This window comes from Leptonotus elevatus, chromosome 10, assembly GCF_054856555.1.
Source record: "Leptonotus elevatus isolate MCC_2025b chromosome 10, RoL_Lele_1.0, whole genome shotgun sequence".
Taxonomy (NCBI): domain Eukaryota; kingdom Metazoa; phylum Chordata; class Actinopteri; order Syngnathiformes; family Syngnathidae; genus Leptonotus; species Leptonotus elevatus.
This window is the reverse complement of record NC_141248.1, coordinates 22,458,530-22,745,376: the sequence shown is the minus strand read 5'-3', so window position 1 is coordinate 22,745,376 and position 286,847 is coordinate 22,458,530. Positions and strand designations below refer to the sequence as shown.

The 286,847-nt window shown below is 39.7% G+C and overlaps 17 protein-coding genes and 2 long non-coding RNA genes across 43 annotated transcripts; 12 read left to right on the top strand and 7 right to left on the bottom strand.

Annotated features, from left to right (window-relative positions):
• Positions 1-23,268: 23,268 nt before the first annotated feature.
• On the top strand, positions 23,269-24,313 carry svbp (small vasohibin binding protein). Its single transcript, XM_086087902.1, has 3 exons — positions 23,269-23,380; positions 23,703-23,828; positions 23,917-24,313. Exons 2-3 carry the CDS (start codon positions 23,715-23,717, stop codon positions 24,001-24,003), a joined length of 201 nt encoding a protein of 66 aa, XP_085944028.1. The 5' UTR covers positions 23,269-23,380; positions 23,703-23,714; the 3' UTR covers positions 24,004-24,313.
• Positions 24,314-26,275: 1,962 nt separating this feature from the next.
• fbxo2 (F-box protein 2) lies at positions 26,276-29,885 on the bottom strand. 2 transcript variants are annotated; one of them, XM_086087900.1, is made up of 6 exons: positions 29,797-29,885; positions 28,069-28,111; positions 27,871-27,997; positions 26,878-26,970; positions 26,659-26,797; positions 26,276-26,572 (listed from the first exon to the last, which is right to left on the bottom strand). In XM_086087900.1, exons 2-6 carry the CDS (start codon positions 28,103-28,105, stop codon positions 26,438-26,440), a joined length of 531 nt encoding a protein of 176 aa, XP_085944026.1. In that variant the 5' UTR covers positions 28,106-28,111; positions 29,797-29,885; the 3' UTR covers positions 26,276-26,437. The 2 variants fall into 2 exon arrangements, with proteins under 2 accessions (XP_085944026.1, XP_085944027.1); XM_086087901.1 differs by having other exon boundaries at positions 28,069-28,126; positions 29,797-29,883.
• On the top strand, positions 26,391-27,637 carry LOC147167659 (uncharacterized). Its single transcript, XR_015096372.1, has 2 exons — positions 26,391-26,763; positions 26,881-27,637. It is a non-coding gene; the product is annotated as an uncharacterized LOC147167659 (long non-coding RNA).
• Positions 29,886-30,930: 1,045 nt separating the features above from the next.
• On the bottom strand, positions 30,931-63,700 carry LOC147167657 (integrin alpha-5-like). Of its 2 annotated transcripts, XM_086087166.1 has the most exons (31): positions 62,979-63,018; positions 62,844-62,877; positions 59,896-60,020; positions 57,996-58,096; positions 57,747-57,870; positions 56,757-56,818; positions 56,556-56,601; positions 56,283-56,408; positions 56,071-56,115; positions 55,809-55,852; positions 55,641-55,697; positions 52,911-52,963; positions 51,807-52,012; positions 50,335-50,526; positions 50,202-50,247; positions 49,997-50,110; positions 48,633-48,688; positions 48,108-48,265; positions 46,183-46,320; positions 42,126-42,193; positions 38,450-38,615; positions 38,192-38,284; positions 37,566-37,645; positions 36,384-36,464; positions 36,204-36,309; positions 34,825-34,983; positions 34,612-34,716; positions 34,072-34,185; positions 32,960-33,061; positions 32,761-32,883; positions 30,931-31,766 (listed from the first exon to the last, which is right to left on the bottom strand). In XM_086087166.1, exons 2-31 carry the CDS (start codon positions 62,867-62,869, stop codon positions 31,683-31,685), a joined length of 3,000 nt encoding a protein of 999 aa, XP_085943292.1. In that variant the 5' UTR covers positions 62,870-62,877; positions 62,979-63,018; the 3' UTR covers positions 30,931-31,682. The 2 variants fall into 2 exon arrangements, with proteins under 2 accessions (XP_085943292.1, XP_085943291.1); XM_086087165.1 differs by lacking the exons at positions 62,844-62,877; positions 62,979-63,018 and adding an exon at positions 63,333-63,700.
• A 3,870-nt stretch (positions 63,701-67,570) lies between these two features.
• On the bottom strand, positions 67,571-77,859 carry bin2b (bridging integrator 2b). Its single transcript, XM_086085947.1, has 12 exons — positions 77,620-77,859; positions 76,819-76,899; positions 75,753-75,807; positions 75,247-75,341; positions 73,396-73,491; positions 73,143-73,250; positions 72,985-73,070; positions 71,672-71,747; positions 71,473-71,555; positions 70,266-70,914; positions 68,208-68,300; positions 67,571-68,012 (listed from the first exon to the last, which is right to left on the bottom strand). Exons 1-12 carry the CDS (start codon positions 77,710-77,712, stop codon positions 67,911-67,913), a joined length of 1,617 nt encoding a protein of 538 aa, XP_085942073.1. The 5' UTR covers positions 77,713-77,859; the 3' UTR covers positions 67,571-67,910.
• Positions 77,860-79,459: 1,600 nt separating this feature from the next.
• On the top strand, positions 79,460-90,406 carry txnrd3 (thioredoxin reductase 3). The gene is made up of 16 exons (XM_086087119.1): positions 79,460-79,783; positions 80,168-80,228; positions 81,160-81,269; positions 81,918-82,025; positions 82,158-82,230; positions 82,965-83,084; positions 83,207-83,349; positions 84,135-84,250; positions 85,086-85,311; positions 85,418-85,510; positions 85,737-85,813; positions 87,014-87,170; positions 87,284-87,391; positions 87,469-87,564; positions 87,933-88,067; positions 88,794-90,406. Exons 1-16 carry the CDS (start codon positions 79,667-79,669, stop codon positions 88,860-88,862), a joined length of 1,809 nt encoding a protein of 602 aa, XP_085943245.1. The 5' UTR covers positions 79,460-79,666; the 3' UTR covers positions 88,863-90,406.
• Positions 90,407-93,702: 3,296 nt separating this feature from the next.
• Positions 93,703-106,469, top strand: LOC147167654 (carbohydrate sulfotransferase 11-like). Its single transcript, XM_086087403.1, has 4 exons — positions 93,703-93,882; positions 93,955-94,087; positions 101,297-101,376; positions 105,627-106,469. Exons 1-4 carry the CDS (start codon positions 93,853-93,855, stop codon positions 106,467-106,469), a joined length of 1,086 nt encoding a protein of 361 aa, XP_085943529.1. The 5' UTR covers positions 93,703-93,852.
• Positions 106,470-109,698: 3,229 nt separating this feature from the next.
• On the bottom strand, positions 109,699-122,064 carry LOC147167653 (solute carrier family 41 member 1-like). Of its 9 annotated transcripts, none has more exons than XM_086087871.1 (10): positions 121,842-122,064; positions 116,645-116,752; positions 116,013-116,084; positions 115,376-115,520; positions 115,162-115,308; positions 113,945-114,089; positions 113,790-113,869; positions 111,568-111,693; positions 111,315-111,463; positions 109,699-110,428 (listed from the first exon to the last, which is right to left on the bottom strand). In XM_086087871.1, exons 1-10 carry the CDS (start codon positions 121,986-121,988, stop codon positions 110,264-110,266), a joined length of 1,284 nt encoding a protein of 427 aa, XP_085943997.1. In that variant the 5' UTR covers positions 121,989-122,064; the 3' UTR covers positions 109,699-110,263. The 9 variants fall into 9 exon arrangements, with proteins under 9 accessions (XP_085943997.1, XP_085943998.1, XP_085943996.1 ...); XM_086087872.1 differs by having other exon boundaries at positions 111,568-111,681; XM_086087870.1 differs by having other exon boundaries at positions 111,568-111,703; positions 113,791-113,869.
• Positions 122,065-123,523: 1,459 nt separating this feature from the next.
• ppp1r3db (protein phosphatase 1, regulatory subunit 3Db) lies at positions 123,524-126,286 on the top strand. Its single transcript, XM_086086637.1, has 2 exons — positions 123,524-123,686; positions 123,754-126,286. The coding sequence occupies exon 2, from the start codon at positions 123,773-123,775 to the stop codon at positions 124,655-124,657; it is 885 nt and encodes a 294-aa protein (XP_085942763.1). The 5' UTR covers positions 123,524-123,686; positions 123,754-123,772; the 3' UTR covers positions 124,658-126,286.
• A 924-nt stretch (positions 126,287-127,210) lies between these two features.
• On the bottom strand, positions 127,211-157,380 carry phactr3b (phosphatase and actin regulator 3b). 2 transcript variants are annotated; one of them, XM_086086629.1, is made up of 13 exons: positions 156,977-157,380; positions 148,689-148,847; positions 148,517-148,591; positions 148,251-148,391; positions 147,239-147,487; positions 146,966-147,173; positions 145,021-145,211; positions 143,282-143,435; positions 131,747-131,802; positions 130,229-130,290; positions 130,019-130,159; positions 128,529-128,605; positions 127,211-127,758 (listed from the first exon to the last, which is right to left on the bottom strand). In XM_086086629.1, exons 1-13 carry the CDS (start codon positions 157,083-157,085, stop codon positions 127,743-127,745), a joined length of 1,638 nt encoding a protein of 545 aa, XP_085942755.1. In that variant the 5' UTR covers positions 157,086-157,380; the 3' UTR covers positions 127,211-127,742. The 2 variants fall into 2 exon arrangements, with proteins under 2 accessions (XP_085942755.1, XP_085942756.1); XM_086086630.1 differs by lacking the exon at positions 156,977-157,380 and adding an exon at positions 149,930-150,228.
• Positions 144,714-162,546, top strand: acot8 (acyl-CoA thioesterase 8). Of its 5 annotated transcripts, XM_086086632.1 has the most exons (9): positions 144,714-144,880; positions 148,260-148,854; positions 156,999-158,318; positions 158,641-158,777; positions 159,160-159,385; positions 160,163-160,317; positions 160,414-160,605; positions 160,739-160,815; positions 162,215-162,546. In XM_086086632.1, exons 3-9 carry the CDS (start codon positions 157,924-157,926, stop codon positions 162,299-162,301), a joined length of 1,269 nt encoding a protein of 422 aa, XP_085942758.1. In that variant the 5' UTR covers positions 144,714-144,880; positions 148,260-148,854; positions 156,999-157,923; the 3' UTR covers positions 162,302-162,546. The 5 variants fall into 5 exon arrangements, with proteins under 5 accessions (XP_085942758.1, XP_085942757.1, XP_085942762.1 ...); XM_086086631.1 differs by lacking the exons at positions 144,714-144,880; positions 148,260-148,854 and adding an exon at positions 151,625-152,013; XM_086086636.1 differs by lacking the exons at positions 144,714-144,880; positions 148,260-148,854 and adding an exon at positions 151,626-152,013 and having other exon boundaries at positions 162,208-162,546.
• A 759-nt stretch (positions 162,547-163,305) lies between these two features.
• On the top strand, positions 163,306-169,058 carry ift52 (intraflagellar transport 52 homolog (Chlamydomonas)). Its single transcript, XM_086087142.1, has 13 exons — positions 163,306-164,492; positions 164,572-164,659; positions 164,805-164,934; positions 165,029-165,104; positions 165,205-165,276; positions 165,388-165,514; positions 165,608-165,691; positions 166,164-166,232; positions 166,326-166,480; positions 166,579-166,666; positions 168,403-168,511; positions 168,605-168,750; positions 168,824-169,058. Exons 1-13 carry the CDS (start codon positions 164,374-164,376, stop codon positions 168,863-168,865), a joined length of 1,305 nt encoding a protein of 434 aa, XP_085943268.1. The 5' UTR covers positions 163,306-164,373; the 3' UTR covers positions 168,866-169,058.
• A 2,577-nt stretch (positions 169,059-171,635) lies between these two features.
• Positions 171,636-179,634, top strand: mybl2b (MYB proto-oncogene like 2b). Its single transcript, XM_086087290.1, has 15 exons — positions 171,636-171,899; positions 172,663-172,759; positions 172,868-172,939; positions 173,044-173,136; positions 174,500-174,720; positions 174,802-174,931; positions 175,040-175,099; positions 175,219-175,422; positions 176,373-176,639; positions 176,725-176,867; positions 176,970-177,069; positions 177,579-177,689; positions 178,271-178,378; positions 178,475-178,603; positions 178,713-179,634. Exons 1-15 carry the CDS (start codon positions 171,880-171,882, stop codon positions 178,839-178,841), a joined length of 1,884 nt encoding a protein of 627 aa, XP_085943416.1. The 5' UTR covers positions 171,636-171,879; the 3' UTR covers positions 178,842-179,634.
• Positions 179,635-180,347: 713 nt separating this feature from the next.
• On the top strand, positions 180,348-189,726 carry rpn2 (ribophorin II). 2 transcript variants are annotated; one of them, XM_086087893.1, is made up of 18 exons: positions 180,348-180,435; positions 180,756-180,950; positions 181,042-181,133; positions 181,542-181,717; positions 181,793-181,868; positions 181,969-182,103; positions 182,927-183,103; positions 183,196-183,314; positions 184,039-184,144; positions 184,526-184,617; positions 184,697-184,811; positions 184,897-185,091; positions 185,197-185,283; positions 185,363-185,458; positions 185,758-185,833; positions 187,785-187,914; positions 188,742-188,840; positions 189,234-189,726. In XM_086087893.1, the coding sequence occupies exons 1-17, from the start codon at positions 180,423-180,425 to the stop codon at positions 188,791-188,793; spliced, it is 1,932 nt and encodes a 643-aa protein (XP_085944019.1). In that variant the 5' UTR covers positions 180,348-180,422; the 3' UTR covers positions 188,794-188,840; positions 189,234-189,726. The 2 variants fall into 2 exon arrangements, with proteins under 2 accessions (XP_085944019.1, XP_085944020.1); XM_086087894.1 differs by lacking the exon at positions 188,742-188,840.
• Positions 189,727-190,236: 510 nt separating this feature from the next.
• On the top strand, positions 190,237-217,822 carry slc41a1 (solute carrier family 41 member 1). Of its 4 annotated transcripts, none has more exons than XM_086087416.1 (12): positions 190,237-190,356; positions 198,087-198,201; positions 198,412-199,203; positions 205,683-205,790; positions 211,155-211,226; positions 212,095-212,239; positions 213,234-213,380; positions 214,722-214,869; positions 215,004-215,083; positions 215,473-215,613; positions 216,798-216,946; positions 217,167-217,822. In XM_086087416.1, exons 3-12 carry the CDS (start codon positions 198,724-198,726, stop codon positions 217,350-217,352), a joined length of 1,656 nt encoding a protein of 551 aa, XP_085943542.1. In that variant the 5' UTR covers positions 190,237-190,356; positions 198,087-198,201; positions 198,412-198,723; the 3' UTR covers positions 217,353-217,822. The 4 variants fall into 4 exon arrangements, with proteins under 4 accessions (XP_085943542.1, XP_085943539.1, XP_085943541.1 ...); XM_086087413.1 differs by lacking the exon at positions 190,237-190,356 and adding an exon at positions 195,638-195,913; XM_086087415.1 differs by lacking the exon at positions 190,237-190,356 and adding an exon at positions 195,638-195,933.
• Positions 217,823-222,191: 4,369 nt separating this feature from the next.
• On the bottom strand, positions 222,192-229,367 carry LOC147167645 (EF-hand and coiled-coil domain-containing protein 1). Of its 2 annotated transcripts, none has more exons than XM_086087411.1 (8): positions 228,613-229,367; positions 226,792-227,224; positions 226,568-226,708; positions 225,971-226,035; positions 224,595-224,739; positions 224,309-224,465; positions 222,629-222,695; positions 222,192-222,521 (listed from the first exon to the last, which is right to left on the bottom strand). In XM_086087411.1, the coding sequence occupies exons 1-8, from the start codon at positions 229,223-229,225 to the stop codon at positions 222,340-222,342; spliced, it is 1,803 nt and encodes a 600-aa protein (XP_085943537.1). In that variant the 5' UTR covers positions 229,226-229,367; the 3' UTR covers positions 222,192-222,339. The 2 variants fall into 2 exon arrangements, with proteins under 2 accessions (XP_085943537.1, XP_085943538.1); XM_086087412.1 differs by having other exon boundaries at positions 226,574-226,708; positions 228,613-229,365.
• Positions 229,368-238,258: 8,891 nt separating this feature from the next.
• Positions 238,259-248,956, top strand: etnk2 (ethanolamine kinase 2). The gene is made up of 9 exons (XM_086087672.1): positions 238,259-238,671; positions 240,659-240,796; positions 240,891-241,012; positions 242,376-242,516; positions 242,771-242,913; positions 243,703-243,786; positions 244,549-244,709; positions 244,797-244,870; positions 246,083-248,956. Exons 1-9 carry the CDS (start codon positions 238,525-238,527, stop codon positions 246,153-246,155), a joined length of 1,083 nt encoding a protein of 360 aa, XP_085943798.1. The 5' UTR covers positions 238,259-238,524; the 3' UTR covers positions 246,156-248,956.
• A 1,424-nt stretch (positions 248,957-250,380) lies between these two features.
• Positions 250,381-282,084, bottom strand: sox13 (SRY-box transcription factor 13). Of its 4 annotated transcripts, none has more exons than XM_086087559.1 (13): positions 281,742-282,084; positions 265,912-266,135; positions 263,656-263,752; positions 262,876-263,051; positions 261,674-261,742; positions 260,454-260,565; positions 260,047-260,111; positions 258,259-258,424; positions 257,676-257,806; positions 255,733-255,838; positions 254,248-254,412; positions 253,134-253,350; positions 250,381-252,635 (listed from the first exon to the last, which is right to left on the bottom strand). In XM_086087559.1, exons 2-13 carry the CDS (start codon positions 266,131-266,133, stop codon positions 252,287-252,289), a joined length of 1,875 nt encoding a protein of 624 aa, XP_085943685.1. In that variant the 5' UTR covers positions 266,134-266,135; positions 281,742-282,084; the 3' UTR covers positions 250,381-252,286. The 4 variants fall into 4 exon arrangements, with proteins under 4 accessions (XP_085943685.1, XP_085943688.1, XP_085943687.1 ...); XM_086087562.1 differs by having other exon boundaries at positions 262,876-263,048; XM_086087561.1 differs by lacking the exon at positions 281,742-282,084 and adding an exon at positions 275,993-276,039.
• Positions 253,208-278,008, top strand: LOC147167643 (uncharacterized). Of its 2 annotated transcripts, none has more exons than XR_015096327.1 (3): positions 253,208-253,397; positions 255,739-255,851; positions 274,688-278,008. It is a non-coding gene; the product is annotated as an uncharacterized LOC147167643 (long non-coding RNA). The 2 variants fall into 2 exon arrangements; XR_015096328.1 differs by having other exon boundaries at positions 255,686-255,851.
• Positions 282,085-286,847: the final 4,763 nt, after the last annotated feature.

Genomic DNA, 286,847 nt, shown 5'->3' with positions numbered 1-286,847 from the left:
CTATCTATCTATCTATCATCCATCCATCTATCATCCATCTATCATCCATCCATCCATCCATCCATCCATCTATCTATCTATCTATCTATCTATCTATCTATCTATCTATCTATCTATCTATCTATCCATCCATCCATCCATCCATCCATCCATCCATCCATCCATCCATCCATCCATCCATCCATCCATCCATCCATCCATCCATCCATCCATCCATCCATCCATCCATCTATCTATCTATCTATCTATCTGTCACCCAAACATTTTGAATGGATATTGCTTCACAATCCACTCAAAGTTGCGGTTATCTTTCTATCTGGTACACCCTCAACGGGTCATTTAGACATTTTTTTTCTGTTGTGGTAAGCTTAGCTAACGTTAGCTAGAAGTGGGTGGGATGTGCAGCTCTAACAAAACAAAAAAAACCTGAATCCAATCAGGCTCCCCTCAGTGGAACTGGTCTAGAACCGCTGCTTCCAAGATGGACAGCAGCTTGTTCTGAACTTCCCAACACTATAATGTTTTGGTAGTGACCTCACCATCCATACTTGTGGCTTTTACTGGCATGTTAATGCCAAATTTTTCAGGCACAGAACAAATTATGAATCCTTTGGTGCCACACTAACTCAGTTAGTTTAGGCAGAGTCCATCTGACTTTGGGCGAGAAGCAAGGCACACCCTGGACCAGCCCCGGTTAAATAAATATTACTTAAAAATTATGCTAACCGCATTACTCTTGCATTAAATATTTTTTTTTACACAAGATGCTTATTGGTGCATTAAAAAACATCACTGCTGAATAAATATACAGTAAATTGTGGGTGTGTTGGTAATAAATAAAAAAAAATCTCACACAATTACACCTCTGACTACGAACAGTCGGCCTAACTTTGAAAATGTGGCCTCCAAAACAAATGATTGAGACCCAACTAGAAATAAACCAATTGAACATATTCCTCTTATTGTAACACTATTACAATTTCTATTCCTCCATCCCCCTTCCATCCGTCATTACGTTTTCTCTCTTTTTTTCTCATCAACCTCCACCGCCATTGCCTTCCTCTAAAATAAACTGACTAACCCTTCTTGTGAAACTCAATCCTCCATAGCACAACACTGAGAGAAGTACACCTCATAAAAGCCCTTGGGGCTTTACTCACTTCAAACACAGGCAACGATTAAAAGGTCATGTCTGTTTACTTACAAGCCTCTCTGAAGCTCTTTAAGTTCCCAACACTTCCTAATTCAATTACCGAGGGAAGCTGCAGTCAAAGTCTGAATCTTCAGAAATACACGACCATGTAAACGCCCTCAAACCAACTGACACACATTACATGCTGAGAGATGATTTTGTGGGACAAATTTGAGTTTAGCTGTCCCCCCCCCAAAACCCCCCCCCCCCCCCCCCCCATTTATGCTGTTTCTTGTTCGTAATTTAGGAAGTCAAGTTTCATCAGCGAGTGTGCTTGCTTTTCCAGGCACCAATCAATCCAGAAGAGAACTGGATGAGGAAAATGGACTCTCGGGTACACCCGGGGTCTCAATACGGAAGGACGTAGCTTTGGACAGCGGGGTTAACGGTTCACAAAATATAATTGCAACTAGTTAGTGGAGAGATGCTAGTATGGCTTCTGAAGAGTACCAAAGTGTCCTTGACCAATGAGTGCGATGCTACTTCTTGAACATGGGAAGGGGATTAGCCGAGTAGTCAGAGAAAGTCTAATGGCACCCGCACTCCCAACATTGGGAGTTTCAGTTACGCAATAGTGGTTGGTACAATTTATTGCTTTACTCCTCACCGCTTGGTGTAGAGTGTACCTTGACGGACATAAACAGACTCCTTGGCCAGGCATGACTGCCGGATTGAAAACAGTAAACTCTAATCTGTCTCGTGCATGTGAGATGGCAACTGCTGAATCAGCTCCAGTGTAGTATATAAAGTGCCCACGGAGTGTAAATTATTTCTGCCTGATTAATTCAGCAAAAAACAGAGGAAGGCATTAAGCATTGGATGTTTTCTATAGGCCATACTCGCAAGTCTCGGACTTCATCGAATCGTTCGTCTACACAACCCCCCCCCCCCCCCCCCCCAACTACCTACTCTTTATTTAGATTCTTATTATGGTATTGATGAGTTATTAACATTGTTTTTTAGTTTTAATTCATATTTTAGCCGTTTTGGATTTAGTTGACTCAGTGTAGGCTCAATGAATTGTATTCTTGTCTGTGTTACTTTCATGAGGAAGTGCAACGAGTTCATACATTCATTCGCTATCTCTAAATGGGAGGGCCGGTCTCTATTGGTCGGAAGGGAATTGGTACAATGGGAATTTTATTAATATGATATGATACGATATATTTTTATTTTCCCCGTGAGGAACTTTTTTGGACTTCGTCCAGCTGCAGCTATAGTATAAAATACATTATAGAATAACACAAGTGGTAACAAGTAAAGGAGTCAGGCTTATTATTATTGTATTTTTTCTAATCTGATTTATACCCATGGGAACAGATTCTCTTGTATTTGCTGAGTTGTGGCCGGGTGTGTTGTGGGCTGATGGGAGGAGACTTCTAGTCTCCCACTTTTCTGAATAAGTATTGATGCCCCACGTTGGACGAGACAGACAACCTGATAGAACACGGCTTCAGTGTCATCAGCCTTTTGTCCTCAGAAGCTTCTGATAATTATTTACCTTTGCAAAGGGACTTCTTCACCAGGATCTCACCATTCAGTTAATTGAACACGCAAAGAGTACAATACTTAATATTGTCTACTCTAACAGTATGTATGACTCTTACCTCGCAATATATATCGAATATACATACACTTGCTGTGCCAGATTTAATGAAAAACCTGTTTGAGAGCTGGACTAGTTACGGCAGAGAATGCCTGTATTCAAGCAGCCCTTTGTCGTACGGCAATACCAGGCCCAGATTTAGTGGCGGCTTGCGGCTAACATACGGAGCTCCAATAGCCCACAACAGCTGAGAAAACACGGCTCGTATGTAGTTCGCTGGGATGCTAGTATGGCTTATATTAGCGTAGCTGCTGTTTATGCTGCGCAGTAACACAGTAACGGAGCGCCCGCACGAGCGTCACATCTGCTGTGTTTAACGTTCTCGTTGTCTTTTTGGTTCCCTCCCATCGGTGGGCGCCACGCAAGTCACTTACACGATTTGTTTGGATTTTGAGACAAGCACTGGGGGGGGAGAGCCAATTTCTGGGTGTCGTGGGCATCGAACCCGCGCCTTCTGCACGGAAGACAGCCGCATGCAGCACTTCACCAGCAGCGCATATCCTGTGTTTAACAATATGAAAGCCAAAACCAAAATTATTTGGCCCCGCAGGCGAGTGAAACCGCAGGCTGTTAACCTCTGGGTACACGCGAATACGCACTCGCATGCTGCTCGACAGTTTAGTAATCAGGAACACGTTGTAGCTGTGACACAGTGCAGCAAAAAGGAAGCTTGTATCTGGAGTATCTTTGCACTTTTGGGTTATAGAAAGTGACAATGGCGTTGTTTCTTGTCTGTGCTATTGTTATTGGTCTCGGTTGTTTCTTCCATTTTATGTATTGATATGGAGCTGTTTTCACCTTTTGTAGCCAGCTGTTGTATTCTGATTTTCATCCATGCGTTCACACAGAAGGGCGCGGTGCAACAGTGACGTAACATTCCCGGCCTTTAAATGCTGTTTAAAGGGACTAAAGAGAGGGACGGAAAAAAAGGCTGGTTTGTCATTAGGCTCTCCACACTCAAACCCGCATATTTAGAGATTATCTGCAAAACAAATTATGCACTGTATTAAATTCAATATTTGTATTGGCCTTGACAGTATTAGCCTTTCAGGATGTTACTAACAACATTGACAGAAAGTGATGACAGAGTGAAAATGTTTACCGATGGAGAGAACTTTTGGGGATAAAACAAATCTCCACCAGGCGCATTAGTTTGCAAAACTGTCCACAAAAATCGAGGCAACTCAACCTTTTGGTTGTTAAAAGCTTTTTTTTTAGCCCTTTTGGATAAAAAGGCGTCTTCAACATCTTAGAAGTTAGGGTATTTTTGAGAGCAGGACTTCATTGCTCCGAACTATTGACCTTACCGCAAACGCCCGCATGACCGAATAAACCAATCAAGACGCAAGACGTCATGTCTGCATCAGCAAAGAAAGCAATCCAGCTCCTGGTGGTGCATTGCGTGGTTATCCGAAGGCCAGAAGAAAATCAATATAAATGGTTAAACGCCGCAGTCACGGTTTGTGCAATAGAGATAACCGTAATCCCGATCGACTGGAAGGAGGTGTCCGCCGGACACTGTCCAGTTTATTTCCTTGCCCAAACCCTCAAACAAGTACGAAAAATATCTGTGGTGGATCTCCAGACTTGACTTGCCTTCGGCCCTGTCCAGACGGAAGCAAAGCCAGCTTTGTTCGGAACAAATCTCGTACACACACACAGAAGCATTTCAAGACTTGCGTGTGTCCAAAAGAAGACGCTGAGGACGTTTAACGGCTGTAATGTATATGCCAAGCCTGGAGTGGCGCTGTAGCGCAGCCACGTGGAGTTAACGTGTCGAAGAAGAATCTGCGAAGAAGACAAACACTTTTTTTTTTTCAAACGTTATTGCAATCTACAGAACAAACATGTATCAAAACAGGAAAAAGACGAACACAGGAGAAGTGACAACGGCGGGAGATTCAATTAGAACGCCGCTTGTTGAACGTGGGAATAAAGAAGCAAAATATTTTGCTGCAAAATTATAAGCAGGCTAAGGAGGCTACGCAAAAACTACTACGACACGGCTAACCGCCATTGTTGTTGACAGACTGACGGTTCGCACGGGTCGCGCGAGAATTGGCGCATACGTCATCAATCTGCGACAACGCGTCGTCATCGAGCTGCGACCATTACGTCATCACCGGAGGAATATCCTGCTTATGGTGTCCAGATGGACGCGTACGGGTTGTCTTTTTAAAATGTTTCCACTCTGGGGCCCGATTACAAAAGTGAACGGTCGTGTCGACGAACGGCCTAAACGGTAAGACACTTGTGAGAATACATTGAAACTGGCTTTCAGGTGGACGGGGGCCTTAGCTAATGATATCATTTGGTCACCATTGAAAAGTGTTGATCATTTCGTATGATAATCATAACCAGACGGTTGGCTGCTCTCATCCTTCCAACCGCTACCTCCTCACTCGGCCCGTCAATGGCGTATGCTCACCATTGGGCGAGTGCTTTATGACGCGAACCTTCGCCAAAATACACGGACTGAGAAGGACCATCTGTACTGCCCGGGATCGATGGACGTAAACCTGCTTCAGTCGGTGCTCAGTCCTTTTTTTTTCTTTTCTTTTTTAGGCTTCGCGTCTTAAAGCATTCGACAAAAATGCGCAAGCACTCGCTGAAAGGTGGACATCCGACAATGATGGGCTGATACAACAAACTTTTTTTAAAGTAAATTTCCCAACACTGTCAGCATTGTTGCTACGGGGGTAATTGTTTGTCACTGCTTCCAGTTACAGAGATGCTCTCCGGTATTGAAAAAAATGTGAGTACTGACACTCACATTTTATTTTTATTTTTTTCAAAAATGTGAGTACTGACACGGCGGCACGGTGGATGACTGGTTAGCACGTCCGCCTCGCAGTGCAAAGGTTGTGAGATCAAGTCCGGGCTTCGGCCTTCCTGGGTGGAGTTTGCATGTTCTCCCCGTGCTTGCGTGGGTTTTCTCCGGGTACTCCGGTTTCCTCCCACATTCCAAAAACATGCATGGCAGGTGAATTGGACACTCCAAATTGTCCATAGGTGCGATTGTGAGTATGGTTGTTCGTCTCTGTGTGCCCTGCGATTGGCTGGCAACCAGTTCAGGGTGTACCCCGCCTACTGCCTGAATCCAGCTGGGATAGGCTCCAGCAACCCCCGCGACCCTTGTGAGGACAAGCGGTACAGAAAATGGATGGATGGATGGATGGATGGAGTACTGACACGTCATGACCCGGGATCATAAGTCAAGTGGAGAAAACGCTCCCCGGGTCCCAATAGAATCGTAAACATACTGAATACAGGAACTACACGTCCGTGCTCAACGCGGACGTTCGCACACTGAACGAGATGAGGTCAAAGCTGAGTGGTTCATTCATGAGGAGGTCCCAAGGGATGACGGGTTGTGCCCCCCCCCCCCGCCGCTTCCTCATAAAGGACGATTTATAGAGTGTCCTGCAGCGCGTCTCACCTTTTGACAGCTCGTGACCTGTTTGACACATCTGTCTCCGTCTCAACTCTAAAACAGTCAACATATGACTTTGGGAAAATGCTCCATCTGACCTTGCCACAAGAGGTTATAATTACTTGCGTGTCTGATACGACATTGATTGTTAGTTACTTTTAGGGAAACATGGCCTCTATGTACAACACTTCAGGTCCATGTTAAGTGGGGAATTCAAAAAAAAAAAAAAAAACACACATCAAAATCAATTAAAAAGCAAACAAACATGAAAATGTTTCATGATAAGTTCATAAAAATCAAATAAATACATGTTTAAAAAAAATAGTTTTGGGGTCACCTAAGTGCATATAGTAAGTACCCTTGTGTTCCTTTTTTTTTGTAAATTATTAAGATGATTATCTGGCAAACATTCCCAATACATATCTTGTTCAGCCAGTGAGTTATGCTAATCAAAACTGAAAGCTTTGCAGAGACGCGGCCAACTTTTTAATTGACTCGACCCTTCGCAAGCCAAACGTCTGCGATTACTCAAGAGTCATCATTGCTTTGCAAAGAGCTGCTCATGAATCACACTTCGTGTTGTGATTCACGAGCAAGTTAGTCTGACATTAACGCAGACGTGATATTTCGGAGCATGTGTCAATGTAATAAGCAAACATGTTATGAAAAACGTTATTGAATATGACAACGTCACCGCGCGTCCATTTTCTATACCGCTTTGTCCATATTTTACGGCCGCGGGTGATCGGGAGCTTTTCCCAACTGACTTAAGGTGAGATTCAAGAAGGTTCGACAGTTACTCAGAGGTCGGCACGGCAATGAATTTAGAGCGTACGTCGTTTGGCAAACCAGTCAGGACACCTTTTACGTCAAAGCCCAAAAAAAACTGTAATCATCAATTTGTCAACGTTATTTTAACCGGGCTTCTGTCATGGCTAAATTACAGCCACTATATTAGGGACGACAATAACGTTCATGGCCGCAATCTTCCATCATGACTAAATTACATTTTGTCACCACTGTTTTCCTCTCGACATTGTTTGTTCTGCTGCGATTCTTTTCCACACAAACGTCAGTGTTTCCGTCATTCGTCAGCGTAACGGATGTCCGTCATTGCCGGAACGAGGAGGTTTTGCTGGTACTGACCCGGTTATTAATTATTACATTGTCGGACAAAAAAGCCACTTCCTAGCGATGCTGGAATGCCGTCATTTGTTAATCGTCACCAAAAATGGCCGTCTGGACCTTCCGTCAATATTGACGGAATGCCCACCTCTGTTTTATGCAAGCAACTAGTGATGGCAAAATGAAGCTTCGTGAAGCATTTGCGATATTTTTTGACTCCTCTAGATGGTGCTCTTGGTTTAAAGATAAATGCAAGTGCAATGGAAATGGATTACATTTGCATTGCATCTTTTGAATCATGAGTGCCATCTAGAGGAGTCAAAAAATATCGCAAATGCTTCATGAAGCTTCATTTTGCCATCGCTACAAGCAAGCACACAATTCGCATTTGATGAAGACGAGGGGCCAAAAACATCTTGACAGAAACCTGCTCCTGGTATGTGCCAATTGAACGAACATCCACTTGCAGTTAATTGATGCAGTTCAGAGGACAAAAAGCAACAAATTAAGTCAAATCCTTATTTTGAAACGTAAGTAGCATCTCGTTTCATTTGTTATAGTCGTTAAAATAAAAAGAATATGATCAGAAATAGCACATTCTTGAGACACCTCATTATTTGCCTTATAATGTAAAATTGCTTGTTTTTTTTTTGTTTTTTTGTCGATTGTTTGATCTAACACGGTGACTCTAAAATAAAGAAAAGTTGAATTTATTTGATGATTTGCGGAAAAAACATACTTTTTTGGAATACATTAGATGGAAATTCTCATTACCATATTTTCAAATTGTGTGAAAAACTAAATTTCACGCTTACATTGTTGTCACATTGCGCAATAGACTCACATTCCAAAAAAACAAACCAAAAAAAAGTATTAAATGTTTGGGGAAAGTTGAGCATGAAGGTTTTCACCACCCAAATCACTTATTACACATTTTCTAAGAGGAGCACAATTTCCAGTTAAAGCATGCCTCTTTTTTTTTATGTTTATAGTTAAAATGCAGTTTATGAGATGGACTGCATGATATGCTGAATGTTGGGCACTTCTGAGAAACACCGCCCGGTTTTCAACGACTTGAGAGAAGGAAAAAAAAAAAAAAAAAAAAGTTGGAAAGCCCATACAGCTCTCACAGTTATCACTCCCATCAGATGCTCGATGATTTATAGCGACATGCACGGCACACACAGCCCGCATGTTGACTTTTGCTTTACTGTAAACTGCAAAGAAAAAAAAAAAAAAAAAGGAAAGGAAAGTGGAGGGGGCGGATCACTTTATTCTGAACAGGTAAGCTGTACGTGCTAAGATCGTTGGTGAGTTTGAAGCAGTCAAATCAACTTTTTTTCTTTATTTCTGAGCACAACAATAGAGCAGAGAACAAACAATGCACGCCTGTTTGATTATGTCACATTCATCATCAATTTTGAAAATACAGCTACACACTCAGGAAGAAATCAGGAAATCAGTTTCAAACGGTGAGCGATGGGGCATTTTTTGCAAATCTGCTTAAATTGGAATTGTATTAATAATACAATACAACAACTTAAAAAATGCAAACAAAGAAATTGGACAGGTTGGTGTGTAATGTAAACATTTGTTGATGAAAACAATATTGCTCCATTTATCCTTAAGATTCGCACGTTCAGTTTTGCTAAACCCATTTCAACTGCAATGCCAAAATGTTTTTGAAAATCTGCCATTTGTTTGAAAATATAGAATGCCATGCTGAAGAGAGATGAAAGGAAGATAGTTCCACAACCGTCAGAAGGTCATCGGGGGGGGGAACAAAAAAAAAAGTTTTTCTGGGAAGATGTCTATTCATCCATCCATCCATTTTCCATACAGCTTGTCTTCATTAGGGTCACAGGTGAGCTGGAGCCTATCCCAGCTGACATTGGGCAAGATATATATCAGGCGGACTTTCTAACCACGACTGCAATGTGCGGCCTATTTCTACATGCATCAGTTCGTTTTTTTTTTTTTTATGTTTTAACTTGGGGTGTCAGGCGATTAAAATGTTTTAATTGTGATTAATCACATGGCTTAAATAGTTAATTCACGATTAATTGCAAATGTTATGTGTTCTAAGTGTACAATTAAAAAAAAAATCTATGTTGTCATACTCTTGTTGACATAAAGGGGGCAAAAAAAAATTTTAACTAATAGAAATATGGCTGCATCTTTTAGCCATTTATACGGTAATTTCAAATTTATTCATAAAATTTGAGTCCTGTACTATAAAAAAAAAAAAGTGTCATATTGATTTGTGTTGAGGTAATAAATCTGCCACTAGATGGCATAATTGCATTTGTAAGACTTTGGTGACAGCTCAGTGCATTTCTCTTTAAATATTAAGAGCTATCTAATATTTAACGTGAAGTAACTTGTAAACTACAACTTATCACCCCAGTCTCCACAAATATATGCATTATTATTACATTTATTACTGCTAAATATTGACGTGGACGTCCCCCATTACAGGCTTTACAAGTAAGGGGCGGTCATTCAAGAATCTTTGTCCAGTTTGTCACTTCTTTTTTTTTACTCGCGACTGCCACCTCTGGCCCAAAGCGTAACTGCAGCATCTGTGTCAGGCTCGTTCATGGACGCGCGTGCGAGTACGTTCGCCGTCTCAAAGCGACGGCCACAGTTGACAAACGAAGACATGACCTCAAATGAGGTAAGAAAAACTCCGCCCCCTCACACGCTCGACTATAAAGTGAAGATAAAAAGATGATAGATGCAGTCAGAGTAATATGACCTTTTTAAACGGCACAATGCACCTTCAAAAAACGAGCGGCGTTAAAGGAACTTTAGATGAACTCAAAATGAACGCACTCATTTTGACATGTGCAAATATGGTTAGCATCACATGAGTGAAATCCCTTTTTTCTCGGCCAGCCATCTCGATCTACCGGGTCGCAGCCACCTGTGGTTTTGCAGGTGATATCAGAGTTGTTATCTTGTGGAGTTCCAACTTGACACTACGGGCTGCGGGCATGCCCCAATTGGCAAATCCTATGTTTGTGTGTGTGTTTGTCCCAACCTCCGAGATGTGCCAGTTTCACGCGCTGAATGCCATCAATTCGCTTTATCAGTTCATTTGTTTAATAGGCCTCCTCGCATTTCATATTGAAATATTTCCCCAATCCTCGCCCAGCCAACTCCGCCGTTGCACGACAGTCAGCAAAATATTGCACGTTTTAATGAGCTTTGCAGTTCCGGTGAAAGGGACGAGTGATAATTTTTTGCAGGATTATTTATGATATATTTGTTTTTCTCGTTTTCTCTGTTCCTATCAGATGGTCGTCTGCAATAACCGCCTCACATCAACGTTTTTTATGGCGAACTATCGTGCAAAGAGACAAATAGCACAATCGTTTTAAGTGAACGCTCATGCAAATATTTGAATGGGCCAATCAGGTGATTCAGGTGAAAGCTGGGCCAAGAGAAAGCATCTCAAGCATCTCCCAAAGGAACCGTGACTAACTCGAACCACCTGCACTGTTACTGAGCTGGCAACCAGGAAATAAGAGCGTCGGGAGAAAACCATCGACCATGTGTGTTTTGCTAGCGCGACCGTCGAAATCAATATCATACGGCAGAAGCTCAATTTATCGATTAATAGATCGGAAGTGTCGTCCGTTAGAGCCGATTGTCTTACTTTTGGACGGCTAAAAACGATAAACGTATTATTTATCTCAACTCAACTTTAAAACAAAGCATTGCTGCATGCAAAGTGCTGTACGTGGAATGGAAGTCAATCATGCAGCGAAGATAAGTCAAACCAGAACAACAACATTGTAAGTAAGCAAATTAATAATTGATGTATTTGTCTAATTCATTTTGTTACATAACTGAAAAAAGCAGTAGGATCAATCTTACATTTTCTGCCCCTTTTCTCATTTAAATTTCCCCTTTTAGCAACGGTATTTTAAAATTATCATAATCTTTGTCATCGACTTTTTTTAGGTTTTAGGAGCTTTTTAAAAAAATACTCATCACTTTAGTTCAAAATCTTTGTATTTTTAAGACTTTGTTCCTTTCAAACTGTGGTTTCTTCTTTGTTTTAAATTTGTTGTTTTATTGGTATATGATCTCATGTTTTTTTATTACAATATTTTAAAATCAAATAAATCCTAGAATCTAACTACCTTATATTTTTATAAATAATCATTTTCAAAGCTTTATTTTATGTCAACTAAATTTATGTCGCCAACAAATGATGCACGTTGATACCCAGATTTCAACACTGTAAGCGACGTAACGTATCATCATTACGTTTTATACCCAGCAATGTTAACGATGCTTATATTTGTTGAGCGTAAAATCGACTTTTATTTAGCAGAACCGCTTCCACATCTGCATGCGCGTATCACGCACAAGCGTTAGGTACAGAATCTACATCAGAATCTGTAGTCAGGTTGAGACTGAGCCCGTGGAAATCCACGGCCCATTTGTGCTGCCTGGCGGGTACCTGGGCCCTTGTAGCCGTAAAACTGGTGTGACCCGTGTCTTGCTCTCTGTGGGCAGAGCGTCCACATTCCAGGATCTGTCACGCTCCCATCCTTAAGTAAACCCTGCTGCTGCGCTCGTCCACTGGAAGCAGAAGCCAGGGTTGCTGAACACATGGGAATCGTGCGCGCGCTTGGGAAATAGGGAATGTGAATATCTTGATGGCGTTCTGAGTCATACTGGAGCAGACGAAACACTTGTTGTTTGTTACAGATCCGTATTGAACTTTGAACTACGTTACGCCGGAGGGAGCCGCAAAACATTTGAATATTGTGATGAAGGAAATTGTGTGTTAGTGTTAGTTTAATGTATTGATGGCGCAAGAGCGAATTAGAGCTGAACTATGGCAAAACAAATATGCAGCGTCCAATACTTTAAGATTCATTTTCTACCTTTCATCTTCCGTTTTTGGATATATATATTTTTGTCATTATTCGTTTTTGATACATTTTTAGACTTTTCTGCCTTTTTGTCAAATTTCTGACATTTTTGGCCGTTTTATGGATATATAGTAATTCTCTGCTACTCCTTCCTTTTTTTGGACATTTTTAGAGCTATTTTTTTACTTTTTTCTGCCTTTTTTTTTTTGCTATCAATTTTCTGACATTTTTGGCAATTTTGTGGACATTTTATGGTCATTTTTCGGATTTCTTCTTTTGTTTTTGGACATTTTATGGTTACTTTTGAAAAAAAAATCCCTGCCTTTTGTTAAATCAATTTTCTGACGTGCGTGCGTGTGTGTGTGTGTGTGTACAATCTATGTTAATTTTTGGGATTTCTTTTTTTGATTTTGGACATTTTATACTAAGTTACTAAGTTAAAAGTTTTATTTTCTGTCTTTTTTTTTTTTTAATTTCTGACTTTGTTTTAATCTTTTTCATTTACCTTTTCGTCTCTTTTTCTGACAACTTAAAATTTTGGACTGACATTTTTGGGATATTTAATTATTCATTTTTTTAAATCTTAATTCATTTCAAGAATATTTTATCTAAAAAAATATATATATGTAAAAAAAAAAACATTAATTTCTACTCTTTTTTTTATAGAACTACAAGGAGCCACGTGGCTAGTCAATCAGATGCCGATGGTTGCTAAAACTTTCGCTAATGCTAAATGCTATCGCTAGCTTGGTTCGCGGTAAATAAGTAAGAAAACACACTTGCCAGATACATTAACTTCCTCGCTCAGCATTCTCCAAGCCTGCTTCTTATGTTGTCGAGCTCCGGACGTTCACAGACCGACAATGATTATTTTATTCCTCCATTTTTTTTTTACATGCTACGTTACAGCCTTCGTAAGTGACTTTTGGATTTGGTTGGCTGCCGTGACGCAATGCGCGCCTTGCGGTTGAAATTTCCCAGCGAGCAAATGGGGCTGGGCCCCCGACGTCTATCTGTTCGCACCTATCTCCGCCCAACTCTTGAATTCAGATGTAACTTACACACTTCGCTCTTTCACACAGGAGGGCCTGTCGCCGTCTTTCTCAATTAGGTTGACATCACCTCCTCCCCTTGAGACCAATCTGAGTTGACATCCGTGCATATGCTGTCTCCTCAAGATAATGAGAGTGAGACAAAACAAACCACCAAAAAAAAAAACAGCCACGCGTGCTGCTAAACCCGTAGAGGCAAAAAAATAGGTTTTAGCTTGCGAACGCGGGACGTCATTGCCTCCGCCTCCGCCGCCGCCGCCGCCGCCCCTCGACCCTCAGTTCAGGTTATTGACTTGCCGAGTTTGAATTCTGAAATGAAATTAGCGACTGTGTGTTTATTCGTGTCTGTGTGTGCAGCTGGCTGACGCTGCAGTCATTTATACAAAGACACCTGGTTGTCTTGGAGTACATAATTCTTTGTGTGTATGGTCGCGTGTATATATTTTGACAGCTGGGTCGAAGCAGGCAGGCAGCACCGTGTCCTCAGACGTCCCATAGAAAGGCTGACCTCTTGACCTCACACTTCAATCTCCGCAACACACGACGAGCAGCCACACACTGCTCTTAATTCAGCTGCAACTTTACCAGGCTGAGGTAAAAAAAAAAAAAAAAGCATACAACAGTTCAATTTAAGGCGCATGTGCCGCGGAAGGACAAAAGCTGCGGCAACTCAAGGCATTTCTGTTGTAACTCGCGGTCAAATGAAAGCTATCAATTATGTGTCCTCAATTAGATTGACGCACTTCCGCTGGAACTTCTAGAAGCTCTTAAAGCATACAGTTGTAAAGATAGAGTAGGATAAAAAAAATAATAAAAAAAAAAGATCCCAAATACAGGAGGGTATTATACAGGGGGCTTAATAAGCAAAAAATAAATCACATTATAATAATAAAGTAAATAAATACAATTATATAATAATAAAATAAAATACATAATAATAAAGTGAAGCAAACAAAAAATTAATAGTTGTCAAAAAATATATATATTTTTTTTTAAAATAGAATCACGTTACAATTTATAGCGCATTTCATACATAGTTTCAACGAAACTCAATATGCTTCACATACTGTAATTAAAAGTACATTTAAAAGCAGTTACAGAGTTAAAGAGATTTACGTAAAGAATTAGAAAAAATAGCTTGTTAAAAATTACTAGAATATCGTAAACTACAAGAAAAAGATTTTCGAAAACGTGATTTGAAAAATATTTTGAAAGGTTTATAGATACGGGAAAGGAGCATGTTTGTTTTTTATTTTTTACCTGGATTCCAAAGCATTTACACTATATTGTTATGTTTTAAATCTTTAGTCATACTATTCACTCTGATAATAAAATATATCAGCAAATCGGGTGACTGTGTTATACACAAATACAGAGAAAAAAGTGATTTTTACAGGTGAATTTTGGAGGGCGTATTATCCACAAGTGCGTGTATTCTGTTTATTTTTCAATGTATTTATTTATTTTCGATTTGAATTCACTTTTTCCTTATTAATTTCTCACATAATATTCATAGTGTCCATTTAACATTCTTTAATGGCATACAAGTGTAGCTAACTTATTTTGAAATGCGAAAGTAGGGCTGTGCAATTGATTGAAATTCAATTACAATTTTTACACTCCACAATTACAAAATCAGCATAATCTTAAAAGAAAGATTATTAAAACACATTTTTGAGTTGTTGAAATATATACATTTGCAACTTTTTCAAATTTTAAACTAGCTAATTTTGTTTAATCCAAAAGGAACATGCATAAATATAGTGTTTCAAAGGATTTTATTTGTCTTAATATTTTTTGCTATTAACGTTTAAACATTTTCAACAATTTTTGAGTTGTTGAAATATATACATTTGCAACTTTTTCAAATTTTTTAATAATTAATTTTGTTTAATCCAAAAGGAACATGCATACATATAGTGTTTCAAAGGATTTTATTTGTCTTAATATTTTTTGTTATTAACGTTTAAACATTTTCTTGTTTTGTACCAAAACATAAATGATCGTCCCACATGCTGCACTCCAATTTCAAGTTTTTGCCAACATAAATAAATTAATTAATAAATATTGTTATAAATTCTGTTTGGTCCAAAAGGAACTTACGCAATTAGTGTTTCTATTTTTTTTAATTGGTCTTAATATTTATAAATGCATAAACTATTTCTTGTCTTGTACCCAAAAAATAAATAATCGTTTGAATAATGGTCATTTCAATTACTGCCAAATTAATCGTTTTTTTTTTTTTTTTTTTTTTAATCAAGCAGCCATAACTAGAAATGCTGGATTGTTTTCATAATGTGGTCGGTTAGTTTTCAAATGGTCAGACATAACCGAGTGTGCCTTGAGGCAGGTGCACACAGGAGAGCCTTCATGTGGGTTTTCTGTAATGCAAATCCGCCCATTTTGGTTTGGCTTGCGGCGGCCAGCAAAAAAAAAATGATCATAACAAGATTGAAAACCGTCCTGTTCACCGTTTATTAAAAATTATCTCTACCCGTAGAAATATGCTCGGGTAAATTATACTCAAAATAGACGGCATTGTCATATTTCGGTGTCGTGAGCCGCATCGACAAATACTGGTTTACAATCACAGTGATGCTGTGCCTGTGGCAAAAACTGCTGAATAATCAGCTGTGTTTTTTGCGCAGACCTTACACTGCCTGTACGCGTCTGCGAATGCGTGCGTGCGTGCGTGCGTGTGCCCGGCGGGCACTGAGTGAGAATACGTGCATTGTTTATCACATTCCTGCTGTGTGTAGGGAAGCAAGCGGAGAAACTTAAGCCTAGCGCGCGGGGCTGTAAGCTTGCCGTTTTCCACAGGCTAGGCTGTCCCAGACAGAAAATTGAGGAGGGGAGGGGCCTAAACGGCACTCGCTGAGAGAAGAGAACGCTGCATTTGTCTCCTGCAGTGTGTGTCAGGGCATGTGTACAGTAATGGAGTGTGTGTTGGGGCGGCGCAAAGGGGCTGTGTGGCATATGTTTTCCCTGACTTGGCCCACTGTGGGTTCGAGCAGCCTCGCAGTGACAAGCTCTTTAAGGGTTATTATTGATTCTATCTAGACTAAACGGGTTTCACTGTTCAGTGGAACATAAACACGAGAAACACTAGGCTCTGTGTGCGTTTGTGAGTGTGCAAGTGCGTGCCCGTGTTTGTGCTAAGATGTTCACGTTAAGGGTGCGAGGACGGAGGGACGCGAGATGTTCAAATGTTTCGCAGCCTTTCTTGACCTTTAAAGATATTGAGTCGTCTTGCTCTAACATAAAATAGCGATTATTAGAAATGAGGGTGTCAGGCCATTTAATTTTTTTTATTATAATTAATCACATGACTATTTTCATATCTGTTCTAAATGTACAATACAATTAAACGTTTTCATACTCTTGTTAACATAAAAGTGGGGAAAATGTAAATTCATAGAAATAGGACTGCATCTTTTAGTCATTCAAAATTGAGTTAAAATTAAAAAGATGTACTGTAATATAAAAGTGTGATATTGATTTGTGTTGAGGTAATTTTCGGCCACTAGATGGCATCATTGCATTTGTAAGACGGTGACAGCTCAGTGCATCTTTAACATGAAGTAACTTGTGAAATTCTGCACTTTTTTTTTTTTAAATACTTAAAACCAATCTCCACAAATATTTGCCAACCAATCTCCACAAATATTTGCATTATTATTACATTTATTACTGCTCAATTTTGACCTGGATATTTCTTCCGCGTTGTGACTGGAATTCCCCCGTTAGAGGCTTTCCAAGTAAGGAGCGGTCATTAATCGTGCGTTCAAATAAAATGGTGGCGTTAAAGGAACTTTAAATTCACTCAAAATGAACGCGCTCATTTTGACACGCCTATTAGAAATAAATGAAAAATAGAATGATCCTGGGACAAAAGTGGTCTGATGAGACCAAGACTAGTGTCTTTGGTTCAAATGGTGTCCGACGTGTGTGGGCGGCAACCAGCATGCTGCTCTGGATGCCGCATTAATGTTGCCTGCACTAGAGGAGCTACACTTCATTGAGGCGACCATTAACAACCCCAAAGACAACCAGGAGGAGAAAATAAGCAGTCCTGGAAAATAAGCACATCATCCGCATAAACTGCTGACGCTTTGAGAAGAGTTTTGACATTTTCACTTGGAGGTAACTGCTAACCAACCGCTTTTCCACCTTACAAGGCGCTTTACATCCGACGACCCATTCACCTACTGATGACGCTCAGTATCTTGCTCAAGGATACTTCCACGTGGTCACAACGGCACGGGATCGAACCCACAACCTCTCGTCCCGTGGTCTTCTCACATTCATATCTAGGTGCGGAGTTATTTTGAGATAACAGTCAATTAAATTTACAATATTATACAAGCTGGACATAATTATTGCACACATGGCACTTTCGCCACCACTGCCTTCGCTGCAACTCGAACCCCGAACACTGCTGTTTAGATGCTTTTTCTTAGTGGGGACCTGATCAGCGGCAAACAAAAAACTGTGTGTGCTTGCGTATGTATGTGTGTACTCGTAACTTGCCATGTTTTTTGCATAGTGCCGCTGTGTCGGCGGCCAAAACAAACAGGCCTAATGAGAAGCAACACTTGGGACAGAGAGCGAGAAAGAGAAATGGCGGCAAAAAAGGGAGCAAGCCAAACACACTGAGCCGGCTGTTTGTCGCACGTGGGCTTAAAGGATCCACTGTTCACTTGTGTCCTATAGCATGGCCATCACCTTCATCGGCCTGCCCTCCTTCCTGTCCCCAGACTTGCAGCCCTCTATTCACTGCGGGTCCAAGTGGTGGGTGAGGGGTTGAACGAGGTGACTGACAGCAATTAGAGGTCGATTTGTAACTGTGGGGGGGGGGCAAAACACAGAATGAAAATAAGTTCTTTATTAGAGGCATAAGCGAGATGCCAAGGTGAGAAAATGAGCTTGCTACAGCGTGAACTACTAGCCAAGGATCGAACTATTCTGACCTGTGACGGTCCCGGCTTTGTGGTTATTCAGAGTACATACAAAAGTTAGGCCTTATTCAAACTGCAGGAAAATCTTGAGTTAGCGACAAGACGACCCGTTTTAGCCGGGACAGTCCCGATTTGAGCCTTGGTTCCCGGGTCCCGGCGGATTTGGCCAACCTCGTTCTTTTGGCCCGCTGGTCCTGTCCCAGTGTCCATGGACTTACACATGAATGGACCGACAACGCCAGAACTGCTTTGGCGGCCATCTTACGTTGCCGCTTTCTCTGTTCTCAAACACATGGATTTCTGTGCGGTTTTTTTTCACAGTTTTCTTTCTGTCTTTGCAGCAAATGTGCCACAGTTTATAGCCTAGAATTGTACCAACAAGTCATATGTAAGTCCACGTGTAGCAGGCGCTGATCGGAACTATCACTACTACCTGCCCTCGCAGCTCCTAATAGCTATCGGGACCAAGCCAAAACGTTTGGATAATGATGAGTGCACTGCATTGACTTATTTTGCGCTGTTGAAGAGTCAACCAAGATAGCATTTAGCATTCATAGGTGGCAAATCCAGGTCGAGAAAGTAAAAACCCTGCCATGGTTTGGCCTCAGGTGGTAGCTAGCGAGCTCCCTAGCTAGCTCCCTAGCTAGCGAGCTCCCTAGCTAGCGAGCTCCCTAGCTAGCTCCCTAGCTAGCTCCCCCGGCTTCTCGTTTACCTGCTGGGAGCTATAGCTAGCTAGCATAAGAGGCTAAAGCCAAACTGTGGCAGGGTTTTTACTTTCTGGACCGGGATTTGCCACCCGTGTTTTACCGAATGATGGCGCATGTTGAGTTACGTCCCTGCCGCAAGAACTCCGTCATAACGGCCCGTCCAGGTGTGTCAAATATCAGCTGGTATTGGCTCCAGCTCACCTGTGACCCTCATGAGCACAAAAACCAGCATAGAACATGAATGGATGGATAATCTAAAGGGAATAGCATCTCTGTCATTGCCATCGTGTACAGTAAGCATATGTTTATGCATGTGGTTCCGTTCCAGTTATTTTAGGCACATTCATCATGGTCATTTATTTTTAGTCCTGAACGACTCAGATCCACGTAAACGTCTCTGGGGATTTGTACGCGCCGCACTTGCGTCTTGAGTATGAATGCCGCCGTGTGTCTGTTTTGGTGGCGGATTGGCGAGCAGGGTCGGAGATTGTGGCGAGTTTGTGTGTTCAGGGCTGCTGGTGTGAAAGAGCAGTCAGAGCGGAGCTTCCCCCCCCCCCCCCCCCCCCCCCCCCCGGCAGCGAGAGTTTAATTTAGAAGGATAAAGCTCCTAACTCACACGCTGCCATCCCCAATGGTCCGTCTCCGCACACCTCATCCCTCCCCTCAGCAGAATGTCTCTACCGCTTCCCCCTTCCATCAAATCATCACTCCACTTTCTCATCGCCTTTCCTGAAAAGCCTGAACAACTAACAGTAGATAGACTCATTGGTCACATCTGCAGAAACTAATGAGAATTTAAAAACAAGAAGCGTGTTGATCTCATTTTTGACAGCAGTGGCCGTGATTGCTCTGCAAAGTAGGAAAACTGTGTGCTACTGCGGACCATAATAAGGAACACACGTTACTGGAGATATACGAGTTCCCTTCCGGAGAATTGTTGGTCTCGGCTTAAGCTAGGCTAATTCATTTAGAAATAAATGAAGTGGGGCGGCACGGTGGCTGACTGGTTAGCACGTCCGCCTCCCAGTGCAAAGGTTGTGAGATCAAGTCCGGGCTTCGGCCTTCCTGGGTGGAGTTTGCATGTTCTCCCCGTGCTTGCGTGGCTTTTCTCCGGGTACTCCGGTTTCCTCCCACATTCCAAAAACATGCATGGCAGGTGAATTGGACACTCCAAATTGTCCATAGGTGTGATTGTGAGTATGGTTGTTCGTCACTGTGTGCCCTGCGATTGGCTGGCAACCAGTTCAGGGTGTACCCCGCCTACTGCCCGAAGCCAGCTGGGATAGGCTCCAGCAACCCCCGCGACCCTTGTGAGGACAAGCGGTACAGAAAATGGATGGATGGAATAAATGAAGTGCCCGGTGAATATAAATTGTCAATTTCCAGGTGAATCTCTCAACTCACTGGCTCCAAAAGTTCCATGCGGCATGAATTGGAATAATGAGCATTGATGTACTTTACTGTTGGAAAAAGTGACACAATTCCAAAGTTTTGCCCTCAAGTGGCACAAATGCGGACACGCGTCACGTCGGTGTCAACATGTTACGATCGGAACACGTCTCTTCCAAGTGTGGATCAAATCCGATTGGTAACTGATATCTGCAAATGCAAGTGCAATGTAAACAACCCGTCCATGCAAGCGTTACGTCATGGAAATACACCGACCGGGCAGGGCTGGACTGGCACCAAAAAAATTGGTCCTGCCATTTTGACATTGGGCCACCAACCTATCGTAAATTGATTAATGGGGACAGCGCCGCATCTGTCCCAAAAGGCGCCGGCCCACCGGCTTGTGATGTTAACGCTAGAGTTTGGACTCATACCCTAAATCCCCATTTGCTATATATAAATTAGACAAAACTCCACCCAACTACAGCAGTGAAATAGCAGTCGTAGACTGTTTCATGTACGGTTGGTAATGTGATGTGAATTCCATTACAGTTACAGGAAAAAACATGTAATCAGATTACAGGTACATTTATTAAAAATGGGGATTACTTTGAGGGATTGCAATTTCTACGATGAGAGAGAGTGCGAAATAGGGCGAGAGAGACAGACAGAGAGAGAGAGAAAGAACTGTGAGGTGTGGTTGCATTTAGTGACACTTCGAAAACAGCATATGGCCTTCATTCAATCAATCAATCAATCAATCAATCAATAGCCGACATGCTTTTTTGTGCTATTTGTAGGCTGCCCGGGTCCTTATCCCCTGCAAAGAGCAGGGGCACATTGTATAGAATATATTTTGTGGTGATATTTATTTGTATTTTTGTCTTCATGAGCATACTCAATATTGGAGTAATCCAGTTACATGACTTTAATATTATGGTACTTAGATTACGTTACTAACTACTACTTTTTTTTAGCAGGTAACTGTAACGGATTACATTTTAAAAATGACCCTCCCAACCCTGGATGTGATGACTGCATGTTTGTACTTTACTACAGTTTGATCATCCATGGGAGGACGAAGAGGTGACTGTAACTGTTTTTGCTTTGTAACAATTTCTTTAAAAACATTTCTAAGATGATTTGCTGTAACCAGTTTCATAGGACGGCACATTGCTTTTTTCCGAAAAGCTGCTTGTCAATCAAACGCAGCGGTCGACACAGTGACGTCTTTCACTTTGGGTTTTCTCAGAGCGCGAGGCTTTCCTGACCACCAAAACGTTCAATTACCCAGTTAGCTTGCAACTGAACTTTTCTCCACGCCACATTTTACGCCCAATGGATGTATTCACTCAATCTGGAGATTTTATGAATTTGATCAAGTGTTTTCATCGAGGTCAAACCAGGAAACCTGGTTATGTCATTAATACATCTAGAAATTTTTACTCTGACATATTTATATACCTGCGTATGTAGACACATTTGCTGCTCGAGAAAGTTCTGGCTTTTTGTTGATGCAAAAATGCTGCAGGGGCAGCGGCTGGTCCGACGGTTGTTGGCAATGTATTTTGCAGGATATTATTCCAAGGCAGCGCACTCTCCTGCAGTCAGAGGATAAATCCAGGTAAACCGTTGGTATGCTGCACCATAAATCCTATTGTGCTACAGCTCTGCCAGAGGGCACATATGCACACAGTCAGACTTCAACTACAAAAAAAAATGTCAGCCAAGTTAGTTCTGAAAAGACGTTTTTAGTTGTTCTGTGCCCAATAATGACTGTTTTTATTTCTGAAGCGATAATTATACTGTGGACCGCTGTGGCTGGTGTGAAACACACTCAAGTGCACACACGAGAAGCACTGCACGCGGACTATATATGTTTGTGTGTACGTGAGCATTTGTGTGGAATACAACAATCTGCACTTCAATCGTGAAATTAAAGAAAGGACACAACAACATGCAAAAAAAATAAATGAATAAAAAGAAAAGTCTGACCTGTGTAATTTAAATACCCCCCCCCCCCCAACTTTAACAAACGTAAATTACAATATACAATTAATTTACATTAAACAATTATATTTTACATGTATAAACACTGAACATAATGTTGGCTAGGCGAATACATATCTATACATATATTCCAAATAAATAAAAATTATTATTGTAATCAACACAAGCAGAAATAGTCCTTTTTTTTTCTCCGTACAATGTCTAATTGAAAAAATATATATATATAAAGCTTGAGTTTTTTAATGAACAAAAAAAAGGATGGAGTATTTCCCATAAATTTACACTGATGTATGTTGGAATTTCGCCAATATGTTAAATAAATTAATCAAAAACATATTTGCTTTATTTTTTCTTCACACACCCCGGACCAGAATGATTTTATAGGGGGACATTGCGAAAATAGGTGCATTTTATTTTTGTTTTGTTTTTTTGCACTCACTCACACAAACACGCACACATAGGTGCATTTAGTAAACTCCAGATATCAGGTTCAAATGACGTCACAAGGCTGACCTCTGCGTGGACTATTATGTGATGCTGACATCTTGTGGTCAATCGCAGGCAAACATTTATCAAACGAGCACACGTTCGGGAGATACTGTAGTTCATACTTTAATATTCAAATTATTTTTACCTAAGTTGAGTTTTGTGAGTGTTACCATAAAAATAAAACAAATAACACAGATCCGTACAGTGGAGTTTGACAGTTTAGTCATCTATGTTTCATTCAATCCTGCACCACTGACAATTAAAGCCTTGTGGCAAATGTTCGTTTAAGCTTTTGTTTTCTTATATTCCTTTTTCTTTTGTTTAGTCACCCGTGTTTAAATGTCTGATAAATAAAGTCGACGTTGAGCTGAGTTTACATTGAGAAAACAAGCGGAACGTTTGTGTTGTGCTCAGACTCAAACTAGCCGGACTTGTTTATTTGCGACACCACCCGAACAGCTGTTCTTCATCCATCCATCGTCCACTATCTGGCGTCACTCTTTGGATTCGTTTCAGCAAGTCTCTGTGTACGATTGCCTTTTCCTCGCCATTAATATATACGTGGCATTGTTTATCTATTAGCCGTGTCCTATCACAGTCATCGCGTTGTCCTGTATTAGCCTACGCAAATGCAAATGCTAGCAGGCTAACGTTAGCAAACTTGACAACTAGTGAATGCGCAAATGACTGGGCTGGCGTGAGACGTGTTTGTGTTAAGTTGATTTTGGTAAATATTTCCCAGCAACAAAAGATAAGTTCGTGGTGTATTATTGTGTTTGACCAATCACAAGCTAGAGTTGTTTTCATTGTGCTTTTACGTGCTAAGTAGCATGATTTATGTTGTTGCAGAAAACAATCATAATGGAACCTGCTTGCCGTAAGGACAAGCCAAAGCTGAACACGACGCCAACCCGAGGAGACCGATCCAAACAGAAATCTGCACAGCAGGAACTCAAACAGCGACAGAGGGCAGAGGTGGCTCAGATCACTGGATCTATTTTGTCATGTGATTATTATACAAACCCGGTGTCGTTATTAACCATCTACTGACTCTTGTCTTCAGATTTATGCTTTGAACAAGGTGATGACTGAGCTTGAACATCGGCAGTTTGAGACCTTTTGTAAACAGATGCAGCAACAAGGAGAATGAATTTTCTGTCCGTGCCGCCTTCAGCAGGTTTTTTTTTTTTCCTGGATCAAACTGTGGCAATGGTGGTAGCCTTCTGAGCACTCACAAAATTTGTGTATGCCGCGTCAACCACTGGTTCGAACAAATACTTTTTCGGTGAAGAATTTACGTGTATTATTTTGTTTTTGTTTTATGGAGTCTTATAGTAAAATGCATCACTAACAGTTTTAGGAGCAACTTCCTACTTTTTAGATGGATGGATTTTCTATTCAAACACTCCAATAAGCACCAAAACGAGACAATGTGTCGAACCTGTGACATTGCGGGGGGGGGGGGGGGGGTGTGGGGGGGGGGGGGGGGGGATAACACAACTAAGACAAGGCTGGTCAGATAAAAGTTTTCAAGATGTCAGCTAAAGCCCTGTTCATGTTTGGAGTGGATCCAGGATCCCCCTTCCTCCAACACATGCGCACGATGGAAGACTTGGAAGTTAGACAGGGTGAGGTTTTCTATTATTCAATCAGCTTATCATGCTTCTGACATTTTGCATGTGCCACAGATAATGGAAAACATTTGACAGTAGTTAGCGGAGTACAATATTTTGTACACAACCATCAAATGCAGTATACTGTATTAGCCTTTATTATCGTCATGAATTGGTTACTGTGAGCGAGTATGCTAATTCATGTGTGTGGTATGTAAAGTATTTCTCTATTGTCTGAGCAGGAGACTTTTAAGTTAAATTGTAGCATTTATTTGTTTTACCTCGTCAACTACCGACTAAACCAGATAAAACACCTCATCCTATAAATCCAGCCTCTGCATTTGAATGTGTTTCGGTTGTTTTTTGTCATGTTAGTTTTTTATTTTAATAGTCTCAAACCATCTTTTTTTTTTTTTTTTGTGAATTACCTTGTACTCTTGTGACAAATGGCTTTAAATCAGTCATGAAAACAATGATTATGCAAACTGTGTTATGAAAGGCTCTGTATTCAATGCCAACTAACTTGTACCTGGGTTAGTGTATTAAACATGTTTTATTTTGTTAAATACATTTTTAAAAAAACACACAATCCAAGTTTGTTTATTGTGGTTTTAATTAAGTTAAGGTTTTCGTGTGAGTCCACATACATTGTAAAAAAATATATATATATATATATTTTTTAATTTTCTAGCAGCTAGGGTGCCAGAAAATACTATGAAATAACAGAAAATTATGTTCTCGTAAAAAAAAAAAAATTATGGTAATTTTCCGGCAGCTGGAGCGTCAGAAAATACTGTGAAATAACAGAAAATTACTGTTTTTTCCATAATTAAAGTACAGTTTTTTAACTATAATTTTAACAAGTTTGTATGTAATTGTATTATATATGACAAAAAATATATATGATTAATCTTTCAAAACATGGCCAATAACTAGATATTGGGTGTAAAATTGCAACAGTTTACTGTTCGGATAATTCATTAATATAGCATTTTTTTTCCCCCTTACAAGGCTCTCAAACAGCTTTACGTTTTGACTAGTCATTCATCTTCTGATGACACAGCATTAGAAGTTCAGTATTTTGCTCAAGAATACTTCAACATGTTCACCAAGGGGATCGAACCCACAACCTCAGGGTCACCAGACGGCCACAATTTTAGATCTCATGAAATGTATACTTGGTGAACAAATATGCACAGAGTGAACGTATTTTAACAATATATGTATTTCCAATTGAGTTTTTTTTTTTTGTAAAAACAGAAATGTATGTTTTTACAGTTACAGTGATTTCCTGTTATTTTACATTTGACATGTAAAATCAGAGTTTATGTTGTAAATGTAATTATATTTTTAAAAATACAGGAAACAAATGTAAATTAAAAAGTAAAATTCTATTATATTACGGTTTTGGTTTTTTTACAGCGTAGTACTCAGTGGCCAAAACTGGCCACAATCTGAGAGCCACAGTAGCTTGTAAAAATGTATTGATGTTGATTTTTATTGACAGAAATGTATATATGCACATATGCAAGTGATAAATTGTTGCTTTACCTACCTAAAGGTGGCTGCTATCATTTGAAACAAATATGTTTGTGCATTTCTACACTATACCGTTAGCTACAATAATAAATGAACACAATTATTTTTAATGAACAAAAATTGACACCATTTTATTGATCTCAGATTGTTGGTTCTCGTGTCGTCTCTTACACGCATAAGGCACCAAATTGGTGATCACTTGAGGCGGTAGTGTCAAATCAATGTGGGAAAAAAAACGTCTAATAAAGTGAACTTGACAAACATGACACATTTTGTAGTTTATTCAATCTATTTATTTATGGTATATTTGCATAGTACTTGGAACGCCACACCACATCGCTACCCCTTCAAAAACAAGGGGCGTGTTTTTACAGAAGACAAAAAAGCGGCCATCTTGAAACCCTCCTCTCTCCATTTTTTGTTCCCCTCTGCCTACACTTGAACAGTAACAGAGCTCCCGGTAACCCGGACTCCAAACCACCCCTCCCAGTACTTTGCGTCCTGCCCTCCGTGTTCAAAGGAGACGAAACGTAGACCGGGACCGTATTCCGAAAACGCGTGGCTGACCTGGGAGATGAGACGGGAAGCACAACACGTTGACTTCAACGCAATCAGTGACGACGTTGTCGCTTTTTTTTGTGTCTCCTGTTCACCTGCTTCCACGAGCAGTCATCGCACTCCGGGTCGAGAGTCACGGGTTCGGGTCTGAACTCCTGCATGACGTCGTGATTGTCATCCAGCAGACACACACTTATTTGGTAGGTGCAGCCGCAGTCCTGCCTGCCGCAGTACCTGCCGGATTTGTACGACATCAGTCTGCCACTTAAGAGAGTTATGAGCGAGGCCGCCCGTTGTTTTTGTTATTCTCTCACCAGTCTTCAACTGATACGACGGGTTGGGCGTCCAACTGTTCGCAAGTGAAACCTTCCTGGAGCAAATCAATCACCTGTCTCTTCAGACACAGCCTGCAATGCAAAACAAGATGATTATTTATCACTCAGTCAAAAAAATGCCTATTTAAAATGTTTCTGTAAAACCGTCAAATATGTCATATATATTACGTGACATTTTGAGCTCTCTATTTTATGAGTATAATATATATATTTTTTTAAATTTAAAAGCATGTTTTGGATCAAATACATGCACTGCACTTATAATCCTGTAGAGGGCAGTAATTTCCCATCAGATGGCTTCCCGCCAGTGATCTTTGCGAGAGACAGCTGATTAACTTTGTCAAATGTTGAAGAGGTTAAGGAAAGAAAAACTTTTTTTTTTTTTTACATTTAATTTAATGAGTATATACAATGTGAAATTACCTTTGTTTCTTTTTTTTTTTAATAATACGTGTTTTAGTCAAACTGTTAAATGCCAGTGTATACAATTTGAAACAGCAGGTATAAAAGGTCATGAAACTCCGGATCAGTCAAGTGTTATTTTATTTACCAAAATGGTTTATATGTGTGTGTATTATTTTTTAAAGTTTGTTATGAAATTAAGGATGTTAAGCATTGTAAACGGATGAAATCAATTTGATATAAATCAAAAGTCATATGTGGAGGTTGATTTTCAACAAACAAAAAATAAATTGGGGGTTTGTTCAAAAGGACCAATAAAGACTCCATTTTCAAAGAATCTGAATTTTCTGTCAATTATTTCGTGTTTCAGGCTTCACAGGGTTGAAATTTGGATTATCAATCAAGTTTTGAAGACAACTTTCACATTACATTATATAATATGGAAAAAGCTGGAACAATTTGTCGACCAACGTCATTGACGTAATTGTGCAAACATTCCAGCTGTTGTCCAGAAATGCACGTGAATATAAATAATAATAATAATAATATAGATATGTAATTCACACTCACTCAAAGGAGGTTACAAAGTATTTCATCACCGCCGTATCACTGAAGTCATGTCCACAGTCTCCCGGCATGTCCTCCACCATCCACTCGCTCCCACCGTTCTCTGTCAGCTCCCAGAATTCCAGTTGCTCTGGGTGCGAAATGCACAGCCTTAAAAAAAGGCAAAATCTCATCCCCATTTTATAGCGGAAGGCAACTTACCTTCACCATTGGGATTCTTGATCAGATTAATGGCCATGATGTGCTAACCATGCAGCATCCGGACAGAATTAAGAAAAAAACAATTCAGAAGATGCATTTTAATCTCATCTCCTACAGTTTAGCATTTTCAAGCAACATTTCCGAAACTTTGATTTGAGATAAAAAAAAATTGTCAAATGCTGTCAATTATTTTATGGGCCAGATGCAGATGATATTATTTTATTCTATGTCGGGGGGGGGGGGATATATAATGTATTACAAGTAATAGAGAAAGAGTTTAAGAATGTTATGAAGTGGTTCAACGCCAACAGACTGTCTATAAATATGAGTAAAACCAGATTTATGATTTTTAGTTGTAGGAATATAGACGTTGAATCAACACTGACAGTGCAGGGAATATAAATAGAAAAGACAATTGAAATTAAGTTTCTAGGTATTATTATTGATGAACACTTAACATGGAAATCAAATCTAAGGTGTCCCGAACTGTAGCCATTTTACACAAGGTTAAAGAATCATTAAACAAGAATGCTTTTTTATTGTTATATAATTCATTGTTCCAAACCTATTGGATTGAAGTGTGGGGGTGTGCAATCAAAACCTACACCGAACTCATCTTTCTTCTACAGAAACGTGCTATTCGTGTCGTTTTCGGATGTGGCTACAGAGACCACACTAATCCAATATTTATACAACAAAAAAATTAAAAATGTAATAAATTGATCGAGTTTAACCGCCTTAAAATAATGTATAAAACCCATCATGAAATCTTACCAGTTAATATACAAATCGATCTAAAAAATAAAAATAAAAAAGGGAAAGTGAGTACAAATTAAGAGGAACAGATATTTTTTCCAAACCTAAATACAGAACAAAACAAAAAGAATGATGAAAAATATTTATATCACAAGGACATGCTGTTGAATTATTTTATAGAATTGTTACATTGAAAGCATCTTGACCGCTTGCTGTCATTCATTTTGTGTTGATTATTTTTTTTTGGTGATGATTGAGGATTCTTTCTATCCCCTTTCATTTCTTTTTTTTTTTAAAGAGTGACACAATAAAAAAAATAAAAATGAACATTTGAAATTGAATCCATACCTGTTGTGTCCTTTACCATTAGTAAAAAAAAAAATACTACTGTACGACTACATACATGTATTTTTTTAGTAAGTTTGGCAGGGATTTCTTTACGTTTCTAATGTGGGCAAAAGGTACAATTAATACAGTACAAAACCACTACATAAATGAGTTTACTGAATGCTGGAAAGTCAACATGGGCTGCCTGGACTCGATAGTTGGTCCTGCATGGATGAAAGCGCTTAATACCCGGCCTGCTGACTCACTGCACAACAACACGGAGCAAAAAAGCCACCTTCTTTCCGTGCTGAATGGGGGGAGCATCACAGAGGGATCAGTCAGTCATCAAGGCTGACAGAAGAGACATCAGTCAGCACAAAACCATCGCGGATGACTCACAGGCTGCACTCTAGTGTACATTGACTTGTTTTTACTTGACATCAACATGACCACTTTTTTGGGATCGCTGTTGACAAAAAAAGTCTCTGCTTCACTCACGTTCTCGCTCAAAACTCAAAATAAGCAGCTGAGTCATCCACCCTATGACTCAATACAATACTTATGTATGCATACGAACACACACACACTCCAGACCAGAACTCAACCCATTTCTGTCTTAACATGTGCAACGTCTATGGTACTCACGACTCCAAAGGACAAGTCTGGTGTTCCGTCTATTTCTTTTAGGACACTTGAGCTCCTTCTGCAGTGAAGCGACCTTGTGCCAGCTGGGCTTTTATTGCAAGGGTGGGGAGGGAGGGAGCAACTCAGCAGAAACACACACATGCGCACCATCAGCACAAACAACTGATGAAAAAATATAAAAATTAAAATGATGGAAGCAAACATAAGTGTGGTATTGTTATCATAAATTACATGCTTGGGATTCAAGATGTAACATCAACTAATCAAATAATAGGAAAAAAAAAACTAGACAAGATGCTAGGACTCTTTTATAGGTCAGAATTTTTCTCATTTAAAGATGAAATCAAGTTAAAAACTTTCTTTGCAGTAATGTTCTACGTGCACCCACAAGTCGTAAACATGAGATTCTGATTCATTTTGCAGTAGTGGAATAAGAATGAAATGCAGGACCATCGCCTTATGAGCAGCGGCATTTTGGGAGAAAATTAATGATGACCGTAAAAAAATAAAAACATACAATTTAATAAACATACACCGAGTACGAAAATGTATTGCATTCACGTGAATGAAAAATACTAGTGTGTTTTTCTGACTATGTTTTTGGGGAGCTTTTTTTGTGTATTTTTTTTTTCAGTTTTTCAGATTTTTTCCCCTGTTTACTGAATATTTTTTTCGAGTCATTAAAAAAAATGGGGGGGATTATTAAGAAAAAGAGAAGAACAAATTATTTAAAAGAACAGAAAATAATATTCCGAAAAATTCAGGAAAATTATACAAACAGAAAAAAAAAATTCTGAAAAAAAAAAATTCTGAAAAAAAACACCATCAACCCCCAAAAAATGAGTCATAAAAGCAGTAAGGGTTGTTTTTTTCCCCAAGTGAATGTCACACCCTCCCGTACCCGAGCTCATCTGAGCTCTACTTACGCAAAATGAAAAAGTGTGCCGCGGTCTGACGAGTCCACATTTCCAATTGTTATTGGAAATCATGGACGTCGTTTCCCTCCATCCAAAGATGAAAAGGGCCATCCAGGTTGTTGTTAGCGCAAAGTTCAAAAGCCAACGTCTGTGACAGTATGAGAGCGCCCATGGCACATACTTACTTTTCCCTCTACCCAAGATATGTCAAATTAGGATGGGTATACAAAAAGAGGCTTTATTCCGAGTCAACATAAACATCATACATTACAATAAACAACGTAACCTCCCAATATGGGAGAGGAAATGTTCAAGTTAAACATTACAGTTTGATCAGGATTGTCCTGCAGACAGTACAGTGCGACGTTTCACATAACGACACCATGGCTTACATTACGACAGTATTATTGGTATGAAATTATTTCCTTTTAGTGACATCAAAAAGTACCAAACTGAGACTTAAATTGTGAGCTGGACCGAGAGAGAAGAAATACCAGAGCATTAGCGCCCTTTGTTTGTGTTTCTTGGACTGAACCAGGCCTTTAAAGGACCAGTGTGTATTATTTAGTGAGCAGGAAAAAAAAAAAAAAAATGCTTGTATCAGACGCTGACAGTAGCCTGGTTAACGAAATTGTGAATGCAACATGAAGGATTATTTAGATTTTTGAAATGCTACGCCTGTACAATCTCCATCCATCCATTTCTGAAGCTGAATGTAATGGAACCGCGTGGTCAAAAAGTCAGGTGAGACAGACATATTGAGCCTCCTTTCAAAATCGTTTCCATCTGAAGAATATCCATATCGCATTGATTGAACAAAAATGATATGTCTTCGACAGCAGTGCGCCGTAGTGGGTAACGCGTAGTCCAGTGATCCAACACCCATCCAGATGTCCTGCTCGTCCTTTCAACGTCTCATTTAATAATTTAGGCATTTGATAATATTTCTGTTGCGCTCCATCTTGGGATTCAGGCTTCTGAGGAGGCCTGCGGTCTGAGCTGGGCCTTTTCCATGGTGGTACCATATGGATCGGACCTTTTGAAGAAGCCCATCTGGAGGGATAAATAATGACAACAAATCAACACGTTTGTTTCATTGCAAACAAAATATAGGCTTGGATCAATAATATTTTGCTTAGCACCTCCTAAATTGGGTTGTTATAAAGAATTATGTTACAGTCAAAACATTCCGTATACGAGTGAAAAGTAAATGTCATAAAAAACTCATTCAAACCCAAAAACGTAGAAATACATTTTTTAATACTTTGTCCTTCACTCTCAAAAACGTTTTTATACATTTTGTATGTTGTTGTTTTTTTATACTAGAGCATACAGAAGGCTTTGATACTGCTTCTGACCTGAAGAGGTTGCTCAAAGCAATGGTAGTTGTTACAAAAAAACGGCCAGTAGGTGGCAGCAGAGTATAAGAGATCAGCCAGGGCCATGTTGCAAAAAAGCTATTTTTGACAGTGTTTTGCTATATTCTAATGCTAATTGCTGCAAAATGAAAACAGACACAAATATAATTTTTTTCTTGATTAAAAAGAGACTAATCTTTTTCTTGGTATGTTTCATGTTTTTATAGCATTACGACACAATATTCTGTGAACCTTGCAAAATCAGTCAAAATCCAGCAAAACAGCCGGGAGCGAAGGGGGTTGCTTCAGTGAAAACGGCTGGGAGTGAATGATTTAATATTGCCTTTCAGTTCAATTCCGTCAGTTCCGTGTGTCTGCAATTAAACGATACGGTATCTCACAAAAGTGAGCACACCCCTCAGATTTCTGAGGAGAAAAATGACAACTCAATTTGGACATTTTCACTTTGAGGTGTACTCACTTTTGTTGCCAGGGGTTTAGCTATCATTGGATTTACACTCTTCCATAAGCTGCAAAGTGATTACTTTTCATCGTGTCAACTACCATTGAAAAGTTGTAGGGCAGACTATATATCAACTCACAATGTACTGTTTGTACAGTATCTGCTTGAAAATCAAAAGTTCAAAATGAGGTTAGAGTTGGATGTTTTATAAATAAGAGTTTGTTACCTTGTACAGCAGATATATGAGCAGTGCGAGTAAAAGCAGCCCAGCGAGAACCGCGAGGATGATGATCCACACCGGAACGTAGAACAGGTTGTCTGCTTTATTCCACAGCACTGACGTCACCACCTGAACAACAGAAAGTCATCTCCCGTTTAGTCACGAATAACACTCTCACAAGAGTGAACAAAAGAAGCTGGCTGACCTTTTTGGATCCAGATTGTTTGGATTTTGGAAGAATAGAATATGGCATCTTGTCCACAGTGAACTGAACAGAACACTCCAAAACGTACTGTTTGTAGGCCCTCTGACAACAAAGCAGAGAAGAAGCACATGAACACAGAAACTGTCTAGCGATGGGAAAATGAAGCTTCATGAAGCACTTGTGATACATTTTTTCTCCTTTAGATGGTGCCATACGTTTAAAGATAAGACAAGTGCAATGGAAACAGATTACATTTCTACTGCATCTTTAAATAAAGAGTGCTGTCTAGTGATGGGAAAATGAAGCTTCATGAAGCACTTGTGATAATCTTGACTCTTATAGATGGCCCTCTTGGTTTAACAATGCAGCGGAAATGTAATTAATTTCCATTGCACTAGTCTTGTTTTTAGACCAAGGGCACAATCTAGAGGAGAAAAAAAATATCACAAGTGCTTCATGAAGCTTCATTTTCCTATCACTCGTAGTGATGAGAAATTGAAGCTTCATGAAACACTTGCACTTTTTTTTATTCCTCTAGATGGCACTCTTGGTTTATTGATGCAGTGGGGATTTAATCCATTTTATTTCATTTCATTTCATTTCATTTCATTTCATTTCATTTCATTTCATTTTATTTTATTTTGTTTTGTTTTGTTTTGTTTTGTTTTGTTTTGTTTTGTTTTATTTAATTTTATTATGTTATGTTTTATTTTATTTTATTTTATTTTATTTTATTTTATTTTATTTTATTTTATTTTATTTTATTTTATTTTATTTTATTTTATTTTGTTTTGTTTTGTTTTGTTTTGTTTTGTTTTGTTTTGTTTTGTTTTGTTTTGTTTTGTTTTGTTTTGTTTTGTTTTGTTTTGTTTTGTTTTGTTTTGTTTTGTTTTGTTTTATTTTATTTTGTTTTGTTTTGTTTTGTTTGTAAATTTGTATCTGTGCAGAAAGGTCAAACCATTCAAAAGGCATCGAGTGACGATGCATTAAATACAGGGTGAGGGCTCACACTTTCCACCAGAGGGCAGTATAACAAACCTTTAGGTATTCATCATAGATTCTCCACATGAAGGATTGTAATCCGGTTACCCTGCTGAGGAAGTTGTGCTCACCTCGAGGAAAGTCTCAGCCCAAAGTCTGGAGCTAACACTCAGGATGACGCTGGCTCCTCTCTCCAGCTGCCCGATGTTACACTTAAGCCGCCAGCACTCCACAGTAGAGCAGGTCTGCGACAGGGCACATAACCCGCGTGGCGTTCAACAACACTGGCCTTTATTTATTCCGTCTCATAATTGAATGACTTCAATGGCTTCTCGTCACGCAAGTGAATCATAAAAAAGATGTCTTCTCTCTTTGGCGACGTCTTTAATGTGGTCGAACAACATAAAAGATGGGCAGTCTAAAAACAGACGTCATGTCACGTAGGATGCGCAACAAGCAGACCGCTAAACCACCGAGATAATTAACTTCCTCAACACAGCAGACAGCAGCCAATGTGGACCAGGGCTCATTATAGTACCATTTCCTGTGTTAATCTCATGCAAATTCAAATACTTAAGCGCAGAAGCTTTGCACTGTACTTCCCTCCTGCAGTGTATATATATATATATATATATATATATATATATAATTTATTTATTTATTTAAATCACCAAGTTTCCTTGTCCAGCAGCCAGGGGACCTTTGACCTCCCGCTTGTGAATATGATGCCCCATGCTGGATTTCAGAGATGAGGGACTCGAAGACGGAGACTGAAGCTGTGTGCACAAACGCATGAAGAGTCGTCGGCAGAAACAGGAAGTGTACATGCAGCGCAGTTTAAGACCGAGGCGTATTATTTAGCTTCAGTCTTGCCATATCCTCACCTTGAGTTTCAGTGCATTCAGGGTGTGTTGGGAGGAGCAGCTGAGCGGCCCCTCAGTCAGCACCTCCACAGGGTAGAGCAGGTCGTGGCTGTGAGCCCTGAGAGGACATCGCACCTCTAATGTGGACTGACTGACAATGCTGGGGCCATTGTTGACCAGCTGAGAAGAAGGAAAGCCATTATGAACTATGAACCTAAATGCTTACGTGCTCACAGACGGCTGCAGCGCAGTATTTGTAAACAAGCAGTGACGACGACAATGATAGTCCGCTGAGATAATCATATACATTTACCTCCAAAAGTATTGGAACAGTGAGGTCAACTCATGTAACATTTTGGTTTGGCATCAAAAGACGATTATGAGACGAGATCAATATCTTTGCTTTACAAAAGGGCTGTGAACGCACCCATTTTTTTTATTTTTAACAAAAGTATTGGAGCATGTGACTTGCAGGTAGGGCTGGGCGACATATTGATTTTTTTTAAATTAATTACAGTGTTTTGTTGTGGAGGATTAAAAAAATTATAACATTGATGTTTCTATAATAATAATAATGATAATAATAATAATAATGTAAAATGGGGAAAAGGTAGTGTGTGTGCGTGTGCGTGGCCCAATTTAGCCTATTGCATTGATTATTCAAACAACGAGCACTTAATGTCTATTCTCAGTTTCAGAATTAGATTAGACTACATTTATGTTTGTTGGTGGTATAAACAACATGAAAACCAATATTTAAAAAAAAAATAGCCCTAAATATCGAACTTTTTACATTTAGATTTACAATTACAATTACAAAATTCCGTATGGCCGAAAAACAAGCAGTTGAGAGACGATGGATTCCACTGCGCAAACATGAGCAAGAATCAGTCCAACCACAGAAGAAGAAAGAAACCACTGGTGTATTAGTAGCAGTCATCAAACGGGTTGCCAAAGGAAAACTGCAGAAGCTGATGACAGAAACTTTGTGAGAGCTGTAAAGAAAGACCCCGGAAACAACTGGTAGTGATCAGCAACAACCTTCAGCGGGCAGGAATAAAAAGTATTACATGTTCGCCGGAGACTTTTTGAACAAAACTACAGAGGCGACAGGCCAGGATGTAAAACGGTTACTGCCAAAAATAAATGCAAGGAACAGGCTGGTATTTAAAACAAATTCCTCATTGTTCCAATACTTTTGGAGGGGAGTATTTTACAACATGAATTCTTCATGAGAAATGCATTGAGAATTTATATGATCTAATTCTATAATTTACAAAGTTTTTATAAAAATTTCAAATCGATTAAGCTATTCTCATAATACTTCATAAATTTAAAAACAAACCGGGATTTTATAATTCATTCATTTTTTCGGGCTGAAAAAATGAGAGATACGTTACCTCATAGACCTGTTGAAGTTCGGGACCAATGTCCTGCTCGTCCGTCAGACTCTGACTCACGCTCCAATTGGGGAGAGGGAGAAAGATTTTTTCTGGCCGGGAAACCCTGAAACAGATGATGTCAAAGTTTCGTGCCAGCCCAAGTAGAAGACACAAAAGACGAATTGAGAGACGTCTCACCCCTGCAGAATGACATTAGCCAGTGCAGCGACCTCCAACTCCAACAGAACGACTTCGCTCTCAGAGTTATTTGCATTTTTACTACCAGACACATAAGCAGAGGAATATTTTACTATTTTACTCGCAGATATTCACTGCCTGATAAAACAAGGAATTACGATACAGTGATCAAATGACAGTTCATCGAAAGAGGATGGTCATTTTCATATAAATAATGATAAACACGTACCCCACCGAACTTCCTTTAGAAAAATAATTGCGTTGATGAAGTATTGAAATGATTAGGAGTTGTTATCATTCAAATTATATATTATATAGGAAAATTATCTCATTTTTCCTTTTCAACAGAGGTGGCAAATCCAGGTCCAGAAAGTAAAAACCCTGCCACAGCTTGTCTTTACCCCGAGAAGCTAGCTAGCTAGCTAGCTCCCTAAAAGGTAAACAAGCACCATCGAAGCTAGCTAGTGTTAGAGTAGACAATATTTATATTCTACTCTTTGCGTGTTCAATTAACTGAATGGTGAGATTCTGGTGAAGAAGTCCCTTTGCAAAGGTATCAAAAGCTTTTGATGACAACAATTGAACTCACTCAAACAGTGGTCTTTTCAGATTGTGTGTCCTCTCTACTCCGGCACATCATTATTTATTGAAAAGTGGGTGAATACGAAAAGTCTCCTCCCATCAGCCCACAGTACATTTGTTTACAACTCAGTGAATACAAGAAAATCCCCCCTTCTGTTCCCATCAGCAAGTTCCCATAGGTATAAATCAGATTAGAGAAAAACAATAATCAGCCTGTGCCTCCCCTCTTCCGACCGGCTGAGACCGGTACTAGACTAAACTCCCTTCAAGATAGCAAATGGAAGAAACCCGTTGCCCTTCTTCTGAGAGTGAGACAGATAAGAATACAATTCTATTCATTGAGCCATACTGCTATAACTAAATCCAAAACGGCTAAAATATCAATTGAAACTGAAAAACAATGTTAATAACTTAACACTAGCTAGCACCCGAGGCTAAAGCCAAACTGTGGCAGCTAGGGTTTTTCCCTTTCTGGACCTGGATTTGCCACCTCTGCTTTTCAATGAAAACTACGGCGAATGCGTCTTAGTGGGGTTCTTTCACAAATGGCCTGTGTTTGTCACTCAAGCCTAATTATGTTGAAAAAAAGGGACCACCTACCTTCTTAATTGGAGCTCAAACTGTACAGTGTTATGATTGTCTGTGAGTCTGGGAATAGTAAACCGCAGACCTGCCCAAAACTAGGGGGAAAAATATGTGATTAATTGCAGAATAGAATGACACACGGCAACAATAACAACAACAAAAAAAGATTCCTTACACGTTGCTATGTTGCATTAGCTCATTACTAGACACCAGAAACTGTTCTACAGTGCATTTTCTAATTGCTCTGGTAAGTCAAAATAAATGCCTTTTAAATTTAACACACCACAAAGAGTGTTGCAAACATCCTTGCCAAATTGGAATGATTAAAAAAAGGAAAAAGAAAAAAAATCAGGCTAGCCTGTCTCCGCTCACAAACGAAGACGGTGTGTCAAAAAATGGATACTGTTTACACCAAAAATTAAATAAATAGTCAAACCCTATGCACATTTTCAGCAATTATCTTCAAACATATACAAACAGCTTGCATCCAATCATAAACAGAGACGACCATGGCCCTTTTTATGGTTTCTATGCTCTTTCTGTTTTAAATGAATTAGCCACGTGAACGTTTGGTGTGTTTTATGTCACGGCAGTGTAAAAACAGTGTTATTTCTCTCTGCTATAAATAAATGAGTTCTTACACTGGTGCCAGGTTTCATGGGGTTTCCCAGATCGCATATGAGGAAGCGGGTCTCGTTTTCTGCCTCATAGCTGCACGTTAGCGGAGTCAGACTCTGGAACGCACCCAAAGACAAAAAAACGTTCAACTTGTGTGTGGTCACTTTTCACTCATCAATTTAGTGTTAGAGACGCCATAATGATCACGCCGCATTGAATTGTTAAGAAAAAGTTGCATTTGACCTATTCTAGGTTGAACAAATATGTAGACTGCATCATACATGGTCTTTTTTAACCGCATTGTTGCGCGTTATCCCGCTGTAGTCGGCCTCTCTGGGAAGCCGCACGTAGAGCTCGGCCTCGTACGCGCCGCCTTCTCCCTCGTTTTTGGCATTGAAGGTGAGGCTCAGGGAGTTTTCGTCACCCAGGTAAACTTCTTTTCTGTCACTGGGTGGCGGAAAGTGAAAACACGTTCTCATCAATTCCAAATCATTCTCATTGGATTATTTCTCAAACACACACACACATACGTATATATATATATATATATTAGGGGTGTTTTAAAAAAATCGATTCGGCAATTCTCGAATCGATTCGATATGCGGCCGAATCGATGTTTAAACATAATTTTTTTAAATGGAAATATTCAACAACGTGTCTTATTTGGGTTAGGGTTCACGCTTTAAGCATGGAAGACTGTTATATCAATGGAACATTAAGCCTTAATATTTTTATTTCAAAGCTGTTCAAACATGAAACCGATTGCAATCCGTTTGTTAAATACTCACAGTTATAAGCCTGAAGTTTCAGATAAATAAATGCAAATTCTTACAAATCTTACAGTGTACATTTACAAGTTGTTGTTGTTCTGATTAGTATTTTCTAAATTTGAGTAAAAATCGCAATAATCAACTTATAGATTCGTATCGGGATTAATTGTATCGAATTGAAACGAATCGCCAGGTACTCTGCAATTTATACCCCTAATATATATATATATATAAGAAAAGAAAAAAACATCTACTCAAAGATATTAAAATATATTAAAAATCATATTTAAAAAAATATATAACCTATATACATATTCACTTTTTTTTAAATTGGTACCCTCCTATCCAAGCAAAAATTCTCTCAGACCCTCCACATCCTGGTCACCACCTCTTCCAGCTCCTTCCCTCATGTAGGTGCTATCAAACTCGCATTCCAATAGCTTTTTCCCTGTTAACTCAAAATTCCATAGCTCACTGTACTTCCTTGACACCAGTTACTTCTTATTAGCTGGTGCTTTGGCCATCTTGTGGCAACTGAGGACATTATTTAAAAAAAAAAAACTGCCTTAGATCTCCACAAAGTGTTGGAAAACCACAGAAATTGCATCATCCAGCCAAGCAAAAAAAAACATAGACAGACACAACCAAAAAGATGAACTAAAATTTAGCCTTGCGCTAAATGCTTCCTTTTTTGAGTTAGTGAGTCACATCCCTAAATAACCACCGCATGCTCCTCCGCTGCTGTTCATTTGAAGCCAGAACCTGAAGAAGTAAATGAAAAGCAGAGATCCCAAGTCCTCACAATTGGTCTTTGTGAGACGCGATCCCCAGAGACCACTTATATGCATAACTGTCCATGACCGACCAGGGAAATGACCCTCATCTGATCACGGCCATTTTGTCTCAGGAAACTCACTCCACCTTCTCGTGCATGTTAACAGCGATGCCCCTGTGTGCAAAAACACACTTTTTTTTAAATTGTGAGAAATCCCATCGCACGCTCCAACTTTCCCCCCAACAGCACATTCGTGTTCCAGAAAAAAAAAAGAAGGTCTGGTTGAGGCTCAAAATCAGGGTTCCTCTTTGATTTCACATTTCCTTCATCCCTTCCCCCCCCCCCCCCCCCTCCGCAAAAAGGTCTGAACACAGCGGCCCCTTGCAAGGTAAGACCACCAGATGAATTGAATTAGGCCATGCAAAAGAAGTAACGCTGATACTATCACACCGTATCGATGCTGAGAATGGGCAAATGTCTGCAAGCGGAGATTTTCACGCTTCAAACAGCAGCCAGTGGTTCGTTCACAAGCCGAAAGTTTGCCAGTTCTTGTGAGCCACGCGCTACATAAACTTCAGGTGAAGGTATTTTTTTATTCCGTTAAATGATTTCAATGTGGTCCCATGACAGCCATGACAGATGATATACGGACACGGTGGGAAAATTTTTGGATGTGATTGTGTTTCTTCAGCAAAGAGAAATGGTGCGACCGTGTGGGTTTTATAGGCCCAAATACAACGAGAGTTTGTTTGTTTGTCTTTTGAGAAACTTGGCTCAGAGACCGACAAATGATATGAGCCTGTGTGTGCGTGTGTGTGTCATCGTCTCCATTCATCCATCCATTTTCTATGTTGTTGTTCCAACAATTCCGTTTTTTTGCAGTGTATTCCTTTTGTACTTTTTTTTCCTTTGCATGATTTAGAGCAAAAAAGCAACACATTTTCTTGTCATTATGTTTGTTCATCTTGCCGGTGAAATAACTTTTGCATAAAGTGCTGCCAAGCCAAAAGCACTGGATGCATCCTGTGTTTTCCTGGCCATTCGGCCATGTTTGAATTATTATTATTCTCCGCAGTGCACTACCAGTCCAAATCGACCGTGACAATGTTTAAAAAAAAAATCTCATTTGATTTATATGGCACTTTTAAATGCTAAAAATTAGGGATGTTTGATAGCTCTTTTAGCAGACCGATACAAGTACTCAACTCTTGAATAGTCACCAATATTCCAATATATCATTTTTACTTAAAATTCCAAGAAATTCATGGCAATTTTCTGTTATTCCGATTTCTAGCATATGATCGTAAAACGAAGAGGGTATCCTCGATCGTTGCGTTGAGTACCGATACCTTGAAATAAGGTCGGCTACCGACCAGATACATAAACTGCCTAACAGAGATTAAAACAGGCAAATAAAAAAGTAACAAGTATACAGAAACCCACCTCTTTCCCATCACATAGAAACACACCCATATGAAGACACATAGCACGGCAGTGAAGTATTAAGTGTTAAAAAACATTAACTTATTCGTACATGTGGGAATGTAAGATAACACATATGGACAATTGTGTGTCCTTCAAAAAATGGATGGATGGATGAATGGTTGGTTGGATGATGGAGGGATGGATGGAGGATGATGGATGGATGGATAATGATGGATGGATGGATGGATGTGTGGGTGGGTGAATGGATGGATGATGGATGATGGATGAATGATGGATGGATGGTTGGTTGGTTGGTTGGATGGATGGATGATGGAGGATGATGGATGGATGGATGGGTGATGTATGGTTGGATGAATGGATGAATGGGTTATTGGTGGATGGATGAATGGATTATGGATGGATGGTGGATGAATGGATGAATGAATGGATTATGGATGGATGGATGGATGGATGGATGATGATGTATGGGTGGATGGATGGATAGATGGATAGATGGAGGGATCATGGTTGGATGATGGATGGTTGTTTGGAAGATGGATGGATGATGGATGAATGGCTGATGGATGGATGGATTATGGATGGATGGATGGATGGATGGATGATTGATTGATGGATGGATGATGGATGAATGAATTATGGATGATGATGGATGGAAGGGTGAATGGATGATAGATGGATTATGGATGGATGATGATGGATAGATGGATGGATAAATGGATGAATGGATGAATTGGTTTTGGGCAACATCTGAGTTGCAACCTAAAAGCATACCCAAACTCACACAATTTTGTACGATGCTATTTAACCGCACATACAGACTGGCCAGTGAAATTCGTAGCTGGAGCAAAACTTGCCCTTGGATGGATGGATGGATGGATGGATGATGGATGGATGGTTGGTGGGATGATCCGCATACGTGAAGTATGTTGAGTTAGGTAAAGTAATAGAAAGGTGATTTCCTCTCACCCATAAACAGCCAACTTCAGGTCAGGGACGCAGATGTTGTCGTCTCCACAATCCAGTTGAATCTGGGCCTAAAAACACGGACGGCGGTGCGAGGGATTAGATGTATTGTGTGGGGAAAGAACAGAGCTCAAACGTTTATATACAGAAAAGCTTTTAAGGAAGTGTTTTGTTTACAGACACCGGTGGAGTAGAATCATGGTTTCATGAAATAATGGTGACGATTAAGTCGACACACCATCAGCTAAATACGACATGCAAACCGCCACAATCCCCAAAAGCTGTCGGGAGGCGCACGTCTTTCATGTTGGCACGATGAGAGCAACACGCTCATGTGGGAAACACAATTTGAGGAATAGAGACAATATGACCAAGGGTACGGAGCATGAAAGATGATTGCAATGTAAGCAATTAGGACATTTTTGAGGGAAAGACAATCGTAAGCATAACATTTCATATTTCGCAGAGTTGAAAGGATTAATTTGTTTTAAGGTCTTATATGACAGACGTCTTGGCAAAACCAAGCCAACTTGAATGTCATTTGATTTGACTCGAGTGCGCCTTTCATTCCTTTTTTCTTTATTTTCCTGTTTTTCTGCCAGCCAATCCGTCTCCGTGCCGGACTTTACTGTTATTGTTACCCTCTTCTCTCCAACATATGGGAGACATTAGATTCCAAAAGAATGTTACAGGGGCCAAAGAATCAGCCTGGCAATAGTTAAAATTGTCTCGGGGAAGATTCACTTTCAAGCCTCTGGTTTTATTTGCACTCAAGGATATTGGCCCATTTAACACTTGCGTCGTCTCGATCCGAATCATTTCTTGTCGACGTTCACTTCTTTCGCTTTGCAGACGAGCCATGTTCGCCGCAGGCTCAACAGACCGACGTATATGACCGAACAATCTGGAACATTTTGCTCTGCTTTTTTTTATTTTTTATTATTGGATTATTTCCAAGGACGAGGACTCGCGTTACATATGATGTGATCCGTCTCTGGCTGCATGAATCGGTCAAAAGTTGTTTTTAAAAAAAAAAAAAAATGTCTGTGACACAATGAGAAACAGTCACATGAAAATGTTGTCTGATGTATAAATTGCTCGGGCTCACTGATAGTTTAGTGGCTGACTTCTAAGCAGTTTACATTCCCGCTTGGTGACAATGTGAATGTGTTAATAGACGGATGCACGCATTCATGGCAGTCGTCTGCATAAACTGCATAGACATTCTAAAAGCATTTGTCTGTGTGTCCTGGGGAACATGACTTCATATGCGACTTTTTGCAACATTTCATGGCTTAGCAATGTTGAATCGGTGCCAGGTTGTATTGCATTAAAACATATAAATTCCTGGCTCAGATGTCATCAATGCCATCCCTTATTTAAAGGCAGACGAGCCCCTCGGGTCTCCTGGTGTTCGGTTTAGGTGAACGGTATGAGATTTTTTCTAATAGGTTTTCTGGTGAGCTAACAAATACACGCACGCACGCACGCACGCACATACACATACTCACCCACACACACACACACACAAAAAAAAAATAATATATATATATATATATATATATATTTATAAAAAATAATAATAATAAAAAATAATAATAAAAGAGCAATGATGATGACATTTCCGAATGAACAATATTGAGCTCTTAAAAAAAAAAAAAAGGAAAAAAAAAAAAGGCAGACGAGCCTTGAGGGGCCACTCTTGCACTAAATGTTTCTATGAGACACAGCTGTTCATTTTCATTCTTATTTGTGAATTTCCTCTTAATTGTTGTGTGTGTGCGTAATAGTGCCTGGAATCGTACCCCAAATCTACATTTGCATATTCCGTTTACCATTTAACTCCCAGCCATTTTCACGGAAGCAACCCCCTTCGCTCCCGGCTGTTTTACTGGGTTTTGGCCCACAAAATATTGCGTTCTATTGCGATAAAAACATAGAACCTACCAGAAGAAGGAATATAGTCTCTTCTTTCATCAGAAAAAATAAATTAATTTCTATCTGTTTCCATTTTGCAGCAATTAGCATTAGAATATAGCTAAGTTTCATCATTATTCACAAATCTGTCAAATGTATACTCTGCTGCCACCTACTGACCGTTTTTGTAATAAAATTGCTTTAAGAGACCTTTTCAGGTTGAGGCTGCATCAAAGCCTTTTGTGTGCTCTAGCATTGGAAAAAAAAAAGCTTTTAAAAACGTATATAAAGACGTTTTTGGTCATGGCATATTTGAAATAGAACGTTTTTATAAATTGGGGATTTTTTTGCCCAAAAACGTGTCATCGAAAAATCTGATTTTCTTTTCGTATTCACCCACTTTTCAATAAATAATGATGTGCCGGAGAACAGGAGACAATCTGACCAGAACACGGCTTCAGTGTCGTCAGTTTTTGTCATCAGAAGCTTCTGATAATTATAATACCTTTGCAAAGGGACTTCTTCACCAGAATCTCACCATTCAGTTAATTGAACACGCAAAGAGTAGAATATAAAAATTGTCTACTCTAACAGTAGTAATATAAGAATAGTCATTAAAGTGCGTCGCTACACAAGTGCCACCATGTTTAAAATCTGAGATGGATGGAACATGAAGAATAGTTTCATCCACAGGTGAGTCTTGGATTTGCGTGGCTGTGGAACGGTCTGCAATCAAGCATCATGCTAACGTTGAAAAGTAACCGTACCGTAATGTGTTCGCTCTCGATTACGGACACCAGACCATTCGATGGTTCGTGTGCTTTTGATCATGTGATAAATGGATCCGAACGCTGTCATTCCTTTTCGAGTGAAAAGATGCCAGAACAAACGACTGAACAGATGACTGCGTTTTCCCTTTCGGCTTCCCAGGCTTCTTTGCGTGTTCAACGTAAAATAACAAGCCCATGATGCAACGCACGCATTCACGTCACATGCACAGATCACTTTATGTCACATGGAACACATGCGCACGTGTGCACACTCCGCCTTTTGCCTCACGGAGGAAAGCGCCGGCAACATGTACGAGCAAACCACATCCAGATGTCTGAAAACAGAGCGCCACCCCACCCAAACGCAAGTGTCAGTTCTTCTTGTGTGTCTTTGTACAACCAAAGTCCTCCATAAACCTTCATCATATGCTCAGAGGGGACCAAAAAGTCCAGTAATCAGCTCTTGCCCTCTTGGGGTTGACCCTAAACCTCGAACCATATGGGGTTCACAACTATAAAGGGGGTTGTGCGTTTTATGTCAGCTTCAAAATGGTTGCCAGTAACCTCTGTCTATGCAATTTGAAATGCGCTTAATTGCAAACATTGGCGGATGAGTTGTTTTTGGTAAGGTAGCCGTCAAGCCATCTGCTGGAAATCATTTGAAAGGCCATAATGCTTAGATTATAAAACGCAAGGTGTGGCTATATGGATGGCAGATATTAGAAATATGTTTAGTGTGGTTTTATGATAGCTCTGCAATTTACGCATTTGTGTGCCTACTTCAAGCTCAAGTAGACCACACTGTCATTTACTAGACATTGTCCTCCGTTTTCATGAACTCGTTCACTCCCAGCCATTTTCACTGAAGCAACCCCCTTCGCTCCCGTCTGTTGTGCTGGATTTTGACTCATTTGCAAGGTCCGCAGAATATTCCGTTCCATTGCTATAAAAACATGAAAGCTACCAAAAGAAAGTTTAGAGTCTCTTCTTTCATCAGGAAAGCGTATTTGTATCTGTTTCTGTTTTGCCGCAATTAGCATTAGAATGTAGCTAAGTTTCATCCTTATTCACAAACCTGTTGAAAACACTGGGAAAAAGAGCTTTTTGCATCATGGCCCTGATTGATCTCTTACACTCTCCTGCTGGCCGTTTTTTTAAATAAATACCATTGCTTTAAGCGACCTCTTCAGCTCAGGACATGTATCAAAGCCTTCTGTATGCTCCAGCATTAAAAAAAAAAACATTTAAAAAAACATGTAAATATGTTTGGTTTTTTTTACGTAAAAATACGTTTTTGGGAGTGAAAAACATATTTAGACATTTTTGGGTTTGAATGAGTTAATAGCTTGGAAAATGTGACAAATTGGACATACCTTCCGCTCTATGAGTTGTTCAGTGTGATAATTCAAGATAGGTCTGAGGCCATATTGGTCTACCGGGGCTTGTGGATCCAGGCTGAAGGCCAAACTGATGAATATGGGGGAGAGTTTATCCCGAAACTCCTCTTCGGCCTGAAACCAGAAGAGATGCACTTGCATGAGGAGCGGGAGAAGAAAAAGCAAAATGACATACAGCATATTGAAGGACATGGAGACGATGAATACATTTGTCTATTTAGTTTTTAGAAGGTATGCACTTCCTCCATCTTCAGGAATGCAAGTAGAGACAGAATATAAAGAAAGAAAGGTGCAGGAAAAGGTACATGTTGACTGATGGTTGCCAGTTGGAGGTCAAAGCATCTCTTATCCTGTCAAAGGACAAAACACTGCTCTCGAGTGTTTTTGTCAGTCGCGCTGCGCTGTTTGATCAAAACGCCGCTGAGTGATGAGATGATTGGTACTGTAGTCGTTTCGCCTCAGCATTTGGTAATAAGTGCCTCAAAAAAACAACACTTCCAACAAACTTCAAAACCTCTCTATTAGGAAATAACTTTAACCTTTTGTCCTAAACCAGAAAGGTAATTACATTCGCCCGGTGTTGCAGGTGCAGTCTGATTATATGACTGGGTGGAAAAGGCCTGCAGAATGATTACGTCTCATTACAAACTACATAGATATGTACTTTATATATTGACCAAAATCCATTTTAGACTTTCCACCGATCTGATTAGCTATATCGGACCAGCCGGTATTTTGCGTAAATTGTTAATTTTCTGATCTACCCGTAAATTAAAACATTACAGCTGCTGCCACAAATAACTTTTTCCCGTCACTGATAGATTTCGGCGCCACCTTTCGATATGTAACCGCAGAGGCGGGCACTTCCATCGATCGTCAATTACGATGCCCACCTTTCGGCGACTGAGCACTGACTGAAGCAGGTTTACGTCCGTCGATCGGGGTCAGTCCAGACAAGTCCTTCTCATTCCGTGTATTTTTGCAAGACCTTGCGCATAAAGCAATACGTGTTTTGCAAATTATGTTTGAACGTACTTGAAAATACGTTAAATGTATTTGTAAGTAGCTTTGAACGTATTTTGCAAATACGTTCACGTTCCACATTGGCAGTTCCACATATCAGTAGTTTGGCTTGGAAACACCATTCAATGTCGGGCAATCTCAATTACTAAACACAGACAGGCGACAAAAGACGGAATCTCAAATTCAATTTGATCTGATCCAAAAACATTTGTTTGGCATTGGTGGGGGTCTGCAGTCTACTGAGTGCAAATTCCGTTTTGTTCGCTGGCGGTCTTCTTCCTGACCTGCATCGGACCTATCCCACATTTCTTGGAGCGTCACCAACAACAACATCAGTGAAGACTGTTTGTTGATCTTTTGTATGGATTCATGAACACCAACTTCAGATTATCGCTTGGCAACATTTCTTCATCGCAGATTGTTCCATAGTATGTTTCCACAGGGTCGAGCCAAGCAAATTGACTGCGCCCCAATGGAGTTTGACCTTGCGGTTTAATGTTGTTGTATTCAAGGTGCTTGGAATACATTGGACATTAAATCGAATTTCGAGGGCAAGCTCTTTTCCCACACTTTGTCTATCTGTTTACAATACTGTATGTCAGAAAACCTTCAGATTGTGTTCTAACAAAATTCCTGAAAAAATATTTACAGAATTATATTCTTGCAAATTAGCATAGACAGGTACAAAGATGTATTCGTACAAAAGATGTGAGACAATAGTTTAACTATATTTTAACCATAACAATTATTATAAAACCAGTTAAAATCGGGGAAAACAAATGAATAACTCTTCATTAGCTTCAGCTGATCATGTTCACTTTTTCCAATGAACTCCCAGTTGGGGAAAAATAAAAAAATGATGGTGATGACAGACGAACCCGTAGATAGATCCTGGTGTCATGGCACATGCGATGTCCATTGGCCAGACTGAAAGTCTTAACCCAACTGGACTGCTGACTATCCAGAAACAGAGTCCTCCTGACAGATTCCTTCTGGTTCTGCTTCGCGCTGTCCAACTGAATTTCAACCAGGAAGCCTAAAAATGTGCACATGCAAGACGGTGTAAATTTGCATACAACACATACATTCACGTCTCAGCACATGTAAAAACATTATTATGGTAATGTTATGTTTATCATGTTTTGGCGACAGTATATTGAATCGTAAAACAGCCATGCAGTCTAAATGACTAACTGCAATGAGAACTCAGATAATACACGGGGCAGCAACAAACATGTTGGAGCCCAACAGGTTAGCGTCTGTTTACACAATTGCCCTGTTATCTTCATGTTAGCAGCCACTTTGACCACAGTTCAATCCAGCATACTCGAGGGCACGCAAAGAAAGCAAGAGACCGTAATGGGGACCATGTGTGCGCTTGCGTGCGTGTGCGTGTGTTTCACCGAGATGAGACGGGAGGTGTTTTCCATGAGCCAGCAGGCAGAAACTGACGCCGACACTGAAAGTTGAAGAAAAAAGACAATTACAAACACAGCGGCGGGTTTGTAATTGTGCACGCTTTTTTTGTCGTGATCTGTGATTTTGATTAGACTTTAGTTTTGTCATGTTTCTTTCAGGTGTGGAGGGGTTGAGGACCCGAATGCAGGAAAGAAGCCGAGAAACAAAAGCGGGAGACTGCTGATGACCGCAGGACGTGTGCTGCCGGAGCAGGGACTGGTGGCGGCCACTGATTTTGCACGGCGGCGAACGTCCCGAGGCTGCCATCAGTCCCTACTCCGGCGGCGCACATCCTGCGGCCACCAACAGTCTCTACTCCAATGGCGCACGTCCTGCGGCCGGCATGGTCCCTGCTCCGGCGGCGCACATCTTGGGGCCATCACCAGTCCCTACTCCGGCGGCGCACGTCCTGCGGCCGGCATGGTCCCTGCTCCGGCGGCGCACATCCTGCGGCCACCACCAGTCCCTACTCCGGCGGCGCCCATCCTGCGGCCGGCATGGTCCCTGCTCCGGCGGCGCACATCTTGGGGCCATCACCAGTCCCTACTCCGGTGGCGCACGTCCTACGGCCGGCATGGTCCCTGCTCCGGCGGCGCATATCCTGCGGCCGGCATGGTCCCTGCTCCGGCGGCGCATATCCTGCGGCCGGCATGGTCCCTGCTCCGGCGGCGCACATCTTGGGGCCATCACCAGTCCCTACTCCGGTGGCGCACGTCCTGCGGCCGGCATGGTCCCTGCTCCGGCGGCGCACATCTTGGAGCCATCACCAGTACCTTGCTTTTCTTTGGTATTCAATTTGATTTACTTCACCCTGCACTCCTTCCTGCCTTGCCTCACTTTTTTTTCCAAACACCAGAATTTTTTTTTTGTAAACAAACCATGCTTTAATCCACCTGTTTGAAAATACTGTGCAGTTGCAGTTAATGGTTCCCAGGTCTAAAATCGTGCGTTATGCTTATTAAGGCTTCAACAAAACTTTTTTTGGAAAGCTCAATGTATTTTCCCCATCTTTTTCCTCCGCTTGGTTTCAGTATGCTGTGTTTCTGCATTTCTAGTTAAGACCAGCTTGGACAGGAAATCGGCAAACATGAACTCATTTGACGTTCTTGTGAGGGGAAACTTTAAATAACCGAAATAGAACTGTGACATGTTTGGCTATTTTCAGAGAGCTATTTCAACGCTAGAGCTTTTTGTTGACGAAGTAGCTATAGTTCCGCAATAGGGGAAAAAACATTATCATGTGTAATTGCGCTATTACTTTCTTAGTACAATGTCAAGGTTTTAGAGGAAAGTTAGTGGGTGGTCATACCAAGACACTGGAGTGGTTCCAGTCCTCGTGGAAAGCTCACAAAGCTTCTCTTCTTGGTTGAACATGTTTGGCTGCACAGTGAGAGATGCACTTGCAGTCACTATTGGTCGAGACCTGAGTGAAGACACAGAACGCAATTAATAACAAAACTGTCGAGTTTTCTGCTATTACATATCTGTTACAATACTATATTCTTTTAACGCACCTATACAGCACAGATTTGTCAGCCCCAAAAGCGCCAACAATGAGGTCTGCAAGAGAGGAAATTTGAGAATTAAAGTGAGTTATCAAAAGAGGGCCATTTTGATTAATATTTCTCTGAGAGTGGAATGCGGTACCCGGGTAGCCATTGAGATCCAGATCTGTGTTGCCTCGTAGCGCAAAACCAAAGTTGGCAGGGAACGAGCTGGAAGCCCAGTGGCCAGAGAGGGTCTGAGTGGGCGTGTCCTTCAATCCCTTCGGATAACCGTTGTAAATAAGAACCAGTCCCTGCTGGTCTTCTCCTCCGTAAGGACAGCCGATGGCCATGTCTGATTGTAAACACAAACAGCGTAATGTGAAGCAGCTTGTGGATCTTGGTTGTTTGACACAATGACCGTGCTCGACAGAACTGCAATTTGCAGAGCAGCTTCCAGTAAGGAGCAGAATCGATGTCATGTGGCACTGACTGTCAATGTGTTTGAACTCCTACACACACAAAAAAACTGTTTTGATCATTTGCTGTCACTGGAACAAGCTGCATAATGGTCTCAAATCAGCATTCAAATTATTGCATGAGTCACAAGCAAAGTCCTGAATCATAATCCAATGGCAACAGATTGCAAGTGTCTAGCAAACATTTTATGTTTGATACAGAGTAGAGATTCAAATGTAAAACAAACAACAAATGCAGTGTAATGAACTCATAAAAGACTGTTTATTAGTTTGGCAAGCTGTTGGATTTCTAATGTCAATATCCTGTTCCCTTCCATGCTTTATTTTTCGAGTCGGGATTTTTATGTTATGTGCTTTTATTTTGGTGCACTCCCGGCAGTCCAGGAAGTGCTATCCACTCGTGGTGTCTTTACTAACAGGAATACACTTAACAAAAAAAAGAAATGCTGACTGAAATGCCAATTTACGCTGTTGCTCTCTAAGCACCGAGCTGGAATGGGGACAAGGTATTTGTGTTGTTTTATTTGTTCTATTGTGATTTTTCATGACGTGATTTAGAATTACTTGTAAAAGGCGTTTTTGTGTTCTTTTCCATAGAAGCTAAGCTAATGGTAGCTTTCATTAGTGGCTGTTTAATGCTACAAGCTTTTTGTTTTAGCTATCTTTTTCACATGTATGACTAAAAGTTGGGTTGAAGGTGTATTTGACAACTTTTAAAGACTGTCATTTATGTTTACACTTACTTACGGTGTGTCAACAAATGGAACAAGGAATAAAAACAGTACATTTCCCCATTTTCTGGCTGGGTTTGCGGTTTATTCTTCTTCTTTTTGTTACTTCTTCCGACAAGCATTATGTTTAGGGGCACAGGCAACGGCCTAGTGGGCAAGCCTATGCCAATATTTTCATTGTATATGGGGTGGTTTTAACCACGTGGCCAGGCGAGTGTCTGTAAATTATAGTGAGACAAAGCACTGTAGTTTTCCTGTTTGCTGCCTGAGGTATTTTTTGCAGCTGACAACTCAGCCCAAGAGCCAGCACAGCAGAGCAATTAACTATCAGCGCCAATGACATCACTGACTACAACAGTTGACTCAGTACACGAGCCTTCAACGAACCAGAATGGCACTTTTGGTCCATCATTAATAACTCATACCATTAAATCCATCCTGGTTGAGGTCACCCAAAGGCGCCAGTGAAGTGCCAAAGCGACCGAAAGGCTGCCGGCCGAATAGATGCAGACCGGGCTCGAGCTGCAAAGGTTCCTTCTGGAGGTACACGTAAACTTTCCCAAGCTCCTCCAGGCGCCCATCGGACCCTCGGCGCATGAACATCGGAGCTCCCACCACGAGGTCATCTAGTCTGGGGAGGAAGTCACAGCAAACACATACAAGGTACATGTACTATAAAAAAACAGTCATTTAAAGACCCAGTGTGTAGTCCATAGCGCCATCTAGAGGTCAAAGAATAGCATTAGCAGCACGCAGGAGCACGTACAATACTGTGGGTCAGAGAGACCACATTTCGCAAGCCTGCCACCAATTCTTATTATTATTAGAGCAAACGGGCGTCTCGGCGAGCGAGACGGAATTAGCCGGAGCAGCTAACCAAGAGCGGCTAGCAGGAGTTAGTCGGAGACAAGAGGCTGGAGTGGCTAATGAGAGGGGCTAGCGGGAGGAGCTAGCAACAAAACAAAAAAAAGCTAGTAAAAGCTTGCAAGAGCAAAGCAGAAAGTCACAGGTGACAGGCCCGAATCACGGGAGTTAGTGATGACTACCTGCAGGCCCCAGCTGAGGAAGGTAAGCTGCGGCCGACCCATTGGGTCCGACACTCGATGCAAAAGCACCACTCGGGCAAACTACACTCGCGAAGTTGTCCGTAGCGGGAAGATGGCGGCGAAACATGACAGCTCATATTTTTTGGCATATTATTGACATAAACAGTCGAGGTTTTTTTTATGAATGAATTATTAGTTTGCCACTAGATGGCGCTAGGGATCATTGAATGTCCCTTTAAATGAAAAATAATAATATAAAATTTGGGGGAAAAGAATGAATGACAAAGATTTTCTACAGGACACTGAAAAGTGATAAAGTGACTCAGCTAGCGTGGGAAATTCCTACATGCTTGACCTCGGTTATAATGACAAAAGTCTTAACTTTTATTTCCTAATCCCATTTTAAATTTCTCTCATTTCCCTTCTTTTTTTTCTCCCTTTTCCCACCTTTCCATCATGTTCGCACTCAATCCATGTACTCACCCGTCGTTGTTGATGTCGGCGGCTGCCACTGCATAGCCAAAGTAGGACCCCATCTGGAAGGCATTAAAAACAAGACTCAGTTAGTCTCTAATTACATCACTCTGCATAGATCTCTTTATTTTCTTTCCATGTTCTCTCTTTTGTACCCTCCAAACCTCAACGCAAGAGGCTTCCCTTTAAATCTCTCAATTCTATAATCCCACCGGGGTGCCCACTTCTCCATTTTCAAGGAGCTCAATCTTCGAGCTTCTGTATGATGAGAAAAGAAAGGTGGCGGGGCGCCCTCAAACTCTTCAACTCATTTAACTCCGCTCTCCTGTTTCAATTTCATACGACACGTGATAAATCAGGATGACATTACATCCCTATGTGATTCGACTCAAGGTGATTTGTAGCATTTCTACACACAAATCAGATTAGAGACCCGAGTGAAAGGCAAAAGCCTTAACACCAGATATTATCTTACTGTCGCAACACATGTGGTATAAATAAAATAGGCAAAGGTCAAAGTTCAAATCTTCTGAGACTTTATGTGAGCACTGTTTTCCAATTCCTACTGACCACCAATTCCTGTAAAGAGTTGGCACAAATGTCTGAATATGAGATGTTTTTGTTTTGCTTTGTTTGTAATTGTGTGTAAATGTTTATTGTCACTTATTCAAAAATCAGCTTGACCTCTTCCTTAAAGTCAGCTGGGACAGGTTCCGGCTCGGCGACACCTTATACAGCATAAGCAGTAGAAAATGGAATGATGGCTAAAAAATATTGACGCAAAAATGATGCATTTCCTATTATTTGAAGACAAACAAATGTATGTTATATCAAGGACCTCAATACTAATTAACCTCCATTGTCTGGTGTTCATTTGCTGCATTTCCATCAGTGCAGCAACGTGAGAAAAACATCAGAATCACCACTTGACCTAAATTAGCCCAAAACCCCTCCAATTACTTCTTGCAAAGAAAGAAAGCACCTATTACTGTATATTCGCCTTATCAACAGTAGAAAGTTGCACCGTGACTAAAACCAAACATTTGATCAGTCCGCAACACCGAAGCAATTCAAATTCCACAACTCTTAAGTTCAAAGCTGGTCGTAACAACAGACACAATCTGAGGTTTCATCCGCCAACGGGGGCTCCCGCTTGAGGTATTTTTGCAGCTGACTTTAACAGTTCAGTCCAAGAGCCAACAGAGCAGCAAATTCACCCACAGAGAGTCCATCGTCCCCGACGGCACATCGTTCATTACGACAGTTTACTCAGCACTGTTCATGCTGAGTCCGACACTTCATGACACCCGCTGGTGACCTCCCACACACAGAAAATACACGCGCGCTTTTAGCTTGGTCACATGGTTTTTTACACTTACAAAATAGTAACTGTAATGGGGGAAAAAAACGCCGATGTAGCTGTAATGTCAAGAAACACACACATTTAACACTATTTCTCTATCTAGCTAGCTAGCTAGCAAGTTACTGTACCTACTTACCTAGCTAGCTAGCTAGCTCTCTTGCTACCTACTTGCTTACCTACCTAGTGTTAGAGTAGACAATATTTGTATTCTACTCTTTGCGTGTTCAATTAACTGAATGGTGAGATTCTGGTGAAGAAGTCCCTTTGCAAAGGTATTATAATTATAATCAGAAGCTTCTGATCACACAAAATGAAGACACTGAAACCGTGTTCCGTTCAGATTGTGTGTCCCTTCTTCCCCTGCACATCATTATTTATTGAAAAGTGGGTGAATACGAAAAGTCTCCTCTCCCCTCCCATTCAGCACAGAAAGGCAGAAGTTCCCATAAATACAAATCAGATTAGATTTAAACAATAATACATCAGCCTGTCCTTGGACTCTCTTCGACCGACTGAGACCGGTACTAGGCTATACTCCCTTTTAGATAATATAAAAAAGAAACTTGTTGCCCTTCTCTTCTCAGGCGAGAGAGACAGATAAGAATACAATAGACAATACTATTCATTGAGCTATACTGAGTTAACACAATTATACCCACACCTACACAGCTATAACTAAATTCAAAATGGTTAAAATATAAAGTAAAACAGTAAAAATGTTAACAATGTCAACACTAGCTAGCTCTCTTGCTACCCCATACCTAGCTAGCGAGCTCGCTAGCTACCTACTGTATTGTATTTATTTATTTCTGTCCTTTCGGTCATTGACCTGTTTCATCACCCATCTTCTGTTAAGCTTCAATTAGCAGACAGATGGTCTTAAGTTTGGGACCTCCAATGTCCTCACATTGGTTGGACTCACGTTGGCTGCTTCCTGACTTCAATGAGTTCTTCTCTCTTGGGGAAGCCATTAACCAAGGGTTCACATACTTTTTTTTCCCCCAGATGTGTGTCCAGTAAAAACATATTTTAATTGTTTACGTGGTGTAAGGTTAAGCAGATTGTCTTTGTCGATTGTTGTGATTTTTTGGATGAATATCAGATTCCATTTTAGGACCAATTTATGCAGAAAGTTCCATCCATTTTCATAACTGCTTATTTTGTTCTGGGACCTGAAAGAGCTGATTTGTGTATTTGGGTAAGGTGCACCCCACGGTAAACGTGAAAACTAATAACAAGGTCTCTATCAGAAAAGAACGAGTCAGTGTTGGTTAATGCAGGGCAAATGCCAACCCCTTAAACTATTGTCAAATGTGTGATATATGAAAGACATGCAGTATGGAAACTTGCTCAAGTTGTGCCAAAATTGTACATACTTGCTCTCCTGTCACGTTGAGCAGTGATTTCAGATCCCTCGCATTGAATACGGACACCTACGAGACAGTTATTGATTACAAATCATTGTTCATGAAGCCTAATTAATCAATCATATGGTTGTTTCTTAATAAATCAATTGAATGAATCAATGTATTTGTACTCCTTACTAAACCATACAGCATGAGTCCTTTGGGAACTCCTGTGATGAAATCTACAACAGAGACAGCGAGTAGCAAAAGGTTAGAACTGATAACGAAAGACTGAAACAATGTTTACACTTTTATGATGTCGTTCCCCGCGCATTTCAAAACTGCAGGAGACATACTCAGTCATGTGTGTGGAGACTAAGTGGTTTTTAGAGCAGAGGGGGTCAACAAACCCGACACCCATGTGTGTTTTGAGACTCTACACTGTCAACATAACCCTCACCTTCCTCGTCATCCCCACTGAACTCGCCACCAGCCACGGAAAAACCTGTAGTGAGATGAGTCGCATTTGAAAAGGGGAAGAATATATATATATATATATATATATATATATATATATATATATATATATATATATATATATATATATATATATATATATATATGTCGTACAAATACATTGGTTATACACTTAATACAATAATAATACCTTACCCAAGTAACTGTCGTCATAGCTCCCCTGCACCTGTCCTGTTTGAATCTGCCCGGCAACCGACAGTAAAAAATATGAAGGGTAGTAGGCCTTAACAATCTCATCTGGCATGGCTGATATCAGCTGACCTAAAAAAAAATAATAATAAGGGTAGAATGTGCTATCTGGCATTTAAATGATGCATGAATTGCTTCACTATCAATTGATAATAGTTTATGATCTGTTTTCAGTAGACTCTCTCTCATAAAAAGTTATCCACATTCATGTGAGCTGACCTTGCCAGTAAAAGCTGCCTGGTCCACCAAGAACCACTCTTCCATCCTGAAAGGCACGAGCAGGAATTTTGTGTGAAACCAGTTTTCTTCAAAAGTCATAATAAACTCTTCTAGCCCCGTTCCGCACAGTTTGATCTCCACTGACTATTTCTGTGAAAAGGCAACAATGGCTTTGGGATGAATAACAAATATTGCTTTTACCTTGGTGAAGTCAGCACTAAATCCTCCTTGACAATAGCCCTGTCCTGCAGGTCCGTGTCTTTCTGCAGGGAAAAACACAAAAAGATAGAAAACACTTTTGTGTGTGTGTGTGTGAAATGACACGTTTACACAACGCTTATGATGATGTCAGAACTTTGCACTGGGATTTGGGTTCAGCAAAATGTATCGTTTCATGGCTAATTTATTTCTTCTCACATCGGTCAAACTCTGATATACTGTAATGCCTTTTTTTGTCTCGACCTTCTCAAAACATCCTATTCATTATCTAAAGTAGCGAGCACTTGGGTTATTATGATAAATCGGTGGGGGTCGAGTTTCAAATTCAAAGTGAATAGGGCGGGTTTGGGCTGGGGAGGAGAGTTCTGTAAAGTCTAACAGTGCAAGTAAGAAAACACAGAAACGAAAGCAAAAGGTTGAGATTGTCACGTCTTTGTTACGTTCACAGTTTTTAGTTCTGTTTTTCACGTTGTCATGTTTCCTTTTATTTTGCAGTAATCGTTTCCTCTTGTTTCAGAAGCTTTACTTCCTGCCCATGTGTTTCCTCGTCATGCTGATTGTCTCCACCTGTGACTCATCCCTGTGTATAAAAAGGCTTGCCTGTGCTTGTCAGCCTTTTCATGATTCAGAGTCTATATGCTTTTTTGTTTATTTGGTTACCAAACATTTTCTTTTCCTTCAATTTTTGCTGTGAATTTGTGTGGCTACTCTTTCCTAGTTTTGACCAGTTTTGCTGAATTCCTAAGTTGTTACTTTTCTTGCTGTGAATTTTTGTTGATACTTTCAAATCCCTGTTGGTGACTCAATAAATCTGTCAATTTTTTCAAAAAAACAAGTCAATCGTGCATTTGGGTCCTTGTTTGCATCCTTGTCAGAGATTTTAGGTTTTCATTGTACAGCAATATAGTATTGGTAACACATTTATCACTAAATTACACTTTACTGACAATTACAGACATTGCAGTACCTCACCTGTCCGACAGGGAGCATACTCCACAAATGATTTGAGGCTGTCCACAGAGAGGTAACAAGTTCCTGTCATATCCGCGAATGGTGTGTCATGTTCGGTCCTCCAGTAATACCTGGGAGCACAAGCCTGAAAGGCACACACACTTTTACACACACACAGACGCACTTTGGACAAAAATAACAGTTTTGCCTTTTTTTTTTCATACAGAGCACCCTTTTGATCAGTTACGATTCGGGGGGGACAATTCGTACCAGAATATTGTTGCCTTGGGAACGCACAATTGCTCCAAACCACTGATGGGACTTGAACTCAACTTGGGTGTTCACATCATTTATATTAATATACTGATCACCTGAAGAAAAAAGACAGAGAATAAAGCAATTTAAAATCACTTTGACAAAAAAAAATTATTAATTAAAATCAGTGGTGTTGTGTTTTATCAGCATTTGATTTGGTGTTTCCATGGCTTCGTCACACGTTTGTAGGTCTTATATTAATGTGGTATACATCTTCTTGTTATTCTAATTAACCCTATAAAGCCTGAACCATGAAATATATGAGAGAAAATTCTGATTCTTTTGTAAATAGAGTATTTATTGGTCCTTTCGAACAAACAAACAAAAAAAATTGACTTGTGTCATATTTGATACATCCGGTCACAATGCTTTAAATCTGTACAATTATAACTGGAAAAGCCATAAGCTGGGTGATACTGCCCTCTAATGGATTGTCCGTGCAATGCATGTATCAGATCATATACATCAGGGTTTTAATGGGGCAGGAAATATTATACTCATGAACTAGAGGGTTTAAAATGTCTTGTATTTATGTACGTTTGGCTTTATAGGGTTAAGTAAACGTAAACCGTCATTTTAGATAATGCTGGATGTTACTAAGCTGTTCTCACCTCTGTAGTAGTTGCTCAAGAGAAGCCAATAATAACAATATTACATCTGCTAATAATATTGGTGATTGTTATGTTTACCCATGCATTTTCTGAGTTGCAGGAAATGACTTTGACTTTGGGCTAGAGGCAAGTTGTACTGCTCGCCAGCCAATTACAGGCGATATTTATGTAGTAATGTTAATTACAATTATATATACATGTGTTTTCGATGTCTTTAGTGTGGGAATGCTTATTGTGATTTTTATTCTCCACGCTTTTTTGCCGTGTAACAACTCCCACTAATACTTCCGATTTACACTTTTTCAAATTTCCACTTGCTTAAAAACTTCACGCCTCCCGTGGTTATTATCGTCTGATTCCACTTTACTTACAATATTCACACAATTTAACGTTAAATATAAACTTGTCCCCATTTATTTTCACTGGGACTGACATTGAACTTTTTCTAAGTATCACTTTCCATGCCCGCTTCCATGCATATAACTTATCATCATTACCAGGTGTCTGATACTGCTCGGTGGCATAGTTGGGAAAGTGCATTGTCCAGTAACCAGGAAGTCATCATTTCATAATTTATCTCTCAATTTACTTCATAAGGATTCCACATGCATTCAGCATTCCCACGCAATTTCTCCAGAAATTGCACTTCATCTCGTAATTACAGTAAATGTTACATACATACAATATTATATGAGTGACGACACTAACGGGAGACCCTGTGATCCTCAAGTGTTGGCCTTTATCGCTTCCTGCCATTCCGATGGCGGTGATTATCTTTTTAAGGGCGGGGGCAGCACAGATCCTCAAGGGTCCCTCTCGCCCTGTGGCGACTTCTAGCCTAATTTGAGCGCAATACTCGGTCAGAGTCCAATTAGAAGTCACAGTTCTGTCGAAACAAACATAATCCGTTGCCAAACAGCCATTATCAAAACACACTGGAGACATCAAAGGCCTGGTTTCTATGCAAACAGAGAACTACTGGATTAGGGGCTTTTAAATGGCCCCCGGGTCAAGTACAAGGGCAGCAAACTCTTTTTCTGCCATCACTCTTCAAATGATAGCATGGATGGTTGCACACAACTGAGTTTACTGTACAGGTGGGCGTGGCCATTCATTAGCGAAAAATGCTGTGCTATACTTATAAAAACAGCAAAAGTGATTGTGTTAATCCTGTAAACGCTTTTCCATGCGGTAAATAAAGTGAAGTCACGTAGACATCCGTCTAAATTGACGAAACATTCTACCTTGCTTGTCAAAGTTGATCATGCTGCAGTTAGCTTGGCTCCGGTGGCACAGAAAGACGGCCCCTCCCTCGGCGATTCCGGGCTGGGTGGTGTTGGCTTTTGGAGCGCCAATCAAAATGCTCACACTGGACAGCAGAAAGGAAGAAGAAAATCATCTTGTGGCAAAGAAAAATCTCTCACATAAGGCAGAGTCATTTCCATTGCCATTTGTATTTGGATATGTGGCAGGCGATCAGTCATGATTTTCCTTGGATTTCCTATAACCAGACGATGGGAAAAAAAACATTAACTCACTGTATATTAAGCAGATTCTTGAATAAGTAATATGAATGCTGATTTCTGGCCAATACTTCTGTTAATTTGGTCATGTAAGGTTCTATATGGCCATCCATCCATCCATTTTCTGTACCGCTTGTCCTCACAAGGGTCGCGGGGGTTGCTGGAGCCTATCCCAGCTGGCTTCGGGCAGTAGGCGGGGGTACACCCTGTACTGGTTGCCAGCCAATCGCAGGGCTATATGGCCAATCGTAAAAACCAATAAAAAGATACAGCAAAAAAAAAATGGTGGCTATTTATTCATAGGCCTACGTAGCACAGCATGTATAATGCATACATGATTCCATGTTACGAATCAGCAAAGATTTCAATGCTACCAGACTAAATTTCTTCAAGTCAAGGTTGAGAGTGAATAGCGCAACTTAAGATGATGGTAGCTGATGACATTAACAGAGATCGGACTGAGTCTGTCCTCCCACCGTCTTCCCAGAGGAGCAGCAATACTAATGCAGTCGTTTCAAATACACATTTTAAGCTCGATAGCTTCAAGGCATCCTCATTTATGAGGAGCGGAAAACTGAAAAAAAAAATATTCTGCTACAACATTTTACTTTTTATTGGGTTTGGAAATGATAATGATGCCATTTTCAAACTATTTTAGTTGATCTTCCACACCTGCCATTTTCTCATTAATATTCAATATGTAAATAAGTTCCGCTCCGATTGGTTCGCTGTTCTCGCTGAGATATGGAAAACAGCTTTCCTGTGATTGGTAGCTGCTGATGCGTCTCTTCATTGTGTTGGGTCTGTCGAAATTCTGCCGACAGTGGCCGGTCACGGTGCAAGCACAATGACGCAGTCCACTTGGAAGAAAATAAGGTGGAGCTCCTTTCAGAAAAATGATGGTTGAAAATGGATTTTCCACATCTATAGAATTATGGCCGAATCTTTTAGTCATTGATAGAGTAATTTCATAATAAGTCATAAAATTTAGTTCAAATTAAAAAGATGTAATACTGATTTGTGTTGAGGTGAGTTTTCTGCCACTAGATGGCATAATTGCATTTGTGACAGCTCAGTGCATTTTTCTTTTCATATTAAAAGCAATTTATTCTTTAACATGAAGTAACTTGTGAAATTCTGCACATTTTTAAAATGATCAAATACAACTTGACCCCAGTCTTCACAAATGTATGCATTATTATTAAAGTTATTACTGCTAAATTTTGACATTTCGACTGGAATTCCCCCAGTACATGCTTTCCAATTAAGGGGTGGTCATTAATTAAAAATGTGTGGCATTAAAGGAACTTTAAATGAACTCCAATTAAATCAAATGTGTACGATGCCAAAGAGGATAATTTGGTGCCAAAATGATCAGTATTAAAACGGTAAATAGCAGGACAGATGAAAAGATAGACGAGGATAGAATGATGACATTTCCACTGCGTCAATGGAGCCAAACAGAATCCTCCATGAACCAGGAAGTAGCCTGGCTAAAGATGAACAGATAGACGAACACAATTTCATTCATTCATTCATCACTGATTATTTTTTTTGGGTCTGTTTTGTTAATGAAACATTGCTAACCCCAACAATTATAGTACTAACATGTGACGGAATTTCTGTCCAATGAAGATGCTGAAATTCAAGCTTTTTTACACGTACATTTCTTGCCCAATCGAGTCAATCTTGCCTCCTTTTATTGCTACTTCAATATGTTAATATATTTCACAAAAATACAGAATGACATAAAATTAAAAAAAAAACAGGAGCTGGATATTGTATACAAAGAATGGTATAGTGTTCAACAGGAAACGAGCTAAACAGTTTAGCGATGGTCATGAATGCATGACTTCAGCAGAAAGCAGCTCTTTAACCTCCTTTTAGCGGAATGAAAACATTCCCAGGCTGGAAAGCAGCCTCTTCCTGTTGTCTTGTTTACCTGCCACGCCGCAAGAATGGTTTGAGTCACGCTGCTCTTGTCACGAGCTGAATCATTCCATGTCCAAGCAACGGGACCAAATATTTCTCATTCAGCGTTCTCTCAAAATGAGGGCCGCACTCTGCACTTCCGATCTCGACATGCTCGTTCGTCGGGGTCAACTGGCGGAGGTCACGGGGAAATAATAAATAAACAAAAGTAGATCAACTTCACTTTCTAGCTATGAACCCTCAGGTTAGCATAATCCGCTATGTGAAAAGATAACAGTTAATAGCACCGAAATGCTAGCTGCGTAAACGTTATCCAGTGTCACGATGAAACGGAATGCTAACAAAACTGCTGTGATCTTTTTTTCTTTTTTTTTCTTCTTTTTTTATCCCCAGGTTAGAGTAAACAAAAACTAAAGATTCCTATCAACAATTGTGTATAAAGAGCCTCCAGAGGCCATGACATCATTTATTTAGTCCCAAACAGCATCTGAGGGCGTTTCCATGACGTGTCTGTTAATGTTGACAATCCCTAACGTCCTTAAGCGGGATTTAATCGGCTAAAAGAAGCTTTCGTTTCAACATGTGTCCAAATATTCATCACATCCTCACATGTGCGCCACATCTGTGCGCCAAACTGCCCTTTCAGACAAAAAAAATGACACAAACTCAAAAATAACTCCGAAATATTTCATCATCCTGATGATGTACTAAACCAGAGTAGCCAATATTGCCAATACCTTGTTGGAACTTTGCCTTCGCTCATTCTTCCTCCTAAAATTAAATGAAGTGTGAAATGTCTTTGTTAAGCAGGTTAGTAGCCTAAATCGTTTCTCTGCCGTTCCAAGCACTCTTCTAAGTACAACATTACTCACAAGACAGGCGTGCAATGTCTGTTTCCAATCACTCTTGGACTGGAATCTGGAATGGAGCGCGCGTGCAGGTGCGCGCGCACGCGCCGACGGGGGGCGCACGTGTGTGTGCAAAAAAAAAAAACGACATACGTTTCCTATCAACTTTTACCATCCAGTTATGATGAGTGTTTAAGTGGAAAATATATAGGAAAACGTTTCATGAGTCATTTTGCAATATATGAAGAATAGCATTTAAAAAAAACTGATTTATACGTCAGAGGATGGAAGAAAAAAAATGGATTATAAGAAACAATAATAAATGCTGTTAACTTTTCAGATTGGCTTTCAAACGCTGGAGAAATATTTGTGACTAACCCGGATGAGTTCCTGCTGAAGAACTCCACAGAATATCCAAAGTAACTCCCCCGCGGTCCGGCGAAAACCACGCGTTTCTCTGTGTCCAGGTTAAAAGCGTGGCAGAATTGGGTCAGAACCAAAACCACCGCAGGTACTAGCAGCACAGCGAACGGACGCTTCCCCGCGCAGGACCGCGTAAATGGAGGTGCCGAAAAGATGCCCATCTCTCCTTTCGCGCGTCTCTTCTTTCATTGAGCAGCTGGAACGCAAAACGCATCATCCGATCTGGTCTTTGCGCAGGACAGTTTGGGGTCCGACCATAAAGTAGCGCCGTGAGAAGAGGTTCTTGCACTTCTATCACAAGTGCAATGATGATCCAGGAGAGTGTGAATGGTGAAAAAAAGGGGGGGAGCACAAGTCGGAGAGGGGAAGGGCTCGACGCAACCTCATTTGGGGTGGAGCCTTTTTTTCAATGACGTCAGACTGTGTCCTGCGCGCAGCAAGTGAAATAAATAAATAATTCAATTGTACATTTTAATGTGGCTGCATATGTTTCAGCATGCAAGACTTTTTTTCAACAAGTCCATAGGCTATGCTACCAACTTAGTATTATTTATTGATTGATTGATTTATTACTTTGGTGCCGGTTTTCATGTTTCTGTCCTGTTCTGTCCATAAAGGCATTGGTTAGGTGTGGGGGGGGGAACTTGAAAGCTACTAGCTCCAAAGCTGTGAATATGTTAAATAATATTAATAATAATAATAATAATAATAATTATTGCATTTGGCGATCATCTCATCTCGCAGTAATATATCGCAGATATGAGCTCTTATTGGTAAGGGTTAGCGAACAGACATATTGTCTCCAAGCGCCCATTTCTCAGATGTGTGATCTCCCTTTACACTTTAGATCAACCGCCTGTGGAGGTCTGCTTGCAATTCCCTGTAAATGGACTTTGCACGCCTCAAACCGCCGCAGAGATCGAGCAAACCAGAGTTTTCTTCCGCCATGTCAAGAACTATGAGCGCGTCCCCCTTGCGTGGGGCATTTAAAGAGAATGAGAAGAAGCATTTCAATTGGTAGGGAATCAAGTCAGCTTTGTTTACACCCTTAAAAAAAAAAAAAAAAAGAATCACGCTGCACCAGCTTGTTTGGGTCTGCGAAAATACAACAACATAGTCTAGTTTGCCCCTGTGCAGATTTGCACTGCACATTGCGCCAGACTAGGACTGTACACAAAAATTTGGACTTAAATGTCAATTTTGCATTTTAAACATTAGCAATTTAGAACATGCCAAGAAAAATATTATTTTTATTTTTATTATGTCATTCAACAGTTGGAGTTCATTTGCATTTTATTGGATGAATTATTATTTTCATCCCCATTTTGCTCGGGGGAAAAAAAGGTCACAATTAATATGGGGATGAGTAAAGCTTATCTGTTTCTAATACATGTAGAAAACTCAAAAAGCACAACAACATACTTGAGTTCTTGGCAGAAAACATGCCAAGGTGACTCAACCTGGAAAATCCAGAGGCATCCATCTTTCTGCAGGTTTGTCTCATCCTTGTTGGCGCTGAAGGTGCAATCGTGCAGATTGACAGGCAGGGATTGGTGCATGTTTGCGTTGTGAGTGACTCATGTATTATTACCCGCAGGGCATAACTTTGTAACAAAGAAAGCATTTGACTTTTATTGCTGCTTTCCCTCATAAAAGTCACGAATCTTCCAATTGGGCGTCACCGCATCCATCTGTTTGTTTGATACAGATGTTAGAGCAACGTTCGCAAATGATGAAAGTTGAATTGAAAATGTTTTTTAACACATTGATTTTTAGTATGTTAGTAAAAATATTATTCGTCCGTATACTGTGTCAATCATGCATCCATTTCCTACCTCTTATCAGGGGTTACAGCCTGCAGGTGAGTTGGAGGCACGAAAAGTAAGTCATGCGAGTTGAAATGTGGATTATTTAGAAAAAACTAACTTTTATAGGGGAGCCATGAAAACTTTTTCTTACCAAGATCACTCGGCTGTGGCACCTCACGATGGGAATAAAAAAATACTGAGGTCCACTGGAATTAAAATGTTCTTGTTGTATTTATGTCAACAAATCCATATCTAAAGGTCTGCACTCTTGGCAGCTACGACCTTTAATCTTTGTTGACCTCTGCTGGCACAATAATAAACTGCAATACAGCCAAGCATTTACAGTAACAATCTTTTTTAAGTCCACGACTGGCTGATTTGAAATGAAATGGGAAAACTCTCATGCTATTTTATTTGCAATGAGTTGATAAGAGCAAAGTCCCTAATGTTATATATCGATTTTATATGCAGGCATTTTCTCTTAGCTGCTTATCATATTATGATAACTAGGTTCGATTCTCATCACTATCATCCTTCTTTCTCAAGAACCTGGGATCCAAGCCAGATTTTGTTTTGGAGAAATTTTATTTTGAGCCAGTTCCTGTCAGGACCTCTGACTGGATTCCCGGATCTCGTCAAGAAACGTTAGATCCACAAGGCGGATACAAATGGCAACAAATGATTGCGGTTTGTGGAAACATTTGAGCTCAGCAAAAAAAAATAAAAAAAAATGAAATCCTACTTTTGCTTTCAGGTACCAAGTGCAGAAATGAAGCACGAGAACAGCTGTAAGTGCTGAGAGCCGAGTGCAAAATCACAAAGAGGAAAAAAATAAGAGTGCAATTTGTCAAAATGACCAGATTTTGGACATGAGGCGTTAACTTGGCTTAAGTTGTTGGAAAGGAAATCCAAAAAGTCAGTTATCTTCAAAATATGTTGTGATTTGTGCACATAAATCAAATTACATTTTCAAATGAGAAAAATGCATGAACCTGCTATTTCATTTTATTTTTACAAAGATGGACCATGTTTCTCTTATTTGATGGCATTAATACTCTATTGTATTGTTGCAGCATTTTAGCAAACAAGGCGAAGGCCTAGGTCAAAATTCCAGATGTGTTTGTCCAAATAAACGACAGCATGGCAACAGTAACATTAAAAAAGCAGCCTACATTTAAAGCCATTCCTTTACACAATACTTTTTATTCTAATAAAAGGTAGAATACTTAAATATAGTGTATCAAAGTTGTGCGGGCTGCCTGTTGTTTATATGTTGAGTGTATGCAAATAATCCAGTCCACACTTTTGACAATTAACATCAACTTCCGGAATCGGGTTGTGGTTGCAGCAGTGAAAATAACGCAAGACAGATGTCTCGTCTGGCAACACAAACTCCTCCGGTGGGACCCCCCAAGAATTCCCCGGCCAGATGAGTAACTTAATCCATGCAGTGTGAAGACCTCCAGTTGGTGCAGGGACACAAGTTTCAAATACTGCGTGGCTGACATTCATCCATTCCATACCATTGATGACACAACCTGGAGAGATACATTGGATGTGTGACACGAGTGTGGTCGCTGTGATGGGTCAAATGCAAAGGTCAAATTTTGTGTACATGACAAAACGTCTTTGATTAAAAAAAACAGTATGACATTCGTTTTGTCAGGGTGACAGTCAGGGCTGCTTTGCTCCTCCATGACATGGACAATTTTCTATGGGATTTTTGCTGCCATCTACAAAATCTTGCAGGCGAACTCAGCAGTGCTTCGAAACACTGATAGAGATCAGTTAAACGATTTATTAAAGTCAAGATTAAAAATGTCAAGTGGCTCCTGTATCCTTTGATTCGTCTGTATATGGCCCTCATGGATATTCACTCGAAAAGGAAAATTGTTGAACCAATTTAAGATTACAAATTGAATTGTTGAACTTTTTTTATTTTTTTTAATCGCTTCAATCGTGTAACACACGATGGAATTAAGTTAGTCCAAAGTGAATATATTAAGTTTGAGTTCATTAAACTTTATATTCACCTGAATTTAATTAATCCAGAGTGACTCCAATCCAAAGTATTAAAATTCAATGAACTCATAATTCATTAAACATAATATATTTACTTACACTTTAGACTCAATTCAAACGTGTGTTACCGATTAAAGTTGGTCAACAAAATTCAAATTTGTAATCCTAATTTCTCTGTTGTTTTCATGAAAGTCACATCAAATTATGACTATAGCAGAGGAATAAACTACAGTTGAAATTTTCATTCACTTTAATTTGACAGATATGTCATTTGTGTCATGAACATTCTTCTCCAGAATGTTAAAAAAATATATATACTGAACAATAACATCATGATTTATATCTTAAACACAGACGAGCAACAACTCTTAAACTTGACCTTTATTGACAAATAGTACAAACTGCATAAAAAAAAAGAAAAAGTTTCACAGCGTTTCATGAAAAGAATAAAAATACTGAAAACACGGTTAAAAGTTTCGCTTCAGTTATCCAAATGTTTCTGCAAAATTCAGTTCATTTTGTTCCACAACTTGCAACATCAAAACATGCGAGTATCCGCAAAGGACTTTTGAGATTTGTTTGTGCAGCTTCCACACCCAAAAACAATTTGGACCTTCCGCATGTGAACTAGTGAGTGTGTGTGTGCGTGTGTATGCGCGTGAGTCACCAACTCCTCATGGGAGTGAATATTGCGTCAATTCGCCTAAACAGGCTCAATGAGGTCTTCTAAGAAAGTCCCGGCGTGATTTTCCAGATCTCTGTGCAGTTCCCAGCTCTCCTCCCGGACTCCTTTCAACAGACCTTCCTGTTGCCAGACACAAAACCACATACATAAACACAAGACGCAAATCAGATAACACGCGTGTCAGCCGTTCAAATTGGGACGGCACCCCCAAAACTAATTCATAAAACGACAATGGAGATCGTACCGTTAACAAGCGTTGCAGTGTATTGGATTTGACATTTTGTGAACATTTTACAAAGAGACGTAGAAACAAACCTGCTGGGTGTCAGCAAACACCAAGATTATTTCCCCCTGTTCAAATTGCAGCTGGCCACTTTCAGACGCTGCGTAACTCTTGAGCGCCACACCCTGGTGTTAAAACATATCACATCAGTTACAATTCAGGAAGGCTTCCACCTTAACAAATACATTGCGGTTATTATTACACAAACAGTCAAAAAAATAAATGAAGCAATAAATCGCTGTTTAGTTAACCAGAGTTGAGATTCTCCCTCTCAAAAAGAAATAAATACACTATAGGGATTTTTTTTTTTGAATTTCTGAAACCTCTGTTCTGGTTAAATTATGAGCACACACTGTAGTGGTGACTGGTGAATATTACATGATCTCACAAAAGTGTGTACACCCCTAACATTGCTGTGGATATGGAATAATTTTTTCACGGGACAACAATGAAGAAATGACATGTTAAAATGCAACGAAAAGAGGTCAGTGTTATCTTATATCACAGTGTAAATTAAATGTATTGGCCCCTCAAAGTAATAAAGTACAGCCATTAACTCATCCAAACCCACAAACATGTAAATACGTTTTTAATACGTTTTCCCTTCACTCCCCAAAACGTATTTATACGTTTTTTTATGCTAAAGCATACAGAAGGCTTTGATGCAGCCTCTGAACTTCAGAGAACGGGTGAAGCAAATGTAGCAATTACAAAAACGGCCAGCAGGTGGCAGCAGAGTATAAGATATCAGCCAGGGCCATGTTGCAACCAGCTCTTTTCATCAGGTTTGTGAATAATGATGAAACTTAGCTAATTTAACTGATACAAATCTCTCTTCAGACTCTAATCTTTCTTTTGGTAGGTTCCATGTTTTTATAGCAACAGAACACAATATTCTGTGGGCCTTGTAAAATCAGTCAAAATCCAGTAAAACATCTGGGAGTGAAGGGGATTGCTTCAGTGAAAATGGCTAGGAGTGAAGGGGATTGCTTCAGTGAAAATGGCTAGGAGTGAAGGGGATTGCTTCAGTGAAAATGGCTAGGAGTGAATGAGTTCATAGCTAAACCCCAAAAGCTTCTCAGGTTGCCAGCGGGACCCTATTCCACTTCTACACGACGACATCACGGAGCTGTCGGATATTTGAGACCTTGCGCTGATCCACCTTGCATTTTAGGAGGCCCTAAGAGATGTTCTATAGGGTTTAGGTCTGGAGACATGCTTGGCCAGTCCATAACCTTTATTCCCTCAATAAAATGTAATAAAAAAATAAAATGCCAGCCGCACTCATGTAGCCCCAGACCATGACACACCCAACACTATGCAATGAGTTACTTGGTCTCATCAGACCACAGGATGTGGTTTCAGTAATTTGGGGAGAAAAAATGACTAACTGGGCTCAATGTCGGTATTTTCACTTAGGGGTGAGCTCGCTTTTGTTGCCAGGTGTTTAGCTCGGCTGTGTCATTTCTTCGTTGTCTCATGTAAAGATAAATATCTGCAGAAATGTGAGTTTTAAATAGTGGTAGACCGATATGGTTTTTTCAAGGCCGATACGGATACCAATAATTAGTAGTCAAGGAAGCCGCTAACCGATATTTCAAACCTATATTCATTTGCAGTAAAAGAGAAAATATTTGCGTCCCCCCCAAATTTTTTAAAAATCTTTCTTTTAATTTTAGACATAAAAAATTGACAAATTTGTTTAAAAATATAACAAAAATTGCAGGGAGCTTCCAGGGTCAACAGCAGGTATTAAGCTAATCAAAAACTAAGTAAGTTTCCTGGAGTTTTCTTCTATAACTAGTTTTCCAAGAATTCAACATAATTTCCTAATTTTATTATTTTTTTATTTTTTTTAGTAAAAAGTGTAGGGAGTTCCTAGCGTCGGCATAATTTTTTTTTTATAAAGTGGAAATTTAAATAGACCATAGATTAAAACCCTAAATTCACTACGTTTGCAAGATTTCCCCGCTCAGTGAGATACCAGCTTTAATCGGCTTTCAGATTTGTAAAAAGGCCGATATTTGTCAAAATTCCAAATAGCAGCGCTGATCATCGGTCTATCCCTAATTTTAAGTGTGTTTGCCTACCTTGTAAAGAAAGCCAGGTGGATAGCGGTCATCGCAGTCATCTTCTGACCCAGCCGTCTCCTTGTCAGATTCTCCTTCCTCCTCCTTAGCGGGCAGAAGAGGAGGTTTCTCAGAGCGGAAAGATACCCGAGGGGCTGGAACTGGCGTCCTTTTGTTCTTGGCTTCCTCTGACGGCGCCTCACTCGTATCGTCCTCCTGCTCAGGAACGGCTGGCGCATCACTACCTGCGCAATCGGAAGGGCTGGACGTTTCTTGCCTCGCGACATCCGATTTCGGGACGCCAGAGTCATCGGACTGATTTGTGGCCAGCTCGGCTTCCACCTCCGCCTCCTCGAGACTTTCACTTGGGCTCCTGTCGCTACGCTCACTGACGCACTCCGACGGCCTCCTGGGTGTGTTGGTACCGCAGGAACTCAAGTCAGAGTCTGAGGATAGGCCGCTTTTGGGAGGGATGACACTTTCCTGTACTGCACTCGTTTCGCCAGAGTTGCTTTGAGTTTGTGGAGGAGGAGAGGAGGGGGAGGGTAAAGCATTTTTCCCATTTTGGGATGAGGAATGGATGGAGATGTGATCAGTCGGGAAGGCTGTGTTGCACGGGATCGGATTGGAGATGACCAAGGACTTCCTCTTCTTTGACTTCACTGTGGCGCTGCGCAAAGAAAGAATTGTTAGTTTCGGACTCGGATTACTTTTTTTTTTTTGCCATCGACGGCTATAGACGTCAAAAATTTATTTGAACTATTTCTCTTAGTTTAACATGTTTTCCCACTTTTGTTAACAAGAGTATGAAAACCTAGCAAAAAAATATTGTACATTTGAAACAGATATAAAATTTGTTAACTAGTGAAGTCATGCGATTATGATATATATATATATATATAATTTTTTTTTTTAAATCGCCTGAGTTTTAATAATCTTTTCTTAAAAAAAAAAAGATTTAAAAAAATAAATTACAATTATTTAAAAAAAAAAAAGACTTAAAAATAAGGGAAGTCAGGCGATTTAATTTTTTCGTAATTAATCGCATGACTTCACTAGTCACGATTAATCACAAATTTTGTATCTGTTCTAAATAAATAACTAAAAAATCCTAGGTTCTATACTCTTGTTATTAAAAGTGGAAAAAAATGTTAAACTAATAGAAATAGTTCAAATGAATTTTTGACGTCTATAGCCGTCAATGGCAGTGAATGAGTTAATATATCACCTGTTTAGACCCTTTACGATGAAAGCTTTTCCAGAGTGTTGATCTTCTAGTTTCTTCATCACATTGTACAAATCCCTGTTAAGCTGCATATGAATAACATCGTAAATGTTTGAAAAACAAGGTGAAATATTTTTCTTACATCACTGAATGTTTCAATGCTTTAAAACTTGAGCGAGACGGCGTGTTTTGTCTTTCTTACCACACTCATTTCTTTATAGAAGACATCTCTCAGATTTGATGCATTTTGGAACACTGTCACGTAGCAACCAATGCGGCTGTAAACAATCAGACATTTATCAAGTCAGCTTATCCTCATGACATCAGTTACAATACCTTACATTAATGCATTTATATTCTTCTTTAACAGAAGAAAAGCATTGCATAGAATGAAATTAAGAGACATTATATGTCTTCTAAAACCGTTCCCAGGTTTCTTAAAATATGTGATGTATCAAAAATGTATTTCTATTAAAGTTGAAGTCAAATCAAAAGCTTTCCAATTTAGACTAATATGCCTCACTACGCTAAGCACGGTACTGGTGGTATTCTGATTAATATTTTTATATTATTAATATAATTTATTTTCTCAGGGGACAGCCATTTTGTCACTTACTGACTTTGGTCATGTTGACATTTGCAAGATTTTGCCGCTTCATTTATATTTCACAAACCAATATATACATCGAACATATTACTGTAAAGACAATTTTGACTTAACTTACCCTTTAACTCATTTACTGCCATTGACGGCTATAGACATTAAAAAAAATCATTTTAACTATTTCTATTAGAATAATTTTTTTCCCACTTTTGTTAACAAAAGTATGAAAACCTAGAAAACATATTTTTTTTGGTACATTTAGAACAGATATAAAATTTGTGATTAATCATCACTATTAAAGTCATATGATTAATTACAATTACAATCGCCTGATGTGATTTCAAAAAAAAAAAGATTATTAAAAATTTGGGGTGTCAGGCGATTACAAACTTTAATCGTAATTAATTGCATGACTTCAGTAGTTAACTCACAATTAATCCCACATTTTATACCTGTTCCAAATGTACAATAAAACATTTCTAGGTTTTCATACTCTTGTTAACAAAAGTGGAAAAAAAAAATGTTAAACTAATAGAAATAGTTCAAATGAATTTTTGACGTCTATAGCCGTCAATGGCAGTGAATGAGTTAAGGTTAACGTAGAGATCATTCTTTTTAAATTGTCATTCTCTCAAATATTCAACAGACTAGTCGTACTCATGGTATCCAAGAATACGATGTCTTTACGATTCTGATGGCCGTATTGGGATTCCCAATCTTTCTACGAAACCAAAATGACTGCCGTGAGAACAGAAAAGCAAGTCGAGCGCCTTTTTCGCAATATTGGGAGACGTTCACAATTGTGCTTCTCTGTCAAACTTTGATGAAACACCATCTGTAAATTGGATTTTTCAGACTTAAAGTAGAAGACCTGCCTGAATAGAAAAGACAAAACAAAATGGCAATCATACCTCTGATAAAGAACAGGCAAATCGTCCCTCAGCTCCTGATTGATCTCTTCAAAGACATTCTGGGCTTTGTTGAACTCCTCCTCTGCCTATTCAAACAAAATCGATTCCGCAGTGGATGTGCTAGCGTCATCCAAAAGTTACCTGAACTTAAATGCTACCTTAACAATTTTGGCATCATCCTTTTTCTTGGCACTCTGAAGCGCTTCCAGGTGGTGACGTGCTGAATCGTAGTCCACCAGCTTTCGACCGCGCTTAGCGACTCGTTCCTGAAACACGCAAGTAAACGCTCCAAACTGTCACGGCAGATTAAAGCCATTTTGTAGTGTCAAACCAAACATTTTGTATCTGAAATCCGTTTGATAAACACAGACAAAACCAAAGCAAAAAAATAAATAAAAAAAAGCAGGATACCTTGACTTCTGGAAACTGGCTCGTATAGTTTTCCATGGTGCGCACAATCTGGTCATTCATTTTCTCCTCATAGTCGTTCCACAGTAAATCTTCACTCTAAAACATGAAAGATTTGTTGGAATTCAGTTAGACCATACACTGTAAATTGGTTTAAACTAGGTGTCAGGCAATTACAATTTGTAATCATAATTAATCGCATGACTTCTAAAGTTAACTCACGATTAATCGCAAATCTTATATCTATAGTTAACTCACGATTAATCGCAAATCTTATATCTATAGTGAACTCACGATTAATCGCAAATCTTATATCTATAGTGAACTCACGATTAATCGCAAATCTTATATCTGTTCTAAATGTACAATAAAATATATTTTTTTCTAAATTTCATACTCTAGTTAACATAAAAATGGGAAAAAAATTAACTAATAGAAATATGGCTGCATCTTTTAGCCATTGATACGGTAATTTTTATAATATTTCATAAAATTGAGTTTAAATTAAAATGATGTATTGTACTGTAAAAGAAGACTATGATTTTGATTTGTTTTGAGGTCAATTTTATGCCACTAGATGGAGTAACTTGTGAAATTATTTTCTTTTTTTTTTATTGTAAAATACAACTTAAACCCAATCTCCACAAATATATACATTATTCTTACAATAATGAAATACAATTTTGACGTGGATGTGTGTGCGTGTTGCGACTGGAATTCCCCCGGTACAGGCTTTCCAAGTAAGGGGCGGTCATTAATCGCGTGCTAAAACATGTTTGTGGCATTAAAGGAACTTTAAGTTAACTCAAAATTAACACACTCATTTTGACACTCCTAGTTTAAACACAATTATTTCAGAGAATAATTGCTGGACAAAGATAAGAATGCTGCTAAATTAGTTCAAAGATATATTTGTTTCAAGGCTGCACGACTGAATGAAATCAATTATTCAGTATCGGTGCTCAAGGTCAGAACACAAAACAGCTGAAAGTACACGGGAAACACATTTGCTGATAAATCCCACATCGCAAAAACTTGCTGATATATTAACTCATTCACTGCCATTGACAAGTATAGACGTCAAAAATTCATTTGAACTATTTCTATTACTTTCACTTTTTTTTCCTACTTTTGTTAAGAGTATGAAGATCTTGAAAAAAAATTTGGGGTACATTTAGAACAAATATAAAATGTGTGATTAATTGTGAGTTAACTAGTGAAGGCATGTGATTAATTATGATTACAAATTTTAATCGCCTGGCACCCCAAATTTTTTATGTTGTTTTCTTTTCTTTTTTATTCATTCATTGCCATTGACGGCTATAAACGTCAAAAAATCATTTAAACTATTTCTATTAGTTTAAAAAAAAATCCACTTTTGTTGACAAGAGTATGAAAACCTAGAATTTATTTATTGTACATTTAGAACAGATATAAAATTTGTGATTAATCATGAGTTAACTAGTGAAGTCATGCGATTAATTAGTTTAAAAATGTAATCGCTTGTCGCCCCTAATTTTTAATGTTTTTTTCTTTTCTTTTTTATTCATTCATTGCCATTGACGGCTATAAACGTCAAAAAAATCATTTAAACTATTTCTATTAGTTTAAAAAAAATCCACTTTTGTTGACAAGAGTATGAAAACCTAGAATTGTTTTATTGTACATTTAGAACAGATATAAAATTTGTGATTAATCATGAGTTAACTAGTGAAGTCATGCGATTAATTAGTTTAAAAATGTAATCGCTTGTCGCCCCTAATTTTTAATAATCTTTTTTTATTTTTATTAATTTAGTTAAAAGCAACATATTTTCATTTTCATTGAAATCAAGAAATATAATGATAAAAATACTTCTATGATGACAGCAAGGTCCTCCACTCCATTCCAGTCCGATTCGTAGACATCTCGCAAAGTCTGAGACAGCCGCTTGGATGTCTCGTGTACGGCTGTGGAAATGGGAATTATCGGGTGGGAATAAATATATAACGTCACGTTGCCGTTTTGCATCAGCAGCACTTTAATGTGGCATTGTTTTCAAGGTTTGAGGCGAGACTGTCACACCCACACTGAGAAGGTCAAATCAACACTTGCTTCCTGATTGTAGCTCAAATAATAATAATAGCTAACAATGCAAGCCTTTCTTAAACACAATATCACAAGCACTGAACTTTGTTTTCACTTTTCTTTGAAGCAACGCAGACATCATTGCAAAATAGACTGCGGGCACCAAGACGAGTATAAGTTTACTTCCCATTTACGCACTCGTCCATCTTCCTGTGTGTGTGTGTGTGTGTGTGTGTGTGTCAGTTTGTTGAAAGAATTGTGTCTGTTAACATAATAATACTTTGGAAACTTGCCTTTCACTGCACCATAGTAGGCCTTGACATCTTTAAGCAACCTGCTTCCATCAATCTGTGTGAAAAGGAAGGACAAAAAAAGTCATCACGAGTTGCGGGATATGAGCGAAGACACTACTGCCTAAAATAGTGGCATTTTCTTCAGCTTCAAGAAAAAAAAAGAAAACACGTTCAGCGAGACGAATACTGTATTACAAAATGTCCGAACTCAAAATCGACTAAAAGGGGCAGTCAAGTCAAAAACTAATTGTTTACGATAGTCTGTTCTATGCAATACAGTCTAAACACAGCATTCCGTTTGCAGAATATGAATGAAGCAGCTCAGGGGGTCGGCCATTTTGCCTCTTGCTAAAAATAGAAAACAATCCAGATGGGTCAAAAATGTCTGAACCTTTAAACGTTCTTTTTGGTGGTCTGTATAGCATAATGCACGTAGAATACTTTGTGGTAACAGTCAATTAAATGGCTGCTCCACAACATAACTGACGTCTCACCAGATCAACATTTATTTGTGCCCCCCCCCCCCCAAAAAAAATTTATACTTCAATGAAACTAAACTAAACTACAACACCGTGATAATAAATATTGAAGTGAAAATCGTTGTCACATGTTGGCATTCAACATCCTTCCCGTTGCTCAATGGAAAGTCGTACTTTTAAAATGCACTAGCCTTGCATTTTTCAAGTGAAAGTGCTTTCAGGAACTTAATCCCCCCCCCCCCACCCCCCAAAAAAATATCCATTACTTTGGCAGCAAGACCTGCAACTAAAGAATAAAAATCTACTCTTGAATAGTTACTTTGTTGTTAAGAGTAATGACTTTGCGGAGAGAGAGAGAAGGACAACGGAGCAATGTTTTTGTTTCATTCTTTTATTACCAAGATTGCATAAATATCACTGAATGACATCATGTATGAGAAGTAGAAAGAATAAAGACAGGAGATTGTCTTTTATTTTAGTTTCACATTAAATAACAATAGACTCGATCCAAACGGGCCTACGTGTTGTTGTTCATTTTTTATTAGTATTATTATAATAATAATAATAATAATAATAATAATATGTACCTGTTGTTTGTTGAGGTTCTGCGAGCAAACCTCAAACTGCTCATCCTTGGTCTCCACGGTTTTGCCCAGTTTTTGGAGGACCTGCGTGATCATAACGTTGACATTTCAGCTTGGTCTGTCTTTACATGCCTTATACGTTTATTATCCATTTGCAAAATGTACCAAAATTCACATTCATAGATTTTAATGGCGCTCAGCAAGACAAGCGGCATCTTCATTTTTTTTGTCATTTCAAACATACGCCCTCACACTTTTTCCACATCATCTTCAAATAAATATCCTCAACAAGCAGGTGTTTGTTACTCTACATGACCTTCACCTTTAAAAAAAAATGAATCAAAGCAATTTATCTGACGCACTAAAAATAACATTTGGCCTGCAAAAGTCAGTGCACACACACTAATCCACCAAAACTTTGCTTCAACTTTGTCCTATCAAACAAATCAACCTCAAACTTAGATGTTAAGAGAGTTTAGAAAGCAGCGGAAGTTCACAATCAGGAAGTGGCGACTTGTGTTGTGTGGTACTGAACAGCGCTGCGATGGTTTCTGACAGGGATCCGAAAAACGAGGCATGTTGAATGCTGAACTAGTCATTTTCGTCATTTTGAATTCACAGGTCACATAGCAACCGCGCAGAAAATGGATCACAGCACATTCCAGACACGACAGCAAAAAATTCCACTCGTTACATTTGTCAAAACTAACTTAAGGTACAGTGGACTTTATCCTGGACCACGTTTCCCATCAACACTTCAAAGTTTCGACATTCGACACACACACACACACACACACAGCTCACCTTCTCCTGTGCGCGACTCAATGACTTCTGGACCCTTTTAGCGAGAAATCCAGCACCGGACTGCAGGTTCGGCCCCATCTTATTCTCGGCCATGGTCAGTCCGCTTTGTGGTTTTGCTTTACAACGGTTTGAAATCCGCCTCTCGTCTGCTTCCTTTTGAAAGACTTACACGTTCGTTTGCCTTTTCTAACTGGAGGCGAAGGAGGTGGAGCAACAAGGCAAATGACATGACTCAACACGCGCGCGCGCGTGCGCGCGCACACACACACACACTCACACACATGCACACCAACACACACGTGGAAAACAACTTTGAGTGAATTCCTTGACATCACTAACGTCGTGTCGTCATTATGGAGCGTCTGTGCATGTCCCAACGGTGCTTTTTCACATAGTTGCAAATAGTAAACCCGGCTTCCGTCCACTCACCTGAAAAGCATGCAGGTTCGATTGCGTCCGTCCGATGAGGCGGAGTTGACTCAGTTAAGTGACGAGATCATGAGACAGGTGAGCAGCAGGCGAGCGGGCGGGCTGCTCTCAAATGGGTTGCAAAATAACCATCAACAACAAATTGTCAGGATTTTATTATTTTTTTATTTTTTTATTTTACGTGTCTTTGTTATTATGACATTTTCTTTCTCCATGGACAACACTTTGTATGCAGCAATGGTTGTTTTAAGGTGCTTTATTATTATTATTATTATTATTATTATTATTATTATTATTATTATTATTATTATTATTATTATTATTGTTATTATTATTATTATTATTATCATTATTATTATTATTTATGAACGATTAGTTTATTTCAACTCCATACATAACACAGAAAAGAAAACACAAACATCCTTTCAAACAAACAATTAATAACCGAAAAAGGAATACAAACAGGTTGGCTATTGTTCACTACACACACACACACACAAAAAAAAAAACATTTCCAGTGTCTTCAAATACACGATATCCATAAATTTATAAATACCAGATCCTATCAATAATTGATTAGTTGACGTTTCTCTGTAGCCACCCTTATTCATTATTCTAAGCTCTTTTTTTCTGTAATTTAACAATTGGGTCCATATTTGTTTTATATACATTTCCCCAAACTTCAGCACAATATGGCATGTGAGGCAACACAAGAGATAAGTGCAATACAGTATATGAAGACCTTTCTTATTTATGAAGAACAGCCCCTGATTTAGCTAATGTTCTTCTATCTGTGGCTTCCAACGCAATTTATGATCAATAATTACTCCCAAAAACTTTGATTCAGTAACTTGCTAAATCTCAATACCATTCAAATTAAGTTTTATATCATAGTTGAGGTGCATATCACTTAACACCATAAATTTCGTTTTTATTTTTATTTTTCATTTAATGATACATTTTTGACAATCATTTTTTAAATATATAAATAAATTTGAGTTGAGTACAGTTACACCAACTTAATTTTGCCTTTACAACACAACCTGTCATTTGTCATTGAGTATTCTGGCCAACAGACGGCGCCAGATACCAACTATTGACTTACTAACTATTGACGGGTGCTTTTGCTTTCAGTTTCTTTAAATGTAATTTCAATTTCCTCCAAATGTTATTTTTATGACATGCGTGCACGTAAATCACATTCCACGTTTATTTAATGCGCAAATTTACAGGAAATGTAATGTCGTCGCGCTTTTATGGCATGTTACTAGGCAACCCGGTGACGTTTTGTTGGATGCGCTGGTTTTATATCTTTGGATTAGCCATGTGGGCGGAATAGTTCTTGACGAATGTATTTCGTGCTAGACGGCGAACACAGTGCCACAAATCGAGTACATCCTTATACATGGCTATAAAACAGTGGGGAGTAACCTCGGCGTATTCAGGCGCGGTTCGGGCTGTTGGTTGCAGACGCGAAGGAGAGCCAGCGGTCCGGTTGTTTTGTCCGTGAAGCCCTTCAAAGAAACGCAAAAGAAAAAGCTACATTTTTCTTATACTTTTCCCTTCGTGCGAACAGGCCGTCTTTTGAAGGCTTGGGCGGAAACGTTTCACCTTGAAAATGCCTCCCATCGAGAATGAAAGCGGGAAGAATGAACTTAAAACTCGGATCCAATCGCTTATCGACTCCAACCAAGTGGTGGTCTTCAGCAAAAGTATTTGTCCGTATTGTGTGACGGTAGGAGATTTATTTTCATCTTTAGCTTTGTTTGTCAACTTTATGGCGTGTCGCGACTTGCAAAGTAAACGGGCTTCGTCTAGTCTCTGGATGCACATGCTTCGTAAATGTAACTAACTTATGTTTGTTGCAAGATTAATGCATTACAAGTCGCACATCTCATTTGGGGGAAATAATAGAGTATGTGAAATTAATGTCTTAAGTTTCTGCGCGCATAATAGTCAATTCAAATCTTTCTGTAATGGAAACGTCCACATCGCGAGTTAGCTTGCACCGTCGTTGATTTAGGATCGTCTTGTGTTTTATGGCATTAATACGATGGTGAGATTGTATTAATTTAAACTGAATGTGTTTGTAATCCTGTGTGTGTGTTTTTTTGTGTAGGTAAAAAAATTGTTCAAGGAACTCAAAGTGGAGTGCAATGTGGTGGAGCTGGATCTCATGGGTAAGCTCTATTTCCTCATAGAAATCCCTACAATGACTCAGCATCTTTAGCACGGCTGCCGCAAGCCTTGCTGCAATATAAGAGACGACGAGCATAATGTGTCAAAAGGCGTTTTATATTTGCGGCTAATTAGCATTTTCAAGCGTGATAAACTACCGGCAAGTACACAAGACTGATCAATGAGAAACACCGATAATAACATGATCAAAATATCGACTAAAATTGAATTATATCATGCTTGTAAACATGGTGACGCCTCATTTCTTCACCAAACAACCAAACTCCTTTTATCACCTCTTGCATACAATAATGCAAAAAAAAAATATATATATATATATATCAAGTTGATATTTTGCCATGAGCTTCTCTGATTGGTCAATCGGGAGTCGTGCACGGGGCATGCTTCACCCTGTCCTGTGTCTTTTCACTAAGTTTCCATTTTTGTTTTGCCACCGAAAAATAGGCTTTACCAGCCTAACCCTATCCAACCCTTAAAGCAGGTTTATCAGCCAGTAGTACACACTTTGCATCTTTTCAAATGCAGCAATCACACGTTCTGTGTCCTTAAATGTGCAAAATTAATAACTCATAAATTAAAAATGTGAAATAAAGCGGCTGCAAGAAATTGTAGTTTAAAAAAAATGTTTAGAGAGTGGGATTGGAACCAAAGACTTTGCGCTTTGTGATCATTCTAACCAGCATTCCACAAACTAGAACACATTTACTGGTGCAGAATTATTAGTTTTAATTCACGCAAATCATGGCAAAATGGCACTAGGTGGCAAAATATCCATTTCACATATGTCTTAATTTTCTCTATATCATTTTTTAATGCTAAGTAATTTTTAACTGTTTAATAGACACATTTTCACTGTGGCAGTTCAGACCGTGTACTTGTTTTTGCATAATATTGTTTATACACTCGTTCTAGAGGATGGAACCAATTATCTGGAGATGCTACTTGAGATGACTGGACAAAAAACCGTCCCTAATGTTTTTATCAACAAAACGCATGTTGGTGGCTGTGACAAGACAATGCAGGTAACGCATTTGTAATGGTTTCTTCTTGTCACTTGACAAAATCGTGTTCATCTAAAATGGCTTAATTGATTTGTTTACACACAGCTACAATATAATGGCGAGCCCTTTATGAACCGCTAATAATGGATGATGAGCGAGGGCTTTTCTCAACTGCATTACAAGTCGTCTTCACCCCCAATTAATTGCTGCACTCATTTTGCTGTAGAAATCGTGACGACGTTGTCGGAATTAACAGCAAGGCCTGTTTAAAACGTTACAGTAATCATGACAAAGCAGCTTGTACAGTGTATTCTTAATTCACCTTAGTTTATTCTTTTGGGGGGAGGGGCGGGCGGGGGGGTTGTTTGGCTGCCTTTTTATTAACAATGACTGGATAGAGCAGGCACTTGAGGTGTTTGTTCTCAAAGATTAGATTTGAAGGTGCAAATCTAAATGATCAAAAATGTGAGAGGTCCAGAACGATTGGTCGTTACAAAAAAACCAAGATTTAAATAAACATGATCATAATGAACAAACAACCCAAACAGACGGATTCAATTGGCTTCCAGTATATTAAGAAGATACCACACTGGGTACTTAACTATAATTATAAAGGATGAAGTGGTTGTGTAAATTACTCCTAATGTGTGCTTACGTGTTTATTATTAGGCCCATAAAGATGGCAGCCTGCATCAACTCCTCAATGGACAAAGTGAAGCGTATGACTATGACCTTATTGTCATTGGAGGAGGATCTGGAGGACTGTCCTGTTCAAAGGTGAGATGCCCGGCAACACAGTGACCGGGATGTAACCTTTTCAATAACAGATTTATTGCTCAGTTGTCTGATTGGCTCAGAGTGGCTACCAATGTAATCCTTAAATAAACATTTTTCATTTGTCAATTTAAGGAAGCTGCGGCCTTCGGGAAAAAAGTTATGGTTTTGGACTTTGTTGTGCCCACGCCAAAAGGAACCACTTGGGGTAAGAATTATTATTATTTTTTTCAAAAATATCTTCTTGGCTCATATGTGTGTGGGAAAAATGTTGAGACAGAGAGCAAATACATGTCCAGAAATAAAAAATTGAGGCAATATTTGTGTTTAGCTTTTTGTAATAGCAGCCACTATTCCATGCCTTTGGACAATATTATAATATAATATATTGCATGTGTATTCCCCTGCTCCTCATTAAGCCAAACTGTAGTGTTGAAAACTCATCATATTCTTCCGCAACAAATAAAAAAATCTAAAAAATGAAGGCTGCTCAATTGTGAAGAGAATATTAACCATGATTATTTTGGTAATAATTGAAATCAAGATTAGGACAATCATTTATTATTTTGGTACAAAACAAGAAAATGTAAACGTTTTACGTACGTAAAAAATATGAAGACAAATAAAATTATTTTGAAACACTAACTATACAAGTTCCTTTTGGATGAAATTCAATGTATTAAATTATTTATTTTATATTTTAAAAAAAAAGGAGGAAATGTATACATTTAAACAACTCAAAAATTATTATTAATTATTTTATTTACAATTATGCTGATTTTTGTAATTGTCGAAGCCCTATCTCAAATGGACTCTTACATATGTGTTTCGGATAAGACTGGGTTAAGTGTGTCCAAGCATTTTTGTGCTCTTTAAAAACAATCATGGCTGCATACAAAGTGCTGTACTTGAATGTGGCATCTTACTGTTGTAATCAATCAGGTCTCGGTGGAACATGCGTGAATGTCGGCTGCATTCCCAAGAAACTGATGCACCAGACTGCCTTGCTGGGTACCGCCATGCAAGACGCGCGCAAGTTTGGCTGGGAATTTGATCAAACTGGTAAGCGGTTCATTTCATTGACAGAAAAACTGATGAACGGCAAAAGCACCAACTAACCTGCAGTAGTAAAAATCGGGTCGGAGTTGGTGCTCTTTTACTAATGATTAGCGTCTTGCGGTCAGTCAAGCACAACTGGGAGACGATGAAGACGGCAGTGAACGACTACATTGGCTCACTCAACTGGAGCTACAGGGTGGCACTGAAGGACAAGAATGTCAACTATGTCAACGCCTACGCAGAATTTGTCGAGCCTCACAAGATCAAGGTAACACGTTTATCGTCGAGCATCAAGAATGAAACATTAATTTTACTGTGTGAAATTGTGCAAAAACGTGCTGGAAGCTGTTCTTGGAATTATCTTGTGATTTATGGCATTTAACTCATTTGCTCCCAAAAACATATAAATATGTTCTATTTTAAATATTACCAATTACCATGGTCCCAAAAACATTTTTTTTTTTAATGCTAGAGGATACAGAAGGCGTCGATGCAGCCTCTTAACTGAAGAGATGGCTTGAAGCAATGGTAGTTATAACAAAAACGGCCAGCAGGTGGCAGCAGAGTATAAGAGATCAACCAGGGCCATGTTGCAAAAAGCTCTTCATCCCAGTGTTTTAAACAGATTTGTGAATAATGATGAAACTTAGCTATATTCTAATGCGAATTGCTGCAAAACGGAAATTGATAGAAATAAACTTTTTTTTTTCCCGATGAAAGAAGAGACTCTAATCTTTCTTTTGGTAGGTTCCATGTTTTTATAGTAATAGAACAGAATAATCTGTGGGCCTTGCAAAATCGGTCAAAATCTAGTAAAACAGCCGGGAGCAAAGGGGGGTTGCTTCAGTCAAAATGGCTGGGAGTGAATGAGTTCATGTAAAAGTAATTAAGGGCTGTTAACATGGCCATTTATTAAATTTTTAATCTTTGGTGTTTTAGAAACAAAAGTTGCCTCACATGCCTTTCACCATCGTGCCCATCAAAAGCACATGTTGCGCAATCAGCCTATTATTGACAGCCGTCTAACAGCTATTTTATGTCTTTCTCATACAGGCATTAAACAAACGAGGGAAGGAGACATTTTACACAGCAGATAAGTTTGTCTTGGCCACAGGTGAGCGACCCCGTTACCTGGGTATACCTGGAGACAAGGAGTACTGCATCACAAGGTGATCCTTCAATTCCATCTTTGTTACTTTGGACACTGTGGCAAAATGACCCATTCAAGTAGTTGATCTATGCGAGATGAAATTTCCAGGTGGCTTGTTCTCACGACATCCCAACTGTCAACAATGTTGTCAAAACAAATTATCATATTTTGCTTGTTGCTATTTTGGCAGACAGTCTCTGGCTGTTTATTTAGTCTCAACAGTTCCTCATACCAAAGATGATTGCGTGACCTTAAAAACCCAAGTCAAAATAACAACCCCTCTGATTTTCACAATTACTTGCTGTGTTCAATTTGTTCTCCACGCAAGATGTAACACATTTCAAGGATGCTGGATTACGTCACCTTCGTTTCCCAACTAAAGATGTGTTGCAACTGGTGGGGGCGCTCTGTTATTGGCCCGTCTTTCTCTCACTTTGTTGAAGGTTGTGTTCAAGCAGCCTCCGAGAAGAGACGCAGAGCAAAATGTCGATTGTAACGCAAAAAAAAAAAAAAAAAAAAAGTTTAATGAGCCAACCAAATAATTGAAAATGGTGGTGAAAAATCCCGTCTCAAAATTGGTAGATACTGTAATGGTTCAAATGTGTGTTTGAGGTGTTTGTTTGCATGCTCTCCTCTCCTTGGTAGGAGTCCCAGAATGTTATTTTATGTTCAAGGACTGATATTTGAAAGAAAAATAAACTAAAAAACTGTTTGTTTGTATAAAAACATAGACATCCAGTTTGGCCATCTCGACAGCCTCTTTGTGTTCAAGCGACAGCGCAATTCACTGCTGACTTTTCTGATAAACTTTTTTTTTTTGTTTTTTTTTTACATTTTTATCTGTTGTCCCCCAGCGATGACCTCTTCTCCTTGCCATACTGCCCTGGCAAGACCCTGGTGATCGGCGCATCTTACGTCGCTTTGGAATGTGGCGGCTTCCTGGCCGGCCTGGGTCTCGACGTCACCGTCATGGTGCGTTCTATCCTGCTGAGGGGCTTTGACCAGGAAATGGCGGACCGTGCCGGTGAGCACATGGAGGAACATGGCGTCAAGTTCATCCGGCAATATGTGCCTGTAAAAGTAAGCAGGGCTATTTATTAGCATTTTTAGCAACGTCGATATAACGGCAGCGGGGTGTAATACTTAAAATTGACCACCGTGTTTCCTCCTTTTTTGTGTTTGTCAGATCGAGCAGTTGGAAGCAGGCACTCCTGGCAGGCTGAAAGTGACGGCTAAATCCACACAGAGTGATGATGTCATCGAGGGAGAATACAACACTGTAAGTCAGTCTTGCTCTGATTAAAAAAATAATAATAAAAATGGAATGAAGATGTTTGGATATTAAATAGCATGCCTTTTTCTTTTCTTGACTGTACCTGTTTTACCGGCTTACTAAGACAACATGTAATTGTTTTGTTCATAATTCCATTAGTTGTTGACTGTGTACACAAATTCACACCTGCAGTTTTTCCCATCAAGCTTAACAAGTATTCTGTGTTCCACAGGTATTGATTGCGGTGGGTCGAGACGCATGCACTGACAAGATCGGCCTGGACAAGATAGGGGTCAAAGTTAACCCAAAGTAAGTTTGACTTGTCAGGTTTTTTTCCCCAGTTGGCATTGTAGCAATTTTGTGACCTGTGCCTTTAAGATGCATGACAGTCAGGGTGAGTCAGCACTTATCACTGTCACATGACTCGCTGCAGTGTGGGGGGGGGGGGGGGGGTTGCTTTCTTCTTTAGAGTAAAAAGGCTACATTATGTTAGAACAGCAAGGCCAAAGATGCAGACAAGTTCAATGTGTCGGCTAAATTTGGCAACTGATGGCCGATCATAATTAAAAATAATAATAATAAAATTAAACACAGAGCTGTTATTAGGGTTAGTACTATTCGCATAGGGCTCCTACGCAAGTATGGAAAAGTATACACTCAGTTGGGTCTTAAGTAACCTAAATATGGATCCAAAAAGGGCCGATCCACTTTATGGGTCAGTTTGAGCCATTTTTCTGGGTTGTTTTATACAAAATGACCCAATTTTTTTGAACCAATTAAAGGATCTGACAAATATTCATGAGTTGTTTTTCGCTGAGAGACACAATTCTTGACTGAAAGTTGGGTCAAATTGACCCATAAAGTGGATCTGTCCTTTTTTCTTTTTTTTTATCTATAATTGGGTTACATTTGACCCAACTGTTTTTAGAGCGTGGAATTTGATTTGAGAAAATTCTAGAAAATATAAACTTGTACGGAAAAATATTCATGTTTCCAAGCCTGTTACGACACGTCTGTTTTTTTGTTTGCCGCGGAATTCATTTTTTTAAAAGCAATCAAGTCCACACACCCTCTGATTTGAATATGTGGTCTTATTGTGGCGATTTAACATACCAGTAGGTTGACCTTAAATGACTTTTCTTTTTTTTCCCCCCAGTTGTTTCATTATAACTTAACAGGAGAATTTGATCGGAAAATGTGTTTATACATCGTTTTGCCGAATGTTAACGTGTCATTGTGACTATTTTCTTTGCTTGCATTTTGGAATGGCTGGCTTTTTCAGGCAAAAGGGGGGGGGGGGGGTGTCAGCGAGGATTAAGATCACATACGGCAATCCTAAAAGAGAGTTTTGAGTCATGCTTTTAGTCTTGTGACCGCAGAAATTCTGTATTTAGATGAAGCTGCGAAACGATCACAAGGCTTGCGGAGTTCGGCCACAAGACGGATCTTCTGCACTGCATTGTTGAGTTATTCTATTGAAATTAAATGTCTTCCTATTCTTCTTTCCAGGAACGGTAAAATTCCTGTCAATGACGACGAACAAACAAACGTGCCCCACATTCACGCCATCGGCGACATCTTGGAAGGCAAGTGGGAGCTCACTCCTGTTGCCATCCAGGCCGGAAAGTTGCTGGCGCGACGTCTTTATGGCGGTTCAACACTCAAGGTACACGGCCATTAAAAAATAAGTAAAGTTTGATTTAAAAACAAATTGAAGAGCGGAACCTTCTTTTGAGCCATCACAAGCCGTTCCAAATCTGACTTGAACCGTCTCTGTAGTGTGACTACGTCAACGTTCCCACCACGGTCTTCACGCCGCTGGAATATGGCTCCTGCGGTTTGTCTGAGGAGCGAGCCACAGAGTTGTACGGGCAGGACAACCTCGAGGTGACGCATTCAAACCAGTTATTTTATTTGTTTGCCTGTTTAATATTTGCTTGATGGATTTGGGTCCTTGTATTCAGGTATTTCACAGCCTCTTCTGGCCTTTGGAGTTTACGGTGCCTGGCAGGGACAACAACAAATGCTATGCCAAGATCATCTGCAATAAGTTGGATAATGTAAGATTATATTTTTTTTGTATTTATTTATTTAGTAGCAGTAATTACTTTGATTGATTTATATTAGTTCAGTCTTGGTTAACTGGCCAATCATTACTTTACCCCCCCCACACACACACACACAATGACTACACATGTAGCATTTAGGGCTACCCAAACAATTGGAGTTCAATGAACTATGTAGGTTTGAACTGGGCTGCATGCAGTCTTTTTGCAGGGTAATTTTGTTTTCTCTAGGCATCATTTTGAAGTATGTCCAGAATCGCAAAATAAGATGAAAATAAGTGGTAATGTTTGGACCGTTAGAGAGGAAAGTTAGCTTGCAACAGAACTTGTTTCCATTGAGTTTATTTGTTTTCTCACAATAGGAAAGAGTGATTGGCTTCCACTACCTGGGTCCCAATGCAGGTGAGGTAACTCAAGGCTTCGGTGTGGCCATGAAATGCGGCGCGACCAAAGAGCAGCTGGACGGAACCATCGGCATCCACCCAACTTGCGCTGAGGTAAAGACGCGGCTCACGTTTTTTTAATATTCAAGATGTTCAATCTCGGCGTCTTTAGCTCGCTGCCCATTGTGGTTAACTTGCTAAACAGGAAATGATTTCAAGCTTGGCAAGATTGCAACATTTCGAACACGACAGCGACCATCCATTAAGTCAAGAATACTGACGGGAAAAACAATGCTTTGATCCGAATGTGACATGATTTCAAAAACTTACTTTTTCAGTAATAATTACCATTAAAGTGGAAGTCAACATTTCTTGACAATTATATATGACCTCATTAGTCTCAACATGACATTCTGATTAATATTATGAGTTATTGCAGCAAAGGTGACCTCACAGTTGGGGCTCAGGCAGCGACCAATCACAGCTCGCCTGTTTTCTGAAGCTGAGCTGCGATTGGTTGTTACCTGAGCAACTGTGATGTCACCTTCAGTCGACAGCAAGTGGCAAAATGGTCCGCCCCCTGAAATGGATATGCTGCTTGACGCAATATTAACTAGAATACCATATTTCGACTTCGTGGGGTTGCATAGAACATATTATTGTCAAAAAGTATATAATTGGAAAATGGCTCAGTGAGTCAAGTATTCCTTTTAAATGGTAATTGTGTATATACTATTTTCTGCTTTTTGAAAGACGTGAGATATTGCACATATGTGTGATGTGAGCATGACCGACATTGTCTTGAGTCATTTTTTTCTTCCTTCCCTTCCTCGCCCGCAGGTCTTCACCACTCTGAACGTGACCAAAAGTTCAGGAGGTGACATCGCCCAGGCCGGCTGCTGAGGTTAAACCCTGCTCGTTTAGCAGAATGCTCTCATCGAGTCCACCGAAGCCGTCTTCTCTTAGCTCCCAAAGAAACCGCAACCTTCAACCTCCAGCGCTTCACTTGACTGGACAGTTATTTCTCAGGAACAAATTGCGCAATGCGGCCAGCATCTGAAGATGCTCAATTTTGCTTTGCCGAGCTAAATTGACATGAGGGCATTCTGCTGAACAGCGGGGTTACTCTGCTGAAAACCTGCGGGACTTTATTTGTGTTCTTCTGTGAGGAGCAAAGGGTATGCACGTCGCTCTTGTGACGTTTGCCTGTGCCCGAACTGTTCTTGACGTCCTTGCCTGTAACCTTAATTACTTTGGGTGGGCAAGGACTGATTCACCTCTGCAGATGTCGCTGATATTGTCCCACACCTCCTTCGTCCAAAAACTTTTTTTTCCCACCCCCCAGTACGAGTATGTATACCAATATGACCTGTCAACTGAGGTGGCAAATCCAGGTCAAAACCCTGCCACAGTTTGGCTTTAGGCCCTGATGCTAGCTAGCTAGCTTCCTAGAAGGTTAGCGAGCACCATGGGAGCTAGCTACCCAGCACCTGAAAGTTAAAACCCTGCCACGGTTTGGCTTTAGGCCCTGATGCTAGCTAGCTAGCTAGCTAGCTTCCTAGAAGGTTAGCAAGCACCATGGGAGCTAGCTACCCAGCACCTGAAAGTTAAAACCCTGCCACAGTTTGGCTTTAGGCCCTGATGCTAGCTAGCTAGCTAGCTAGCTAGCTAGCTTCCTAGAAGGTTAGCGAGCACCATGGGAGCTAGCTATCCAGCACCTGAAAGTTAAAACCCTGCCACAGTTTGGCTTTCGGTCCTGATGCTAGCTAGCACCTGGGACTGAAGCAAAACTGTGGCAGGGTTTTTACTTTCTGGACCTGAATTTGCCACCTTTGCCCATCAATGGGTCAAGCAGCGGTTTTGAATGGATGTTGTTGCGCTAGGTAGCGGTATGAAAGCGTTGGTGTCATCGCATCTCCCCGTTGAGCTAGCTACAGCTACATTCTGATTGACTGTTGAGGACTTAAAAGTCCTCACCTAAAACTAAACATGCTGGTATCAGTCAAGGCTGCAGCAGAATTAATTCCCACCCCGACATCGAGACTTTGTTGTAAACACAATCCATTCCGTTGAATGGAACACTATAACTTGTACATATACGCATGTACTTATTGTCTTCTGTTGTTTATACTTGGGGTAATTTAATTTCATCTTACTACATTATAACATATTTGTAAACGACTGCTTTTCATGTATACTTCCAATGCCATGGGAAATTTTGTGGAACACATTTGCGCTGCCCTGATATTCCGGAAATATAAACTTTAGTGATGAAACAACAATCTGAGAAAAATTCACTGAAGGCTGTTTATACTGCTTTAGTTTCATCTTGGAGCGAATGACCAGTCTCTAAATCACTTGTGATTGGGTTTTTTTTTTCTTCTGTGTGTGTCTGAACACGTTAATCGTATCTTTCGAAGAAAAAAAATAAATAAAGAACCTTTTTGACATTGTGTTGCCTTTTTGTTTTAGATGATTTCAGTATAAAAAAAATTTAAAGCAATATTTAATCAACACCATGGTAAAATGAAAAAAGTAACTAATTTCTTCTCTAGTGTTGCATTTCGGCTAAGTTAAATGAAAAAGCAGGCAAGCCAAGCCATTTGAGTAGAGCATGCAAAATTGTCGCCTAGGAGCGACGTCATCTGAGGTGTTTTTCTATTGGCTGCTGCTAGATGACGTCACATTGGTGTGTCACACTTTCAAACGTCCTTTTTTCCGGTTAAATAAATCATTTAAAATCACCCCCAAAGGCTCATGCATTAAATTAATTACCAAAGATTAAAACGAAGGACATTTCTGCTATAATTATAGTTTTGTAAACAAATGTAGTTTGTTGTTTTTAAAAAGCATTTTCGTTTTTATTTTATTTAACACAATTGTTTTTATTTTATTGTAGTTTTTTTTCGTTAGTTTTAACCAAACATAACCTTGTTACCAAGCCATGCTTTATGTGGGGAATATGGCGAAGGAACACAAGTACAGTGGAGCAAAAATAAGCCCTTTAAGTGAGCTGGCTATTCATATCCACCAGATCAGAGAGCCCGGCAGAAAATAGAAATAATAGCAAGCAGGTCTGCTCCTTGTGCTCTATACAACCCTCACAAGTGATCAGTCGCATCTGGACTGGTGTGAAGCCTTCATTCAATGCTCACATCTGACAACAATGTGTCACCTGCACGGGTTGCCATGACCACCCGTGCTTTGAAGGCTTTCTTTTATTAAGCCTATTTACCCATCTTATGTGGACACTACCTTATGAGCTCATTCAATGGCGTTTGTTATTATTTCATATTCAATGGCCCGCTTAAAAACAAAACATTTAAACAGGGCGGACTGGTTAGGTCCTGGACAGTATCCATGCAATTGCAGCAAGATTTAAAACGGGGTCAAAAATATATAGCTTTAACAGCTCATATAATCTCTAGCTTTCAAATGGTGGCATTATTCTAACCCCATCCCACTAGAAGGTTCACAGCAGGTCTTGTGAGCAGATCCTGCACTTTGTGAGAACTTTTAACTTAATTTGCTGACAGTTGTGTAATCAACACTGCATGTAAGAGAAATCCCTTTTTCACTATGACTTGCTATTTGCAACACAATCCTTATCATATTGGCCACCGTTTAGTCACCGGGGAGTGCCACACTTGCGTAACCTGACGTTTTCAATATGATGTTAGACATGACTCAACCATTCTTCTCTAAGTAAATACACCTTGTAATTAAAACAAAAAAATAAAGATTGTTTTATTCATTATTTATTATTATTATTACTACATTTTAATTAATATTTGTTTTTTTTTGTGTGGTTTTTTTTTTTACAATGGGTAGCGTTTCTGGCATGGCCTCCAGAGAACAACACTGGCTCATCAATGTCGGGATCGAGTGACAAGTTGCTCTATGGAGGTAAATTTGGTGCTCGAGTAACTTTTACCTGAAGAAAACAAATTTGTAGTTTTAGCAAAATATAATTTGAAGTCGTAGAAATAAATTTCGAGCTTGTTGTTCTTGTTGCAGTATATATATTTTTTTAAGAACTGTATACTGGCTTGCCGAATCTCAAGCTCATTGGTTGATTTGGAGTCTGTTTGGTCTCATCTTTTCTACAAATACAAGGTAGTTTTGCTGCTGCTACTACATATTTATTTTCTACAAGTTTATTTTACGACAACGCAACTGAACGTTACTTTTGCACCAAATGTACCTCTACAACTGCAAGTGGCTTAGTGGCTACAAATACAAATTTGGTTTAATGTTCTGTGGTTTTCTGTTGTCCACTTGCTTAAAAAGATCCGACACGAAGTACAGGATTCACCTGCTTCTTTATTATTTCAAACTTTCGGCGTTCGGTCGAATACTTCACGTCCCTCTCCCAGTCACCCGTGATGACGTGAGCTGTACGACTTCTCAGCATGTAAAATAAATAAATAAAATAAATGCTAATACAAGCACCAAATTAACCCACAACAAACACAACACAAATACTACGGAAGCGTATTGCATTCACTTGAAAAAAAACAACAACAGTTTTTCTGACAAATTTTTGGGGGGAGCTTTGGTTTTTTTTGAGTATTTTTCTTTTCTTTTCTGTTTTTCTGAATATTTTTTTCTATTTTACTAAATATTTTTAAAACAGGCTGGAAAAAAATGTTTAAAAAAAACAGATTTTTTTTAAAATTCAAAATAACAGAAACATTTTTTCCCCCCCAAAACGACAAAAAAAAATCCGAAAAACAGAGCTGGTGTTCTGTTTTTCGGAGTTTTTTTTTTTTTTTTTTTTTTACCTCTGAACTCCAAGTGACTTGTAGCAGACTCGCTAATAACTGACACTTGTATACCTCCATATGCAATAAGATGGTCATGTTTACTTACTGGCTCTCAATAAAGGAATTCATGTGCATACTGTATTGTGGTTTGTTCTCTAATCTCTGAGGGAAAACCCCTTTAAAAATATATTCAGAAAAACTGAAAAATAATAATTATTTTTTTTAAACGGAAAAATTACTCCAAAAAAACGAAAAAAAAAAATCAGAAAAACGGAAAAAAAATGTTTTACAGAAAAAATATATAATAAAAAAAACAGGGGAAAAATATTCAATAAAACAGAAAATAAATACTCAAAAAAACAAAGCTCCCCCAAAAATTAGTCAGAAAAACAGGACTTTTATTTTCTTCAAGTGAATGCAATACGCTTCCGTACAAATACTACCCAAAATGCAAATTATTAAATGAAAACACAAATTGACAACTAAATTAAAAAACCTACATAGTAAAGGCCACAAGGTGGCGCTGGAGGACCACAACGCCTTGTTAACACGCAAACCAATCAATACAGGAGTATATTAATGCGCTTTATCAGGCATTTACACAGCCCTTTTGATAAATAAACATTTCCAACGTTGACGCCAAACGCAAACACGTGTGTAGATGTCACATATGGTTGACGCTGGGTCACAGGGGAACACAATGAGCTTCAAAATAAAAGCGCATAACGGATTCTTGTGGAAACGGGTAAATCGCTCCAGTCCCGAACTAGCAATAACATAATATTTAGAATCCAACCAGTGGTTGTGTTGATAACTATCGACTCTAGTCTGTCCAAATAAAATATTACTCATGCATTTCCACACACAATGTCACAATGTGATCGCACCATGTGAATGAGAGCGTTTTATTTTGAAAGGTTTCAGTGCGAGGAAACCCAGCCGCGTACTGCATCCGGGCTGGGGAGGGAAGAGTTAACTGGGCACGGACCCTTTGGAAAGAAGCCACCCGGGCGACCAAAGCACCTTTTAATAAAATGCCTCGCCTGCTTTAACACGCGTTGTAGTCCTTTTACGCTTTCTGCCTCCAGTACCGATAAACCTGCGCTTCTCAGTCCGCGTCTTCATCACTGGACATGCGAGGATGTACTGGAAGAGCAGCAAAGGTCAGAAAGACGGATCGATGATGCCCGTGATCAAGTAGACAAAAAACACCTTTTTTGCATGAACCCCGGCAGGATTTGCTGTGCAACTCGGTCTCCTCCCGAGGACTCAGGATGAGGAAACCGAAAATCATTCGAATGCTTTTTGCTTTGAGTCTTGGATGCTTCGTTATGGTCATTTTCTATTTCAACACCAATCTAAAACCAGGTGAGTAGACAAAAAAAAAAAAAAAAAAAAGCCGTCAGCATGAGCGTCTCTCTCTCTCTCTCTCTCTCTCTCGCTCTCTCTTTCTCTCTCTCTCTCTATCTATCTTATTTACATTTATATCCTGTAGGTATACATACTTTATAGTGTAACTATGTAGGTATGTCATGACAACGTATATTTGTATATAATGTACATGCTCTTTGTATGTATTCATGTGCATATATATATATTTATACTGTAAATACTTTAGTTGTAGACATGTGGACAGTATTGTTGGTACGCCTGTGTTAATAAATAAAATAAAATAAACTCACAGTGGTCACATAAATATTTTGTCGGCCCCTATCTGACAAAAGTAAAAAAAATAATAATGAATCGATGAAATATAGACATTGCTTTTGAATGGTGGTTTGACAAAATGATAAATAAAAAAATAAAAAAAACTCATGAAACAGGAATGGACAAAATGATGGTACCCTTAACTTGTCCGAGGTTTGAAGGGTGCTTTCTCACAGCTGGTTGATTGGATTTAGGTCAGGGCTTCAGAATAGTCCAATGTTTTTGCTTTTATCCATTCTCGGGTGTTTTTAGCTGCTGTGTTTTAGATCATTATTTCATTGTACACTGTACACATTCAAGACACTCCGAGTCAGATGTAGCAAAGCAATCTCCTCCATGTTTCACAGCTGGCACAGTGTTTTTTTCTAAGTATGATTCGTTTTTTTTTTCTTAATCTTTTAATATAATACTGATGCGCAGTTTTGTCTTGTCCGTCCATAGGACAACAGTTTCCTGTGTCATAATTAGGGCCTGACCGATATGCATTTTTGGATGCAAAGAATACAGATTATTTTTTTAAAGATCAGTTTAGCATTAGCGCTAGGCTAGCGATGTTTTAAAAACAAAGCATGTTTTTGTATTTAAATATACAGCGGATGTCATTCTTATCGTCGTGCGTTTAGTTTTACAGTTAACTCCAACTGGGGTGTCATTAAACAGCTTAAAGGGCGCTTCGGGACAACAGAATAACCAGAATAACATATTGCTACACAATTGCTAGTTGCTAATGCTACGCAAGCAAAAATGGTGCATTCCGGGGTACTTTCACGGCATCACGAACTTTGGTTTTCTTCGATTATAACATTTTAAGGGGCCGATTGTTTTGGCAGATGTTTGTCTTTGTATAGTAGATAAACTTGTCGTTTATATAACATTGTAAACGGTTAGAGTTCATGAAGGGTAAAAGCAGTCAGCAAATATATTTAAGGGTCAGCGCAAACCGATCGAAGAACACCGTTTTTTGCTGTCGTCAGTGTTGCGCAATAGGCCAGCTGGACCTTGTGTGGGTTCTTGACTTTATTGTAACCCAGTGTGTCACAACTTTGTGAAAACTATTACAAAGCACACAAACATAAATCATGCCAGTTGTATTTATGGTTTTGGTTTATGGCATAGACAAATATAACCCCCATGACATGTAGAAACGAGATGTGGAACTATTTTATTACCAAACTGCTTCTTAGTTGATGATGACTGTTTCCTCAGCTTGCAGGATTTGCCCGACGCAAAACCGTTTCCAGGTTCTTTGGCCGCACACACAATGGCCTCATTCAGGCATGCCTTGCAATATCATGTGGCAACAAAATGTATATATCCCATGCTGGTTGGAGGGAAGAGGGAGTTCTGAAAATGTGCAATGTGTAACATGGGGTGAGAGTTATGTGCGGTTGTTCCAGATCCGAGAGCAAGAGGATACGCAATGTGCTTATGAAGTAAATTTTTTTGTGGCGATCGCGAGCTGCCTCATTGAACGTTGTCGTTTTCGTTTGATGTATATCATCATATGTTAAAGTCGGTTTCTATGTAGTCAAAAGGTCAAAGGGCAATGAGGAGGGACTTGCAGTGCTGTCATTTCTGCCTTATCTGCATACGTGAGGTCAACGAAGCAAAGACTGATGTGATGATGAAAATAAGCCAAATAATGAGATGAATCTACCAAAGCGTTTTTTTTTTTGTTTTTTTTCGTAAAACCTTACTTTTGCTCTGTTGTGGCATCGTCGATTAAAAGTCAACTTACCCTCTCGTGTTGCCTAAAGCTGCCAGAGAACAGTCACATATTAAAACAAACACAAACTGCCTGTCTTGATCTTTCATTTGATTTCAACTCATGAAGCAGTAAATCCGATTTTCGATGAGCTGCATTTGCGTAAATATACCTTAACTTCATGTTAAATGTTGAAAAGAGTGAAGAATGTTTGTTCAGGATTAAAGAGGAAATAGTCTTTTTTTTTTTTTTTTTTTTTGATAATGAATATATACGTCATCAATGGCAGACACACATGTGATGATTGAGAGTGTATTACTGGCGCACCTGTTGCATACTCGCCTCATGAAGTCATCAAAACTAACCGCTCAGCATTTTCAGCATCATTTGGCCCACCTGCAGTACACTCATTACACCAGTTTATGCTCTTTATTTTAATGACGTTGCTTATTAAATGGTAGTCAAATAATGGTGAGAACACTCCGGTGGGTATCAGTTTTGTTTAAAAAAAATATATATATTATTGTTGTATGATTTGCAGTGTTTTGCTTTCTAGCACGTAGCACTGGGTTGGTCACACCTGCGCATGATTTGGTCACACTTTTTTTTTGGGAGGGCACGACCATGTGTGTATTTTAAAAGAAGACATCCAAATGTTGACAAACATACATAGCGACGTAAAACCTGAAATGTAGTATGACTGCTTTTTTTTTTTTTGCGTATGTACAATGTGAGAACTATGAAAGAGTGAAAAGAAGTCAACTTATAACTATTATTGTGTAATGCAGTGCCTGTGTTAGAGGAAGCATTTAATCATATACAGTTGCCTGAATACGATGAGAGGAAATACTTATTTACTCGCACACACTGAAAAATGGTCGCATATGCAACCATTTTGATCACAGTCAAAACATTTTCCATAAATGCCCAACTAATTTTCAACAAATGACATGTTAAATATGCAAATGTGCTCCATTCTTACATCTGCATACATTCAGTGGCCTAAATACGACGAGAGGAAATACTTATTTACTCGCACACACTGAAAAATGGTCGCATATGCAACCATTTTGATCACAGTCCAATTTTTTCCATACATACCCAACTAGTTTGCAACAAATGTTAAATATGCAAATTTACTCTATTCTTACATCTGCATACATTCAGCGGCCTAAATACGACTAGAGGAAATACTTAATTACCCGCACACGGGAAAATGGTTGCATATGCAACCATTTTGGTCGCAGTCAAGTTTTTTTTTCATAAATACCCAGCTAGTTCCAATCAATCAATCAAATCTTTATTTCTAGAGCACCTTTCATAGCAACACAAGGTGCTTCACAGGAAAAAAAAAAAGAAAAAAAGAAAGAGAACAAACCCAACCGATTCCCTTCCGCCCCCACAGAGCAAAACTGAAGAAACGCCACCTTGTGAGTAAACACTGAAATATAAAAACATTAAAATAATAAAATAGAATAAAAGCATATACTAAAAAGTGCATCTAAGTAAATAAATGAAAACTAAGAGTACTACAAAATATAATATAGAGGAACACTATAGTAAATAAATGTTCAATATGCAAATTTTCTCTCATCTTACAGTCGCATATGCAACCATATTGGTCGCAGTCAAGTCCCCCCCCCCCTTTCCCCATAAATATCCAACTCATTTGCACCAAATGACATGTTAAATATGCAAATGTACTTTAATCTTCCATCTGCATGCATTCTAAGCAGCCATGACACCATCCGCACGCCTTTCCTTTGCACTAACACCCTTAAAACAAACATTTATGGGCCAAATCATCAGGCTTCCCTCTTGTACAGTGTCTCTCTCAGTCGAGCTTTTTGGCAGGAATGGCCAAAGAGAGGTTAGGGGGTGGGGGGGGGGGGGGGGGCGAGGTGGGCGGTGCTTCTCAACGTGGGACCAAATAACAGAGGTCCGTTTATGACCGAGACTGGACTAACACACATCGTCTTCTATATATTTTTGCCATTGCCAAAGCTCCAGTTTCTGAACGGGTCGAGAGGAATGCAGAGGAAAAAGACACGTTTGGGTCGAGACAGGGTTAAACTAATACGAACGTCCTCCCTTGAAATGCTTTTTGGATGCGTGGAACAGTGGGTGGGACGGGGATGGGGCCGGGGGGGGATTTCAGAAACAGCAGATAGTGTATGCTGTAGTGTTTGGGAAATGCATTCCACACCCAGAATTGGAAAAAGTTGAAAACATGCAAATTCAAAATAAAACAATATGACGTTTAACGGGAGGCAGGAGGTTATTGTGTCGATTTAAATTCGGATTAAACATTGCGTCGATTTTTGCTGAAGGTTCTACCAACTCAGGCGGGGATGGGCAACTGGACAGGAGATAAAAGATTCCACCATTGCGTGACCATCGACAAAACTGTGACAGGCATTAAGCATTAAGTACAATCGCCTCAACTTCCTCTCGCCGCCGCTGAAAACCAACCAACCAATAGGAACGCGCCATGCAATGGCATGAATATCAAAGCGTCCTCACAGTCGCAGGCACTATCGCCAAAGACAAAGGAGATGGATAACAAACATGACCATGCCTCCGTTTTGTCTTTTCCTTTCAACACACATAAACACAACATTGCAAGAGCTAAATTTCAGCTGACTGTTGCCATGACAACAACCTGACACACACACACACACACACACACACACACACACACACACACACACACACACACACCAGTTACTTTTTTCATAGCCAAGATTCAACGTACTGTACATTCTGTCACACAGTGTTACTCGTAGAGCGTAGCTTGTATTCATAAGACTGCAACAACTGGAGAAGCAGATAACTGATATTAACTCATTCACTGCCATTGACGACTATAGACGTCAAAAATTCATTTGATCTAATTCTATTAGTTTAAATTTTTTCCCCACTTTTGTTAACAAGATATGAAAAAAATTTGTTTTTGTTAATTTAGAACAGATATAAAATTTGTTATTAATTAACATTAATCGTGGGTTAACTAGTGGAGTCATGCAATTATTACAATTAAAATTTGTAATCGCCTGACGCCTCTAATTTTTAATCATATTTTTTTTAGCGCGTCAGGCAGTTAACATTTTTTATTGTAATTAATCGCATGACTGTCATGTTTTGGGTTCTGTTTTCCTTGTGTGTCATCCTTGGTCTTGTTTAAGTGTGATCCCGCCCTTCCTCGTGTGATCCAATCAGTGCCCTCAGCCACTTGTGTCTTGCCCCAGGTGTGTCTGGTTGTGTCGTTAGTGTTTGTGTATTTAGTCTGCTGTCTCCCCTCTGTCTGGGTCGGTTCATTGTCTTTCCTCGTGTCATGCTGCCTGTTTTTGCCTTGTTGTTTTCCCCCATGTTTTGGTTTACCTGGTAATTTGGAGGCTCGCTTTTGTTTTATAGAAATTAAAATCCCTTTTTTGCTTCATCAACTGCATCCTTTGCCTGGCTATTTTTCCTCCCTGCATTTGGGTCTTCCACCAAACCGCACCCATCTTGACAATGACTTCACTAGTTAACTCACAATTAATCTCACATTTTATATCTGTTTAAAATGTACAATATTTTTTTCCCCCTAGGTTTTCATACTCTTGTTAACAAAAGCGGAAAAAATGTTAAACTACTAGAAATAGTTTAAATGATTTTTTTTTTAAACGTCTGTAGCCGTCAATGGCAGTGAATGAGTTAAAAAGACAAAATATGTGGACATTGAATTTATTGTATATTTCCATGAGTTTAAAACAAGAAAATGAGTACAGATAAACTAGGTCAAAGAAAAACATTTGACCAGTTCTTTCCACAGCCAGCTTCAGCTGACCCAATCACACCATGATGTGGAAAGAGACACGCCATAACCCCCCCCCCCCCCCCCTAAGCTCTCTACATTGGATTTACTGTAAAAAATACAAAAGCTGCTATAGTGGTTTTTTGTTTTCATCTGTGCCATTTCTTTTATTTTCCTCTCCGACCATGTGTCTACGTGTTAAGTCATCTTCAAATTTCAGTCGAACATTAATATTTGCGATCGCACTGCTGGAAATGGCTTTGGCTTGTTTTCATCGCGCAGCTGTCTTTGCAGATGTCACATCGCCTTGTTACGAAGCTGGAGCAGGTGTCGTTTCAGTCCCATGCTCACAATTACTGTTTTGGTATTTGTGTGTTTTTCTTCTACTTTAAAAAATAAAAAAAAATGTTGCCTACCAATGCCTCCTCTTCAATGAGTTGCTGCATTTCAGAAGCCAACGCTGTTAGCTTATTTGCGACTCAAACAAGTAACATAGCTGTTTACCTAGCATGTAGCCACCATTTGCTAATTTAATTAGATTTTTGTGCACAACATATGCTCATCACAAATATCCGCCACCAACGCATTGAAAACTTAGCTTAACATTATAACATTAATATCAGAAGCTAATGCTGGTAACACTGTTAGCTAATGCTAATCTGCGCTAGCACCGGAGCACTGCTTTCCTTTCGGCCTTGACATGATCGTACTTTGACAGCCGCATCTTTTGCTGTCGAACCTTAGCGGACTTAGCTATCAAGTCATTGGCTGAGAAACGCAGTGTGGGAGGGGCTATTGTGTTAATTAGCCCAACTGTTTTGTAACAGAGTGCTAAAGTGGAGAACAGCTTGCTCGCAGGCACGTTTTCAAAATGAGGGCGCTAATAAAGTTTTTCTCATCTCACAATCATTTGATGGGTTGTAATTGCTCCAGAGACGCAACTATTTGCATACAACATTATGAAGTCATTTTCCATAATACTGTTTTTTACTGTGCATCCCCTGTAAGCTAGTGATTGCATGCCAACATCTTTTCACGCACTATTAAAACAGACCTACATCGTATACAAAAAAATATTGAAACTCACATCTGCATTTTTGCAGTCTCTAATCCTACCATCTGAAAAACTTGAGTTATAATTCATATCCCATCAGCCATAGACTTCAAATTAGAGGTGTCGAGTCAGCATGTTATAATCTCTTTTTCTTGTGTTCTATTTTTTACATTTCCAATGTTCCAAACAGCTTAATCGGCATATTTTCCTTTTGTGGACCAACTCGATGCTTTAAATCAAAAATGTTTTTCCATCTTTGCACTTGGGTCACACATATTTTAATGACTGGTACTTTGTTTCCTCGTCTTACCTCAGCCTCGGAGCAACTTGGGGAAAGAAGCAATGGGCAAAAGCTCCGCAGGAGTCCTCTGCAGACGCTTTATGATGGGGATCAGGTAAGTGTCACTCCATTATTATGTACAACATTGATACAGCACAATTTAATATTACAATTTTATATATATATATATATAATTAATTATATATATATATATATATAAATATATATATATATATATATAAATAAATATATATATATATAAATATATAAATATATATATATATAAATATATATATATATAAATATATATATATATAAATATATATATAAATATATATATATATATAAATATATATATATATATATATAAATATATATATATATATAAATATATATATATATATATATATATATATATAAATATATATATATATATATTTATATATATATATATATATATATATATATAAATATATATATATATATATATTTATATATATAAATATATATATATATATATATATTTTGTACTTGAACACACAAGTCTATGCACTTGCCTGGTGTTGAGTTAATATTGTCCTTACTTTTTTCTTTTTTGCTTTTTTCTGTTGTTTTTTTAATTCAACCCAGAATTGTTGGCCTTCACAGTGTGAGTTTTGCGTTTTTAAATACGAGTCCTCCCGCATCTGCCAATGTGTTTCCTCGAGGACATGCAGCTATTCAGGGAGATTTGGCTTCCTCCGCTAATTGGAAGCATTTCCCGCCCAGAACATCCCGTGCTCCCTCCTCGGTGGGTCCAGTTGCTCGAGGCTCAAGTGTCCTTTTTGATGCAATAAATACAAGCAAAATCATTCCTAACAAAAATCTCTCCCTGGATTAGGAAGCAAGCCATACTTGCATTTCACTAACTCCATCCTTGTGTGACAAGATTTTTATAGCTACTATTTTATGAGCTGGAAAGTAGTTACAATTAGGCCTCACATACGGAGAAGTTGCTGTTGTAAATGCTCCCGGTGAAATTCCATTGTGTTGGGCTGGAAAGTTTTTAGGATTACTGCATACGGAAGGCTTTGATGCAGCCTCAGAACTGAAGAGGATGCTTGAAGCAATGGTAGTTATAAAAAAAAAAAGAGAGAGATCAACCAGGGCCATGTTGCAAAAAGCTATTTCCCCCACTGTTTTCAACAGTTTTGTGAATAACGATGAAACGTAGCTATATTCTAATGCTAATTGCTGCAAAACGGAAACGGATAAAAATATACTTTTTCTTCCTGATGAAAGAAGAGACTCTAATCTTTCTTTTGGTAGGTTCCATTTTTAAAGCAATATAGAACACAATATTCTGTGGGCCTGGCAAAATCAGGCAAAATGCAGTAAAATATCTGGGAGCGAAGGGGATTGCTTCAGTGAAAATGGCTGCGAGTGAATGGGTTAAGAATGGTTTCTCGATATTTTCTTGCCAATTAGAATGTGTTACATTCTGCTAAAGCTAAACTTTTACATTTGACTTTGGAAAAAAAAATCTGCCTCTTCCATGTGCTGAGCGTACTGATTTAACTTTGAATATGAGCCAATATGCAAATTTATGTTTAAAAAAAGGGTCTATAAGTTCACTTTAGTTTCACTTGACTGAATGAGGATCGTGATTGATAGACAAGACTGTCGTGATCTCCCCGGCGTCTTAGTTGCGGTCGTGTTTTTCATGCCAATCACTGACGCTTTTATGGAAGAAGAAGAAAAAAAGGTCGAACATCTTTGCTGAATTAACGCAGTGACATTTATTGATGTGTTTGCCTTGGCAGTGTCAAGTTGCAGACAACGAAGAACTCAGCAGCTTTACTGGGGGGATTAAACTGCAAAAGACAGAGAAAAAAAAAGTGCAAGAGGAGTATTTGACTTTTGGATGTTCAGTATAGAATGCATACTTTCGCTGGCAGGGAATATTTGTTTTGTGTTACTGAGATACTGAAGAGAGATTTATGTTTTAGTCTCATGTTCAGTGTAATATAAAAGCATTGCCAATTTCCATTTTATTGGAACCAGTTGTTTTCTTTAAGATTTTGTATGGCACATTCATAGCGTGTTAACAGTTGGAGGACACGTTGTGGTCATCGAGGTCGATGTATTTGAAATGAATGTTAAGAATAAGATGCTTCGAAACAAACCATTAAGATGTAAAACGAATGAGCGCACTGCTGGAATCTCCGGAAATCGAAAGAAGTGATGAATTGAGCCGTCTCGAGAGATCTATAGTTCGAATGATCTTGGCCTGAAAAAAGAAACATGGACGCCATCCAGCAGTGACTTCCATAGAACGCCGTTTCCCCACACGGGATATTTCATCTTTTTTTTTTCCCTTCTGTTTGTCTTTGTTGCTGAGCTGAGAAATCTAATCAGACATTTTCGTTGCGTTTCGTCCTCCAGTCACCGATAATTCGCCACATCACACAATACATCGCTTGCGTGCGGAATATCAATTCAAATCCCCTGAAGCTGTTTCTAGTTATCTTGTGCGGAGGAAAAAACGTATACAACAATCCATCTTCAGCAAACTTGAAGGGTTGCTTTTTTTTTTTCCCCCTCTTGAATTTGTTCTTCTGCGTGCTGAGAACTGAACAAGATCAAACAAGGAACACGAGCGCAATCGAAGGAGATCCCTTCGAGAATACGTTTTGGTGCTCGACTTATTTTCTACCGACTCAATCCGTCCTCTCACGGGATCCCTTAAAGCTGTATCCCACTATAGGGATGAACATTCGTGACGCTAGCGAATGTTGATTTCGCGTCAGTTTATTCAAAGTCGCAGTGCTTTCTAAACGTTCTCTAAACGGTGTTTGTGGTCTTTCATAACTGTGCAAAATGTCCAGAAAGAAAAAGAAAGACCAGAAAGATTTGAGCTGTTTAGATGTTTAGCCCTTTAGATATCTTTAGATACTACTACTATAGCATTCCGCCTGTTTTTTTTCCTCCGCAACTCCGCTTTCTGAATCCGTTGGAATTACGTTGCTAGCGCTAATGCTTCCGGACTTACGGTGATTTGAAAAACATGCGTCATTTCCTACTCCTCCACGTTGAGAGGAACCAGTTGAGGTGGCTGGGGCATCTGGTTCGGATGCCTCCTGGGCGCCTCCCTCGGGTATGTCCTACCGGCAGGAGGCCCCGGGGACGACCCAGGACACGCTGGAGAGACTACGTCTCACGGCTGGCCTGGGAACGCCTTGGGATCCCATCGGAGGAGCTGGCTGAAGTGGCTAGGGAGAGGGAAGTCTGGGCTTCCCTGCTAAAGCTGCTGCCCCCGCGACCCGACCCCGGATAAGCGGAATTGAAGACGGAACGGAACGGAAAGCGTCATTTCCTGTCTCCTGCGTCACTCTCACCTATGACGCACCATTTCCCCCGTCCTCCACGCGTGACAATCTGCCAGCTGCCGTAATGTATATGTGACATCGACGTAAAGTTCCGCTTCTCTGCTCTCAGAAGCCGTCGGAATTACGTTGCTAGCACAAACGGTTCAGAAGTTACGGTGATTTGGAAAACATGCATATTTTCCAGTCGGGGACGAAAGGTTTCACGATTCTTTAAGGGGCGTTGAACCGGGCCCAAGCGCGCTTGCTGCTAATGTCCGGATTCAATAGGTAGTGTGAGCGCAATGGATCCGCGCCCGAGTACGGTTCGGATCCCCGGTTAAGCACGATTGGGAGAGGTAGGCCAGAGAACGGTACGGTTGGACGTGGCACGACTGTGCGACGTGATGACGCATATTTCGGAGGCAACTGGGCCCGGGCACGGTTGGGTTAGAGTAGAGTAGAGTGAGTGCGGGCCGGAAGGGGGGGCAATCAGACTTCAGTACGGTACGGAAGAAATGGCCCTAGTGTGCGTGCGCCCTAAGACTGTTTATAGAGAACGTTTAGGAAACAAACCCAGACCTAAATTAGTCGCGAATGCTCACCCCTCAGTGGGGTACGGGCTTTAGCTGTCCCACAACATGCCTAACGTAAATTACACCAACTGAGTACTAAACTACTGCCTGCATACAGTCCTCAGGGAAATGGGAGTGACGGACATTCCGGTAGTGATGACGGATCCATCCATTTTCTTAACCGCTTGTCCTCACAAGGGTGGCTGGAGCCTATCCCAGCTGGCTTCGGGCAGTAGGCGGGGTACACCCTGAACTGGTTGCCAGCCGATCGCAGGCCGACGGAATGCCCACTTCTGATTTTGCCCATTCTGTAGACGCGATCCTGCGTCGAAGCTGTTAGTCGATTAGCTTCCGCATCAATCAGCAATCAAGTCTGTGCCCGTTTTAGTACATCAACTTCCAAATGAAAGGTTCCAGTTTGTAACCATTGTTCCTTCATTTTGTAGGTGGAGTCAGCAGTGCAGGCAATCCATCAAGGCCGCCGGGAGTTTTTAGAAGAAGCCTGTCGCTCCTACACGCGTAAACGTCGAGTCCTTATCCCAGAAGACCTGAAACATGTGATCGTGGATGACCAGCACGGCTTGCTGTACTGCTACGTCCCCAAAGTGGCCTGCACCAACTGGAAGCGAGTTCTCATGGTCCTGACTGGCGCCGCCGGATCCCACCGGGACCCGTTGGGGATCCCAGCGAATGAGGCCCACGTGTCGGGAAACCTGCGCACCTTGTCGGAGTACTCCCCTTCCCAGATCAACCAGCGCTTGCGCTCCTACTTGAAGTTCGCGTTTGTCCGCGAGCCGTTCGAGCGGCTGGTGTCCGCTTACCGCAACAAATTCACACGAAGCTACAACACGGCTTTCCATAAACGATACGGCACCAAGATAGTGCGCCGGCACCGGCCCAGCCCGCAGCCAGAAGCCCTGGAGAAAGGCCACGATGTCTCCTTTGAGGAGTTTGTGTATTACCTGGTGGACCCGGCCACCCAGATTGAGGAACCCTTCAACGAGCACTGGGAACGGGTGCACTCGCTGTGCCACCCTTGCCTCATCCATTACGACGTGGTGGGCAAATATGAGACGCTGGAGCAGGACTCCAACTACGTGCTACGGCTGGCCGGGGTGGAGGACCGGGTCCGATTTCCGGCCTCGTCCAAGAACGCCAGGACTACGGGAGACATGGCGGCGCAGTTCTTCCGCAACATCAGCCCTTTCTATCAGAAGAAGCTGTATAACCTCTTTCGCATGGACTTCCTCTTATTTAACTACTCTGTGCCGGCATACCTCAAGTTTTGACCAGGCGGTGGGGGGGGGGGGGGGGGCGTTGTCTTGTACATCCACAGACGGTGGATGAAGATGCCGTTTGACAACACTAGTGAACCAGAAGATCACGATTGTAAAATCCCGCGAATAACACTTTTTGTTTTCTCAAAAAGATCAATAAAAATTCCAATTCGAGGGTGTGTATTATACAAAACATTTTCACTCGTGCTTTCACCGACGACTATTTTTCGATTCTATCAATCTATCGATTTATTCAATCGATTAATCGACGAATCGGATTCATTTTAATTTGGCATTAATGTGTATCACAAAAGCATTTTCCTCCCTGAATACTGTTTATTGAACAGTGATTGATTGGTGTTCATTTTGTACTTTGTATTCGCATAGTGATAAAAAAAAAAAAAATAGCGGGGGGGGGGGGGGTTGATGTTGTACTATGTTACCGTTTCGGTCATTGTTTTCCAAAGTAAAAACAGATGTTTGCAAATGTCTTATTTTGATTATAAATAGAAGATAATCAGTCTTCTTTCATGAAAGACTACAGAAATCAGTGAACAATTACGGTTGATGTGCTGAAATTAGAGGATATGGGCCATGTTAAATAAAAATAAAAAAAAGGACTCCAAATGGTTACTCGATTATTAGAATAGTTGTCGATTAATTTGGTAATCGTTTACTTGTCGATTTAACCTGTTAATTTTGACAGCTCTAATTTTACACGTTGATCAATACTTATGGAGTGTAAATAAATAGATCAATAAAATCATCGATTTCATACACAACACAATTTACTGTGGGCCTCGCAAAATCGGTCAAAATCCAGTCAGACAGCCGCAAGCGAAGGGGATTCCTTCAGTGAAAATGGCTGGGAGTGGATGCGTTAAAAGTACAGTTAGTACTAAGTTAAAGAGATTTAAAAGCAAAGTTAAAAAAATTTGAGACAGTACAGAGACTACTTTTTAAGGGTGATTTTTGGACGCCGTGTGTGTTATTCACGGGATTTGATGGTATGTACATACATTTGTTTGTCCAGGTGAACCACCACATTGTAGATACAGCATAATTAAACACAAGGTGAAACTAGCGACTAATTTATATTTGACTGTAAACGGTGATCAAGTGAGTACCAGTCTGTGATTGTGTGAACAATTTCATTTCAAATTTGATGTGTTTCCTTTTTTTTTTTTTTTTTTTCTGGTGAATTTGCACAACAAATGTGATTTCTCTGTTGGGGGCGATGTTACAATAGCACAATGAATGTTTCCGATCACATTTGGACAGCGAATGTCTCATATGTGCCTTTTGACGGTCAACCTTAATTTGACGCCAGAGAAAATCATTTGTAAACGTGCCTGTGTTTCATTTTATAATACTGTTTTTTATTTATTGTGCTATTTCTGACTGAATTGCATCTGAACAGCCAAAAAAATGTTGGCACACTTTTCCAATAAATGTCACCCAGCAACAGTTTATTGGATTAAATATTGTAAGTATGACAGTAAGACTAAAGCATGACTGTCATAACTGACATTTAGATACGATTCGAGACATTCTACGCACATACTTTAAAAAAAAAAATAATAACATCAAACAGCAAGAAACGTGACATCAGCTTTGTGCAAACAGTTCAAACGTAGTGGAACGGTGATACGCTGTAGTCGCAAAATATTTGGGCTTGACGTCATAAAATGTCAAAATTATGAGCTCTGGGTGGATGGAAAGCCATTTTCAATTTTCAGAGGCCGCTGACAAAAAAGACTAATGTTGTGGGGGGTTTTTTCATTTTATTATTATTTTTTATTATTTTTAAAATATTACACCCATTTTATTTAATTTTATTAATTTTTTTCTGACACAATCAATATGCTGATTTTAAATCGAATAAATAAATAAATCAACTTGCATTATTATGGAAGCGTATTGCATTCACTTGGGGAAAAAAAGATAGTGGGGGAAGTTATTTTTTTGTGTAATAATTTTTTTTAATTTTCAGTTTTTCAGATTTTTTTTCAGTTTTACTGCATGGGGAGATATTCAGAAAAAAGGGGGGGGGAACTGAAAAATCTTCAGAAAAAAAAGGAATAAATTATTTAAAAAATAATATTTTCGGAGTTTTTTTATTTTTTCAAGCCCAAATGTTTTCAGTCTACAGAAATATGTAACACTTATTAAATTCATATCAACTGGCACGTTCATTTTGGAACCTTTCTTAGAAAACTGTGAATTCATCAAATTTCAGGACATGCACAACTCTAGAAAATGTAACGTTCATTCAGATATTGCAACAATCCATACGCTGTATACAGAACCGTGCGTTCGAAGTACGCTCAGACTTTACAATCCTTTGCTGGTAAATGCAAGATCTGATAAATATGTGCACAATATCAACACTACAGGGCAGCACTGATGTTGGTTTTCAATTCAGAATAACACTAAGGCTCTAGTATATACACATGCCGCTAACAGTGAGCTGGCAAATATAGAAAGCCATTTTGCGATGATCTTTTTTTGTCACACCTTCGACAAGCATTTCAATCAACAAAAGTGTATTCCAGAGATTTGCATTTCGTTGCTGCTATGAGAAAACACGTATGTTCTTTTTTTTCCCCCACGTTTTGAGGGGATGTCTGCATTCAGTTTCACCCCAAAAGCACTTCTTTCTTTTTTTTTATGACAAAAATGGACACGTGTTTTCACATGACAGCGACGATTTGTAAAAAGTTGAGGCTGTAACTCGGAAATGAGCTTAACCAAACCAACTCATTTAACTCATTCACTGCCATTGACGGCTATAGACTTTAAAAAATTCATTTGAACTATTTCTATTGGTTTAACATTTTTTCCCGTTTTTGTTAACAAGAGCATGAAAACCTGGAATTTGTTTTTGTACATTAAGAACAGATATAAAATTTTTGATTAATCGTGACTAGTGAAGTCATACGATTAATTACGATTACAAATTTTAATCGCCCGATGCCCCTCATTTTTAATTATTTTTTCTTCTTTAAAAAAATAAATAATAATTTTTGTTTAATTTTTAATAATCTTTTTTTTTTTTTAAAGAAAAGATTATTAAAAATTAAGGGCGCCAGGCCATTACAATTTTTAATCGTAATTAATCGCATGACTTCACTAGTTAACTCACGATTAATCACAAATGTTATATCTGTTCTAATACAATAAAAATAAAATCTAGGTTTTCATACTCTTGTTAACAAACGTGGGAAAAAATGTTAAACTAATAGAAATAGTTCAAATGCATTTTTTACGTCTATAGCCGTCAATAGCAGTGAATGAGTTAAGTTTGATCTTCCTACTGACATGAAACTGGTCAAATTCTTCATTCTTAAGCAGACTTTAAATTACAAATGGGATATTTGCTTCTATCTTGACATTTTTATACTAATTGCTGTCAATCACTGAGCTACTTTTATGCAGTATTATTAATCCATAAGTAGGTTATCTTACAAATCTGAGGTTAGCAAACACACACTGTAGCTTTACTTTAAGTCACTATAGGGGACTTCAATTGAATACATTCGAATAAAATGTTGTCTAATATAATTAACTGGCCAGTATGAAGGGATGGGTGTGTTTTTTTTCCTCAATTTTTTCTTTTATATCTCCTCTATCCTGCTTGTATTTTACTTAGGTTTGAGATATTCATGCTCCACAACAAGCAACAAAACCTGCTCTGAAGGATGAATTACTTCATGACACGGACTTAAGGTATCTCACAAACTCTAAAGTCCCGCATGGCTGTTCAGGTCTCAGATGGTTTTGATCTACTTTGTAATCGCGAGCCCTTAGAAGCTGATCTTCTCAGTCAGTCTGAAGCTCAGGGCCAGAAAAGCCGTTCCCAGCAGGTCGCCCAGTGCTGTTAGGTAGGGGATGGAGAAGTTATCCGGGTCCAAGCCCCTTTGCCACAGCCACCTCACCATCAGGTTGGCTACATGGAGAAGAATCACCACCTGGTCAATATCAGAAATATGTCAAGGGCATTTTAAATTTTCAGAGTCCGCTGACAAAAAAGACTAATGTTGTGGGTTTGTTTTTTTCATTTTAATTATTTTTTAATTATTTTTAAAATATTACACCCATTTTATTTAATTGTATTATTATTTTTCTGACACAATCAGTATGCTGATTTTAAATTGAATAAATAAATAAATCAACTTGCATTATTATGGAAGCGTATTGCATTCACTTGGAAAAAAAAGATAGTGGGGGAAGTTTTTTTTTTAGTGTAATTTTTTTTTTTAATTTTCAGTTTTTCTGATTTTTTTTTTCAGTTTTACTGCATGGGGGGATATTCAGAAAAAGGGGGGGGGGGAAATACTCAGAAAAACCGAAAAATCTTCAGAAAAAAAAGGAATAAATTATTTAAAAAATAATATTTTCTGAGTATTTTTTTTTTTTTGACCTCTGAACTCCAAGTGACTTGTTGCAGACTCACTAATGGAGGACACTTTGCCGCATGCAGTACGCTTCCATAGAAACTTAACTGTTAGCTTACTAAAATCATGCCGATCGATTGACATGTTTTTATATTGAGCCTGCAACAAGTCACTTCAGAGGTAAAAAAAAAATAAAATAAAATACTAATATAATATAAAATACCAGCTTCTGTTTTTCCGTGTAATTTTTTTTCAGTTTTTTTATTAATCCCCCCGCCACCCGTATTACGCTTTTTTTTTTATAAAAGGAAAAAAAAATGGTAAAACTGAAAAAATTATTCATTAAAAAAAAATAATAATAATTTGTCAGAAATACTTTTTTTCCAAGTGAATGCAATACGCCTCCCGCATTACGGAAATTAGCTGAAGGAATTCTGTTGAACGAGCAAATTGGTCTCACCTGAAGCAGTGCCGCAGACAGGTAACAAACGACAAAGGTGGCAGTCATGGCTGTGTGCCCCGCCTGAAGAAGATGGATCATGTACAGGAAAAGAAGGTGACCTGGGACCGCAAGCATGGCCAGGACTCTGGCTGATTTGGAATTCATGTCTGAACAGAAGCAGAAAGAAAATGAAGTATATTTGAGGAGTCTGTCTTGGATGACTCGTAGCAATCCAATCCGTTTTTTATTTTTATTTTCTTGTCTTTTTGACCTGAGGAACAGAAAGTAGCATAGGGTCCATGGCAGCCCACGTTGATTTTGAATGGCAGAGCTCCAGGAACGCTCCAGTAGTGGAGGTAGGTCGACATCCTGCTGGCCTGGATGGCTACCAGATTTCCTCCAACACCCGAGAGAAGGAATAGCGCGATGACCAGGATTAGACATCGAGAATCAACAACAGCAGCAGAATTTAAAAAACCGGAACTGACACGATCGTTGTACAAATCTATCAGGTAGGCTATAACTGACATTTAGATACGATTCGAGACATTCTACGCACATACTTTAAAAAAAAAAAAAAAACATCAAACAGCAAGAAACGTGACATCAGCTTTGTGCAAACAGTTCAAACGTAGTGGAACGGTGATACGCTGTAGTCGCAAAATATTTGGGCTTGACGTCATAAAATGTCAAAATTATGAGCTCTGGGTGGATGGAAAGCCATTTTCAATTTTCAGAGTCCGCTGACAAAAAAGACTAATGTTGTGGGGTTTTTTTTCATTTTATTTATTTTTTAATTATTTTTAAAATATGACACCCATTTTATTTAATTTTATTAATTTTTTTCTGACGCAATCAATATGCTGATTTTAAATCGAATAAATAAATAAATCAACTTGCATTATTATGGAAGTGTATTGCATTCACTTGGGAAAAAAAAGATAGTGGGGGAATTTTTTTTTTTGTGTAATAATTTTTTTTAATTTTCAATTTTTCAGATTTTTTTTTCAGATTTACTGCATGGGGGGATATTCAGAAAAAAAGGGGGGGACTGAAAAATCTTCAGCAAAAAAAGGAATAAATTATTTGCCGGAACTGACACGATCGTTGTACAAATCTATCAGGTAGGCTATAACTCCAATTCCACCTGGTTCTTAATCTAACAGGGAGAAATAATCCAACAAATATTATATCTGTCGAAAATCATTCTGGTTGCCAGTCAATTTCGCGCAGAAGCAATTTGCAGCCAGGGACGTTTTGACTTTTAAGCGGGTATGCTAACCAATTGAACATCACATCACCGTACTTTAATTGCTGAATTTAGAACCATGACGCACGAGCGGGCGCAAACAGAAGAAGGGTTCGATTCAGCACTGCGGTGAAGAGCTTCACTGGGATGCAAAAGCGTCTGACAGTTTCGTAAAGTCTTTAATCGAATGATTTCCATAGTTAACTCGCGATTAATCGCAAATTAACCACACAAAATTCTCAAGGTTTCATACTCAATATTGTTGCGTCTTCGAGTTCATTGGCACAGTAATTTTATAGTAATTCAGTGGGGTTTTTTTAAGCTAAAAACATTGAGTCATAATTGGCCAAGTAGCGACAGGGCTTTCCAAATAAGTGATGTGCGTTAAACAAGAGTATGAAAACCTAGATTTTTTTATTATTGTTATTGTATTAGAAGAGATATAAAATTTGTGATTAATCGTGAGTTAACTAGTGAAGTCATGCGTTAATTACGATTAAAAAATGTATTCACCTTATGCCCCAAATTTTTAATAATCTTTTTTTATTATTATTATTATTCATTCACTGCCATTGACGACTATAAACGTCAAATAATTTATTTGAGCTATTTCTATTAGTTCAACATTTTTCTCCACTTTTGTTAACAGGGGTATGAAAACCTAGATTATTTTATTATTTAGAACAGATATAAAATTTGTGATTAATCGTGACTAGTGAAGTCTTGCGATTAATTACGATTAAAAATTTTAATTGCCTGTCACCCCTAATTTTTAATAATCTTTTTTTTCAAATGAATTTATGGCAGTGAATGAGTTAATATGTTAGATGTGACCTCACCATTCTAAACATAACATTCTGATTAATATTACATTTGTGGAATACGAGTTGTGAAGCAAAACCCAGCCGTTTTTATCCATCTCAGGGGGCGGCCATTTTGCCACTTGCTGCCAACTGAAGATGAAATCAATGTTTCTCAGGTCTCAGATAACGACCAACCACAGCACAGCTTCAGAAAACAGGTGAGCTGTGATTGGTCCTTTCCTGACATTGATGTCATCTTCAGTCGACAGCAAGTGGCAAAATGGCCGCCCCCTGACATGGATAAAAACGACTGCTGAACTCATATTCCACTAGTGCAACATAAACCAGAATATCACATTTAGACCAATGGGGCTGTAGTTTAAGTTAACAAATTTTTGATGAAGGTTCTTCAGTGTTAATGGTTAATCTTATTCTTCTCACCATTGATAACTGGAGTGAACACTGCCATGCCCTCAAAGTTTGGATTGCTCACTGTATTATCCAGAATCAGACCACCAACGCTGCAAAACGACACACATCCAACAAATAACTTGATCTTGCCTGAGACGAGAGAGTGTAAAAAAGTGTCTACTCGCCTGCTGAGCGACATGGCCAAAATAACTGGCTGCCAGCCTGACCTCAGGACTTCTCCCATTGGTGGAGACTGGCGGGCGATGTTGACCCACACTGGCGCAAGAAGCAGGAAAAAGGCGCACACCGCAGGAGGCAGGTACCACATGTCTGGACATGTTCAGAGCAGAAAATAACGATCAGAGACTTTGTTTCATTCATTCGTTTTCTATACAGCGTAAGTGGAAGCAATCCCGGCCGACTTCAGACAGCATGGGAAGGAAAATGTGGACGTTTGCTGCCCTCTTCTTGCTAAACCAAATTAAAGCAAAAGTGGCAGCGGCCTGGTTGAATAGTGGTTAACACGTTTGCCATACGGGTCAGGAAGGTTCGGCGTTGGAAGCTCACTGTGAGTTTTCTTCATGTAAAGTATATTTAGTTCATTACAATAGATGGATGTCAATGTGACTGTGAGCAGTTGTTTGTCGGAATGTCAAATGAGTAAAGTTGGGATAGGCCGTCACCCTGATGAGAACATGCACTATATATATATTTTTTAAAAACACTTGCGTAGCACTTTTCATGACACCCAAAGACGTTTTACAAGTTGAGGAAAAAAATACACAAATAAACAATCAATAAATAAATAAATAAATTACATACAACAGTTAACTCAGAAATGTATTAGTTATTATAGCTAACAAAAATGAGCTAAATAATTTAAACTGTAATCTAATTAATTCAACTTAATCCCAAAAAAATAACAATAAATACTGAAACTACATATTACATTTATAGCTTATAGTGAAAATGTCTTAAGTTATTGTCTTTGGCACACACAAAAAAAAAACCTCATGGGGTTCATTATAAAAGTCGCTCTTTTTTCCCCCTTATCCATACAGAACAAGAACGTCAACAAGTCATTTGAGAATTATTTATTTTAATTTTTATTTATTTATATATAAATATATTTATTGAACCTAAAACAAAAACTATTAATGAAACAAATTATAAAAACTAAACTAAAATAGACAACAACAACAAAAATTATCTGCTCGAACACTTTACAGCTGAAGCCCCTCAGCTTCTTCCCCTGGAAGCAAAGCTCCGGGGCCAGATGGATCGCCACATTAAAGAGTCCATTGCAATGTAACGAAATTGCCCTGAATCCCCCTCTGCCCCGTAAAGTTTCTGGAAAAGGAGCAATACTTCAAATTTCCCGCAAGGCGAATTGCACTCTCACCTCTGTAGCAGAGGAAGAAGCTGCTGACTCCAGCAAGCAACGACAGAGTGATGACATCACCCAGGCTGGCAGCGATGGGCGTGGCTACGTTATCTGGGTTGACGCCCACTCTCCTGGAGCAAATGATCACTGCCACCACCACGAGGCCTGTTTGTGTTGCAAGATGATGAGCACCTTGCGCATCCTCGGAATGTTGTATATTTATCTGTCTGACCTAGAGACAGCGCAGCAACGAAGGCTGCGGTGACACTGCTGGCACACAAGATGGCAGCGTGGAGAACATCCACTCGACCCCTCGTCAGACCCCCGAGACTCACTGCTGCCACAGCGGCCAGGAAACCGACAACGGTGGCCTGGACCTTCAGGGATACATTCTTATTCATCAAAATCATGTTAGCTTCTAGTTATCTGAAATGATCGCTCCGTCACTCGTACCCTTACAGTCTTGTAAATAGAATTCATTTCACCGTGTTTATTCATTTTTCGTATTCATAATGAATAGAACTCTTTCCACTTAAATTGGATTATTGATGTTGTTTTCAACATGGCCCCGGTTGATCTCTTATACTTTGCTGCCACCTGCTGGCCGTTTTTGTAAAAAACTACTATTGCTTCAACCGTTCTGTGCAGTTGAGAGGCTGCATTAAAGCCTTCTGTATGCTCTAGCATTAAAAAAAACAAAAACGTATAATGTAACGTGCAATGAGTTAAAATACTTGTCGATTCATTTAATTAAATTTTTTCATTGTCATAAACGACTGCTTGTTCGTCTAAACGTGCCAGCGAATTGGAACACAGGACAAGTGGTATGAAAAGTGAATGGATTGGATGTCCTGAGATGCGTCCTTCACCTGGATAAGAGCCAAATTACAGCAAACTGTCCTCCACTGCTGCTGAGGTTCCTCCAGCTGCCCAGTGTTGGCCTGCACATGGAATCATCACGAGCGGCGTTATGGAAATATCCAAATTCACGCCTGGTTTATGCATTGTGTATATGGGCTTTTTTTTTTTTCCTCATATGATCAACCATAATTTGAAGAAACAATATTTGACAACTCATTTTTTTCTGCAATCCACCGGTGTGCGCTATATTGTGTTTTTGTGCATTTAAAGTATCTCACATAAGTGAGCACACCCCTCACATTTCTGCAGATATTTAATCATGTGTTTTTAACGTAATGACACTTTTACACGACAAATAGTTGTAGTGCACAGCCTCTATAGCGGTGTAAATGTATTGTTCCCTCAAAATACAGCCAATAATATGGCAACAAAAGTGAGCACACCCCTAAGTGAAAATATGTATAATTAAATATCAGCTGATATTCACGACAGTAAAACATGTATTATTAACGCCACCTTTATATATAATACTTAATCTAAAAAAATACTTTTGAATATGTAAAACAAACGAAAAAAACATTGTCAAGTATTTTGGTACGTACGGGTGTCTCTGTATGTGTGGACGTGTGCTTCCACTCACGGCTGTTGACAGTCTGGATGCCAATGTCATCTCCAGATTCCCTTTCAGTCCCACCAGCGCTGGAACCAAGATAAAAACCTCAGGGATCTCTTGAAACACAGTCCAGTGCTGGAAAAAACAACACAAAAATATGATGTTATTTTTTTGTTACCTCAAATGGCTGGATTTCAATTTGAATGCTTAAAAAAAAAAAGCAATAAGGAGAATAAAGTCTTGCCATTTGCCCAGGTGTCCCCGGATTTTAGCCTCATGAGTGATCTGTAATATTGGTCGGCCAGCCCGGAAACCTTCATATGATTTTATTTTATTTTTTTAAATACAAGTCTGCATTTTTTTTTTGCACAAACTGAAGCATGCTAAAATATTTAGCATATGTCTAATTCAAGTTTTGTATTCATGTTTATTCATTTCCACTTTAATTCAATGCAATAAATAAAACAAACTAAATCATGTGGTGATTTACTTTGTTCTGATTATAAACACAGGTAGCAAAAGTACTCACATTCAGTACTTAAGTACTGGTTTGATACACACACACACACACACACACACACACACATACTACTGTCATTCATATACAGTGTCTATTTGGGTAAATTAGTACACACAAAAAAAGAACTCTGCACACATGCCGGATAAATAAATGCTTCAGTATATTACAGATTCCTGAAAATTTTTGTTTTGTTGATCTGGTTTTAGTTCGATCTCAGTTGTGTCTCGTTAAGTTTTATTATGTCCACCGGTGCTTGTCAACCCAGTCCCTTGGGTTGTCCAATCAGCTGCCTCAGCCACGTGTGTCTCTCGTTGTCTCGTCAGTGTGTTTGTATTTAATTCGCTGCTTTCGTTCACTCTTCATCGGTTTGTTGTCCGTATCATGTTGTTGTCCGTTGCTAGTTGTACTTTGCCAAGTCTAGTTTGTTTGTAAAGTTACTCTTATTGTTTTGGACTTGTGTTTATTGAATATTTTTGGATACCCAGGTACCTTGTTGTCTTTTTGTTTTAATTAAAATCACTGCCTGTTTTCACCTGCTTCCCTGCTATCGGGTCCTCGTCCACATCATCCAACCATCCATCCATTTTCTGAACCACTTATTCTCACGTGAACTTGACAAATACTTCTCTAACACACGCCAACAACAATCCTTGTCTTCATTCCTCGTGACATTGCGCGGAGAAAAAAAATAGACGATCACATTATTCACACAGAAACGTTGTAGCGTCTTTTCCATACTTGTACTGCTTTCTTGCCGGACACAACGAAAGGCACCAGCACCGAAGCTGCGATGATCCAAGGAAGCCTGGAACTGAGCAGGGTCACTTTGCAGCTGAAGCCCTTCAGCTTCTTCCCCAGGAAGCAAAGCTCCGGGGCCAGACGGGTTACCACCAGAACTGTTCGCTGTTAACCCATTTTTTAATTTGTTGAAAATCTTCTGTTGGGGTTGAAATAAAATCAGTTTCCAAGCGTTTGTCGTAGTCAAATATTTGTCTTTGTTTGCAGGAACTCTTCTGTATCAACTTTTTCTTCAACCCAATTTTTGTTGTTGTTGCCGTCGCATGTCCATAAATCAGCTCCACCAGTAACTGTCAGTTTGCAAAACGTTGCAGAAATGGTACTAGCAGCTTTGAGAACCACATGAAACAGTCCCCATATGAATGACAGCAGATCTGTAAAGCCTCTTTAAACACTTTTGAAACTGACAGACGCTCACACACTCCTCATGCTTCACTTTTGAGTAGCCGGGCGACTGAGGCCGAGCGCTGGAAGCCAAGCCTGTCACGGGACCTGAAAAGGGTCCAGGTCCGATGGGACAAGGACATCCAGAAGGCCAGGAGCTTCTTCTCAGTCCTCATGTGCTCCTTCTCCTCTGTCTCCGTCCACAGCTCCCTCTCTTGGGGAAACTGAAGCACCTTTCTCAGTTTCATCGGGAAATGCTGGGAAATGAGGGTGAAAGATGGTGTCAGTGTCCGAGTTCCCCCCGAACTCCAGATGAAGAGGCAAGTGATGAAGAAAGAAGATTGTAGGTTCCGTCCGTCACCATGAGCAGCACTCGTCTTTCCTCAGCAGTCCTCGATTGTTTTCAGAGGGCTGCCGGTGTTCTTTTCTCCCCTCACTCTTGGTGTAGCTCCTCCTTCCTCTGCTCTTGGATGTCCTCGGTGGGTGACGCGATTCCAAGCGCCAGGTGCTTTACCTGTCACCGGCACGTGCTGCTGCCGCGTCCTGTTGCGCTGCACTCAATCCGACATGCATAACTCGCACATACAGTGACGTCAATATTCTAAACACTCTTCCGTATATTCTCGCCCTTTCAAAGTCGTCTGACTTTTACCAGTATTGTTAAAGAGACTCGCAATATAAACGTGAGGAAGAAAAAGCCTGCAGTGTCCAGATTACCTCCCGCACGTACACACACTCGCAATGACTCAGCTCAAATTTGACTTTGGGACATGGGACATTGCTCACAGCGGTTCTTTGTTCTCCGCAGCTCCCCCTTCTGACTACTGGATGCAATTTGAGTAATGAGGCTGCAGAAGAATAGCACACTTATATCAACTGAATTGGAACGCAGGACAAGCAGCACAAATAATGCATGCATTGATGGATATTAGCCTATAAAAGTACTCGCTCATTATTATTCATATTTATAATGATGATGATTATTATTATTATAATTAATATTTGTAGTAATAATATAAAATAATAATATGATCATTATACTAATAATACTAATACTAAAAACAATAATAATAATAATAATAATAATGCTGATAATGATAATGATTATTATTACAATAATTAATATTTGTAGTAATAATATAACATAAGAATTTGATCACAACACTAATAATACTAATACTAATAACAATATTATTATTATTATTAAACAAAAAAAATATGGGGGAAAAAACACACAAAAGGAATTTGAGATATATTGAATTTTTGTAATCAAAGCATATTCATACTATTTCATTCAAAAGAATGAAGAAAATTAAAACATGCATAACATATTTAATAACTTTAATGGGGAAGTCAACCTCAATTTATAATTTATAATATATTCTTTGCAGATCCACTAGCCTAAACACTACATTCTGATTAATATCGTCTTTGTGGAATATGAATTACTCATCAAAATCCATCTGTCTTTATCACATCACAGGGGGCGGCCATTTTGCTACTTGTTGTGGACTGAAAATGACATCACAGTTGGTCAGGGCTCAGGTAACGGCAAATCACAACTCACCTGTCTTCTGAGCAAGGTCATGTGACGTTTGCAAGCTGATTGGTTGTTTCAACTGTGATGTCATTTTCACGCAAGAGCAAGTGACAAAATGGCCGCCCCCTGATATGGATTAAAAACTCATTGATTTTGCTGCCTTATTCATATTCCACAAACAAAGAATTAATCCGAATACTGTAAAGACATTTTTGGGTTGACATCCCATTTAACAATGTTTATGTTAACAAAAATGGCAGCTGGAATTCCAAACAATTGGGCTGATAAATGTAATATATCCATAAACAGAATCCACTGTCACATTTTCTTACTAATGAGCAGGAAGTGATAAACATCATCCGTTTTCTATGTCCGTCTTCAATTCTAAAAAATAAAATAAAAATAAAAAATATTGAGAAACTCTCCAGGTGTTGGTTATAAAAAATAAAAAATAAAAAAAAAGATTGGATAACACTAAATAATAAATGAAAGTCAATATGGTTTCAGAGACACTATGATCGCTCTGCACTAGACCAGAAAAAAACAAGCTGCTGGTAATTTTATTGATTTAAAAAAAATAAAAATCTTAGATTCATTAATCATCCCATCCTACTCAACACACTGGAACAATTATCTATCATATTTCAATGTTGCATTCTACATTTACGTATTAACAGTCTCTTTGCCAAAGTGTATATTTGCGCGTGTCGCTCGGGGTCACGGTCACCCGCAAGGTCACTGCGACCAGCTGAAGCTCACAAATCAAATCTTGGCACGGCAAAGAGACAAGTCACACAGCTCCGAGAACACACGTACACGCATTAACAGCTTGTTGAACCACGGCGGCTTTCTTGACAAGCGCTTTTATGACAGAGGAGTTTTATTCCGCTTGGTTTCAGATAAGAAAACTGATGTAGATGAGACTTAAATTCATTTTGCACAAAGGAATGGCTATAAATTGAATAAGAATACAGATTTTTATTTTTTCTGCCTTTCTATCAAATTTCTGACATGTTTGCCGATTTTGTCAACATTTAATGGTGATTTTTTTTCAGGGTTTCTCTTTTTGTTTTTGGACATTTATAGTTACTTTTTAAGTGTTTTCTTTACTGCCTTTAAAAAAAACTTTTCTGACTATTTAGTGCACATTTTATGGTAATTTAAGGGATTTCTTTTGGTTTTGGACATTTTGTAATTACTTTTTGAACGTTTTCTTTTCTGTCTTTTTAAAAAAAATTATGGTGATTTTTTGCTTTTGTTCATTTGTTTTTGTACATTTTATGGTTACTTTTTGAGCATTTTATTTTTGTCCTTTGTATTCAATTTTCTGACCTTTGTAAAAAAGTTGTAATAATTACCTAAACATTTTCAAAAAGGAAAATCTGAAAATTTACATAAAATAATTAATCTACCTTTTATCTCTTTTTCTGACAACTTAAAAATCATTTTAAAATATATATATATATTCTTTTTTTTTTTTAATCATTAACTAATTAAAGAATATTTTATCTAAAAAATAAAATGAATATGTAAAAAATATGAATCTTTACTTCTTCTTTTTTTAAGAGCCACAGGAGAGGGACAAAAGAGCCACATGTGGCTCCAGAGCCGCAGGTTGCAGACCCCTGATTTACAGGAATTAAAGGGAATCTGGAGCCCACATCTGATTTAGCTTGAGATGGACAAACACCCTGGACAAAGCACCTGTCAATCATCCAAAACGAATGACACAGATTAATAGTCACGCCTCCTTAGCCTAAGATGCTACAACACCTATTTTGTATTCTTTCAGCATTTGAGCATTAACAATATAAGGACTGGGTGAAGGTTCAGTCAGAACTTTTCAACTGGTGCTGTGACCCGGATCTTAAGGGTCACTCAGGTTCGTATTGGAAAAACGTCCATTACATGACTTATTTATCACATGAACTTATTTTAAAACTGTTTCATCAATTTAGGATATTCAGTTAGTTGACACCGACCTGCACTTGGTCCAGCAGAATGCCGGCCGTCACCATTCCGAGTCCAGCCAGCAAATATGAAGGCATCACCTGCAGGCAGATCGTCCGGGAAGATTCTTTTTGTGCTGAAATGGGGAACTTATCCTCAACCATTTTGGAATGCGGCATTAACTTTCAATATGCAGCCATCTGAAATCACGGTACTGTTTAAAGATCAGTTCGCTGCTCAGGATGTAGTGTGGCAAGTTCCTCCTATCATGGTCCGTCCCGGGTGTAGTCAACTTTATGCCCAAAGTCCGCTTGGATGGCCTCCAGATCTCCATAAACCCGAGCAGGATAAGGAGTAGATGGATGGATTTCTGGCTGTAAAACAATTTTGTATGTACAGTATGTCAGCTCAGAATTTGTCAAATGAGCTTTTATGGCGTCATTTTGAGTTCGCATATGACAGCAATTTCAATTTCACTTACAAGCTCATGTGTAGTGGAGCATGTTTTTAAATGTATGTAATTGTAGTTGTACTGCACAATGAAATAAATGATGTGTTGTTCGGTCATAAAATTGATCAAATATATATATATATTTTTTTAATCATAAAATTCCCTGTCAGAACAACAACAACCAAAAGAAAACCAATCAAATATGCATGGCAGAAAAGAACGGTAAATGGGACTGCTTAAGTACGAGAGATTCAATTGATTAAAATTTTAAATCCTAATCCATTAATCTGACCATTATTTTGTCAAGTAATCGATTAATCAATTTTTTTAAATACATAAATAAATGCTTTAATTTCCATGCCTTTATTTAAAAAATAAGTCAACACAATACAAATTCATGAAGATTTGTTGATCAACATTTTGTTCATTATTTTCCAAAGTAAAAGCAGATTTTTTTTTATCATTTCATTTTTGTTTTGGTTCATCATAAAAGATAATCAGTCTGCCATCATGGAGGACTACAGAAATGTGAAAATAGTTACTGCTGAAATGCTGAGGTTTTGGACTATTTTCAATTAAACAAGATTTGTAAATGATCAATCATTTATCAAAGTAATTACCAATTACTTTGATATTTGATTAATCAATTAGATGTTTCACCTCTAATCACAACATACAGTCAGTCCTGTGTAGCCCAGCATAACAAGTCGTTTAAGTTTCCCCATCAGCAAAAAAAAGAAAAAAAGAAAAGAAAAAGTTACTTAACTTGCTGAAGCAAACGTACGGAAGCGTATTGCATTCACTTGAAAAAAAACCCTCCAGTTTTTCTGACTAATTTTTGGGGGTTGCTTTGTTTTTTTTGTTGGTTTTTTTATGTATTTTCTTTTTATTATTTTATTTATTTATGAGTTTTTTTGAATATTTTTTTCTGTTTTACTGAATTGTTTTTTTCTGTCAAAAAATGATTCCGAAAAACAGGCTGAATTTTTTTTTCTCAGAAAAACAGGGGGAAAAATATTTTTCAAAAACAGGAAAAAAAATATTCAAAAAAACGGGAAAAAAATTCTCAAAAAAACAACCACTCCCCCCAAAAAGAAAAAGACTGAAAAACGGGACCTTTTTTTTCTCAAGTGAATGCAATACGCTTCCGTACAAACGAGATGAAATGACTGCAAGTATTATTAGAGAAGGGACAACCCACCACTATCTGCTATAAATATTCTCCCTCCACCTCCCATCCCTAGTAAAGGGTTCAAGTTTAAGGTGAAGAGCTAAGATGAAAGTAGCAATATGTTGACATCATCAACTGTTGTCGACCAACATTTGTTTTTCAATATAGTTCGATTTTTGTGTTTTACTGGCAATTGCTGTCCGAACTGCATCCAGGAACAAAACATCGGAGCAAACAGGACTTCCAACTAGAAAGGTTGGTGCATTATTTGGTGTTTTTCAACTGCTGAAACTGAACATTCGCTGTTGCTTTTCTTAACAAGTTCATTCATGTGAACCAACATGGACGAGTCTTGTGAGAAATGGAGACGCGACAGCTCCGCTGCGACGAGTGGTCCGAGCTGGACCACCGCCCCCGGAACAACCGCCACCATTCGCCTTCGCTGCATTTACGATCCCAAACCGCAATCCCCCAAAGCGCCGGTTCTGATCCGCCCACCGGGTCCGAGACCTCCGTCGGCAAACCAGGACTCCAAAGTCAGCCTGTCCGGTGACCCTCCAACCAAGACGATCATGAGGAGGCGAACTCAGTCGCTCCCTTCGCCGGCAGAGCGGAAGCGAGAGCTCAGGAGCCAGCAGGTTCGCTTTGTGGACGCACTGGGTCTGGATTTGGAGGAAGTGAAAGTGTTTCAAGTGAAAGAGCGACCCCTGGTGCCCCAACATGTTATGTTCAGGCTACTGATGAGCTCCGAGAGGGCCTTTGGCAAATCTCTGGAGCTGTCCTTGCCTCACTTTAAACCCTGTTTCCCTGAGAACTTGGGAGCTCAAGCCGACTTCCTGGGTCGCGTGCGCGCGCTGCGCGTGTCTTTGGAGCAGGTCACGTGCTCCGAGCTGGGGATCGCCGGTACCATACGAGTACTTAATTTAGACTACGAGAAAAAGGTCAGAGTGCACTACTCTTTTACCAACTGGAGAACGTCCACGGATACGACGGCGTCGTGGGTGTCAAGCGGGGCGGAAGGGGAACACGACGTCTTCCGTTTTCGTCTGCCGGTGCCGCCTTTCATTTTGCTGCCGGGAGCTTTGCTGGAATTTGCCATCTGCTATCAGGTCAAAGGCTCAAACTATTGGGACAACAACAATGGGTGCAATTACAAACTGACTTGTCACAGCTATAAGGTGACGGTTCCAAGGGAATGTGAGGACAGTATGCTGCATTTTACCTGAGTGGCCACTTGAAGGCGCTATTGCACATGAACCGTTGAGCAGCAAAGTGTAAACAATGACGTGATGCAATCAGTTACGTTTACTCATCCTGTGGTGGAAAGCTGCATTTTGAACTAAACACATTTCCATTTGAGGCTGTGGGAGATTCTGTTATTATAAAGTGACCAGAATTTCTAAATTACAAATGGGACACTACCATTTTGCTGAAAATCAAATACAATAAATTCTCACCAGGAGCTATTTATAACGAATTTAATCGCTAGTCAAACTGGTTGTTATTACTTTAGCTGATGCTAAATGCTATCTTAATGTTCCGTTGACCTCGCACCGGTCCCGCGTTATATACCTTTAGAAATATGCCACCAGCAAAGCTCACCTTGCATTGGATCTGACCGACAGCAGCATTTGGCTAGTTGGACTACATTCCCCATAATTCTAGACACGGAAGCAAGACATAGTTGTAGTTCGCGTATGACGAAAACAAGCCTACTAGCAAATTAAAAGTAAAATTCTTTTTTTTTTTTTAAGTTAAAAAATATATATATATATTGGTTTATTGAATGAATCGCTATGACAACTGTGTGATTGACATGCACGTGGCCCAAACAACTGGCTTACTGGCTGGACTAAAAAAAAAAATATTTATTTTTTTTAAAGGGCGTGTAATAGTGGCAAAATCCGCCGTGATGCAAGGCTCAAAAGTGCGACTGTCCCGATTAAATCACGTCTGGTCAAGTTTAGTCACTTTACTTGACTGCAGTGTTTATCCAAAAGGCTCTTAAATTAGTTAATTCAGCTTATTAGATTGCACAGTATGAAGACGAAGAAGAATATAAAGTCCCACAACCTCTGTGCAGTTTTTTTAAACTCATTTGCTAAATCTGCTTCGTGACACATTGCACTATTTTAGAGGAGTGGAGGAATTAACCACAACTGGATGTAATCAATATTTATCGATTGCGGGTCTAAATAAGGTCCTTGCACAATGAGCACCTTTGTTGTCAGTGTTTATTTCGACCATTCTTTTTCTGGACCTTGTTTGGTGTCAGAGGTCACATGATCACATGGGGCTGTTTCATAATATGTCTGACTGGCTCCAGGACAGGACTGGCCTTTCACCAGAAAGTTTCCACCGGTGTGAGAGCCAAAGAAGTGGCTGGCGTGCTCCAGCCTTTGGCTGCCAGGTGGTATTTTCCTATCTCTATTTATCACTGTTGTTGAATTACATGTCATTTATATCACACAGCGTATGATGCAAGCAATGAACTAAATTATGGGAATTAAACAAGAAATTAAAAGAGGCACTATTTTAGATGAGGTTTTACAGCGTGCGATGTGATTATATATATATATTTTTTTGTTACTCTATTTGCCATTTGGATGTTTTTGTCAGCACCGGCATCTTAGTACAAGGAGGAGGCTCTTTTTCAGTGGAGACTGAAATTACTTTATGATTCAGAACTGATATTTAACGACATTTTCAATTCACACAGTAATGACGCATTTTTAATGCTATGATCGTGAAAAACTGTTAAAACGGCATCGGTTTGTGATTGCGGAGGCTTGAACTTTTTAAATAGGGGCCTAAGCTAAAATGGCGGTCCAGAGTTTTAGCTGAGTGGTCAATGCTACATTTGCGATGTCAAACCAGAGATGTGGTGACTTTGATCCCCAAATTGGGTGGATGCCGCAAGAATAAAAACGTTTTGAAACTGACCACTTGGTAAATACTCGTTTGAGCTGTGTGCTTACCGCGATGCTAAGCTAGTGTCCATGCCATTACATTTGATGAGAACATCGCCACTACCAACATGGCCGCCACATTAACGTGTTTCAGCCTGTACTGTTTGTCTACAACAGAGCGCAAGCAGGAAACGTGACCAGTCTGTCTGTTGATGGCACCACAGCGCCGTTTAGTGGCCATGTGGCGAATTGCGGCTAATTCTGGAACTATTAGAAAGTTGTAAAAAAAAAAAAAAAAATACGTGTTTGACTTTGTATCTCATTCCAAATTGTCTGCACGTGTGCACCGGCCAAGGTTATTTTAGTTAACGAAATACAAAAATAAAAAACATTTAAAAAAAAACATTTTCATTAACGAAATAAAAAAAAAACTACAACTAACTGAAACTACATTTTACATTTACAAAACTAACTATAATTATAGCGAAAATGTCCTACGTTTTAGTCTTTGGTAATTAATTTTATGCAGGAGCTTTTGGGGATGATTTTAAATGTGATTTTAAGGAGATTTGTTTTTACCATGGCGCTTTTTAAATATTGCGCACAAGTAATACACATTTACAATAAATAAATGCAACTAATACTGATCTAACTAAAACTAAACGAAAACCAAGCATTTATGAAATAATAAAAAATAATAAAGGAACCAACCTGAAAACTAATTAAAACTAACAACATTTAAAAAACAAAATCCTAACTAGCTAAAAGGAAAATTCCAAACCTATAATAACCTTGGCACCGGCGCATCACTTATTATCACATTACTGATGATTCAAAAACCCTAACAGAACTCCCAAGAACACACAAAAGTTTCATTACAAATAGAAAACCTGTATTGTGCAGACAATAAATAGTGCTTACAAAGGGAGGCCGGCCGTCTTGTACGCAGACAAGGTTTTTGATTAAGAACATTGACGCTGTCGATATGAAACTCCTCATCAACTGAACCGGCGAGAGTCAGACGCGGGGACGGGGGAGGTGACGTCTCAAACGACGGTGGGATGAATACATGCGCCTTTTGCCCCGCCGCCATGGCATTGCAAAGAAGTATTTGAAAATAGTCCGTTTACAAAAAAAAAGAAAGAAAAAAAAAAAGAGTCTCTGAGACTGCGAGTCTTCCTTGCTCCCCCTGACAATGTCAACGTGAAGGTTCCGTGAGATTCTCCCGCGAGTCGATGGTGCTTGGTGTGGTCTGGTCTACTCCATTTCGAGAGACATAGCCTCTGAGGTTTGCTGGACCCAAATATCAGGACACCCACTGACTGCGGGCCGGTACACTGGAAGACTCTGCGCAAGGTCTCCACTGACCAAACATCAGCAACTCTTCACAGAAGAAACCTTGCTAAGGCCGGTGGAACCTGCAGCGGGGGATGAGAGAGAGAGAGAAAAAAAAAAATGAGGCTGAGCGGGTTTCTATATTCTGCTGCTGAGGTTTCATCAATCAGGAGGTCTATTATTAGCCCACAGGTGTCATCAGGAAGCCGGTTCGTTTGCGCAAAAAAAGGATGTCTTGCGTAAGCACGACTCCAAATAATCCAGGGGCTATTAACTCATTCGCTCCCCAGCCATTTTTCACGGAAGCAACCCCCTTTGCTCCCGGCAATTTTATTGGATTTTGACTGATTTTGCAAGGCCCCCGTGGAATATTCTGTTCTATTGCTATCAAAACATGGAACCTACCAAAAGAAAGATTAGAGTCTCTTCTTTCATCAGGAAAAAAAAGTATATTTTTATCCATTTCCGTTTTGTAGCAATTAGCGTTAGAATATAGCTAAATTTAATCATTATTCAGTTTAAAACTGTGGATAAATAAGCTTTTTGCAACATGGCTCTGGCTGATCTCTTATACTCTGCTGCCACCTGCTGGCCGTTTAAATTTTTAAAATATTTTTTTTATAACTACCATTGCTTTAAGCCACTTCTTCAGGTCAGAAGCCGTATCAAATTCTTCTATATGTTCTAGCATTAAAAAAAAAACCAACGTATTTACATATACGTTTTTGGGTTCGACTGAGTTAAGCAAGAGAGAACAGACAAAATGTCAACGGAATACGTGAGCTCGTCCGGAGATGAATGATCTCGCAATTGACACAAGATCCAGCGCAAGACGACGGACGCGCACACAAACCTTGTCAGGTGTTTGCTGGAAGAATGAACCTCCATCTCCGTGCTCTTGAACTCATTCAGCTCTTTACGGATGGCCGCCTGCACAACAAAAAAAGCCACAATTCAGCATGAGCGCCTTCACGCACGATGCTTCCTCACGCCATATGTTGTTCTGACGCATTGTGCGAGCGTAACGGAGGGTTTGCAAAATTGTTTACAAATCACACCATGATGACATTATGAAACAATTGTAAATGACAGTATTAAGGAAGTCCATTCGTCCGTTTGTCCTCATTTCCAATCGCAGCTGACGTCGAGTCTCAACTATCTGTTCTGTTATCTATCCTTTTAAAACGGGGACACGTGACAGGCAACAAATGTAATTAATGAGCAACCACTTGAAAGGGGAAAGCAGTGCATTGCAAACCGTAATCTCCCTTTTTGACAAAGGTCAGGGTCATGTTTCTCAGCGGTTGACTAAATCGCGTTCATAACCTAATTAACCCCATAAAGCCAAACATATCATATTAAATACAATACATTTTGAGCCCTCTATTTCATGAGTATAATTTTTTTTTTTTTTTCATTAAAACCCTGACGTGTATGATCTGACACATGCATTGCACAGATAGTCCATTAGAGGGCAGTATCACCCAGCCCTAATTGAGAAAGGAGAGACGCATATATTTATTAATAGTGGCAAATGTTCGTTCTGATTTTTGGAAAATGCTAATATGTTTGATCTGTCTGTTGTTTATAATATTTTTGACAGTTATAAATGTATGAATTTAAAGCATTGTGACCGGATGTATCAAATATGACACACATCAAAAGTCTTATATGGAAGTTGTTTGTTCAAAATGAGCAATAAATACTCTATTTACAAAGAATAATTTGCTCTCATATATTTCACGTTTCAGGCTTTATAGGTTTAATAGCCAACATTTACAAACGTATATCGATTATATTGGCTTTATTTATATACTGTATATAAAATGTAATTCATAACGTCTTGATAAGTATACTAGTATTGTCTCGGCATTTTTTTTTTACACTGAAGATTTTATTATAATGTTGTTTCATTGTATTATTATTATTTCTTTTTTTTTTTCTTCTTTTTTTTTATAGTTGTATAATTAATTTTCTGAACTGAATGTTCAGGGGTAAAAACACCGTTTCTGCTCCTTCTTATGCAGGACTTTTTTCAAAATTCCCCAAACATAATTCCTTTCTATATATATTATCAATATCTGCATACAACATTAAATTCAACATTGTAAAAACAGTTGGGGCAAAAGTAACCCAATAGTGGATAAAAAAAATGGATCGATCCCCTTTGTGTCAATTAAACCCCATTTTCTGGGTTATTTTATACAAAATGACCCAATTTTGTACTCAAAGTTGGGCAAAATTGACCCAAGTCGAAAATGGGTCCATTTTTGACCACATAGTTGGGTTATTTTTGACCCAATCGATTTTTTACAGTGAAATATCAGCGTGTTCTCTCGCTACCTTGTCAGCAGCTGACAGTCTGGTCCAGGGTTTGTCCGCCCGCCTGTCGTAGTCCTGAGCTTTGGCCACTTCCACGTAGTCACTGAAACGAATGAGAATCTTTCTGTCCCGCAGCTCGTCCACCGTCGGCCGCTGGTTGAGCTGCAGCAGGACAAATCGGAGTCAATTGGAGATGAATGCGAGATCGGAGAGACCGCAAGAGCGGCATACCTTTCTGTTCAGCCGCTGCTTTATTTCTCGCCTCTCCTCCTGTTCGGTCTGGTCATTTCTTTCTAATGATAAAAAAAAAAAAAAAAGATAAACTCATTTAAACAGATTGAAGAGAGCAATAGAAAGGAAACCATTTAGCTCAATCATTGCCATTGACGAGTATAGACGTCAAAAATTCATGTGAACTATTTCTATTAGTTAAAAAAAAAAAAATCATTAAATTTTTTATTGTACATTTATAACAGATACAAAATTATCATGCGATTAATTATGATTAAACGTCCCTTATTTTTTAATATATATTTTTAATTAGGCCCGTCAGGTGATTCACATTTTTAATTGTAATTAATCACATGACTTCACAATTAATCACAAATTTTATATATGTTCTAAATTTACCCCCCCAAAAAAAATCCCTAGGTTTTCATACTCTTGTTAGCAAAAAAAACAATAGAAATAGTTTAAATGAATTTTTGACGTCTATAGCCGTTAATGGCAGTGAATGAGTTAATTTTCCTCACTTGCTGCCAAAATAACATCTCAAATTTTGCATTTAAGCACAGTGCAGCGATCTGCTGCTCGAAGTACACAAGGTTTGGATGGAACAAGCAGCTGCTCGCTGGCTCACAGGTGGCCACTCCGAGCTAAGGCAAGGCTCAGGACAACTGTCCTGCGACTTCATTCCTCGCGTGAATGCGCTCGCATTACTTTCGACCAAGTAGCTGACAAAAAAAAACATTTGAAGATGAATTTGAGTTCAGGGAAGATTCTACAACCTGACGTGATTTAAAAAATAAAAAATAAATCGATATTATTTAAAACGGAGTTTGTCCTTGCAAATAATTTCTTGCACGTAAAGATGATGTAACAATTACAGTAGCATTTCCATCTCATGAAATTTTACAATATTATCGAATGCACGTGTGTATGTATTTTATTGTCATTTTTTCAAAATGTAACCTTAATTTAACCAGGTCGGTCCCCGTTGAAATTAAAAACCTCTATTTCAAGAGAGACCTGCCCGGGACAGGCGGGCAATTAACATGTTGTATACATATATATGTATATATGTGTCTATTTGTTACTGTAAAAAGCGCAACATAAATGAGTTTATATTTGGCTCACCTGTGTTTGAATTGTTTTCATCTATAAACGTAGCTTTTTAGTGTGTGCCCATGGACGCAACGTCAAATTATTTTGTCCATTTAGTTTGGTGCATAACACCAAATAGTTCATATTTTACTGTGTATTTACAGTAACAATACAGAACAATGTGTCGTGAAAGAAAAATAAATTCAAAGCTTTGCCTATTTTCTCATTTTTCTTTATCCCTGTATTTCTAAAAAAAAAAATTAATTAAAACAACTATTTATGATTTTTCCATTTAAAGTCAATCTTTTTTTTTTTTTTTAAACAAATGCAAGTTATGCCATAGTACAATTATTACGGGTCACTTTGAAATAAATCCATTTTTTGTCTTTTGAGAGCAAACTTGAGCTCGACTTGGTTGCAACTCACGCTTCAAGATGTTCCGACTCTCCAGCTCCTCCACTGCGGGCCGCTGGCTCAGCCTCCTGCGGAAAAAGACCAGAATGACGTTCTGGACCATCTTGGGGCGCTCGCGGCAGCTCTCAGTTCCGCCAGCACTTGGACTGCGCGTGTCTCGTGCGCGCGCAACTCCAAACGCCGCGCATGCACCTCACTTGGCTCTTGAGACGTTTAAGCATCCACATCGGGACAAACTCGGTGGGGGGGGGGGGGGGGGGGAGCCTTTTGGATATAATACCGTGTCCGAAGAAATCACGTGACTTGTTTTTCCCCCTTAAAGAAAGTTTCGGCTAACATCCCATATGAGCGAGAAAGGTGGGTTTTTTTTGTTTTCCAGTGGAGAGTGAGCGGAGTGCGTGAACGCAACACGCGTCGCCTCCTTTTTGTAGCGCACGCCGGGAAAGGGGGTGGGACGCTTTCGCAGGCGCGCGCGCGCGCTCACACGCAAGCGCGTGCTCTTTTTAGGGCACGTGTCGCAGACTGCAGCGCGTCGATATAAACTTGATCAATAGATGTCAGTGCGGAATGTGGGGTGGACATTCTCGTTTTCCAACGATGGACGTTTTTCTTGTGACGTGTTGCGCAACTGATTTAATAATCGCATTCCGACGACTGCAGACAGTTGCCGCGACAGATACCGGGTCCGGTTAAATGACCTTTCAACAAAACCCCGATCTGGCAAGAATCACGAGTCGGCGTTCCACATCACCTGAACTTTAGCATTCGACTATTGTTACTCTGAAAAAACGAATCAGCACTTGATGAAATGCAATTTCTTCAGTTCACAAACAAAATACCTTGACAAAAAGAAAGATAGGAATAATAATAACAGTGGCATTAACACAGACTCGGAACAAATAAAGTTTAAGTTAGTGTGCCGAAATGTCCTTGTCATTAGCTCATTCAAACACAAAAACGTTTAAATAAGCTTTCAATACCCCACTCCCAAAAACGTATTTATACGTTTTTATGTGTGTGTTGTTGTTTTTCTATGCAAAAGCATAGAGAAGGCTTTGATGCAGCCTCTGAAGTGAAGAGAACGGCTGAAGCAATGGTAATGATCACAAAAACGGCCAGTAGGTGGCAGCAGAGTATAAGAGATCAGCCAGGACCATGTTGCAAAAAGCTCTTTTCGAATATCGATGAAACTTAGCTATATTCTAATGCTAATTGCTGCAAAACGGAAACAGACAATGATACTTTTTGATGAAAGAAGAGACTCTAATCTTTTTTTTGGGGGGGTAGGTTTCAAGTTTTTATAGAAATAGAACACAATATTCTGTGGGCCTGGCAAAATTTGTCAAAATCCTGTAAAACATTGTATTTGGGACACGTGAGCTGGAGCTGACATTTATTGATTGTTGAACTGGTAAAAAAAAAAAAAACTCAATTTAGAGACTTTGATGCGCATTTTCAGATTGTGGGACGACATGCGAACGTCACACAGACAAACCAGAGCCAAGATTGGAACCCAGAACCTCTTGATTATGGCATGCTAACGACCTCAAGGTGCTTCCTGAGCAGCACAATCTCATCTTTATTCAAGTGGGCGGAACGTATTTCTGATTTACCTGTTCACCACTAATCCTCGCTGTCCTTGATGCCCCCACGGGTTTTCCATTGTAACTTTGTATGAGCGTCTTAAGTGAAGTAAAATCTTTCAAACCCAAAGACGTACGCGGTTCTCTCGATTTCACATAATTATTCGACCCCGGGGCGCCATAAAGGGTGTTGGGCAAGATGATGATTGTAAAATGGGGGGGGGGGGGGGGGGCAAGGAAATTGTATTTTCAATAAGCGGAATTGACGTAGGGAGGTGATATCCCTGGCGGCTTTCCTGATTGGATCTACAAAGTGTCAGATTCTGTCCAACTGTTGTTTAAGCGTAAAAAATATTTAGACAAATAAAATTCTTTGAAACACTATTATGCAAGTTCTTTTGGATGAAACAAAATGTATTAATTTTTTTAATGTGCAAATGTATACATTTAAAAAACTCGAACTAATTTATTATTAATTATTATAATATTATCTATTATCATTTTTAGCATTAATACACTTTTTTTTACGATTATGCTAATTTTGTAATTGTGGAGTGTAATAATTAAAATTGTAATTGAAAGTCGATTAATTGCACAGTCCTAATTGAAAGGGTTCTTTTTGGCTTATGTGACAACCGACTATAAAGTCCAGTGAAAATTTCTGCTAAACTAAACTATATGCACAATGATTTTCTAGATACGAGTCAATAGGGTTGGGAATCTTTGAATGTCTCACAATTCGATTCGATTCGATTCCGATTCCGATTTTTGGGTCTGCGATTTGATTCAGACTCCTCTAGATGGCACTCTTGGTTTAAAAGCTAGCCACAAGTAAGATGTTTTGTCGAATATTTCCAGCAAAAATTGATGATTCAAAATCGATTTGGCCACATATTGAGCCGATACGAGAATTGTGCACGATAACAACGCGATATATCGGCGAAACTATTTTTTTTAACACCCCTACTGCGAAAGGTCTCCCGCGCTACATGAATAGGACACTTTCAAAGACCGACACATGAAACATACAAATCAATTGTGAATTCAAGCTTGGATGTTTTTGCCCTTTCCCGCGGGACCACAAATGGAGGGGGGGGGGGGAATCCCCGGTGGGCTCTGTGGGATCCTACGGGGAGCAAAGAGTGAAGGCGGTGACTTCAAATAAGCATGTTCGGCTTTGAACATGTGCAGCATTTCAAGTCAAGCGCATCACAAATTGAATAACGCTAATGTTTGCTACAGCCTACGATTTACATGTTTTTGGAATATGTAGGGAAGATGGAAGACTCTTTCAAAACCTACACAGTCAATTATGTCGAGTAAATTGGACTCCATTTAGAGGGGGACCTCAGTTTTTGAGTAATATTTAAACTTGGTTAGATAATTTATTTATTCAGGAAAATAGCACCTGTTATAATCACTTAAATGTTACACAAAATGTTTTCATACTTCTAATTCCATTATTGTAAATATGAATTAAGAAGTCAGGTCTTTCATAAATGTAAGAAAATACTTTTAAATGTGTAAAAATGTGTCCTTTAAAATTCTATTTTCGATATTAAAATAATCGATTAATCCTCAAAAAAGGAAATCCGATTCAAAATCGATTATTCGATTTCTGAAACCCAGCCCTATTAAAAAATGCCTTCGATTCAGAGACGGGACCGAGCCCCTGAAAAGCGGCCTGGAGATCGGTCTCAAGACTAAGACTGATCTCGGGAACTACACCACTGGTGTTCAACAGAGCGCGATACTGGAACCCTTATTTTTGTGAGATGCCCAACTGTGACTGAAAAATCGAAACAAAGACAACCTCAGTCAAAACCCCAAAAGTAAATTGTTGGGTTGACATGCAGCCTGCCTCGTCTCAACCGTCAGCTTCTAAGCAAGCGACACGCATTGCTAGAAGTTGTAAGATTGTGGTTGTGGGTTGGTTAACAAGAATCAAAGCAATTCCAAGTCCCCCAGCGGGCCCAACTAATATAGCCGTGGTGCGCTCAGCTGTCGTGCGGCCAATGTATTGGTTTATTCACGGACAGCAGCTGTCATTAGTTGCGCCGCATGCCCTCTTGCTCAAAGGAAGCTGCGATGTCAGCGGAAATTGGTCCGTCGGACGCAAATGTTTTCAAAACTCTGCGAATTGATTCGAATGACTTCATGATAAAGTTATGATCATTTCAAGGCTGTGCTGATTGGACATAACTCACGAAAAGTGAACAATGTTTATGAAAAAAAAAATGGTGCTGTATTAGGAATGTCCTCGGTCGGGTGCATTTTCGGATTGTCCTTCAGGAGATTGAGCAAGTTTTGTGTCCAGCGAATGCACACAGTTACGTAAATATTGGACATCGACATAACTCTCATCTTTTTTGGGGAGGGCTGGGTTTGGAAAAAATCTAATTATCGATAGTGAATCGATTTCCCTTTTTGAGCCTGATATCGATTCATAAAACGAAAATGAATCGATTATTTTAATTTCACTACGGCAAAATGATTTTAAAAGGCAATTTTTTTTATCGTACTGTTTTCTTGAAATTTACGAGAGCTGTCAAAATTAATCGATTAATCGACAAGTAATCGATTCTAAAATAAATCGAAAGCAATTTTAATAATCGAGTCATCATTTGGAGCCATTTTTTTATTTAAAATTGTCCAAATCCTCTGATTTCAGAATATCAACAGTAATTGTTCCCTGATTTGTGTAGTCCTTCATGAAAGAAGACCGATTATCTTCTATGTATAATCAAAATAAGACATTTGCTTCTGTTTTTAATCTGGAAAAAAATGACAGAACCGGTAACATAGTACATCAAACCCCCCCCCCCCCTTTTTTAATCACTATAATGAATACAAAGTACAAAATAAACACCAATCATCGGTTAATAAACAGTAATCACGAAAAAATGCAATGTGCAATAACTTTAATGCAACATTGAATTGAATCAGATTAGCCAATTGAATCATCGCTAGATTAATCGATTCTAAAAATATTCAATAATGACAGCACTATAATTTACTGTTCACAGGAATTTACATTTATGAAAAACCTGCCGTACTGCACTTTAAAACAATTCAAAACCTTTTAAAATGTATATTTACAATTACTGAATTAGAATGATATATAATAATAAAAAAGTCATCTCATCCTTGCTGATGTCAATGTTTGGTTAACACTTAAGTAATTATAATACATATTACTTTCATTAATCAACTAAATGAGTTAACCAGTTACTGCCTCCACAAAATTTAATTTGGAATTTAATATTTGTGGAGTTTTTATCATGTACTTGATATTTTACGAATTGATAAGTGAAGTGAATCGAAATCAATCAATCAATCAATCAAATCGAATCGAACTGAACTCTTGTGAATCGTAACCGAATCGATTGAGGAAATTCGAATCGACACCCAGCCCTACTTTTGGCCTCAATCGGGTTCAGGTCAGTTGATCGACTTGGCTATTACATAACATCACATTCCGAATATGCCTTCGGGTCATCGTCCATCTGCACTGTGAAGCGCAGTCCAATTTGCATGTATTTCCATTGATAACTACCGATGGCTTAAATTGCGCCTTGAGCAGAATACGCGTTGCCGGGCTGGCCCATTTATAGCAAGGCTAAGCATTCATCACGACGGTAAGACGGTTCAATCAGAGGGGAAACGGACGGGGAGGTTGCAATGTCTCATCGGCGGGGAGAGTCGGGCTGTGACGTACGTGGGACATCCATTATGGCCAACTGCCTCGGCAGCATTTGGCCCAATTTAGAAACGGAGGCTTCCCTTCCCGATGCCCCCGAGCCGGCTCACTGCTCTGCTGTCGATGCAACACAGCGCCGCTCGTGTCGTCCAGTGTCATCTTTTGAGATGGATGGAAAATGGAAATCGCATTTTAGAAAGATAAGAGTGACTTTTAGAGCTGCCGAAATTAACCGATTAATCGACAAGTAATCGATTATCAAATTAATCGACAACTGTTTTAATAATTGAGTAGTCGTTTTGAGCCTCTTTTTTTTTACTTAGAATTGTCCGAATCGTCTGATTTTAACATATCAACAGTAATTGTTGACTGATTTCTGTAGTCCTTCATGCAAAAAAGATTATCTTCTCTGTTTTATTAAAATAAGACATTGGCAAACATCTGTTTTTACTTTAGAAAACAATAACCGAACCGGTAACATAGTACAACATCAAAGAATGAAACAAACACCGATCACCACTGGTTAATAAACAGTTAATAAATTGTAATACACTTGACCTCATTCACTGCCATTGACGGCTATAGACGTCAAAACTATTTTTTTCCACTTTTGTTAACAAGAGTATGAAAACCTAGAAAAAAAATGTATTGTACATTTAGAACAGATATAAAATTCCTGATTAATCTTGAGTTAACTAGTGAAGTCATGTGATTAATTACAATTTTATAAAAAAAATAATCGCCTGATGTCCATAATTAAAAAAAGAAAAAAGATGATAAAAAACGATTCAGACGATTCTATTTTTAAATTGTAATTAATCGCATGACTTCAATAGTTAACTCACGATTAATCACACATTTTATATCTGTTCTAAATGTACAATTAAGAAAACATTCTAGGTTTTCATACTCTTCTTAACAAAAGTGGGATTTTTTTTGGAAACTAATCGAAATAGTTCAAATGAATTTTGGACGTCTATAGCCGTCAATGGCAGTGAACGAGTTGCCAAATGAAAATGAATCCAATAAGTCGATTAATCGATTGAATAATCGATAGATTAGTCGATTCTAAAAATATTCCATAGTGACAGCACTATTGACTTTGATTCGTCCTCAAAATCCACCCAAAAATGTCTTGGAAACTTTTCCGCGCAGTCCCCGGCACACGAGCGTTGTTGCTCTTCGCTCGTTGCGCCGAGCACGTGACCGGACGGACATCGACGCTGGCAGATGGCGCACAATACCTGCCAAAGTATTTTCGCTAGGACGCCCTCTGCTTCCGTCACATTCCCCAGCAGTGCGGATTGTCACACCGCCGTCGCTGCGATTTGGAGTCTGCGCTGTGAATTGACATTCAGGCGTCACATTTGCGATGTTGCGTAACGTCAGGCGTTCCTCACTGCGGCTTTACATGACAATTGTGGAAGCAATTTGCTTGCTCGCGCTTTTCGTCCTTATGAACTTATGAACAGTTCAACGAGTTCATTAGCATCTTTGACATCTAAAAGAACTTCATAGAATTTATTTTGCTATACTTTATCCATTAAAATTGTTGTTTATTTACGGATTAGTTGTGTTGATTTCGAAAAGTAAACAAAAATAATTTTGGCAACTCACTTTTTTCCCCGGACGAAAACTAGACTAGACTAGACCGAAATCCTTATTAATAAACAATAACTGGGACTAAATCAGTACGCATTTTTGTCAACTAATGAAGACAAGACAAAAATGTACTAATTTTCTCCCAAAAACGCATTTATACGTGTTTTATGTTTATTTTGTTTTTTTATGTGAGAGCATTGATGCAGCCTCTGAACTGACTGAAGAGAACGCTTGAAACAATGGCAGTTATTACAAAAACGGCCAGCAGGTGGCAGCAGAGTATAAGAGATCAACCAGGGCCATGTTGCAAAAAAGTGACTACTAAACTAATTATGATAAAAACTAAGAAGCGTGCATGAAACTGAACTAAGACTGAGACCAAATTTAAAAATGGCTGATAAAATTTGCACCACTGCTTAGTTGTGAATAAAGCCATTAACTCATTCACTGCCATTGACGGCTATGGACGTCAAAAATTCATTTGAACTATTTCTATTCGTTTAAAAAGAAATCCACTTTTGTTAACAAGAGTATGAAAACCTTTTTTTTTTATTGTACATTTAGAACAGATATAAAATGTGTGATTAATCGTGAATTAACTAGTGAAGTCATGCAATTAATTACGATTAAAAATCTTAATCGCCTGACGCCCCAAAAAGTCGCGTCAGGCGATTAAATTTTTTAATTGTAATTAATCGCATGACTTCAATAGTTAACTCCCGATTAATCACACATCTGTATTAAAAAAAAAAAAAAAAAAATCTAGGTTTTCATTCTCTTGTTAACAAAAGTGGGAAAAAAATGTTAAACTAATAGAAACAGTTCAAATGAATTTTTGACGTCTATAGCCGTCAATGGCAGTGAATGAGTTCAATTTGACACCTCGAGGGCAGTCAGTAATTGCAGGGAAGCGTTTCATTACAGGTCGCTGCTCTAACCTCTATCCTTTCACCAGCGTTATACAAACGACACATAACCCGATGACACCTCATTGATCACTTCCTGCGTTTGTGCACGCCTTATTTACATAAGCGGCGACTGGGAATGTAGCGTCGCTGTGCTTTCGCGGCAAATTCCCGACATAAGTCTGTGCTGCGGAACGCCCATCACCCGAGCGTGTGCCGTTGGCGTGTGTGGGTCGGGAGCACATGGAACGATAACGTCACACGCTTGCATCAGTTGCACGCGCGGTTCCCGGTGCCGTCCAGATGGACACGCAGCTGCGAAATGCCCGAGGTGAGGGCGTGCGTGTGAACGCAGCACATGGGGGATGTGCCACGCCGAGCCGGGAGACGTTCACAAGCACCATTTGTAGGGAATGTCAATCATTTCTCATGTTATTTTCGTGTGGTGGGGATTCTGCGTACTTACATGATTTGCTTTTGTGTTTGCATGCATGATTTATGAGCGTGTGGTCTGTTTTCAGCTTCATTGGGATTGAGGTTTGTACTTTTATTCCTCAACTCGTGTACGGAGAGCAGGAATGGGCAACTGAAATGCGAGAGGGGGGCACATTTTTTCATCAGTGCTACCTGGGGGCCACATCGGACCATGCAATTCCTAACCAGACAAAAACTAACAAAATAGGTGCAAAATAGGTGTTCTTAACTCATTCACTGCCATTGACGGCTATAAACGTCAAAAGTTCATTTGAACTATTTCTATTAGTTTAATTTTTGTTAACAACAGTATGAAAACCTAGATTTTTTTTTATTGTATATTTAGACCAGATGTGAAATTTGTGATTTATCGCGAGTTAACTAGTGAAGTCATGTGATTAATTACGATTAAAAACTTTAATCGCCTGACGCCCCAAAAAAAAAAACAATTTTATTCATTCACTGCCATTGACGTTAAAAATTCATTTGAACTATTTCTATTTAGTTTAACATTTTTTTCCACTTTTGGTAACAAGAGTATGAAAACCTAGATTTTTTTTATTGTACATTTAGAACAGATGTGAAATTTGTGATTAATCGTAAGTTAACTAGTGAAGTCATGCGATTAAATTACAATAAAAAAAAACTAATCGCCTCTTGCCCCAAATTTTTTATAATCTTTTTTAAAAATTAATTTATGGCAGGGAATGAGTTAATATGTTAAATTTTTCATAATAGGCCCACATTTCTCATTGCATGTAAAAAAAAAAAAAAGATCCACCATCTTAACCCAACAACAAAGGTTTTGAAGCTATCAACAAAATAACCACATACAGTGTTTGTTTGTTTTTTTACAGTGCAAAGGTTTTTTTTGCATAAAAAAAAAACATTCAAGAACGGCACAAAACTAGTGAACAGCAAACCCAAATTAAGTGCAAGCTTTAATTTTGATAATTTTTTCACCAAAATCAACTCACACAATAATTTGTCCTGCTTATCATTCCAAATCCGCAAAAAATACAATAAAAAAGTCAGGCCCACTCATGTCGTAGTATAGAGCAGCTAAGCTATGTCTGCCATCTAGTGATGAATGATGAGATTACAACTTAAAACTACAGTCGATGCATAATCGCAGGTCAGCACCCGAAAATTTGCAGGTCACACACACACACATTTACAGCCACAGTTTTCCTGAAAAAAATATATTTAATGTTTAACTGAATTTTATGAACTCGTAAAAGTTTTTTTGTTTTGTTTTACAATTAATCAAGGGGCCACTCAGAGTGTGGTCGGGCCCACATTCGGGCCCACGGGCAGCCATTTGCCTATGCCTGACATAGAGATTGGGATGAGGGAAGCCAAATATTTCCCAAGGTCAAATTATGTTATTGTGTTCATTTGGAGGTACAGAACTGAGGCTAAAAGATAAGCAAGACAAATTAACCATCGTTACAGCAACTTGATTTGAGAAAAGAAAATCTGTCTTTTCCTCGAAATGCGAATACATTTCCTGCTTTTACATGAGTGTTAATCACTCTCACTGAGCTTTGTAAGAATTTGTCCTCAGTTTGTAGACACAGCACAGCTCTGTTCAATGTTTTCATTACGTAAGCTGCGACCGCATCAGCGTTTACGCTTACCGGCCACAACATTAGGCACACAAGCGTGATCCAATACGAGAGACGTATCAAAAGTCGGAAAACGGGTCAACTTTTGAAGCATGATACAAAAGTGCTGTTTTGAATGTTTTGGTATTCAACTAAATACTTTCATTTTACGTACTGATTAATGAAACCCACATGCTACCTGCTATGCTAACAGCTGGCTTTAAGAACCTCTACAGTGTAGTGGTTCACCCTGCGGATTTTCCGCGCTTTGACTCCCAACTCAGTGATCCGAGGTGCAAATGTGAGTTTGTCGCTAGGCGCCCCTGCAAGTGACTGGCGGCGGCTTCAACCTCAATCAGCAACACAAAGCAGGTCAAACGTAAATGAATGCAGGCTTGAGAGAAAAGAGTGAACATTTCTGCTTTGAGGCTCGGCTTTTCATTTCAACCTCTTGGTTCAGCAAACGTATGAAAAACGACAAAAAAGTCAAGTTGCGATAGAAATGTCAGCTGTCCAACTTGATCAAATAATAGTAGGGGGGGGGAATCACGCTTTACTGCTGTATATCAAAACCACTTGTGGTGGGTGCGCTACCCCCCCCCCCCCCCGCCTCTCAGCGCATTGCATAACCTTCCGAGCACACACTGTACTACTCACTAACAAACTAACCTGATTTGACTGCAAATCCTATTAAAGTCTCCAAAGCAACAACGTTTTGCCATTTATGTAACACAAAATTTAGGATTGGGTTGCATTCCTAAATTTCTGAAAATCCTCTTGTACCCTCCAAAACCTTTGACCTAAAAAAAAACCACACACACACACACAAGTGCAACAATATGAACCGTTGTTGGGACTAAACTAATCGCTGATATCTTATTATGTAATTAACCTCATATGGTTTGATCCCATTTAAACAAATGATGTCACTTTCATTCAGATAGGGAAAGCCAGAATATGTCAACAGGTCCAGAAGCATTTGGGAAGTGACTGTTAACCATTACGTCGTTAAGCTTTCATTAAAAAAAATATTGCACTTGACACCATTTAACCGCATATGGGCATAATTGTAAATACAACCAAATAAAATACTTTACAAAGTCGTTTAATCGTGATTTTTATTTTTTTTTGCATAATAGAGCAGCCCTGCCTCACCTGACTTTTTTTTTTTTATTGAAAAAAAGTGTTTAGTTTCAGAATAGTAACACCCCCCCCCTCCCCCCCCCCCCCCCCCGTTTCTGCTTTGGTGTGGATCTTGCTGACTCAAAATCGTGATAAAAAAAATAAAAAAATAAATTTTAAAAAACACTGCTGGGAGATAGCTAGCTAGCTATATAGCTAGCTAGCTGCTGGCTAGCTGCTGGCTAGCTGCTGGCTAGCTGCTGGCTAGCTGCTGGCTAGCTGCTGGCTAGCTGCTGGCTAGCTGCTGGCTAGCTGCTGGCTAGCTGCTGGCTAGCTGCTGGCTAGCTGCTGGCTAGCTGCTGGCTAGCTGCTGGCTAGCTGCTGGCTAGCTGCTGGCTAGCTGCTGGCTAGCTGCTGGCTAGCTGCTGGATGAATGGATAGATAGATACATAGATAGATAGACAGCATATGGCACAGTGATGGCACACAAGGGGTGAGTGTGGGTGGGCGCTGCTGGCATTTTGTCGATGTGGGGTCCACACAAAGCCACTCACTTGGCCAGCTTCATCTCGATCTGCTGACGGATCGCCTGCCGCTCCTGGTCACTGCGGACAGGGAAGATGTTGCGGTCCTCCAGCTCCTGCTTGCTCGGTCGGTTTCGGAGCTTAACGGCCAAAAGCTCCTTTCTCATCCTGCGCGGGAGGGTCCCTGGACACACAAAGAGGTAGACAAACAAGTTGTCAACAAAATGTTTTTATCACGACATTCTGTCAAAAACCCATTGGCAGCATTTTTCAGAAAATCTGTGAAAAACACGCAAATAGGCGTCCGTAAAGTGTATTAAATTACTGATGGCTTGTTAAATTAGCATGTAATAATATTCAGGCTTACGATGAACCCTCCACTGTTGGAAATTAAATTAATTTCTTTATAATTGCTGACTATAACTGCACATCCAGAATAATGGCTACAGCCAACAGAGGGCGCTATATTCATTACTAAAAGCCTCGAAGCTCTTTCACTATCGCGTCTACTAAACGCAACCAAGAACTGTTTAAATCCGTGAAGAAAAAGAAAATTAGAATAAATAATTTAATTTAAAGTAATATCCCCTGTATTTTTTCCAGACCACCCTCAAATCCTCAAAGTAGCAAGCATCATTTATTTGTATACTGTATTTTAAAGCTAATCTGCTATCTGCATGTGAGGTGCAGGTTTTATTATCGTCCACTTGGGGTCGCCCTCCTCACTTTCTACACTATTGTGTCTGTCATGTTGAATGTGTACCTGCTGAAGGTGAGTCCGGCCGTGGACAGCCTTTTGAGATGTGTGTAGAGTGACAATGTCAGTTCAGGCCATCAACAGGTCAGCTAAGAACGTAATTGTGTTTTATTATATTTTGTTCAATAATTCATCTTAACTACTTGTCGTGTATTACAATTCATTCTATCTAACATTGAATTAGCTAGCAATGTTTACAGGTGACCGCAATTGTCTAATTAAAGCCGGTTGTACCTTCCAATAAGCACATTAGCATAAGCAAAAATAATATGCGATAAGTATACCCACAAAAGGTGAACCGCACTATAACAAATGTAAATTAATAATTAGCCATGAGCTCCGTAAATTAGATCGCTAAACTGGACTGAATTCGTTTGCATGAATTAGTCGTGTGGCTTTTTAAGTGCAGCTCTCTTTCAGATTCCACTTTTACTTCCTCCCACAGCGTTACGGGTCAAAGCAGTGAGTCACTCTGCATGAAAACCTACAACAAGGAAGGCAGCACTTTTTCTTCAAGAGCCTCGGGTGGCTTGTAAAGCTCCTCAACTGACTACTCGTCTTTAAAATTGCAACAGCGTAGCTTCTTTAACTGACTGACCTTACAACAGTTTATGCAGTCCTCCTCGCATTTAAAAGACGATTCCATTCTGGATTCTTGAAGCATGATAATAACAGCCTCTGTCACACATTTTTAGAGCAAATACATTTCCACGCGAAACGCCTCTGAACGTAAACCGGATGACAGCAAGGACCGCAATGCTGATGACGCGCACATGCTCACTGCATGCTCCCGCGCACTACTGACCCACAGCGCGAGTCAAAAACGAGGCCACCACAACAGATGTTGGCAGGCCGCTGGAACTTTAACATGAGTAAGTCTGTCATTGGACGCGCTGGGTGCAAATACTGTAAACATCCGCAGAGATTATGCCGTGTCGAGCGTTAGCTGGCTTTTTGTACATACACGGCGGGATTACAGCGCCGCCGACTGTCGCGAGGAGAGGAGACGTACCGGAGATCACAGACTCGTTCCAGCTGTCCTGGTCGCTCAAGTACTCGTCCAGACGTCGGTTCTCCTTGTTCTCGTCGGACTGCTTCTTGGGCTCCGGCTCGCCGGCGGGTTCGCGCTCGGTACTGGAGGTGCGGGACAGGCGACCATCCAGTCTGCGTTTGGGGGATGGTCGCACCTCCTTCATTTGGAAGCTGAAGTTAAAACATAAAATGATGACAACAGGAAGGATTACTGAGAAGTAGCATTTGAAAAAAAATTGATATGGCTAGACACGTTTAAAACATTTATTTAACAGCGCATTGTTTCGGATCCAATGGTTTAAAATACAATCTAAAAACAGTTTGGTCAAAAAGGGACTGACTCAACTTTTTGGAGTTATTTAATTAACCCAAAATGTTGGGTCAAATGAATAATTCATTAACCAACCCAAGACTAAATGAATAATCTGCAAAACACTCCCAAAATTGGGTTGATTTCTGCCTTATTAATTTAATTTGACCCAACATTTGGGACTAAATACCTCAAAATGCTGGGTTGGTTCATTTTTGACCCAATTCAATTGGGTATTCAACTAACCCAAAAAGTTGGGTCAAAAGAATAAATAAAAAAATATTAATTTGACCCAATATTATGGGCTAAATACCTCAAAAAGTTGGGTCGGTTCATTTTTAACCCAATTCAACTTTATGGGCTAAATACCCCAGAAAGTTGGGTCAAATGAATAACGCACACAACACCCAAATTAAAGGTTGGTTTGTGGGCTATTAATTTAATATGACACAACTTTTTGGGTTAAATAACCATAAAAGTTGGGTTGGCCCATTCTTCACCCAATTTGGGTTATTTTTGACCCAACTGTTTTTGGAGTGTACTATAACAAACTATAAAACCGCTGATTGGATCAATATGGTGAGGCAACTGTGCTAAATTTGTGGATTTGTTCATTTGAGGGCGAGACAGGACAAAGTTGTAAAGGTCAAAGGTTAGATAACAAAAGTCACGTTCTACTTTTGTAATCTATATTAGAAGTGTAAAGATTATTAGGTCAAGCACAGATGCTATCTTCGGCAGTATCTGATAGAATATAGTTCAGGTAAATGAGGTCAAAGGTCAAACCGACGAAACACGCACAACATTTTGTCACCTCCAATGGCTCTGATATCTAATCAGAGACGTAGTATCAAATGTTCTGCCTTTTAATACCTTTCAAACTTTTAATGCCAAAATGTCTTCACTCTTTTGTGTCCCAAATTACTAATAATAATTTCTAAAGATCCTAAAAGCATTTTTGGAAATAAATATCATTGATCATACTACTAAATTTTTACTAAGTATGCCTTTTCCATGAGAACTAAAGCAAACGAATCTTAGTGTCTCCAAATGATTTTGTTGTTTTGTAAAAAAAATAAAAAAAAATAAAAGTTGGGTGAAATCAGTCACTTCTTTGGCCCAAATAGAGACGGGGAGACATAGAGAGAAAATATAAATAAAATATACTTAACCAACTCAATAAAACTGCCATTGTCCAATGTTTGTCAATCCTATATGAGCGTTCATTACTCATATTTTTATGTATTACTTACTGTATACTTGTAAAAGTGTAAGTGCAATAAATACCAGGAGGTTACCAACCTTTTTGAACGTGATAGCTACTGAATATAGGGAAGGGCTACTTATTTGATACATACTTCTGAAATAACAATTTTTCTCAAATTATCTTTAACAATATTAGTATGTGTCATTGTTAATAATTAATTATATTCCCGTTTGTGAAGTCACCGGTCATTACACCAAAAAATATATCATATGCAACACTATTTTCATAAATCTCTGCTAGCGTTTTAATACGTTCTTAGTAAATCACAATGTCCTTTCACCGGCGAGCTATTCTGAGAACAGTCCCGCGAGCGACCCCCGATATATATACTGGAAGACAGTGTCCAACCTGTCCTGTCTATGTTTGGTGGCCAGCGCCCGGTGCAGTTCCTCGATGATGCAGCTAGGGGGTAGTTGAGAATGGAGTGTGCCCAGGTGGGGGGAGCCAGTTGGGGTGGACATGCGGCCTCTCAACAGGGAGCTGTGGGGGTCTTTGGGAAGCGTGAAATTCCTGGGCAAGGTGGCTGGAGATTTTTTCACTCGCACGGGTGGCGCACCTGAGAAGGGGTACGAGCCAGCGTCAGATGTGAGCGTGAGATAATCCACTTGCCTGTCAACTCACCGTCGAGACTGCCCAGCCTCGTAAGCACTTTGACTTGCAGGTTGGGTCCCGGAGGGGTGCTGGCGCGTCGCTGAGGATGGACCACTTCCTTTTTGCAGTCAGAGGCTTCCACTTTTGAATGCTCGTCACAGGGCTTTCCATTTTCACCTTGTTTGGGATCGCCCGCCGTCTTGCAATCATCCGTCACATTTTGCACTAAATGTGGCAAAGTGAATTCTGGAGTTCCGTTTGAGATGTGTCTGTCGCCACCTAGAGTACAGTTTTAGTTACTACAGACGTTAACCATGAATCCATTTTTTTTTTTTATAACACTTCTATTAACCTAATATGCATATTTATTTAATATGCATATTTTTGAAAACAGGAGAACCCAAAGTAAACAGGCAAGCACAAGGAGAGCATGCAAAGTCCAGTGAGCTGAGATTCAAACCCTGACCTAGGGCTGTGCAATTCATCAAAATTATATTACAATTTAAATTATAACACTCCACAATTACAAAATCGGCATAATCATAAACAAAAATATAATATTAATAATACAAATTTTGAGTTGTTTAAATTTATAAATTTGAACCTTTTTTTATTTTAAAATGACTAATTTAATACATCTTGTTTGGTCCAAAAGGAACTTATATAATTCTAGTGTTTCAAATAATTTTACCCATCTTATTATTTTTAAATGTTTAAAAAAAAAATGTTTTGCACCAAAAATAATCATTTGAATAATAATGATTTAAATTATTACCAAAATAATCGTGATTATTATTTTTTTTCCATAATAGAGCAGCCCTGCCTCACCTGACTTTTTTTTTTTTTTATTGAAAAAAAGTGTTTAGTTTCAGAATAGTCAGTATTTCAACATATGTACCACAAACAGCCCCACAGCAAATTATTATATTTGCTTAGATTTACTTATTTTCAATCTGGCAGGTGGATCTTAGCTCGTAAATTTTACAATCCTCATGCCTGATTTTGGACATCTTTTATGAAGCTCTGGTCCCTCATATTTTACCTGTTGAAGCTTCTAGATTGCGGTCTGGGTCTACCATGGTACCGGCCAGCGATTCTATGGGCTCCTCCTCTCTGTCCTCTCCATCTGAGTGGTTTGGCGTGTCCTGGTCTTCACTGTTGCCTCCACAAGCAAGGTCTGAATCTGCATGCGAGAATGAGTTTTCATGCCTACTGGCATTATTTTGCAAAACAAACCAACTGTAATAACCTCTAATAGTATGTGCATGTGTGTGTGTGTGTGTGCGCGTTGTTTCTCGTTTTTTGCACCTGTCTCCATCTTCCCGGGGTTCTGTTTGAGGGGGTCGTCTCGCTTCTGGCGTACAGCTGCCTTTTTCTCCACCGCTGCAAAAAAAAAAAAAAAAAAAAAAACACTCATAAACAACAAGTCAAGTCGACGAGGCAATGCAAATATTTACCATCACTGATGAGCGACACTCACCGGTTGAGGGCTTCAGCTTCTCATTTTTCTTTTTCCTCCATTTCCAAGGCTTGAAGATGCGTCCCAGGTTGGCCAGCTTACTGTTGCGTCTTACGGGAGGCGTTCGGACCCCCGAGACCAGGCAACCAGACTGCAGCCCCCTCTGTTGGTCCATCGCATCTTCAAGGTAAAAGCAGACAGCGGAGCTCTAAAATAAGACGCTGGTAATTTCGTATTTCCTATCACTTGGAACACAATTGGCTGAGAGCTCGTCATGTGAGAGCCGTGTATGTGGGTCACGGGCGGGACATGTTAAATAGATTCTCGTCTAAATCTGGAGGCGAAGTTAAGGATGCGGGGAAAGACAGAGAATTGCTTTGTTTATGTGAGGCTCGCGTGTTCCGAGGCAGGGATGGAGCCTTCATTTCAACAGTGTTGAGGTGCAAACGTTGCTGTAACGTCGGCATATTAATTTGTCATAAATTGGCGACATTGCCGACATAGTTGCTCAATTTACAGTTGTGCACATACGTTTACATACAAAAAGGGTGAGTAAACTTATGAGCATTAAGTTTCCATACAAAAAAGGATACGTAAACTTATGAGCAAATACATGAAAAAATTAGGAGCACTTGGAACTTAACTTATAAGTTTACATACAAAAAGGGTACGTAAACTTATGAACACATACATAAAAAGGGTATGTAAACTTATGAGCACTTAGATCTTAACTTATTATGTAAACTTATGAGCACTTAAAAGTTAACTTGTACGTTTACATACAAAAAGGGTGAGTAAACTTACGAGCATTAAGTTTCCATACAAAAAAGGATATGTAAACTTATGAGCAAATACAGAAAAAATAAGGGTATGTAAACTTATGAGCACTTGGAAATTAACTTATAAGTTTACATACAAAAAGGGTATGTAAACTTACGAGCACATACATAAAAAAATTGGGTATGTAAATTTTGAGCACTTGGAAATTAACTTGTACGTTTACATACAAAAAGGGTGAGTAATTTTATGAGCATTAAGTTTCCATACAAAAAAGGATACGTAAACTTATGAGCACATACATAAAAAATGTGGGTATGTAAACTTATGAGCACTTGGAAATTAACTTATAAGTTTACATACAAAAAGGGTATGTAAACTTATGAGTAGATACATAAAAATGTCTGTTAAAAATGAATATATTTTTTTATTAATATATAAAAGTGCATATGGAACAGATGGTACATAATCAGGAAGTTGTCTACCTCGTCAACAACCCGTAGACGATGTAATATCTGCGACCAAATTCGTAATGGAATCCCCTCAGACCTCCTCACATCCAAGTCAACACCTCTTGCAATTCCTCCCTACATTTGCATTCATACGGTCATCATTGCAAGCGGGGAAACGTTCACAATCCGTGCCTGACGAACTACTTTTTCGCCCCAGGGAGATAAAACGTGCATTGACGTCTACCAGCCACATGAGCTATAATGCTGGTTCGAGACAGATCACCCACGGCTGGACTCGTTGAGCACGTGAGAGGATCGATCACGCTGATGGACCCCCCCCCCCCCCCCCCCCCCCGAGTTGATTGAGAACCCTTCTGCGGTGCTGTGCAATGAACACCAGCGGGGAACAATGTTCCTTCGAGAACGGACCGAAATAGGCCCCTCCTACACAGTCTGGCTCTGGCAACACGCTGACACCTCAGGGAGCTCACAGCTGAGTCGTGGGCTGCGCAAGTATCGCTCCGTGAATTCCTCGCTTCTCTGTCAGTAACTTCGGGATCCACGAAACCCCTGCTCGTTCGTCCCCCAAGAAATCAATCAAGCATGTACACTTAGCATCCCCGGCCACCGAAGAATACTTGCAGCAATGGCGGGAATTAGCGATCAAAGCTACGCAAGCAACATGATCCATCCATCCATCCATTTTCTGTACCGCTTGTCCTCACAAGGGTCGCGGGGGTTGCTGGAGCCTATCATCAAGTATCAAATACATTATCCACGTTGGAAAAAAAAGAAGAAAAAAAAAGAAGCTTTTTATGGAAGCATGCAAGCTATACAGACTCATTTTCCAGCAGTTCATAATGTTGGCCGCATTTAACAACTCGCCAGACTCGCGCGCACACACATGATTAAAAACATGTAATCAACCACCGCCCGATCATCTCAAATCTGCCGGCATCAAATGACCGACTCTCCAAAGCTCCTTGGCCGGCAACGATCAAAAAAAAGCAGGTCAACCGCCCGAGTAATGTCTGCCTCCGTATGACGTGATGAGGAATTCAGGTCAAGCGTGCAGTCGCTATTACAGTGCGCGCAGGGTCAGGCCGCCGTTGCCATGGTTACCACGCTGGATGCTGCTGCAGAAAAAGACCCTGGGAGGCAGAGAAATCACCACAGCATGAGGAATAGGGAGTTGCTGGGTGGATGGGAAGGCTGTTGCCACACAAGAGGGACAGAAAGCCGCAGCCAATCATAGAGCAGCATATTATAATGCATAATGTAAGCCACTGTATTTTTAATTGGCAACTTTTCTTGAAATATTTATTTGGAACTGTTTTTTTTCTGGGAGCACACACAGAGAGGGGAAATAAAACGCCATTCGAGAAACAGAACTGTACTAGTACATCCATCACACGCACCTACTTGAACCCGCATTCAGTGGTTCTGAATTGTTGGCCAAATCGATAAGCTTATTTCTTTTAGTAAGGACATGCATCCAAGATATAAAAAAAAAAACATGATTACATTCTGGCGACGCATCACATATGGCTACGATATTCATTCGGATGGAGCAACGGCAATACTTTTTACACATTAAACATGAACCTGTTGTGATGAATAAATTAAGTCAAATAACAGAATATGGAACGAACGAGAGCGACACTCACGTGTGAAACGCTGCAGCGCTATCCTGGTCGCGACATATAATTCCACAGTCTCCGAAAGTAAACGGATGAATGAAAGGATACAGTAGAGCTGAAACGCGCGGAAAAAGCTGCTTTCGCCGTGGTGGGGGTGGTCGGAATCAGGAGTGAGTAAAGATGGGGGGTGGAGGGGCGGGGTGGGGGTGGGGGGGTTCCATGTGGACCCCGCCCCGCCGGACGGGAGGAGGAGAGCAACAAACCCGAACTAACGCGACACAGATACGAGCGCTGTTCAAGAGCTCATCTCCTGTTTTGGCAACACTTAGCGTTTTCGAATCAAACACTTACAACGTGGGCAGAAATTTATGAGACAGACTATGAACCAATTAATCAAATAGAGGAGATCTTCACGAGTTTGTGAATCCTTTCAGAATGGCCCTTGTGTGCGCATTTTGAATGATTTCTGCTAGGCAGGTAAGTTGATCACTTTTTCATATTTTAAATGAATTGTTCATTCAAAAAAAAAAAAAAAAACTTCAAACTGACAACATTTAGTGCTCTACGTTCGTGACACAAGTCTGAATCCGTGCAGGGGTGGGCTAGACTTGGTTTTGGTATTTTCACAGATGTACAGTTTGCTACAGTTAAAAGCAGGTTGTGACCACAGCTTACTTGTTTGCCGCTAATTGGCCTTACCGTAAATCACGGCCGCGTGACCGAGTAAACCAATCAAGACACAAGACGTCGTGTCTGCGTACGCACGTGAGTTTTGCTGCGGACAAACCAGCTCCATTGCTTGGTTATCCAAAAGCAAGAAAAAAATCCATAAAAATGGTTAAACGCTGTAGTCGTGGCTTGTGTAAGAGAGATAACCTTGTCCAGTTTATTACCTTCCCTAAACCCCTCAAACAACTACGAAGAAAGTCTGCGCTGGTTCAAACTTTGTGGAGGACCACACGACGAGTTGAATTGCTCCAAAATGACCAGAAAAGTGTCTGCACTAAGGCAATATTCTCCTTTGGTGTTTTTAGCCAAAGGCTAACGATAGCTCCAGGTAGCTAACCGTCCACGCGTTTGTTGACTTACTATTTACTTTATGCCACGGTAAGGTCAACTGAAGCGTGTAACAATCCGCAGTGTGGCACCACGCCACAAGGTGGCGCCTCCTTGTTTTTGTCGTGCCTATGCAAGCACTTTTTCGTTTTGGCCGTCAACGTATTTGATGCCGTGGACGTGTACGCGCATCGCGAAACGTGGTAGCGCCGAAAAGCCGACTGTTTTGGTTCCTGTTAATAAAGTAAGCCTGTGGACTTCCAGTTCTTTTGTTGTTCTCCACTTTTTGCTATCCAGCTGCGCCGTCCATGGCTGATCAGCCACTACTGCGCCTTACAAGCGACTCCTCTTTCCATAAAAAAAAAATCCAGGCGCAGGTCAAAGGAAATGTCCTCGGTATGCCGGAACACCCAATTTCCCAAACAGGCAAAATGAGGCTTGAAAATCAAGATGCTTGCCTGCCGCTGCACCATCTACGAATATAGAACCCTGAGTGTTATGGTAACACTCCATTGCAATAAATCATGCTACAATGTAGCGGCCATGGCTAACGCTGGATTGATTACATTGCATGTTGTTATGTGCACTGCACATCTCGTGAGGGACAGACTCGAGGGAGGGGAGAGATTCGTGAAGTCGGGCTACATTCAAATATTGCTAGCATTTTTAAGCTAGCAAGTTAGTTGGTTTGTTCTCTTTGATGTGAAACGGACGGTCGGTGAGATTGCGAAGGCGTATCTAACGTTGCGGTCGATGATCGTTTTTTAAACGATCCTGCTGCGTCCGCGCGCACCTAATGATCAATTATTCAGACAGCATTACCAGATGTGTAAACAAAAAGCGTTGCGGTTGCTTATCGATCTTCGCAAGGGCCACTCCAAACGTTAACAGCAGGAAAGCTGAGTACATCACAGATGATAAAAGTCAATGGCTGGATTTGTCCTCTGGGACTCAAGCAGTAAGCAAAGAACATAAACAAAGCCACAGACGACTCCGCGGACGCGGATTTCATTCAATATTCACAAGGTTTGATTTAAAACGGTGGTAAATGTTGTCATGAAAAATTGACAACGAGTTCATGAAAACTTGATGAAGGCTTGAGTATGAATAAGAACAATAAACACTATGAAGCGTATTCAGCATCCATCCATCCATTTTCTATACTGCCTCTCCAAACATGACTTCGGGCAAAAGGCGGTCACAGGCACATTTATGACTTCTGTTCACAGTTTCGCACTCATATGCCATCACTGTGTAAACTGACATCAGACAAGTGGGACAACGCACCATCAGCGATGTTATTCGACGTCATACTTAAATAGAAATAATACGATAACCCCAATAGGATCTGTCACTGATGACCAATGGAAAGAGATTCCGTAGCATTTGGTGCAGGACCACCACTGTAAAAGCTTGTAGTTTGTAACAAGCCGCAGTACGGCACCGCGCCACAAGGTGGCGCCTCCTTGTTTTTGTCACGCCTATGCAGCACTTTTTCGTTTCGCAGTCTTGTTGCCGTGGACTTGAGCGGTCTCGTGCAGAATAGTACGCTTGATCATGACCATGTCCAGTTTATTACCTTCCCTAAACCCCTCAAACAACTACGAAGAAAGTCTGCGCCGGTTCAAACTTTGTGGAGGACCACACAACGAGTTGAATTGCTCCAAAATGACCAGAAAAGTGTCTGCACTAAGGTAATATTCTCCTTTGGTGTTTTTAGCCAAAGGCTAACGATAGCTCCAGGTAGCTAACCGTCCACGCGTTTGTTGACTTACTATTTACTTCATGCCACGGTGAGGTCAACTGAAGCGTGTAACAATCCGCAGTGTGGCACCACGCCACAAGGTGGCGCTTCCTTGTTTTTGTCATGCCTATGCAGCACTTTTTCATTTTGCAGTCTGTATGTATTTGTTGCCGTGGACTTGAGCGGTCTCGTGCAGAATAGTTACGCTTGATCATATGACGCGTGGTGGCGCCAAGAAGCCTACTTTTTTTTCCTGCTAATAAAGTAATTTGCCTGTGGACTTCCAGCCCATCCTTTTTGCAATCTTTTTTTTTTTTTTTTTTTTTTAGCTATCCAGCAGCGCCGTCCATGCACCCGCGCGTTACAAGTTGTACAGACTTCCAAAGAAAGTAATGCATCTTCCACAAAATGTTAAAGATTCTTTCTTAGCAAATGTACCAGGTCGTTTTGACTGAATCCTGTTGAAAAATAAAGCAGCAAAACATGGCATGCACACCCACACACACACACACACACACAATATGGCCCCATATAGAAAAGGTCATTTGTGACAGCAACCTCATTTCAAAGGACAAATGGTCTCCATTAAAATGCTGCAACATGTTTGCAACAGAACAGGACAACAGGCAGTTCAACATAGATACAAATCGGATTAAATAGTTAATTGAAATCTCTAAAAGAAGCAAATGCAATGCTATGATAGAATAGATCATTTATCTGGAAGGCTAAAACATGTACACATGTTTCTTATTGTGCTGACATTGCAGGGAATAAAGTGTCTGGTGTAGTCCTTCATCGTGTTCACTTGGCACGATTGATGGTGGGTGTGTTGAGCCACATGGGACAGAAAATGTGGGTTCGAGCCACAGTATATCGAGAGTGCTCATTTGTGGAGTAATTTGCAGAAAAAAAAATACGTAGGAATTTACTGCAACACTCAAATATAATAAACCATCAAATGGTAGAGTAAAGTTGATGTGGACGGGAATATAAGAAGGGCGGGTGAACATTTTGAGATGCTGTTTTGCCCTGACTGTACCTGGTGCTCGCTCATAAATGTTGTTGGGTGTAAAAGTGGGACCTTTCACTTTCCTCCCACCTTTCATTCAAAGTCATTTTCATATGAAATTCTAGCTCCATAAAACGATCTCAATAAATTCGCAATTTTTCCAGGAAACGTAAAAAAATGATCAGAACCAAATAAGTGCTAAGCAGTGTTAGCGCCGAGCAGAAATAACCGAAGAATTCCATCCAACATTTTACTGCTGCGTTATCTTCTACGGAACGCCCTGCACAAGTCGTCAGCTCCAGATGAAATGTGCTGCAGTTCTTCTGGAGGCTCTCTGTGAAGTTGATTTACAGTTAACAGAATGATGCATCACAGGGCGATCCTGCCAGTTTCAGATTATGTAACCAAGACAGCCCTTGTCAAGTACTGGATTCAAAATGGAGGGCACAGACTCAATATCTAGTGTGTGTGGAGTACTTGAACGTCCTCTCTGTTCTATGTTTCTGGGCATCGCGTATACAGAAAAAATGCAAACATTGTATAAGTGTATACATTTTATTGTAATCCACCTGCTGCACTACTCAGATTATGCTTGTATGCATTTACCACTCATCAGATACTACTAGTTAACACAGAATAACGGTAGGCTATAGAATAAGTATGTTTTTGGAGTGTGGGAAAATTATTGCATATACCTGGAAAGCTTAACCTATACACAAGCATGCAAATTCTACACTAAAATACACAACCTGACAGATTTTTCAACCAGGGATTACCAAAATGTCTCCAGATCAACAACATTTTGTGCTAATTGCACAAATTACAAATAAATACAAACTCTACTCTGTAGCATTTAAGCGTTTACAGTGTATTCTGAAGCAAAATGACCGGTGAGTGGAACAAACGCATGACAGCTCACATTTAGAAGGCCAAGTACTGCCTCCTGCCATTTAAATCACCATGGAAACAACCAAATACACATGGAGCACTCTCATCAGCTTCAACTCAACATGCCATTTGTAATTGCCGATTTTGCTCTCATTCTATAAATCATGTAACCCAAATTAAAAAAACAAAAACAAAACCAATGGCTGATTTACATTATATTGATTTACTGTACTTGTGTGCACAAATCATAGGCTATCATCATGACTCATGTAAAAGCGGTCTTACGGCCATATTGGTGAAAATTTGTTTAAATTGATGAAAAACACTTCTGCTGGGGAAACAGATGGTCAGCTATATTAATAATCATGATTAGTATAAATGTGGGTTTGATCTGCAACCTCGTGCATTTCATGGTCACGACAAGAGGGAAATCAGCCTCGTTTTGACCGGATGGTCTCATCTCATTTGGACGACACCTGTTTATTTTTCTGTCAATTATAAATGATATAGCCGACTGCTATACTGCGAATTTGCATCGTCGAAGCGAGAATAATGCCGGGTAGGACGTGACGCACATTCTCTCCACTGAGACTCGCTGTGATGTGATGCAGGCGATGTGCGGACGCGCCGCAAATGATCCTTGACACTATAAGCAAACATGTCCTAATGCTAATATATGAATGAGCTTGCTAATAAACCTTACGTGTGCAACCCCCCCCCCCCCCCCCCCCTTCGCTTCTCACCTGCTTGGTGCGCCTCACCCAGGCGGACCTCGGTGGTGCTGCTCGGGTCACTCTGAGATCTCCCTCGCTGCAAAACGCAATCATCTCCCAGGCAGTCCGACGATGCCATGATCGAGAGAGAGAGAGAAGAATCGCAAGAGTGAAGCCAACAGTCGTAGCCCCCCCGCACCGCCGGCCAAGGTGACTGACTGGCCGGCAAGTGGTGCAGACGACGTGACAATGCAACTGGACCGGTGCGATGCTGCGGCTTCTGGTCCTTGCTTGCTGAGAAGCAGCGCGGAGGAAAGTCATCACGCGCTTTCGCATATCATGCCGCCTTCAAGTACCACTCGTACACCTTAACTTACACTATTATTTTTTTCTACAATATTGCCCATTCGGTCCAGAGTATAGGACAGAATTGCTTTATTAATATGTTTGTGGAAAATATTACGCAAAAACTACACTTTGTGGAGGTCTCATATGCGCAGGGCCTCCAACGAACTATATCAAATTTCACATTTGTTGATATTGTAAATTATATTTTAACTCATTTTGGTCCATGCTTACATCGCATCATTTCCCTCAGAGGGCCCATTTGACAGTGAAAAACATCACATGTATTGCATACATGTACACGCACACGCACTGCGGTAGTATAGTGGTTCATGTTGCTTTAGTTTCGCGCGGAAGGCGCAGGTTGCCAAAACCCAGCCACTGCATCCCGGTACCGAGATGATGTGTTGCGTCAGGATCAGGAAGGGCATCTGCGGAGTTAAAAATAAAAATAGAGGGAGGGGAAAAAACATACTGTGCCAAAACAAAAGTCATGCGAATGAGTCTCTACAGTGACCCCTGGTGGGATAAGACGAAAGTCACAACTCATTTCCCCTGTATTATTTTTTTAAATATTGACAGCAAATTAAATTTTAATCTGTAGTCATTCATTATTTTTTAGTACACTATAGATGACTGTATACAAATATTGTTCAGTTGGTTTTAGAGGAGTAGGTGCCTCACCAGTCATGAACCTCAACTCATATTTATATACACATACGGAATGTTTAGATGTCATTTATTGTATGCGAAATGGTCGACGGGTGCCAGGATTTACGACGAACCTATTGGGACGCAGCCATGGTTCTGCCTTAACAACAAGCGGAAGTTACGCCGAAAACATGGCGGAAGTAAAAGGTGATCGTTCCTCTGCTAATGATTCCACAGCAAAAGCCATTTTAAAACGGTCATCAGAAGATGAAAAGTCAAACTGTGGGAGTCGTGCGCCTGAATACAGCCAAGACCTTAGAGGCGTTCTTGTTACCAGTGTTTTAAACGTGGAGAAGCTTGACGTAGACCTGTACAGGTAGCTTGGCTTACGTCATACGTTGACAGCTCTCGATTCAATCCCGATTTCAAAGTAATTTTTAAGAATGCGTAAACGTTTAATGTGTTGCTGGAGCAAGTTTGGACTAATCCCGTTTTCTGATTTAAGCGCACGATACGGTGTTAATGTTTCCATGACGACCGGAAGTATACATGCCACCTTAGAAGTTCTGCATGCATAAAGTCCATTCAGCGCACTTTTTAGGATACGGAATAAATCCTCAAACGTTTTTTCCGTAAAGCATGTGAAATGGCTTTACAATATTTCAGTTGTGATTCTTTTTTTTCTTTTTTTTCCTCAGGGGGTCACATCACTGGGTGCCCAGTACTGAGCGTCTATTTGGGGGACAAATCATCGGTCAAGCCCTTGTTTCTGCTGCCAAATCTGTCAGTGATCATCTTTATGCCCACTCATTACACTGCTACTTTGTGCGAGCAGGTAAGATGTAGCCTGATGAGTGCAAAGTTGAAATTGTGGTTCAAATACAAAAGCGTGTGTGTGTGTGTGTGTGTGTGTCTTTACCTGCGAGCAAGCTTATATAGCAGATTACAAGATTTCAGACGCAACATAATGGTGATGACTTGCAAGTAAAGCAGCAATGTTCATATAATAAAGTCCCAGATTCAAATATAAGCAAACTAGGTGCTGCAATGTCATTTTCACTCAGAATTGTAAAATGTAGTTAGCATGCAATGGAATACTTTCTCATACGAGATAGTTTTTTATTACCACAAAAAAGTTTTCTTATTCTAATGACAAACAATTTTTTTTTCCAGTTCTGTAGTCAATTGACATGACATCGTCTTGTGTTTTACGTTAGGAGATCCCAAGGTTCCAGTGTTGTACCAGGTGGACCGTACAAGGGATGGTCGCAGTTTTACCGTGCGCTCCGTGAAGGCCATCCAGCATGGACAGCCGATACTGATCTGCCAAGCGTCCTTCCAAATGTTACAGCCGAGCCCGTTGCAACACCAGCTCACTATGCCGGTTGTCCCAATGCCTGAAGAGCTCAATACTGTAGAGGAACTCATCCAGCTTTATCTCAGGTAGGAAACTGCTTTATTAAAATCTACATTTTTAAAATATGATTTCCTGGAGGTCCTCTGCAAATGTGTCCAATCATATGTGGCGGGGGGGGGGGGGGGTAGCTGGTGGGGGGGGGGGGGGGGTAGCTACAAATGGAATACAATGGAAAAGGTGGAGGTGGATGTTACTGTAATTTTCCAGAGTTTGCAAGGAGCTACATTGCTAACGTAACATGTTCAAGATTGAGTATTGCCAAAAAACGAAATGTTACCGGTTCATGCTGTATTTTTTGGGACGTACAATCAATTTTACCTGATGACCTGATGGGAACGGTCAGATGGTAGTTGCAGCAGTATACAGTTGTTAATACGCAGCCGTCCAAACCTCAAACGGCACCTTTATATCCCATGACATGAAGTAAAGAGCTTCCGAATTCCTTTTTTTTTTTTTTTTTTTTTATTATGTTGCTGAGTTACAGTAAATAACCGACCAAGAAAATATAATAATGTAGTCTCCTTTGTGAGGGTATGAGCAGGCTGTCTGTTTTTAAAGTTTCCGATTGGCTAGTTTATGCCACGGCGTGATTAATTCAGAAATAATTCAAAATTTAATTAGAAGAATAAGATGGGGGCCAAAGAGAGAGATTTTTTTTTCCAAACTACCTTTAAAAGAAAAACAACTCAAAATAAACATGAACTTTAAGGCAATATTTGAATTCGAATGATTTCAGTACACGTCATTTTTTACATGCAAATATGCTTCATTTATTGTGTGATTTGTCCAACTGACTCTTGCAGTAAACCGGGCCTGGCTGAGAATGTAAAACAAAGCCTTAACAAACTGCTTGCAAATGAAGTCCCTATTGAGATCAAGCCAGTCAACCTTCCACAGTTTGACAGACTTGCCGAAGAGCCGAAGCAACTCTATTGGGTGCGAGCCAAAGGATGCATTGGTAAAGTTGTCATAATCACTTTGATGTTGAACGGAGCAGTTTGTATGTTCAGTGAATTTAAAAGGAACATTTTGATTTTTGTGTCTTTTTGCACAGGCGAAGGCAACATGAAGTTGCATTGCTGCGTGGCTGCATATGTGTCCGATTTTGCCTTTCTCGCGACCGCAATACTGCCTTTCCCAAACTACAGGGTCAAGTTCTCAGCCTCCCTGGACCACGCCATGTGGTTCCACAACACTTTCCGCAGTGATGAATGGATGTTGTACGAGTGTGAGAGCCCGTGGGCAGGTTGGCATCTTAATCCCTGACCAGGATTTGGGATTCTGTTGCTTGCTTAAAAAAAAAAAAGCCAAACTGTACAATAAGCGATGTTTTGGTTACTTTTAGAACTAATGTATGTTTTTAACTTTTGGTCCCACAGGGGGCAGCAGAACACTGGTTCAAGGCCAACTGTGGCGAAGAGATGGGGTGCTGGCTGCCTCCTGTTGTCAGGAAGGGGTACTGAGAGTCAAGGAGGTTCCCGAGTCCAGCAAACTATAGGCACCTCTCACACTGTTCATTCATAGGCAAACTTTGTATTTATTTTTTCTCCACCTTTTTAAATTCAGATACTTTATTTCCAATAAATATTTTTTTGTCATTTATATGAAGCACGACTGCAAAAAAAAAAAATTCAGTGGCTCCCAAATGCTAACATTTAAAAAAAAAAAAAAAAACTGGATAATGTATTTGACATTTCAGCAGTTTTTATTCTTTTGATACTCTCTAATCAATAACCTTGTTTTATAAGAGCTTTTGAAATTCTGAAGATCTTTAGAAAACCCATAGTGCTGAAAATGTGACTTTACCAATCTGACATTCAATACAATTGTTCAGGACAATAACATCTTGAAGGGATACTCGACTCATTGAGCCATTTTCAGCAGTCAAAAGTTAATTTGTCCTGAATTAATTTGGTAACTCCATTTTTTTTCATGTACCTTAAAATACAAAATTTTTCCACTTGTTGACTGAAGATGACATCATCTGTGCTGAGGAAGTAGGTAACGACCAATCATGGCTCAGTTTGCTGACCAAACCCAGTAAACAGGTGAGCCATGATTGACCTACACTCTAAAAAGAGAATTGTTGACCAACTTAAAAAAAGAAAAGAATCACAATTAAATTAAGTTACTCTAAAGTGAACATATTAAGTTTAATGAACGTTTAACTTAATATCTTTACTTTGGATTGATTCAATTCAATCGTGTTACTAATTAAAGCAATTTCATTAAGTTCGTCAACAATTCCCCTTTTAGAGTGTTCTTCCTCAGCACTGGTGATGACATCTTCAGTCAACAGCAAGTGGAAAATTTTGTTTTTAAAGTTATTAATTGTACAAAAAAAAAAAAAGAACTTATCAAATATTATTTTTTTACTGCTGAAACTGGCCCAAGTATCACTTTAAGAGTACAAACAAACTTAATGACACAGCAACTCTACAACAAATGTTATTTATTCAAATTTGCTTAGTGATAAAACAACCCAATGACAAGGAAGTATTAGGGCTTTAGAAGATCATTTTAAGAATCAAACTAAAACTACTTTTATTACCACTCGTTTAAAAACAAAACATAACAAAAAACTCAATTGCGTTTAAAAAAAAAAAACTCAATTGCAAGTACATGTGAAAATTTCATCAGGTCAGGGAGAAACTTCTGGTTTTGAATGTGATCCAGATTGCAGTTTCGGACTCCACAGCTCCAGAGCGTTCGCCCCTGTGCAGACTTTTGGGCTGATGCCGTCCGGCTTAATCGCAGACACATCCAAAGACATATCAAACGACGTTCGACGGGCAGTCAGGTCAATGTATGACTGGTCAAAAATTCTAATTTTTTCCTTTCTTTGGAGGTTGCAGGGAGTGGAGGAATTGCCCTGTAATGGCAATAGCAGGCTACCATTTCCACTCTCCTGGCTGGCCAAGTCGTTGAGGAAACATGCTTGAGACAGAGACGCTTGATCAGTCGACGTGCAGAGAGAAGCCCGGATCAATGGTTTGACGTCGGGTCCATCAGATGAAAGGCTCGATCTTGACATTTGGCCCAGTGACAAAGTCGAAGGCAAATTTTGCTCCCCAAAGAAGGGCCTATCGAGCTCCGATGGTGAAATGCAGTCAAAACTGCTCAGATCTAAAATGGAGGGTGGGAGGCACATATGTAATTAAAGTGATTCGGCTCCATTGTGGACAAAGCTTTTCCGCTTACCTTTAAGAAGAACCGATTTTTCCATTATTATTTTTTTCTTGGCAGCCAGTCAGTGTAATCTTGCGCTCCAGATGACTCTTTTAAAGTGTTGAGGATACTTGCTAATTGACCCAGCTGGACTAAAGCAACTCATCAAAAGGGGGAGGAGAACACTCATTCAGAATTGAGGTCATGTTTGACTACAACATTTTTGAAAAAGACTGTTCATTTAAAAATGTTTTGTTGTGTTGTGAAAACAGGTGATAAACCATCATATAGCTTGATTCATCCAGATCAACAATCAACCATACACTTTAAAAATATATATATATTTATTTATTTATTTGCTGTAACATTCAGGCACATGAAAAAAAAAACATTGCAACAGAATCTTAAAAAATGTAAATAAAAAATTCACAAAACAAATGTTTTCCTTACAATAAGAGAGTTACCATGGTTTGAATGACACATTTTGACTTTAGGTTTTAGCTTAACGTTTTAATGAAAGAAAGATAGATTGACCAAATCATTTAATTGCTGGTGGGAAAAAAAAAGTATTGAATCACTTTCATATGAGCGACAGTGCATGTTTCTCTATTTGGTGCATTAATCATTTGAAATAAAATAAAAATCGAACATGTATATATATATATATATATATATATATATTTTTTTTTTTTTTTAACAGTCTGGTTAGAATTTTTATTTTAAATTTGCACTCACTCACATACATACAACATACATACATGCACGGGGAAGCAAATCCACGCCAACTTGCATCGTAGGCAAGTGACGGTACCACTCCGCCACCTAGAGCTTAGTCTGATTATAAAAGTACATATGAAAACACAAAATATACAAAACAACAAAACGTTAAAGCAACAAAATAACGTTATAAAAAATAAATACAATACAAAATAAATTGATATTTCCTTTTGAACTGGTTTGTTTATATTGTTTGGACATTGTAAATCAGTACTCCGCCTGTTCCAAATTTGCACTCTTTTGATGGGGTTCGGGTGCAGAAAATGTTCTCCAATTTATTATATTTGAAATGTGACATACCACAGAAGTCACATCAAAATAGTGCAAATTCCTAACAAAACAGAAACAAAACTTTTGTTTCCGGTTGCTATGACGTCATCCATGGGAAGACAAACTGGGTTGGCTATTTAGTCACATGATTCCAGTCTGTGGCGTGACTGTTTTTCTTTATTCTTGGGCTATTTAGCTATGTTATGGTGCTTACCGTACCGTAATAATTCTACGACGACTTTAAATTGATTTTCTAGAAAGATTGTGATTTTGGCCGTTTTATTTTCATTTTTTTTTAATATTGCGTATGTTGGTTTTACGTTGGCTGGAAACTGTCTCTCGGATCTGGCAACCCGCGATGAGACGACGAAGAAGAAGCGGTTGCTAAGATAGGAGAGTGCATGGTAACCGGGTTCTTCAACAGTTAACTCGAAACAATCAACTATTTTTGCTCTCTGCATTTAGCGATTCAAATCGTTTTCACGTTAATGAAACTATCGTCGCCGTTTTGATGATGATGATGTAGGTAGAATTGAGCAAATACATCGTTGAGTAGCATCGAGCGCTAACGTACGGTAACCTGTTAGCATCAAAGCTAATCATGGTTTACACCTCCGTTTAACAATCTTATCATTTGTTTAGGATGTAGATTTTGCCTCTTATTTTCCTCCCGGAATGTTTACAAAAATAATCCAAACCAAAGTAGCCATTGAGGTGTAGCCTGGCTTGTCGATATTTACTCGTGGGTGAATAGATTCTCACAAGAGCGAATGTATAGTGTTTGAGTCCTGTAATCATCATGGAAAAGGAACAACACAGTACAGTTGTTTTCAACGCCTCAAAAAGAGAGATGTTTACCACCAGCAGTGGATACAAATCCATGCAGAAGCACATTAGGACTCAGTGGAGAATTCAAAGGTCTGAGTAGCTTTTTGTCATTTGTGTGAAACTCACTAACATGAACTAAACTGCGTTTCTCGATAAATGATTCTTCTAGTATGAAGGAGGAGTTGTCATCGGACAAACTGAAAGGTGTCAAGTTGTGGATAACTGCAGGCCCAAGAGAGAAGTTTACAGCATCCGAGGTTAGATATCGAAAGACAATTGGCAATTGATTAGACAATAAACATTTTTATCTTGTGGGCTGACAGTGGAAATGATAAAAAATAGTTTCCATGACCTGCATAGGCACAATGTCACACAATGTCTTGTTGTTTTTTTCCCCCCCAGCTGGAAGTACTGAAACACTACCTGGACGATGGAGGAAATATCCTGGTCATGCTTGGGGAAGGAGGAGAAAAGAAATTTGACACAAATATCAACTTTCTCCTGGAAGAGTTTGGAATTGTGGTTAACAATGGTGCATATCTGATATTCCTTGTCACTGTTGCAATTGTCGGCTGTCAGTTGATGTTGCTAATCATGTGTGGTTTTATTGCTTTGCAATGTGACAGATGCCGTTTTTCGGACCAGGTACTACAAGTACTATCATCCCAAGGAAGCGCTTGTGTCTGATGGTGTGTTGAACAGGTTTGTTACTATGTTTGATACAAATTATCTTTATTTTTTTGAGTCATTAGTAATAAATGACTTCTCTTGGACTCACAAAATCTGCATTGTTTTTGTTCAGGGAGGTCAGCCGGGCTGCTGGCAAATCAATGCCAGGCATAACTGAAGATGACAATGTTGGAAATAACACACAGTAAATGATTTATTTTCATAAATATTTATTTTCAGTTTAAATGCTACATTTTACCCACCCTCACCCATCCTTTTTGTTTTTTTAACACTTTGCCTTTCTGTCCTCGTGCAGGGCTCTCTCATTTGTGTACCCGTATGGTGCCACGCTGAATGTGACGAAACCGTCTGTGGCTGTTCTTTCAACTGGCTCCATCTGCTTCCCCCTCCACCGGCCTGTCATGGCCTTCTATCGAGAAAAAGTCAGCAAGCTAAATCGTCATTTTGTACCCCCAATTTTTTTTTTTTTTTTACCTGTAGAATGCTGTTAATATGATGTCTCGTGTCCTACTTAGAAGACAGGCAAGTTGGTGGTTGGCGGTTCCTGCCAAATGTTCAGCGATCAGTTCATAGACAAGGAAGAGAACAGTAAAATTCTGGTGAGTATGGCTGTGTGTGTGTATACCATGTATCTTCAAAGAGAGGCACTTCAATTAGTCACACTTGCCCCCAGAAAAAAAAAAAAAAAGACAAGCAGTCATAATGACCTTTTCTGTGACGTTTCATATACCAACGAATCAAATTATGCTAGCGGATTTTACCACAGCTCATGTGAACTGTGCATCTGAAGTTTGCAGTAGAATTTAGGCAGCATTCAGAATTGTAAAACGGACACAAAAAATAATTAGGTCAAACCGTCACAAGTACACGCAAAGCATGCAAACTTAACACAGGAAGGCCAGGGATGAGATTTGAACGCTGCCCCACATCCAAACTCCACATCGAGACGATCCAATGAAGATTCAAGTATTCATTTCATGTATGAGAGAAATGATCAGCAGTTTGTATTATAATAAAATAAAATGTATTAGTAGAGATAAAGTTTGTGTTACTCTTACTTTGTCACCGCAGGGTGTTGTGCTCCAGTGGCTCATGACTGATAATATTCATCTGAATCAGATTGATGCGGAAGACCCAGAGGTGAGGCCGTGCAATTCGGTGGGGGGGGGGGGGGGGGGGGGCTGTGACATAACAAGAAGTGCGTGTAAAACAACTGCGATCAATCCAATCTAGATCACCGATTACACCATGTTGCCGCACATCGGCTGTTTGTCAGAACAACTCACGCAGTACTTCCAGGAGGGGGACGAAAACCCCAGAGACTTCACTTCTCTTCTGGACGTCTCCTTTTTCAGTCTGTCCACAGACACGTTACCTCAAGTGCTCAGGTAGCGGAGCGGAATGCGCTGCCAGCGTTACAGTGCTTTACGGCACGACGCGCTTCCTTCTGTCTTTGTTTGCCTTAAGGATGTCCTGTTTTCCACAGTGTGTATAAGCATCTTAATGTCAAAGATGAGCCTCTGCAGCTGATCGCGCCGCAGTTTGAGACCCCCCTGCCTCAGTTGCAACCTGCAGTAAGTACCGCATCGCTTCAATTCACTACAATTGCAAAAAAAACAAAACGAAAAGCCTCCCATGTCAAACTGGACACACGGGAAGCGACAAACGGCAGCGAAATACTACATTGTCAGAAGTTTCACTACAGTACGTAATTCCAGTATGAAGATCCATCCATTTCCTATACAATTTTATTATTATAATTGTTAATATTATTATTATTATTAACTGTTACAAAAACGGTAAAGAAAACTCATTGGACAAATTAACCCTGTATCAACAAGCTCTCATGCACCGGCCTTTTTGAATCATTGCGTTAAGTATCGTACAAAAAATGATATTTTTCTTTTTATTTTTATTTGATAAATGATAGTCGGACACTGCTAAAATGATCTCATCCATTTTGCTGGATAGCCCACTGTGTAGCATGCCCTGCGTTCATTGGCTCATCAATGAAACCTCCGCTGATTGGTTGAAGCACCCAGCGTCGCAGGCAGCGTGAAATTTCACTTGCCGCCCAGGGGGGGGGGGGGGCGGAAGGCGATTTTTGCCTTGTTGCTGTGCTTTTCATAGGAAATGAAGTGAGAGCGAGCGACATTGCCTCCCGTGTGCAGAGCCCGTTAAAGGGGAAGTCAAGTCATTCAATGCAGCCCCACTGGTCTAAACGCGGTAATCTGATTTGTGGAATATGAATTAAACTAGGGGGGGGGGGGTAATAATCAGAGAGAGAAAAACGAGTTTATAAAGTGGCAAATTTGCGTGAAAAAAAACGCGTAGATTTGCCACTTTATAAAGTGGCAAATTTGTGAGTTTATAAAATGGCAGATTCACGAGAGAGAAAAAAACTCTGAAACTTGCGAGAAATAGAACTGTATTCGTCAGCCAGAGCGACAATACTTCCTGGCCCCCTATCAGCTGACTAACACTAACCAATCAGAAGCTAGCATACTTTCGGTAAATTTATAAAGTGGCAAATTTGCATGTTTTTTTCTCTGAATATTACCCCCCTAAAATTTTAAAGTGACATCACAGTTGGTCATGTACAACCAATCAATTGTTGTCAATCAACGTCGATTGACTCCATCCACGGCAAGGGGTAAAATGGCCGCTGTGTCAGTGTCAGTATGGAGCCTGAAAAGTCACAAGATACTACTGAATTAAAAATGTATTTAATTCCATTGGTGGAATAACATTAGGCACAAAACGCAATGACGATGAATTTACAGAAAAATAGAAGTGCACTTTTTTCCTCTCCTTCGTACTGTTTAGTTGTGCTGGTCGTCAAACCATTTGACCCGTTTACGGACGTGTGCGCACATACTGTCTCGCCACTCATGACACTAATTGGCACATTGAGAACGTCAACAATGGATGGCCCGGCACCGACGTGTTTGTGTCCGCATGTATTATGTGTGCCTTCCTCGCTCAAACACACGGGTGTGAAAAACAAAGTCAATTTGCCGGTTAAACATGATCACCCCTGGGTGATGAAAGGAAAACGGCTTCCGACAAAGACCAGGACTCACGCGCTACGATTTTTCATAAAGTTAACTATAATCCTGGCATCAACTTCACTGACTGCTCAGTTCAAATGGTGTTTCCCTGCAATTTGGAATAAAGTGTCAGGCTATCTTTCTACCTCTTTCTGACTCATTTCATTTCTTCTGAATTGAATTATGAAATATGAAACGTTGACCAAGGCAACAAGTTGAAATGATGATGATGATGATGATTATTATTGTTTGCCTTGCAGGTCTTTCCTCCCATCTTGAGCGATTTGTCCCCACCAACGCTGGACCTGTTCGATTTAGATGAAGCGTTTTCGTCCGAGAAAGTGCGCCTCGCACAGCTCACCAATAAGTGTAAGTTCACCCTTTTGAACTAAAACGGATGGGACGTCTGATATTTGAAGGGGGGGATAATGCTGACGTTTTTGACCCGTCCCCGCTTCACAGGTACAGACGACGACCTTGAATTTTACATCAGAAAATGTGGTAAAATTCTGGGTGTGACTCCCAAGTTGGACAAAGATCAGAGGGATGCCAAGCACATATTGGAACACATTTTCTTCCAAGTTGCAGAGTTCAAGAAACTCAATCAAGTGAGAGTTCTCAAAAAATGTACATTTGCTGCACATTGAAGTGGTCAACTAAAGATGAGTTGTTTTCTTTCAGGAGCAAGATGTCAACACTGAGGCACGGTTCACCCCCTCCTGATTGGATTTTAATATTTTGCAGTTTTATTTTTTTTTTCATAAACACTACCAATACTGTTCTAATGTTGGCATATTTATTGTTTAACTCAACAGGCACTATAATAATGTTTTTTTTATTCACTTAATATTTTATATGCTTAAAATGCAAAAAAAATATTGTAAATATTACAGCAATTAAAGTCATTGCCGATGAACATTTTGTGTTGAACTCTTGTCTCATATTATTCATCTGTTGATGTCAAACGTTTTCAGTCGACATCACAAATAAAGGCATTGTCACTGTTCCAATAGTTTTGGAGAGAAAAAAATGGTACAGTAACACGAGGTAGCTTTCAAATAGAACACACGTAATTGTATGGAAAACAGTTTGTGCTTTAATTCCATATCTTTAACATCCAGATACATTCAAATTTCCTAGTCCTCACTCATTTAAATAAAAAATCATTACACTCGTAAAACTATGCTGTACTAGTTAGTATTAGGACTGTGGCTTTACCAGTAATGTTTTAACCAATACTAGTGCCACTTTTGGTATACTATTAGTACATAATTAAACCTTACTAGTAAACCATTGTGCTGTCCAATTAATCTTGCTATTATGCTCAATCGTCTTATTTGAGCATTTATGTAAAGCTGAAAGTTAGTACCCTCTTTGTCCTCACTTGTTGGACAACTTGGGCATACTAATAGGGACAACAATCATTTTGGGAGTGAGGCAAAACCCACTAGTTGACAACTAACATCTAAATAAATGACAATAGTAAGCATCTGTCTAGTTGTCAAGGAGTGCACCATTTTGCCTCACTCAAAACACGTACGTCCTACGAGTTGGTTGGTTTGGTTTATCGAACATATAAATGCAATACAAAATATGAAATAAAAGTGAAAGAAAGAAAATCAAAGTTAAGAAGGAAAATAATTATTAGTAGTCAGAATTGACATGTTCAAAGGGAGTAGGAAGAAGTACAATAACTTATCTACTCCTACCCCTTATAACATATGATAATGTACAAGTGATTATGTTTAATAAAATATTATTAAGATAGAAAAGAAAGCAAATGAATAATGAAAAATAAACAGAACATGCCATTTTCTTGAATGCACATATATTAGTGTAAGTTATAAACCCTTATCCATTGCATACGCAAAAAAAAAAAACAATGATAAAATATAGCCCTACATATACAATTAATCACAATATGATAAATTTCCCAAAATTAATTGATGTACATACATGAGCACATACAGCATGCTTATACCTATACATACATAATATGCATGTTCATGCATATACTCATAGATTCATTTTATATTTACTGTAAACTTGATTTATACATTTTGTAGCACTATATTTGTAAACGTCATTCACAGTTTTTCAATTCAGTTTCATAATTGTTCCACAAATGAACCCCTAACAGAAACACACATTTGCTTTATGCTTGTTCTTATTGATTTTTTTTAAAAAGTCACTTGTGCCTTAACTCATAGCGGCAGCCCTCTTTGATTTCAAACAACTTCTGGATTTGTTTGTTGAAGTTGGTTATTGTATACTTTATACATTATTTGTACTGTTTTAAGTTCGATTAGGTCATACAATTTAATAACAAAGTTGGTTTATTACTAGTGTGGGAAAAGTTCTGCTGTCCTGGGCTTTACGAGTGCATAAGAGAAGACGAAAAGGGAGAAATTATTACGCTAATACTGCAACATAATCGCAGAGCTGGCACGGATGTCGACTAAATGCTCTAATGCACGATATGCGTCGTTGCAGCAGCTGCAGTTTGACCACTGCTTAAAACGCGCGGGGCAATGGCGGAGTGGTACCGTCACTTGCCTTCGATGCATGTTGGCGTGGGTTCGCTACCCCGCCTCGAAGAGCCGCCTCGGAAACCAGGTTAGTGCGTATGAATGTGTGCGGGTTTCTACGGTTGCCCTGAACTGCGAAATGCAAAAACTCAAAAGTGAACACATCTGCAAACCATCAAACACGAAACAACACAAATGAAACACAAGAGCAAAGAAAACACAACAACAAAATGCCAAAACAAAATGCCAATACAAAATGCCAATGCAAAACAAAACAAAAACAAAACAAAATGCCAAAACAAAACAAAACAAAATGCCAATACAAAATGCCAAAACAAAATACAAAAAAAAAATGCAAAAACAAAACCAAAAAAAAAAAAAAAAAAAGAGACAAACGAAATAATAAATCAAAATCAAAACCCCAAAAAAACAAAATAAAATAAAACATTTTATTTTTTTAAACGCAACGAAACAAAAAACTAAAATGTAATCGCAAATGCAAATCAAAAAACACGAACGCAAAAAATGAAACAAAACAACGAAAAGGTAATCACAAACACAAATAAAAAAAAAGGCAAACACAAAATACGAAAAAACCCCAACAATAAGTAATCGTAAACACAAAATCTAAATTAAACGGCTAACGCCAATATAAACTGTTTTTTTTATTTGTGTGTTACGATTACATTTTAGTTTTTTGTTTTGTTTCGTTTAAAAATTTGCTGTCGTGTTTCGTTTTTGTGTTTTTATTTATTTGGTTTGCAGTCATGTTCACTTTTTTTTGTTTTTGCGTTTTGCACTTTAGGGCCACCGTATGTTTGTGTGAATGAGTGCAAAAAAAAAATAATAGTCAAAAGGCGCCCTTGCAGTTGAATGCTGCCTGCCTGCCTGCCAAGGGTAGTTGTGCCAACGCGCACACGTAGTGCGCAACACGTCACTGCGCGTTCAACGTCTAGGGAAGGGCGCGAGATAGAAATCCAGGAGCGCGGACAGACAAGACAGGCGGGCGGGCGGGCGCGGAGCTTAGCATGCCTCTTTGCTAAACACTAGCAAAACACCACCAAGCCTGCAAACAAAACCAACATCTGACCGATTCATAAAGGCAGTGCGTCCCAAAAAACAATCGGATCATTTATCGCACATGTCGTGCGAAGTCAGCAGGACAAGCCGTCGGATCGTAAACAACTGAAAAACGGGGGGGGAAAAAAAATGTCCTGGTGGCCGCGCGGGTAAGATGACAATCGCAATCGTTGTTATTTATTTCAATTAATCGAGACTATTTATTTGATCTCCGGCTAACTTGACGTGTCGACATTATACATGAAGCATCTGATTGACGAACGTAATGCGTTGGATTATTCTGTAGATTATTTAACCTCATTGACTGCAGTGTCTGCCGCCTTTTCCGGCCGGACCAGCACGTAAAACAAGATCCAGCGTTGCACATTTCCTTCATTTTTTTCGGTGATTCATCTGCTGATTCACAGAATGCACAACTCCAACTCGTTGACAAGTAGTTGTGATTTAACAGTTAATGCGTGTTTCTGTATCTAAATGTAACCGATTGCCGGTGACATAAAAACCAAGATGTGTTTATTTCCATCTCTTCGCCTCGGCGTATGAATATTTTCCACTCCTTACTATCTTTCATTCTGTTTTTTTTTTTTTTTTTTGTTGGTGTTTGATTCGTTTGAACCGTTTCTTTGATGTTTTTAGATGTGGTTGGACAGATCAAGCCGTCAAGCCCGTTTTTTTAAAGGATGTTTTTCTTAAGTACTGAATATACAAATCTGTCATCTGGTGCTTTAACCCCAAATGTTGAATTAAACATGCTGTAATGCAAATTGTTTTAGTGCCCTAATGGTGGATGTATTTTTTTTGTTTTAACTTTGACATTGGGTTGTTGTTGTTGTTGTTTGTAAATATGCTGTTGATGTACAACACTGTTTCACTAAATTAAGCTCTATCAGTGTTTTTTTTTTTTTTTTTCAGTGAGGAGGGGGAGGATAACCAGCATCCTGACACTGATTCGGACGTGGCAGAGCAGAAAGATGGCGGCAAAGTGAAAGTAAAGTGGACACAAGAGGAGGTTAATCTGACACAACAACGTTCACACTCTTCGAATGCGTTCGCGTCGCCGCCTTGTTATAGAATTTAGGACTCTTTCGAGACTAAACATTCTCCATCGTCTGCACAGGATGACAAGCTAAAGGCGCTGGTTCAAAAACTGGGGCAGCACGATTGGAAAAACGTTGCCAGCCATGTGCCGGTGAGTTTGACAAAAACGTGTGGTTTTTAACGTCGCTTATGTTTTTTTTAATGTGTGCAAGGTTTTGCTGATATCTGAATTACTTTTGGCTCTTTCGTGTTTAGAATCACACCGAACACCAATGTCAGCACCGTTGGTTGAAGGTTTTGGATCCCGACCTAATTAAAGGCCCTTGGACAAAAGAAGAAGATGACAAGGTAAGCTGTCATCTGTTAGATCGGTTTTTGACAAAACAGATCATTGCTTTATATGTGACATGCCGTGCTTTTTGCAGGGATGTGATTTTTCCGCTAATTCGCGGAATTCCGCTTTTTTTATCTCCAAAAATAAAATGTTACAACTTTTTAAGTGGTAAAAAATCCGATTTCGTCTCTCGACAGCATTCCATTTTAGTGTTTCCGTAACAGAAATGAAACGGATCTTGCGATTGGCTGAAGTCTCCGTGTTGACCAATAAACGCGCTTGTTATAAAGGCATAGGAGTATGCCATTGTTCATTTCTCAGACGTTTTTGCCGGGCGTTTAAAGAAAGATGTCCGTGATCGAACGCAAAGATGCTCCGCGAGTTAAGGAAATTGACAAGATCGTAAAAAACAAGTTTCGATGGGACTGGTTAGAGAAGGATGTTGGAAAGAAGACTGTGACGAATTTGTTCAGTGACTTCATTCGGAAGATCGATCGTGCCGGGAAAGCGCTTTGCATTTGGTGCCGTGATACCGTTGACGATGGTGCGAGAGGTTTCAAAGCTCTTGAAAGTCACGCAAAGAGCAAAAAAACACGTGAAAGAACTCCAGTCAAGAACAACAAATTATTCCATCGCTGGAAGTTTCGGTGCCCAAACGAAAACTCCAAAACTTTACGGCCCCCATCCCTTATTGACATCACAATCGGAAGCGGTAATTGAGAGACGTGAACCTGCACCAGTTGCTGACAGAGTCGTGAATTTTGAGGTCGGTGGTAAACTTTTCTAATTAATCGAAATCAAATTTTCGAAAATATTATAACGTAATAAAAATGGCCATAAATATTTAACATGGTTAATCATTGACACAAACTCAAATGAATGCTGCATGTTTGCACTTTTCAGGTTTCAATATGTTGACTGTCTTGATGTATGCACTTACAGAGATGATCTTAGTCAATCCGAATGCATGATTGTGTTTTTACCAGACCTTGCTGCATGAGGTATTTTATGTTTTTGTTATGCATTATGTATTAAATTAAGAATGATTGATTAAATGATTTATTGCATGGTAAATATATATGATGATATTCTCAGTGATAGTTTTTAAAAGCAAAGGCAGTCCAATGTTTTTGAATGTGACTGATTTTGAGTTGACTAAAACTGCAATTTTATATGGGATAGTTCAATATACATTGAAAATGTATGCTGTTGTTTTGTCTATTTCTTTGTCATCTGAGTGCATTGAAAGTACTTAAAAACACGGAAAACCCATGAGCTCTGGACTTAGCTGAGTGCCCGCGGCCCTCAGACCCCCGGCTAAATTTTCAGATAATTTCACTTTGGTCAAATCACATCCCTGTTTTTGTGTTCCGTCAGGTCATTGAGCTTGTCAACCTCCACGGGAACAAACAATGGGCGGTGGTGGCCAAGCACCTGAAGGGAAGGCTCGGCAAGCAGTGCAGAGAGCGCTGGCACAACCACTTGAACCCCTGCGTGAAGAAGTCCTCGTGGACGGCCGAGGAGGACCTCGTCATCTACAAGGCTCACTGCGTCCTCGGAAATCGCTGGGCCGAGATTGCAAAGCTGCTGCCCGGAAGGTAAAACTTTTGAGCTGCGGTCGACGGTTGGAAAAATGGTCGCAGCTTTTGACGCGTTCCTGCGGAAACGATTTCAAACAGGACCGACAACGCCGTGAAGAATCACTGGAACTCAACCATCAAGCGCAAACTAGAAATGGGCTTCTACTCCGGAGAGGATTTTACGCCGAGTGAGCTTGAAGAGCTGCTGGCCCAAGTGAAAGATGTGCAGGTGGGGGGGGGGGGGGGCGTTTTCCCAAATGATCACCCGTGTTCAATGTAATGACTACATTTATTATTATTATTATTATACATTTTGTGTTCAATATATACTCTACAGATGCCCAATTGCGCTCAGGATCACGCTGACGTGAATTCGGAGCACGAAACAAACACGCCAGTAAGCAGCTATTCGTACATTTTTATGTAAATTCTCAAGTCAACCCTGCTGTATATTAACAGCAATAATCAACACAATTTATTCATTCCTAAATATGTCTATATCGTCACACGTTGCAGGAAACGTCCGATTTAACCGGCGTCAGTGGCACCGACGAGGCAGGCCCTTCCCGGGTCGCGCCCTCTCCGAAGGACAGTTCAAGTCCTCTGTCAGAAGCCGACAGCACGTTAGAGATGAATCCCACACACTGGGTTGTGGACGACTCTGGGTTTCTTTCCCCCACGGGACCAGCATTGAGGGAGGTCATGGACATGGTGGACGGGGTAGGACATTTCAGAACAAGCAATATCCGAGCAGAGCGCCACAATTTAACACTATGCCAAATAATACAGTATCAATCCAGGGCAATGGTTCTTAACCTGGGTTCGGTTGAACCCCACGGCTTCGGGGGGGGGAGGTCAAGACAACCCCGACTCAAATGATTCGTGATGATACGCCCTGCTTAGCTATCATTGGCTGCAGGTGATCACACAACATGTGCTGCAGGGAATTTGGCGCGCGTCGTGTAATTTCTTTATTCTGCTTATAGTATGTTAATCAAAAGAAAGTTAAGAGGTCGGACGAATTTGTGCAATATGAATTTGCGTGTATGGCATTCCACAGGGTTCAATTCTGGGGCCTCTGCTGTTTTCATGTTACCTTCATACTGAGTTCCATCTTAACCCATTCACTGCCATTGACGGCTATAGACATAAAATTTATTTTTTTTTTTAAATTTCTAGTAATTTAACACTTTTTCCCCTTTGGGTAACAAGAGTATGATAAACTAGAATGTTTTATTTTATTTTATATTTAGAACAGATCTAAAATTTATGATTAATCGTGAGTTAACAATTTAAGTCATGTGATTACAATAAAAAAATATATATATAAAAAATTAGGGGCGTCAGGTGATTAAAATTTCTAATCGTAATTAATTGCATGACTTCACTAGTTAACAAGCGATTAATCACAAATTTTATATCTGTTCTAAATGTACAAAAGCAATTATAGGTTTTTATACTCTTGTTAACAAAAATGGGAAAAAAATGTTAAACTAATAGAAATAGTTCAAATGATTTTTTGACGTCTAATGCTGTCAATGGCAATGAACGAGTTAACGAAATGACATTGAAAATGCGTCGTTTATATGTAGCAAGCAACAACTTGTGACTTTTGCACAGTGTGATCCTGTCCATAAATGTTTTTAATGCCAAATTGTACGTGGCGGCAGGACCTGGATGGCTGGTGTAACCTGGCCGCATTCGACTTGCCCGTAGACAGCCCAAGCCCGGAGCGCCACCAGTTCCGCCTGGAAGGCAGCGCCCTGCAGGAGTTAAGCAAAGGCAGCAAAGGAGAACTCATCCCCATCTCCCCCGGCGGGGTCACGCCTCCATCCATCCTCAGCCACCGAAGTCGGAAACACTTGTCCCCCGATGCCAACGGCCTAAAGACGCCGAAGAGCACGCCCGTCAAGATATTGCCCTTCTCGCCCTCTCAAGTAAGTCATCTTCCTCTGGCCACGCTGTCCGCGCGGCGGTGGGAAGGTCAACATCTCTTCATGCATGTCTAAAATGTTGCCCCAGTTCCTGAACATGTGGACGAAGCAGGACACCCATGATCTGGAGAACCCGTCGCTCACGTCCACCCCAGTGTGCAGCCAGAAAGCCATCGTTACCACACCCCTGCAGAGGGACAAGACGCCCATCAATCTAAAGGAAAACTCGGTGTAAGTGCTCAGATCTGACGACCTCCGCTGAGCTGGTTTTTTTGCGTGTGTGCGTGCGTGTACATTTCAGTGTCAAGCGCTCACTGTTTGTCTTTTGTGTAGATTTGTCACACCCAACCACAAGTCCGAGCTGGGCCTGACGCCGCGCACTCCAACTCCATTCAAAAACGCCATGGAGAAATACGGCCCTCTGCAACCTCTGGTGAGATCATGTCCGTGGGCGGCGCCAATTTAAACGGAAAAACTCTGAAGTCTGAAAAAATATCCACAATAGTTCTCAGTGTCGCAGCTTTTTTTCTTTTCCTTTTTTTACGTCTTACAGGCATCAAATTCAAAATGAGTGAATATGTGTTTAAAAAAGCAATAACAATAAAGTTGATCAGTTTGAACATTAAAAAAGTGTTCTTTGTAGTGTATTGAATTGAATATAGGTTAAAACGATCTGCAAATCATTTTATTCTGTTTATATTTACTTTTTACACAATGTCCAAACTTCATTGGAATATATATTTTGTATTCCTATTTTTGACTTTTCAGTGTAAAAGCTGAAAACAGTAGCAGGCACGTGGGCAGACGAAATACTTATTTTGAGGATAGTTTAGGAATAGGACCCCCGTGAGCACCACTTAAGAGTGTTTTGTTTACAAACCGCTAAAAACTGGCCTGGCCTTAACGTGTTGCACGCTATCTTCTTGTTTTCTGCTGTCTCAGCCTCAGACGCCGAACCTTGAGGATGACATTAATGAAGTGATCCTCCGAGATGTGGGCATTGACTTGGTGGGTGATCGGTCAGCTGTTCCTCATCCAAGACGCAAAGCAGCGGTAACGTTGACGCTTTTCTTCTCAATCTCAATCATGTATGGACCACTCTTGGATTTTTTTATGTGAGTTTGTTAAGAGAGCCGAATGCAATATTCATTATACAGTTGGGGGGGGGGGGGGGGGTCCTTTGTCGCATTCCGACTCATGTTAAATGGGAGTCATCACACACCTGCCAACTTCTAGTGCCTTGACTTAACCCGAGTAAAGTTCAGGTGTTGTAATGGCTGCTTGTAATTTAAAAGTATATATTTTTTTTTTTGCTTTGCTTTCCCACAGAAGTGTGAACGTTTTTAAACCCCTCCAGTTCCAGCTGAGGAAAAACAGCCTAAACATCATTCAGTGTTTTTTTTTTTTTTACACAAAACTAAGGATTCTGTTTCAAAAATGTCAGCTAAAGCTACTAGAACAGCTGAACTTTATTTCAGCAATCTATGACTTTTGAAAGGCTTTTTCTTTCTTTCTTTCTTTTTTTTTTTTTTTTTTTTTTTACAAGGCTTCGTTTTTTTTTTTTTAAAGACATCCTAACCCAGGCAGAAAACGTAATTATCATTTGAACTTGCTTGATTTGATTTTGTTCCCAGCATCGCCCTCCTATGAAGAAAGTCCGCAAGTCATTGGCACTGGATGACTGCCAAGTGATGCCCAAGTCCAAACGCAAATCTAAGACCGAAACCAAAATTTGCATCAAGGTGACCGCTCGCTTCAAAAAATGTGCCCAATTACCCTGCCTGCGTTTCACTTTGACATCAGTATACTTGATTAGTTTTTGTTGCCCTTGCTTGCAGGAAGAACCTCCGACGATTGATATCAGCTCTTCGTTTTCTCGCCAAAGCCATGAAAATATTTTGGATCAGGGATTCCTTCTTGGACCAAGTGACAGCGCTATTTTTCCCACGGTGGTGCCCCCAGTTCCGGCAAGTTCCGTCTTCAGATTTCTTCTTTTTTTTTTTTTTTTTTTTTCTTCACTGGAAAAGTATCTGAAGTAAGCCTTAACGCTTTTGCCATCATTTTCTTTCTCTCAAGATGTCGAAAGAATGGGAGGCAGTTGCGTGCGGGCAAACTGAAGATCAGCTCATCATGACGGAGAAAGCAAGGCGCTTCCTGCGCGCCTTCAAGTCACGCACTCCAAACAGAGCTCTGGTGTTGTCCTGAGACTACTTGCACCTTTGTACCAAGTTGTTACACAAACACAACAGAATGTTCTGTTGTTTGCTTTTGTACCATTGTGAAGAAAAGTACTGTATGCGCCTTGTAAATGTTATAACATATTGCAACAACTTATTTAGTAGTCAACATGTTTTAAAGTATAGCTTAAATTGTAAACTTCTGCAGGGAAACAATGACATGTAAATGCTTCTAGATTTTTGTCTAATTCCAAAAGCCACTTTTTAAGGCCTGGAACCAATATAACGGCATACTTCGTCAAAAAATGGCAGTGCAGTATTTTAAGTAACATCTTAAATAGTTGAACGTTCCAACAAAGAAGATCATGTCTGAATACTTTTGCAATCAATGAAAATAATTTAAAATCGCATACGTGTGCACGTGTCTGTATTTTATTCTATTCACTTGTGCAAACTGGTTACGGTACAAAGGTGAGAGCCATCGCCACTCACTGATGTTGTGAAAGTGGGCGTGGCTGTTGGGGTCTGAATGATTGCACTGCAAAAAATTGCAATCTATTCTTGACTTTATAGTCGTAAATCTAGCCAAGTCTGTGAGCTTGTGTTGAGAATAATATATATACTATTGCAAGAGCAGAGTTCGTAAGATGATTAATATTGTTTCAAGGTTATTTGTTTTTATTTCTTAGTTGATAAAGCCTAAAATAATAATAATATGTGCATTATTTGCTAAATTACTTTCATAGGGTCTCTTTATGCCACAGTTGATTTTTTTCAGACGATTTTTAGCCATAAAAAAACTTGTTCTAAAACCTAATGTAAATGACAAGTGGTACACTTGGACCTTGGTCCCATTATTGTAGTTTATACAAACATGTACCAGCGTCAACACATTGATTTACAAAGCTGTAATAAAAGTGTAAAATGATATGTGATTCTAAATGACTCCTTACTGCAACACAATAGCAGATGACAAGTAATGTTATTACATCATCCTTGTCACGTTTAAAGTGCTATTATATCATCAAAGTTATTTACAACATTAATACTGCTTTTGAAACTGGATAATATGATCAGATTTTCAGCATCTCAATTCAGTCAGAATAATACAATGAACAGTCAAAAAACTCAAAAGACAGGCATTGTCTCATTTTGACAACTGGTGATTATTAGAGACCTGTCATTCATGTGCTTATCCCCATTGAGGGAATTTTGCAAAAATAATAAGGTTAACTAAATTAAATTGTGTGCGGATACTCTCATATTTAAAATAAAATAAAAATAACATGCTTCCGAAGAAAATAGGGGGAAATTATGATCTATAATTAATTGTGTCAATTTGATTTTTTTTGTGCACTAACAAGAACAGACTAAATTAACTATTTCGTTTCTTAATTCACCCAAAAACTACAACTGGATGGATATATTGTTTGGATCAAATCTATGTATCATGTTTTCATTATTCCCGCAATTCTTAAGAATGTTTAAAAAAGAAAAATAATCCATTATTGTGAAAACACAAACCGGATATTACTTTCTCCTTTGACAGGTCGAGTAATGCACCGGAAGTAATCGTCCGTTTTGGTGACGCTGCATTCGACTGCCAGACATGAAACTGTTAAGTGAGTGAATGAATCGTTGTTTTAGCATACACAATTTGAAGCAGTTTTAAAATATATTCAATGTTTATTCTGTTAGCCATCTGATAAGGTGTTGCATTGCGCTGAATATATGTGAAAGTAGCTCACGGCCTCTGTGTCAAAAGTACCGCTGCTTGCTGTCGTTAGCTAGCTTTGGCTTTGTAGCGAACGCCTGCAATGAAAGCGCGACAAAATGAAACGCACCGTTGTGTCTATGAATCGAGAACTGTAGCGATCAAGGCTAACAAAAATACATAACAAACGCGGTAGAGGGGTCAACTTTGATTTTTGTCTGTTCACAGGGCTTCTCGGGTTGCTCCTCCTCAGCCTGGCTCGGATTGGAGCCCAGACGCTCACGCCAGGTCACTATCTTTCCCTCTCCGATATTGCTCGACTTCAAAATCAACTGAGCCAACCCATCTCAGACCTGGAGTCGGCCTACTACTCTGTCGTGGGCCTCACCAAACTTGGAGCCAATGTTCCTGAGCACAAGGCACGTTTTATCCTAAAAGATTGGCCACGTCTTGGACGTTGTATTGAGGTTTGCCTTAATTGAAATTAATGAATGAATTGCAAATTTTTAGGCAGTATGCGAGTTCCTGAAATCGCAGCTTGATCCCACTAGTGTCGACTCAGTCTTCTTCGCTGCGGAGACCAGCCGAGCCTTATCCGGATGTGAGGTATGAACGAGCACATCCACCCTGGTCTTATAATTTCACATATGCCTTGAAGATGTCAAACACATAGTGATGGGGAATTTTGTACCTTTTTTCTAGAGACAGATTTGGCTCTGCCTCCATCCTGTTGTTGCTTCCAATTAATTGATTTAGTTAATTCACATACTGAAAGTGCTAAAAAAAAATCATCAGTTATATTTGAGGTTGTTTGTGGAGGCTGCTTGATAGAAAATTTTAATTTTGCGCAAACTAAAAAACCCATTTCACTAATGTGGTGACAATTAAAAGGCAGTGAAAGTCTGGTCATTTTCAATGTCGGGAAATTGATTAAATAATGTAAACCTAAAGGTTACCTAACCCTTGAAAGCACTAATAACCTCAGTCGGTTTACCATTTTCTGTCATTGCTTAGATCACTGTGTCCAATGAAACCCGAGACATCCTTATGGCTGCTGTCAGCGAAGATTCCACCATGACTCAAATTCACCGGGCCGTGAGCGCGCTGAGCTCCCTGGGGCTTCCTCTGACCTCTCAGGAGGTCGTCAGTGCGCTCACAGCTCGCATCAACAAGGATGACAATGTCATGTCGTAAGTTGTGTTGGGAAATGGAGTCTTTTGTGCGTGAGTGTTTTTTTTGGATCTGATGAATATCTTTTTGGACAGCATTACCTTAGCTCTGCAAACAGCCACCCGCCTTTCCCAGCAGGCAGAACTTGGAGGAATACTTGAGGAAATTGAGGTGAGGACTTTGACATCCACTAGGTGGGGCTATGGTGCTTATCTTTGGCAACAAGCCACATGAGCTGTTTTTTTTTTTTTTTGTTTTTTTTTACTCTCAGGATCTGACGGCACGTTTAGATGATCTTGGTGGCATCTTCCTCCATTTTGAAGAAGGACTGGAGGCCACTGCCACGTTTGTTACTGCTGCGTATGCCTTGTCAGATCATGTGGATGTAGAGCCGCCTCTCAAACAGGTTGGATTATATGTTGTATGTCATTGCCAATCTGTGGGCGAACGTGGGCCGTTTTTTTTTTTTTTAAATGGACAGATGTGCGAGGTCAATGAGTTAAAATACAAATGTATAAAATAGTTAAATATTTTTTTGTTTTAAAAACACTTGGCCATACTTAATTATCCAATTATGTGACAAAATATATAAATTATTGCAAAATCTATGTAACATATTTTTTCCAATTGTGTTTACAATAACTCAACTAATCAATTGCTTAACTCATTCACTCCCAGCCATTTTAACCCCCTTCACTCCTGGCTGTTTTACTGGATTTTGACTGATTTTCCAGGCCCGCAGAATATTGTGTTCTATTGCTATAAAACATGGAAACTACCAAAAGAAGATTAGAGTCTCTTCTTTCATCAGGAAAAAAAAAAGTATATTTCTATCTATTTTGCAGCAATTAGCATTAGAATATAGCTAAGTTTCATCATTATTCTCAAATCTGTTCCAAACATTGAGGAAGAGAGTTTTTCGCAACGTGGCCCTGGTTGATCTCTTATACTCTGCTTCCACCTGCTGGCCGTTTTTGTAACAACTACCATTGCTTCAAGAATTCTCTTCAGTTTAGAGACTGCATCCAAGCCTTCTGTATGCTCTAGCATAAAAAAAACACTTTGTAACCATGGCAATATTTAAAATAGACCGTATTTACACTGTATATGTTTTTGGGAGCAAATGAGCTAAAATAATTGAACAAGATTTGAATAAAAATGTGAATTTATTTTGTAGAAAAATTAAATATGACTGATCTCCTGCCAATGTAAATGTGTTCTTTCCACAGGACCAAGTCATTCAGCTGGTGAACTCCATTTTCAGCAAGAAGTCCTGGGACTCTCTGGCCGAGGCCTTCAGCGTGGCAGGCGCCGCCGCTACCCTCGCCAACAACCGTTTTCATGTTCCGGTGGTCGTCAACACGCATGGCCCGCCCACTGTGTCGCACAGCCAGCCAACCCTGCAGGTATAAATGTGGGATGGACGCCATGGCAGTATTTGTATGTGCGTTCCGTTGAATGAGCTCAAGTCATCGCGTTTGTCGCTCTCACAACGCAGATCCTCGTTACTGACGTCATGTCTCAGCCTCTGGCCTCAGCCAACGTGCAAGTGGAAAGTGCGTATGCGGTGGCCTCCAAGAGCGTCATTCTTGGACAATCGCCGTTCACGCTTAATGAGTAGGTGTCAAAAAAGAGTTATCGGTTTTACGTGCATGGTTGTGTTTTATTTAGTGGTGTCAAAATCAGTGCGTTCATTTTCATTTCCTTTACTGCCGCTCGTTTTTTTTTGGATGCGCGATTAATGACCACCCCTTACTTTGAAAGCCTGTATTGGGGGAATTCCAGTTGCCATGCAGCAGTCATGTCCACGTCAAAATTTAGCAGCAATACATTTAATAATAATGCATATATCTGTGGAGATTGGGGTCAAGTTGTTTTTTACTATTTTAAAAATGTGCAGAATTTTACAAGTTACTTTATGTTAAAGATTAGATAGCTCTTAATATGAAAAGAAAAATGCACTGAGCTGTCACCATCTTACAAATGCAATGATGCCATCTAGTGGCAGAAAAATTACCAACACAAATCAATTTCGCACTGGCTTTTTACAGTACGTCTTTCTAATTCTAACTTAATTTAATGAATTTTTATGAAATGACTAAAAGATGCAGCCGTATTTCTATTTAGGAGTATGAAACTTCGGAACATTTGTTTTATTGTACATTTAGAACAGATATAAAATATCAGATTAATCGTGAGTTCACTATTGAAGTCATGCGATTAATTTCATTTTTTTTTAATTAATCGCCTGACACCTAGATTTATTTCATTTATTTATTGGATGTGCTTTAGTTTTGACGGTGAAGATGTTATGTAAAAATGAATATTTCCTGCTTTTCAGTGGCGTCTTTGAACTGAACTTCATGTCCCAGCAACCAGCCAGTGGATATTACCAGTTCACGGTTTCTGTGACCGGTGATAGTCGCTTGATTGCCAATCATGTTGAGGTGAGATTCAATTTATGTATTTTAATTAAGGGTGAAAAGGGTCCAAAAAAAGCATCTTTGGTTTCGTGCCATAAGGCTTCTTTTTTTTTTTTCTCTCTCAAGGTTTTCTCATTTTTATTTGATGTTTCGTTTTTTGCCGTTGGTTTCCTCGTTTTCGGTTAAGACACTTTCAATGACTTGTTACCAGTGGAAGCAAAGTCCAGAGTGAGGAGGAAAAGCGAGCATCTGTAAAGACGTTAGAAGTGCATTTTTCATAACGGTCCTCTTTTCAAATCTACCAACAATCTTTTTTGTATGGCTCTAATAGTACTTGGCCTAAGCCCTCATTTGATGCATCAATCAATCAATCAATCGATTTAACTTGATGCCGTTGACGTGTAGCTCAAAGTGAAAGTGTCGACGGAGGTGGCCATTACCAACATGGACCTCTCCGTGGTGGATAAGGACCAGAGCATCGGCACAAAGACGAGCAGGTGAGAAATGGAAGACGGCGACGCCTTTTTGCCTTCCGCTCGGGAGTGACTGACTCGATGTTGTTTTCAAATGGCGCAGAGTCGAGTATCCTTCCAAAGCCAAGAGCTCATTCACAGCTGATAGCCACCAGAACTTTGCCATGGCCTTCCAGCTGGTTGATGTCAACACTGGAGTTGAACTTCTGCCTCACCAGGTGTGGAATCGACGCAGGGCGTGAGCATCCCCCCCCCCCCCCCCCCCGAAAGTGCCTAACGTTTTGCTCCGTTTTTCTCTCACAGACTTTCGTCCGGCTGCACAATCAGAAAACTGGCCAAGAGGTTGTTTTTGTTGCCGAGCCCGATACCAAGGGCCTGTACAAGTTTGAGTTGGACGCAGCGGAGCGCAAAACGGAGTTTGCCCTTATCTCCGGCGTATATTCCCTCGATCTCATGGTTGGGGATGCCACGCTGGAGAACCCCATCTTGTGGAATGTGGTGAGTGTCGCCGTCGCCGTCGCCGCCGTCGTCGCCGTCGTTGTACGGTAAATCTCGTCTTCCGCATCGTGCCCGACGTAACGTTCGCCGTTCGTCTGTTCGCAGGCGGATGTTGTGCTGAGGTTTGCCGATGAGGAAGCCCCGGCGACCATTCAACCCAAAACTCTTTACGTCCCCAAACCAGATATCCAAGTAAAACATCCACTTGAATAATTGTGTTGTATTTTCTGGGTGAAATCCGCCATTTTAAATGCTCGTCTGCCTGTTGCAGCATTTGTTCAGGGAACCAGAGAAGAAGCCTCCAACGGTTGTTTCCAACGCATTCACTGCACTCGTCCTGTCTCCCCTCCTGCTTCTGCTCATCCTGGTAGCAATGCACTCGTATCGTATTTTGATGGCGGTCACGATATGGAAAATGTTGCAATGAGCCAAGTTACTTTTACATTTAGAAAAAACTGCTTACCAGTTCTTTGAATCATGAATAAAATGAAGGTTAATTAGAAGAATACTTTCTCAATTTGAATATCGAGCCCGATTTGATCTTTATCCCAGAATTGAAAGTTTTCAGTTGAGCCAATAAGGCCTTGTTATATTTCCCACTGCTTTTGTTTGCTTTTCCATATGACAAGATTTTGACACATTTTTTGTTTCTGCTCTTCATTGCAGTGGATTAAGCTCGGGGCAAACATTTCCAACTTTAGCTTTTCTCCCAGCACCCTGCTCTTCCATGTCGGACATGCAGGTTGGTCTCTCTTTCGAAACGGTACCCAAAGTTTGCTGTTTGGTTGAAGCGCGACAGTCACGGGTCCGTGATGATGCTGTCGAATTGCTGTGCAAATCTTAGCAAATCCAAAAGTGTCTCCTTTTTTTTTAATAGTGATGTATTGAAATGAAAATTGTTTTTAGTTTGGAACCGAGGCTGATAAAAAACATGAGTACCTTAAAAACCTCAACTAAATATTCCTCCTCTGGATCATTTTCTGCATTTTTCCAAATGTAAGTTGCAAAGGTGGTCCTTCTGTAGGGATGTTTGCTAACGGGTTAGCCTGCAGCATGCTCGCTTTAAAAGTTTGTGCGTTTCAGTGACGAAAGTCTTTTGGCTAGTGATGGGAAAATTAAGTTTCGTGAAGCACTTGCGATACATATGTATTTTGTTTACTCCTCTAGATGGTGCGCTTGGTTCAAAGCAAGGCTTAGCAATATTCCGTTTTTGTTGATTATAGTGGCAGTGTTTGGTAGTGTTTTGCCTTGAATGAAGACCACATTTCCCATGAGGACCAGCCCATAGCGTGGTGAAATCCTCATCTCCCGGTAGTCAGGAATTAAAATTTTTTTTGCCGTGGCTGTGTGAAGGATGAGGTAGTTCATCTGTTTTATGTTTTTTTTCTCTATACAGCATGTTAAAGGGCTGCCGACGTAGGGTTTTACTTCTTTATTTTCAACACGCAAACGGCTGCGCTCCCTCCCTTCCCGCGATGCATTCACAAGCACTTTGTAAAGACGAAAGCACACGACACAACGGGGTCAGTGTGAAAGGGCGAACTACCAAGCTCATGGCTATTGATTACTACCACGCACGTTTCCAATAGCTAACATTGATTGATTGATTGATTGATTACTTTGTATCAGGGACAGTACATATTAATAAACATTCCTGTAAATATGCCAGAATTAGCCAAAAGCCAATTTTTCATCTGCAGTCCCGAGACAGATGTAAATGCCACCCTAGTAAGATACAAATAAATTGCACAACGATAATAGTCCCGTAAAAAAAAAAAAAAAGTGAAAATGACATTTTCTTAACAAAAGCAATACATTTACAAAAATGTACATTAAAAGCAACAAGAGATAAACAAATACAGGAAGCAATAGTGTTGACATTTCTGATGATCAATGAACAGTTTTTTATTTTATTTTTTAGTTTGAGCTTAAATGTAATGTATGTGCATCAGCATAATGATTTTGATGTGAGCATGGAAAGCGACCGACTCGTCCAGTCGGAAAAGAGCCGAGGCCCGCAAAGGCAGCGTCGCTTGGAAAAAAACCCTCGTCTTTGAACGCACGCCAGCGATGGAATGGCCAATATTAGTCCTTTACTGTGCTTTTATCCAGGTAGGGTCCTTTATTTTTTTTATTTTTTATTTTTTTTGTCTCCCCAGAAAAATAAATAAATCATTTCTTAGTTAGTTGTTCAGCTTCTCCTTGATAACAGTAATTGCGTTCACCACGCTCGACTCGACTTCCGTCTTCGTTATGAATGGTGGGAAACGTGTGCCGTAAAACCGTCTGCGTGTTTGTACGGTCGTTTTTTTGTGTGTGTCCCCGCCATCGTCCTCAGAAGTTGTTTAGTGCAAGTAAAAAGGATACAGACCCTCGCAGGTTTCATCAATCGAGCTGTAAGTCAATGTTTCATCGGCAGAATTAAGAAAACACGAGTTGACGGTTCAAATCTTATTTGGCGTTGCTTTCAAAATGAAGATTAGTGCGATGGAAATTGCTTACGTTTCAAGCGCGCCATCTAGCGGAGTCTCAAAATATCACAAATGCTTCATTTGTCCATCGCTACTTTTTGATGATATTTTTAACCTAAACATGCATGAAGCGTTTTATTGTCTGCGTGAATGATGTAACGTAGCGTCGTTTTCCTGTGTTTTATCGTTCTCAAACCTTTTTGCAATTGATTTCTTCCGCAGCTGTGCTGGGCCTGATGTACGTCTACTGGACCCACCTGAACATGTTCCAGACACTTAAGTACCTGGCAGTCATAGGTGCTGTCACATTCCTGGCCGGGAACCGCATGCTGGCACAGAAAGCAGTGAAGAGGTAAATGCGTCGGAGGGCGCGCACAAGGGAACTTCCTTGTCCTTCGTACCGGCGCACAGCGTAGTCGGAGGCCTTCGCGTGTAAATTGTTTCAGTTTTTCGAGGGCTCTTGATAGTTCTTCGAAAATTGCTGTCCTTGTGTCTTGGCACAGGGCGGCACGGTGGCTGACTGGTTAGCACGTCCGCCTCCCAGTGCAAAGGTTGTGAGATCAAGTCCGGGCTTCGGCCTTCCTGGGTGGAGTTTGCATGTTCTCCCCGTGCTTGCGTGGGTTTTCTCCGGGTACTCCGGTTTCCTCCCACATTCCAAAAACATGCATGGCAGGTGAATTGGACACTCCAAATTGTCCATAGGTGTGATTGTGAGTATGGTTGTTCGTCTCTGTGTGCCCTGCGATTGGCTGGCAACCAGTTCAGGGTGTACCCCGCCTACTGCCCGAAGCCAGCTGGGATAGGCTCCAGCAACCCCCGCGACCCTTGTGAGGACAAGCGGTACAGAAAATGGATGGATGGATGGATGGTGTCTTGGCACGCAAAATTCGATATCAGTGCACACCTGAGCCCGTCAAGTATCTGATTGAGCAATTTATCACTAGTTTTTGTTTAATTTTTTTGTAATTACATATATATTTATTTATTTATTTATCACTTGCCCACTGCCTGAATGTTTCTTTTGCTTCACTTCTTTCCCTTTTTTTTTTTTTAATTATTTTTCTGCAAGTAGGCAACTTAAACTAATGAGGTCTCGCTGCCGTGCGACTTTCTCGTCGCCGCCGTCGTCGTCTTCGTCTCCTTTATCCACATGCCGCTGTCTCTTTACTCCTCTTGCAGGATTGCCGCTGAGCAAAGTAGTAGGTTGGCAAAGTATCGGAGCCTCCGATAAAGCGGCCGTTTTTGTAACAAACGAGCCGGTTGCGCTCCCAGGCTCAAGTAAGGGCTTCCACGTGCTTTTGTGTCACGGCTGGCAGCATGCGTGGCTGTGCGGTGCCCCCCCCCCCCCCCCCCCGCTCACTCATCCTAACTTGCTGGTTTGCCTTCTTGCACTGATCACGCCATGAACATGACAAGTACTCGATAGCCATGTCCATGCTGCATTGTTCCCCATTCATTGATTTACCTCTGCCTTTTTTAAGGTTGGTGTGTTGTGAGCCAAAGTCATCAGCATTGTTCGCATCATTGATTTTTTTGTTTTTTGTTCTGCTGTGTATTTAAATGCATGTCCAGCCTTGTCACATTTTTGCTTTTAATGATTATTATTATTATTTTTTTTTTTTTATCAAAGCCAGTAATATAAACGTGTTTTTTTTTTCTTCTTTTCTACAGAACTGAGAAAAAATGATCTAAATACATGAAACGAAGACACTGAAGGAGCACGTTTCCCCCCCCCATCCCTTGGAGTCGATCACCGAAACATCCCATCACACTTTGGAACAGTTGAAAAATGTGTTGCTGAATGAAAGGAAATTGAGGAAGCGTAAAAACGTCTTTTGCGACTGCTCCGCTGTGTTGCAACGCTGTTGATCATTGCACTTCATCTTCCTGTGAGATTATTTTTTATTTGTTGTACAACATGCAAATGTTGTCGGTGTGCTCTGATTTTATTTTTGTGGTTTCTTGGTGGAGTGTTTTTTTTTGTTTTGTTTTTTTTGTACATCCTCTCAGTCCAGTTGCAGCGCGTCGGGATTCTTGTCAACTTGAAACTGTACCAACAGCGCGTTTCCTTTTTGATACAAATTTGAATCCCCAAGATGAATTGTTCATCTCACAATTTGAGCACACGGTTGGTCTTTCTAAGAAATAAAGAAATGGAGGTGAATTAAGTTCTGTCTTGACTTCATTCAAATGTTGCTTTGTTACCCGGATCTGGGAAACATACGTTTGGTTATGTTCAGGAAAATTTTTTAAAAGTATAAAAACGATTACATCTCAGAAGAATGTTCAATAATTTAGAAGAAGGGGAAGGTTTACTGAATGAAAGACTTGTCAATCCAAATTTTGTCATTGTGATTTTTTGGGGGGGGCAGTAAGGACATCAAATTCATTAATTTTATCCAAAGTGGATTTTTTTCCCCCTCCAATTTTAGGCAAGTGGTCGCCATCCATTCGCGAAGCGTTTTACCGATCATCATATTCTATAGCACTTACTCGGGCGCTTGTCAGTAATGGACCTTTAAAATCGTCATCACTTTGGCCTATTGCGCCCCCTGTCTGTTGGCTCCACTGCTCCTCTGGAGTTTAACTTTATGAATCAAGCTTTAAAGCGTATTGCATCTATGTCCACTAGATGGCGATGAAGACACAACACTACCTTTCTAGGGTTGTTAGAGGAAAGGCTGATTGCATTATATTTTGTATCTACCTTCAATGGATAAAGGACAAACTGACTTATATTATTAGAGAGAGGGCATAAATTGTGAACGACGACAGCATCCTCTGAGAAGTTCAGGTGAGCTTAGACTTTAGTACAGTCCACCCGTCCGTTTCTTTTGCACAGAATGAGATTTAAAAGAACGTGTATTGCATCATCGCACCGCTGTGAATAATTTCCACATGTTGTGGATGTTTGCCAAAAGGTCTTATTTGATCTGGACAAAAAGTTTCCAACTCACCTGTTGCATAACTTGCTGGAACATTTGTCTTTGTCTCGTCAAATGTTACATCGGTAGGAAGCACGCCCATCCATCTTGGTTATTGTTTTTTTTTTTTTTTATGTCAAGTTAATCTTTTGAAGTTGGAAATATAATTTGCAACTTCTGCTTTTCTAGGAACACCAATTAACTTGGCAACCACATGATGGAGGAGTAGTAAGCAACAAGTCCACACACCTGGTTCATCAGGTGGACTACACTGTACTGGTGTCCAGTAGGGTATTATAGTTTTGGAATTTTTCATTTTAGTTACTTTTTATTTCGTTTTGAGTTTTGTTTTTTAACTTATTCACTGCCATTGATGGCTAAAGACGTCAAAAATTCATTTGAACTATTTCTATTAGTTTAACATTATTCCCACTTTTGTTAAGAGTATGAAAACCTAGATTTTTTTTCTTATTGTATTAGAACAGATATAAAATTTGTGTTTAATCATGAGTTAACTCGCGATGAATTACGTATAAAAATTTTAATTGCCTGGCGCCCCTAATTTTTAAGAATATTTTCTTAAAAAAAAAAAAACAATTATTAAAAGTTAAACAAAAAATGTATTTAAAAAAGAAAAAAAGAAAAGGTTATTTAAAAATTAGGGGAATCAGGTGATTACAATTTTAATCGTAATTAATCGCATGACTTCACAGTTAACTCACAATTAATCACAAATGTTATATCTGTTCTAAATGTACCCCCCAAAAAAATCTAGTTTTTCATACTCTTGTGAACAAAAATGGGGAAAAAAAAGTTAAACTAAGAGAAATCGTTAAAAAGATTTTTTTTTAAAGTCTATAGCTGTCAATGGCAGTGAATGAGTTACATTTAGTTCATTTTAATTAGTTTTCAGGGTGGTTCTGTTAGTTTGTATTAGTTTTAGTTATTTCATAAATGCTTAGTTTTAGTTCGTTTCAGTATTAGTTTTAGTTTTTTTAAATATTTTTTTTAGGTGTGTATTACTTGTGCGCAATATTAAAAAAAAAAACATGGGAGCAATGTCACCTGAAGGTGCTTTTCTATTGGCTTCTGTGTGACACTTTCAAATGTCCTTTCATGTCCGGTTAATATCAAAATAAATCGAAAACATAAAATGTCGTTTCAGCTAGTTTTCGTTTAAAAAAAAAAAAGAAGCATTTTTTCGTTTTGATTTTATTTTCATTAACGAAATTGTTTTTTGAAATGTCGTTTTTTCGTTAGTTTTAGTTAACTAAAATAACCTTGGTGTCCGGTCAATCAACCATTCGTATTCACACTGTCGCTAAGTGGAAAACGAATCTGCCAGCACGGAACGCGAGTGAATCTGCCCAAGTTCTGTGAAAAGTTTCACATCATCAAACAGTTTTTCAAAGATTGTCAACCAAGTCAAGATGCGTCTCTCTGTTTTCAGAAGAGAATCTAAAGACTTGCTAGCTGCATTTATTGAGCAAATGTTTAATCAACGAGCATCACGCATTCAAATCGATGTTGAATCATGCATCAAATTAATGATATAACCGCCCAACTTTATACGGCCATGCTTCATGATACATTTTTTTTCTCCGTGGTATTTTGATGTTTCGTCGTTTAATGGGTGAGCTATGTGCGGGCGGGCTGCAAGATGTTACTCGTTAGTCACCCATGACTGCAAACCCGTTCACTCCCAGCATCGGAAACTTGAACGAGTTAATTTGTAAGACTGTTCGTTACTTTCTAACATTGTTTTCTTTCCATTCACAATGAGATGCGTCTTGGCCGGCAGCAAGTGGAAAATCACTCATTGCACGAGTTTTTCGGGCCATTCCATAATAACTCGTTTCAAGACAAAGAAGACAAAAAGAAATGTGAAAATTGTATGAGGAAGTTTCATTTTATTTGTGTATATATTAGAGCTGTCAAACGATGAAATTTTTAAATCAGATTAATCACGATTAATCACTTAATAAAAAAGCCTTTTTTTTTTTTTAAATCAATAATTTTTTCCCGCCAAATTTGAAGAGCACCGGTTATGTGTCAATTCTTTTGACATTTAATGTTATGAGGACGTCTTTTGACCCCAATATTTTGACATGAACAAATATTCTAAATGTCATATACGCAAACATTTATTAAATGCTTTACTCTAATGCATGTAATTATGTTTATTGCTCAAACAACCTGTGCTACCTTAAACGTAGCCATCCGCTGTCACGCTAAAGGATAATCTATGGGCAAAATTAATAGTGCGATTAATCTGCGTTAATTCATGAATAATGCAATATTTTTTTGTGATTAATTAATCAGTTAATGCTTTAAATTTGACAGCACTAGTATATATATATATACATATATATATATATTAGAGGTATCAGGAGATTACAATTTTTTATTGTAATTAATCGCATGACTTCAATAGGTAACTCATGATTAATCGCAAATTTTAGATCTGTTCTAAATGTACAATACAATATTTTTTCCAAGTTTTCATAATCATACTGTTTAATAGAAATATGGCTACATCTTTTAGTCATTGATACAGTAATTTCATAATAATTCATAAAATTGAGTTAACGTTAAAAAGATGTACTACTGTACTGTAAAAAAAAGAAAGAAAAAAAAGTGTAATATTGATTTTTGTTGAGGTCATTTTTCTGCCACTAGATGGCATCATTGCATTTGTAACATTTTGTGACATTTGGGACAATGAGGAGGAGGAGAACAGATCGCTCACACTACTCAGGATCTAAATAGGAAGGTTGGAGGGGATAGGAGTTTTTTTCTTCTTCTCTTTTTTTGGTAGCAGCCATTCATTTTGAACAGAGGGCAGGTTTCCAAATCTCCCCCTCGACATTCTTCTGGACTCAAAGAATCCCCAGGACAGAAGTGGCCCAAAGCTGGCACAGGCCGCTACTGTGTTGCCAGGAACCGAGCGCCTCTAAGATGGTGAGGCCCAGCACTTTTTTTTTTTTTGTTGTCCTTAGTCTCACCTCACTTCCTGGTTTGTGGCTGATCATTAAGCAGCAGAAGCGCCCCTTACAACAAGCAGCTTCCTGTTGTCGTGTCATTACATGACCTCTGCGGCACGGCTTAACTTTTGCTGTTTTTCAAGGCAAACATTAATTTACTGTTAGCGAGCGTACAGCCTTTTTTCACTTTGGGGAAATCAATAAGCTTTACTTTATGATAGTTATATCATCTGGGTGGATCAACATGTACAAACTGAATTTGTCTTCCCAGCCAATTTGTCCAGCTCTTATGGGGGGGGGGGGGGGGGTCTTGTGGTGTTCCCAATTCTATATTATTGATGTGTGATTGATGGATAGTCACTAGGGGTGGGAATATTTAAATTTCTCACGATTCGATTCCTCTCCGATTTTTGATTCAGAATCGATTTCCGATTAAGAACCATTTTTGATTCGAAATGATTTGATTAGCAATGATTTTTGCTTCAATCTATAGATGTGCAAGGAATTTTAATGATCTACTCCAGTCTGACTCGCTAATGCTAATTAGCGCGCTACTCGCGGCACTTTTCTCACTCAAAAGAACGGCTCCACGCTGAAAAAAAAAAAACTTTTATTGGAATGACTTGATCGTGACTTTTTCCTTCTACTCTCTAATGTGGCTACAGCTTAACATTGTATTAGACTGCATGGAACCACACTGCCCCTCAGTGGCCAAACCGGGTACAACATGAACAGCGCTCCAAATAAAGGCCCACACTGACACAGGCAAGAAAGACAGTATAAAATAATTTACATAAAATCGATTTCGGGACATTTAAAATCGATTCTGAATCGTACTAAATGAGAATCGTGATTCTTATGAAAATCAATTTTTTTGGGCACACCCCTAACAGTCACTGACCGAACTTCAAATCCTCAAATCTTGTCTCTTAGCCATTCGATCATTTATGCATCATGTTTGCTAAGTGTGAGAATTAATCCTCTTAGTTCCTGAATCCTCTTAAAGACAACCCGTGAGTTTCCATTCCTCCCTCCTTGCATTGCTCCAGGGCCTCTGCCACTGTCCACCATCAAAGCCTCGGGCCGGTCTACCTGGATGCATCGGCACGTGGAAATCCGATGGAATTATAGCAGACATTGGGAAATGGCTGACATTTGTAATTATGTAAGGGGAAGTCAACCCAAACATTTTATTTCCAATATGTTCTAGGCGGCCCCGCTCGTCTAAACACGGTATTACGATTAATATCGCGTTTGTGGAATATGAATTAAGCATCAAAATCCTCCTATTTTTTATCCATCTCGGGGGCGGCCATTTTGCCACTTGCAGCCGATTGAAAATGACATCACAAATGACATATCACTGTCCCCTACTTTAGGACAAATAATAAGAATTCCAAAATGAAAAAAAAAAACAATGAAAGTGGCAAATATATTTCAATAATCTGAATTTGACACATTCCTGTGCCATTTGCACACAGAATCTGCTCACTCAACTAACAAAACTCCTCTTGAACTCATGGCCAGACATACTTATGTAAGAAGTTTGTAGTTATCGTCTGTGAATTGGTTTATTATTGACAAAGATCCATCCAGTCCAGTGTATTATTATTTTTTTTTTTTTATCCTTGCATGGATGTTAATGGCTGGTAAGGCACTGATATTAATGTCAGTTTTACAAACTTACAAGACAAGCAAAATGGAAGAATGGCATATTTGTTATTAAATTAGCAGCCCAACATTTACGAATGGGTTGAAACATACAATAATAATAATAATAATAATTGCCATTATGACGGTGAACCCAAATAAATGTATGATCGCCTAACTCGTTTTGAAATGAGTGGCCAATAAAAAACGATTTTATTTAATTTTATTTTGAATGAAAAAAAATGCTTGCAATAGCGCAACGTTTTTTTAAAAGTGACACCAAATTTCTGTATTTTAGCACGAAATATGAAATTTACTTTTGCAGGCCGCATCACATTTCCGCGCTGTGCCATCAATTTGTCATGCAACCGTTCTCCGCAGGAAATTGATCATACCAGCTCGTAAGTAGTCGTGGCGGTGGAGAGAAGTGGAAAAGGTCGAAAAGTGCGGATCGGGGAGGGGGGGGGGGCGGCCGGGGGGGGGGGGGGGGGGGCTCGCCTAGTGGCTTCCTTCCTGGCCCCCTGCATGAGACGAGCTGCTTTTTTGTCGATGCGCATCCAGTGGACGGGCGCGGTAACGTGACGTGACACGGGTCGGGACGGAGTTTAACCATTAACCTGCACCGTCCGTCGATGCGCGCGTACTTAAAGGCGTGCACGCCGGCATCCGCGCCTCAGCCCGAGCGAGCGCGTAACAGGCGAAGGGAGGATCGGAGGAAGGAAGGAAGGAAGGATACATGCGGTCAGCTCGCTGGACTCCGACGGAGCCTCAACCCGGGTCCGGACTGGAAAAGGTAACCGCTGCACAGAGCATGTGAGCTTTTTTTTTTTTTTTTTTTTTTTTCCCCTTTCATGTTAAACGATGGCAGTGGCGCAATATTGCATCTGGCGGAATGTGTCACGTGCGGCCACTTTTTTTTCTCTCTCTCTCTTTTTTTTTTTTTTTTTTTTTTTTTTGCTATCCGCGATTTATTCCAACGGCGTGAACGAGTTAAATCGGCATGCTTATGTTGTGGCAGTGACTTTCTCTCCCAACTCGAGGTTGGAACAGAAAAGCCTCCCTCTCTCCTGGCCTTGACGAAATGAGCCGAAGAAAGGGACAAGGGGGGGGGCTGGTCTATTCAAGTCCTGACCAGGGAGCACTAATTTACGCCTTTGCCATGTTGGGTTGGCCTGGTGTTGGTGCTGACTACTAAACAGGATGGTTTCGGCAGGGATCAACTCGATTTTAGGACGATGTCGCAACATACGAGCGGAGGAAAGCTGCGTCGAGTCAAGACTGTAAGCGAAGCTGACTTGACTTTAGAATCAAATGTTTTCTTTTTTTTTTATTTGTTAATGTGTCGTAATACATCCATGGCAGGTGTTTAGGGCACCTGCTCATTTTGAAGGGGGGGGGGGGGGGAGTATTGACACCGAATTAAAAAGTGCAGGTATGGGTGTAAAAAAATGGAATAAAAAGACGTGTAAAAAAGTTCAAAAGCGATCCAGTGTTAGCTCAACGTTAAATGCTACGAAAACAAGCGATGCTGTTAACTTAGTAAGAAAAAGAATGCAAAATTAGCTTATGATAACACCCTACCTTCATGTGTTTTTCAGATTAGTCGTTTATTTTTTTTTGCATTTTCAAGATGGCACAAGACACAAAACATTCGCCAACAATAATGATTGGAGTCGACATGTTGTATTCTCTTCAAACCCAAGGATTGGGAATATCTTGCTTCTTCGGATCTGTTGCAGGCTCCACTTGCTTCATGTTTCTCCATGTCACTGCTGTCTCTGTATTTTATATTATAGGCTACTTTAGATAGGCCTATTTATAACTGTAACTGTTGACCTAACCTCTGTGTTTTTACGTCTTTTTTAAAAAAAAAAAAATGCTGTATCATAATCCATGAAAGTTGAAAAAGTAAAAAGTCTATTTTGATTAAGTTAGGAGTAGAAAGTAGAAAATGCAGGTGGCTGCTTTCAAATATAGGGGGTTAAAAGGAAATAATCATCACAAAATAAATACTCAAGTCAAGTGTATGAAATATGAAAAAAACAAGTTTACTATCTCTGTACTTTATTACTTTCCGCACTGTGATTTCAAATGTAATTTAGTGCTCCTTAGAGGGAGATTTGTGATTTTGTTTGTGAGGGCATTGCTATGTAGGAATAATAAACAGCAATAGTAATATAAACATCCATTTTAATAATCTTATGGCCATAAAAATACTAAAGAACATTTGATTTTTTTTTAAATAACTTTATTTATGTATTTATTTAGGTTAATTGTTGTATGATTATTTAGAAAATATACCTGGCAAATATTATTATGTCTTTAATAATAATAATAATAATAATAATAATGATGAACTTTAAACAATGTACATTTTGAATAGTGGGTCAACAGAATGATTACATTTTTTTTTTTTTAAATCATGAAACAGGCCTGGACAAAAAATGATTGGTACCCTTAACTTTGTATTTTGTTGCACAACCTTTTGGGGGCAATTACTGCAGTCACATGATTTTTGTAACTTTGAATGAGACTCCAGCAACTCCCAGCGGGTGTTTTTTGGCCCACTCTTCAGGAGCAAACTGCTCCAGTTGTCTCAGTTTGAGGGGTGTTTTCTCCAGACGGCCACTTTCAGCCCCTTCCAGATGTTGGATAGCGTTTAGATCACGGCTCACAGAAGGCCTCTTAAGAATAGTCCAATGGATTTGCCCTTAGCCATTGTTGAGTTTGGGTCACTAGCTTGTTGCGAGATCCAAGACCTGCTGTACCGAGACCAAGCGTTCTGACACTGGGCTTCTCTACTTTTTCACACCAAAAAAAAAAAAGTAAATCCAACAGACTTATTTTTTTCAGTGTACCGTAAGTCGGATGGCAACGATCGTGTATAAATATGTCAAAATCATTCCTAGAATGTTGGACTGGAGCACACGTCTAATCAATTGACATGTTCTTATTCTCCCATGCAGTTTACGGTCCACTCTCTAAGAAGTCCCTTTCGGTGGACGGTAATTCAATCCTCGCGCCGCAGATCTTTAAATATCTTCAGCGAAAAGGACCTTTCCAGCAGCCGCGTGGTGTAAGGTGAGACCTCGCCAGCCCGCTCGACAGACTCGTCGACTGCGGTCAGCGGACCGAGAGCGAGACTGGCCGGCGTCGCGATCCACCGACTTCAGACGTCTGACTTTTCACATTTCACAAAAAAAAAAGGACTATTGACCAAAGGAGGGGTTATTGTGGTGAGTCCCTCCGCCAAGTCGTTGAACCGGTATGCTTTTTTCTTTTTCTTGCCAGCCCACACAGCGCCGCTCGCATTGAATGGAGAACATACTGGTCCTGCTCCCAAAACACCGACAGGAACACCGGCTGTGCAGAAAGACGGACGCATGTGCTTGGCTGCCATTCTTTCCCCCGCACAGTCATTTCCCTTTGGCCGTTTAATAATGATCATCGCACCCTGTCCGCCTTTTTAATGGGATAAATTACTTCGACCTGATCAGGATCAGAACCAGGTCAAGGTGGTCCAGCGACTCCCTTCGAAAGCGTCCGGCAGACCCGAGTCGATACTTTTCCCGCCGAGCCCCGCCGTCTTGCAAAGGCTTCCGCATGGGACTTTGGTCGAAAGAACAAGACAAACTGCCCGACATCAACATGTCCTCCGGGGCCGTTGAGATGAAGAAGGAGGGGGGGCCCCTTTCGCCGGCCTTCCTCAACTCCAACTCCGCCGTCCACCCGGTGATCCTCACTCAGGGCGGCGAGGAAGGGAGCACAGAAACCGGGAGCGAGTTTGAGCTGAAAGAGGTCACGTCCTTCGCAGGAATGGCCAATGAGAGCCCCGAGAATGAAGAAAGGTCGGAGATCGTTGCCGTGATGGACTGCCGGGCTAATGCCAAAGGTCAGCGTGAGGAGGACGCTCTGTTGGAGAACGCAAGCCAGAATGAGAGCGACGACACCAACGACCAGAGCCCCGAACCGCCGGCGCCCCTCAAGGAAACCTCCTTCTCCATCGGCCTGCAGGTGGTTTTTCCCTTCCTGCTGGCCGGGTTCGGGACCGTGGCGGCGGGGATGGTGCTCGACCTTGTCCAGGTGAGCAACGAGATGCAACGCTCGCAATCAAGTTGATGTTCATGCTGAAGCAATTTGTCCGGCGGTGTAGTTATCCAGAAAGGCTATAAAGCAGCGGTGTCCAAACTACGACCCGGGTGCCATTTGTGGCCAGCCATTCATTTTACAGCGGCCCTCGATGTGACGACAGCGTATTAGGGCCACATATAAAAAAAAACATTTTTAGAGCGTGGGGGCAATATTCAGACTCGCAAATTTGCCACTTTATAAATTCGTGAATTTGTGACGATAAAGTGGCAGATTTGCGAGAAAAATAATTCAGAAACTTACAAGAAATACACGTAGCGTACGACTCGGATGTTCGTGCCAATACTTTTCGGTCGGGTTTCCAAATAAGGAGATAGTGATTGCTATAGCAGAGATTAACCAGTTGATGTGTCAAATCATTCACTTGCATTTACCTAAAGTGTGCTAGCTTCTGATTGGTTAGTGTTTGTCAGCTGGTAGGGGATCAGGAAGTGTTGTCGCTCGAGCTGACGAGTAAAGTTTAAATTGAGACTGAATCCGTCTCCATCCTGGCTTTTCATTTTATAAACAGTGTCCCATTAACCACCAATGAATGCTCACATTAGACTATAGCTACGCTACGTGTATTTGTCGTAAATTTCTAAGATTTTTTTTCTCGCAAATTTGACACTTTATAAAGTCCCACATTTATCACTTAATAAAGTGGCAAATTTTTGATTTTTTTTTTCTTCTCACAAACTTGCAACTTTCTAAAGTCGTAAATTTGTTACTTTATAAAGTGGCAAATTTGCGAGTTTTCTCTCCGAATATTACCCTCCTTTGAAAATAAATAAATAAATATATATATACGTGGCCCTAATACACCGTCATAGGAGGCAGTGTAAGGGTGTAAAAAAAAAAAGAAAGAAGAAGGTGCCACTATAAAATTGTCTATATATGTATGTTTCTAAATGATCAGAGATAAAAAAATTAACTATGACTAAAATAACAAAATAAGGGAAAATAGTTTCTTCCACTTACTGCGGTGTGACAAGATCCGTTTTATGAAGATATCATGTTAATGACCCTCAAGTAACTGCTTTATAAAATGGACAGCTTACTTGTTTTGGTTCTGATTGTGGACATCGGCTTCGGCTGGCTGTTGCACGGGTGGTCTAGTCAAGTGGGATATAGTCAAGTGGGATATAGTCAAGTGGGATATCGGGCTGACGGCCCAAAAAATCGGAAAATATCCGAGCTATTTGCCTAATCACCTTTAACAGAAAGCTAATATGCATTTATTAAATGCAATATATAATTGCTTACTTAATTTTAGTGTGCTTTAATAAATTACAGTTGGAATTTTTTTTAAAGTGGCCCCTTGCATCCTTTTAATTTCTCTGTATGCGGCGGCTCTCAAATGAAAAAGTTTGGACACCCCTGCTATAAAGAATGATAGATCACACAATTCAATCCAGCAAAAAAAAAAAAAAATAGCATTGCAAATAGCATGTGTCAAAAGTTCTTCACTTATTTTGTGTATACTTGTTTATGTCACATATGTTTTGTAGGTTTAGGTTCCTATCGAATGCCTTGTGGTAAAAGTAATTATAGGTCGAAGTTAAATCCAAGCAGAACCAGTTCTACAGCAGACCACGCGTGCTGACACTCACAATGGAACGGGCCCGTCACGCAAGCATTTGACAAACTGGTGAATGGTGAAATGTGTCGCGTTAAATACATCCTTCGGGGAATTCCCCGTCCATTTTAAAAAATACTAGCTGATAATAATAACGATTGGGTCAAAAATACAATAGAAACAACAAACAATGCTATATCGTCACCATTGTTTTTCTTCTTGGCATTCTACTAAAAAAAATACTTCTTTCTTGTGTTAATTATGTGTTAGGTTGCGGTCCGAAATCGAAGGCGACATCAAATCCTCAACACACATGGTTAGCATGCTTTTCCCCTAAAACATACGTTAGCATCCATGCTATAGCGCTAGCGTATGTTTCTAAAAAAAAGGCAGCGGGGCAAAACTGAGTTTGGTTGTACTTTTATTGAAGTATTTAACAATGTAAGCAGCGAGTTTGGCAGTAAAGCAAAGAAAATACAAATATATAGTGGCAATGCGAAAAGGTTTACTATAGCGGTATCCCAACCGATGTGGAATTCTGAGGTCAAACATTTTTCCTGCTGTCCCATGTTGGGCCCCATGCTGCCGTGGTGTCTTTGTTTTCCAAAAACACTGGCTTGATGCACCGTTGCTTAAGGGGGCTCGCTTGTTTCCTCCTCTGTCCGCCATCGTCCGAAGTTCTTGTTCGGAGGCAACGATAACCCTCGACGGCCGTGAGTCTTTTGTGGCTGCGTAATTCCCTCCCCGTGACACTGCGAAATGCTAACTCAGCTAATCCCCCCCCGCGTCCTTGCAGGAGGGCAATTGTAACTCGCTCACTCTTTCCGATGCTCGTACGTTCCGCGGGTCTTTTTTTTTTTTCGAAGTGTGACCTTTTAATGTTAGCCACTTTGATTTTCTACAGTCGTTTGTGGCGCGTTTCCCACTCGAGGCTGGCCCAGAAAACACTGTCCAGACCGGTCTAGGAGATGTCTGCATAGCTGCGCTGAGTGACTTGGCAGTCGAATGGACCTAAAAAGCGTCTCTCGCTCCCATGGCAAGAAAGTCAAGGCTGAGGTTATAAAGGGTTATATATGGGCTTTAAAGGTCGCGCAGTGCAAATCTTCTTGGGAATGGCCCCGATCAACAGTTTATTTCAACTCCTCTTGCAATCGGGGACCCCTGAGCTACGGTATATTTGGGAACTGGAGTCGATCCCAGCTAATTTTGGAGGAGAGGTGGGGGGACATCCTGGACTGGTCGCCTGTCAATCACAAGGGTGTATTCATTCAAAATACACCAGCTTAAAGGGCAGGAAAGATTTTTGTTCAATTCGTCCGAGGTCCATTTCTGGAGTTTGTTCTGGCCACGTGTGATAACGCTACAAATTTCAAAACAAAACATACAAACTAAATACAATAAATAAAATATTAAAATCAACTTTTTCTGCACGTTAGCATGTGTGATCTTACCGACTGATGATCTGTAAGCTTTATTTTTCATGTAGCCTAAGTAAATATATTTGGTTAATTATTGATTTAAAAAATTTGTTTTAAGAAGATCATGTTTCATGAAACCTGATGTTCATGAAACTGTTGAATATGTTGAAGTGGCAAAGCCACAGATTTGATCATTATTGTTGTAATCTGCAAATAGATCGGATATTGTTTGTTTTGATAAAGATGATTTGCTATTTAAAAAAAAAAAAATGCCACTCTGACTCTCTATCACAATTTTGAATAAATAATTTGTGAGTATTTTATTTCCAAAATTGTTTCCGTTCTAGCCGCTTCAAAAACGAATGAAAGAAGAATACTTTCCGGTTAAACAACAGCCAAGCCAAAACCTAAAAGTAAAAATTCGATTGCGTCAAGGCTGCAAAGATGCAACAAACCAATCACACAGCGACATTGTATTTGGGGGCGGGACATGCAACTATGACGAAAACAAGACGCGCCGAAGCCGAGGGCAGAAACAAATGAAACGAATGCGCGGACGCTGCAATTAATTCTGTTCTCGTTGAATTCGTCTCTTGTATCCGCATAACAACATTGCGAAACCGAACATAAGCTCAACGTCATGATATATCAGCTAGTCCAAAAAAGTCGCGTGTCGGTGACGACATTTTCATCCTTTGCCTCGATTGGTCGAAACAAAAGTTAGTTACGATTTTTCTGCTTCGTCCAATCAGCTCGAAGTGTTGTGCAGCGTGCCCCGCCTTTCCCGAGCAAATCAACGCTGATATTGTGGAGGACTCCCACAAATCAGTCTGGCTATTGCTAGGCTACTAACTTGTAGCCTTCCCTACACACTCCCATCAACCCGAACCTCTTCCCTCATGTCAGGCTCGTTAAGATAATTGTGACTCATTCCCCCAATGGCATTAGGGCGTGTCTGTTTACTGTTTACTCAACGTTAGCTGTTAGATTGGAGAAATGGATGCAAATGAAAGTTGTATGCCCGTAAGGAGGAAACGGTTGGAATCACTCAGTTGGGATTATTCCCGCGCGGTCCATGTCGTACTTTGCCAGTGAACGAATCCCTCAGGGTGCAATCAGTAGGCGTGGTCTATCATCCAAATCCAAAGTTGTAAAGTCCCTCCAATGCCCGCGTGCGGGTTTCGTTGGTTATTTGACGAAGATTCAGCGAGCGACAGAACGTGGCACTCCCGCTCCCAGCCAACACATACCTGTGCTTTTCCCATTTTTGGCCGCCGCCGCAGTGTACCAACTTCATGAAAAAAAAAAAGCACCAGGATCCCGCGCCGCGTGCCAATGAGAGGCTAACAACGAGACAGCCAATTATTGCTGTCGTTAGGACAATGTCTCACGCGCGCACAAGCTACTTCCGGGTTAGCTTCCATGCGTGTGCAATCCCACACATAAATGGCGACGGATGATCCCATTCAAGTTGACAATGCCTTGAATGGAAAATGATGAACCGGCGTTTTGCCAATCCGCCACTTAATTGGAGTCCGCACTGATTCGCGCGCGGTGCACTTCGAAGTACAAGCAAAATCATCCGATCCGTTTGTGAATATCGTCAATAAACGAACAGGAGACAACCTCCGCGGTGAAGGTCGTCAACAGACGTTATGTTTCGTCTTTTGGCGGGGTCGCGTCCAAACTGTATCCTTCCATTACTGTAGCGAGCGACAACTGACACCGCTTGCTAACGGCGCCGAGTTGCGTCAACGTTGCGTGCCTCCAGGCTCGGCTGCCGAATCGGTAGAGCGAGTAAGCCATCACAAATGGAATAATGTTACTTAACCAGGTCTACTTGACCCTGGAAAGGGATCGCATACCAGAACTCCTATAGGTCTGTACACAGTGGTGCTGGGGGTTGTCCTGTCAAGTTCCTAGAACTGAAGAGGTGGCCATGAGGAGAGAGAGAGAGAGAGGGGGGGGGGGAGGGAGAGAGGGAGAGAGAGAGAGGGGGGGGGAAGGGAGAGAGGGAGGGAGAGGGAGGGAGAGAGAGAGAGAGAGGGGGGGAAGGGAGGGAGGGAGGGAGGGAGGGGGGAGGAGAGAGAGAGCGAAAGAGAGAGAGAGAGAGAGAGGAGGGGAAGGAAGGGAGGGAGGGAGAGAGAGAGAGATAGATAGAGAGAGAGAGAGAGAGAGAGAGAGAGAGCGAGAGAGGGGGGGGAGAGGGGGGGAGAGAGGGGGGGAGGGAGAGGGAGCGAGAGAGAGAGAGGGGGGAGAGGGAGAGAGAGAGATAGAGAGGGGGGAGGGAGAGAGAGGGAGAGAGAGAGAGAGAGAGAGAGAGAGAGAGAGAGAGAGAGAGAGAGAGAGAGAGAGAGAGAGAGAGAGAGAGAGAGAGAGAGCTTCTTTGGCCAAGAGCCAGTTTTCAATGGAGACAACAACATATATCACCGCAGGAGGACTGAGAGCGAGCTTGCGAGACAGAAGTAGAGTGAGATCGAGTAAGCCTAAAAGCATGCGGCTGTGAAAGAGGAGAGGAGAGGAGTGCTCGCAGAGGCGCTCTCTCAAGATGGCGGGCAGCCAAGTCAAGGGACTCGGCCCAAAAAGCAGCTCCGCTTGACCCCGACGACAGCAAAAGGCAAAGTCACAAGTCGTGCAACTACCAGTCTTTCAATGCCACGCCTGGAAATACCAAAAAAAAGGGAATACGGTGCTTGACGTCACCTCTTATCAGTCCTCTCTGTGTTTGTTTTACCTTTTATTTATTTTACTTTTATTTAACCAGGCAAATCCCCGACCAATAATGGCAACAATCCAGTTTGGGAATCAACACAAAATCCACGGTTTTCGATTTGCTTTGACTCTTATTGACTCTTAGGAAAAAAATCTATGTACGAACATAGCGAGTCGTCATTCTAAGCCATTCGTTTTATGTACCAGAGATCTTTCGCTGGCGATATAAAGACTCGGCTGTATGACGACGCTAGCGTCATTATCAGAGGTGGGCGCGACGGGCGCGTTTCTGACGAATGACGAGAAACCTAAAAAAAATATATATATAACGGAATAAGCGTCTTTTTTCGTCCATCAGTGTAATAGCAACACTGGCTGATGTTTCAGTCCGTCGCCGTTTTGTTGACGAATGGCGGACTGATGGAATGCCCACATTTGCCTGACGGTCTTAAAATAGTGGTAACGACGGAAGCGTGGTTAAAATAAAATGACAGGCAGACGATCGCAGTTTGGTTCGGCTTGGAAAAAGGATGGACTGACGACGACGGCGGACCAGCAAAAAAATGTTGGGGGGAAGAAAGTTGCGTGAACAGAACGCAGACGAACTGAACCGAACCCGTTGAAGCGAACACATCGACAATATATGTGTGTGTACATATCAACATATAGCAGTTGTGCCGGCGTTGCGTAATGCGCTGTTGAAACGTACGTTGTGATCATTTCAGCACTGGACTGTGTTTACGGAGGTCTCCGAGGTGTTCATCCTTGTTCCCGCGCTGCTGGGCCTCAAAGGCAATTTGGAGATGACGCTGGCCTCCAGACTTTCCACAGCGGTAAGTCACGTTTGCCCATTGGCTTCATTTTTCAGCGGAATTGCCCGACTTTTTATTGATTTTGTGGCTACTCATTGTTTTTTTTGTTTTTTTGTTGTTGTTGTTGTCAAGAGTTGCCCAATTCCATCTCCTTGGCAAGTCATTAAAGGCAACATGTTCATGAGGTCACAGGTCATATTGACAGAGGAACCTGCAATTTCAGACAAACTGATAGCAACATTCCTTTGCCCGACTCTTTCAACCCAACCCGTTCTCCCATATGTCGATCCATCTAAGAAACGAATGATGCGGATAAAAAGCGTTGCATAATGTTGCAACCCGATTGGGCAGTTTGTGGGATGAAACTCAATAGTCTGCTGGGGTACATACTGTACGTTTACGCTCGTATCAAAATGTATTTTAAAAACGTGCCACGCACGTACACCTTGACAGCGACATGTGGCAGAGGGCGGTATAGCTCCAACCACAATATCATTATTTACAATTACAGATGACTATTACAGTGCACCGAACTGCATCAGTTTGCACTTGTTTGACGTGCAACGGCGAGCGGATGTTAGCGTTTGCCGTGTGACCGGGCGATCAAACCAGAACCTGTCAAGCGTAAAAAAAAAACGAGCCGTCCCAGCTGCAAATATTGAACAGGTTTACCATAATATGCCCGCTGGCACCAGTTGACTCCCAAGGCACCAAAATGAGGATCCCGCGGGGGTGCCTGTTCTAAAAATAGCTCACCAGTGAAGGGACAATGTGATTTGCTTGCAATCTTATAGAGGTGATGATTTGAAAATGTCAACATTGGTGTCTGGTCGGTGCTGGATTTCGCCTTCCTTGGTTTTCTTTGGTCCCCTCGGGTCCACTCGGGTCTCCTGACGGCGGTGTTCGGTTTAGGTGAACGGTATGAGATTTTTTCTAATAGGTTTTTGGTGAGCTAACAAATACACGCACGCACGCACGCACGCACGCACGCATGCACATACACATACTCACCCACACACACAAAAAATATATATATATAAAAATAAAAATAAAATAAAATAAAAAATTAAGAGCAATGATGATGACATTTCCAAATGAACAATACTGAGCTCTTTATAAAAATAAAAAAATAAAAAATAAAAAAATGAAAATGAAAATGTGAACATTTGTAGGGGGGAAAATGTTACATATTGATATTTATGTTTCCTAATTATTATAAGGGGAAAAAAATGGTAAAAATGTATATAACGATTTTTGAATCATTTTCAACCTATATTCAATTCTGTTGTTACCTTTCAGCAGAGTATCATCAGAGATGCTGCCTTTTGAACTTTGCACTGATAACAATCCGGGCGGTCCTTTTCCTCTTTGTCATGCCCATGAGTTCCAAAAGCAATTTGAAGTGTGGACTCGTCAGACCGCAGCACACTTTTCCACTTTGCGTCAGAAGCCGGCGATGTTTCGGGGCGTCGCTGATATAAACAGTACACGTGTCGATATGCACAGACTGGCCAATAATAAAGATCTTTTAGGCAAGTCATTTCACTGTCAGCTACCTTTGGCCACACTTTCTCACGGAGCAAATGACTTAGTCATCATCATCATCATCATCATCATTATTATTATTATTATTATTAGTGGCCATTTTACATGTTGAGGGGTCATTGGCCTTCCAGTAAAGACATAAGAGAATTAGGCCCGACTCGTAGCTAAGCAGAGCAATCCTCACATTCTTTCCACTGGTGTGCGGGAAACAAGTGACAACGCTGATTAACTCAGGTCCCAACTGACCTGCCTCAAATGACTCCCACTTCACAAGTAAGCCGTTCTTTCGAAACAAAAGGAGAGATTTCAACTTTTTTCTGACATTGTGAATGTGACAATGTTTAACGTGCTGACTTTTATCGCCGCGGTGTGATTGCGGAGTCAGCCAAATATGTTTTTAGCAGCTATTGCTAAGCTATAAGTGTCCAGAAAAGTATTTTGGGGTGGGGGGGGGGGATGGGTACTCGTGTTTTTCTGACACATTTTTGGGGGGAGCTTAGTGTTTTTTTTCTGTAATTTTTTATTTTATTGTTTGTTTTTCAGAATTGTTTTTTTTTCTGTTTTACTGCATATTTTGCATGTCATAAAAACAACAACTGAAAAACGTGGGGGGAGGGAGGTGGGGGGTGAACATTTTTTTTACCTCTGAACCCCAAGTGATTTGATGCAGACTCGCTAATGGCGGACACGAGTAATTTTTTTCTTTTTCTTTTTTTTTATTATTCACCCCCACCGCCGTTTACTACCCCAAAAAACTTGGGGGTAAAAAATTTTCAACTGAAAAAAATATTCCGAAAATCTGAAAATTAAAGAAAAAAATACACCAAAAAACAAAGCTCTCTCAAAAAAATTTGTAATGTTTTTTCAAGTGAATGCAATACACTTCCATAACTAGGCAAACATTTGTTGAAAGAAAGAAATGTAAGCGTATGACACATAATTAATCTAACACATATTGACAGCAGTTGTTTCCTTCAGCAAAACAAAACCGAGCAACATGACATCAGGTGCATGAAATCGAAGTCTGAATAGTGCTTTGCTCTTGCTTTTGCCATTGGCCAAAGGTTCAAGCATAAAACGATCTCGCGTCAATCCTCCCGAATGGGGCCAGAGTTTGTAGCTTGTCTTGAGACATTACTGTCAGCGCTTGATTGGTCGACCCCATCTGGACTGCGTCTCTTTCCATGTCGCTGCTAATGAAGAGATTAAAAACTACTGTAAGTTTCCTCAAAGAGCACTCGATCATCATGTTTGAAAAACATAATGTGACCCTTCGTGGGGGTCAGCTGTTTCCTTGCTTTTTTTCCGAATCTTGTTCCTATATAGAGATTAACTCATTCACTGCCAGTGACGGCTATAGACGTCAAAAATTCATTTGAACTATTTCTATTAGTTAGTCATTTTTTCCCCCACTTTTGTTAACAAGAGTATGAAAACCTAGAAAAAAAATATTGTACATTTAGAACAGATATAAAATGTGTGATTAATCGTGAGTTAACCAGTGAAGTCGTGATTAATTACAGTTAAAAAATATAATTGCCTGATGCCCCTAATTTAAAAAAAAAAAGAAAAAAATATTATTAAAAAATTAGGCGATTAATTTTTTAAATTGTAATGAATCACATGACTTCAATAGTTAACTCACGATTAATCACACATTTTATATCTGTTCTAAATGTACAATATTTTTTCTAGGTTTTCATACTCGTGTTAAGAAAAGTGGAAAAAATGTGAAACTAACAGCAATAGTTCAAATGAATTTTTGACGTCTATAGCCGTCAATGGCAGTTAATGAGTTACTATTATTATTTCCATGAAACTTAACAAAAATAATAATAATTCACCGTGATGTGGATTTTTGATAGTATGTGTACATCAGTTTTGTTTTGTGCTGGAAATTCTTCATAATGTGAGACAAAAGAACGAACAAATCTAAAGTGAATTCACAAGTACGAAAACAATACAATAGTAAAAAGAAATGTTGTGTCTGCCTCTTTTCAGTTCAATGGAAGTCCGCAGGGCTCTATGCCGATATTTGCTTTTTTTTTGTTATCAGTCCTACTTCAACTTTGTTATCAACGTGCATGGCCGTTTGCCCCTTTTTTGAATGTTGCAGCAGGTGGGCTCCATCCACGTGCATGTTTACATGGCCCCGATAGCCTCGTGTGCTCTAATACAAAAAGTTAAACTGACATCCAAACCTTGGCTCAGATTGACATTGGCGTGTCACGGAGGTCTTGAACTTCTATCACGTTTGACTGTTTGCTGGCTGTAGTATTGATAGTGTTTTAACTTGAAGATTTCTTGCTCTCAAATCAAATTCCTCTAAAGTTGCCGTTTTAGGAGCACGCGTTGACTTTCTCGGACATGACGCAAGGACTGTTCATTTCAAGCTTGCTGCTATTCAAACAAGCTAACGGATACACATTTCTCCATTTTCCCACTGCTGTCTCTTGCCATAGTGCTGCGACGGTTAGTGCTGTCGCCTCCCAGCAGGAAGGTTTTGGGTTCAAACCTGCCCGCTGGGGCCTTTCAGAGTGGAGTTTACATGTGCTCGATGTGCCTGCATGGGTTCGCTCTTTCTCCCACAGACCAAAAACATGCACGTTTTTACAGGTTGGTTGGACTCTAAAATGGCTGGAATGTGTCAATCTCTCTCTATGTCTGCGTTTTTTTGCCAAGTGGCAAATAGTGCGGGATAAGTGACCTGGACGCATTGTGAAATAATATGGTCGATTTATCAAAGGCTCAGATATACCGACACATACCAAACGTAAATTCACTTGGTTCGCGCCACACGACATACATAACAGTCTGAAAACAAGTGGGTCAAAAATAACTCAAGTTGTTGTCAAGAATGTTTCCGTCTATTTAGATTTAGTCTCAAACCAGGTTGTGCTACAGAATTAGTTTCCTTCTTTTGCATTTTTACTTCATTTGTCAAGTGTGAAAAATAGGGGTGTCAAAATGAGTGCGTTCATTTTGAGTTAATTTAACCTTCCTTTAACGGCACAATTTTTCTTTTTTTACGGGCGACTGATGACCGCCACAGACACGTCCGCGTCAAATTTTAATTAATTTGTGGAAACTGGGGTCAAGTTGGATTTTACGATTTGAAAAAAGTGGAAAAATGTTTAGACAGCTCTTAATATGAAAAGAAAACTGCACTGACCTGTCACCAAAAGTCTTACAAATGTAATGATGCCATCTAGTGGCGGAAAAATGACCTAATGACAAATCAAAAACACGCAGTGCAGTACATCTTTTTCATTTGAACTCATTTTTGTGAATTACTGTATAAATGACTAAAAGATGCAGCCATATTTCTATTAGTTTAACATTTTTTCCCCCACTTTTATGTTAAGAGTATGAAAATTTAGGAAAAAAATACTGTGCATTTTATTGTACATTTAGAACAGATATAAAATGAGTGATTAATTGTGAGTTAACTATTGAAGTCTTGTGATTAATTGCGATTAAAAATTTTAATCGCCTGACACCCCCCCTCGTGAAAAAAATCCAGCAGAGCACCTACGATGAAAAATCGTGACTGTTGGTCTGCATACAGTGGACCACTGTGACGACTGACCACAACCCGTTGATGCTTGACAGCGTCCGTGCGTGCGTGTGTGTGTGTGTGTGTGTGCTTTTGTGTGTGTGTTTGATGAAAGAGAGGAGATGACATAAGCGTCGTCGGCGTCGGCTTGGGCGCAGGCGATCACCGATCAGAGCATCTTTGTGTCGAAAACTGATCTTCTTTTGTTCTGACGGGGCCACGAGGCAACGGCGTGCGCAAATGTGCGTGAGAACTAACTCGTGGTGCTCTTCTTTGTCTTTCAGGCGAATATTGGTCTGATGGACACCACCAAGGACATGTGGAACATGATCATGGGGAACTTGGCTCTCATCCAGGTATAGAAGCAGCACGAGGCGCACACGTCGATCAAGTCACTTGATTATTGGTTGAGAAATGTTGACTGAGTTTTTTTGTATTTTCTGAAGAAAGGAAAAAAAGACATTCAGGCTATTTTGACCTTTTAAAAAGGTCATCGGCCTTTAAAAAAAAAAAAAAATCTGACAGCAAATAAATGGTAAATTTAAAACCATTTTAAAATCAGGGAACTATTTATTTAAATTTTCAGTTGACTTTTTAAGAGATGTCGGAGCATTTTGTTTTTGACAAAACAAAGAAACGTGAAAGTTTAAGATTTCAAGTATTTTTACATTTTGAACATTTTGAAAAATAGTTTATTAAACATGCTTTAACCTTTTCCGACCCACATTTTTTTCTGCTGTTTTTGACTGTTTTCCCCACATAAGAACAACATGCAATTTTTGGGGCGGGGGTTATCTCATATTTTGACTTTTAAACATCATGTAAATCAACTTGCGATTTGTGATTGGTTAGTTAAGATCCAATCATGAACCATAAGTGTTGATATCGGCTTCAAATATCGATTATCCTGAAAATACCACATCAATGACAATATGGTCATCGGATTACTGTTTACTATTTATGGATGTACCAGATGTCACTCTTTACATACATTTCTAATAAATGGACGGACATCACATTTGTCTCAATAATTCTATTCGGTACGGACACTACCTTGACCCATGACCTTTTTTGAAAACTTAAGACTTAAGAGTAAAATGAAGCTAATAAATGACGGACGATTGTTGATGTTGAACTGACGGACAAACGGGCGCAACAGCCTCTCAGACGTAACATTAGGAGAGTCAAACGGTCTCAAAGAAACGATCCGGCACATGTGTTCAGGTCCAGGCCACCGTGGTCGGGTTCCTGGCCTCCATTGCTGCCGTGATCTTCGGGTGGATTCCAGAAGGCCACTTCAGGCTGGGCCATGCGGTGCTGCTTTGTGCCTCCAGCGTCGCCACTGCCTTTATTGCCTCTCTGCTACTCGGTATGGAATTTGCACCTCGGTATTGCTTGTAACATTTGTATTCATGACTGCTTATAAATATGTGAGACATTTTGGAGTTTTATGTCATAAGGTCAATTTGAGACAAGAGGCAAAGTTTCCAAGATTCTCTTTTCATCTATTTTAAGTGTGTCTTTTTTTTGGGGGATCATCGACAAAAATGCTGTCATAATAAGGAGCAAAAATATTTTAAAAATACCTAAATTACATTAATGTCAATCATTTGAAAATTGTATTTAAAATTAAAATAATGGTTTCTTTTTTAGAATAGATCTTTTCTATGATCCTAAAGGAGGACACTTTAACTCTTTAATTGACGGCTATAGACGTCAACTATCAACTATTTCGTCAAAAATTCATTTGAACTATTTCTATTAGTTTAATATTTTTTCCCACTTTTTTTAACAAGAGTATGAAAACCTAAAAAAATTTGTATTGTACATTTAGAACAGATATGACACTTGTGATTAATCATGAGTTAACTAGTGAAGTCATGCGATTAATTATGATTAAAAAATGTAATCGCCTGACACAAATTTTTAATAATCTTTTCTTGTCTTTTTTTTTTAAAGAAAAATAAAAGATTATTAAAAATTAGGGGCGTACATTTTTTCGTAATTAATCGCATGACTTCACTAGTTAACTCCCAATTAATCACAAATTTTATATCTGTTCGAAATGTACAAAAAAAAATTCTAGGCTTTCATACTCTTGTTAACAAAAGTGGGGAAGTGAGTTAATGGTGATACTTTTTTTTGTGCACAAATCTTTGTTTGTTAATTATTTCCTTAAAAAATAAAAATCAGACAATGATGGCACAGCACCAAAATTTTGCACTGGTTAAAATTTCACAGGGGGGGCAGCGCTGGACTGGCCATCTGGCATACAGGGCAGATGCCTGGTGGGCTGGTGTCTTATGGGGCCGATGTGGTGCTATTCAATGATTTTCCACCATTTTAACCCTTGTCCCCTGCAGGAATCATCATGATTGGCGTGATCATCGCATCCAGGAAAGTTGGCATCAACCCGGATAACGTGGCCACGCCGATTGCTGCTAGCTTAGGAGACCTGATCACCTTGTCACTGCTGGCCGGCATCTCAACGGGGCTGTACAAGGAACTCGGTAACAAAACCGCAAATGTCTTTAACGTAGGAGACTAACACGGACGGGGGACAATGGAAATGTCAGCTGAATCGCACAGCTTAGTTGAAGGTGTCTAAAATGTTGAATGAGGTGTGAAAGAACAGGATAAACGATTGCTCAACTATTTGCCTTCATTGTTGATCTATTCGCCACCACGCCCTTTTCTTACCACGCTAGGCCTCGTTCTATCTTCGGCACTGACAGGACAAACACAGCGCACCTTTTTGAACAATCGCAACATTGAGGTGTCACCTCTTTATTGTATTATTTTGATTTGAAATGGGACACGTCAGTCGCACGGTCAAAGATGCATCCTGGTTTCAAAGAACGACAACACGTGTTCCTGCAATGCGCATTCACTGAACCCTTTTTTTATTGAAAAATAAAATATGGTATTTTTTGAACAATTACATTTACAAAACATTTATAGTGCGCTTTAAAACAACCACTGCTGGGTTTTCTTTAAAAGATGGAACCCAGAGGCAGCAGATACAATGAAAACAGCAGAGGCCCTAAATTTGAACCCTGTGGAACACCATACATATGAACTTATATTGCACATGTTTGTCTGACTACTTTCTTATTTTGCTCGACATAGTAATGTACCACAGTGGGTTGTTTGTTTGTTTTTTTCAGAGGGGGATATTCCAAGAAAAAACTCAGAAACTTTCGAGAAATACCCGAAGCGTAGCTGTAGTGTAATGTGAGCGTCCGTTGGTGGTTAATGGGACACTGTTTATAAAATGAAAAGGCAGGATAGAGACGGATTCATTCTTGATTTAAACTTTACTCGTCATACACGGCAGCTCGAGCGACAACACTTCCTGATCCACAATCAGCTGACTAAACACTAACCAATCAGAAGCTCGCATACTTTAGGTAAATGCAAGTGAATGACGGAGAGCAGCAGATTCGACACCTCAACTTAGCTACTTGAACAACAAAAAAACACACCAGAATGTGTGAATAATAATTCTGGAAAGTAAATATTTATTTAAAAAAAATTAACATAAATGTTTAAGCAAATGCAAAGCGAGGCGTCTTTGTCGCTGGCACGAGTGCAAATGCTTGACATGATATGATTAAAGCCATTACTATCTCCTTATATGGAAAACCCGACCGAAAAGTATTGGCACAAACATCCATATTGGTTAAAAAGTTTGTGCTTTATACCTTGACTAGTTTGGGTTTTTTTTTTTTTTAGCCAATGAAGGTATTACACGACGTACCATCACAGCAGCCACAAGTCGACTGCTGAGCACAAAAAATGCCATTGAAATAGTGTCCCCGTGTAAATGACAACGCGATCCTCTCGTGCAGAGTACAACGACTACGCCAATCCTCTGGTCTGCGCGGTGTTTGTGGCTTTGTGTCCAATATGGGTGCTGATCGCCAGGAAGATCCCATCGACCCGAGAAGTCCTCTACTCCGGATGGGAGCCGGTCATTATTGCTATGGCCATCAGCAGGTTTCTCACTAAACGTCCTTTCCCCATATAGTGAATTACTGTTTTTGTTGAGCCGGTACTATTTCACAGTTATTTTTGATCATTCGAAATACAAAACGTATGATCCTTAAACGTATTAATTGTCTATGTTTCAGTGTCGGTGGACTGATTCTTGACAAGACCGTTACCAACCCAAACTTTGCTGGAATGGCTGTCTTCACTCCAGTCATCAATGGTGAGGAGTTTGTTGACTACAATTTGATGTTTTCATAAATGATTTCTGGCAAACAGAGGAGTTCTGTTTTCTGCATCATGCAAATGTAAGAGTAAGGCTACGACGAAAAACGGGGGTGCGGAGCGAGGTCATGTATTAAAGCGAGCAGTTACTCATTGTTGCCAGCTTAGTGACGACGGCCACTATTTTCGTGGCAAACATTTTCAGAAATATACAGATTTATTTTTACATGTATTTTAATCCAATGTTTGTGTATAACAAAAATACCATGACCATACACCTTTGGCGGAGTTTTCAAGAAATGGTCATTTGGTTATTTCAAGTAGCAAATGAAGCCGACTGCAAATATGTTTCCAACGTGCAACTTTCATTTGAGTGTCTTTTGTCAGGTGTGGGAGGTAACCTGGTTGCGGTTCAAGCCAGTCGAATCTCCACCTACCTGCACATGAATGGAATACCCATGGGGGATCCCAACCCCTCGGCCAGGAACAGGAAGTGCCCCACACCCTGCTCATCTTTCTTCACTTCCAGTATGTTATCTCATTTAAAAAAAAATATTAAGGGTAGTTTGAAGCACAAATTATTATTATTTTTAATTAATTAATTACATTTTTTTTTTTTACAATTGACAAACTAAGCATTGACAGAAGGCGGTCTTTGTCCGTCAATATAATCGTCAATCCGTCAATGGCGGATGTCCCATTTTGCTGACGATTGACGAAGGACGGATGCTAAAAAATATTTGACGCGCCCACCTCTGCTTCTTATTGCAGATGGTCATCAACTGTCCCGTCAGTGTATTAATATATATTATTACTATTTTTTTTACTTGTATGGTACATATATTTGATGTATATGGTATCCTAAACAATTAGAGGATGCCTGTGGTCATCTACCACCACAGATGGCAAATCCATGTCCAGAAAGTAAAAACCCTGCCACAGTTTGGCTTTAGCCCCTCATGCTAGCTATCTAGCTAGCTCCCTAGCAGGTAAAAAAGCAACCGGGGAGCTAGCTAGGGAGCTAGCTAGCGAGCACCTGGGGCTACAGCCAAATTGTGGCAGGCTAGCTAGCTCCCTAGCAGGTAAACAAGCACCCGGGGAGCTAGCTAGCTAGCACCTGGGTCTAAAGCCCCACTGTAGCAGGGTTTTTACTTTCTGTACCTGGATTTGCCACCTCTGTGTATCACCAACACTGATCTGTATTTATTACTGGATAGCCGATAGCCCGTACACGCCCGTCCGTGCAAGCTGTTGAAGCCACAGGGCAGCCATCTTACTCCTCCCATCGCTTGAGCAGACTAGTGTATAAACTGTACAAATACGTAGATTTGGCATCTTTTGTTGAACTAAAGGTATAATCCATTAATTTAAAAAAAATTACAAGTTTCCTCCTGTAAACATTATTAAGCATATAATTTATACATGTATTTAAGGCAAGTTGTAAAATGGTTGGAGTCCTCGGTTTTAAAACATCCTAAATCACGCTGTTTCTACTAAGTACGGTCTCAAATGTTCTCCAATTTCGATACTGTAAATGTATAGGATCGTATGCCGAGAAACGTTTCTTGGGAGGAGTAATATGGCGTCCCCACAGCTTCAAAAGTCTTGGCCTATCGGCTGTCCAGTCATATAAACAGATCAGTAACAATATCATCAATATGGTTCAAGTGTTCATGAACTGAACTCCTCGCTCACTCCTTGCCCCCCCCCAGCTGTGAACTCCCGTTCAGCACGTGTGCTCTTCCTCCTGGTGGCCCCGGGTCACCTCGTCTTCCTCTACACCATCAACTCACTGAGGGGGGGGCATACCACGCTAACCCCCGTCTTCATCACCTTCTACATGGGGGCTGCACTGCTGCAGGTAAACATGTGATTTCCGCTTATGTTAATGGCTTGGGTTTGGTTGCTTTTGTTTTTTCTTGAACGTACTTGTCATGTTTCCCTGTACACAACTGTACCTTTACAACTGTAGTAAAAAAAAGTGGGATAGTACAGAGTTATAGTTATTGGTTGACTTTCATAATTTCCGACAAAGAAAACATAGGAAGTAGGTTTAACTGATTTTTGTTGTTTTCTTGCAGGTGATAATCCTGCTCTACCTAGCGGACTGGATGGTCCACTGGATGTGGGGCCGAGGGATGGACCCCGACAACTTCTCCATTCCCTACCTGACTGCTCTTGGCGACCTGCTGGGAACCGGCTTCCTCGCCCTCTGCTTCCACATGCGCTTTTTTATCGGTGACAGAGACTCCAGTTTGGGGAACTGATTCCGTTCCCTTGCACACGTGGACGCTGATGATGGGAAAACTGGATGTTTCCTATGAAAAGGGCTAATCCCTTGGTGGGTTTCCGATTGACCTTATAGTGCTCCAGTTTGCAAATGATAACCGGAAGCACTATAGGCTGTTTCAATGTGGAAGCATTGGAAACTCTTTTTTGTCTTATTCAGCCCCACAGACTTTTTTTTTTTTTTTTTTTTTTTGCCTGATAAGAGAGTCCCCCGACTCTGTTATTATTGTACGATTGTAAATGATGATTATTGTTGGTAAATAATCCGTTTGATGTAAATTGATATGAATTCTATTTTGAAAGGCTATTCCTCATTATTTTAAATGGGGAAGCTTGCCACGAAATCCGTTTTTTTTGCGTGATCATCTTGCAACAAATCCAAGAGAGAGAGAGAGAGAGAGAGAGAGAGAAAAAAAATAAAAAATAAATAAACCCTAACAAGCCAATATTACGTAATCACCAAGTGCTTTGTCTGGAAATTCTGTGACATCGAAATGCAAATGTATCATAGTGCTTTAGAAGAGTGCGTAAGGCTACTGGAGCTACACTTTCTGTTTTATTTGAATCTCATGGCAGCAGACTGATGCTGTTTCACCGTCAATGCAGCAATTTCAATTGAAAGAAATTGTGGTTTAAAGTGGAAGTCGACCTCGTAGCATTTCTTGACAATATTATGTTATATGTGACCACACTAGTCCTAAACATGACATTCTGATTAATATTACGTTTATAGAATATGAGTTAAGCGGCAACATTTTTAATCCATCTCAGGGGGGCGGCCATTTTGTCACTTGCTGTCAACTGAAGATGACATCACAGTTGCTCGGGCAACGGACCAATCTCAGCTCACCTTTTTTTTTTCTGAAGCTGCGCTGTGATTGGTTGTCACCTGAGCAACATTGATGTCATCTGCAGTTGACAGCAAATGGCAAAATGGCCGCCCCCTGAGATGGAAAAAAAACGAATGGATTTTGCTGCTTATAACTCATATTCCAAAATACCGTCTTTAGGCAAGTGGGGCTGCATAGAACATTTTGGAGGTTGACTTTCCTTTAATCTCCGTCAATCCATAGGATTACGCTCAATAAACATTTTTTGAGCCTGTTTATTGGCTGCTCTCAAAACAATAGAACCCTCAACCCTCCTTGGCTTGCGGTTCCAAAACGTCCCTTTTCTGACCCAATTACTCGTAACAATTATGAGACCGAAGCCTAATCTTTATTAGTCTTGGGCATAAACATCACCCCCGAAATGAGCGAGAAACAGGCAGCTCGTTGGGTTCCATACTTAAGCACCTTTCGACATAAACAAGTGGAGTCCAGCCCGGTAAATTTAAACCTTGTGTGATGGCAAGTTTTGTATTTTGGGGTCCCCCGTATCATTTCTAAGGCCTGCCCTTGAGTGTTGCCTTCATTACTGGGGCCCGCGCGGGCTCCATCGGATAAAACAGCACCAAAGATTCACCATCAGTCCTCACCGAGACAATTTGAAATCACTGGTTGCGGGAAGTTCACAGAGAACTGCACAAAGCATTTGTGTTGTTCTCAGCTATGATTTTATATTCTTTTTTTTTTTTTGGTTTTCATTTCAAATTTTTTTGGCACATGAAGTCAGGAAGATTTTCAAGAAAGCATTTAATTGAAGTCGGCAATTATTTTTTTTTAAACTTACCATTTTTTGTTTTCCGTCTGGTTACACGAAATGAAAAATAAAGTCTCAATATCAATTACAAAGTTGTGACGGACAAAAGAAGCCTCATGAAAAGCACTTGTGAAATTCTTTGACTCTTCTACATGGCACTCTCCAAAGATGCCGTGGAAATCAATTTCTATTATCTTTAAACCAAGAGCACCATCTAGAGGAGTGCTTCATGAAGCTTCATTTTCCCATCACGACTCGCCACACGGGAGGATCCGATCTATTTCATGACTTTTGAGAAAATCCTGCCCCCTCACTGGAAAGTCAAAAACAAGAATTTAATCAACCCAAAACTGCTATCCAATAACTGCCCCAATTTCCATCTCTTTGTTTTTGTAACAGTGAGTCCGAAGCAAATGACGCAATTGATCAGGAAACATCAAAGTGCCATTTATTTTAACCATCTGAGGTGTCTTGGCTAAAACTTGCATGAGATGCTTGAATTATTTGCCACTTGTCTGACTTCTGTGTTATCTCAAAGGGGCCAGAAGAATACATGTGCGGTGCACATCCTATCAATGTGAATTAGTTTCTGTTGTTTGGGTTCTGAATGGTTTTTTCGGGAGAAGGTGACGTATGTTCAAATTGTGATTTTTTTTTTAAATTTAATTGAATTTTTTTAATATTTTACCTAATCATTTTAACTCTTCTTGGTGATTTGTGTAGCAAATAGGATTTTGAAGAAAAGCAACTTCTCAAAGCTGGGCCACAGCGCGAAGTACTGTAAATTGACACTAGAGGGCGCCAGAGAGATTCTTTGAATCCTTGATGTCTATTTTTTTGTTGTTGTTAATCTGGTTCAAATCCACCTTGGGGGGGACATATGATTGTTTTGAGGGTTTTACTACATTTTGTGTTGCAAGTCATATCCATGCATCTGTTCAGTCATTTCTCTCTTTTCTCAACCTTCTTACTGACCAGGTGCCAGCCTTCTACTCTATGTAAATGGAGAGTTGTGAATACTTCTATAAGAGGGCAGATAATGGTTTTGTCTATTTATTATTAGAAGCACACAAAGCAATTTGTACATACTATATTTATTCTATATATAAGATTGTTTATTGTGTCCTGTCGTTGTGGCTCCGTTACTTTGTCACTCCCGGTGTCAACTGTTTTCCCTTCTTTTTAATTTTTTTGTTTTGTTTTTGCAAATGGCCAGTTGTTTCTTCTTTGTTTGTTTTTTTGCCGCTTGCCACAATAGTGGTGAAATGTTGCATGGTGCCTAATAATGACATAGAATGGCCTTAACCTCTTGAGAGCCAAGCTCAACTTAAGAGTAACCAATCAACAGCTTGGCAGCGCCTTAAATTACTGTAGCCCTGATTAATAAATGATTTACAATACCTTGATTTGTGATATGCAATATAATGTAGTATTGTAACTATAGTGTGATGCAGCTGTAGTGGAGGACCGGCAACTTCGGTTACACGCTTGAGTTCACGTATGTACACGAAGTGCGAACACCTCCGCAGTTTGGGTGCGCATGTCCCGGAGGGCCCGGGATAAAGATGAGCATAAAACAAAAGAAACATTTCATCTGACAAACAGCGGTGTTGCAAGAAATTCCAGATTGTGGCAAATCCGGGTCCAGAAAGAAAAAATCCGCCACATTTTGGCTTTAGCCTAACGTGCTAGTTAGCTAGCTCTCTAGCTAGCTCCCGCGGTGCTCGTTTCCCTGCTAGCGAGCTAGCTAGTTGGCATCAATGGGCTAAAGCCAAACTGTGGCAGGGTTTTTTGACTTTCTGGACCTGGATTTGCCACCTCTGTCAAAAAAACCCAACCAAAACCCACGACTGCCTTTTTAACCTCAGTGCTTCAAACCCCCGTTGAACTCACAAGGAACCAGGTGGGCTCTCAGGCGAAAATTTCACCATCCACATTAAACCGTAGACCTCCATCTCCTGTCACATTTGCCGCACAATAGTCAAAAAAATCATGAGCAACGGTTAGGAGGGGGGCGGGGGTGGATAGTCTCACCAGGAGTGAAGTTTTTATGGGGTTCCTGTGTGGGTTCTTTCCTGACTTGCTGGGAATAAACGACTTTTTTGTTTCATACCAGTCAACTGTGCTACTGTCTTGTGTTTCTGAAGATATTTGATCACAAGTGCCTTACCGTCAACCATGACAATTTCCTGATGTGGGCTCAATGGCAGGAGTCCATTCAGTACCAGATTCTGGTTTCCTTGCTTTTGGATACAACATAGAGCAGGCTTCTTTCCACTCACGGCGTAGTTCGAGTAGCGCGCGGACATATAGCTAAGGCTAACTTCAAAATAAAGTTGACCAAATAATACACTGACGGCAATGCAAATAGCCTTAGTAGACTTTTACTTTGAAGTTGAGTTGGGTCGTGGCGTGATGGCTAGCTTGACTTCACTTTTCGACGTTGAAGATGCAGTGGAAATGTATATTTTAACCAAGTGCGCCATCTAGGGGAGTAAAAAATATCGCAAGTGGCATTTTTTTTTTTTTACTCCTCCAGATGGTGCGCTTGGACCACTTTTAACCAAGCGTGCCATCTAGGGGAGTAAATAAATATATCGCAAATTCATTTTCCCATCATTCGTAAAAAACAAAAACAAAAAAAACAATCAATTAAGCAATTATACATTCTTTATATGATGTGGTTATTTTGATAAAATTCATACAGCAAGGATTTCTGTTAAAAAAGGATTAGGCAAATACTGCAGTTTAGGATTATTATTTTTTTAAGGTTTTGGGGTGGCCTGTGGCCCTGAATCCACTAGAGTAGATCCGCCCCTGAGCAGAAGATGAATGTCATTTCCACATTCAGAACCAAAAACGAGAGCAATCTGTATTAAGATGGCCGTAGTTGAGAAACCATTCATGTGATATGCTCACAAATTGGACCATAACACTAAGCAGAAAGTGGAGAAAATCTTTTTTGTTCCTGAAAGTGAATTATTTTTGTTATGAAGAGAAATTATGTTGCTATTTTAGCTGTAAATGTGTTTGTGATTTTGCATATCTAATACAATTTTTAGCAGTAGTGGTAGACGGTACGTACCCATTACTCATTGTCTTTCCCGTCGACCCCCCCCCCCCGCCCCAAATAGCATATTAGCCATGTCAAAAAGTATGTTTTAGTATATATTTTAATTCAAGGTTAAAGTTGTTAAGAATTGAATCAGCTTACAACGAAATGTTCAATTAGATCATAGAATTAAGGCGAACAATATGTAGATGTGAAAACATTGACGTTGCTGTAAAAGTGAGATGACTGCGGGGAAAAAGGTTTAAGCGCCGTTAACAGGAGATGACCAACGGGCTGGTGTTGGCGCTGCTCGTTTGACGACCTGATGGAGGAAGCAGGCCTTTGCCTTCCCTTTCACCTCCTCCTTTAGCTTCTTGGCCTCCTTCTCGAATGTGATCGGTGGAGGATAACTGCACATAAAGGGCATCAGCTACCTGCAGTACCTGGGATGGACCTGCGCAGAAAAAAAAAAAAAAAAAAAAGAACAAATAACAAAACAGCTGAGCAAAAAAAAAAAAAACATCAAATAAACAATGTTTGAAAAATTAACAATTGGCGTACCATCTCCATGACTGCACATATCTAGAGTAGCCATCATTATGCTCCCCAGCTCCCTTCGGGACAGCTTCTACACAGACAAGAAAATATTCATTAAATTGAGCTTGGTGCTAATAAAATAAAATATATTACAATAAAATAGAATAGCGGTTCAAAAAATGGATGGATGGAGAGAATTAAATTAAATTAAATTAAATTAAATGATTTCAAGGTATAGTAGAGACTTATAGTAAAAAAAATTTAAAAAAAAAAACGTTTTTGGCAATACAAGCCTGATCATCGAAATCAATAAAGGTCCACCACCCGTCCGCCTCAGAAAAGCAAGAGAGGGATTTTATTAGCTACTTAAAACAGCGAGTAATAACTATATTAGGCTCAAAGTGACGGCTCTTGGAGATCGAAAATTCTGTTAGTGCTGGTGGTTAAATGCAAGTTTATTTATAAAAAAGAACAAAGACTATTAACAAGAACGCAGTGATTTGTACCTTTTGTTGGTTTATTATGGGTATGTTTTGTTGTTTTTGTCTGTGGTTGGAGTTGGTCATGTGTTCCCGATTTGTCTCGTTATGTCTGATCACGTCCACCTGTGTTTCTTCCCTCCAGTGTGTCTGACCAATCGGTGCCCTCAGCCTATTGTTTTTCCTCAGGTGTGTCTCATTAGTGTTGGTGTATTTAGTCTGTTGTGTTTGGTCTTGGTTGGTTGTCGTTTCTTCCATGTCTTGCTAGTTCCTCGTCGTGCCACTTGACTTTGCGTTGCTTTAGGACTTTGTTGTTTTTTTTGTCAGCACGTTGTGCACTACCTTGTTCTTGTTTAATTAATCAAACCCTTTTGTTTTGGACTTTACCTCGGCCTCCTCGCAGCCAACTGTGACATAACCTCTAACTTTTCCTGATTAACCAGTAGCCCAAAAACCACAACAGCTATTTATTATCAGTTCATCTCATGCCATCCATACACCAACCGCAGCTTGTGGGAGTTTAGATGAAAGTTTTTTTTTTTATAACAAAATTGAAGTTTAGATTATCTTTTAAAATAATGTATAGCCTAATTGGTTTGTTGATGTGCTTAAACGTTTTTTTATTTTGAATTTCATTTATGAAGCACTCTTCTTCTCTTCTTGGTGTATTCAATTGATTAGTCATGCACTACAATTTTGTGAAGTCCTAGAATTCAAATTCTTTATTTGGGGACCTTTATCAGATATGACATTAAAATTGATTAATTAGATTAATTAATTTAAAATGCTGTAATTAATTAGATTACAATTTTTCATCGCCTGACAAGCACTCAATGTAATGTAATGTGTTTTAATGTTATCTATATTTTTTTTCATGTTACAAATTTGCTTTTTTGTTAAGCAGTGGGTTGCATGTCTGCATGAAAAGTGCTATATAAATAAATAGAAATATTATTATTATTATTAAAGCAACATTATTTCCTGGGATCTCTCTGAAAGATGCAAAACTGAATTATTATTTTTTGCAAGGGCAGCATTTTTTTTTTTTATACAGCTCATCTTTTTTATTGAGCCAATAGCCGTGGGCCTCCAACTATCACACGATGAGCTGTTTTTTACGGAAACGAAAGGTTTTCTTCCATGAAGTTGATCCTTGCAGAATAACTACAATAACGTTCTTACTGAGCAAAATATGAAAATCCTGTTTTTACAGTACTTGGCCCACCTTCTCGTCACAAGCGTCGCCGCTTGCTGAGATCTCTTCTTCCTGTTGCCGTTTCCAGCTGCAGCATCCCCCGTCGCCCTGAGAATCACTGCTGAGGTTGCTGTCGTGCAGGTCGCCCTTCGAGAGGTGCTGAAGGACGACCACATGACTCGGGCAACTTTAAGATCAGGTAAAAAAAGAGGATTGGAGCGGAGTTAGGCGTTTTCTACAGGTCTGCGTGTCAAACCGTTGGAAAGACAGCAAACGATTGTTTTTTTTCGGATCGTGACGTTGAAAACGAGCTAACCCTTTGGCCCAGCCGTGCGATGGGCTGATGTGGTTCTTCAGCTCAAAAGGGCGCCGTTGTCTTTCATCACTCAAGCCCCCGTCGCCTTCTTCCTCTTCGTCAGAGGCAGCTTTTCCCTCTACTGCCCTCTGCAGACACTCAGCATCTGCAAACGAACCCGCTCGTTACAGTGACGCTCTAAACACCACATGTACAAATTTTGTGGCATCTTGGAACTATGTTGAAGTGAGTAGAGAAGTGCTTTAGAGCCATGTTGTGGCATCTAAAGGCAATTCTAAACTTTCACAGGAAGGGTAAGGGCTCAATTTCTTCACTTTTTCTCGGCAGGTCTTGCTCCCGACGTGCTCCAAATAAGGAAAAAATAAATAAATAAATGAAAATATTTGATTTGATCTCTTTTTTTCCTAATCACTTTTTTTTTTGGGGTTATGGGGGAGCCTACGTCTCATCTAACTGTGGCTATTATAATATATATAGGTCATTTTCATAAAATGTGATCACAAATGGTAAAGAAAACACCACTAAAAAAATATAAATAGGTGGCAAATCCAGGTCCAGGAAGTAAAAACCCTGCTAGTTTGTGCTAGCTAGCTAGCTCCCATGGTGCTCGTTTACCTGCTAGCTAGCTAGTACCAGGGGCCAAAGCCAAACTGTGGCACGGTATTTACTTTCTGGACCTGGATTTGCACACCTCTGAAATGAAATCAAATTAATATTTTTTTTTTTGTCGCCTTGTGTAACAATCCGCAGCATGACACCATGCCACAAGGTGGCGCTTCCTTGTTTTTGTTATGCCTATGCAGCGCTTTTTCGTTTGGGCTTTTTAGCCTTTAATTGACAGAACAACTGAAGTGTATTTGATGCCGTGGACTTGTACGCGTAATCGTGACGCGCGGTAGCGCCAATAAGCCTACTTTTTTCCTATTAATAAAGTAAACATGTGTACTTCCAGTTTCAACTTTTTTGCTATCCAGCAGCGCCGTCCATGGCTGACCAGCCACCACGCGTACTTGGTTTTAAATGTGTTAATATCGAACGTGCTTAAAGTCCTAGTTTCAAAACGTTTTTGATCATTTAAAATTTTAGACATTCATAGTGAAGTTAATCAATACAGGAAAATCCATATGTATCCGAAATATATTTAGCATCTTCAGAAAAACAATCATGAAACTTCCTTTGGGACACAAAACGGTAAAGGAAGAGTTTGAAAAAGTTTACTTTTGAATATTTTTTTTATCGTAGACACAATTATTACCTTTTGAATAGCAACTGATAATAATTCATTCAAAATACTCATATCAGTCAAATGTATAGATTTTTAAAGGGAAGTTGATGTCTTAAGTTAATGATGCATTTATTATTCCTCTGCTCCTCACCTGTCTTGCAATACGACTCGATTCCTCTCGCTGAAGCGGCTTCAGGAAGACACACGCAGCCGGATCTGGAGGAAAAGGACAACATACTGTATCTCAAATTGGAAACAGCACTCATGCTCGTTCACACGCCATGTGAAGTATGTACATGGCCACATAGTTGTTGTTACAGGTATAGGCCTGCATCCAGAGAACCCCCCCCCCCCCGCCCCCCCCACTCAATATTTTCCTTCTCACACAGTCAACGTGTCCGATGTTTTGGTTCACGGTGAAGTTTAATGCTGGGATGACACATTGCAAGGTAAAGAAACAATTATTTGCTTGTGATTTTGTTGTGATGCTGTACTTCCTTTAAGTTCAGCCATTTTTTTTTTTTATGAAAACTTTCAAAACAATAGTCTTGAATGAACAAAGAGATGCTTTAAGAGAGAAAAAATTGTCAGTTTCACTCATTCATTGTTCAACTTAATCAAGAATAGGTCAAACCAACTTTTGTCGCCTTATTTTCGTGCCCAGCAAAAGTGGAGGTCAAAGTTCAGTCTTCTGCGGAAGCAGAACTAAACTCGCCAAACTTGCTGCATAAGCAAACACAATGCGCACCTGTACCTGTACTGCTGCAGTTCGCTTTCCAGCTGGTTGATCCTGGCCCGAAGCTGCGGCACAGATTCGGCCTGTTCCTGAATCATTCGCACCCGCTCAAGGCCCAAGCTCAAAGCCTCCCTGGCCTCCTCCGCTCGTCTCCTGGTGGATGTCATGAACATGATGGCATTTGAACAAATCAGTTGATGACTTTGAACGCGCTGCGATTGAAGCCAAGTCCAAACCTAATTTGGATGTTCTCCCTCCTGAGCGCAGATTCGACCCCCTGGAGTTTGCTCACTTCCTGGTACGCCCATCGCAGCTCCTCCTCCAGGCGTTGGTTGAACTTGATGGCCTCCTCCAGCTGTCCATCGCGTGAGGAACGGATCAGCTGCAGCTCTCTTAAAAGTGGGTCCCTCGCGTCCCATCTTCTGCCCAACCTCCTCCCGCCGTTTCCTCCAGCGACATTGGTCTGGCCTTTAATCCGCCGCGTGGGCACCAGTTTGCCTTGGATGAGGGAAATGGACGTTGCGGGCGACGGAACACGGACGGGCGCTGGCTGCGTGCGGCCCGCCCTCTCTCTCCTCAGAGCCACTTCAAGGGCCAAACAGCGAGCGTCGCTACCTTGCAGTGCCGATCGGAGGTCCTCCACCAGCTCCCTCAGAGCCGCTAACTCTTCTGGGATGACAAAAGGAAGGAGGGAGAATTCAATTGTTGATTTCACGTCAGGGTTTGTTCAAGTTCGCAAACGTTCGCTAAACATTTGAAATTTGACATGAAATCAATATTTGTCTGTATTGCAAATAATTGCTCCTCAGTGGGATATGGGAGGGTTTTGTTCAGTTCACATTAGGATTAGCATTTTTTTCTTGTGTTGTTTTTTTGTGTACCCATTTTTTTTTATGTAAATATGAGCACTATGCAAATTAATAAAAGAGGTCAACTATTTTGTGTGTGGAGATTTCCCACCCCATTTTGTTACCATAAGAGTTGACAGTTTAAATTAGGGGTGTCGTGCGAATGGGAATGAATTGCGAGACTTCAAAAGTTAACTTACAATTAATCGCACATTTTATATCTATTCTAAATGTACAATAACATGTACGATAAAATATCTTTAAGTTTTCATATTCTTGTTAAGATAAAAGTGGAAAAAATGTTAAACTAATAGAAATAGGGCTGCATCTTTTAGTCATTGATACAGTAATTTCATAATAATTCATAAAATTTAGTTAAAATTAAAAAGATGTACTGTAGCATACTGTAAAAAAACCCGAGAGTGATTTGTGTTGAGGTCAATTTTCTGCCACTAGATGGCATAATTGCATTTGTTAGACATTGGTGACAGCTCAGCGCATTTTTCTTTTCATATTAAGAGCTATCTGCACATTTTTAAAATTGTAAAATACAACTTGACCCCAGTCTCCACAAATCTATGCATTAATATGATTAAATTTATTACTGCTAAATTTCGTCGTGAACGTGTCTTCTGCGTTGCGACTGGAATTCCCCCAGGCTTTCGGTTATTTTGGTAAAAAAAAAAAAACTAGTGGCGTTAAAGGAACTTTAAATCAACTCAAAATTATCGCACTAATTTTGACACCTCTAATTTAAATAAATGCTTACTTTTGTACTTGGCTACATTTCAGAGCCTGTAGTTTTTTTGTTTGTTAAACTTCAGTAAAGGAGTTGTAAGAAGTATCTCTGTACTTCTAATATTGCCATCTCTGGTAATAATCAAAATCTGGGCCCCTATAATTAATCATTACAAAAGGCCCCCCCGTCATTGGACGTTGGGGTTGCTTAATTTTTTTTTAACCCCCATGACACGGATGATCACAAACAAAACTATAGAGAATAACATGACGTTAGATTCTAGTCTGTGAGGGGCACCCCTGCCGCCCCGGTCAACGCGGGTGGGGGATGGGGATGCTGACAGATACACAGGGTCCCACACTACATGTTAGCCCCTGAAAGAGTAGTCAACTTTAGACGAGAGTTGAATGTATTGCAACTTGCAAAATGAACATCAAAATGCGTTTGCAAACATGCACAACTGAGCGTACCGGAAGAACTGTCCTCTATGGTCCGAGCGGGCGTGGATCTGTTTTGCCCGTTCTGATTCCTTGCCAGGTCAAAAGTGACGAACTTTCTCCTTCTCACGCGAGGCCAGCGCAGCCTGATGTGTCTCTCCACCAGCTCCGTCTCCTCCGTCACCGGAAGTCGCCACGCGCATTCGCCCGCGGCGCCCCTGCGCGCCGAACGCACGCGAAAGAAGCCGCACAGACGCGAGTGGAAGTCCTTGAAAGTCATCTGGCGGGGCACGCTCCCGGAGCACACGTCCCTGAACTCTTCTTCCTCGTCTTCGTCGCCGCCTCCATCCTCGGCGGCCCCTTGCGTCGCCGCCTTCCCTTTCCGAGCTCCGGTGACGCCGAGCACGGCGCAGAGGGTGCCGAAGTCCTCCGCCGACACTTTCTCGTCCCGATTGGGATAAGCAAGATGGTGGAAGACCTCCTGCAAGTACTGGTCTATTCCGGTGGCCAGAACGACGATTTCGTTCTCCGCGCCGGCGGGATCGGGGCAGTGGTGGTGGGCCAAGGCGCTCCGGAGCCACTCGCTCCTCCGCGCTGCTCTCGGCCAAGGCTGGACGGACTTCAACGCGAAAGCGGCGCGTTCCATGATAAGGCGCGTTCACTTTTTTTTTTTTGGTTTCGGTCAGAAATTGGATACGCCAAAAAAAGGTTGCGATTTGAAATCTATAGCCTCACCTAAGCTCAATGCGAGTCTTACCACATGAAGAAAAACAAAAGTCCCATTCAAGCCTGACTCCACCCTCGTATGCAAATTCTCTGACTGCGATGGTCTCTGTGACTACCAATAAGGTGCCTTCGCCGGATCTTTTATTATTATGGATTTTTGTTTTTATCCAAGGACTGTTGTCTTTTAAAGCAAAACATTTTGAGCGTTCATTTTATGATGTCCTATTTGTGCATAGAGTTGTAATAGAATGTATTTAAATGTAAATAATAATAATGCATTCAATGAATTGATTTTTAAAATAATTAGAGGGTTTGAATTGTTCAATGCATGTCTGATGTCATATCTCTCAATAAAATATGATGACATTCACCCATTTTGTTGACAAATGATAAGAAACTTAAAAAAAAAAAAGATGGACTGTGTGTTCTTGTCACTAACAGGGTCAATCAAGTATACCAGTCGTCACTGATGGACGCCCGTTTTGTGATGACTGGCGAATGGCGGACTGTCAGTTCTAAAATAGTGGTGACGAAGTGATGACGAAGTGATGACAAAAGCGTGGCTCAAATTAAAGGGCACCGATGAATGGCAAACAAGCAACGTTTTATAAATTGCCCACCTCGGATTATGCTTGTGCCAACAGGCCAACGGGAAAATGATGACTGAAGGAGAATCCAGCTCAGTCGATACAATTTGGGCGACTCGGCTGACCTACATTTGTGTCTAACTTATAACACTGTTCCTTCAGGCTTCAGTCCATAGAGGTCGTGTCCAAAGTCCAATAGTTTTTTTTTCCTTTGTATTTTTTTGGGGCCAGGCATTCTAAGAATAGGAGAAAAAAACATTGAATTTTGGAAGATATCACTTTTTTTTTAAATTAAAAATAAAATGTGAGAAAATGTAATATTACACATAGTTTAAATATGATTTTTTTTAATGAAAATCACCCAATTAGTTTAAAAGGATATTGTGCTGTTTAAAAAAAATAAAAACCCTCTTTTTTATTTAACAAATGAAAACAAATTGAGAAGTTGAATGTTACAAGATATGACACAATTTTTTTGATTAAAAATAACTAATTAACACAAACCTTTTTGTCACGGCCAAGCTGAGATGGAGACTCTTTTTTTTTTCAACACATTTGACTTGCTAACCATATGTAGACCGATTGGATTGGCTTACAGTAATACAAGGTGACATGGCCCGCCTCCTCCTCCTCCACTTATTCTGTATGTGGCTCCAAATGGGAAAAGTTCTGACTTGCCTGTATTAGCGGATAGTACTTTACTTTCTAAAGCTTGACTCATCAGACCACAAGTGCCTTGAAATCTACTGTTTTCATAATGTGCACTTAATTAATCCTTGATATCTTTTCTCACACATCATGGATAATTGTGTTTAAGGGCTTTTATGTATAATAGTTTTACTCCTTCACTTATCCCAGACAGCAAATTGCCTTTATTTAGATTTTATTCACGCCTTCAAGTGTGGCAGCAACACACAAACATCCAAAATAAAAACCTTGCTGTCAGTTTTTTTCTGTGACTAAAGTCGAAGAGAAACTTCTGTTTGCGATCTCCAGGCACATCCCTTTCAAAATAAATGTGTCTCAACTCCTTAATGAAATACCTTTCCCCACCCTGACCTCAGCATTTGTCATTCATTTTGACAGTCAAAGCAAAGATTGTCTTGAAACACTCACCTGGGCATGACTAGACCACATCATGCAGGTTGCATCACATGCATTCCACTTTGTAGAGCACATTGCATTTCTCAGGAAAAATGCAATTAGGTATGTGTCAAAAAAAAGGGGGGGGGGGAGGGAAGAGAGTCAAGTGATACAAAGTATGAAAATTAAGCACATAATCAGATGTTGGAGAAATGAAAAAAAAAACTCGGAATTGAGGACCCCCTACAAGCATGGTGGAGCCACCTGCAGGAATTATATAAACTATCTTAATCTTTGGTAAAGAAAAGAAAATTATCCTTTGCAGATCTGCTCATATTGAGTAGTTCAAGTAACAGTAAGTGGAACTTGCCTCTTGTCGTGAGGGAATGTGAGAGGGTGAGGGATGGTGGACCCAAATGCAGGGAAACAGGATTCCAAGTGCGATGTGTGGTACTTTTATCAACCATAGTAAAAAAAAAAGGTGAGCAGACAATCATGACTGGACGGGACGTGAGTAGACTGGTCGGGACGTGACATGAGTAGACTGGTCGCCATGACTGGAACGAGCGGGACAGGACCTGGTTTGCCTTGACTGACTGTGACGATGACGACTTGGGTCGCTGTGATGATGATGACTTGGTGGTGACGAACACGACTTGACTGTGACGAACACGACTTGACTGTGACGAACACGACTTTTCTGTGATCAGACGCGTATTTAGCCCATATTTGGGGTTGCTTCAAACGTCTCCAAACGCCTTTATAGCACCCCTGAACCTCGGATCCTAGAATCACCTCTGAGAACACGACTTGGCTGTGACAAACAGGACTTGGCTGTGACGAACATGACTTGGCTTTGACGAACACGACTTTTCTGTGATCAGACGCGTATTTAGCCCATATTTGGGGTTGCTTCAAATGGCTCCAAACGCCTTTATAGCACCCCTGAACCTCGGATCCTAGAATCACCTCTGAGAACACGACTTGGCTGTGACGAACAGGACTTGGCTGTGACGAACAGGACTTGGCTGTGACGAACACGACTTGGCTGTGACGAACACGACTTGGCTGTGACGAACATGACTTGGCTGTGACGAACACGACTTGGCTGTGACGAACACGACTTGGCTGTGACCAGACGCGTATTTAGCCCATATTTGGGGGTGCTTCAAACGTCTCCAAACGCCTTTATAGCACCCCTGAACCTCGGATCCTAGAATCACCTCTGAGAACACGACTTAGCTGTGACAAACAGGACTTGGCTGTGACGAACATGACTTGGCTGTGACGAACACGACTTGGTGGTGACGAACACGACTTGACTGTGACGAACACGACTTGACTGTGACGAACACGACTTTTCTGTGATCAGACGCGTATTTAGCCCATATTTGGGGTTGCTTCAAACGTCTCCAAACGCCTTTATAGCACCCCTGAACCTCGGATCCTAGAATCACCTCTGAGAACACGACTTGGCTGTGACAAACAGGACTTGGTTGTGACGAACATGACTTGGCTGTGACGAACAGGACTTGGCTGTGACGAACAGGACTTGGCTGTGACGAACACGACTTGGCTGTGACGAACACGACTTGGCTGTGACCAGACGCGTATTTAGCCCATATTTGGGGGTGCTTCAAACGTCTCCAAACGCCTTTATAGCACCCCTGAACCTCGGATCCTAGAATCACCTCTGAGAACACGACTTGGCTGTGACGAACAGGACTTGGCTGTGACGAACACGACTTGGCTGTGACGAACACGACTTGGCTGTGACCAGACGCGTATTTAGCCCATATTTGGGGTTGCTTCAAACATCTCCAAACGCCTTTATAGCACCCTCCTAGAATCACCTCTGAGAACACGACTTGGCTGTGACGAACAGGACTTGGCTGTGACGAACACGACTTGGCTGTGACTAACTCGACTTGGCTGTGGCCAGACGCGTATCTAGCCCATATTTGGGGTTGCTTCAAACGTCTCCAAACGCCTTCATAGCACCCCTGAACCTCGGATCCTAGAATCACCTCTGAGAATACGACTTGGCTGTGACGAACACGGCTTGGCTGTGACGAACTTCCACACAATGCATAGGCACTGCACCCACACCGACTGGACAAACACAACAGCCTAAATCCTAATGAGACCCACCTGGGGAAGGGAAGACATAACGAGATAAGGGAAGAAACCAGGAACATGGACCAAAAACACCAACCACAGACAAAAACAACAAGAACACCCATGACAAACAAAAACCCAACCCCCACAGAACCGAAACATGACATCTTCGTTCTGATTTATGAAATACAGAACTTGGGGGGAATCGTTTTTTTCCCCCTCCTGAATAAATGTGTCTTTGCATGTGTTATGGGGGGTGATTAGCAAGTGGGTGAGAAGCTCCGCATCAGTCCCGTCTGTCATTGCTGTTGTTCTCCTGACCTCTCAGCTGCTGCCTGCATCGGGTGAAAGGGCCTTATCTAAAAATGAAAGGATGGGAGCATGGAAGGTGGGGCAATAAATAAAAAGGTGGGGGTCGGGAGCTTTGTGAGCGTGACTGTGTGTGTTTCTGTGTGCGCGCATATAGAGACACTTATAGAGACAGGGCCAAGTGGCCGGTTGTTCACCTTTGGAGGTGGAGTGAAGCACTATAGTATGGACAGGCCGGGCTTTCAGGCTTTCAGGCTTTGTGTTAGCTGCCATATGCTCATCTGAAGGTCAAATTGAGTCTTACACTTTCCAGACGTTTTTTTTTTAAGTGCCACTGACTGTTTCTCTGCGACCAGTTACACCAAGTTGTTACTGCATTGTTTTCATGCGTCGTTACAAGTCAGTTAGTCATGCCTGGAGTGTAATGTCGGAACACATATTGAATCTTAGTTATGATATAGTGAATGTCAAGCTCTAAATGGGGAAAAGAAAATATATATATTTACCATTAGGATGTAAAGAGAAGAATGATATGGTCAGGGAAAAGAAAAGGAAAAGATGTTGGGAAAAATATGAGATTTGAAGGTGAAAAACAACCGCAATAAATAAGCGAAGAAAAAATATTGTCGCAAATTTTCGGGGTGGGTCGCGGGTTGGGCGGTTTCCGACAGTCTGGACGGGCCATGAAGGCATCACGTTGAGTTCTGGCGTAGTTCCGGCCTGCTTTTTTTTGTGACTTGAAAACTGTTCATTAAAAAGAGCCGTTATTATTTCACCAGCGCTACAACATTTCACAAAAATGCAAAATAATGAAAACATTTAAGGACTGACACTGGATGGGCAAGCGGACAAACACTGAAGTCCTCTCGGTCCATATGATCACATTGTTATTGAGTTACGTCGTCGATCATAAACTGTGTACATTGTCGAGGCGCCCGAGGCACATCTGTCTGCTTGGAAACACAACATCCTTTTTTAATAGTTTAAAAGTTTCACAAAGGTGTGTGCGGAAATAATCACTCTTCACGTGTTAAGTTCCCTCTTCCCAAACACGAATCATGCAATCAGTGATAGATGAGGAGTGCGTCAACATTGGTTTTGACATGAGGAATTAGGTTAGACTGGGAGTTGGCTCAGAGTTCATTGCTTCAATGGAGATGGGATTTATGGGCTGGTGTGTGCGTGTGCGCGTGTGTGCGTGTGTGTGTGTTTTGGGGTTAAAGACTATGCTAATTTCCTCATTCCTGAGATAGAGAAGAGAGATAGAAGCGGCACGGTTCTACCTTTGAGATGTCAATGATGTGGACGTGTAAAGCTGCAATCGGTGTGCACGAGAAATTCAAGTATTCACCCTCTGACAAATACTCACGGGACTTCCAGTTACCTTCCTTACAGCCAACCAAGAGACGGGATGAAGTTTAATGGGGAGCAGATGAGGCATGTGGCTACACGTACAGCCACACAACACAACACAACGCTGACACTAAAACAACGGAGCCTGGGTGTGACGAAACACTGATACAAGTCTTCCATGTTTATATGATTAAAGGGGAGACCGGGGCTAGTTGTATCACTTTTTATACTTTTGTATATTTCTTGGAAAAAATACATCTTATATCAACAAAATGTATACCAGATGAAAGACCAATGTCTTAGGTATATTTTTGTATTCATGTCATTTTCTTATTTTGTGTCAGTGCATAGTTATAAGCCATCAAATAGAGGGAGTGAACATGTGACATGTTGCCCCACCAATGGGTAAGTTGTCACACTATATGGGGTAATATGTCACACTGTATTTTGCAACTAATAACACAAGGACAAAACTATCCTTGTTCTCCTGTTTTTTGTTTTTGCTTTTTTTGTTTTTACAGCCAGAGAAATTGTTTATCATTAATCTTGAAAATTTACCATAGTCATTGAGCAAACTTTAACCTAAAAATGTAATTGATTAAAGTTCTTAAGTATTGCTGGCTCTCAGCCTTAAATGCCTGTTATGCTTCCCTTAAACTGGAAATTTGATATTATATATATATATATTTTTTTTAATGACGCATTTCGGTTACTGGATGGATGTTTCATCATGAAACTTAAACTCGTCCTGACGTGGGCATACTGTAGTTCCAACAACTGGAAAATAATTTTTTAAACAATGAATCCAGAACATGGCAAATTAATTTCCTCACTCTTCAGACACATCATCTGAAGAACAATTCCGGCATATGTAAACCGAGGTGCATTTTTCATTGGCCCATTCTTTGCATATGTGACAACAAACCCCAAAATGACTGAGACAAGTTGTCCCAAACTACCATGTTTGCTAATACTTGCTCTCGTTTAAAGTTAGCTTAAAACAGAGCAGCGACCGAGGCATGGCAAGATGCCTGAATCTCTCCTCTAACGAGTCCACATTGTTTGCTGCTAGAATTTGTCTATGTACGACACCTGTTTCAAAATATATGAAGTTTAAATATTTTACTTTGGGTTGTGCAAAACAGATAACTGGCACTCATCTCAGCTCACAATGTGCTATTCTCTTCTCAGACAGTACACAACCCTTGACTACTTAGACGAAGACAACTAGTATAGTATAATATAGTATAAGAAAATTGCAATGTGACAACTTACCCGTGATACATCTAGCCCCGGTCTCCCTATATGTAGATCACAGTTATAATGTCAGCATTAGTTGCTATAATTGTTTGTATGTTTATTATTCCTTCCACATTTTTCACTTGGCACATCATGTTCTCCAGGTCAAGAGTATCCAAGTTTTCTTTTCTTTTTTAAAATCCATTAGAAATATGAATCAGTGCAATACACATGTTTAAAAATAATAATAATAATAAATGTCAAAACCAGGCCATTGGTGATAATGCCAGTGCTATAAAAGTACATGAAAATAATAATAATAATAATAAAAAAATAAAAAATAAAAAATATATAAGATGCATTAAATGGTAATTGGACATTTGAACTTGCAGTGTCGATCCAGCATTTGTCCTGAAAGTACACACTTGTCTTAATGAACAGTAATTGCTGCCGTGGGTGCCTTTACGGTACCAAAGTCCTCATGCAATATTCAGGAAATATTCATCTGCACCCAAGTTAGTTTATAAAACATAATACTGTATTCACGTTGAAAATAAATATTCTTTAACTATAGCTACAGTGAAGTGGATAAAGTTTGTGTCAACATCATCGACTGAGTTTGACCGCTTGGACAAAGCAGCATCTGGCACCCTACTTGTATAAATAAAGCTGTGCAAACCAGTGAAAGCAGGAATATGGGGGGCATCCGGGCCCCCAAAAGCTTCAGCTGACTCCTTGACAACCTGCTGAGTAACATGAGTTACAACTTGTCTGTCTTCACACACAATCACAAAATCAACAACGCGAGTACAAAGACGTTGAACCCTGAGCAAGCACACGGCAGAGGAGGCCCATTGAGTACAAATACTGCAGTACGTACTACCATAAATACTCTTTTGGACGGAAACAAAACAAAAAGTTACAACTCATCCATTGTTGCAGTCAATTTAGAATGTACTTTTCTTGACATAAATCCTCACTTTTAAAATATCAATGTATTTTTGAACTGCCATAGACAACTATTTTAAACCTATGAGTTCATTGTCTGTGAGTTGAGGAATGCACTATACAAGTCATAATAAAAAAAAAATATATATAATATAAATATAATGTATAATATAAAAAGAAATATCGAAAATAATGCAAATATATCCAATTGTTGTAATGTTGGGATTGACTCACAGGGATGACCTTTGGCCTGGAAGTAACAAACCACTTCGATATCATTTTACTGCCACCATGTGGTTGACAGCTAGAGGTACAATATGGGAGCAAGCCTTCATTTATCATTTTGTGGCGAAGAGACTGTCTGCTCATGTGAACTGACATCTACGTTAACCTTTCTGGATTGGTGCTGCAAAAGTCCGTTTCTTTTTGTGTCATTGAACGCGTCAGTGCAATCAGAACTATACACTTTTGTGCCATTGTATACGTATAAGACTGCGTGCTGTCAATATAATAATGTACTCTGGAGGGGTGTTCTGATGTAAACTACTGCTTAAGTGTTGATGACAAATTCAGTATACTAATTTTAAAAAAAATTGTGTGTGCGGAAGATTGAATGCAAGATACTAGGCAAGATTGACATTTCATATTTTGCTGGCGTTGGACTATAAGAAAATTTGGCAAATTTCATATTGTTTTCACAAATAAATACTTTTGGTCAGTTTAGATACTGTATATATGTCTCTGTGTGTATTGTGACTGTGGGGAAAAAGTGTTCTTTATTTTTTAATCAATTATTGATAGGATCTGGTATTTCCAAATGTATGGATATTATGTATTTGAGGACACTGGAAATGCTTTTTCGTGTAACGAACAATAGCCTACCTGTTCTTATTCGGATTTTTATTTTTATTTTTCAAATTAAAAGAAGGAAGCTATAATTGAAGGTGTTTGAAACTCGTAAAGTGAGGACCATCATCATGATGTGTTTCAGTTCTTGGTGTAAAATTGTGGCATGGACGAGATGATGCCTTTAAGCTGTGTACTTTTTTTGTTGGGGAGTTAAGAACAATTTAAATATTGTAAAGTAATTCATGCTTATAGTGTCATTGATAACATTTAAAATATTTAGGAATTGGATTGTATAGGTTAGGAATTGATTTGTTCATTCATTCTATGTGTTTTTTTTTCCCTTTTCTTGGGCATACTTTTCCCCATTCAACCAATTCGTTAAACTTCGGACACCTTCGTGTAAACTCGTAAATAATGGGCGTGCTCGGCCGTGTCGTCTCAAATGGCGGTACAATCGGATGATCCCGAATGGGCGGAGACAAGGAGGAGGAAGCGGTAACAGTGCTGACAGCCTCTCGAGTCGGAACCGGCGTCGTGTATCATCTTGTCTCCGAGGCACTGCAGGCACTTTCACTTTCCTTAACAGCGACAACACCGACTTTCTGAGATCAAATCAGAATACGCATCTCTCTAACGCTTCAAGAGATCGTTAGTTTCCTTTCAATTGAGGCTCCGCTTTCTACAAATATCCCAGAAGGGCCCCGAGGGAGATTAACGGGTAAACGTCGGTGGGATGGAAACGCAGATCCATGTGCCCGTCGGATCGCCGGTTATACGAAAGATTCACGTTTCTGTCGACGAGCACAATGTGACGGACGGGGCGATGAAGATCATGGAAAAGCTGAGACCGGCGTGGGACACGAACCGTGTCAAGACGAAGGTATGGCGATTGCCAAGCTAGCTGTACGCTATGCTAGCAGGCTAAGCGAAGATTGACAGTACATAATAAAAGTACGCGATGGAGCATCAAGTGACGAAAAGCGTCACGTTCGTCTATTTCATAACACACCGTTTTACCTTTTTAGGCAGAAATAATTTGGGGTAAGACAAATGCTACCAGAAGACTCCATATATACCTGTGAAATATTTCTAAGTGAACGTTACAAGTTCCATTGGCATAAACGGGGAGGGGAAAAATAAGAATGTGCGAAACTGATGGTTGACTCTTAATAGGGAACTACTTGCAACTTGCAATATATTTGAGCACAATCTTGGCTAACTAGATTGGGTGTGGGCATTTTTGTTAATTTGAATGAGTTGGGTCAAAGGATGAGTAATTCCATATTTTTGTTTTTCGATAAAAATAATTATGATATTAAAATGTATCTGTTGAAATATTGCTACTTTTGAATACGTTGGGTGAAAGGATGAGTAAAAGTGAGCATAAAAAAATCTAGGGGTGTTAGAAAAAAATCAATTTGGCAATATATCACAATATTACAGTGCGCAATTCTCGAATCGATTTAATATGCGGCCGAATCTATTTTTAAACATCAATTGTTTATGGGAATATTCAACAAAACGTCTTAATTAGGGTTAGGATTTACACATTAAACGGAAGAATGTTATATTAATGGAATAATAATGGCCTTAATATTTTATTTCAGTGCTGTTCAAACATGAAACAGACTGCAACCTGAATTTTCAGATAAATAAATACATTTTTATACAAATCTTAGTGTACATGTACAAGTTACTGATGAGTATTTTCTAAATTTGAGTTTAAAAAAATGCAATAATTAATTTATAGATTTGTATCGGGATTAATTGGTATTGAATCGAATCGTGACCTATGAATCGTGATATGAATCGAATCGCCATGTTTTTGTTCTTCAATAAAAGGTTTATAATTTGATAGTTTTAATTCCATTGAAATGTGCTTTTAAATTGCATAATTTTGCATGCACATGTTTTATAACAAAATAAAATGTTTACTAACATGCTTATACTTTCCATCCATTTTTCATTATTATTATTTTTCATCCAATTATAAGGGTGACTCTCGTTCTCAGATTTACTAACTTCATCTACAGGTGGTGAATTATTTGGCCTGACGCGTCTTGATGGTTCAGGTGGTGAATAATCACTCGCACTGATCAGATTGCCGTTTGACAGGCATGAGGGGTGAAATGTCATTCACAGCAGGAACATCTTTGCCGACCCTCAAAGTTGTTGACAATTGTTAAAAGCAATTGTGTTGTTCTGAACGGTGACATTTACCCCAAATCATAGAAAAATGATCAAATGAACTTTCCTCCCACCTTCTAAAAAAATGCATGGTAGGCTGATCGGTTTAGAAAATGGATGGATGGAATTAGTGATTGATTAATTGTTGCTCCTCTATACATGACCTGAAGAACCTCAAATGACAGGAAATCAAACTATAATGAAATATAATTCCCTCCACGCCACAGTTAAAAAAAAAAAAATTAATAATAATAATTGTACATTTTTAACAACCCACATAATGCTTTACAGTATTCCAATTGAGAGCCCAAACACCCTCCTCACCCCCACGTGAACCACGACTGAATGTTTACGTCTGCCTGGTTCCAAAGTTGCTGTCTACCGACGTATTGGTCACCGGTGTTAGCGGCGTATTGTGTGGCAGGTGGCGGGGATCAGTCACGTAGTAGACAACGCTGTTTTTGCCAGCGTGTCGACAGTCATAACAAGGATGGTCACACGCCCACCTTTGTGGCTGGCCACGCGTGGAATGCCAGATATGTGAGAGTGAGCGTCTGGCATGTGACATGCAAGCCATGTCAATGTTGTTGCCCGTGCAGCTTTCCATTGAGCTTTTCATTTGGAGCACTTGCATTAAAAAATGGGGTTCCAAATGGCAGTTTATTTCCTTCTTCCTTCAGTTCTTCACTGATGGGACAACCAACAAACTGGTGGGCTGCTACGTGGACGATAGTCCAGAAGATGTGGTCTTAGTCCGTGTTTATGGGAACAAGACAGAGCTTATTGTGGACAGAGACAATGAGCTTAAAAGCTTTCAGGTGCGTTTGTTGTTCAGGTAAACTCTTAAGACGTTACCATCGGTATTATTCGAATTATGACGGTGAATGTGTGATTTTTGATTTTCTCCTCCAGGTGCTGCATGCTAACGGCTGTGCTCCCCGTCTTTACTGCACTTTTCAAAATGGGATATGCTACGAATACATGCAGGGCGACGCTCTGGGGACACAAGATGTCAGGGATCCTTCCTTACTCAGGTCGGGACCTGCAAACACCATTTACAGTCTCGAAAATTAGGGACAGGCCGATAACCGGCCGGCGCCGATATTGGACGTTTTGACCAATAGCGATAGCGGCCTTTTTTCAAAATCTGACAGACGATTTCAAAAGTAAAGCTAAAACCATTTTAATCTCGGGGAACTATTTATTAAAAAAATTAAGTTAGCTTTGTAAAGCTATGCTGCTCACCCTGGGAAACTTCTGAACCTTTTTGTTTTTGTTAGACATTACAACAAAGAAATGTAAAAGTTTTAAGATTTCAGGTTTTGTTTATATTTTGGAAAAAAAATATTTACTGTAGAAAACTATAGAGAGCTATAGTATTTACTTATTTAAGTCTCCTTTTAACTCTTCAAGACATACTGATAACCTTGGGAGCTCCCTGAACATTTTTCTTTTAAATTTAAAACAAAATCTATTGTCTAAGACAGGAAAAAAAACATTTTGACATTTTTAAAACATTTTTATAAATGTTTGTATTTTTTTTTGGGACTCCAAGATTTTCCCCCTCTTTTTTTGACTGAAAATGAGTATCGGCTTCAAATACTGGCTATCGGTATCTGCCTTGAATAAAACATCAATCTCTGGCAAAATAGAGGCAATTTTGACCTCTGAACTCCAATCGACCAATATGTTTTGTTTTTTTCATACCGATTATTAGTAGTCAAGGAGACCGATAACCGATATTTCAAGGCGATATTCATTTGCAGTAAAAGAGAAAATATTAGCGGAATTTGTTTTAATTACATTTTCTTTTCATTTTAAACAGTAAGAATTGACAGCTTTGTTTAAAAAATCATAACAAAACTTGCAGGGAGGTGTCAGGGTCATCAGCATGTGTTCCCTAAAGTTTTCTACTGTAAATAAAAGTTTTCCAAAATGTCAGCGTCATTTCTTAATTTTTTTTTCTTAATAATAATAATAAAAAAAGTATAGGGAGTTCCCAGTGTAAGCATAATTTTTTTTTTTATAGTGGAAAATTAAATCCTTAAATAAAAAATTCCCTGTATCTCACCTGAGTGACAAATGCATACGAAATGGGAACGTAGCTAATTTTGAGTTTTTGTCGGGGTTCGTAAAAGGTTTCAAAATATATGAATATGTTTAAAATGTCTTTCAAACTGTCTGTGAACATGTTACAAATCCTAATGAAAAGCATCAAATTCGGACACAATTTTATTTTTTTTGTAAAACATTTATTTTGAAAGGCGTACATTGTAAGCGCGCAGCAGCTGATCATGTTTTAACCCTCAATTTTTGATCGCTACAAGTTTGTGACTGTTTTTGAAAAATAAAGGATTAAAGAATGACAACACACTTGACATGTGCGTCTTCCAACAGACTGATAGCCGGAGAGATGGCTCGTATCCACGCCATACATGCGCATAACGGATGCATCCCCAAACCCAACCTCTGGATTAAGATGCAAAAATACTTCTCCCTTGTGGCTACAGAGTTCACAGAACAAGCTTCCAACAGCAGGTGCCATCTTGTTTCTCAACTGTTGAAGCTTGATCTTGCTTCTGGGATTCAACAAGGGTTTTTTTCCTTGAAAGAAGATCATTCACCAACACTTCGCTCCCAAGTTTCATTCAGCCACTTTTGTTGTCGCGTTCGTTTAGGGGGGGGAAAATGTTTATGCCAACAGGGAAGAGAAACAAAATCTATCAACAGTGATGCAAATGTAACTGAACTTTTTCTTCTTCTTCTTCTTCTTCTTCTTCTTATGAATGAAGAATCCAGAAGGAAGTGCCGAGCAAGGAGGTGCTGGAGCGGGAGATGGTCTGGATGAAGGAGCATCTGTCCACGCTGGGTTCGCCTGTGGTGCTCTGCCACAATGACCTGCTCTGCAAGAACATCATACACAACAGAAAAGAGGGTATAGACATTTGTCTCAGTTGACGTTGGGGGGGGATATTCAAGATTAGGGCTGTGCAATTAATGGAATTCATTTGACAATTTCCGTTATTACGCTCCACAATTACAAAATCGGCATCATTGTAAAAAAAAAGAGAAAAGATTCTTAATACTCATTTTTTGTTTGTTTAAATGTATATTTAATTTAATTTATATTTCATTGCATTTAAATTCATTTATATTACATTTGCACTTTTTTTTTTTTTTTTACATTTTAAAATAATTTAATACATTTTGTTACATCCAAAAGGAACTTGCGTAATTATAGTGTTTCAAAGAATTTTATTTGTGTTTTACATTTAAACATTTTCTCGTTTTGTACCAAACAATAAATGATCGTCCTACTGCACAGTGCAAATGCTGCACTCCTACTATAAGTTTTTGCCAAAATAAATAACTAAATATAATTTTAAATAATGTTTGGTTCAAAAGGAACTTACTTAATTATAGTGTTTATATTTTTTAAAATTGGTCTTGATGTTTTTAAATGCTTAAACATTTTCGTGTTTTGTACCCAAAAATAAATAATCGTCTGAATAATCGTTTCAATTATTGCCAAAATAATCGTGATGATTATTTTCCCCATAATCGAGCAGCCCTATTCAAGATGGCCGTATCGCTTGGTGAAGAACCCAACAGCTTTTTGTTGTTTACGTTAATTATGTTTTGAACGTACTGGCACGTGAACTACTCGGTGGAGTTTGCACGTAGACCTAAAATGCACCGACGGCCTCCTTGTGTTCTCTTTCAGCTCATGTTCGCTTCATCGATTATGAATACTCCAGTTACAACTACCAGGCCTTCGACATTGGCAACCACTTCAACGAGTTTGCAGGTTCGTGACCTTTCCCATCCAGCTTCATCATGCTATTTTAATATACCGTATTATTATTGAACTTTACTTTCTTGTTCTTTCAAATCATACTTTAAGTTGAGTTTTCAAGCATTCAAGGGATTTTGATTGTCATCCTTGCATACATTTCCGCATGGAATACGACGTCCCAGGTTAGCCCAAAAAGTCTTGTGAAAAACAAAATAAGATTAAACAAATTGGAGGAAAGCGAGATGCTTATTCTGTCAGCTTCAGTCTACGTAGAACATTTAATAAACAATAGACAAGGAAGGAAGGCGAGATTCTTTTTCCAGCTGCAAATGCTTTGCATTACGATAGGAGTAAATATGGGATAACTTGTGTACATTTATTCTGACATATTCCCAGTTTGAATGGGCGCAAAGATGAACTTCAGCAAAGTTGTGGATGCAGCAGAAAGACAACAAAGAGGCTTAAAATGGCACATATTTGATATTCAGGTCATTTTGTACTGGACAAATAAAATAAAAATCGTTTTGATAGGTAAATCAATACTAAGTTTAGAAATCAATGAATAAACCTTTTTAATAATCGTGATTTGATTTCATTGTCAATCAAAATGATGTTTTTTGTTTGTTTCTGTTTTTCCATAACCTTCCAGCCCTGCTTTGGAATTTGGAATTTGTCACAGACTCATATTGACATGTGTCACGCATGAAGCAGTGGAAAATTTTGATTGATGATGATGATGATGGTGCAGCCTGCTGGTTTTGATTTTGTGACTAGGCATGTCAGAACTGGACTACGGCCTGTACCCCAGTCGGGAGATGCAGATGGACTGGCTCAGATTCTACCTGCAAGCTTACAAACTTTTCACCAAGAAAAGCGAAGAGGTCAGCGCTAAAGAACTCGAGACACTTTATGTGCAGGTCAACAAGTTTGCTCTGGTAAGGAAAGCGTTGCACACTTCAGCATGAACGCAAACGCAAACGACGTGATGTCCCTGAACGTCACTCTGCTTTGTCCCGTTGAAGGCTTCCCACTTCTTTTGGGGTTTCTGGGCCCTCATTCAGGCTAAATACTCCTCCATTGACTTTGACTTCCTCGGGTAAGTGGCAGTACGCTTTGGGCGTGTGTTCGGATGTTTATTTTTATTTTTTTTACATAAGCGAAAGGAACATACTGCGTTGACGTGAAATGTATTTCTTCTGCCAAGCAACCGGCTTGACTTGCTCGGTTACAAGCCCGCGTTATGTAATGCTAAATGAAAACATGACAAATGAATTTGCCATTTAAAACATAGACAAAATCCTGTTCACTATATTGCTCAATGAGCCGCCATTAAGACCATATACAAGCATAGTTTCTATCATTGCCTACAAATGTGTAACACATTTACATTTGTCCATTTTAATCATTACAATTACAGAGCAGTTGGTAGTCAGCCAACGTGGACAAAAGAAAGCTGCCAATAGTTTGATGCTTTCGCCAAAATTAGGTCATACTTCAAAACATGCACGCTCGCGACAGGCATAATAATAATAACCTCTTCATTACTAATTGCAACCGTGTATGCTGATGAAAAGTGATCCGCATGAAGTCACCCAGGCTAGCCAAGTGACGTTCACGCGTCAGTATCTGTTTTACTTTAGCGTTGTTTACTTTTGTGTGACTCACTTTGTCCGGTTTATGGCAGAGGTTGGAGTAAGTCGCATCATTTGCAAGTGAAAACACATTTCTTGACACTATATTTTATGCGGACCGACGAGTGATGGGAAAATGAAGCTTCATGAAGCACTTGCCATTTTTATTTTTTGCGATCGATGGAAATTGATTACATTTCCGCTGCGTCTTTAAACCAAGAGTGCCATCTTGTGGAGTCAAAAAAATAGCACAAGAGCTTCATGAAGCTTCATGAAGCTTCATTTGTCTATCACTACGTTATTCTGATTAATATTGCGTTTGTGGAATATGAATTCAGCAGCAAAATTCAGCCGTTTTTATCCATCTCAGGGGGGCGGCCATTTTACCACTTGCTGTCGACTGAAAATGACATTACAGTTGCTCAGGATTCAGGTGATGACCAATCACAGCTCACTTGTTTTCTGAAGCTGAGCCGTGATTGGTTGGTTCGACTAGTGGGGTCTAGTAGAACATTATCGGAAAGAAATGTTTTGGTTTGATTTTCCCTTTTGATGTTTGGTGTGGTATATACCATGTTAACAAAAAATGCACAGTGACTTGTCGATGAACACTTGCTGACATTTTTGTTGCAATTCGGATCGTTTCTGTATGCCCATGTGGTGTTTGTGTGTCGCAGGTACGCCGGGTTGCGTTTCAACCAATACTTCAAAATCAAGCCCACCGTGATGGCCTTGCAAATTCCAGAGTGACAGGACACGGAGGGGCAACAATAATGGGAGTTGGTCGCTCGGGGCCAACCGTTATTCGGACCACCGCTTTTTCTTTGTGGCACTCTGCTCCGCAGCAAGCCCCAAAACTTTCTTCATTCCTCCCAAATGTAGCTCAATATTTGTTAACTGTGTATTATTTGTCTTACAAACACTTGATGTCTTGCCTGTCTCCAGTTTCAGAGAGCTCATGGCTACAAAGTTACTTCCTGTTCCATCGCCACGGAGTGGTGGGGAAATGAAGCTTCATGAAGCACTTGCAATATTGACTCCTCTAGCTGGTGCTCTTGGTTTGACTATTAAGGCTAGTGCAATGGAAAATTACTGACATTGAGGAGTCCAAAAAGATCACAAGTGCTTCATGAAGCTTCATTTGACAAATGAAGCTTCATGAAGCACTTGTGATCTTTTTGGACTCCTCAAACCAAGAGCACCCGTCTCAAGGAGTAAAAAAATATATCACTAATGCGTCATGAAGCTTCATTTGACAAATGAAGCTTCATTCAAAAAATATCACAAGTGCTTCAAAGATTCATTTGTCAAATGAAGCTTCATGAAGCACTTGTGATATTTTTGGACTCCTCAAGCTGGTGCTCTTGGTTTGACTATAAAGGCTAGTGCAATGGAAATTCCACTATGTGTTCAAACCAAGATTGCCATCTAGAGGACAAATGAAGCTTCATGAAGCACTTGTGATATTTTTGGACTCCTCAAACCAAGAGCACCCGTCTCAAGGAGTAAAAAAAAAAAAAAGATATCACTAATGCGTCATGAAGCTTCATTTGACAAATGAAGCTTCATTCAAAAAATATCCCAACTGCTTCATGAAGCTTCATTGGTCCATCATCATCACCAGGCACCTTCTCTGCTTGACAAGATTCCAATAACCATTGAAAATGACAAAACGAATATTTGTCCTGTGTGTTGTGTAGCGCCTTTCTTACTTCACGATGAATCAGTGCCTCAGTAGCGTTTTAAGAAGTGCTTAAATTGGACATTTGTGTGTTGCTTTTTGACACCATTCCTTCCTTTCATTGTCATTCTATTACCTCCACTCTGGTGCTAAATTTGAGCGGAACCGCTGCTGCTGCTACTACTCGTCAGCATCCCAAACATTGTGGGCTTTTTCCCAAACAACACTCGCCATGTTTGCGGATCTGCAAAATGGAAAAGCTTTTGCCTCGTAGCAGTCGATGTTCATTTATTGGAAGACTCGTTCAACATCTCAGGTGAAGCGACTGCATTGACGGTAGAGTGACGCTGCCGTATGACGCGAGATGGGATCTGACCGTGAACCGCTTTTTTTTTTCCCCCCCACCATCTTGACTTTTATGGTCGCAGTGATCCGCTTTGTTGAACTTTCCAGCGGAACTTTATGACGTCATGGAAAATCGCCGCCGCGGTCACCTTAGAAAATCCTGGCCGCTGCATCCTTCTCCTCGCTTGGCTTTCGGCCACCCAAAATATTCCTCTTGCTCCAGAAAATGGTATGTCGGGAGGCACAAGGTTGAATTTGCTGACAAAGGCTTGATTAGAGATACTCTGGGTGGGATCCGGAAGTAACTGTTCATTTTGATAAAAGTAAACACTGGAAGTTGACCTCACTTAAATTTGCAGGAGGTTGTGGACACTTATTGACTGCAAAAGTAAACAATTGCTGCACTTATTCAAATTCCTGTTAACGTGCCAGTTAAACACGTTTGTTAATCCGAAAAATCATCGGTGCTTCAATGCCAACCGTTTGAGCTTTAATTTCAACACGCAGAAGTTAAAAAAAAAGGGCACAATCTCTCGGTGTTTTTGAAAGACTTTTCTGTCGCACTCGCATATCTGTTAAGGGGACCACACAAACGGAATAAGTGAAGGACCTCAAGTTGGTTGAATGTTAAAAGTTGTCAAGTGAATTGCTAAATGCAGGGTGGGGACTCGACTCGCGTTGAACCTGAATCTCTTCTTGTTTATAGATATTTTGTCTACATTTTCTTTTAAATCCGCTACTGTATTGCCAACTCGTGGTGAAATGGGTGTTGCTGGTTTTATAAAAAGGGCGATTGAGTTTTTTTTGCACTGATATTGATGTTTAAGTATATGTTTTGGGGTTTCAATCAGGCTTTGCCCCCCCCCCCCCCCCCCCACACACACACACAAAAGCCAACAATATTTTTTTTTATGTCAAGCTGTTCCTCACAACTGTCTTTTATTCAACCCCTCATCCCCCATAATTAGCTCATATCTGATCAATTTAGCTAAATTTAGCAACTTGCGTTAGTGTGCAACAACCAAACAGGCGAAAAACAACGGCTCCTTTTTATTATTATTATTTTTAATTCAACAAGTGATCTACTGTACCTTTTATCATTTGCATTTGATTTGGCTTATTTATTGAGTGAAACTAACAGTCTTGCATTGTGTTGAAATCCTACTGAAACGCTTGCATTGTGCTTCATTTGCGCTTTTGGATGTGATGCGTGACTCTTGACATGATTGAAGAATCACTATACAGTTAAAGGATTATTTATTTGATTCCTTTTGTATTTTTACTCTTTTCCAAGTACTTCACCTTCACGTGTAGATTGCTCTTTAAGGAAACCAAGCCCGGTGATGCGTGCAGGTACATGATAAGTATCCGCTCAAAGACGAAGGTTGTAAATAGTCTTCAGAAATACTGTAAAATGTTTCTGTACATTTAATTCTTTACACTTTTTGTGGGACTTGCAAGATGTGTTTAACAATTATTAACTAGTCTGTTATTAAAATCTATACAATAAAAATATGGAGATTGATTGTGTGTTATATTTGTGGGTAATGATGTGTGTCAAAGGGCGGTTTTATTTTATTTCTGATTCCATTAAAAACGAAAAAAAGAATGATTCCACTTGACCATGAAAATATATTTTTATATCCTTTTTTTTTTTTTGGCCAATGTTTAGAGCAATGATAAGAAAAAATCATACATAGATAGGGGTGCGTGCAACGTCTTTTAAAATATAAGCAGCAGCAGTTTGAATCAAACATACAGGAATGTACAGTATGTGGTTTTCTATTCATTCCTCCTCATACAGGTGTGTCTGGTTCGCCAGGTTCCTGTGCAAAACATTTGCATCTGGGTCACTGCCCGCTAGAATGCGAAGGTTGATGTATGTCAGATTGTTCCACAAGTGCCAGGGTGTGTACCCCGACTCTCAAATCCAGATGGGATAGGCCCCACTAGCATGCCTGTGACCCTTTTGGAGAGAAGATTATGATACATATTAGTGTCCGTTATTTTTTTATTTATTTTTCCCCAAATGGCGAAATCTGACCTATATTTATATTCTGTTGGTATTCCGTGGAAGCGTTAAACGATAGCGCCATCCAGCGTTAAACACTGACAAGTGTCGTCACCGTCTCAAGCAGCTTGCGCCGTCGTTGCGATACGTTAGCGCATCCGCCATATTGGATGTGGAAGTCAATGGACTGAAATCAAAGCCACAATCTCCAAAGTGCACACATTCAATAATGTGGGGTAGGAGGGTTAAAAAAGAGGCAGAATTTAATTTAGCCTTCTAATAATTAACACCCCCCCACCCCCAGAAATTTACACGGTTTGTAGTTTTTGAAGGTTTATTTTATTTTATTAAAAAAAACGAAGTTTCTGTTTAACCTCTCCTCTTCCTGTTAGCCATTTCGGATATGGCGTCATTGTTGGATGCCCAGCTGTGATCGAAAAGTACTTCTCGTTCGACAAATGTAAATACAGCAACCAAAAAACAAACTATAAACACTTTCATAATAATACTATTTCTTATATAAAATTGATAAGTAGCTCACTAAACAAAAAGGCTTTAAAAACTAATGTGTCAGTATTTGTTCTACTTATAAGCTCTTTGAATGTACGTGATTTATGTTTATAGCCCCTGGCATGTATACTTGTACGTCAATTTAAAAATAGCATATTTAGTATTGTAGGCTATTCACATCCAGTTATTAAACCCAGTGGTACTTATTCCCCCCTCCATGTCCCATGAATGTTTACAAATTATGCTATAGAATTTTATTTTTATTTTTAAACATGCTTGTTTGTGTGGTATAAATTTAAGTAGACTCTCCCAGTCTACATTTTATGACCAATTTATGTAGCAATTAAATTCCAGAGGGTTTTTCATACTTTTTCCTCCCACTGTACATATACCGTGTAGCTCATAACTCATGCACCACATACACACACTTAGAGCAAAATGCATTTTAATTTTTGAAAAGAATAAAACCCCACAAAACAGAGAAATGTACACTTTTAAATTACACAGCTCTTATAAAACAAAATAAAGTTATCTTTCTGTATTTACATCAGCTGGGGTAAAGATCAGTGCCTCAGCAGTATGTCTCCCGTAAAAACAAGATTGGGGATTTTCCTCTGATGTCTATCTCTTTTCAATGCAGCGTCCTCCACCCTGAGGGTTTCCCCTTTTTGATAAGTCAACCTTGGAGGTGGCCAGAGTGGAATCAAACCCAGTGTTCTGATTTGGGGTATGTGATTAGAATATGCAAGCTCATCCATGTCTCCAGCACAAGCTTTACTTGCACTGTATTTAAAATGAAGCAGCAATTTTTGTATTATATTTTCTATCACATGAATTACACACGACTAGAAAACTCACTTTTTCAGTTTAAAAACTTACAGCAAAGACGCAAATACACATAAATTGCATGAATATAAAAAGTCCAGATTTGGTTTTTCCAGCATAAGTCAAAGTATCAACTGTATAACCCTTGATTTTGCTCTTTAAAGTGAGCATTTAGAACCCACCCGGGGAAAAAGACACTTTGCATTGTTCCATTAACATTCCATAACCATCCATCCATTTTTTAATACCGCTTTTCCGCATTTGTGTCATCGGTAAGATGGAGCCTGCCCCAGCTGACTTGGGCGCTCGTAGCCATCCAATTACAGGGTACCAATTGACAAACAACATTGACTGTCATAATCACACCTATGGAAAATTTAGAGTCTTCAATTAAGCTAACGCATGTTTCCAAGTGGAGGAAGAAGCCAGACTATGCAAACTCCACGCAGGTCTGAGCCAATTAAGGTTCAAAAACCTCAGAATTGTGAGGCAGACATGCTAACCACTGAACCATTATGTGATTTTTTTTTTTGTGATGTGTTGATGGATGCCTATGGAAAAATGCAATACAATTTGATAACAAAACTAATGTGAAATCCTACCAAAAAAAGAATTACACAAATACGATTGAATGAGTGCAACTGAAGACTGTCACTTAACAGCCTTAACAAGTGCAGATCATGTCCAATTCCATTGTAAGCTGTTAAAAAAAGAAAACAAGTAGTTAATAGTTCATAAGTGATGGGAAAATAAACCACTTGCAATATCGTTTGACCCCTCTAGATGGTGCTGTTGGTTTAAAGATGCAGTGGAAATTTATTCAATTTCCCTTGCACTATGGATAGCTAAACCAAGAGCACCATCTAGAGGAGTAAGACAATATTGCAAGTGGTTCTTGAAGCTTTATTTTCCCATCACAACATACCCAGCAAAAAGTGTACACAAAACAGTTAAGAAACATTCAGAAAAGTGAAAACATAATCATATGCAAGGCCACAGGTTGGGCAGCAAATCTTCCAAATAAGGTCATTTCAAAAATATGAACATGAGCAAAAACAAGTTTGTCGATGTTGTGATAACCTGACTTGATCAGCAGGAGGCAGTGCTGGCGTATAAAAGAGTCCATTATGGCCCAAACAAAAAAAAAAACATGGATTGTTTGTCCTGTAGCATCCGCAGCCTTGTTGAGCATCAACATGGAAGCAAGACAAGTCTGTGTCTGATATATTGTAATTTAACGTTGTCTGGTTGGAAAGGGTGTACCCCGCCTCCAGCCCGAAGCCAGTTGGGATAGGCTCCAGCGACCCTTGTGAGGATAAGCGGTTAAGAAAATGGATGGATGCTTCGAAATGAAAATCTTTGTTGACCTTTGACATGAAATGAGATAAGAGCTTGCCTTTAAGTGCATTGGGTGTCTGTCACTGGGAAAAAAAAATTACAAGCGAATGTGTCTTCCTAAAATCCAGCGACAACCCAATCCCTTCTTTTATTACAAGTTGATTCTGATTTTCAATCTGTCAGGAGCACAAGTTCCCCCTCGCTTCTTTCCCCTCGGTCACTTTCCTCTCCTTCGCTGTACGGCGTCTGCTCTCGCTTTCTGTCCGTCTGTCTCGCCCGTGGCAGTGGCGCGGGTGCGGCCGGGCCGTCGACTCGATGCGACGTCGGCGGATGCTGCGGCAGGTAATGATCCAGAAGGGAAGAGTGAAAGGACATGGACGCCACGGAGGCAGCGCTGCCGCCGCCGCCGCCGCCGCCGCCGCCGCCGCCGCCGCCGCCGCCACCGCCGCCGCCGCCGCCGCCGCCGGCCGGGTACAAGGCATCATTGTGCGGGTAGTGGATGGAATGTGCTTCTGTTGGACTAAATGGACAAGAAAAAGGTAATTTCTTTGGAGAAAAAAAATAAAACAAATATAAACAAATGTTTTGTTAGTCATGCTTGACTTGCTCCGACTAACCAATCAGAAGATGGAAAAATACTGACGTCATTGTTGGTCCTTTGAAGCAAATTTCAAATCTGACTGGGTAAAGCAGTTTGCTCCAAATGACTAACTATTATGCTTCCAAATAAACGCCTGCGTGTGACTGAGTTGTCCTCCTGTGACGCGACAACTTCTAAATTTAGAAATTGCACCGTAACAAATTGCTTGATTCATGCGCGTCAACGATTGTTTCTCTTAAGACCCGAAAAAAATGGCCTTTCCTGCTTGACATTGTGTGAGCGCACACCCGAATCCACGTCCAAGGACTTCAGATTTAGATTGTGCAATCTGGAGCAAAATGCGGCTCATTTTGTACAATTGTACAAAAACGGACGGTATTATTATTAATATTATTATTATTATTATTATTATTATACCTCCTGGTGTAGTTTGTCCTCTCTTCCTGTCGCCGACTCTTCATCATGGCTTTGTATTCCCCCACCCTCAGCCTCCGTCCCTCCACGATGCAGGTGCGCTTGGGCCGAGGTTTGTACTTGTAGTCCGGGTAGCGCTCCAGGTGCTGCCTGCTCAGTCGGGCCTGCTCTTCATAGTAAGGCTGCTTCTCCTGGTTGGACATGGACTTCCACCTGGAGCCTAAATGCAAACACGCCGCCAGAATCGGAAAAAGGAGAGTCAGCGAGGTGAGTCAAGCCTGTGATGTGGTGGAGGTCAAATCAAGTTCACTTTTATGTTGAAATCTGAAAACTTACTTCATTCGTCAGCTGATATTGGTAGCGTTAGTAAGAAAATGTATGCCAACATCAACAAAACCATTGTTCACAATAATGTATCACATAATCGTGGGTATGTGTTCCCATAGCATTTGTGTGTGAATATTCGTTATTTGAAGGAAAAACACTTAATGCAACAAGTCGATGCTAACTTCCTGTTAGCATTTTAATGGGAATTTGGCCCTTCGCTTTTAGCATTAGCGCTTGGCTAGCGATGTAATAAAAAACGAAGCATGTTTTGTATTTAAATATATAGTGGATGTAATTCTTATCGTCGTGTGTTTAGTTATACATTGAACTCCAACTGAGGTGTCACTAAACAGCTTAAAGGACGCTTAGGGACAACAGAATGACATACGCTTCACACTTGCTAGTCGCTAATGCTACGTAAGCAAAGTGGTGCATTCAGGGTACTTTCAGAGCGTCGGAAACGTAGGTTTTCTTCGATAATGTTTTAAGGGGAAAATAATTGGCCGATTGTTTTGGCCAATGTTTGGAGGCTAATAATCGGCCAATTAATCGGTCGGGCCCTAGTAAAATGTCACTCTCTCAAATGCTGATGGTGTTTGTATGTATTTTGAACAAAGTAACTTGGTTTGCAATAGCTTGAAAAAGTAACACATTAGATTAGTCAGTACTTCAAACATTATTTTCCAACTTCAAACTTTGGTTTCTGTCAATATTATATATTGCTTGGCAGCTTCTGAGACCGGAGGCAGAGAGTGCAATTTAGCCACCCCTACCCCGTTCCTGGGCTCACCCAGGATCTTGCTGATGGAGGAGTTGTGCATATCAGGAAAGGCCTGCAGGATTCTCCTGCGCTCATCCTTGGCCCAAACCATGAAGGCATTCATGGGTCTCTTGATGTGGCCTGAGGACGGAGGTGGGCGGGCTTCGGGGTAGCTGCCTGCGACCTGCATGGTACCTGCGGGGCAGAGAGATTAAGTTAATCCAGGACAGACACGGCGCTCGGCAACTGCCTGGTGGGGCACCCAGAAAAAATCAAGTTCGTAAAAAATCGTAGTAATAGTAATTATAATAATATTAGTATGTAATATTTACAATTTTATTTTTAATATAAAAAAGTTTGTAATGCACACATTTTGTGTTTCTCTTCTTTTGCCCACATTAAGTGAAATTAAATAAATGTTGGGGACGTACACAGAGCTATAGGCGGCGGGCGAGAGCGCCGAGTGCGTATACGGGATTGCTGGTTCGTCCCCCGGGTAAATTTGCGGTCCTCTTCTGGGTGAAATTAAATGCTTTTTTTTTTTTTAATCCATGCTTTAATAGCCTTTTTACACTCTTTTGCGATCAATTTGACTTGACTTAAAATGTTAATGATTCATCTATTATTTAGTTTCATAAATATTTAATTAAAATTAGCCAGTTATTTAATACAAATTAATATTCAAAGTAAACAAACACATTTTGTTTGACAACATTTTCAATTTATCAAAAAATTAATAAAATCTATGCAACCAATATTTCAGGACTCTCAATAAATTAAATACCCAGTCTGTTGGATTAAAAAAATAATGTAAATGTTGGCCGTGTATAGCGGAAATCTGACACTCATTGAAATGAAAGTATTGAAAGCATTTCAATAAATAATATTGAAACACTTTCTAAATTATTGTTTTATCGGTAACGGTTGAAAATAGCATCACAGTGCATCCCTACTTTTTTGGCCTAATTCCATATTTTGCTTCCATGGTTGGCATTTACTGCGCCACACGGTGGCTAAAAGGTGATATTGCTTGGTTTCATAAAATTATGACATTAATATTGTACAAACTATAGATGCCAGGGAACCCATTGGGGAAGAAATGAGCTCATTACATATAATAATTACGGAGATATGAATACAAATTAAAAAAAGTCCAGAAGGTTGTTAGGCGAACCCTAATTATTGAGTTTTCTGGTTGTCATCAGCATCAATGGGGAAATTGCTCAGAAAATGCGAGAAATTATAAACGTGGAACTGTACTGTATCTCATTTTAGCCACAAATTATTCACATTCTGTTTAATCTATTATCACATGAAATCAAGCTCAGATGAATCCTGATTATTTTGTGACGTGTGGAAGAAGCTGCCAGAGCGTATAATTATTAGCCTGACAATATTTCGAGTTTGTCTGGAATTATTCCGCACACTATGTCGCCGGCGATGTCGCCGTTCTTCTTCCGCGCCACAGGATGCTTTTAACCAGCGATGGACTCAGGCCGGTTCGTTTGCACTCACTCTCAGATTCGCTGGCCAGGAGGTCGTCAGCGGACAGCAGCGTGTGCGGGTTGTCGCCGCGCTCGGAGTGAACGCTTCTCTCACCGCAAGGAGGATATCTGCACTCCTGCACAGACAAGGTACAGTAAACGTCACAAACTTGCATTTGAGTGGCAATAAACGGGCGAGAGGATCTTTGAGGGCGCGCTGCGAGCTATTTTGGGGGTAGCAAATGTACAGACGCGGCGACATCAGCTGCCGTTCCAGACGAGAGCTGTAAGTGCGAAGGGAGAAAACGAGGACAAAGAAATGGCGTTTATTGTCGGAGGTGAAGGAGACAAGGAAGTCAGGAATGTTACAGTCGAGCAGCTCATGACGCGCCATCTTTCGTTAACAAACCGGGCACAATCGACAACGAAGAAAGTGATTGCGGACATTTGGAGGCGAGGTGGAGTCGGGTCCGTTTGAGGACGAAGAGAAGACGAACAATGTTACGGTACACAAAGGAGGAGGCAGGTGGCGACGTCAATGTCACGCCGAGGCCTTTGTGGTATTGTGTGGCCGCAACAGCTGCGTCTTCAGTGCCAGACTGAGACCAACACGCCAGACATCTCGAAGAATCAACACCAGGCCAGAATAGAATTTTGACACTAAACACACGTGGCCTTCAAATCGTGGTTTGGTGGATGTAAAAAGGGCCGATGAATTTGTTGAAAATAAACACTCAAACTAATATTTTAAAAAGTGTCATCTTCATTGAGACGATTACACAAGCTGATGGAATATTTTTATCGATTATTCACTCGATTAATCGGATTCGTTTTGACTTTGTATTCAAGTGTATTACAAAAGCATTTTCCCCTGATTACTGTATTAACTCATTCACTGCCATAAATTCATTTAAAAAAAAGATTATTAATAATTAGGGGCGACAGCCGATACATTTTTTAAAATTGTAATCGCATGACTTCACTAGTTAGAATGGATATAAAATGTGTGATTAATCGTGAGTTAACTATTGAAGTCATGCGATTAATTACTATTAAAAAATTGAATCGCCTGACGGCCCAAAATTTTAATAATTGTTTCTTTAAAAAAAAAAAGATTATTTAAAAAAATAAAATAAAGAAAAGATTAAAAATTAGGGGCATCAGGCGATTAAAGTTTGTAATTGTAATTAATCGCATGATTTCACTAGTTAACTCACGATTAATCACAAATTTTATATATTTTCTAAATGTACAATGCATTTTTTTAGGTTTTCATACTCGTTAACAACAGTGGGAAACAAGCTAAACTAATAGAAATAGTTCAAATGAATTTTTGACGTCTATAGCCGTCAATGGCAGTGAATGAGTTAACCAGTAATTGGTGTTTATTTTATACTTTGTATTCATATAGTGATTAAAAAAAAACGTTAAATCACCGATTTGATTATATGGAGCAATATACAAAAACGTTTCTATTTACTCTCCAGTTGACCGCCTCCATTCGCGGCGATACCGAAAACCCACAAATAAATGACGTCAATTGGAGAAAAAATAAAAATAAAAAATGCTGATAAACATTAAAAATAACGTCTTATTTCGTGGAGCCAAACAATTATGTAATTGATCATCAATTTTGCATAAAATACTAAATATTGTCCTAACCCGATCCAACTGAAGTCTACTTAACGCCAATAGCTGTGTCAGCAAATAGTGACATCATAGCAGTAAGAGAAAGGGGCAGATCTCATTTCTCTTCAACGTTTCTAGCACCTCACTTTTTGATGCTTTGACCGTGATCCAACGTTATTCTCATTCCGCCATATCGGAAGCATCCCACTTGATTTAAATACACATCAAAAATCAAGAAAACACTTTTGTTGTTTTTTCAGCCAATCACAGGGCACACACAGACAAACAAGTTGCAAGCGTTCATACTGAAAAACGATCAAGTATTACATTTGGCGATTTGCTGACCATTTTCCTGCTGGTTTCTCGCTCGGTTTCTATTTCTCTCTCCCTCTTTTGGCCTCCGGCGTTGTGACTTCTCAGTAGCTGCTGGGCATCATAAATGGCCTGGGCGACCACGTCACTGTCTCGCAGTAAAGCTGTCACACACAAAGACACAGTCGTCGTCTTTTTTTTTATGTTCTGTGAATATCAATTAGTTGAAAATAACATTTCGGAATTTCATTCTGGGTTTATCGTCTTTTCCGTCAAGTACAGTACATATTTTTAATTTATTTTTATGAATTGTTATGAAATTACTCACCATATTTCTATTTCTTCCCCCTTTTTATGTATGTATGAGTGTGAAAAATTAGAGAGAAAAGTGGAACATTTTGTTGTAAATTTAGACATAAATTGAGATATAAAATGTGTGGTTGATTATTGAAGTAATGCTATTAATTAGGATTTTAAAAAAAAGTAATCAACTGACACCTCTCGTATTAATTAATAGGTCATACTAACTTTAGGAGCTCTACATGCAGTGGAAATCAATTTGACCAACAAAGGTTGTTTGACTGATGATTTGATGATGTCACAGACTGTAACTCACTGAGGGCAGAGCGCGGCGGGCTGTTTGGCGCGCCCTTTGTCATATCTCTGTGCCTGTAGGCACTCGGCACCCCCAGCGGTCCCGCCTCCATGCATTTTGGACTTGGGGATTTCCCCAGCTCAAGTCCTTTGGGCTTGGACGTCAAGTTCAACGGCTGACCGGATTCCTGAACCCAAAAAGAGCAGATTGAGTAAATCGTGTGCACTCTTAAAAACAGTTGGGGCCAAAATGGACTGATCCTCGACTTGAGTCAATTTGACCCAACTTTGAGTTAGTGTAAAACAACTCAGATCCTTGACTTGGGTCGACAAAGTGGGTCATTTTGTATAAAACAACCCAGAAAGTTAAAAGTTAAAGTGGATCGGTCCATTTTTGATCCCTAATTGGGTTACTTTTGACCCAACTGTTTTTAGAGTGTGGATATTGTGTAATATGGGTGTCACAGAAGATATATTTCAAAACCAAAATATGACTTTTCCCCTTCAATGTAGGCCAGACAATCAACCAGAATGTCAAAATAATTTGTGGTCCTCGGAGTCTTTTCGTGTGTTTTTTTTAAATTAACATTTTATTTTTTAAATTAATTGCAATTGATTAATTAATTAATTTTATTGTATTTTAGTACTGAATTGACTGTTTTTTAAATTATTTTTTATTTGGTTTTTAAATTAATTTCAATTGATTAATTAATTAATTTATTGTATTTTAGTACTGAATTGACTGTTAACATTTTTTTTTTAAATTAATTAATTAATTAATTTGATTGTATTTTAGTTCTGAATTGACTGTTTAAAAAAAATAATAATTTAATTTTCTATTTATTTTTAAATTAATTTCAATTGATTAATATGTATGTGTTTTAGTACTAAATTCGATTTTAAATTAGATTTTAAGTAAGAACAGTCTTGGAACTTTTCCGACACACCTCGTATGCATCGTATGCATGCTATTTGTCAATCGGGCATGTCTCAGCGTATCTGTCACACCCTTTGTAGCATCTCTTTTCTTTTCTCTTGCTAAACTTTTGTTTAAGGACCTCTCTGGCTTAAGAACCTGCCATCCCCACACACGCACATAGAGGGACAAAAGAAACAAGCCTTTGAAAACAAGGTGTGTTCCGTTTGAGAATTTCTATACCTGCAGTATCCTGAAAAGGAGGATCGGTTGGTCTGGATGATGTTTTGATAGCACGCAAACGATTTAATGCTGTCACTATTGAATTTTTATTTTTTTAAAGACTCGATTAATCGATCGAATGTTCAATCGATTAATCGACTAATCGGATCGATTTTTTGCAGTAAAGTATATTACACCCCCCCTGATTACTGTTTATTAACCAGTGATTGGTGGTTATTTCGTACTTCGTATTTGTACAGTGATTTAAAAAAAATGGCATTGATGTTAAGTAAAAATAGCAAATGTCTTACTTTGATTAAACACAACACTTTCATGAAGGATTACGGAACTCCGTAAACAATTACTGTTGATATGCTGAAATTAGAGGATTTGGACAATTTTCAATTAAAAAGCGGCTCCAAACATTTACATCCATTATTAAAATAAGTTGTCGATTAATTTGATAATCGATTACTTGTCAATTAATTGATTAATTTTGACAGCTCTACTATGATTAATAGCTTCCACTATAATGTTTTTACTTGGAATATGAAATATCTGAGTGCATAAAGATGATGTTTTTACAAAACGTACAAAATGATGTCAATGGGTGTTTAAATAATTTAAGTAGAATCGAAATGAACCGAAAAAGCAGGAATTTGAACGCGATACCTGTCGGACAGAACCACCGCTCCTCTTGACAGGGCTGGACAACAGCTGCATGGCATAGTCCACAGCTGGAACAGATACAATATTTTTTAATGAAAACAAATTTAGTTAACAGAATAGTAAAAACGTTTCCTTCATTGCCTCATATCCATGTTATTGTCTTATTTATCCAGGGAAAATTCCTCACGTCGCTAATATAAGGACCAGCGTTGGCACTATTCATTTTTTTTTAAAACCTGTTGCTAGAACGGTCTAAGAAATATTTCAGTTGACAACACTAGACAAGTCGCCGGCCGCTCTTGTTCGCTTGCACTGTTGACATATCAAAACAAAAGCAGGCCCACATTTGACATTTTAGTTTTGACTTCCGAAAGGCCATCTTGGTCAAAACATTAGGTACACAGACTCACCCGGCTTGCATGGGATCGGCTGCAATGGTAAGCTCATCTGCGGGTCCGAGGGGACGGAAAGATTTTGGGCGTTGGGGTGGAAAGCGGGGATCATCACGTAGGGCATGTTGACCTGCCACGGAGACGTTGAACAAAAACAACTCGCATGAGCAAAAACGACAATCTGTCGCAATCTGTCAAGCACAACACAATTTTGAAAAACACGGAGACATTCTTCTTTTTGTGCGTGCTGGGAAGAAAAAAGCACTTTTTGCGTTATATTGCTCATTATTGGAAATGTTTTACAAGTATGTCTTGTAAGCGCTTTGTGACAGTCGTAGCTGCTTGAAAGTCCCTTTATAAATAAATATGAAAATACTGAAAATATCGTTTTTGAAAAAGCACCTTCAAATTACAGTAAAATGGTATAATTTCTCAACATAACTAGAGATTTACAGTAATTGGCCATGCAGATTTTTTTTAAAATAAAATAATAAATATTTATGTATTTATTTATTACATTATTTTTTACATTTTATATGTAAACATATTATATATATATATTTAATCTTAAAAAAAATTTTTTTATACTATTTGCTTTTCCAAAGTGAAAACACTCAAGCTAAGCTATTCATATTTGGATATCATGTATAAATATCCATAATAGAGTTTTAAAAATGTAGATTTTTTTTTTAAACATTTATATTGGTTGCAACTATTTAATAGAATTGTGTGTAGTAATGCCATTTCTCAGGATCGTCTTGATGGATTCAGACGAAATTTGTTATGCACTTAGTTATGGCTGCTCGATTATGAAAGAAAATATGAATCATGATTATTTGGGAAATATTTTTTGGAACAAAACAAGAAAATGTTTAAATAAAAAAAATATTAAGACAAATACAATTATTTGAAACATTATTATGCAAGTTCCTTTTGGATAAAACAAAATTGATTAAATTAGTTATTTAAAAAAATGCAAGGTGCTCAAAATTATGATTATTAATAATCTTTTTTTTATCAATTACTGTACGCTGATTTTGTAATTGTAGAGTGTAATAATTGAACTTGTAATTGAATTTGGATTAATCGCACAGCCCTACACTTCACTAAAGCCGCCGTGTGCATTTCTGAGGCTTGACGCTCCGCTGTTCATTCGACTTGATGCAATCGACGCCCCGAGTTGTGAGAAAAGGTCTCTTTTGTAACATTGACTAGCCCTGTTGTGTATTCTCGCTGACCTGAATCTGCTGCTGAAGAAGGTTGATCTTGTGCTGCTGCTGGATCAGCTGCTGCTGTTGTTTAGCAATCTGAGACACAATACATGTGATTGTTACACGCACATCAACACACATATCGCATTGTATGTTTCACACAGCGGCTAGTGTGCACAAAGTGAACAGGATCAGGATCTTAATCAGGTGCTCACCGTGGCAAAGCGCTTGCACTGCCATACATGTGCTTGCATCCATAAGTGTTGGGACAGTGGGCCAAATTTTTATTATTTTTCCCCTGAAGACTAAAAACATTTGGGTACTTTGCCATCAAAAAAAAGATTATTATCAAACAAGAAAGCAGTAGCTCCATTTTCACGTATTAAAAAAAAAAGATAAAAATAATGCAAAAGGTGATAGATAAAAATAAACTTTCATAAGAACATTCATTGAAAACCCAGATAAGAAAATGCCATAAATTCCTTAAAAAAAAGATTATTAAAAATTAGGGGCGACAGGCGATTAAATTATTTAATTGTAATTAATCGCATGACTTCACTAGTTAACTCATAATTAATCAATCAAATTTTATATCTGTTCTAAATGTACGATACAAAGTTCTAGGTTTTCATACTCTTGTTAACAAAAGTGGGAAAAAATTTTAAACTAATAGAAATAGTTTAAATGAATTTTTGACGTTTATAGCCAGCAATGGCAATGAATGAATAAAAAAAAGAAGAAGAAGAAAACATTATAAAAAAATTATTAGGGGCATCAGGCCATTAAAATTTGTAATCGTAATTAATCGCATGACTTCCCTAGTTAACTCACAATTAATCACACATTTTATATCTGTTTTAAATGTACAATAAAAAATTCTAGGTTTTCATGCTCTTGTGAACAAAAGTGGGATTTTTTTTAACTAATAGAAATAATTAAAATGAATTTTTGACGTCAATGGCAGTGAATGAGTTAATAATAATAATAATAATAATAATTTATTTAATTAATTACATTTATTAATTTATGTATTTTTTAAATGAAATCAAATGTATTTAATTTAGTTTCCACTTATTTAAATATGAATCTGAAGATTTTTGTTTGACCCCCAACACCCCCCCCCCCTTCATGTCAGCAAAAGTATTGGAACATATGACTGCCTAGTGTCAACTTTATCACTTCTCACTTCCGACACCGCTGACGATCATTGGACGGTATGCTAATGCTACCTGTTCTTGCTGTTGCCGGGCCAGCTCCATTTGCTGCTGCTGTTTTTCCAGAAGCAAGGCGGCCATGTTCCTCTGCTCGGAGTGGGCACCCAGGAGCTGTTCCCGTAGTCCACTCAGTTGGTTGATCATCATCAACAACTGAAGCTCCTTCTCCGCCAGAGACTCTGGGTTTCCTGCTGGTTGATTTAAAGCGAACAAAAAAAAAAAAAGTTGCGTACATTACAATGTAATGACTTTCCAAGCAAACCTATTCATAACATATATTCATTTTTATTGAGTCATTGAAGAAGCGAGCCGCTTAAAGCGAATTAATTTGTATACTCAAATAAAATGATAGCACATAACTAGACAAAGTAAAATGTCTGCTGAAAAGCTGGATGCTGGCGCCCCTAATTTGTAATAATCATCTCGTCAGGCGTTTACAAATTTTAATTGTAATTTAATCACATGACTTCACTAGTTAACTCACGATTAATCACAAATTTTATATCTGTTCTAAATGTACATTTTCATACTCTTGTGAAAAAATGTTAAACTAATAAAAATAGTTCATATGAATTTTTCACGTTTATAGCCGTCAATGGCAGTGAATGAGTTAAAAAAAAACGCGTTTATGCAGGAATCAATCACGTACGCGTTTTATCCTAGTGTTGTAGATCTATCTAGAAGTAGATACTATCTACATCTACTACATGTACTAATATTATTACTAGGAGATACCATACTATTAAAAAAAAACCTCTAATGTACTATTATCTACTTAGAAGAGTTTAGGCCGACCTTCCTTGGACTGCCCTTTTGGTGGATCCAGCAGCTTTGCCTCCTTGAGTGTCACTTGGCTGTGTATTTGTGGCAACTCCTTACCGGGAGAATCCTCCTGACAAGAAACACACATCTTTAACAAAACATTAAAATACAGAGTCATACCAAATGTACTCAAAAGATTGTGTACGAATAAACGTGTCTGAAAATCCAGATGGTGCTGTTTTAAAATCATTTCCCTTGTGCGTTAGTCAGACTTCCTTTCCCTGATGACGCTTTGTCCAGAGGCAATAAACTTCGCTCCGAGTTGGTCATTTGTACAGCCTGAGTCCGAGTGGGTGTGACTGACATATGCCATTTTTATAGCATGCTGTACAAACGGTTGTGCTACACAAATTGTGCCTAGCAACAAGCGGCTGTGTGTACAGTGCATGACGTGCGGCGTTACTTGGAAAGCAATCGGAGCAAATTTCAAGTTGAGGTTTCATGAATTAATGAATGCAAAACCATTAATTAGTTTCTTTTATGTCACTGGCATATGTGCGCCATAAATTCTGTAGAGTAAATTTGACTCTTAATAGAGTCAAAGTACTTGGGGGAGAGTAAAATAAAAAATAAAATAAAATAAAAAGTCACTCAAGGGTTGAGGAACAATACACAGCTCCAGCTGTGTGTTAGTATAATCGCTCGTGTCAGCTGGAATCTTTGTAACTCTAAGAGACCGCAAACTCTTGGATATAAACAGTAGGAGTGGCAACCTCAAAGTCATTAATTTGTTCCTCAACCCTTGTATATAAAAAAAAAAAAACTTTTTTTAAATTTTGTCAAAATCTCTCCTTGCAAAATTTACTTTGAATTTCCGAGTGAAAAATCTTTAATTGTTTTTTTCATGTGATAAGCAAATTCTCTCGTACGCACTAAAATTTACTTTGAATATTTGTCTCTCTTACAAGTGTACATTTTTACTCTATTTAGAGTGAGACCAAATAGACTCAGTTTAGAGTTAAATTTACTATACAAAATGTATATATATATAGACACTGTATGACAGAGTAGGTGTCAGCTACCTTTGCTGTCAAAAGAGCCATTTTAGGTCAAATAAAAAAATCTGCCTAAAGCCACAAAACATTTGAACATTGTGTGATGAAGGAAACAGTGAGTTAGTGTTAATCTAATGTATGAGGGCCCAAGAGCTAAATAGAGTTGCACCATAACAGAAAAATTTGCAGCATCCAATTCATTTTTTCTATCTTTCGTCTTCCATTTTTATTTGTCTGTAATTTAATGTTTCATACATTTTTAGACTTTTTATTTTTTTACCTTTCTGTCAAATTTGGGACATTTTTGGCAATTTTTTATTTTTTTTTGCTATAAATTTTCTTAAATTTTGGCCAATTTTGTAGAAATGTTATGGTAATTTTCAGAATTTCTTCTGTTTTTGGACATTTTCTGCATTTTTTTAAGAGTTAACTAGTGAAGTCATGCGATTAATTACAATTAAAAAATGTAATTGCCTGTCGCCCCTAATTTTTAACTCATTCACTGCCAATGACGGCTATAGATGTCAAAAATTAATTTAAAATATTTCTATTAGTTTTACACTTTTTCCTCTTTTGTTAATAAGAGTATGAAAACCTAAAGAAAATGTTTTTGGGATTGTACATTTAGAACAGATATAAAATTTGTGATTAATCGTGAGTTAATTATTGAAGTCATGTGATTAATTACAATATAAATAAAAAAAAGAGAAGAAAAGAATTAAAAATTAGGTGATTATTATTTTTCAAATTGTAATTAATCGCATGACTTCACTAATTAACTCACGATTAATCACAAATTTTATATCTGTTCTAAATGTACAAAAAAAAATTCTAGGTTTTCACACTCTTAACAAAAGTTGGAAAAAATTATAAAATAATAGAGATAGTTCAAATGAATTTTTGACGTCTATAGCCGTCAATGGCAGTGAATGAGTTAATACTCTTTTTTTTTTTTTTTAAATGAATTTATGGCAGTGAATGAGTTACACTTTTTTTTTTGAGGTCCACGGGGACCCACAGGAAAGAGACTAAAGAGCAACACGTGGCTCCAGAGTCGCATGTTGAAGACCCCTGACACAGAGTCTCAAAATAAACTTTCATAAGAACATTCATTGAAAACCCAGATAAGAAAATGCCTACAAATTATGGACCAATGACTGCTCTAGTAAGTCAGTCAATATGGCTGACAAAACAGCAAAGGCATTCGAATTTGTATTTGGAGCGTCCGTCTTACCATTGGCGAGCAGGACAGCGGCGGCGTCAGCTGACGAGCCACGAGGGGCTGATTCCCCATCCAGTCGCGAGAGGGAGACATCTTGAGAGTCGGGTCAGCGTTGGTGATGAGTCCAGCAGCTCCTCTGCCGATCTCCTCCTCTTCGACTTTGACACCGACGCATGTCATACTGCCGTCCACGTTGGAGAGGAGGTGCGGCGCCGGAGGGCTGGGCTCAACCATTCCTTTCAGACAACACGCATAATTATCCGTCACTGGGCGTGCATAAACGTACGATTCAGGTATGCTTTGATGCTTGGCGTCTTCAAAGTAACTTGATCATGCCCTGTTGCACACCTGTGAAGGTTTTTCCCCAACCGATTGTTTGTGTTCATTTCGATAACAGTTTCAGTTCTGTTGACAGAAAAGCTACTTGAAACATGTGTTTGTATGTACGCCCATTATTTTTTTTTTAACTCACTTCGGAAGACTTAATTTGACGGTTAATTGATGGTTTTGTTACCAAAACCTGAAAGCCTATTGTTTGCATGTGTAAGTAATATGAGACAAACACACCTCGGTGTGTGAGGGTTGCAACCAAAGTTTGAGTGGGAAAATTCGTGCCCGTATGTTTCCTCAGTTCTGTAAGCGGGTGAAAGAAAAACACAGCAGACAGCAGAACAAAACAAACAAAACACACAAGGGCAAAAAGTGCACATATATATAAAGAGGCAGAAAAAAAAGCTATTGTTGGAGCTGGGGAACAAAGGAAGCAAGGACAATGGGGGAGAGGCTGACAAAAGCCGCCGGCCGTAGGAAACGGGTTGGATAACAATGCCAGCGGAATGTGCCGACCGACTCGGGAACACGGCAAAAAAAAAAAAAGAAAGAAAAAAAAAAGTCAAGCGCCACCATTCTGCAGAAACATAATGATGATTACAACCCCTCCTTCACTGAAGCAGTGCTGTGATTTTGAACAAAGCCACCTGTCTGCCATGGTCCGAGGTTTGGCATCTGTGTGCGTGCGTGTCCTGATGCAGGTGAGCATGCATTGCAGTCTGGCATTCGATGAAGAATATTTTATCTAAAAAAATTCAAATAAATGTGGATTTCTTTCAAAACACATTTTTATTGAATGGCAGCTCTGTTCAGGGGTGACCATTACGACTACAGCTGTCAAAATTCATTGATTAATCAACAAGTTATCGGTTATCAAATTAATCAGCAACTATTTTAAGAATCGAGTAAACATTTTTTGATTCAAAATTGTCCAAATCCTCAGATTTCAGCATATCAACAGTAATTGTTCACTGAGTTCTGATTATCTTCTGTGTTTAATCAAAATAAGCAAACATCTGTTTTTAGTTTGGAAAACAATAGTTGGGTTTCCATCCACCCATTCGTGTTCGAACTTTCAAGAAATGCGAAAATAAAACTGAATGGAAACGCTCGGAATTCGAAAAAGGGCCCAAAATTTGCACACAAAAAAAATTATGTGGATTTTGAAGCGTATCGAAAAAAGGAAAATGCGAATTTTGGCTATTTACGAATAACCGCTGGCAAGACCGAATAAACGTTGTACGTTTTGACCGGATATTACGTCACACGCACGTTTGTCGTCCCAAAGAAATGTCGGATGATAAAGTAAGGTATGTTTGGGGGGGGACGACAAAACTGAAACCTTTTTGGAATTAATGAAAGAAGCGAATATTAATGCTATTTTAGATGGAAAACAGCAACGAAACGCTACGGTTGATCAAGAATTGCAAAAGCAAACTCATTCGACGTCATCGCGCAGCGCAGTCGCTTCCTGTTCTTCTTCTTCTTTTAAATTATTGGTTGATCACATCTCTATACGGTGTATACCGCCACCTACAGGGGCGGAGTCCCCTCTCAACATTCGCAAAAGAAGAACAGATGGAAACGGGCATAAGTCGCATGTCCGTTTTGCGCATTTTCAGTGAATTTGTTTACATTTTTTTGAAACAATTGGATGGAAACATGACTAATGACCGAACCGGTAACATAGTACAACATCAAATCCACCTTTTTTTAATCACTATATGAATCTGAAGTACGAACCAATCACTGGTTAACAGTAATCAGGGGGGAAAAATGCTTTTGTAACACACTTAAATGCAAAATTAAAATTAATTGGATTAGTCGATTAATCGATTGAATAATCGATAGATTCATCAATTCTAAAAATATTGGACAGTGACAGCATTAATCGTCCTTTCACACTGGAACAACTTTACCCAGAACTAGAACTTTTTACAGGAACTTCATGCCACAGGAAACCTTACGAAAATAAAATGTCAGACAGAGGCAAACAGAGGCCTTACTACGGGGGTAGAACTTTCAAGATGGGAACTGGAAGTTTTTTTTTTTTTTTTCTCAGAGAGGTGGAGTCCGCAGCACTTCTGACCGGATGACTAATTGTTACATTCAATTTCAGTTTCCACATTAGAGAAGCAGGTGGCCGTTCTTGTTCTCACTCCTGGTAATCACAAGATGGCGGAAATAAGAGCCTCAGCGTCGTGTCGCGTATTCAAATCGGAGGACAGATGAAGTCAGTGGGTCAGGCAGTTTGCACCAGAGCATGCGGGAGATAAGTTAGGGCAAGCTTGGGAGAAGGAAGAGGCCCCCAGAGCACAAGACCAAAGTCCACCTTGACCCCTTATGCCCTCTCAGGCCCAACCCCATGTCTTAAAACAGGACTCCGAGTGGTCACACACACAGCGTGCTTTGTCCCACGCTGGAAGTTATTCTTGGGTCTCGCATCCAAGTTTGACAAAGTCGAAAGGGCGGAGCCCCGTCGCAGGTGGCGTTCACACGCTCGCCGAGAGGCTGCGCGCCTGCGTGTCATCCAACGCAATGGTATGCACACCGTTTTAGTGACTGACGTGAGTTGTTGACAGCCAGGAATGCGTCAAGGTGAATTTGTTGAACAATGACTGCAACTGCAACAATGCAAGGCAAGGTTGCTGCCGCATCGGTCTCTTTTGTTTCAATATATACTAGGTAATGTCCCTTTGCTCATCTGCAGCTGATTGTATCCGTGTGGAACCTGATCTTGACTTAGACGAGCATACACAATACACGAACAGCTTTGTCATCTTACGCCTTATATTTTGTTGAACCTGACTTTGGGTGTTTTTGGCTTTCACAGGCCATCGCCGCATGAGAGAGAAAAAGCTTCCAAAAAAAAGAGAACATAAATGCTACTTCTGAAGAATGCCGGGAGCATTGTCTCACAATGAAGACAAACACAATACATAAGGAAAATTACTGACGATATGAACTGCCTGAACCGGTTTACTTTAATTGCAAATTTCAGAATGTGCAAAGCCTGCCCTGTTTTGTTGTTTTTGTTTTTAACTGAAAGGCAGTTAAGAAATTAACTCATTCACTGCCATTGACAGCAATAGACGTAAACAATTAATTTGAACTATTTCTATTAGTTTAACATTTTTATCCATTTTTGTTAACAAAAGTATGAAAGCCTAGAATTATTTTTTATTTTTTACATTTAAAACAGATATAACATTTGTGATTAATTGTGAGTTAACTAGTGAAGTCATGCGATTAATTACGATTACAAATTTTAATCACCTGATGCCCTTAATTTTTAATCTTTTCTTTATTTTATTTTTTTAAATAATCTTTTTTTTTTTTTTTAAAGAAATAATTATTAAAAATGTGGGCCGTCAGGCGATTACATTTTTTAATAGTAATTAATCGCATGACTTCAATAGTTAACTCACGATTAATCACACATTTTATATCCGTTCTAAATGTACAATATAAAAATTCTAGGTTGTCACATTCTTGTTAACAAAAGTGGGGGGGGGGGGGTGATGTGAACCGAATAGAAATCGGTCAAATAAATTTTTGACGTCAATGCCAGTGAATGAGTTAAGGGTTGGAATTGTGGGGTTAGATCACCAAATGATTCCCGAGCGCAATCCCTGCTGCTCACCGCTCCCTTTAGGAGGTGGCTCAAATGCGGAGAACGAATTGCGCCCCACTTCTGGGTGTGACAATCAGCGGTACTTGAACTTGAACTTGAATTTGAATGATAATACCCTAGACAGAAAGCCATCCATTTCTTTGAGCATAGAAACCAAGAAACAAGTTACAAGTCGTAACATGTTAAACCTAACCGTCACGGAGCTCTCGTCACTTATCCTTCCTTTCTTGTATTTTCACCTTTTGTTTTTTTTTTCTTTCCTCTCTCCTCACCCATCAATGCAACTTGTTGGATTTCTATTGTCTCCTTCCTCGAGCCTTAGGCACAAAAGCACAACGGAAAGTGATCGAGAGCCAAGTGCCAGAATCAACAGTTGATAATGCATTGCAACTCTACTTGGTAGTAAACAAACACGAGAATATGTGACAGCCTCTCATGCAACATCTTCTGAGACTTCTGACCTCATTTTCTTCTGAGTGAAGGGACAAAAGCTTCCACAGTCGCACCAGCATTTATAAGAGCAAATCGGGGCAACAACCTCATATTTTATCGTTATTTCTCTTGGAGTCGTTTTGAGTAGGCCCGTCACCATAATTACTATGTCGATTTATCGCTCAAGAGAAGTGACATTCCATGTCCCCAGAGCTAGCTTCAGTAACCGCGTTGAGAGGAACCAGTTGAGGTGGCTCGGGCATCTGGTTCGGATGCCTCCTGGAGTGGTGTTCCACCGGCGGGAGGCCCCGGAGACGACCCAGGACACGCTGGAGAGACTAAGTCTCTCGGCTGGCCTGGGAACGCCTTGGGATCCCGTCGGAGGAGCTGGTTGAAGTGGCTGGGGAGAGGGAAGTCTGGGCTTCCCGACCCCGGATAAGCGGTAGATGATGGATGGATTTATCGCTCAATGAATGAAAACGGACTTGATAGGTTTTTCTGACTTTGATAAATGGTCGTTTATATGCTTATATGTTTGTTTATAGTAACATCATCATGTCAACATTCAAAATGGTGTGTTAGTGCTGTTACTATGCTAGCCAGTGCTTCTTCTGCCAGTCCCAGTCAAATCACTGAAAGGAACCACAACACAACCTTGACATTTCTTCAGATTGCCCAGCGGCTAATCTGAATTCATACATTTCCTCTTTTATTGAAGACTATTGAGAAATGTTCCGATTCAACTCAAGAGAAAGGAATAGAATTAATTTAGCTTAGAAAAAAATGAAATAGTTTTACAGATAAAAGGACATTAAAAAACAACTTGTGGGTATTAGATAGGACTATACAGTCTCATTTGGCATTGTTAGATGCAGACACTGTTACACTTGATCATTGAAATTTTTTAAAGTCATTATTACACTTATAGAATCTTTAAAGAATGTGCATGTGTATAAAACGGTAACTAGAACACATGCAAGTACACACAATTTGAAACAAAGTCTTGTTTCGTTACTGCCCGGGCCTCATTAGAGAATGAGCTCTCCAGGCTGAAGACACAAAAGCCTCACTCTCTTCAGCCTTCCTTTCCCTCTCTTCCTCTGTTCTCCTGGCCTTTTGATGTCAAGGGTACTGAAACCCAAAAAACAATCAACCAAAGAATAGAGCCAAAATTGCGGGTGTGGAGAAAAACACCAAACATTGAAAAAGTGTCCTCTCTGCTCAGTGGATCCGACAAAGAGCAGCGATGGGAACTTGCCTCACGAGTTGGTGATGAGGGTCTTCTGCCCCGATTTAGTCATAACTGTTTTAATTTCCTTATTTCCTCAGTGGAGCTTTGTGAGTGTTATCGTAATTTCTGCCAGGTGCCGTCATGACTGGGACCTCCTCTATTTCCACAACAATGGGCCATTGTCTGTGGTTGAAGTCAATGTGTAATGAATGATGTCTTTAAAAGTCTTATCTCATGTCTGGTGAACTGGTGGGCTGTTTGCTGGGGCTTTGTGGTACCGCCCTTCAAGATAGTATAAGAATGTTGTAAGTCCTCTGAAATCTTCGCACTTGTGAGAGGCTGCAGCCATTGTCTGGAACTTACTTGTGCCCGGAATATTCTGTAGAAATAAAAGCTTCGAAGTAACTGTTCATCGATCTCCAGCCTGCATTCGGATAACCAACATTCTCACTACCCGAAAGAAAACGAACATGCGGAGGAAAAGATCTGCCTCCTAACATTGGCTACCTACCCTATGTGGCACAATTATTCCGCTCAATCTCCATATCCTGGCATGGTTGAGCACGTCGAGTGGTACAGTAGAACATTGACAGCTCCTGAGTTTCCTCTATTTCCTTAATGTAAATTGCTTAAATATGTAAACAGACGTCTGGGTGAATTATTGGAATTTTGAACTGAACAAAACCACAGAAGCAATCACAGACGTGAATAATCTGCTGCTGTATAACCTGTTCACCGGAGAGACATTTCTCACCGGGAACATATGAACTCGTATTTATAACGTAGACTGTACATAGTTGCACAAAGTATGGAATTGATCAGGATGCAAATTCCACAAACAAAGGTCAAACGAACACCACTGGATTTGAATCTACGACCTCTGTGCAGCGAGAAGGATGCGGTAACCCGTCATCCAATGTGCCACAATAATGACATCAGTGATATTTAATTAGGATTTTTCGATTCCCTCACCAATTGACAATCAATGAAGAATTGGATTGATAAACATCCGTAGGGGTAGGCAAGTTCGGTCCTAGAGAGTCCTGCATTTTTTTTTTTCACGTCTCCTCGAACACAGCTTAAGAGGCTCCTGCAGAACGCAATTATGAACTGATGATTTGAAACATCTGGGTTGCAGGCAGGAGATACGGAAAACATGCAGAACTGCGGCTTTCTAGGACCGAACTTGTCTATTCGCTGAATTCTTATCCTACCTTTTCATTACTTTTCAAATAGCATAATATAGTCAAAGTGTGATATGAAGTCTGTTTGTAAATTTCATCCACACACGCTTAGGAAAATGAAAAGGCCTAGGACTCCTTTCCGCGATCGACGAGTGTTCAATTTGTGCCAAGTGCACAGCTTGATGTTTAGTAGATGGCAGCTGTCATGTGCTGATGAAATTTAAATCTGCACGATCATTCTTTCTTTGTCAAACAGCCAAAAAACAACACCCAAGAGTAACTGTTTTGTTCGCATGCTAAAATCTAAGACCTGTACTTGATCCGCCCACCAAATAAGTATTGTCTATGCAGGTAAGTTATATTTGAACTTCACTGGTTATAGTGACGTGCCAGCAACTAATTTTATAACACCTTAAAACGACTGAAGTGCCACTGGGTGTGTGTGTGTGTGTGGGTGTGAAAATGTCACAATTAGGGTGCGCGTGCATAGTTTAAGGTGGTACAAGGACAAAACTAATTGATCATTGTTTCGAAAAGTATAATAACACATCTTTCCAACTACATGTATAGTCCCGTCTAGACTTATGACACACCCGTACATAAAAGGGCAAAGAGGGCGACAACAACAAAGGGGCGTGATTCAGTGACACCCGAAGCTGGCTTCTAGTTCACGGGATCTTTCCTGAGACTTTTCAGTGTCATTTAAATCGGTCGGGGGAAGAAAACACGATGTTTTAAATTAACGCGGCGGTTTGTTCTTAACTTTAATTAAAGTACTAAACCCGACTAGTTTTATGGCTGTCTTCTAGTGCTGTCACTATCGATTATTTTTTACAATCGATTATTATATCGATTTTTAAATCAATTAATAGAATCATCGGATACATTTTTATTTTACATTTAAGTGTTTTACAAAAGCAAATTTCCCCTGAATACTGTTTTTAACCAGGGATTGTTGTTTATTTTGTATTCGTATAGTGATAAAAAAAGGGGTGATTTTCAATAAAAAAAATTGCTCCAAACGTTTACTCGATTATTGAAATAGTTGTCGATTAATTTGATAATCAATTAATTTATTAATTTGGACAGCTTTGCTGTCTTCACCTTCAATTTAAAAAGCGTTGTTCTTGTATTCCCCATCTCCATGTCGCTTGAGAAAGTCTTTGTTGAGTTTTCTTAGATAGCTATTTGTACTGGATTAGAATTGCTCATCTCGGCAATGCAAATCGTGCAGTTAAGATGCTGACTCAACTCAACTCTATATTTATAGAACACTTTAAAACAAGCACCTGTTTTCTGTTAAGATGGAGCCCAGTTGCAGCAGATACAATGAAAACAGCAAAAGCCGCAAAATGAACCCTGTGGAACGCCAAATGTTCCATTATGATTGCAAATTCACATTACACATATTCGTCCGACCTCAACATAGTTAGTATGAAGGGATTATAGTAATAAAGTAATCACACGACGTACCATCACAACAGACAAAAGTCAAATACTCACACGAATCATTTGAGTCAGGTGTGTGTCCTGACTTCCGCCGAACCCCTGACACTGAACCCAAGTTAAGAGAGATTCTCAATTTTCTGAGACAGGCGCCCCCATGCGCTCAGCGGAAAAACGGGCGCATCGTCATTTTTGTGTGGAGTTTGTGTTTGGGACCGTGTTGCGCCTCGCTAGGCCTTGCGGCGGACAGAGCGGTTGCACATCTGGCTATTTGGGCCAATCCCTCTGAATCATGTCAATTCGTTATCATCTGAAAAAATATTTGAATAGCACATCCCGGCTGAACCTCATCAAGACATAATCATCACTACCTTAGTCTTCCTTTCAGAGGCACATGCTAAAAAGCAGCCATTTTCCATGCCTGCGACTCATTCCTCTCTCTCTCTCTCTCTCTCTCTCTCTCTCTCTCTCTCTCTCTCTCTCTCTCTCTCTCTCTCTCTCTCTCTCTCTCTCTCGCCTCCTCTGAAACAGGTCGTCTATTGTGATGGCTAGTGAGAAGCTACAGTGGCATTTACAGAAGATGGACTGAGGAGGAAGAAGACAAAACACACTCCCAATAAAGCGACGGAACAAGAGAAAGGGAAGAAAGGATGTGTATGAAAGCCTTTTTTTTTTTTTTTTTACTTACTTCACAATGTGCATCCCCCCCTTCCCCCTCCCCTGCCCACCCCCCCTTTCCACACTCAGCTCCTTGAGGGTAGCACAGACAAAGGCAGCCTGACTCTCACAATGTACTCTCTCCTTTAGCCCGGCACACTTTATATCCTCAGTACATTCACTGGTTCTTCTGAAAAGAAACCCACGTGTGCACCAAGTGTGTGTGTGTGTGTGCGTGTGTTTTATGGCACTCCAAATAAGAGTGGTGGGGGTCTGTGTTTGTTGAGGGTCTTATAGGGCAAGGGGCCAGGGCTCCGAGGTGTTACTATGGAAACGCCTTTGAGCACAACAGGTGATTCTACTTGGGGCCTGTTCATCTCCACGGTGAGGAGCGACAGGAGGCCATTAGTCTTTGTGCGCGGGTTCATACAAGTACGTATGCCACAAACAAGTTTGTGCCACGGGTCTTAACCAGCTCCAATAAGACAGAGATCATGTCTGAAGTTGCGTGCTGACCACCTTAATTACGCACTCTCTGCTTTGCACACATGCCCTTCCCGGGGACATGATCGTACTCTTACCCACATGCTCGTGAAAAAAAGTACTGGCATTCTTTACTTCAGTAGAACTCTGAAATGTACGTGAAGAGAAAAGTATGGTGTAAATGTAAAAGGAAAATACGCTATGTACTGCGAATGTCTATTACTTCTTGTGTTATTCATTTATTATTCATTTTATTTACTTACTTAGTTACCTACTTAAATTTATGCTATTTTATATCGCCGACATATTTTGTCCTTCAACTCTTTCTACATTTCATGACGGATTCAAACCATTCTAACTTCAACATGTTCCAAAAATTCACGCTTCGCTAGCTATTATTTTTCTCATTCCTACCTTTAACCGTTTTTCCACAATTCAACATTTTTGACCCCAAAAATACCCATTCATTTCGAATGAGACATTCAAAAATTCACTTCTAAAATATCATGAAATGAAGAAAAACTATCTTCACATGATCGACCCCCGTCTCTGATCTCTAAATAAAAACAAAAGCAGAGACCCTGTTTTTAAAAGTATCAATTATAAAGAACAAACATTAAAATTAAAATGTAATGAGTTAAAGTAAAAACGAGTTTGACAAATTAACAAAGCTACTCACTTAAATGAACAATGTACCTCTGCTCAATAGATCCTGGTCTTGGATCCTGGTGTACCTTATGCGGCGGCCACTTAATGTTTAAAGCCCATAAACCTGCACCGACGTGCCTATAATACAAATAATAACAGTGGTGAGTATTGTGGGAACAGCGTGAAAAGATAAAGCAGTTAAGCTCCATCCGTAAACAACAGCAACCACCAAATAGTTCCCAACAAAAGTTTTCCTTTCAACGCTGTTGAATGAAACACACCTTAGTCCTGTAGGAGCTTGCATTTTGAGGATGCACACCTTCAAACTCACATGAACAATCGTGCAAAGAACAAAATCCGTTTTTTTTCAATTGAGTGAAATGCATTCAAAAGTGAAAGGAGAAATGGGAGTTTGAAAAAAAATAAATCTGTATTTAGATGCAGATGATGAAAAGGATTCTGAATTGAGTAGTGAATTTTAATAATTAATTGTTAAATAGCAATGTGGGGTGGAACTACAAAAGTGGAACTCTGGACTGAAGTGCAGTAAATTACAAAAATTTAAAATACCGTTGAGATATTACAAGCATCTTTGTTATCGATTCTGTTTTTAAAATATATTGAAAAACAGTTTAACATTCTTTTTTGAATTGACTTCTGATTTCGAACGAAGCTATCCAACTGTTGTTTGTAATCAGCATTCTACTACTGTACTGTAATAATATAAAGTACATACATTTATATGGGCTCACGGTCACGACAGCCCTACGAGGGAAACCGTAACTGTGAAGCGGCCCGGGACAATTTATTCATTTCATTTTGTCAACCACATCATGTTAAGCAAAACCCAAACCAGCTCAACTAAAGCACATTTATCATGAGTTTGGTCTGTTTTCCATTCATTTGTTTTTGTATTATTAAAATTTGTTATTGTTATAAAATTGATTGATTGTTCCATACCTAATCTATTGCATTGAAGTGTGGGGGTGTGCAATCAAAACCGACACCAAACTCATCTTTCTTCTACAGAAACGTGCTATTTGTGTCGTTTTCGGATGTGGATACAGAGACCACACAAATCCGTTATTTGTGCAACTAAAAGATATAAAAATTAATGAATTGATAGAGTTTAACCGCCTTAAATTTATCTATAAAGCCTATCATGAAATGTTACCAGTTAACATGCAAATCATTTATTTATTTATTTTTCAAAAGGGAAAGTTAGAACAAATTAAGAGAAACAGATATTTTTTTCCAAACCTAACTTAAGGTGTCAGTTATGTGTTTTTTAAAAAAATTATAAAAGCACTATTACTGGGGAAAAAATATATATATAGCACAAGGACATGCTGTTGAATTATTTTATAGAATTGTTACATTAAAAGCGTCTCGACTGCTCGATGTCATTCATTTTGTGTTAATAATTTTTTTGTGTGAAATGTACTTCTTTCTGTCCCCTTTCATTTCTTTTCCTTTTAAAGAGTGACATAAGAATTGTAATTGAAAAACGCCAAATCTTTTAAACTGCATCTGAATAGAATGAGACAAGTAGTGAAGTTTGCTGTGAAAAAATATGTGTCCATCCTTGCAAAAGTGCGTACGCACACACACACACACACACACACACTACAGTACTTATGAAACGCGTATCTATTGAAACAAACAAGAGGGAGAGCAGTAGAAAGATATTCAACCTTGTGAGCAGCGAGGCATAGAAACCTAGCAAACATAAAAGAGGATTGTTAAATGGCTTTTGTAAAGAAGAATCTCGAGAATGCTTTGTGATGCTGACATGGTTGCGTGTGCGTGTGCATTGTTGCTTGTAGAAGTTTAGTAATGTTTCCTTTGACATTCCCGCTGTCTTGTACCTCCTCCTCCGCCACAGCAACAGCAGTGAAAAGTATCAAAGACGCCTCGTGAAGAATAAAATGTCACCCAAAAGCAACAGGAAATCAAAAGCCCCTTCCAACAGGAGTCTTTCTTCAAAAAAAAATCCAATTCAAACGTGTTAATTCACATCCAAGGCGCCGCTTCAAAGAGAGTGAATGAGTGTTTTTATTTGCACAAGAACCGTTGACAGTTCGTTTGAAGTGCATGAGGAGTTTCAAAATGTGTGCATGGGTAAATGCTTAATAGTGTGACAAAAGCGCACGATTGCTTAAATGGGCAAGCAGCTGCACACCTGCGATGCAGAGGTAAGCGAGCTTTACTGCACTTGTACGACGCTGTGTTCACGTAAGTCAGGGGTGTCAAACTCATTTTCACCCAAAGGTTCGGCTCGTATGTCAGTAAGCTATAACGACAGGTCAAAAATATTTCCAGTTTTTTTTTTTTTTGGGGTGGGGGGTGCAAATAATTACAAGCACATTCTAAAAATATTCTCATTTATTATTACCTTATTGCAGTGTAATCTGAAATTTCTGGCCAAAAATCAATCAAACTTTTTTTTGCAACAAATTCTGGATAACTACGGATCCCTCGCAAAACGTTTGCGTTCCCTTGCAATAAACGCCAGAGAACGGCAAACTTTTTTTAATGCGAGTGGACGCCTTTTCATTTAATTTATTTATTTTCTGCATTCATGTACTTCCGGGTCAGTTTGGATACTGTTGCCTCGAATGTGCGGGTGAGAGGCGGCGGCACCGTAGCATAGATATCTATGGCAGTAGCTTTTTTCAAAATAAAATTCAATTAATCTTTCCCACCGCTGTGGACACTTCATCCTCGTCACTTTTAGGCACACCAAAGTTGACCCGGAAGTACATCAACTCTGCGTAAAATTGCGTTCAATCATTGCGAGGAACGCAAATCTTTTTTTCCCTCCTACCATGTCACCCTAGGGGCTCCGTAGAACAAAATTTCAGAATGTCATTTAATTAATAATTATTATTATTAGATGCATTTTAACAACTTTTAAAACTCTCGATGCACATTGACTGTATATTCTGATTTGCATCAACCTTAGCACGGTTCTTTTTAGGGTTGGAAACCTCTCACTTAAAGCTTAACAGAGTTTTTTTTTTTTTTTTTTTTTAAGTCCGTCAATAATACACATCTTATTTTAAAATCCATAAGAAGATAAGGGTTGACGTTTCAGTGATTAATGATGCGACTCCCTGGCACTATCGTCAAATACGTGACGTCGATAAAGTTGTCAAATGTCACTTGTCCTGATCACTCCTTCGATCACACGAGTTTTTAACCTTCACATTCCTCGTGATTCATTCAAAGAGACAATGCAGTCAGAGGGTTTTATTTAAAGAGATCACAAGGCTTTCCGTGAACATGCCATTGTTCTGTTTGATTGGCTCGGCCTCACACTGTGCCGAAGGACTAAAGGAGACACATACACACGCATGGACACGTGCACACGCACACAATTATACTCCATTGTGGTGTTCTCTGTGGACTCCTGGTTCAATAGGATTGAGAGAACAATGTCCAAAGGATATAGGAGGTCAGGATGAGAGATGAAGGGGGGGTGGGGTGGGGTGGGGTGGGGGGGGGGGGGGCTTTGTCTGCGCTACTGCCCTCATGGAGGTGTTCAGTGTATCACAAATGGTACACTACACCACACATACATCCATGTGCGCACGCGCACGCAAAAATGCAGGTACAAAGTTTTGGAAAAGGTCATTAATAATTGTACATTAAAAATATTCAGTAACTTTATACCTCTAACTGTCTTTCATATTAATGAACTCATTCACTGCCATTGACGCCTATAAACGTCAAAAATTATTTTTAACTATTTCTATTAGTTTTAAAAAAAAATCCCCATTTTTGTTAACGAGTATGAAAACCTAGACATTTTTTAATCCTCTTTTTTTTTTTTTTAATAAAAGATTATTAAAAATTAGCGCCGCCAGGCGATACAAATTTATTATTGTAATTAATCACATGACTTCAATAGTTAACTCACGATTAATCACAAATTTGATATCTGTTCTAAATGTACAAGATTTTTTTTCTCTAGGTTTTCATACTCTTGTTAACAAAAGTGGAAAAACATGTTAAACTAGTAGAAATGAATTTTTGACGTCTATAGCCGTCAATGACAGTGAATGAGTTAATGCTTCATTTACCTTGATCTTATCGTATAATGATCTGATATTGATTGTTGTAATAAAGATTGTTTGTTGAAAATGACATTAGAAGAAGGGGGGGGGGGTCACAAATTAAATTGCAATCACAATTTTGAGGGGAGAAAAAAAAGATTATTTGCTAAAATCGTTCATCCCTAACAGCATGCGATCAAAAGCTTTCAAACATTAATAAAACACCACCACAGCAAATGATGAGCGTGTATGGGTGGTACGAGAGGCGGGTGACAATTAGTCAGTTACCTTTCAAACCAGTATGAACCCGTTCACCTGAGCGGACAAAACTTCACAAGAAAGAATGGAGTAGGAGGGAGGTGCTGAGGGCAGAGGTCAAGGGTGACATACCAACCTCTCCTTTTGGTTATTATGTGTGTGACTTTGGGCGCAAATGTGTGTTTGTGAGCATGTTTGCAAGACTGATCGAAAAGTTGCAGAAAGAAAGAAAGAAGGTTGCAGCAACTGGGAGTGTGACGGTGGTACACTGTAAAAAAAAAAGAAAAAAAGAAAGGAATTTTTCCTTCAAAAAACTTTGTAAAGTTTTTTCCACTCAGAAATTCAAAGTAACTTTTACAGGGAAGGTTTTGAGTAAATTTTACAAGTTTATTTATTTTTAAAGGAAAGAAAAAGCTACCTAAGCGAACAAACTCATGACCTTCAGCTTGGGTGACAGCCACTCTACCACCTGAGCCACGCCTCCTCCTTGCAAAATTTACTTCGAATTTCTGAGTGAAAAAACGTGACCATTTTTTTCTCAAAGTAAATATGACTTATTTTTTTCTTATTTTTTTTACAATAGCAAAGAGCAATCAAGGATCAAAATGAGACTGATTTGAAGAAAATATAGGAACTCCAAAGCTTTTGTATAAAGTCAGCAACAACACACACGTTGTCTTCCCACTGATGAGATCTTGAAATCTTGACATTGGTCCATCCTGTCACCACATCAGTCTGAGCAAGGGCTTCAAAATAGAAGGGTGGGTGATTGGAATAGTGTACCAGAGCCCAAAGCATGAGGGGGGCTCTGGGGGGGGCGGGGGTGATAGGGGGCGAATCAACTTCTGAAAGGGGGGCACGAGAATCTGTTGTTACGCCCCTGCGCCAGGGACATCCATCCATTTTCATAACCACTTAATTCCTCAAAAGGGTCCCTTGGGTGCTGGAGCCTATCCCAGCTGGCTTCGGGCAGTTGGCGGGGTACACCCTGAACTGGTCGCCAGCCAATTGCAGGGCACACAAAGACGGACAAGAACTTCTGACATGTAAGGACTAAAGATGAAGAAAGTTTTAAAAGCTAGACACAATATCACTTATTCCGGAATTACATTTAAAAGAAAAAAATGGGGGAAAAATCTGAAAATCGAACTTGATTTCGTTGGACTTTGAAATCACTGATTTCTGTCAACCAAAACAACAACATCATCATCGTCATCATCATCCAAAAGTTGTCACACAGCCTCGCGGAACTGTGCCAGATTCGTGACAACAAAGTTACACACGTTTACAGCAACGCTGACTTAATCATGTTCAAACGACACGAATCCCGTATACTGACATGAAATCACAAACTCCGAGCGGCAGTTTTAACTGACGTTGAAATCAGACGAAATCAAGAGAGAGAGAGAGAGAGAGAGAGAGAGAGAGAGAGAGAGAGAGAGAGAGTGAAATGGTGAAGTCGCGATCAACGTGACACTCACCAGGCAGTCCCGGTGCGTTCTAAACTCCTCAAGAAAAGCCAGCAAAAACTTCCGCCGCCCTCCTCCTTCTTCCTCTTTATTTAGCTCGGGTGCCAAAACCGCCCGCCCTACGCGAGTTGTTCAGTCCGGTCGTTCCGACGATCTTGACAGTCTGTTCGGCGTTGCGCTCGGAACCAGTGTCACAACGTGGCCGCGGAAAACACGGCGCCGTCCTCCTTCGTCGTATCCGCAGCCAACCTGGCTTGGCATCCAGTCAGTCAGTCAGCCAGCCAGTCAGCCAGTCAGTCAGTCAGTCAGTCAGTCCACGGCGGCCCGCAGCTCACCTCCCACTTAAAGGGCGAGAGCGAGTCTGACTCTCCGTTGAGGTTGTGGGGACAACCGGAGTGCATGGGGGAGGAGAGAGAGAGAGAGAGAGAGAGAGAGAGAGCGTGGTTCGAGTAAAACGTGAGGGAGAGGGGATCGATATCAACCATCTATAACTCACACACAATATTGGCCAACCTTATTGACGAGTTGCTCCTTATCATCGTTTCTTTTAAATCAATTCGGTTCAATATTGCAGTAACTCCATTTATTATCAGTGCCAACCAGGGGCATCACTAGGTTTTATGGACTGTTAATATATATATATATATATATATATATATATATATAAATATATATATATATATATAAATATATATAAATATATATATATATATATATAAATAAATATATATATATAAAAAAATAAATATATATATATATATATATATATATATAAATAAATATATATATATATATATGCTTTTCTTTTTTAACATGCAAAGCCCAATCACAAGGGTTTGGACCTGGCACATATAAGATAACCATCTTTTTTTTTTTAAATGATCCACATCCATGTGTGTCGTGCAAGGTTGGTATCGGTGTACATTTTATTTCCTGAAAATGTGATCGTGATGTATCAAGAGAATGGCCCACAATTTAGAGGGACTCGTCTGGTAATCCAGTTCAAATACCTTAAACATCAGTGACAGAACCACATGTTAGGCAGGAGTCGGGCCGGGCGAGACCGGGCTGATGCGCCCAAGTCAAAAGGCCAGGGTCGATTTTTTTTTTTTGGTGTGCCAGTCAAGCCCTACTTACTGCCTCTCCTTAGCGAGTCGTAGTCTCGCACTGGCCACCACATTTAAAACATTCGGACTCAACCCAAAAATATGTAAGGCTCAAAATAATTGGGGAGCAATTTTGCACTTAGTAAATTGGAGGCGCAATTTTCAGTCCGGTTTTTGAGCCTGGGTTGCCGCATCCAGGCGGATTTCACCGACCTCCTTGTTTTGTCCCGCTTATTACGCAGGTCCCATCCCGGTGTCCCGCTTCTGCCACGTGTTTGTCAAGCACACGGTTGTCATAGCGATTCATAAGATAAACCCATTCAAAGGAGAAGTAACTGTTCAATTCCTTTCTATTTACTTCCAAGTTCACGTTTGCATTCTCATTCGCATTCTCAATCTGATCGGTAGCAGGTGGTGACTGGAACTACAGAGCAACTTCCTGCTTTCACAGCTAAGAATCATGGGAAATGTAGTCCCACTATACACTGTGGTCGCCAGTGGCTGGTCAGACGCCGCAAGTTGAGTTTACTAGTGTTATATTTACTTTTTTTTTTTTTTTTTTAATAAAAAATATATATATATAGAAAAAAATAAATTAATAAAAAAATAAAATAGCGTTATATTTCCAATGTTATAATGTCTTCCTCCGCCCAACCCCACCACCGTCGAGGAAGAGTGACTTTGATGACATTTGGTAGAAATTAGTGTTCAGAGACTTGCTTTCTTTACTATGGTTGAAAGCAGAATCAGGAAAGTCTTATTAAATGCATGGGAAAAAAATGCATTTGAAAAGGCCTGTGTTTACGGGCACTGTTTGTACAGACACACGTTCGAGAGAGTAACTGGCCGTGAGGTGAGGAATAGAAAAAAAAAACGTGCTTTCGGAGCAGAGATTACGAAGTAGTGAAGACCTCATAAGCAAGGACGAAAGACAGAAAGAAGGAGTCGGGTCAGGTTGAGCGCGCACGGCGCGTACGGCGACGACGAGATTAAAAAGGAGACGCAGCTCAAAGGAGACGGAGAGATTGAAAACGAGGAGAAGGTGGCGAGAGGTTGATTGCGCTCGGGGATAGTTGATGTGCCATTTCTAATCCCTCCTGTTTCTTGCTTTGTGCTGGGGCCCAGCAGGAAGTGGGAGCCGGGCAGACAACAATTAACAAAAGAGCTGTGAAGAATACAATTGGCCATCAATGGCCAACCATGTGCCTTTGTGCCAGTCGCCATGGAGACGGCACAACACCACCATACGGCGATTACAAAACCCTGTTCTGCACCTTGTTCTTTCTTTCCCCTTCTCTGTGCCCTTCCATTTATCTTCTCGTTGCAATGTACGGTCGTTTCTGTCTCTCTCTGTCTCTCTCTCTCTCTCTCTCTCTCACAGCTATACGTTTAGTTCCAATGCAGTGCTCGAGATGGAAAGATTGTAGTGTTTCACTCAGAGTCAGCGGCACAGATGTATGCCGTACATGGTAGCATTTTTGCCCGTAGAGACGGAAAATAATGCGAAGACGCAGACGAGAATTTGATTCAAGTTAGGCGAGCTTAACGTAAGATGGCCGCCGGTGGTTTCACGTCTCCTGATGGCAAGTAAAGCAGCATTGCTAGTCTGTTCATATGTAAGTTCCAATTGCCTCATTTGATGTTATGGGAGGCCTGCTGTGGTCTGATGAGTCCACATTTCAAAATTGTTTTGGAAATCAGGAACGTTGGAGCAACCGGGTTGTCAATGGCGTAATCATCAAAAAGCCTCCATCAGGGACTACGTTTACATGCAGGCAAAAAAGCCGAATGTTGGCAATATTTGGGTTTTGTAAGGTCATGTAAACACGCGCAATAACCGGAATACGCTCTTATTTGGGGTTTTAAAAACCCGAATTATTATCACCAACTATTATAGGTCTATCTGGTCTTATGGGTGCGACTTGCACTTTGTAACTTTCTGCTTTAAAAACATTCATGTCAGTGTATGGCGTACAAAAATTTCAAGAGGTCCAGTTAGAGAAAACTATTTGAAACAAAAGACCAGAAAATCACAATGCCTTCATTATTTATTGCAATGTATACATTTTAGTAGTCTTAAATTGTATCTACATCATGATGTTAGTTTTAATGCTGTCAATGTTAAAGCTTTAAAGTTGTAACTCTCTGCCGTTAAATCTGGAGTTAAAGCTTTAACTCAGGAGTTAAAGTTTTAAAGTTAAAGCTTTAACTCAGGAGTTAAAGTTTTAAAGTTAAAGCTTTAACTCAGGAGTTAAAGTTTTAAAGCTTTAACTTTGACAGCACTTAAGTTTATTTATGTACTTGCTACTTTTTTTTTTTTTTTTTTTTTTAAGAAATAGAGAGCTCTTATTTCAGCTTTGGATTCCACATTCAAAAAACACAAAAGCACACCTGCGGCCAAGAACAAAAAAAAAAATGGATGGATAAAATAAAGCCCTTTCCATGTTTTACAAATGCAAAAAAAAACAAAAAAAATTCTGTCAATGTTCATTTTATTATTACAAGGCCAAACACAAACATGGAGATATTTTGCAATGATAGTAGCGTGGGTTAATTTTCATCACATTAAACCTACATTTCGGAATGTCCCTTCCCTTGCACAATAACAACCGTGTGAGATAAACCACAGTAGCACCATCGGTGCGAAAACCTCAAATGATGTTACCTGCTTAGTCCTCTCGCGGTATCACTACAATCTGCTTATGGGCCTTAATATACCAACATGCAGAAACACCGACACACCGCAAACCACAACGAGGTGACTGAAGAACACTTGTCAAAACGTCTTGTGTGTCAACGTCAGATGCTCTCTACGATACAAAGGTCACATTATTTCTCAGAAGCAAGCACACTTTGCATACTTTCATTCCGACCCACAACGGAAGCACGTTTGTCCTAAGGTGAGAATTTTCTTCTCAAAAACATCACTCTACGGCGATGCGGCGACCACAATAAACTGATTGAGCTGATTGGCATGTCCGCAGCGGTGTGTGGGCAAACACAAACTTGCGAGCGAATCTTAACACCTCACGTCAACTGCAAGGTCTCAGCGGGTTCAGCGAACAAATAGACAGCCCTCGCCTCTCCGACGACCTCTCTCTGCAGCTGTGGTCAAGCAGGCTGGTTACATAGCAAAATCAACACTGAGAGTGTTAAATTTAACACTAGATAAGTGTTTATGTGTGTCCACACCAATGAGTGTAAATCTGACACATTTTTAACTCATTCACTGCCTTTAAATTCATTTAAAAAAAAACAAAGATTATTAAAAATTAGGGGCAAGAGGCGATTATTTTTTTTTAATTGTAATTAATCGCATGACTTCACTAGTTAACTCACGATTAATCACAAACTTTATATCGGTTCTAAATGTACAACAAAAAAAATTCTAGGTTTTCATACTCTTGATAACAAGTGGGATTTTTTTTAAATTAAAATAGTTCAAATGAATTTTGGACATTTATAGCCGTGAATGTCAGTGAATGAATTAAAAAAAAGAAGAAAAAAAAGATAAAAAATTCGGGGCGTCGAGCAATTAAAGTTTTTAATCATAATTAATCGCATGACTTCACTAGTTAACTCGCGATTAATCACAAATTACATATCTGTTCTAAATTTGCAATGACATTTTTTTTAATTAGTTTTAATATTCTTGTTAACAAAAGTGGAAAAAAATTTAAACTAATAGAAATAGTTCAAATGAATTTTTGACGTTTATAGTCGTCAATGGCAGTGAATGAGTTAAAGTGTTACTTTTCTCACACAGTGTTACTCCAACATAATATACACTGCTAAACACAAGAGAAGTGTTAAAAAATACTCTACATTAGCGTCAGTGTTAACAAACTTCACTTTACTCTGGTAAAAGATTAACACTGAGAGTGTTGAATCTAACATGAGGTAAGTGTTTATATGTGTCCACACCGATGAGTGTCAATCTGGCACTTTTCAAAGTGTTACTTTTTTCCACACTTAACCAGTGTTACTCCAACACTGTATCGTGTTAAAAATA

Coding starts and splice junctions, on each gene's coding strand:
- LOC147167654 (XM_086087403.1), top strand. CDS start 93,853: ATGCGAGGATGTACTGGAAGAGCAGCAAAG. Junction 93,883..93,954: donor GTACTGGAAGAGCAGCAAAG/GTCAGAAAGACG, acceptor GAACCCCGGCAG/GATTTGCTGTGCAACTCGGT. Junction 94,088..101,296: donor CAACACCAATCTAAAACCAG/GTGAGTAGACAA, acceptor GTCTTACCTCAG/CCTCGGAGCAACTTGGGGAA.
- acot8 (XM_086086632.1), top strand. CDS start 157,924: ATGACTGTATACAAATATTGTTCAGTTGGTTTTAGAGGAGTAGGTGCC. Junction 158,319..158,640: donor CTTGACGTAGACCTGTACAG/GTAGCTTGGCTT, acceptor TTTTTTCCTCAG/GGGGTCACATCACTGGGTGC. Junction 159,386..160,162: donor CTCATCCAGCTTTATCTCAG/GTAGGAAACTGC, acceptor TGACTCTTGCAG/TAAACCGGGCCTGGCTGAGA.
- ift52 (XM_086087142.1), top strand. CDS start 164,374: ATGGAAAAGGAACAACACAGTACAGTTGTTTTCAACGCCTCAAAAAGA. Junction 165,515..165,607: donor TGGCCTTCTATCGAGAAAAA/GTCAGCAAGCTA, acceptor TGTCCTACTTAG/AAGACAGGCAAGTTGGTGGT. Junction 168,512..168,604: donor CGCACAGCTCACCAATAAGT/GTAAGTTCACCC, acceptor CCCGCTTCACAG/GTACAGACGACGACCTTGAA.
- mybl2b (XM_086087290.1), top strand. CDS start 171,880: ATGTCCTGGTGGCCGCGCGG. Junction 173,137..174,499: donor CAAAAGAAGAAGATGACAAG/GTAAGCTGTCAT, acceptor GTGTTCCGTCAG/GTCATTGAGCTTGTCAACCT. Junction 177,070..177,578: donor ACGGCCCTCTGCAACCTCTG/GTGAGATCATGT, acceptor CTGCTGTCTCAG/CCTCAGACGCCGAACCTTGA.
- bin2b (XM_086085947.1), bottom strand. CDS start 77,712: ATGGCCGAGAATAAGATGGGGCCGAACCTGCAGTCCGGTGCTGGATTT. Junction 73,251..73,395: donor GCCAGTTTCCAGAAGTCAAG/GTATCCTGCTTT, acceptor TGCGTGTTTCAG/GAACGAGTCGCTAAGCGCGG. Junction 71,556..71,671: donor TCTATAAAGAAATGAGTGTG/GTAAGAAAGACA, acceptor ATTCATATGCAG/CTTAACAGGGATTTGTACAA.
- LOC147167657 (XM_086087165.1), bottom strand. CDS start 63,538: ATGGGCATCTTTTCGGCACCTCCATTTACGCGGTCCTGCGCGGGGAAG. Junction 52,964..55,640: donor TCAACGTGACAGGAGAGCAA/GTATGTACAATT, acceptor AATGCCTTCCAG/ATGGGGTCCTACTTTGGCTA. Junction 37,646..38,191: donor CCATGAAACCTGGCACCAGT/GTAAGAACTCAT, acceptor TTTTCCCCCTAG/TTTTGGGCAGGTCTGCGGTT.
- LOC147167645 (XM_086087411.1), bottom strand. CDS start 229,225: ATGGAACGCGCCGCTTTCGCGTTGAAGTCCGTCCAGCCTTGGCCGAGA. Junction 226,036..226,567: donor CTGCAGCAGTACAGGTACAG/GTGCGCATTGTG, acceptor CTTTTCCTCCAG/ATCCGGCTGCGTGTGTCTTC. Junction 224,466..224,594: donor TCGCACGGCTGGGCCAAAGG/GTTAGCTCGTTT, acceptor CTGATCTTAAAG/TTGCCCGAGTCATGTGGTCG.
- phactr3b (XM_086086629.1), bottom strand. CDS start 157,085: ATGGCATCGTCGGACTGCCTGGGAGATGATTGCGTTTTGCAGCGAGGG. Junction 147,488..148,250: donor CAATCTAGAAGCTTCAACAG/GTAAAATATGAG, acceptor ACTGTACTCTAG/GTGGCGACAGACACATCTCA. Junction 143,436..145,020: donor GAACGAGTCTGTGATCTCCG/GTACGTCTCCTC, acceptor TTGTGTGTCCAG/GGACCCTCCCGCGCAGGATG.
- fbxo2 (XM_086087900.1), bottom strand. CDS start 28,105: ATGGCCATTAATCTGATCAAGAATCCCAATGGTGAAG. Junction 27,998..28,068: donor CAAGAATCCCAATGGTGAAG/GTAAGTTGCCTT, acceptor TTTCGCACCCAG/AGCAACTGGAATTCTGGGAG. Junction 26,798..26,877: donor GTCGTATCAGTTGAAGACTG/GTGAGAGAATAA, acceptor CAAATCCGGCAG/GTACTGCGGCAGGCAGGACT.
- ppp1r3db (XM_086086637.1), top strand. CDS start 123,773: ATGGACGAGTCTTGTGAGAAATGGAGACGCGACAGCTCCGCTGCGACG.
- etnk2 (XM_086087672.1), top strand. CDS start 238,525: ATGGAAACGCAGATCCATGTGCCCGTCGGATCGCCGGTTATACGAAAG. Junction 240,797..240,890: donor ATGAGCTTAAAAGCTTTCAG/GTGCGTTTGTTG, acceptor TTTCTCCTCCAG/GTGCTGCATGCTAACGGCTG. Junction 244,710..244,796: donor AGGTCAACAAGTTTGCTCTG/GTAAGGAAAGCG, acceptor GTCCCGTTGAAG/GCTTCCCACTTCTTTTGGGG.
- LOC147167653 (XM_086087866.1), bottom strand. CDS start 121,988: ATGCCGCATTCCAAAATGGTTGAGGATAAGTTCCCCATTTCAGCACAA. Junction 116,753..121,841: donor TTCTGCTGGACCAAGTGCAG/GTCGGTGTCAAC, acceptor TGTTTTTTCCAG/CACTGGACTGTGTTTCAAGA. Junction 115,309..115,375: donor CGTTGCTGCGCTGTCTCTAG/GTCAGACAGATA, acceptor CAACACAAACAG/GCCTCGTGGTGGTGGCAGTG.
- rpn2 (XM_086087893.1), top strand. Junction 181,134..181,541: donor GAGCCTTATCCGGATGTGAG/GTATGAACGAGC, acceptor GTCATTGCTTAG/ATCACTGTGTCCAATGAAAC. Junction 183,104..183,195: donor ACAGCCAGCCAACCCTGCAG/GTATAAATGTGG, acceptor CTCACAACGCAG/ATCCTCGTTACTGACGTCAT.
- slc41a1 (XM_086087416.1), top strand. CDS start 198,724: ATGGGACTTTGGTCGAAAGAACAAGACAAACTGCCCGACATCAACATG. Junction 211,227..212,094: donor GGAACTTGGCTCTCATCCAG/GTATAGAAGCAG, acceptor ACATGTGTTCAG/GTCCAGGCCACCGTGGTCGG. Junction 215,084..215,472: donor CTTCACTCCAGTCATCAATG/GTGAGGAGTTTG, acceptor GTCTTTTGTCAG/GTGTGGGAGGTAACCTGGTT.
- svbp (XM_086087902.1), top strand. CDS start 23,715: ATGGAACCTGCTTGCCGTAAGGACAAGCCAAAGCTGAACACGACGCCA. Junction 23,829..23,916: donor AACAGCGACAGAGGGCAGAG/GTGGCTCAGATC, acceptor TCTTGTCTTCAG/ATTTATGCTTTGAACAAGGT.
- sox13 (XM_086087559.1), bottom strand. CDS start 266,133: ATGGTTGAGCCCAGCCCTCCGGCGCCGCACCTCCTCTCCAACGTGGAC. Junction 258,425..260,046: donor GCGGTGGTTCTGTCCGACAG/GTATCGCGTTCA, acceptor TTTTGGGTTCAG/GAATCCGGTCAGCCGTTGAA. Junction 252,636..253,133: donor AGGACAAACTACACCAGGAG/GTATAATAATAA, acceptor TTGTCCATTTAG/TCCAACAGAAGCACATTCCA.